This window comes from Stegodyphus dumicola, chromosome 2, assembly GCF_044657685.1.
Source record: "Stegodyphus dumicola isolate Sdum_Otavi_A_Nest chromosome 2, ASM4465768v1".
Lineage (NCBI taxonomy): Eukaryota > Metazoa > Arthropoda > Arachnida > Araneae > Eresidae > Stegodyphus > Stegodyphus dumicola.
The window spans coordinates 58,083,704-58,372,061 of record NC_140769.1 but is presented as its reverse complement, the minus strand read 5'-3'; the positions used below and the strand labels follow the sequence as shown (position 1 = coordinate 58,372,061).

The 288,358-nt window shown below is 31.8% G+C and overlaps 4 protein-coding genes and 1 long non-coding RNA gene across 9 annotated transcripts in view; 3 read left to right on the top strand and 2 right to left on the bottom strand.

The window, feature by feature from the left end:
- Positions 1-33,772, top strand: part of LOC118184749 (tyrosine-protein phosphatase non-receptor type 9-like) — a 147,225-nt gene extending 113,453 nt beyond the window's left edge. For all 3 annotated transcript variants that reach the window (XM_085810679.1, XM_085810677.1, XM_085810678.1), the window contains 3 exons: positions 1,233-1,462; positions 18,104-18,311; positions 23,978-33,772. In XM_085810679.1, the coding sequence (XP_085666805.1) occupies positions 1,233-1,462; positions 18,104-18,311; positions 23,978-24,204 (665 nt within the window). In that variant the 3' untranslated portion in view covers positions 24,205-33,772. The remainder of the gene's footprint in view (positions 1-1,232; positions 1,463-18,103; positions 18,312-23,977) is intronic.
- Positions 33,773-53,239: 19,467 nt separating this feature from the next.
- LOC118197378 (tRNA (guanosine(18)-2'-O)-methyltransferase TARBP1) lies at positions 53,240-119,238 on the top strand. Of its 3 annotated transcripts, none has more exons than XM_035368887.2 (10): positions 53,240-54,910; positions 55,637-55,706; positions 63,886-64,043; positions 73,738-73,790; positions 77,365-77,465; positions 79,850-79,985; positions 83,078-83,174; positions 96,679-96,886; positions 101,831-104,625; positions 118,668-119,238. In XM_035368887.2, exons 1-9 carry the CDS (start codon positions 53,822-53,824, stop codon positions 104,617-104,619), a joined length of 4,701 nt encoding a protein of 1,566 aa, XP_035224778.2. In that variant the 5' UTR covers positions 53,240-53,821; the 3' UTR covers positions 104,620-104,625; positions 118,668-119,238. The 3 variants fall into 3 exon arrangements, with proteins under 3 accessions (XP_035224778.2, XP_035224777.2, XP_035224776.2); XM_035368886.2 differs by having other exon boundaries at positions 118,534-119,238; XM_035368885.2 differs by lacking the exon at positions 118,668-119,238 and having other exon boundaries at positions 53,241-54,910; positions 101,831-116,338.
- Positions 119,239-121,391: 2,153 nt separating this feature from the next.
- Positions 121,392-128,754, bottom strand: LOC146998451 (uncharacterized). Its single transcript, XR_015039432.1, has 2 exons — positions 128,720-128,754; positions 121,392-127,891 (listed from the first exon to the last, which is right to left on the bottom strand). It is a non-coding gene; the product is annotated as an uncharacterized LOC146998451 (long non-coding RNA).
- A 393-nt stretch (positions 128,755-129,147) lies between these two features.
- Positions 129,148-200,672, top strand: LOC118197379 (mitochondrial import inner membrane translocase subunit TIM44). The gene is made up of 16 exons (XM_035368888.2): positions 129,148-129,196; positions 136,712-136,789; positions 139,922-140,017; positions 150,780-150,857; positions 150,964-151,044; positions 153,193-153,342; positions 155,638-155,707; positions 155,800-155,866; positions 158,802-158,887; positions 169,543-169,635; positions 170,758-170,882; positions 172,129-172,179; positions 172,302-172,391; positions 178,654-178,764; positions 188,632-188,779; positions 200,510-200,672. The coding sequence occupies exons 1-15, from the start codon at positions 129,158-129,160 to the stop codon at positions 188,749-188,751; spliced, it is 1,335 nt and encodes a 444-aa protein (XP_035224779.2). The 5' UTR covers positions 129,148-129,157; the 3' UTR covers positions 188,752-188,779; positions 200,510-200,672.
- Positions 200,673-243,879: 43,207 nt separating this feature from the next.
- On the bottom strand, positions 243,880-287,956 carry LOC146998450 (uncharacterized). Its single transcript, XM_085809952.1, has 3 exons — positions 287,857-287,956; positions 283,468-283,766; positions 243,880-244,873 (listed from the first exon to the last, which is right to left on the bottom strand). The coding sequence occupies exons 1-3, from the start codon at positions 287,954-287,956 to the stop codon at positions 243,983-243,985; spliced, it is 1,290 nt and encodes a 429-aa protein (XP_085666078.1). The 3' UTR covers positions 243,880-243,982.
- Positions 287,957-288,358: the final 402 nt, after the last annotated feature.

Here is a 288,358-nt window from a genome sequence, read left to right as displayed (position 1 = left end):
TGTTTAAGTTGCTTCGTTTTTTATGTGATAATACATTCTCTTTAATTCTATAAACAGACATAATTTCGTGTTCAGTTACAAAGTTCCGCTGTTCAAGTCCTATCATTGCTGTGTCAAGAATACCGACTAATTTGTCAATCGAAATTTTTTCGTTTTCAATAACCTCTATCACTTTCTTCGCTATCCGAAGCGAATTATAATGACGAGGCATTTGATTTAAATCATATCAAAGACACATCGAGATGAAATACTACATTGAGTAAGCAATTATAAGCCAAATAAAATAAAAACATCTGCTCTTAAGATAAGGATAGTGCTGGATCAACTTCCAATTCAGTACATGCCGCCCTGTGTTAAAGATAAACAATGTTTAGATAAACAAACGTTAAAGTTTACATAAACAAAGGGTATGCCTTTATCCATTTTTTGCAGCAATTCTACTTTTTGTTTAATGGACTTCAAAACATACTTTCGCTTTGTAGATCCTTTACATATTAGTAAATATATATCAGAAATTCTATTTGACATAATCGAAAGTTCAAGCTTACTTTTATAAAATTGCTCTAACAGTCTGCAAAAAATAATAATCCGGATCCAATTCGAAGATTAAGGAACAACGCAATCTGCAACATTAACTGAAATAGATAATTAGATAATTTTAGCTTAGCTTATTCCATCCGTTATACATTAAATGCGCATTCGTAAACGTATTTTGCGCACACGCAAATTCGCAGCGGTAAAGGTCTTACGCGCATGCGTCAAAGAGACGCATGCGCAGAAAGTTTGTAGCTTTGAGGTCCGGATTATGGGTGTCCGAATTAATGACTTTTGACTGTATTTGTATTCAGCATTCACAATCAGTGCATGCTGAATGTCAGTATTTGTTGTTATATCTTTTCAGTAACTGTATTTAATAATTTTCATTATATTAGCATGCTTTCCATGTTTATTTTTTCAGAACAGTGCTGAAATTCTGTGTGTTAGAAACTTTGCTAGGAGAAAAAGGTTTCAGTTTTACATTTAAATTTATGAATAAATTTAACTCTTTTGTTTATTGTATAGGGCTTATTTTAAAATATTTTGAAATCTTCAAATTATGCTCATATTTATACACATCATTTTTTTAAGTCAACACTCAGACATCTGGAGTACTGCTGTATGAATTAAATTTCTGACTTAATTCAAATCAATTCCCAAATTTTTCATTTAAAATTTTTTTAAATATGTTTCAGGTCCTCTTCCAAAAACATTTCCAGATTTTTGGCGAATGATCTGGGAACAAGAAACTCAAGTTATTGTCATGACAACTAAAACTGTAGAAAGAGGTCGAGTGAAATGTGGCCAATATTGGCCAGCAGAAGAAAGTATAACTCAAGAGTTTGGAGATTTTGATGTTTACAATGGAGGAATTGAACATTTTGCAGACTTTACCATAACTAATTTGGTTTTGACCAACAAAAAAGTAAATTTAATATCTTACCATGCATTAATATTGTAATTGTAATATGTAGGAAAATGTACGTAAATATTTGTATGTATTCGGAGTATGTTCACAGCATATTTTATTTGCATGTTGTTTAAGATTATTATTTTATTCTTAAAACTGAGAAACTTTCTAATTTTAATAAGTGTATAAACTTTTTGAGGGGGAAATGTGTATTTTTCTTTAATTATTTTAGTTTTCCCACTCCAGACATTAGTATGAAGTCCAAAGTCTGGACCACCAGTTTTTTTTTAAAGAAATGTTTTGTGGAAAGTTAGAAAGAATTAGATTCTGAGAGTAGTGTCTTGCTTTAGCACATGCCATAGCTGCCAACTCTCTCGATTTTTATCACACCTTCCGGTCTTTTAATAGATAGCTGAATCTCCCGGTTTTTAATTTTTAGCTTTTTATAAGTAAAGTGTTTCCCAGCAATAGATGAAATTTATTGAATAAATAAAACTTTAACTGTGCAAAATTCTGTTCCTCTAGCCTTAGTGATTTTCAAAATACTTTTTTCCTGTTAAATGTTATTTCATCTGAGCTATATTTTATTCCTATTACATTTTATTGACTTTTATCTTATTAAATTCCATTTTGTCAGTTGTCTTATTCTACTGCAGGCATTCGTAGATTTTTATATGCTGAGTCAACCAAAGTTTAATCAGTTAATATTTGTTATAAATTTATGTCATTATATGGCACGTTACTAAGTTTACCCAGATAAATAATATTTATGCAAATTATTAATTAAATTTTTAGCATATTTAAAAAAACTTTAATAAATAAAAGTTTTTGCTTCCTATCCGACATTTTCTCAGTATAAAAGTGTAAGGAAATTATAAAATAAAATTAGTCTAAGAGCATCATATTTACAATGTATAATTAAATACTAATACAGTACAAAGTCCAAAATCCGGACGTCCGTTATCCTGAATGATCTAAAATCCGGATCTCAAAACAACCAATAACGTTTTCTCGTAGGCTTTACGCATCACATTTGATACCCCCCCTTCGCACATAAAACATCTGGTGAGTCCCGATTCTTAATTTCCCTTCGACACTGAATAAATTACCTTGTTATTGAAGAAACAATCATTTTAACATAAATTTGTATGATCAAATTTGGCTCCGTTGCTGCGCATCTTGGCACACATCTCAAACCGAAACATTCCACATAGATACGTTGTTTGGTGAATCATTATTTATTGTACTTTCCTTTCATCACCGCATGTTTATCAAAACATGACAACTTGAGTAATGACTCATGTAGCGATGACTAAGCATTTTTTTTTTTTAAATGTTAGTAATTGAATAATAAAGGAGTATGGTAACCTTTTATGTTGACATTATGCTTTGTGATGATTACAGATTTAAGTTAAAGGCGCTAAAATATGTTGATGAGGAAAATTTACCCAAAATTTTTTTTATATACTAAAAATAGATTTTGTTGATGATACTCATAGATCCAAACCATATTCAGGGCTATTTGATTTAAGAATAACTGATTTGTTATTCACATAAACCCAGAACCGGCACCAGGGTTCATATGGCCGCTCCCAGTCACAGAGTGTAGGACCCACAGAGGCTACATCAGGCAGTTATATATCTAGCGCCAGCTCTCAATAAGGCTTAAGTATATGTGGGAATTTATTTATTCAGAATTCTGATAAGCCTTAAGCATGTGCAAGAAATAGACATAACTGTAATAAATAACTGAACTAATACAATTCAGGCTTGGTTGTTTCATGCACCATGGAAGCAAGATAAAATTTAACGGAACAACTTTTCATTAGTCGCCAAGCTCATGATGCATAGCCAAATATGTATAGTGAAAGATAGCTAAATTTGATGATGATAGCCACTAATTTTAAAGGTCTTTGGATATCGCAAATCAAAGGTGAAGTTTCTCAATTAATAGGTTTTGTAAAGAAATGTGGAGAAGCGGTAATAAATGAAGATGATATAAAAGAAGTTTTTCATTGGGATGACAATGCTTCACAATCATTAATCAATTAATGAATGGTGAAATCTGTAGTGTGGTTCTAGATGCAGAAAATATCGCTGGCAATAATGAAGAAAGTGACATAGATGTTACTGAAAACGAGAAAATTTTGATTGACAAGTTAGTCGGAATTCTCGAAACAGCAGCTACAGGACTTCAACAACTGAACAAGAAATTATGTCTGTCTACAGAATTAAAGAGAAAGTATTAGCACAAAAAACGAAGCTACTTAAACAACTTACATTGAAAGAAATGTTTAATAAGGTAAACAAATAAATATTAAGCTTTTTTTGTAAATTTTGATACCCTTTAGATCATAAATACGTCATTATTTCATAAATCACGATTTCATATTTTTAATTTTATAATTTCTACATGCCATCTTACTAGATTTAAACTGACAATCTAATATCCAGAATTGCTGAGGACCTGACGAATCCGAATTTTGGACTTTGTACTGTATTTTTACATCAAAATTGTATTGCAAATAGTTCAGTATGTCATGCATTATAAAAGAAATTTAAGTCAGTTTGGAGTTTGTTTGAAATGGCATCTTTGTACAACATGAAAACTTCCTAAAAAAATTTCCTCGCAAAAATGAGTTTTTCATATTTCACTTTTCGCAACTACGATATGCTTAATGCTTCACGCATGCACAGTAGATATTTTTTCTTAATAAAAGCAGGTGAAGGGATTTGTAATTCACCTCACTAAATAAAACATCTCAGTGTTGAATAAACACAGTCATTTATTAGAATAAATCCGTGTAATCAATAATATGGCTGCCTAGATATATTTTTGTGTGCATCTTAAACCAAATTGCTGTACTAAAGTTGGAAAACTTCATAGAAATGAAAAACACTGTTCAAGTAGTCTATTAAAAAAAAATTGATTTGTACATATTATACCTTGTTTTCAGAATTCAGTTAACCCTTCAGGACTCTAACTGTTTTATAATTCCATAGATCTTAATTGCCGTTTTACTTATTGTTATATAATTCCATAGTTCTTAATCATTTGATTTTTTTTTTGTGCATGTGTATAGAATGAAGAACTCCCTCCCCGCAAGAATAGATACTAAAATGGAAGTTTTTTTTGGGGGGGGGACATCTGTACATACCTGTGTATGCATTTATGCACCTTGCATTCAAAACAATTAGTCGTAGATTGTTAAATTTTATATCTAGGACTGCTATAACATATTGTTGCACACCTCCTTTTTTATTGCTGTCGACATTACCAAATGTGTCTCTATATATATGTGTGTGTGTGTGTAAAATATAAAATGTCTACCTTTCTTATAATAAATTAACAATAGGGAAATTTGAGTATGCTTCCTTCTTCGTTCTAAAAGTAGCAAAGCAGTAACTTTTCTAATATAATCCTTACTTCCTGTTTTAATCCTGTTGTAGTTTTTGTAGTTTTTTGCCAACGACTTAAGCGGTTTTCCTTTAAATCCGTTAAAAACGGCTCAGAAATTGCTGTTATAGGTCGCCCTATCAAGAAACGACCTGGCGTCAGAACTTCGAAACTTTCTGAATCACTAGAAAGAGGAGTAAGCGGTCGCGAATTTAATATTCCTTCTATCTGAATGACAATCGTTTCGAATTCTTCGTAAGTGAAATGAAAATTGCCAATTGTACGTTTAAGATGGTACTTCACCGATTTTATCCCAGCTTCCCAAAGTCCACCGAAGTGAGGCGATTTGGGTAAAATAAAATTCCAATCTATATTTTCTTGCGAAAAATAATTAGCTAATTCTTTGTCTGGGAAATTAATGAGCTTATAAAATTTTTTCAATTTTGAATTCGCTCCAACAAAGTTAGTAGCATTGTCGGTATAAATTTTGAAACATTTGCCACGTCTACTTGTAAAACGTTTAAGTGTTGCAATTAAAGCATCGTAAGTCAAATCTGTTAATGTCTCAGGATGGATGGCTTTTGTTGCGAAACATATAAAAATACAAATATACAATTTATTCAGAATACCTTTACGTTGATTTTTAAATTTCACTAAATAAGGGCCACATAAATCAATACCTGTAATAGAAAATGGAGCTGAAACATTAACTCTTTCACTAGGCAAATTACCCATAATTTGTGGAGAAAGAGTGGGCTTACATTTAAAGCACGTTACACATTGATGTACTGTTTTACGTGCGAGACTACGGCCACCTAAAGGCCAAAATTTCAAGCGCACTGCATTTAGCAGACCTTGTGGTCCAACATGAAATAATTTCCTGTGTAAACTTTCAAAATAAATTTTACTTAATCTTGAACCCTTAGGTAAAATAGGAGGATGTCTTTGAGAATATGGCACTGAAGCATTCTTCAGCCTTCCTCCTACACGTACTATTCCTTTGTCATCAAAAAACGGAAATAAATTCGAAATATTACTTGGCAGTTTCTTTCCTTCAAGGAGAACTTGTTGTTCATGCTTAATCAACACTTCTTCAGCTTCTCTTACCTCCTCCACTGACAGTGGTCCTGTGTTTTTTTACCTTATCCCTGCAATTGAAAATAAACCTGAAAATATAAGACAAAACATGGTTAATTTTATAATAATTGTTTGAAAGTTCTAAGAGGTCGTCCACAATAAAATGTTGAGAGCTGTCATTTAGCAGGGCTGTCTCTTTACAAGTCTCATCTTCAAAAGGAATTTTCCTTTCTTGCCGCAAAGTTTCTTTTTCGACTTGTTCGATGGTTTCAATCTCAGGAATAAATGGTTGCAAGTTCTTGAAACTGTCAGGCTGCATCAAGAATTCTGGACCTGTCCACCATCTAGAATCTGTCACCAAGGAATCAGCATTCATTCCACGTGAGAGAAGATTGGCAGGATTTTCTTTACCTGCACAGTGATGCCAAGAGTTGGGATCTGTCAAGCTGGTGATTTCGTTCACTCCATTTGCCACAAATTGCTTCCATCGGGTTTTTGCACCCTTTATCCAAAAAAGTGCAATCTTGGAATCTGTCCAATGGTATTCAACAGAAGATCTTTTCAGATTCACGATTCTTTTTACCTTAGAACTAAGACGAGCTCCAACTAGAGCACCCAATAGTTCTAATCTTGGTAAGGTTACACCATTTAATGGAGCCACACGACTTTTTGAAGTTAGGAGTTTCACCGATATTTCACTGAGTGTCTTTACCTTCAAATATATGGCAGCGCCATATGCCTTTTTACTTGCGTCGCAAAAACTGTGTATTTCAACAGTATCTTCCTTTGATACAGAATCATTGACCAACCTAGGTATTTTCAAATTTTCTAAGTGATGAAGTTCAGCACACCACTTCTTCCATTCCTTTTCAATTTCCTTTGGTAAAGGTTCATCCCACTGAATTTTTTCATTCCAGAGATCTTGGATGAGGCATTTAACTCGAATGGTGAAAGGCGAAATTAATCCTAAAGGATCAAATATCTTCCCTATTGCTTGAAGTAAGAAGCGCTTCGTATTTTTGTCCCTAGAAAGAAATTCCAAAAGATTTTTAGTATCCATAGTTAAATAATCTTTGTGCGTCTTCCAAGAAAGTCCCAAGATTTTAGTTTGGTGTGCGCCCAAGCTGAGAGTAGCGTCTGCAGGATAGGTATCGAATTCTTCATTCTTCCATTGCTCCATTAATTCAGCATTATTGCTAATCCACTTCCTGAGGACCATTCCAGCCTCTTCCATAATTTTCTTGGCATTTTTAGATACTTCAAGTGCTTCTTCAAAATCCTCGCTTCCAGAAATGAGATCATCTACATAAAAACACTGGTCTAAAATTTCAACTGTTTCGGGAAAATCTTCCTTGTATTTTTTAATATGATGTCTAATAGTAGCTGCTAACAGGAATGGGCTCGAACTGACCTCGAAATTTAGTCGATTGAAACGGTAAATCTGTAAATTGGGCCTTTTATCAACACTTGGATCATCACTACTCCAAAGAAAACGAACTGCATCCTTATGTTCATCAGAGAGGCACATCTGCAGAAAAGCTTGTTTAACATCTGAACAAAATGCAATTTTGTTCAATCTGAAATTAATTAGTAAATCCAAAAGATTTGGATTTAAGTTGGTCACAAGCAGTCATTTAAAGAAAGTTCATTATTTTGATGATTACCCGCATCAAAGACGATCCTAGTTTTCGACGTTAAACTACTTTCTTTCCGCACTGCCTGATGAGGCAAATAATATATAGGCCTATTTAAAGCATTTTCTTTTGTATCAGCATTTACGATGCTGATTATGCCTTCTTTTACATAATCACAAATAATTCACGGTATTGTTGATGTAACTCAGGATCATGACTAAATCTCCTCCACAAATTCTGAAAACGCTGCCGCGCCAAGGAATAATTATCAGATAATTCTTCATAATGTTTCCTAAAAGGTAGTTGTACTACATAACGTCCATTTTTAAATTCAACGGTGTCATTAAAAATTTCCATTGCCTGATCCTTTTCATGCAAAACTGGATCATCACGAATACCAAGTCCCTCTAAATCAAAGAAAAGTTTTAAAGTATTTTGAAGAGAGTCATTTTGCACAAGAAAACAATGTCTCTGATAAGAAGGTTGTATTTCGTTAAGCTTCCTGCATGCGATCCATCTGAATTCAGACTCTTTAAACAATAAATCATCATTTATTTTATACGTATTATTTTTCAAAACCTTAAAAATTAAATCAGCACTTATAAGGGCATGTACCTCTGAAGCTTCATAAAATGATTTATCAGCTAAATTTAAAAATTGTGGAATTTCTACTTTCGAAATATCTAACATAGTACACGGAGTTAGTCCTGTTATCTTATTTACAATCAAGAATTCAACTGGTTCATTAAAGGTACATTCTTCATTTGAAATAAATGTATTCACTTTCCATTTAATATTTTAAATTGATCCATTAAGACCTGTAACAGGCATTTTAATTTTCTCCCTTTTTATTCCTAAGCATTCACTTATTTTATCTGTAAGAACACATATATTAGATGCGCTGTCTAAAATCGCACAGATTTTTATTCTTCGATTATTGGCGTCACGGACATAAATCTCTGCAGTCGAAAAAAGTACACTTTTTCTTTTTTGTTTATTCTTGTTACTTAAAACACTCAACGCTTTCAATTCTGAGTCACCTTTTCCAGCGGCGGCATCGAGCTCACTTTTGTTTTGTCTAAGTGGCGTCACCGAGCGACAAGGAGTCTTCGAATGACCTTCATTATCCATGCATATTAATTTATTGTGTTTTTCCCCGCAAGCGCATTTAAATTTCGAGAGTAACTGACTTTTCTTATGATTTTGCTTTAGACATAATTCGCAGAGTTTATGTGAACGAATTAATTTTAATCTTTCATGAACACTTAACTTTAAGAATGTATCGCAAAGGAAAATAGGATGAAAGCTCCTACACACAACACAGTTTTTATTTTTATTTTCATTTGTCAATTATGGGAAGGAGTGGAATTCTTGTTTATATTAACTTTACTTCCGGGTGTAATATTTCTATTTATAGATAACAAAACTGATTCACGCTGTTCCAAAAATCTAATAAACTCGTCAAATGTTGGAACTACTTTCGATTTGTGAGATAATTCAAAATTTTTTCTAGATTCTTTATCTAGTTTTTGAAGAAGAATATTTATTAGAAAAACATCACATAACTTGTTCTGTTCATATTTTAATACTTTCAAAGCGCGTAAATTCTTTTGTATACAATCAATCATACTTCTGATATCTTTCGCATTTTCGGATTGAATCTTTTCAAAATTTAAAATATTCTGCACATGAATGTCAACAATCAGACGTTCATTATCATAGCGAGATTCTAAAGCATTGTACAAAGATTCAAAATTATCAAAGTTACTACCTAAATGCTTAGCATCATTAGTAAGACAAGATCTTAGATAATATAATTTCTGTGAATGACTTAGCTGAACATTATTTGTAATTAAATCATCAAATTGAGTTTTAAATGAACTAAATTCTTCATATTTTCCTGAAAATTCAGGCAAAACTAACGCTGGGATTTTAGTTTTGATTTGAAAATTTTCATCTATATTACTTTCAGTAACATTTACTGCTTTTGCAGAATTTAACTTATTGTAAGAATTAATGAGAATTTCAATTCTTACCTCCAATTTTTCCAGACGATCATCACATTGGTTTAAGTCATCATCAATTTTGGTCAGATCATCATCTTTCATTTCACTTTGTGCGTAGCACGCACTTCGTAGTTCATCAACTTTCTTTTGAAGAGCTTGAATGTTTTTTAGTTTAACTTTAAGTTCAACTAAGTCCACATCATTATTTGCAGTTTGCACAAAAGTTTCGAATCTAGTTATTTTCCCCTTTAGGGATGCTTTGCTTTTCATTAATATATCCATACCGCTGAAGTAGGCTCCAGGGTCGACGGAGCCAGATGAATAAACTTATTTTTCTTAAAAGTTATTTTTTATCGACGGACCAGCTTCACTGCTTCGTTTTTAATTATTTTATTTATAAAAACATCATATACAAATATTTACAGTGAAGCAAATACAATTTAATTGTGAGCTTCAGTTACAAGTAATTGCTCACGTCAGACCGGTTAAATTTCTTTTTTCAGTTTGTTGCCTCAATCGTAGGAGGCGATAATTTGGCGAGATTCGTTGGCATAAAATGCGCCAACACCAGCATTTAGCAATAGAAATTCTTCTGTTCTTTTCTTATTTTTGGCCATGGCTCACCAATACTTGAAAAACACTAATCTTTTTGCTATAACATCCACTGTAACGGTGGCTGTTCTGAGGGACAGACAGTACCTGCTTTTCTCCCTGTGCCCTGCACCCCTCAGTGTTATCCTGTATGTTATGGAGGTGGTCATTTTTAGTTATCTGTGTGTGCTTGTAACAGTCTCGTCTCCTATTGCTATCGGCCATTGTGAAAATCTAGTTATTGTTTTACTTATTCTGAGGTTTTACTAATATGCGGTTTTATTAAATGTTTAGCTGTTAAATTTATATGCTTTCTTAAAAATACTATTTGATATTCTCTCCCCCCCCATCAAATTGTAAGAGAAGAAAATTAGATTATTTCTTTGCTTCTGTGAAAGTTAAAATGATGTGTTTGAGAAATACAGTTTTGACTACTTTGAAAAAAGTAAAGGCAAATAAACACTATTTGACTCATAAAGAACATAAATATTTCAATTTAAAAGGTGAATCTCAATAAGCTGCAGTTCAAAAATTGAAAAATGAAAAGCATCATTAACAGGCATCTAGTGATGCTTTTGTAGAGAAAATTAGTTGCTCTGCAGTTGCTGTTACTTAATAGCACATATACTTGGAAGAAGATTCAGACCATTTAGTGACTTAGGAATAATAAAAGAATGTATTTTTGAAGCAGTAGGTATGTTAGATCCAGAAAAAGTTGATAAATACAAACAATTATCACTTTCTAGGAGTACTATAGCAGATCAGCAGCATAAATTAACTGAAAATGTAACAGAGCAACTTCAATTTTAAATGAAGATGTTTATTTTTCAATTGTTTTATATGAAAGCATTGATAAAACCTGACTCAGCACAGGTTTTGTATTTTATTCATGCTGGAACTAAAGATTTTCACTGTTATGAAGAACTTCTTGCACTGGGTACATACACTAAATTGAAGAATTTGTGGAGTTGAGATTTTCGGAAACTTCGGAGAAATATGCCATCAGTTACGATTAAATGTCAGTAATTTAGTCAGTGTCTGAACTGATGGCACACCTTCTAAATGAGAGGTAAAAAAGAATGATTTGTTGCTTTATTAAAAGGGGGAAAACTTGAAAATTTTTTATCATTTCACTGAATTTTTCAGCAGCAAAATCTTTGTGCAAAAGTAACCATTTTGCAAGACACCCTGAATAGAACTACTTTGATTGACAACTGTATTTCGTAAATAGAATGCATCATTGTGAATTTCGGTTGATACTAAATTTAGACAAGGAAACGTAGACCTACTGTATAAGGCTCGCTGGCTATCAACAGAACTAAACTAAACTAAACTCAGTGGCACCACAGCCTGCAGTACCCCGAAATCTGCTTTCTTGACCTTGGGCCCCAGAGTACATTAGCATATGCCGTGACAAGTGGTCAGCTTGTCGTAGGACTCCCGGTGTTTAGTCCCCAAGTGAACTTGATACTCATTTTATCGACCCACTCAAGGGATGAAAGGCTGAGGTCAACCTTACCCAGGGAATCGAACCCCAGGCCTGTGGTGCAGTTGTGTGATATGCTAGCCACTATCAACGAGACTTTTGATAAAAGACAACTTTAACTTTACAATGACAAATTTTAAATTTTTATCCAGAACAGGGGAAACTATGTGCTCTATCAGATGAAGCATTTTGAAGAAACGTATTTTTGTCTGATATTATGACAAAACAAAACAATTTAGATGTTTGCCTGCAAAGTAAAAACAAAGCATATACACTACGAAGTCCGAAATCCAGATGTCCAATATCCGGAATGATCTAAAATCCGGATCTCAAAGCCACAAACTTTTTTTTTTCCCCCACACTTGATTTTTCCCCTTGTAATAAAACTTGTAGAGTCCCAATTCTTAATTTCACTTAAGTACTAAATAAAATACCTCGTTATTGAAGAAACAATCATTTTAGCATAAATCTCAAACCGAAACATTTTATATAGAAACGTTATTGATTTTACACCTACTAGTTTTTTATACCCCCGACGCCGGCTTGGCAAGTCCTTATTTATTAATCAGGGTGTTTATAAAGTCCCGGACCCATTTTGATGTTTAATAACTCATAAAATAATGAAGATATAAACAAACTTATGGCATTTATTGATGGAATAACTTATATATTTTCCTTTTCAAGTTTAAATATCTTTACTTTTGTAAATATCGTCCGCATGTGTGGTTAATTTCAGATAATTTCATTTTCCAGTCTAAATATCTGTACTGTCTAAATATCGTCTGCTTATTAATTGCATTTTTATCTCTTTTGTTCTTGGCAACTATTGCAATGTTATTTTTACTTTTGATATGTTTGTTCTAGTACTTTTGTATGTGATGTTTTATTCGACCGGATATTAAGGAGAATGCATACACCACAAGAGGAAGCACAGATTTTATGGTGGTTCATAGAAACGAAATCCATAACGCAAACACAGAGAAATTGCAGAAGAATTTACCAAAAAGATCCTCCATCCAAAAGCAGCATCTTGCAGTGGAAAAAGAATTTTCTAGAAACTGGATGTATCGCAGATAAGAAATGTTCTGGATATCCCTGCGCAAGTGATTTTGATGTAGAACGTGTCAGAGAGACATTTTTACACAATCCTAGAAGATCTGTGAGATCAGCGGCAAGAGAACTGGGTATGCGAATTTCAACAGTGTACAAGGTTATTAAGAAAAAAATTAAGACTGCATGCATACAAAGTTCTAATTGTTCAAGTTTTGAACCAGACAATAGGCCTAGGAGGATGGCCTTTGCAACAGATATGCTAAGGAGAATAGATGATGATGCTGAATTTCTGAAGCGCATAATGTTCTCCGACAAAGCATCCTTTCATCTTTCTGGCATTGTTAATCGCCATAATATGCGCATATGGGGATCTGAAAATCTCCATGAATACCATGAGGCACAAAGGGATTCCCCAAAGGTTAATGTTTGGTGTAGACTAATGCACGACTGAGTCATTGGGCCTTTTTTTTTTTTACAGAAAAGACGCTCTCATCTGTCGTATACTTAGACATGTTGGAAAACTTCGTATTTCTACAACTAGAAGAGCTTCAGCCACATGTCTTTTTGCAACAAGATGGTGCACCACCTCATTGGGGTACCATCTTTCGTAGTTCTTTGAATGACCATTTTACAGGAAAATGGATTGGGTGAGGAGGTCCAATTTCTTGGCCACACAGATCACCTGATATAACGCCGCTGGACTTTTTCCTTTGGGGATTTCTAAAGGTTAACATTTACAGGAAGAGAGATTTAATATCCTAAAAGCCAGAATTACAATTGCAATAGCCTCTGTGGATGCCAACATGCTTGCTGGTACCTGACGTGAAATTGAATATCGACTTTATATTCTCCGTACGACGAAGAGGGCACACGTGGAAGTTCATTGACAAGGGTCATGAAACTTTTTGAGTCTGTCTAACCATTTATGTTATTAATTTTAATCTATCTTTATTATTTTATGAGTTATTAAACACCAAAATGGGTCCAGGACTTTATAAACACCCTGTATTTTGCTTTCATCACTTCATGTTTCTCAGTATGTGATAAATTGAGAGATGACTCATGTGACCATGTCTAAACTTTATCTATATATATATTAGTAATTGAATAACAAGAGTATGGCGAGCTTTTATACTGACATTACGCTTGGTAATTGTTACAATTAAATGCGCTAAGAAATGTTGGCGGGGGAAAATTCAACAAAAATTTCTTTTCATATGCTAAAAATAGATTTTGTTGATGAAACTCATAGGCCAAAAGATTACATTTAGTGCTGTTTGAATTAAGAATAACTGATATGTTATTCACCTAAACCCAGAACTAGCACCAGAGCTCGTATGGCCGCACCGGCAGCAGAATTTAGGAAAGACAGAATTTTTGGAATTTTCAAAAAGCACCGAGCAGCAAAATGAAGAGCTGAATATTTTTTTATAATTTAGGGAAAGCACTGGGATCCAAAATTTAGGGCCGGCAAAAATTTTAGAACTTAGGCAGGCACTTTGTAGTAGAATTTAGGACCCACAGAGACTGTATCAGGCAGTATCTAGTGCTGGCCCTACATAAGCCTTAAGTATAAGTGGGAGTTTATTTATTCAGGACTCAAATTAGCCTTAACCCCTTCGCGCCGACTGTCGCGTCTACATGCCAGCAACGAACACACTCACCTCCTGGCCGACACGCAGGCATGCCAGAGCATTTTCCCGTTCACTACCGACTGTCACGTATTTGTGCCAGTGTCCTAGAACGTTTGAAAAACTATAATTTCTGCCACAAGATGGCACTGTATGTCCATATGGTTTCAGATACATGTACATTAGACCTTCTACTCGAAATGAGAGAAGCATGACTCACATACACGTGTTTTTGATTATATAAACAAACGGGGAAATAAATGTTTCCGAATGGCGTGATTTATGACGTCTCTTTAAATCGCACTTTATTCGCATGTGGTAGTTGTTTACTGTAAGTAGAGAAGTTTTATTTGCGCTAAAGCGTTGGGTATTTCAGTTTGCAGTTCAGTTTTTAGAAAATAATTAGATCTTGTTAGACGTGAATTCTTTCAGTTTTTACCATTGCAATGTCGAAGCGTCGAAAATGTTTAACAGAGCATGAAATAGCAGAAATGATGCAAAATATTTCAGATATTGATTCTGAAATTCTGATATTGATTCTGAAAGATTAACTGAAAGACATTTTCCAAAACTTTGTTCAGAAGAGACTGATAAGAAAATGAGACGACGATGCTTCGTTTGTTCGCATTCCCGGAAAAATCCTCCAAAACGGCAAATGAGTTATTACAAGTGCAAGGAATGTAACGTAGGACTGTGTGTAGATCCCTGTTTTCAAATTTTTCATACGAAAAGAGAATTTTAAGTAATATATTTAGTTTTCAGATGTATAATGTTAAAAATCATAAAAGGGTGAGTAATTAAAATAAAATGTGTAAAATATGCATTTAAACAAGAAATAAGGTAGTTAAAGTATATATTATAAAAATATCTATAAAGCATAAGCCGTTTAAATACTCTATAGAGCATTATTAAACAATGCATTGATACTTCGGAAATTTCATGGATTTAGGCTTAGTAGCAAAAAAGCCCCTGGCCTGGACAGACGCTCGCGTAAGATACTGCCGGCCTCCGCGATGAGCGCGCGTATGCAGTACCCGGCACGAAGGGGTTAAGCATGTGCAAGAAATAGACGTAGGTATAATAAGTAACTAATGCAGTTCAGTATGCTATATTAGCGAAACAACTTGTCTTTCATCACTAGTCTTATGATACATAGCCAATAATGTATAGCGGACGCTATTAAGCTAGGCTAAAATTATCTTTACTGATTCTAAAGAATTTCACTTAACATAACAGACTGTGCTGCTGCTTAATCTTCTAATTTGATCCAGCTTATTATTTTTTGCAGAATGTCATTATTACAGCAATTTTATGAAAATTAAAGCTTGAACTTTTGATTATATCGAAAAGAGTTTTCAATTCTGGAACTGCAGTAGGATCCACAAAGCAAAAGCATGTTCCGATGTCCATTAAACAAAAAGTGGAATTGCTGCAAAAAATGTATAAAGGCATATCCGTCTCAAAATTATGCAAGGAGTATGGCATTGAAAAGCAAACTGGACATAAGAAAAAAAAAGGAACTTTTTCAATTTTTTGTGGATTCCGATATCCTACTCGCAATGAATAACAGGAAAATTTCTCATTATGTTAAAAAAGTGGCAATCATGACAAAGTGATGAGTGAATGGGTCAAATAGCATCGCAGCAAGGGCGTGCCTATTGACAGGTCCATTGCTAATGGATCAAGCCAAAATGTTTCATGAAGAATGAACTTAAAAACTGAGTGCACATATTCGATAGGTTGATTAACCAAATTTAAAAATTGCCTTGGTATAACGTAAATAAAAATTTCAGGTGAAAAAGCTCCATCTGATACTGAAGCTGCTGAACTATTAGCAGATGAATTCATTGAACTCCTTACTAGTGAAAAATTATCTCCAGAACAAATTTACATCCCTGATAAAACGAGTCTTTTCTGGCAATATATACCGCAAAATACCTTAGTAACCCTTACAGAAAAGGATCCAACTGGTGTCAAAGGTTCCAAAGCGAAGTTAACAATTTTGGCATGCGCAAATGCTGCAGGAACACACAAGTACAAACTTTTTGTGATTGGAAAAAATACGTTACCTCGAGCATTTAAAGGAGTAACCATTTTTGCCATTACATGTCGTGCAAATAAAGAGCATGGATGACACAAGCGTTAATGAATGATTGGTTTGAAAATCATCTTATACCTGAGGCTCGACAACATCTAAATTTGGTTGATTTACCTGATGACACAAAAATTATCCTGATCGTAGACAACTGTTTGGCTCATACTTCACTTAAAGTTTTAGTGAAAGATAATGTATTCACATTATTCTTTCCTTTAGAATGTATGTCCCTTATTCAGCCTGTGGATATTGAAATAGTGCTCACGCTAAAATGCAAATATAAAGTAGCATTTTTTTAAATCCATGTTCAATTTCTTGAACTATTCAAGAATTTTTGAAATATTTAGGCATAAAATCTGCTGTGTGAAGCATCACAGTATCATGGGAGGATGTGTCTCCAGATACTTTAAAAAATGCTTGGCATAATTTATGACCATGATTCTAGATCCAAAAAATACTGCTATCGATAGTGAAGAAAGTGACAGAGAGGTTATTGTAAACAAAATAATTTCAATTGAGAATTCTGGACACAGCCATTACAGGACTTGAACAGTAGAACTTTAAACAAGAAAGTGTATCTGTTTATAGAGTTAAAGAGAAAGTATTAGCACAAAAAATGAAGCAACTTAAACAACTTATGTTGAAAGAAATGTTTAATAAAGTAAAATAAATATTAAGCCTCTTTTTTTTTTTTTTTTTTTTTTTTTTTGGTGTGTGTGTGTGTAAATTTTGATTCCCATTAGATCAAAAATGCTCTTTATTTTATAAATTACGATTTCATATTTTTAATTGTATAATTTCTGCATGCCATCTTACTAGATTTAAATTGATGATCTAATATCCGGAATTGCCGATGTCCCGATGAGTCCGTATCTTGGACTTTGTACTGTATATAAAATATGGCAAATTCCTGGAAATAGCAAAAATGTTGAATAAGTATACGCGTATAAATAAATCACTCTATGAATATGTAGGTTTTTTTTGATTTTCTAATAAAAGAATATACCAAAAGATTTTCAGAGTTTGATAAGTGCACTTGTGCTATTAAACTGGCATTTGAACCAAATTTAGTGGATATATATACAGCTTCTACAAGACTAAAAATGGAGTTATTTGAGTTGCAGAAGATAGTATCCTCAAATCTCTTTTTGATGCTAATAGGGATCCCATAGACATCTGGAAAAATGCATGCACACCATTTATTTTCCTACCTTGGAAGTACTTACTACTGCAAGCCAATATTTTCTTTCATGACAAAAATTAAAACTGGTTTAAGAACAAAAATTACAGATGCTCATTTAGAGGATCTACTAAGGCTGTGCATTACGAAGCTTTATCCAAATATTCAATTACTTTCAGGCAAGAAACAAATGCAAATATCCCACTAAATTAAATTTTCCATCAGATTTTAGCATTATTTTACATACTATTGCTATGTAGGTTTTTTATAACTTAATATTGGTACTTTTTTTTTTTTCTTTGTAATGCAGTAAATTTATTGAAAAATACTTCTACTTTTTTATTTTTATTTGAAACAGCATTTAAATATATATAGTTGTTTATTAAAAAATTCTTAAAGATTAATGTTATAATAAGTTATTAGTCATGTGCGAATACAAAAATATTGTATATTATAAATCTTTATTTTAATACGTGACTTGTTTTGATGTAATTAAATACTTCTAGCTTGGTACTTCTCAAGATGTAGTTCACATGCAGTTTACAAGCTGGCCGGATTATGGTGTTCCTTATTCTGCTTTAGCAATGCTCGATTTCCGTGATAAAGTACGGCTGAAACAAGCTGAAGCAGTAGCTGCTATTGGAGAGCATTGGCAAGGCCACCCATTAGGCCCTCCCATAGTTGTACATTGTAGTGCTGGAATTGGTCGAACAGGTAAGCTAATAACTACTACAGTAATTATTAACTTTCATACAAAGAGTTAAAAAAATAGTAATAATTAGGTAGAGAAATAAAAGACTAGAAAAAAATTTATTCCCTTTGGAGCTTTTTTTTTCTGGGGGTTCTGAATTTTTGTTATTCAAAATTAAATATTTAAAAGAAATTTTTAAAGCAAAAATATAAGCATTTATAAAAATTGCTCATTAATCATAATTTTATTTATTGTAATTTTACTTATTTTTTTAAATCTCTTTATTTTGACTGTTTTTCTCAATTTTCACAACTTATTGCATGTGATTTTTTCTACTTTCTTATTAATAATGTAAGTTAGGTGGCTCATAAAGCAAAAATATAAGCATTTATAAAAATTGCTCATTAATCAGAATTTTATTTATTTTAATTTTACTTATTTTTTAAAATCTCTTTATTTTGACTGTTTTTCTCAATTTTCACAACTTATTGCATGTGATTTTTTCTACTTTCTTATTAATATTGTAAGGTAGGTGGCTCATAAAGACCTTTCTATAACTGACAGTTTCTACTTCTTTCTGATTCTGTGACCTTTTAAATTGAAACTCTCCATAAAGCTATTGAAAGTAAAATTTTGTATCAGTTTTGAAATTCTTTCTGGTGTATTAGTTTCTGGGTGGTCCCCCCTTTTTAATATTTTTCTGGTGTATGAGTTTTTAAGCTATTGAAAGTAAAATTTTGTATCAGTTTTGAAATTCTTTCTGGTGTATTAGTTTCTGGGTGGTCCCCCCTTTTTAATATTTTTCTGGTGTAAATGATATAATAATATATGAGTTTTTAAATAATCATATCTATGAAAAAATAAATTGGTACAAACATTAATTACATTTAAATAAAAGAGAAATTTAATAAGCATATTTGCTCTCGCATATGTTAAATCCTTTTGATAAATAAATATAAATTGTGTGATGTATCTGTAGTATTAAAAGAAAGTGTACTCCTAACAATAATAGTAAATTTCTATTTAATTAATTTATGATTAAAAACATGTTGAACATAAATTTATGGGAAAATAGACATCTATGATTTTATTTTGTGATTAGTGCTTTTTAAATTTAGTCAAAATAGCTATTTGTTTATCTAATTGTTCATATTAATTAAATATAGTTTTTTGGCTTCTAATGGTATAAATATATCATAATTTAATGAGGAATATTTTTAAAAAATTCTCAATTGAATTTATAAAAAAACTATGTAACCTATTTGATTTAGTCTCTATGTGTTTATAAAAAACATTTAACTGCATTTAGGATATGATTGTTGATCATTTATATCAGCGCCAGATCTTTGATTTTTCTGATGTGGGGCAAAAGCTAAAACTGTCGCCCTCACCCATCATACTTTAAGTTTCTCTAACAAGTTTTAATTTGTTTAATAAATACTACAGAAATAGATAGGATTTGAGGTAAAAACCTAAGCTCCATTTTATACTAAATTTTTTACTTGCCTTTCTTCTTCTTCTTCTTCTTTTTTTTTTTTTTTTTTTTTTTTTTTTTTTTTTTTTTGTTATAAAGGAAAATACGTACCAAATTTACATAATTAGATAATCGTCCTCTCCTAGGAGAATCGCCTTTCTGCTGAGCCTACTTTCGGATTCAATCCTAATCCTAACTCTAACCCTGAAGTGCTTCTAACCATCCAGTCCTCGCCACCATTTGTTTTTCCGCTCTAGAGGGAACGGGCATCTCCTAAGCTTCTCACTATTCTGTATTATTGCATACTAGTTAAATTAGATTAGATTATATGAATATGGCAAAGACAGGAGGGCTATCTGAAGGAAGGCTTTGCTGAAAGGAAATATTCTGAAAAGATTATACAGAATATGGGCTATTACTGAGAGTATTTGTGCTTCCTGTCTTGTTTTTCATACTTCCTATTTCAAAAGTAATTTTAAATTCTTACCTGCCTTAACGCCATTAAAATATCACGGAATTAGTAACAAAAATTAAAATTTTACTCTGAAAGCCTTTTGTTCTGCTAATAAGTGCATGGAATCGTCATAATTTGATCTGCGGTTTGATTTCGGGTTTACCAGGATCGCAAGACTTGATAAATGCCCCTGGCTCACCAATGATCATAGATATTTTTTAATATGTTTTAATTTGCTGTAACTTGGATCGAAACAGGTTGAAATGTTCGTGATTCTCCTCAGACAGTTCATCAGATTACTTTTTGTGCTTTGGAATTCTTTCTTTGTCAGAATAGACTCAAATGCAATTTTTTCAGCTACTGTTTTAGACTCTTGTATCCAATATTCCATATGATTTTTCTCTCATTTTTTTATAATTCCTCAGTTTTGGTCTGTTTATTCGTTAACTACACAGAACGTGGAAGAGAATTTTTGAATTTTTATATTTACTCGATTGAATTCTGGAAAAATATTAGTTCAAATTTTCAGGTTCTACCTCGTGCTTTGATTTCACATATCAGAAATATCTTTAATTTTTTTCTAAATATTTCATATTTCCGGTAAATTCATTAGAAGGACTTTTACAGCCTCATATTTTCCCGACCATCTCGTCTGGCTGCCTCCTTTTAAGTTGTATTTTGTACATTTTTTCATAATATATCATCGAGTAGTCCATCCGACAAAAAAAAAAAAAAAAAAAAAAAAAAAAAAATTTCTGAGTAATTCCAAACAGATTAACTGCTTCGGGGTGCGAAGAAACAAAATGCACACAGACAAGATATGAGGTGTGAGCCAAACATGGCACAAATTCCTACAGCTTATTCATTTTTGTAATCCTAGCTTGTACTGTTTTAGAAATGCCAGCCATATTAGACCAGTTGTCGTAAGACTGACACCAACATTGTCCAATATCTAAACCATCAAGTGTCAACCATTAAGACACTAATTTTCTACAATGCATTCAGAAATACATTGTCCTATCTTTCCACCAGCTTCTATGAAATCAATTAAATTTTCCTTTATCTCACACACATCACCACACGTTTTTACGTATTGAATCACCTGGTTCATTTTTTTCTGTATGAGGCACATATGGAATGCAATCGAGCCTTATTGTGTAGTATTAGGCTTCTTTAATATCGTTTAAAATGCTACTTCAGACTGTTTTGCTTTTAAATTAATAACTTCATTTTGAATTATCTTTGATAAATATGATTCCTTTCCCTGTGTTCGTTGCTTTGACTGGTACTTAAGAGTTGAATTATGTTTGGCAAGCAGAGAGATTAAATTAGAAAATTTCCTTTGCTAGGTCGAGGACACTTTGTGAACAGGTTACTTGGGATTTCATCAGATCCAAGAAGAGAGCGACAGTTTGTTGAAAGATACAGTGCCGCATCCATGACTATATAGAATCTCTCTCCATTTTTCTTTCTCTGTGTGAATGAGTCACTCAGAGTTGTTGAATGAGTTGCTCAGAGTTGTGATCGAAGCCTTGGCACGATTTCGTTTGTTGTACTCTAATTTTCCACGTAATCATGCACCTCTGTGGATTCCAGACGCTTGGTGCTCAGTTAATCTTGTTAAAACTTTTTTCCAATTAATGAAGCCTGTAGCATGGTGGAGCGGCAGCATCATGTTTTGGATAAATCTTGCAGGGTGTACAAAAAATTGCATTCTTGTTTTTAGAATATGTAAGCCAAGATCTTCTAAGCTTTTCATTATATACTAATGTTCTGTATCACATGTCAAATGTCTGCCATCATGTTCAATAGCACTGAGGTTTACGTTTTCTGGGTGTTACTGGCTAATAATACTGATTGACTGCTTAAGAAAGATTGTTGGTGATTGTTAATTTTTTTTTCTATGACCAGCAAACTGCGTTGGTCCAACAAATAAAAAAATTTTAGATTTTCGTCTTTCTGCTGCCCGCCCCCATATAAATGAAGAGATCTTTATACCATGGTTTCATGTCCTCCAGCTATTCGTGTGATGTCGATGAAGAAGGTTGTTCTTTCAAATGCTGATTTGTAGATTGTTTGAGGAAGATATATGCAGTCATGTTTGATCGTGCAGATTGCAAGAAATATTAATACCCTCTAAAATCGCAACACAATCGGAATTGCGGCAGGGTCTTACGGTTTACTTCTTCCGGGAAGTTATTTTTTCATCTTAGCTGAAATTTTTTTTCTACGTTTGCCCTTATCTTTGGCTCGCTTTCTATATTCCTCTTTTCTCCCCCTCGGTGCGCAGATGGTTTATTTTAATCTAAATGAAATTCACTATGAACTGCCTTAATAAGAATAACTAAGAATTGACATAATTACACTGAACAGTCCTAAATAAATGGTTGCATCTCGCTAAATATAGTGCGAGCTATTAAAAGCAAGCATATCTAAAAAAAGAAAAAAAGAGTACAGAAAAGACCTGAAAACTATAAAAAAACCATTAAAATAATAAATATAGCTTTAAAATCCAAAATACGCTCCACTGTTCCGATTCAAACCAAAGGTGAGCCTAAGTTGCTGACTGGCTGCAAAAAAATCTAAATGCCTTACTTTATCTTGACGACATAATGACGGTGTCTTGTATATACTCCACGAATATTAATTTGAATTATTTCATTTGTCCAGGATGGCCCAAGGTTAAATTTTTGGGGGTTAGCTCTTAGAAAATAGTTACAATGCTTCTCCATTTCCCAGCAGATGTTGCTATGAAAATCAGGTGACTTCTTCAACAAGCTATCGTTCTATTTCTCATTTGAATACATCCCGCCCAGACAGGAAATAATTGAGGGACTCCAGACATTACTGATAGGGTCAGTCTGATTCTATCAATGATGCCTGGAGTCCCTCTGTTGGCCTCTTTCTGATCTTATATTTATACTTGTAATCGGTTGTACTTAACTTTATTTTAACTCATGTTCCTTTAAAAGGGTTCTTAGTATTTAATTATAAATCTTCTTAAAAGAGGTTTTTAAACTTGGCCTTAAAACTATTAACATTGTACTAAAATTAGAGAGCTGTTTTAGTGAACAACATATCAAATACAATCCAGCGTTATATTTGAATTTGCCACCCGGGGCAAGAACCCCCCCCCCCCCGGCTAGATCCAGGACTGGTTCATAATGTGTAGTCTTTTCTTGAAATTAAAGTTGTTACACCTTAATCCTGTTATTTTAGAATTGTTAAGTGCATATATCATTGAAATTATGTAATTCAATAAGCTATTGATACCTGTTTTTGCAATATTATCTGATGAATGAAAGCTTACACATTGCATTTATATTATGAAAGTTTTTAGTAAATGTAATCACTCCAGTTAATTATGTTATAATTATTATTCTAGCAGATTACATTCTAATGGGAGAAAAATTGTTTTAAAATGTTGCTCTTAACATTAGCATTTCAAAAGTTTATGAAGAATAAATTTCTCTTAGGATCCTGAAATTAGGATCTATCATTATGAAACTGAAAGTACAAATATTTTAATGAGATTATTTAAGGATCTAGTGTGATGCAAAGTTTTAAGATTTATATACTAGAGCTTGCCTTCTCAGCAAACCTACTTAGTACAGCAAATATGTTCACTATGCATATACACTTTAAAATTTTATTGTTTATTTGTTTCAAGTGACTAGTTGTGAATATTATTATTATTATCATTAAATTAAGAATCAGAGTTGTTCTTTCCTTCATTGCATGAATTTTTATGTATCTTCTAGGAACTTTTATAACTTTGGATATCTGTATCAACAGATTAGAAGCTACTGGCCTCATAGATATTGTAAAAACTGTTGAAAGAATCCGAGCCCAGCGAGCATATAGTATTCAAATGCCAGATCAGTATGTATTTTGTCATTTGGCATTATTAGAGTATGCTTTAAGTCGGGGTCTCTTAGAAGATGTGGATCTTTCTGGCTTCAGTGATGATGATTCTGAATCTGAGTAATGCTGTAAGAAAAATTCATTCCGTCTGACCATAGTAATATCATCATTTTTATGTGATTTTTCATTATTCTATCTGTTTTCTAAACAATGCCCTGAAACTCATTTAAATCAAGCTAACCTCACTATATATTGCTATAACTACCTCGTACTTATTCTGGAAAGCAATGTGAGGACTCATTCTATGTTGTATAATAATTCAAGTATCTGAGTATTTTTCACATGGCTTATATGAGATGTGAAGTGAAATGAAATTGATGTTATTTCTTAATATCTTTAGAAGGAATCTTTCATATTAAATCACTTCATGTTTTAATTTAATTTTTTGTACTTAGAGTAAAGAAGTATTTTGTTTAATTTTACATGTAAACACATAATTTAACCTTTTGTTCTATATCCTTTATACTATGTTATATTAAGATGAGACACATACTAAACTGCTATAGTGTTAACTCTGTAATATAATGAATGATTTTTATGCTATTATTAATCATTTTGGGTATTTCTATAATTCATAAAAACTGCAGTTTATATGTGCATTTTAAGTGTTATTTTATTGTGTTGTAAATTCATATATTCGAAATATTAGTTTATCTTAATTTTTAAGTTAATTTAAGAATCAAGCTAAATGCTATAAAAGTCCTCAAAAGTGCATCACTGAAAGTTATATATAATGACAAATTATAGAAAAATCATACTGTAAATTAAATAAAGTATGTTTACTACTGTTTATAATTTAGTCCTGAATAATGGTACCCGACTCATCAGTATCCTTGATTTAATGGTTGTTTTCATTTTTCAAACCTGAAATATATAAAATAAGTGTAAAATTATGCTGTGTTAAAAATTATTTTCAAAAATTAAATTTTTGGTATGTATTTTTAAAATATGAAGGAGCTAAATAATTGGTTAGCACAGATACAAATTTTAGCATTTATAGCTGGCTTAAGACTATTCCTAAATTTAACAATAATTTTAATATTCCTTTGGTAGTCATTAAATCAAGGTCAGATTATATTTCGCGGAGGTATCATTATTTAGCTCTAAACAAATGTGAAATATACTTAAAAAATTACATTGACTTAAAATTATTGATTAGCACATTAAAGAGTGATGATATTTTCATTATACAAAGAAATTCGTGTTTTTTAAAAATAGTGTTAACATCCATGTGCTTTAAGATCTGTGATAACTGCAATGAATGCAGTATACCACTTTTTGTTAACTGGAATCAAAAAGTGTATTTTTATTGCCACTGGAAGCATACTTCAACTTTTAGGGTTACAACCATTTCTAAACATAACTAATTAAAAATACCTGGTTGAAAAGTAGTTACCATTTTGTTGCATTAATAATATTTTTTTATTTATTTTGTGATCATTAAAATCAGCATTAAAGCTGACTGAGCATGTGTTTTTTCCCATATGTTCAACATCCTTTGCTTGAAAAGAAGGAGCAGTTTTACTTTATTTAAGTGTCATTGTCTTTTGGGCTTGGTATAACTTTTTATAGCATAAAGAGGTTTGGTGACAAAAACAACAGTATAATTTTCTGTAATATCAACACATTAAAAATGAAAAATTTCATTCCATCAGATTTAGAATTCATTGTACGAATTCTGTTTTGCCACTGCAAAAAGCGATGCATCAGCTCTGTAGTTGGTAGTCATACAATGTAAAGTCTGAGATTTGGAATCACCTACAAATTGAGTGAATCAGAAATTTCTGAATTTTAGATCATTAATTCATGTCTAGTGAGATGACATATAGAAAATATAAAATTAAAAATATGAGATGATTATTTATAAAATAATGAAACTTTTTTTACCTTAAAGGAGCAAAAATTTACACCCACCAAAAGCATTCGTTTTATTTTAGTAAACATTTTTTTTCAACAAATCGTTTAAGCAGTTTCATTCTTTGTGTTAAAAACTTTCCCTTTGATATAATAATGTAATTACTTGTTCAATTATAAAGTTATATTGCCAATGTCCTATACTGCTATGTCGAGGGGGTGGACACTTCTTACTGCTTTTTTTGGGGAACAAATCCCCCCTTTTTATCACTAATTATCATTAGTATAGTTGGGCTTCTTTCCTGATGTAGTGACGTTTTCGCTCTTAATTTTGTTTTTCTCTTCCATGTGTATGTTTATAATTTCGGATTTGCCAAGACAAGTGGCTATCCTACTTATCAAGAAAGAGTTATTCTGCAAAAAGAAAGATAATTTTTGAATAACCACTTTGTGAGATTAAAATATGACTGAAATCTGAAATAGCAATATGTTCTGAGTTTAAGGACCATACTACAGATTTCACCCCTCTATTAATTGGTTGATGATCAGAGTATTGTCATCTCAATGGATTTCAGTTATATTATCTTCATATTGTTTTCAAAGTTCTTAATCTGTGGCTGTCTATATGAAATTTGGAAGCTGATTGTAAGTTATGTCAAGTAATTAAAAAATATCTGTAGACATATCCTTTCATGATCTTGTAATGCTCCATACAGCAGATTTTTACTAAAATATTTCAAGAATTCTTGGATGGTCTAACTACTGCATCAGTTTCAAAAAGGCTACTTTATATTTGCATTTCATTGTACACAAAATTTCAGTACCTTTCATCTGAATGATGGATATACAGTTTAAAGAAGAGTGCAGTTCATAGTACTGAGCTTAAGTTCAATGAATGTTTCTTTCTTCCTTCCTACTATGCCAGCAAAAGAAAACCACTGTATGTAACATTCCCCTCCAAACAAATATGGATCTTTGAGCTTCACTTATTGTTTACAAAGCTAGATGGAAGATGGGAAAATGCTGGCCCCCTCCCAAAAAAACTACTGAATGGTCAAAAATTAAAATGTGATTCCACTAATTGGTAGGTGTTGAAGGGCAAAACAAACTATGCAGGATAACACCATATTATGCAGATTGTGATGTTTTTTTAGCAAAAGAAATATCTGCTAATCTGGAGAAAAGTCAATTTATGGCATTCTTGCTTATTCTTAAGTGCCATATTTTCTGCAATATGCAAAAGAAATAAATTAAAAAAGAAATCTGAGGTACAGATCCAACAATAGATCATTCTAATTATTGGTTCACCATATTTGAAACTTTGTACTGTAGTTGTGTGATCTTGACACTCCATTAGTGTTATCAGCCAAGTAGCTTCCATGCTTGTTTAAAGTCTGCTCTTAAAGAAAGTTCTTGTCTAATAGTATAATTTTAATGAAAAGTAACAACTGTATAAAAATTGGAAGATATTTTAATGAATTTGCAAAGCTTTAATTACTTACGAAGTATGAGAATATCCCACAAGAATACTGACTGGTTATAAAAACGTTATTACTATTATTTCATAGTAGAAAAATATATATATTGGTGTAGTGTTATTTATATTCTTATTATTTGAAATATTTTATGTGCTGTGCAGTTTTTTTTATATATATATATATAGGTGTAAATTAGAATGCTTAAATATATTTTGTTGTTGACAAATTTTGCCGTTAAATTCACTACTTTTGACTGATCCAGCTTTGATGGAATTATTCAAAACTGAAGATAATTATTATAAGTTTTGTGGGAAAAGTATTAACTCTTTCATTATATTTTTAGTTGTTGGTTTGAAAGTAGTTGAAAAATAGTCATTCTGATTTTATTCACAAAAATAACTGAGAAGTTTCAAAATCCATAATAATGTATTTTATTATAAGGCTTCTCTCCTTACATTTATAAGTGTTACCTATTTTTCCCTCCATTTATTTGTGATTTATGTTTCATTATTTTAATAATTATACTCATTTTAAGTTATGCATAAAATAATTATTTCTTTAAATTCTAGAATCATTTCTGAAGTTCGTAATTTAAAAGCATTAAGTTGGGCTTTTCCAGTGACATACAATTGGTTTTAAAATAAGTTGGAACTAATGACATTTAACCTGAAAGTGAAATTCTGCATTTAATTAGAATCATTTAATTCAAAACAGAAGCAGAGGCTAATAAACATCAGAAATTTTAATTATTTTTGCAAAATTTAACACTGTGAGAATGCATTAAACATATACAATGACAGCCAGATTTAATTGGTAAGTCTCAAAGACCTCTTTAGATGAAAAAAATTGTTATAGTGTGCTGTTACATAGTTCAAGATTTTATTGTTAATCATTATGTAAACAGTCTTCCCCCTCTTTTTTTTTCTTTTTAAAGGGCTTGATTTGCATTCACTTTGCAAGTTGCATACTTTATGAAGCAACTTTTGTGACAGAATTTATAGGTAAATTCTTTCATGTGTTATTGGAAAAGAAACATATCAGTCTAAAATTTAAAAATTAGGCAAAAAAGCAAATTTATTTTTAATTAAATTTTTGCAATTTTTTGCATCTTTTCGTGTGAAGTAATTTGCTCCTGAGAAGAGGGAATATTTCTGATTGCACTTGAAATCAATAGAATTTTATTCGAAAAGTTGCTTTTTCTATAGTTCTTTCATGCATATATATAACTTTATAATCTAAGCAGTATTACTCATTAGTTTTATTTTTCCTTTAATTTTGAAAGTATTGAAGAACTTTAAACAACACATTACTTTAATAGGTATATATAGCTATTGAATATTTTTAAAAAAAATTTCCTTTATACCAAAATCAAATTTCTTTTAATGTTATTGAAAAAAGAATTGTATCTTTATAAGAAGTATTTTAAAATGAAATATTGGATTTACCTAAAAATTATTTTTCTAATATTGATCTTTAAAAACTACCCATATAATAAGTAGCTTGTAAAATTTTGATTTCTATCTGTTATTATTTTTTACTGGTGGTTTTCTAAGTGTAGTTAATATATACACAGTTTTTTAAAATTTATTTGCTCTATTTCATATAGGTACATGATGTTAAAATGTTGGTTTCAAAAATAAGTATTAAAAATACTTAGGTAATAGTTATACATGTAAAGGTTTGCATTTGAATGGAGTTCTCTCAGTTTCTGAAAAATATGCATATCATTAAAATTTCTTTCTTTTAAGATAAAGTAAGTTGTTTGTTATAGTTGCAAAGAAAAATAACTACCAAATGAAGATAGCTTTCTGAAAATCGATATGTAGGCATTGCAATGTGCTGTAATGTAACTGAGTGTAGAGTTATTTACATACAGTATCATGAATGTAAGTAATTTATTGAACTGTATTGAGGCAATTATGGTGGAGGCCTAGCTTGTTTAAATGTTATTTTTTAAGTAATTTAATAAACTATAATTTTGGAAATATAAATTTAATTTTAACAGGTATCCATTTAAAAGTATTACTCCCCCTTTCTGAAACTGATTGTTGAATTAAATAAATTCTGCTTAGAATTTTTTTCAGGACATTAAATGCAATTATGAGTTTTTTATATAACATGCAGATTTATGTACATGTGTATTGTTTTTGATTATAGGACAATCTTTTGGGAAGGGAGGAAATATTAGTTTTTATATAATTTACACTGTATGGTTATTTAAATGGTTTATTCTTTCTTTAAAAAGGTGTTTGTTTAAAGCAAACTCTCATTTCAGATTTTGAATGTTGTTATTTATTAATATTTCATTGTGAATAAAACATGTTTTACTCATTTACGTATTTTCACGTGAAGTTGTTGTGCTTGTTATATAAGTATGAAAAATGTAGCAAATTGTACATGTTGCCTTTATCAGTTTCTTTTGTAAGTATTTAAATTATTTAGGTGTTTTAGTATGAAAAACATATATTGAATTGTATCAAGAATGTGTGAAGAAGTTGAAATGTTTCAATTGGTATGGAAATTTTATGAAAGATAGTAAACTTTTTATCGTGTACTTTTAATGTTAAGGTATTCAACCTTCATAAAATTGCAGTTTGTTTGTAGACTTATATTTATTTATGGAAAAAAAAACCGGTTTTGTGCCTTTTTTGCCATTATTGCACTTTCATGTAGGTATTTGTTTATACAGTTTAGATGTAAAAATTTAATTTTTTTAAATTTATTATGTTAATACATTTAAAGCTTATGTCTTTTTTTTTAATGAAAGTATCTTAAAAGTGGAACTTTTTGGGCAGATACTGTAAAGGGATTCACTTTTTTTAATAAAATGATTCTAAATATTTATTGTTTATGTATAAATATGCTATATTTTTATTTTTTCGCTTTGTAAAATTTCATAGCTTACAATTAATTTTTGTTATTTTTTATTGAAGTATTGTGTATAGTACTTATTGCTTAATGAATCACTTTACTAAGTGCTCTTTAGTTAAAAGAGCATTGCATTGATTTATTTTATTTATCATGCATTCAAATATGTTTATGCTTTTAAAGAATTCGTCATTTTGTTGATTTAAGTTTTTTATTTTTGGTTTTAAAATGTATATATATTCATCTTCTTAAAGATTCCATTGATCTGATTTTAAAATTTGCAGTTTATAATTTTGGTAAAAAGGAAAAACTCGTATGACTTTTGTGATGTCTTTTCTCTGTATTCATTACAAGTGTGTTTAACTAATATTCGTTACTTTATAAGTTGATTATTATTAAAAAAAGGAATTTAATTTTGGCTTTATTAAGGAAGGGAAAAACACATTGCATTTAAAAGTTGTTTTGTAAATTTCAATTGAAATTACATTTTATTGTTTTCCCACTGCCATGTAAAAAATTGCACAACTATAAAGAACTTTGTTCATTACAAGCACAACATAATTAAAAACCAATTGTACAAAAAGCAAAGTCACAGTGCCTACTCATGATCTCAGTTTTGTGAGAATATATCATTTTGCAGTGCACTATGCAACTTGATAATCATTCAAAACTTTCGTCCAATGTGACATATTTTGAATATGTCAGTCCATTGATCATTTTTTCTCCAAAACACGTTTAGTGCACTGCAAAATAATTATTTGTCATACTTGTGAACATTTTTAGATTAGTTCTATATGAAATCACAAATTACATTCTGTGACATAAATTCAGGAAATTTGCATAAACTTCATAAGTCTAAAAAAAAAAATTTGTGGTCATATTTCTAAGTTCTCTGGATAACATCTAGTTCAGCATTTCAGCATTCAGGTTTTTTGTATAATAGAGTCCTGCATATGATTCAAGAATTATAATTCATTCCAAGGCAAACAATGTTTAGAAAAATAGACACAAGTAGAGAATGTAATAGTAAGTAATAAGTTTTTACCAAAAAATTACACTTATTTGCATATTGAAAATTTTAATATTAGTAGCATTAATTATATCTGATATAAAGATTATTATTCCTTCATATACACTGACTACCAGTAAGTATTTGGACACCTGTGATAGAAAAGAAAAACTAACTTTATTCAAAATCAATAGTTGGTAGAGCCTCCACGAGATGTAAATTACAGCGTGGACCCTCCGGAGCATACTTTCCACAAGTCTTTGTACGACAGCTAGTGGTATTTTCTTCCACTCGGCTTGGAGAAGACATAGAAGTTCCTTCACCGATTTTGCACTGGTAGTGCACCCTGAATTCGACGACGCAACTCGTCCCAGAGGTTCTCGATAGGGTTCAGGTCTGGACTCTGGGCAGGCCAGTCCATTCGATGAACTCCATTGGCAACATACCAAGCCTTGGTTAACGTCGAAACATGATAACTGGCATTGTCGTCCTGAAAGTAACAGGGGTCCAACCCGTAAAACTGCCACAACGTAGGAAGCACATTGTCATCCAAAATAGTGCAATAGGCATCGGAGTTGAGATTACCATGAATGGGGACCAAGGGTCCCAGCCCATACCAGGAGAAACATCTCCAGACCATAATTCCACCTCCGCCAAACTTGACTATTGGCACAATGCATTCTGGCAGGAGACGTTCTCCAGGTAGACGCCAGACCCAGACCCTGCCATCGGAACGGTAAAGGGTGAACCTTGATTCGTCACTCCAAAGAACCCGTTTCCACTGATCTACTGTCCAATTTCAATGTGCTTTGCACCACATTAACCGAGCAGCGCTGTTGGACTTTGTGATCAAAGGCTTATAGGCAGCAGCACGACCATAAAAACCAAGTAGATGTGCTTCCTTACAGATGGTAATTATTGAAACAATACTCCCGGATGGCTGATGAAACTCCTTACGGATGAGGGCCATCGGTTGGGTGCGGTTCCTCCGAATTTCTCTGGACAGCACTTGTCGGTCTCTATCTCCCAGTTTCGTTGGTCTGCCGACTCGGGGAACATTCCAACAATCACTGCTCACCTTCCACTTCTCAATCACATAGGCCACTGTCGATTTTGAGTACTTCAGATCGCTAAATATGTTCCTTAAGGACTGGCCACATTTGTGATACCCGATAATTATATCTTTCTCGAAATCAGAGAGCTCCGAACTGCAAGGCATCTTGCATGCGACTAAAGCCGATGCTGTTTCTTACACAATATATACCGACGGAGTCCGTGACGTACCTTAGGACCGCAGATATCATCATTCGCATAGGTGTCCAAATACTTATTGGTAGTCAGTGTATATGTAATTTATGGTGTAGTTAAAACATTCAGTGTTTTTATTGTGACATTTATGTGTTATTATTATTAAGTCTTAAGATTGGAAGAAAATCCATACTGAAGTCTGGACAAACATTGAACTTATTATTTTCTTAGAAGCCTCTTATAGCAGATTTTCATTTTTTAGAAGTATCTTGAAACTGATTTTTCAAGCAGGTTCTTGTTCTTATATTTTGGAGCTTTAATGCATTTCCTGATTGTAGTTCCTTGAAACAGAATGAACAAATTCATTTTTTCAGAATAAATGTAAACTTTTGTTCTGAGTTCACATAAAAAATTCCTTATAGTGTAATTAAACTGCATAAAAACAGTTTTCTTAGAATTTGAAACAGGAGACATAATTGTAGATTAATGTAAATTGAACAGTAATGTTAAAGTGGTACTGTAATTTAAATTACGTATGAATATTTTGATTCTGTTAAAATTTATATATATTCTATTTATATATGGTGGTTTTTAATTCTTTCTAAAATTTCGAGCAGTTAGTGAGAATGATGTGTGGTTCATTTTTATTGTCAAATTAATTAATAACATTTTGTTTTTTTAAACTTGGTTTAGAAATGTTGAACTATTGGAAGGGAAATGTGAACATAAAATTAGATCATATTAATCTAATATAAATTAATTTGCATAATATTTTCTAAGTTACCCTAAAAGCGTTTGTTTCATCTTTGAAGAATTGTAATATTAACTGATATCAAATATCTGTGTTTTCGTCCATGGTTTGCAAAACTAGAAACATGCAGAAATTCTGTTTGTAGTTTGTATATATATTTTACATGCATATAAAACATTGATTATTTGTATAGTTCAGTGATAAAAAGCTGTGTTCTTCTCTTTCTTTATTATATATATTTATATATATGTATATTACTGTATCTTTGCTAAAATGTAAATTTATTTGTACTTCATGGAGTTTTTCCCCTGCATAGCATTTTACAAATGGTGCTTCTCTGAACAAACTGTTATGATAAAATATAGAGCTGTTTACCTAGTCAGTCATGTCACCGAATTTTAAAATAAAGTCGATGACAATGAAATTTGTGGTCTGTTTATTATTATTCTTAACATCAATTTTTGATGATTACATTTGTAAATTACATATGTAAATTACATTTGGCTCATTATGTGTAGTATTTATATATCTTGCATAATCAGGTAGTTCTTCATCCTCTCCTTCATCATTCCAACTTCTTGAAAATTCTTATATAATGGTTGCTTGTATGCTTGTAATTTGTATGTGAACTCCCTTAAATACCACCTTGCTGTAACTGGCTGTGTTTTTGTCAAGAATTGCTTTCTGTGAATCGGATTGTCAATTTTAAGGGAAAATGTACAATCAATTCCCAGTTAATTGAGAACAACATCCATGGTTAAATGATTAATCTAAGAACATTTAAAAAATACAGGAAAATGAATAACCCATATTATAATCAACAGAAGAATATCATTATTAGTACATATATAAAGTATTTCGCCTGCCCTGTTAGCATGTCTTCGTGATGTAGTGGTCAGCATGCTCAACGTGTATTCAAGAGGTCCGTGGTTCGAGTCCTGGCGAGAGCATTGCTCTACATTTACACCCGAACTAAAAGGTGGTAAATAATGATTCTTTACTACCAAGATTTGGCAATTGGGTCTCCTAAAACCCCAATCGCCCTTTAAAAGGGGGGTTATATAAGGTATTTCTCCCACCTTCTTAGCATGCCTTTGTGTTGTAGTGGCTAGCACGCTCAATGAGTATTCGAGAGGTAGTTTGAGTCCTGGTGATGGCATTTCTCATTTTTCATCTCTTCTGCTTCGAAATAAACCTGATGTCTCTACACTTGGTTATGTAAATTAAATCCATATTCAAAACAAAAAAATACATGGTAAATAAGGGAGCAAAAACATCCTTTACTAAGTTATAAAAGGTATTAAAAAATTTAATAAAATAATTTAGAAAAATTAGAAGAGAATTTGATCAGTGGTATTGAATTCAAACTCACTTGAAAAAGTCAGTTAGAAACTTCTTGGGGTTTTTTTTTGGCAGAGTTGATTTCCCAAACATAATCTGCTGTACTCCAACAAGCTTACACCTTTTTCTTTTACTTCCTGTATTTTCAATAGAAGTCTGTTTCAGACTTATTGTTTTTGTGATAGTAATTTTCCAGTAATAATAGTAGTTTCATATTATTTTTTCTGATCCCAATAAACAATCTGAACTTTTTTTTTAAACTGGGCCCAACTGACTTGTTTGAACTGTGCCAAGACAAAATATTATTTTTTCAAAAAGTAAAATTTTTAGAAAGTTAAATAAGAGCACTGCTTATGATGGTTCTGAAAGCTCTCAAGATTATACTTAGTATTTAAATTGTGTGATTTTTTAGATTGTAGTTGCTTTGTATAGATATTTGTTTCATTGATTCTTGTAGTTTGTAAATGTGTGTAATTAGATAATGAAGAATTCAGATAAATGTGAAATATTGGAATGAAACTGAAAGCATTAGAATACATTTATATTAAATAAATGAATTGAATGTTGGAAAACTGAGTGAAGGATTAGTGGAAAAACCTGAAATTCTTTTAAGGTTTCAGTACGCAAATAGAAATGTGAAAGTTACTCTCTCAAAATTATACTATAAAAGATTTTTAAAAAGTAGAATCATTGATAATGCATTATATAGATATGTAATTAAAAAAACTCTATAATGAACAACAGAACATTTCAGCTGTCATAAATATTACTTTTATGAAAAATTGGCAGAATTTTGCATAGTAATTAAGTGAAAGCAATAAAAGTCAAACAAAGCTACTGTTTTTGTAACTAAATAAATGTATAATAAATATTTATGTACAACATATTTATGGATTTTTGTATTTTGCATCGCTACCTATGAAAGCTGTTTTATTTTCATTTTGGGGGTTAGGTAGCTATTTATTTATTTGGCCTCAAGTCTAGTCCCATAGGCCAGTTATATCAAGGTTCTGTTATCTGTATACTTTCATTCTCTCATAAATTAAAAATCTTTGTGGACATGTAGTGTATGCATAGATTGAATAGAAAGGCAGAAATTTATCAGCCATTTATTTGCAAAATGTACAATCAATTTTAAATTCCTGTACAAATATGATACCAAATATTAAAACTGCTTTATAAAAATAATATGAATTTATTATGACATACTTTTTAGGAGAAAAAGAGAAATAAAAACATGTTTATGGCATAGTGCACTGTATATATATATTGCTGTGCTTAATGTTTTGTGTATGCGTGTTCATAAAAAAAAAAACAGTGCAGACAACATTAAAGTGCAACAAACTACTTTAAAGGATGTTGTATATAATAATATTTTTTTCTGTACAGTAGCTATTACTAAATGCTTTGCAGTGCTGTGGTAAATAATGAAATTTTTAAAAAAAGTATGGTGAATGAGTTTACTAAACCTCCATCAGATATCTGCAAATTTTTGAATTCCTTTAAGTCACTCTCGAAAGCTTTCATAATGCATTTGCAGTGCAGTAATGTTGCTTAAAATGACAAAAGCAAATAAAAGTAAAATTATTATGTATAAATTTTACTAAACTACCATCTAATTACTACGTATATAGAAAAAGAGATAGAGGGTGTGGAGATAGAGAGTTTGAGTGTGGTATCATGTAATCTGTATATATTGCTTGGACATAGGATTTGATACATAAAGTAGATGTAGTTAAAAAGAAGATTGTTTATTTACCACTATTATGTGAAGAACCACCAGTGAATATGGAATATAAGTAAGTTTATTCCCAAACCCAAATATATTGTTACGTTTTCTTCACGGGTTTGTGCAGATTTGGAGTGAATGACACTTGATGAAGTATCAAAACACACTTTATTTAGCCAATATTAATCAGGACAGCTCCAAAGTCACGTTTTACAGTCGTCAAAGATGTACTACACTCGCTGGAACAATCAGCGACACAGCCTTCAGGTTATCAGGCTATAACGGGGGAGACAGCTTCACTACAAAGCACCAGAGTACAGCTCCCGAGTCTGCTTCGTCGTTCTCGGAACTCCACGCACTCTCGAGACTCTCCACGCTACAACTCGAGATGCATTCGCCGACACACAGAGCACAGCTCCCGACTCTTCGGTTCAGCCGTTCTCGGAGCTCAACACACTCTCTTGATGATGAACTAACCACTATACGCTAAGAGACTCTTTCAATGCACCCGGCACTCGCTGCCGGCCTGTCAATACAATAGACTCCGCACAGACTGACTAACTAACTGAAGAGACACCAACTCTCAGCAGGGTTTATATTTTTGCTGGTGTTCAAGAACATTCTGGGCTAAACCGGTAAGAAATCGTTCCAGAAGGTTCTCCATCCGTCCACAGCATATCGCCAAATGGGCGATTTCTAGTCAAATGTGGCAACCCTGCCTTCCCTTACCATTTTATGGCAACCTTAAACCTGCTTTGTGGGAAAGCTATCTTACTGTGCTTTGACAATTCGTAACAATATTTTTCGGTAGATGTTATTTTAATTACACTAAATTCTGGAATGGGCCTTTAACAAAATTTTAAAGAATATTTCTTAAATATATATGAAAAATAACTGTGTACCTGTTCATGTAGTTCATGTTTTGGAATTCCAACCGGCTCTCAAAACTTCACCTAAAAGGCAAAATTACTGTAGAAGTTTCTGTTATTACATGTATCTGTTTAAATATTCTATAACTTTAAATTTAGTATTTTATTAGCCTGAATGTAAAGTATTTTTTCCTTAAAATTCTTTTCTGAAGTTTTAGTCTTCTCATGTTGACACCCTAATATTAATTTATCATGATCACGTCTCATTTAGAACATTTAATTAGCATCTTATAAAATGCCATAAACATACCAAGTTCATAATGTATGAATCTGTCTTATATACAGGCTTTTTTGTAGCCCAAAAGGGTCATTAGTCTTGAAATGGTGGTGAATCACTATAAAAGGTATATCTCTTTCAAATTGTTACCACCGGATATCGTCACTCTATATTAAATTAAATAATGAAGAATCTGCATAAATATATGCATGTTACTCACACTGTGAAAAACCAATGGTATATAGAGCCAAAACTTTTGCATAATGTAGTCCTCCACCCAAACATGAGCACCTGGAAATATGAATTTTGAATTTGTTTTATCTATTTTATATTTTGTAAAACTATAATGAATTTTTGCATAACAAACTCAATGATTTCAAAGCGAGAGGTGGCAACACTGTGTGGAAAAAAGCATTTTTATCTTTAGTGTGAGACTGTCTGTCAGAAGTTCTAAAGATATACTGTTTGTAAATATTTTGTGATTTTGCTGTTGAATCGAATATTATGTGGCATAAGTGATATTTATTATTAAAGGTGATATTTATTAAATAAAGGTAAACACACAAAATATTAATAAAAAAAGACCAAAAAAAAGTTTTGTAAAGGCATGTTAGTAAGAAAACCGAACATTGGTGTAATGAACTGAGAAAAGACCGAATAAAAAAACAGGAAAATGTATGCCAATGCTTAACACTGCATTGAGAATTCTAAACATGTACTGCTTTTAATTTTTTTGAAATTTTGCTGTTGATTTGTATATGGCATAAGTGTGAAGAAAATAATGCTTAATGATAAAGCTAAAAAGACCAAAAAAAAAAAAGTGTTTGTAGTAGTAGGTGTAACAGCAGATTAGATTGCAGGCTAAGCAAGAGCATAAGGAGAAGAAAAATTTGGTTGACCATTAAAATAGGAAACCTTTGAGATTTTTTTCTTTCAACTTTTTCTGGGTTAGTTTTATATGAATAGCTATTCTTTTAAGTTATAACTGAAAGATTCTCAAGAGCAATAATTAGAAATTGAAAGATTAATCTATAAAAAGGAGCATAACATTAATGACATTATATGGAATCCACTTGAATTTGTAGAATGGTAACGAAGTTTGAATGTAATCAAAAATAACATAAAAATAATCATCCTCGTTTGCACAACAATGCAAATTTTTGTTCTTATATTTCATATGTTAAAGAGCGAATGCTTAAATTTTGATTGAAAGTATTCTAGGACCATTACGATGTAAATTCGTAAGAAAGCCTCTGTCTGAATAACTGTAAAAAATTACTTACCTCAGAAGCAGACACATATATGTAAAAATTTAAAGATCCTTAAAAATGCATTCTCTCTGGAATATGGAAATAGTTAAAAAACATGTTATGTGTCTCGATGTCAAAGTCGAAAATGTTCCCATCTACTTCTGAGGACCATTTTTTGGCTGTAATCACCAAAAGAGCAGAGTTTAATATCTGTTTCGTAAACTGCAAGAAAATTTGCTACTATAGTCTACAGAATTTCGAATATCCCAGTACGCTGTGAGTGCCTTTATAAAAATAGTGCTTACAGCACCATTGATTGAAACCAGATTCTCCTAATTGACAAGGCTAGACTTTTTTTTTTAACAACAGTAGAGTTTACAAGCTGGAGAGAGGAAAACACATAAAATTCGAATGTCATTCAAAAGACATTGATACTAATCATGATCTGCGCAGGCATCAATTTGAATGACAATTTAATTCTGTTTAAATCGTTTTACCAGTGAAACTGTGAATCTTGAAAAATAGTGAAGCAAATATTTTTTATCATTATATGTTAACTTTTAGAGGTACTGTTGTAATATCCTATTTAAATTGGATATCCTTGAGAGCTAAAATATTGAAGTACTGTGTAGCGACTATTCGCTTGGATATCCTTGAGAGCTAAAATATTGAAGTACTGTGTAGCGACTATTCGCTAAGTTCTTGTAATTGAGAAGTCCAAGGAAGGGTTAGATTTCCTCATTACAACCCAAAATAAGTTAACATATGGCCCTTTCTCGGGCTTACAGTAATCCTCCACTCAAGATATGAAAACTAGAAACTAATCTACTTCTAACTAAAATAAACCAGCCGAAGCTGCACAGGATTAACTAAGCAGAGTTGGCCCTTATTTAAGATCATTGGTGTATACTACCAGGTACATAACAAAACGGCCGAATAATCCCAAAATTAGCAGCAACAATGTGGCTGGAAGGCAGAAGACTCTCTTCTATGCGTTTTTAGTGAAGTGACATAGACTTCAGCTTAAATACTGGTTTCTATCACATTTACATAAAACGTAATCCGGAAAACTCATTCTGGCAGGGTGACATAGGTGAAAAAGGAACGTAAAGGAAAAGCTTGTTCCAAAACAAAACTAACTATTAGAAAATTAAAATAAACCCTACACAGGGATAACTTCATTCCAATAGGAGATAATCCTTGTCCTAGCTATGTTCTTCTCCCATCTGTGGCCAAGAGGTTAAAAATCGCTGAATACCGATAGTTCGACCTGACTTCGATTAGATCCCAGGTGAATCTGTAAGTTGAATGGTCGGTTTCCTCCATATGTAACATGAATACGAGCCAATTTCCCTTATAAAGTCCTCTACGAAGGCATCCCTCCTTTAGGCAGATAGCTCTCTTGGTTTTGCCAAGTTCAAGTAAGCTTACTCAGCATGCCCTATTGGTCTTAAGAGTGCCTTGAAACATGGCTACCAACTCAAAATTTCCATGTGTTTTTTCACTTAAAATATAAAGCTTGACAGTTTCCTTTTTTCTTTCATTATAAAATAAAGCATTCAGCCAGATGTGGAGCTACTTCTTATCACGCTTTCTTGTTTTTTGCTGTCACGATGATACGCATTTCATTTCGCCCAAATACAAAGCATGGATACTTCACCTTTAGTTTTTTCAAGAACTTACGCAATCTTTTTTTTGTTTTCACATCTTTCTATTTGAGAAGATTGACATAGTTCAAACACGAAAACTCCAATCACCAGTATCAAACTAACTAATGTTTTTCGGGTCCAAAATATGAAAATAAACTAATGTTTAAGAAAGTTGCAATGTTATGAAGTATGCAAATTGAAACAAACTTACAGAAATGTAAAGTGAGGTAAGACATGCAAATGATTAGAGCAGGGCCGTTCTAAACGCAGGTGCAGGGCGTAAAAGAATGCGGGGGCGACAATCAGGGACCGATACCAAAACTAAATAATAACTGCAAACGGAACAACATTTTCCAAATACATATCCCGATCTGTTACTATGGATAATCCCTCATTAAGGCTCGTTTCCACTGCTGCGTATGCGTTTCTCCAATCAGCGAGCAAGTTCACTTTGATTGACATCTGCTATCCGATTAATGTGCGGTGATGGATGACGTACGGATGGAGTTCAACAATGTTCAACTTCTACCGTATGTCTGCGGATGCGTTGGGGTTATGTGGTAAAAAAGGAGCAATCAGGTGTAATCACCAAAAATTAATGGCGGCAGAAGTAGCAATGAACGCTCGCTTAGGGAAAGAATGTTTTGCTAAAAAATACTTATTTCTGAATTAATATTATAGCGAGAAATCTGCATGCTGAAAAAGACAGCAGCTGAATTTAGTTAAAAATAAGATAACTGCAACTACAGTACTTTTTCATAGATAAAATTAGGCATTCAAGAAATTCAATTAAAAAAAAATCAATGGCAAAAATTATAATTTTAAGTCCATGAAATAGCAAAATTTGTCCTGACAATTATTTCCTAGTTCTGCATACTCATTGAAAATGAATGTCTGACTATATCAAACTGCTATAGCAAATTAGATATGATTAAAAGATTTGTTACTTTTTCTTTTGAAACAAGTAAAAACTAAAAACGTTAATTATAAATTAAATTTGATAGACTTTTAAATATTCCGCTGCATTAAAGATTGTATTAAATTTGTATTTATCTATTTATAAATGTATCTTTTTGGCTAACATATATTTGTAAGCACATGAAATATATTTTTAGCAGCCCGTTTAACTTCAATCGGAACGCCACTTTAAAAGGTAATGTTTTTTGTAAAAAATGTACCAGAAGTTGAAGAACAAACTCTGGTGAAATTTTTAGACGATAGCACACTGAAATAGGACCAAAAAATTTAGTTTTAAGAATTGATTTACTTGATGATGTATATAAGCCAAAATATGCATACGACTCCTGTGTGATGCTTGGTTAGTGGTAAAGCTAACGGTAACAAGGTAAATCAAATGCAAGTATCAAAATTCATGAATAAATATATAATTCCAAAAATTTATTTATCCTATTATTCACTTATGCATTTTTATAAATTTTTGGAATTTATTTATAATTATATATTTATTTATTCTATTATTCACTTTTGCATTTTTATAAATTTTTGGAATTTATTTATCCGACTATCTTATTTTTCACTTAAGCATTTTATAAATTTATAATTCCAAAAATTTATAGAAATGCATAAGTGAATAATAAGATAATAGGATAAATAAATTTTTGGAATTATATATTTATTCAAGGATTTTGATACTTGCACTTGATTTACATATGCTCTCAGAATTTAAATGATATTGTAGATTAGTTCACAGCAATAATTAATCATTTATTTGTTTGCATTAAATTTAATTAACTTTAAATTTGCTTTTTACGAATAGAGAATGTTTGTTAAATTCAAATTTCATTCCTTGCAGCAATGGTGCAAGAGAATTATTTAAATTTAATTTAACTTTAGTATTTATTCTTTTGAAATATTGTACATATTGCGAGCCCTTTTACAACTTGGAACCCAATTTCGTCCTACTTTCAGTATCAATAAACACTTTTGCCTCAAACAATTCAATCAAGATCTTGATAAATTTATCATTTTAGTTAGTAATAAATCCAATTTACCTACTACTACTTTTCTTGAATGGAAAGCTGCACTGATTAAAGAATTTCAACATTTACTATTCAAGACACCTTCTTTCAACTCTTTACACAATAAGAAGCAACTCTATAATCTAATTAAAAAACAACAAGATAATTTTTTCATTACAAAAATTGACAAAGCTAGCAACAATTTTAGTATTATTTGAAAAAAGTTTTAATTCGACCTTCTGCACAAAGAAGTAAATAGTAATTGCACTTACCAAAAAATTACTGCCAGCACCAAAATTCTTATCAATAAATTTAACGCACTTCATAAAAGACTTAAGATACATCCCCGGAACTATAATAACAGATTTGAAAATATCTATGCGTTTCCAAAATTTCATAAGTCTCCTATTAAATTCAGGTTTATAGGCAATAGTACCAAAAGTTATCTTAAAGAAATAGATTATCTTTTTGCAAACAAACTTCGTTTAATACGTGACTTGATTAATAACTATGATTTTAAGGATCTGCATTGCAACTGGATGATTTCAAGTAACGAGCTAGTGATTAAGACAATTAATTCACTTAAAATAGACCATATACAATGCTACGATTTCGAGAACCTTTATACTACCTTGCCACTTGAAGAAATTTATACCAGCTTACTTGCTCTACCAGATATAATTCCACAGATTTCGACAATAATTGATACCAAAAAATGGCAACTTTTTCTTTCGAGCGTCCTTTTCAATAATTTTATTCTCTTTAACAATAGCATCTTTAAACAAATTCAAGGGATCCCAATGGGAGGTAATTTTTTAAGTGCTGTGTGTGAATTATTCCTTTTCATAAAAGAATTGACCTTTGTCCATTCACTAAATAAAGAACATAAATTTTACCAACACATATATCATTACATTGATGATATCATAGCCTTTAACAACCATAACAAAATAGAAGCTGCTAATATCTACCCAACTTGCTTAAAACTAAATAATACAAATACGGTGCAAAATAATGTAGTATACCTTGACCTAAATATTATTAATTACAATTTTATTAAAGTTTACGACAAGAGGAGAGAATTCCTTTTTTCTACACTAAAGTTAACCAAATGGAATTCTAATATTTCCAAAAGAATCATCATTAACACAATTTTTTCACAGCTACTTAGAATGAAAAGAATATGTAATACTACAGAACACTTACAAGAAGAAATACTTTACTTTGTCACAATTTTGAAAAATAACCAAATTCCTCATAAAATAATTAAAAATACCTTAAAAAAAGCTGGCATTAGCCTTACCAATTTTTAGATAATTTGTTTTGGATAATGAAATTTTATGCTTAAAGCCCAATGGGACGGTATAAAGTGGATGGCTGATTCAGATAATCTAATGTAAAAATTGTATAAATGTACAGATTATTCTCGTCACTACATTTTCTTTCCTCCAAAGATTATGGCACTATACTTTAATATTATTGTTTTAATAGTTTTGAATTACTTAGATGGCCAAAATCTACTATTATTAACAAATCGGGCCTTTTCATTTTTCATAGTAGCTTGACCGCCCTCTAGCTTGAAGAATGACGACTTTTATTAACAAATGTCTTTTTTCCAATTTACTCTTTCTTTTGTGGCCAAAAATAAGTAATTTTAGCTGAATTAGCCATTTTCACTTATTTGAAGCAGTTTTGTTCTTCTAACAGCTTGACTGACGCCATTGAGTTCTTTACGTGTCTTTTCGCGTCTTTCACCCTCTCTAAAAAAAGGGGGGACAAGAGTTCCCGCCAAAACTACAATTTCAGCCCATTGGCCTAAGCAGATTAGATTGTTACACCCACCTACGTCACACGACGAGAAGGAAGGTTGGTGGGACGAAATACACCCATATGCGGTCAGGTCGTAAATTTAGAACCCCTTTTTTCCCGGGGGGGCTGAAAAGTAGGGGATAATCTTGCTCCTGCTCTTGACAAAATGTGGGGGTCGTTTAAACATCTAAGTTCTCTACATTCAGTTTTATACAGAGGAAAATACAAATTGAATTCTTCGAATGAATGCAATTTTGTACAATGAAAATGTATTACTTAACGATAAACTGTAAGATAAATAACATATTTTTTTTAAAGCCATAGGTGTAGAAAGATAGATATTTGTTACACGAATGAATTTGTAGTAAATATTGAGTTTTTCATTTCGAATGCTATGTTCCATGTATGCGAAGTAGCTGAGTATGCGAGATAATAGTCATAACCGAATGGCTTTCAACCTTTTCACGGCTAAGGACTGTTTCTCAATTACATTGTAGTCGCTGCTTTTTGGTTAATTTTCTAATGATATATAAAGAATAACAGTTTTTATTTGAGACTTATGAATAAAATAACGCAAACTAGACTGCAGAAAATTCTTAAGATTGAAGTTAAATAATACTGAAAAATACATTATTGATGCACTTTTGTGTTTTATATGTAGTAGTATTAACTACTACTATAATCCTTAAATTATATATATCTATGTATAGGTATATATAAATTGAATCAAATATAGAACAAGGTATAAAATATCTTTATTATACAATGTTTATTACCATACGTATATTTACGTAATATCAATATAAATAGTTAGTTAGGTTTCATACACATATAATTTATTTTTATATTTGTATTTTTTGTATTAGATTCAGTATTGTATACGTATCTGAAGTTTAATTTGTTCTCTTTTTGGGTTACGACTTTAAGTGAGAAAGAATTGTTAGGGCCTTCATAGGTATTACATTATATATAATCAGTTAGGTTCCGACTTTTCCTTTCTTTTAATCATTATATATATTGAAATACTACTTGATAAGTATACATAAAATATAGCAGTTTTTTAAGTTACTTATTTATATATCTATTGTTTGGTCTGGTTTGTTTGATTATAGCAAAGCATTTGACGGTTATTTGCCTAAGGGTAAGGGTGCCTCGTAGAGAACTTTCTAAGAAAAACTGACTCTTATGCACGTTACACGTGGGGAAAACCTCGAAAACGCCAATACAGCCATCCCCGTCGATCCGGATCGACCTGCCAGAGTTCAACGACTTTATATAACATATATATAACAGCTCAGCCGCTAGTGAGCCCCCCCCCCACACACCCATCCACACATATACATTAAATAGTATTTACATGTCGTTTATAAAGTATAATTGAGTGCAATTTAATCATAAAGAGTTAGAAAATATTCTACGGAATTACTTCACTTCGTAGACTTTTTTTTAAGCTTCACCATATTTCTTAAAGAGAATCTCAATGCTAGTTCCATTTCCAAGCTGTTTATGTACCTTATTTTTCATGCTTTGAATTATATTTAGAAAATTATTTCACTTGGTTATAGCTGAAAATGCAGTTTTTTTTATTGAAGAATTTAAGGGTAAGAAGAGAATTATGGCCTTTTCTAATCATTCTTGAAGCATTTAATTTTTTTTTTTTTAAAAAGCGCACATTAATACGGATCACTGAAATAAAGTGCTCGATACAGGACAGATTAATTAGCTACTAAATTTTGATTTTCGTTGAGTAAAAATGAAGTCATCTGCATTCTATAAGAAAGTAAATATTCAAAAAATGTTTTTTTTTTCTAGTCTCGCAGTCATAATATTATTCTTAAATATTCAGCTAATTCATATTCAAATATTCCAATCCATTTCAATAAGTAATAAATTGATACAGTAAATAAATAATTAAAATCAATTAAATGGAATTTTAATTGATTTTAATTGCCATTTTCCCTCTGATAAACCCCTCTTTAGAGTTCAATAGCAGTCGATCAGCTTTTGTTATGGGTTCATTTTTCTTTATGGTATGCTTACGTTATATATGTATGTATTATGCATTGCTCATACTTGTCAATTGCAGCTTTTAATATCTTTTGAAAAAAAATCAATATGAGAATCCAGAAAATGATTCTTAGCGACGCTAAAACTATTATTACTAGGCACTCTCATGCTTAAAATTGTTTAATAGATAACAAGAAAATTTGGAATTTGTTAAACAAAATTTCATTAATCATAAAAGATTCTGCATGTGATTTGAACCCAGGATGTTATCATTTGCTGGTGAGAATAGATCCCGATAGTCAATAAATTCTTAAATTTAGTTGAAGAAAAAACATTTATGTATCCAAATTTTTCAAGCCCTATTGCATACATTAGAAATACTTATTCTCGTAATAACAGATACGTATGTGTTATTCTCTTCGTAATTTTCAGTATATATATTTATATTTATAATTAAGAAATCTTTTGAAAGCAGCGTCAAACAGCTGTCAAAATTATATTTTAAAATTATTATTTAGAAATGCGCTTATAATGGTTTTTATATTTACGAAAGATATTTCTCGTTTACTCAGGCTCACTATATTCAAGTCGATAGGACCAATTGAATGGAAAGATCGATTTGTTAATTCATTTCCAAGTTTCAAATCGGATGAACGGACTCGCGAATAAAATAGCACATTAAAATACGGTCATTGAACTGCAGTGAGCAATGAAATTTTTAACAAAGGTTTCGTACTTTATCTTATGAAAACAAAATATCAGAATCTAATTAAATGTTTCACTTACTAGAAAAATAGAAAATATAAATATTTGTGAATAAAAAGAAACTATCTTTAAAAAAATAAAACTGAAATGAAAAAAATAAAAGAATTACAAAATATTGCAAAAATTACATAAAATAGCGAATAAACTTATTCGGCACAAGCTCGCTAAATGTAAAACAGATTGTACAGTCAGAAAGCTCGCCTTGTCACAGAAATATACTGTTCATCGGGTTTAAAGGTTATTCAGACTAACGTGCGAAGTTCAGTGAGTAACTTGTATTTTCCTTTGAATGTATAAACTAGAAAAAAAAATTGAGCACTTGACAATTAGATGCAAATTTAACAGATGGATTGAAGGAACCCTACTGCAACGTACCACTTTGTGTAAGTTTTTTTGTGGATTTCCTTAAGGTATGTAAATATGAACCCATTTTCCTTAGAAAATTCTCCATGAAATCATTCCTAGCCAACCCTCATATGTTTTGCCATATTCAACACAAAATCATTCTTAAGATGATTAATTAATTTTATGTTAGATGATACGAAGCTTTTCAAAAACTAGGATGCTTTCCGTAAACAATTAGTATTAATAAGGGCTGTTCAACTGGAATTGGGTTGGATTATTTGTTTATAGCAGTGCTTTTCAGCCGACTTACATGTACCTGTATGTATTGCTCAGAGGGGGTCGGAAGGAAATTCCTGAACGAAAACAATGTAATAATGAAATGTTAATAAACAAATAAATATAACTTTTCATATCTTATGTAATTTGTCTCCATTCTGATACCATGTGCATCATTTATTTCTGATATACTGATACTGAATGAGACCTAAAAACAATTTTTGTTTTAAATATATCTCCCCTTATGATCCCTGACACAGCCGTTTACTTTCCCCTTCCGTAATTAACGTCAGTCTCCTGCTCTTGACCGCATTTGCCATGCCACCGGTGGGACACTGAGGGGATTTGCACCCTTTTCAAATCTTTTACGCGATGCAAAGGACGGCACCTCCCAGGTCAGTTTTTTAGTTTCTTTTGTTTTATGTGTTTTTTTTGGTCCTAATAAGACCCAACGGCGTTTGTTTTCTTGCAAGTTCATTGCATATTAATTTGATTACAGTACCATCAGACCGCTATTTATTTTGTTTTGATTTTAATTTTACATTGCTCGGAGTTGCATTTACCTTTTTTAACACCTTAATGTGTTTTTCTGCGGACGCGTCGGGAAAAAGGAACAGAGAATTGAAGCTCCAAAAAAGATTTATTCGGGACAATTCATGTTTTTTATAAAAAATTTTACTCATCAAACAAGAGCTTCAATGGTCTGTTTCGGCGAAACGCGTAATGGTATTTGGCCTAGTTCGACACTCAATCATTTTTCCCTTGACAAGCCTGGTTGAAGGTACGAGTGGGTTAATTTACCATTTTCCGATTTGTAATTATTGTATTTTTGTAATTTTGCAATTTATGTTTTCATTATAATTTTTGCATTTTATGTTTTAATATTTTTTTCCGTCAAACTGTTTTTATGTGTATTAACTTTTCACGTATCACAACGGTCAGATTAGTTTTTTCGTGCATTCGCATGTCTTCCTACATTAATTTTAACAGTTTTTTCGCTTGCATGCAGTTTTTTTTTTTCCAGTTTTTTGACAGATTAATTTTTTTTTGTTAAAATATTTCTTATTTGTTAATATTTTAGTAATGCAGAGTTGAACTATTTCGTGGAGCTATAGCTCCTGGTAACTTTTTAGCAAGATCGCAGCAATGTTTCTACCTTCTATTATTTTATATCTTTTTGCAGCATTATGCGCAAAAATTTTTAAGACCAAATAGGTCTTACGTCTAATTACTAGTTAGCTTTACAATTTCTATTTCAATTATATATATATATATATATAATGTTGTATGAACTTAAATCCATTTAGTGCAACTCCAGTCCCCGTTAAAACATTATTAACATTTTGCTTTCAAATTACTTCAAAACATCTTTCAAAATATAACTTACCAGTATGGATGCACACTTTTAAAATAATTCTACTTTAATTAAACTTAGGAGATAATATAATCAATTAATCAATACTGTTTAGGAAATAATTTATATATATATATATATATATTGTAGTAAGCTCGCCTAAAAGTTACCAAGAGCTACCAAGAGCTTTTCTTGACCAAAATTGTTATTACTGCTTTGCTTCATAAATTATATATATATATATATATATATAATAATAATTTATTTCCTTATATATATATATATATATATATATATAAGGAAATAAATTATTATATATATATATAATATATATTATATATAATTGAAACAGAAATTGTTAGAACAAACAAATATTAACAGTTTATAGCATGTTTTTATTGATGTGGTACTTCGAAACATTGAACTATATTCTGTGGTGAATAGATTAACATTCTATCGTATCTAGTGTTATCAAGAGACACTGACGAAAGGCTTCTTCATCTGCATAGTGTTTGTTTGTCTTTAGGATCTTCGCGATCATTTTTTTAGTTCTGTTCGCCGAAAACATCATCTTTGCTACATTTTCAGGTAAGCACTGTTTATTGTACATTGCTGTGAATGATATCAGTAATAATTAATATGTAATAATAAAAGCATAATTTAAATGCTATGATCAAAAAGAAATACTGGCAGTTGATTAAATTAATACTGGAAGTCTCACTGCTTAGAAATTTTAATTTAGAGAGTCAGGTTTATTTGGTAGATATAATTCACTTTTTGTTGTTTTTAATGTTAAAAAGATAATGTGAAACAAGAATTGATTTTATGTATTTTACTGCAGTACTTTCATCGTGTTCATCTATTTTTCAAAATTATTCGCAAAATAATTACTTACTTCCATGCGTGGTACTTAGTGCCACATTATAAATGATGCAATACTTCCATAACCACGTTTTGGTGTATTACTTTAAAACGCTGAACTTTTCTACATGTTTCCTATATGTAAATTTCTGATATAAGTTTTAAAATTTATTATATCAGATCTTTTCTTTTCGCAAATTATGTCACACTTTTACGTATAATATATTTGTGTTGTTAAAGTAACTTAATTTCCTTATTAAGAGACTTAGTTAGAGAAAAATATTTCCTAGTTTAGGTCAAATTATTTGAATATGGCAAAACATACGAGGGCTGTCTACTTAAGAGAAGGGGTGCCTTTGTGGAGGACTTTCTAAGGAAACTCGTATTCACTTTATATATTAAGAAAAATATGAAAACCTGTGCAAAAGTATTTGTTACTTGAGAGATTAAGAGAATATATTTATGGTATTATTTTTTTAAATAGATATATAAATTATTTAAATGATAACAATATAAAAATAAGGAAATTACATTCCATCGTTACTTATATATAAAGGAAATTAAAACTTCACTTGTGACAAAAGAGTATAAATTAATAGTAATTTGTCTCTAAAAGTACAAGTTACTTCATGTTATAAAGAAACCGAATTTCAGATTGTATTTTAAGAAAATTTAACCTATTGCAGACAATTTTATAAATGTAATGAAAATTACTATAAATCGAAATGTATATTTAAGCTTCACCGATAAAATATATTCGAAATAATAGTTTTATTTTAAATTAATATATTTCACTTCTGCAAACAAGATATTTTATTTTGTTATTATAAACTTAAACATTACATCTAACCCTCTAATTAGCTCTAATTTAATTATCTAAACTTATCACATCTAGTTTTGCTTTAATGTAGCATTTGCAGAAATAGACATTGAAAAGATACTAATTTCTGCAATCGTATTTGAAAAGCTTCGAAAAATTAAGAAAGGAATCTTTCACAAAGGAATTTAAAAATTTCATTGTGATAACTTAGAAATTCGTATATTATAAAACACTGATGAGTTAAAGTAAAGTCTTTGCCAAACAGGGGAAGAAAAACTGATTTTAAGGTAAAATATAATTTAGACTTCAGTTCTTTGCCGCATTTAAATAAGCAAATACATTTGTTTGGAAATTTCATAACAGAAAGCCAATTCCTGGAGAGTCAGTCGAAGGTTCTGAAAACTCCGCATAATTGCGTTGTGGGACAAACAAATATTTCTTTTAATGTAAGAGAAGGAGTTTTATATTTTCGTTGTTTTTTAATTTTAACAAAAGTTGTAAAGTTGTTCCTACAAAATTAAGTAGTGAAATTACTTTTATTTTCATAAATACAGTCAATTTCAATTTGAACTTAAGTACATAACTGAAATTCAGTTTTAATTGCGTAGTTTCTAAAATGAAAGGCATAAACGTGGTTTCATATTTCATTGTTTTCATTTGTTATATTGAAGAAATCAAATAATATATTTCTTTTCAGTTAAAAGTATACTAAGGAAACTGTTTCTTTAATTCCCGTCTAGTGAAAAAACTATAACATCATTGCTAAAACATGTATTGATGCCTTTTTGGCATTTTAACAGTTTGAAATAATTTGTGATTTCAATAAAGAAATCAAATGAAAACTTTAAAGAAAATCCATTTAAAGAAAAATGAAGTACTTTAAAGAAAGTAAAGCACCAGGGTCTTATCACCAGGTTTTAATATGTGAAATTAATCTCATAACTACTTCTCCTAAACGTTTTTATTACGTTCCACATTCTCCAAATTCTTATACATACAGTATATGTGCTCCATTGTTTTTAAATGCCTGATTCACCCCAAAACGGTACAGCTCTGTGTTGTACAGATTCATTTAGCTCACATTAATAACTTTTTGAAAGTATGCATTGTAAAACATGATATCTTCATATCATTTAAATTAAATAAAAAACTGAATCGTGTTTATACTCGTATTAAAGGAGAAGGATAGCAAGAATGCCTAGATCTCATGTTACTTCATATTTACATCAAAACATCTTTTCCGAATCTTCATCTTTGCTCTGAAAAATCGTATTAAAATAATTTCAAATGTCCTGATTTCATTGTCTGTTTGTAGAAATTTGTGGATAGGAAAAAATCTTCATTGATTTTTCTCGCGCGCTTTTGTAAAGCTCATACATCTCTGGTATTTTTCTTGTCGATAATCGCTTCATTCTTAATAATAATTTTAAAATTTATTTTCAATTATTATATATTAATTATTACTGCTATCATTCAAGTTAGTATACAATAAGTGTTTACTCCCCATATGTGTTGATTAAATAAAGGAGCTTGTGTATTTTAACGCATAAACAGCCGAGTTTCATTCAGTTTACCGTATGAGCTACGAATAGTATTTAGGCATTGCTGTGAAAGTCATAGTATAGTGTATATTCTCAGAAGTGAGTAATACAGATTTTCCGTAAGTCAGCTTTGGTAACAATAATTGTTTTATGAACTAGGATAATTAATTCATACAAATTTGTACTCTATTTGTTAAGAGAACAGAAAAATGCGTTTAGGAAATGCTGAAATGTTTAAAACAAATGATTCACATCAACCATGAAATGAAACAAATTATACGATATTTTTACCGTAATGCAGTTATTTAAATATATTGAAGCTGTGCAGTATAAGACAGTTATGTTAAATTTATAGCTTAAAAATCCCATAAAATTGTAAAAAAATGCCGTTTTGTATAACTAATATAACTTAATAAAGTATAAGTATTTATTTCCTGTAATTTAGTTTCTATAATTACGTTTCCCAGCTACTGACTTTTGTACCTCTAACTATTTGTTCAGTATTATAGATTAAACAACAAAGGGCTAATTTGGAAACGAAGATTGTAGTTAACTAATTTGGAGTGTATGATTGTGTTGATTTATAAAAGCTTTTAATTCAAAACGAAACATTTCGTTATATAACAAGATAATAAAATAGGTAATTGTCCTATAAAATATAGTACTAAAAAGGTTTCTCTTTCACCCAGTTATCAAAATAATTTAGCTCTTATTCTGGAAGGAAAGCAATTAAGGAAAAAAGAAATGGAGAACAGAAAACAGTATTAAAAGCCAAACTGTCAAAAAAAAGCCAAAAAGGAAACGACGTGCGTTCACTGTAAACTGGATAACGTTGTTTCATTGAAGAAATGTGAAATTCGCATCAATAAAGAGGATAAAAACGCTCAAAGACGCTGAGAGTGAAGCTGATACTGATTCTCTGAATCTTAACATCCCATCATACGAATAAAACATCGCTGCACATGCTCAGTACTGTATATTAGCAGACTACTAAAAACTTGAACATCATCGTACATGTGGGTGAAATAATTAATAATTTCTTCAGCAACTCGTACAGATCGCCGAAAAATATAAGAAGATAAAAACCACTGAGAAAAAGCTTAACTTGCAGGTTATGATCATTAATCTAAGATAACGGGACAAACTAAAAAATTTTATTAAAATGATGAAACAGCCTAGAAAAGTAAAAAAAAAAAGGTATTTTTCCGTTGAGAAGGGTACATATGATCAGCCTATGCCTAACTTATTTCCCGAAGAAAAAAAATAGAGAAAGAAAACATTTGTACACTATTGTTCGGCGGTGTAAAAAAAAAAAAAAAAAAATATTTATATCATTATTTACACATTCAACGGGTTAAATGACTTAAAACAGTTAAACATAACATATCTATTCTTCCCCGAAACGTGGTATGTTAGTGTATAATATAAAATACGATGTTATATGAAATATGATACAATGAGAAAAAACTATGCCTTTAGTGCTATACAACGAGCATTTTGAATTTATGTTAAGTCATTTCTTATATACATGTAATTGAAATTTTCTAAATTTTACTTCAGGATTTCCTTGATTATACGAAAGACATGTACCACTGTGCACAATGAAAGTAGAAGAAGAAATACAATTCTTGTTAGCAAAGTTTTGTAGTAAGGATAAAATGTTAAAGTACTTTTTTCAGTTTCGAGATGAAATCGAAGAACTAAAAGATCGCATTCCTCTAGAAAATTTTGCAGACTTTTTAAAAGTTCTGCAGTTATTTGATAAGTATAACTTTTTGAAAAAGAATAACTCGGTGGAAGAGGTTAGCTTAGTAAAAGAAGTCTGTATAAATACTGAAATTTTCGCAGTTTTAATATCATGTCTAGATATAATTGTCTACAAAATTGCGAAACTTCATTTTGAAATGCATATTGATGCAATACCTGAAGATTGTTTTGAAACTGAAGCAACGTTTGATGCTGTTATATGCCTTTTGAGAATACTTATCGTAGAAATCAAGGGTAAAAGTTACTTCGAAGACTTGCTAAATTATTTGACTAATTTCTTTACAGTTTGGGCAGAACAAAATAAGTTTTCAAGTGTTAGTAACATGGGTGCATGTCCTGTATATGATTGCAGTTTAAAATTTCTAATGAGATTGTTAAAATGTGTTCCTGTCACAGATCATCTGGAGTACATCACTTACGAAACTTCTATGAAGTTGTTCTGTGCTTTGCCTTTGTTAGATCTGAAAACATCAAAATTCTTTCTGAATTATATTTTACCTATAATTACATCATTTCATAATCTTTCTTTTACAGAAGATGTGTTAAGATCAATTTGGAATTTAATCTGTTCAAATTATTCATATGATATAAATAACTGTGATGACAGAAATATAGGCATTTATATATTATTTTATTCTCTGGCTAAAAACATTTATAATGATTTCACTGATAATAGAACTTTCTATATTCATAATAACATATCATTTTGGAAAATGACCCTAATGGGGTTAACTTCAAGACATTCATTCATAACAAAACGATCTCTGTGCATATTTAAAATTTTCCTGTTTTGGGTGAAAACGAAGAACACTAATATTGTTATTCTGGATTGTGGTGTGTGTTTGTTTGCAGTCAAATCTGTGAAAGATCTTCCTGTCTGGAATGATATAATAACTTTATTTGAAACACTTGAAGAAAAACAGGTAAAATTTTATATTTATTTTATTATGTTGATAAATTAATTTGGAGTTTTTTAATACATCAATAATGTATCATAACTCTGCAGTCAAACTTCTTTACATTATGTATTCGATGACTGTGGTTTATCAATACAGTGCAATACTGCTAATTTCAAGCATTGCACAGTGTCTTACAAAATTAATCAGATGCTCTTTAGTAGTTTCAAATACGGTGTCACAAATTTAATATGTGTTAAAATGAAATAATAAATTGGCTTTCTGGAAAGTATGCATTTACATACTTGAATTTTTACACTGAACATTTTTTACATGCATAAATTATTCAGGTTTGAAATTAAAATCATCTCTTAATAGGAAAATCACATCACACAAGTCCTTTGTTATTATTGAGATTACAGTTAAACTCATCTGTAGTGGATGTAATGCATGTTCATTATATTTTTTCTTCAAATTAATATGTAACAGCTAAAAAACCATCTACTTGAATTTTTCAAACACGTTTTTTGAGAATTTGTGTTAGTTCAACATTTTGTTAGCATAGCTGTTTTGAGAAAGCATATATGATTAAGTGATAATTTGTTTCTTGGCGTGGATATTAGAAAACTTGCTGAAATGATTACTTTAAATCATTTAATAGCTCTTGATATTATGAAATGGCTACTCAAAGCATGAATTTAATTATTTGTACTTTTAATATATTAAATTTATGTAGAACACTTTTTATTTCAGGCACATGTGATCAAACCAGTACTGCCTAAATTTTTAAGGATTATACAGTTAACTTCAGCTGCTACATCAGGTAATAATAAAAATTATATGCTGTTAGTGTTATGAAAATAAGTACATAAATAATAATTTGGTGATGACATCCAAGGTAATTTTTACTTGAATGATGGTAGTTTGTGGTATTTTGACAGATCAACTTTATTTAAGCATAATTGTTAGCAATGTGAATACAATGAAGCACTGCAAAGGGTTTTCTTCCGCAAAGGATCCGTTGGCGCCGGTGCGTATTTATTCGCCAAACTCACCAACGGCTAATCAGCCATGATTTTAGTAGTGTATGGTTAAGTTGCAAGATATTTATCATATGGAAGCAGTGTACAGTCAAGTTATATTCCATTCCAAAAGTTTATCTAACCATTCCAAAATCTGTTTATCAATTTCACACTGCTCTGCGGCCGGGGGGGGGCGCAATGAATTGGAAGTTGATCTGTCAGCACTATCCTTATGTTCAGGGCAGATGTTTTTTATTTTATTTGGCTTATAATTCCTTACTAAATGTAGTATTTCATCTGGATGTACTCCATCTTTGATATGATTTAAACCAAATTCCTCGTCATTATAATTCTCTTCTGATAGCGAAGAAAGTGACACAGAGGTTATTGAAAACAATACATGATATAATTTCTGATAATTCTGGACAAAATTTTCAAACAAATCTCTTATTGGAGCTAATTTATCACTCTTTCTTCTGCCATTCCGTGTTTCAACATCATCGAATCTTAAGGCACAAAGAATGGAAAGAAAATGCTTAAAGTTCATTTGTTTTATGAAAAATATCCAATCCTGTTCCATCAGTCGCCCATAATTCTCTAGAATTTACACAGGAGGATTTGTGCAATCCAGCTATGTATGAGACCTAAAAAAGCAAGAAACTCTTCTTTCTCCATAGGTTTTGTGTCTCTTTTAAAATTTCCTGAAATATTTTTTACAGAAATATTAGAGCATCTCGCAATCATTTCAATAATTCTGTCGTCAAATATTAGCTTCCATGCATCGATTGGTGAAGCCACATCTTTATACAGTCAAAAGTCGTTAATTCGGACCTCAAAGCTACAAACTTTCTGTGCATGCGTTGCGACCTTTACGGCTGCGAATATGCATGTGCGCGTGTGCAAAATACGTTTACGAATACGCGTTTAATGTATAACGAACGGTATAAGCTAAGCTAAAATTATATAATTCAGTTAATGTTGCAGATTGCGTTGTTCCTTAATCTTCGAATTGGATCCGGCTTATTATTTTTTGCAGACTGTTAGAGCAATTTTATAAAAGTAAGCTTGAACTTTCGATTATGTCAAATAGAATTTCTGATATATATTTACTAATATGTAAAGGATCTACAAAGCGAAAGTATGTTTCGAAGTCCATTAAACAAAAAGTGGAATTGCTGCAAAAAATGGATAAAGGCATATCCTTTGTTTATCTAACCATTCCAAAATCTGTTTATCAATTTCACTCTGCTCTGCCTCCAGGGAAGGGGCAATGAATTGGAAGTTGTTCTGTCAGCACTATCCTTATCTTCAGGGCAGATGTTTTTATTTTATTTGGTTTATAATTCCTTACTAAATGTAGTATTTCATCTAAATGTACTCCGTCTTTGATATGATTTAAATCCAATTCCTCGTTATTATAATTCGCTTCCGATAGCGAAGAAAGGGACACAGAGGTTATTGAAAACGAAAAAATTTCGATTGACAAATTAGTCGGTATTCTCAACACAGCAATTATAGGACTTGAACAGCAGAACTTTGTAACTGAACAAGAAATTATGTGTGTTTATAGAATGAAAGAGAAAGTATTATCACATAAAAAAACGAAGAAACTAAAACAACAAACATTGATAGAAATGTTTAATAAAGTAAATAATATAAACTTTTTTTTTGTAAATTTATATACCCTTTTGATCATAATTGTTCTTTATTTCATAAATTACGGTTTCATGTTTTTAATTTTATAATTTCTGCATGCCATCTTACCAGATTTAAACTGATGATCTATAATCCGGAATCGCCGGATAGTATAATAAGTACTGACGAGTCTGGAATAACGACTTTTGACTGTATATATGTGCATTGCGAGGCAATTTTTTTTTGATATTATGGGAAGCCATGCCTCTTTGAATTCAAAAGGGTTCTTTCTTCCATTTTGTTGTTTTATCTTTTCCTACGAAATAATCAGTTTGACCACAAGGAATGTCTTCTGAAGAGTTGAATTCCTTTTCTGATTCAGACTGATGATCACTAAATATATCTTCATTATCTGAATCTTGTAAGAAAGTCCATCTCTGAAAAGATGTTTGGAAACTTATAAGAAATGATGTTCTGCAAATTTATCTTAAAATGGACCTAATTCAATGCTATATACATTAGTGCAATTTAGAATATCCAAAGTGAGAATGGAAAAAGCAATATTCTCATTTCCATTTATGAAATAACCAATGCTGTTGACAAATTAATATGTATCCTAGGATAATTCCAGTTCCAGGAAGGATATCATTGAAATTATTTCTCCTTATAACACATGTGGGAAAAACCCTGATGAAATTAAACATGACAAGATAATTTTCTGCTGAATGATGCAGCCATACGTATGAAAAAGGCAGATGAAACACTTCTCAAAATGTTTTATCTGAAAAGAGTCGTAAATGCTTTGCATGAAAAGTTCATGAATTGTTGCCAGATGTTGACAAAACTATTTTTATTCTAAGAAAGATGTTTTTAAATCTCTGTTATAGTGAGAGTCTTTGGAGAGACTACTGCTGATATATTAGTTTTGACAAAGTGGGTAACATGGTCAAGTGAGATTGTTATTATGCCAAGCAGTAATAACTTTAGGGGGGATGAGTGTGTGATGGCCCAAGATACTGAATACTGAAGATTCAAACTTGGATCAAACTACCAGTATTCAGCAATTGTATTGCTCAACTGCTTGTGAACTTGAACAAAACTATGAATATCTTGTTAGTAAAACCCATGACGTAAGAAAATCGGGAAAATTTATAAAGTTTTCAAGATTAAAACATGGTCGATTTTGTTATGAATCATGTGATTCTGACATGTTTTAAATACACTCCTGCTACACGGATAGAAACGGAATGATCATTGTCTTGCTTACAACAGATACATCATGTCAATGTAGAATCTGAAGGAAAGTTTAGGTTATTCGAATATGACAAAGAATACTGGCTATGGACCTGAAGAAAGATGCCGTTTTGAACAACTTTCTAAGGGAAACTGGCCAATATTTGCATTACATATGAGAAAAACTAGAAAAATCAACATGCAGCCAGCTCTTTAATCATGATATGAAACCAGATCAAACTACCAGTATTCATTATCAGTTGTAGGAAAAATCTGAAGAAAATGTTTGCAATATCATGTAATCAGAAATTAACTATGTGTTGCTTAGCAGGATTACTTTTGCAAGTGTCGAGGTAGATAATACTACTACTTTTTTTTGTTTGTTTCTTTTTTTTATATATAGGTATTTGCCCATGATATTCATTACATATATTCTCTGTCATTCATACAGAATACTAATATTTTTAGTAAAAAGTGTCTTTTTAAGTTCTTTGCTTGTCAATATTCTCAAAATTATGTTTAATAATTTGTGCTACTGAACATTTAATAGATTAATGGATTCATTACTAAATAATACATTTAAAACATTCATTTTACACAAGCAATTTTTCAAAGTTGTTTTTTTGAATTTACTTGCTTATATCTTAAAATATTTTATTTTGAAACAACTGTCTTTTTCATAATAAATTTGACAATGCCAAGTATCTTCAATAATATTCAAATTCTTTAAAGTAGCATTGTAAACAAACTTGAATAAACATTATACATTTTGTTATCTTTCAAGATTCATTCAAACTTTGATTAATTACTCAAAGCAGTGGTTTACTAACTTTGATGACCCTGGGAATACATAAAAGTATTTTGTTATCTCAGAGAACCAATAATATTTTTTTTTCCCCATTCTAATCATCTATTGTATATAAACACCCAGTATCCTCTAAAAAGTAATTTTTAAAAATGTATTAAAATATATCAATTTTTTAAACATGAAAACTGATTTAATTCTTATTATTTTAGGTAAAAATAACAGTAATAAAAATAAAAACTTAATTATTTAATATGCATATTATTGCAGCCCATGTTAATCATAATATTTTAGGAGCCCTGTGGTTCTGCGTGTTTAAAGTTTTTTAAAAATTACTTAAGAACACAGCCATACTATTCTAAAAAGCCGTGTTATAGCCCCCCCCCCCCCGATTTTCACCACCTCACCCGGTAGTGACGCACCGCTAGCCAGCGGTAAAACGAAGCCCCGAACAGACGAGAAATATTCTCTGTCTATAAGCGAAACCAGGTTGCTACCTCCGACAATCCAATTTTTCGGGTCACCATCTTTGAAATTTCATCGCAATTTTTGGCGATGTTTACATTTAACGGATCCTTTGCAGAAGTGCTTTCAAAATCTGAAGAAAATGCATGCAGTATCATGTAATCAGAAATTAACTGTGTTGCATAGCAAGATTGCTTTTTCAAGTGTCGAGGTAGAGAATACTTTTTTTTTTGTTTCTTTTTCTTTATATAGGTATTTGGCCATGGTATTCATTACATATATTCTCTGTCATTCATGCAGAATAATAATATTTTTAGTAAAAAGTGTCTTTTTCATTAAGTGCTTTGCTTGTCGATATTCTCAAAATTATGTTTAATAATTAGTGCTACTGTACATATAATAGATTAATGGATTCATTTCTAAATAATACATTTAAAACATTCATTTTACACAAGCAATTTTTCAAAGTCGTTTTTTGAATTTACTTGCTGATAGCTTAAAATATTTTATTTTGAAACAACTGCCTTTTTCATAATAAATTTGACAATGCCAAAAATCTTCAATAATATTCGAATCCTTTAAAGTAGCATTGTAAATAAAACTAGAACAAACATTATACATCTTGTTATCTTTCAAGATTCATTCAAACTTTGATTAATTACTCAAAGCAGTGGTTTACTAACCTTAATGACCCTGGGAATACATAAAAGTATTTTGTCATCTCAGAGAACCAATAATAATTTTTTTTTTTTTTTTTTTTCCATTCTGATCATCTATTGTATATAAACATCTAGCATCCTCTGAAAAGTAATTGTTAAAATGCATTAAAAATATTATCAAAATTTTAAGCATGAAAACTAATTTAATTCTTATTATTTTAGGTAAAAATAAGAGTAATAAAAATAGAAACTTAATTATTTAAAACATAAATTATTGCAGCTCACGCTAATCATAATATTTTAGGAGCCCTACGGTTCTGCGTGTTTAAGGGGAGTTGGAACCCCAAAATCTTGAAAAAATTTTGCTTTCGGATTTTCGCATTTTCAAATTTTCTACACTTTTATCTTTCTAAAAATACCATTCTTTAATCTCTATGAAAATTAGAACTGTAAAAAAATCTAGTTTTAATTTGTCATCTACTTCTTTGATCAATGAGGATTTTTACATAAAAGCGTGTTTTTCTCCAAACGTGATTTTTTTATACTCGATGTACCTTTTCTCAGGAACTGCAGCTCACAGGTATCTAAACTGTTTATGGCTTTATTATTAGGTTCCCTAATATTTACTGAAATGAGCTTTTTGTAATAAACTTGGAAAAAAAAAATTTAAAATTTGTGTGAGAAAATTGCTAAATTTTACTATGCCTAACAAAATATCCTGTAATTTACTCTAAAATTCAAAATGTTTCAATAGTTCATTTCAGTATAATCAGATAGGTATACTTTAATTACAAAAGAAATTTCAAGCTTGTATCTACAGCAGATTTTGAGAAAAGGTACATCGAAAATGGCCAATTTAACATCGTCGGTATTTTGGTTTCTGATACTCCTTAAAGTCTTTTGAAAATGACGTAAGAACACAGCCATACTAGCAGCCGTGTTATATTCACCCCCCACCGGCCAATTTTCACCACCTCATCCGGTAGTGACGTACCGCTAGGCAGCGCAAAACGAAGCCCCGAACAGACGAGAAATATTCTTTGTTTAAAAGTGAACCAGTTTGGCCCAGGTTACCAGCTTTGAACTTTTATTGTCATTTTTGGCAATGTTTACATTTAATGGATCCTTTGTGGAAGTGCTTCCACTGCAAATGCCAAGAAGTATCTTCTTGCACAAAAGCTTAACTACTAGATCATGACGTCATAAACTAGCAGCTGACAACCACCTTGGTCTCATTTCTTTCTATAAAAATATGCATATTTTTAAAGCTTTACTAGCAGGATGTTTCTTTTGAATAAATGATGTTATTCACTTGAAGATGTATATTTTCAATTCATTCATGAGCATAATTTTCAAAATATATTTATATTTACAGAACTTAGAGCGTCTGTAGGGAAGCAAAAAATTGGTATCAAGGCACAGCTTGACAGCACTTTGAATCGTATTTGTTAAAGTTTATGTAGCATTGAATCCATAAAAAATACTACCTCAAATTGTATTTGTTCGAGTTTATGTGGCGACGAATGCATAAAAAAACTAATGTTTTTTCTTCGATGTTGTTAGCTATTAAAAATTTTATGCTTTCTCAATAAATTAATAATTTAAGATTAGGATCTAGGTTTAAGATTTTTGCCCTGTGTTTGGGTGTATGATTTAGAGGGGGGGACATAGCCAATGGCTCTCCAAAACAAGGAAATACGTAAAATTGTTTTTCCATGCTTTAATAATATTTAAGTCATGGCTCTAGTGTAGAATTGTTCAATTTTGGAGATGAAACCCCATTTCTGATTACCATGATACTTTTAACTTGGTTTTACCTTCCATTATGACCACCTGAGGGTTACCGTAACTTTATTTGAACCTTATATGACATCATAATTCTCCTGATTTTTAAAAAGTGAAAATAGATCGATGTGTGCAAGGACAAAGTTAAGGCAGTGCGCAATGCCGAATTTGTACAATTTTCTGATGTTTTAAAGTGAACAATTCTATGGTTGTCAAAGAACGCATGTAGCATCACCTTGATTTTTTTTCACTAGTTATGCTTTTTCTACCATGAGGACTCGGATGCTTCCGTTGCAGACAACTGTGCTTTTGTTTTTCCGGAATACTGATGGCTCATCTCCAGTTGTCGCTTTGTTCAGAACCTCAGGACCAGTCCTACTAGTGTCAGGTGCTATGCAACATCAAGATGGAGTTCTTTCTCTTTTCTCTGTGCATCTTCAGATCAGCACATAAAATTGCATTTGTGAAATCTTTACTGATTCCAACCTCTTCAGCAATCTCTGATAAGGCCAAATGATGATCTCCCTTTACCAAATTTTCCATGCTGTCAACAACAGGTACATTCCTAGTGGTTTGTGGTCTTCCAGAATGTTGGTCACTCTCCACTGATGTGCAGCCATTTTTGAATCAGTTGACCACTCCTTAGTTATTATCTCTGAACATGTACTACTAAATTTTATGGACTGTTTTGCTTTGAAAATCACCAAGCGTGACAAAATATGATGCAGTATCTTTGTGTAACTCATTCATTCATCTTGAGTTATATAAAAAATCTGACAAACATGTATAACAGCACCTGAGTCGGTGGCAAGCAGTAACAAGTGCACTCAACAGGGAGAAAATTTCAGGCATGAACATTGATCTCTCATTTTTCACTGTGCTCAGTGGTGCCGCCTTGGCATCATTACTGTGCATAGAAAAATTCAAGGTTGCTTCCTATCACAGTTCTGGAGTACCCAATTTAAAAGTACTTTCTCACATTAGAATTTGTAATACTATATTGATGAAATTGTAACGTAATATATTAATGTTGTGACTAAATGTTGATAGTTGAAGGTGTACAAATGAGATAAACTTCACACAAGTAATTCCAGCATAGGGCAACGTCAAGCAAATATGCTTTCTAAAATGGGATTCAGAAGTGGAAGTCATTTGCAGGCATAATAAAAATGCGTCATTTTAGTAAATGTCCAGAAATTATATGTGATAAAATTTCAATATTATGTAGATCTTTAGTGTGGTTATCATATAAATTGAATATGTGATTAAAACTAACTTAACTCTTAAAACTTAATTTTGATTAGAGCTATATTTAGATTTTCAAGGATGTCAAGATTGTTGCTTTATGTCTGAAGTTAATAATTTAGTATTCACACCATTTTTTCCATTTCATTTTAGATGTACAGCATAAGGATCTGATTTTACACACATCATGGCTCATACATCTTTTGAAAAGAATGCTGAATCACGAGAACAAATATATTGTTAAATGGGCTTTATCCACAGCTATGAATCTAGATTTTCAAATTTGTCCAATTTCTCAACAGAATTCTAAGGTAATATATTTGTTAACATTTTTCTTACATAACAGTATTTATTCTATTGTAACTTTATTTAAATATTTTCCTATGTTTCAATATACAGAATAAAAGTACATTTAAATAAATAATAATGCATGAATTATTTAAATGTATTTTAATACATCTAAATGCAAATATTACATTTATTTAAATGCAAATATTACATCATTTACATCTGAAATAATGTAAAATAATGTACAGGATTTTATATCTTTTACATAATACAGCTTTTACATAATTTATCACACTGAACATTTGGCCTCTTTCACTGAAAGCCAGTCTCCAACTAACTCTTTTCCTTGACCTAGAAGGTGCTACTTACTTTCAAGATTAAAGTTGTAGATGACCAGGCACTACAGAAGTCATCAAAATAAAATTTAATTTCATTATTTGGTTTTAGTTTGAAATAGAAGTGTTTCATCAGATTAAAAATTTTTTAAATTTTACTACCAGAAAATTTTTCCTTGTTATGGCACCTGTGGTGGATTTTTAAAGTGTTTGGTATTGTAGATTTTACAGCCAGCCCTGGGGATTCTAATAATTAAGTACCAATAAACCCCATACACGAGTTATCAGGATGAAAGTGAAATGTTAAAATTTAAGCAGACAAGAAATATGAATAATATTCATCTTAAATTTTAATAAGTCTCTTCTCGAAATCTTAACATATAGTACAGGTAACTTTCTACTTGATTATGCATTAGATTCAGGATAAACGTTAGGTATTGAGTACTTAACAATTCAGTTTTATTCTTAGAGGAACCACAGATCTGTAATGGATGTTAACACGTTCAAATACATTTGAAATTTTAACTGCGGCTTATCATTTTGGACAGGACTTCTAAGAAATCCTCTGCATTGGCTAGGATTAAACAGCAACATTCACCAATAACTAATTTCTCATGTCTGCATTGTAGTACTTGCTAAGGCACACCTAGGCACAGATCCAGCTGTCCCTCTTCAGACAACTTCTATGACTACACAACTTTTAGACTTCTTCTTTTAACAACATTTAAAAACTATTTGTACTTCTATACTTGTCTTGTAAAAATCTACAGAAGTTCCTGGAAGGAGCGAGCTGTGACTAAGTAAGAAGACAAAGTAAAAAAAACCTACTTATAAGCTAAATAAACTAAATTGTCACACTGTATGTGTGCTTTTATTTGACAGAAATAAAAGTATTTTATATTATTTAAATCGATAATATTTTCTGAAATGTGATAAATGAAAAAATTAAAATCCCACTCTTGCCATTCAGGCCAATGCATTACTGGCATGCATTCAGTAATCAATTGGGAATTTTTTAAGTGTCTGGATGGATAGAGTCCTACAGTGCAAACAATTATTTTAATTGATTTTATTTTATAGTAAAATCACTGTTTAGCTCAAAGATTACTAATATAACAGAAGCTTAATACAGTCAAAAGTCTTTAATCTGGACTCGTTGGGACTTCGGCGATTCCGGATTATCTATTTTTCCGGATTATAGATCATCAGTTTAAATCTGGTAAGATGGCATGCAGAAATTATAAAATTAAAAATATGAAACCGTAATTTATAAAATAATGAGCAATTATCATCTAAAGGGTATCAAAATTTACCAAAAAAGAAGCCTAATATTTATTTGTTTACTTTATTAAACATTTCTTTCAACGCGCGGATGCGTAAAGCATACCTTACGCATATCCGAAATTAGAAAATTGCAACCAGAAAACTATTTGATTTGTATTCGTGGTATTTATAATGACGAGGAATTTGATTGAAATCATATCAAAGACAGAGTACATCGAAATTAAATACTACATTTAGTAAGGAATTATAAGCCGAATAAAATAAAAACATCTGCTCTGAAGATAAGGATAGTGTTGACAAATCAACTTCCAGTTCATTGCACGCTGCGATGTCCCCTTAGATAAACAAAGAATATGCCTTTATCCATTTTTTGTAGCAATTTGTTTTTTGTTTGATGGACATCAAAACATACTTTCGTTTTCTAGATCCTTTGGGAGCTCCAGCATCGGAAATTCTATTTGACATAATCGAAAGTTCAAGCTTACTTTTAGAAAATTGCCCTTACAGTCTGCAAAAAATAATAAGCCGGATCCAATTCGAAGATTAAGGAACAACGCAATCATCAACATTAACTGAAATAGATAATTAGATAATTTTAGCTTATACCGTCCGTTATACATTAAACGCACACGCAAAAACGTATTCTGCACTTGTGCAGATGCATATGCGCAGTCGTAAATGTCTTGGACGCACGAGTAAAATGCCTATGCGCATGCGCAGAAAGATTTTAGCTTTGAGGTCCGGATTATAGATCATTCCGGATTATGGGTGATCCCTTTCCTGTCAACTATCTCTAAAAGCAACCAGTATTTTAAGAAGCATAAATAAATATCAGCATGTAAATAAATGCTTATTATAATAAGTGTCTGTAAGCACATTCTCCAACCTGACTAAGACCATCAAATATACCAAGATAACCATTAAAATACCTAATTTCACTGTCTTATTGAAATGTTTCATGTATTAAATAAATTAAAGAACTATGTTTCTAGTTTTTACTGTAATAACAAAACTGTTTTTAAAAATTAATTTTTTTTATGAGTAGTTGAGTATTAATTTAGAGTGATATAATTTTTCATACAGAATGTGATTCGTATTTTAAAATAGCTCTCTTCAAATTATTTGTCATATCCCTAATCTGGTTAAACTGTTTCATTCCCTGCCTATGTAGCAGATATTAGACAGTATTGAGATCCAGAATTGTGAGTACTTCAGCAATGCTAGATTTCTGAAATTTCTGGATTTTAGATCATCAGTTGAAATCTAGTAAGATTACATGTAGAAATTATAAAATTAAAAATATGAAAGGTCATTAGTGAAATAATGAAGCATTTATAATCTTAAGGACATGAGAATTTACAATAATAATAAATGCTGAACTTTTATTTCCTTTCATTATTTTATTAGTCCAAAAGCACTATTAATCCCAAAACACAATTTTGCATTGGTTCACTTTAATTGCATGTCTCACTTTTCATTCAAGTCTGTTGCCATTTAGGAAAATGTATGGTATTTATTTTTCTAATTGAATCTTTGTGTTATTGATTAAGAAACTAAGCTGTTTCAAAAGCAATAGATGCAGTTCTTAAGATATATATTTTTTTTACTTTTTAATCTGATTCATTTAAATAAAAATGCATTTAATTTCATGATAGTACTTGTAGAGACATTAGGTATTTTTTTTTTTTTTTTTTTTTTTTTGGAAGAATGCAAGATGAAAAATGAGCAATGCCTTTACCAGGAATCGAGCAATGGACCTTTGGAATGCGCACCTAGCATGCAGACCACTACACCACAAAGGCATGCTAAGAAGGCAGGAGAAATACCTTGTAGACTAATTAAAAATATATTTTCATTTTTCAAGTATACAGAAGATATATATAATGTTCTCATGTTAGTCTAAATGTGTATTATCTGGTATCCTATAAAAAATTTTGCTATTCTACCTGGGCCATCTCTATTGATAATCTCCATAGGTAAAGCATATTAAACATTAAAAGAGCTTTTGAGCAACTCTTACAATCTGAACACTTTCTGATCTTTTTAACATCCTATTTTTTTAGGGTAAGTTGCTTAAATAATTTTATTTTATGTGGTAATACCTTCCCTTTAATTTTATAGTGAGACATAATTTCTTGTTCAGATACAAACTTTCATTTGTCAAGTCTGCTGTCTTGAGAATTCCCATTAAGAAGTGAATCTCAACTAAAATCTTTTCACTTTTATTAACTTTTTTATCACTTTTTTCATGATCACTGGCAATATTTTCTAGATTTAAAACTATATTACAGGTTTCACTGTGCATTAATCGACTGATGATTGGGTAATTGCCTTTGCAATAAAGATTTCAGCTATAAGAAACTGCTTTTTTTTTTTTTTTTTTTTTTTATTGGCATATTTCCTCAGTACAATTCATCACTAGTTTAGTTAAGCCTGTTACTTGTTGCAACTATATTTTTCATTCAGTTGTCTTTATAAAAAATGGTTCATTTTGTAAAAGGAAAGAATGGAGAAAAGAACAGGGGAAAAAAAAAAAAAAAAAAAAAAAAAAAAAAAAATTCTAGGCCATGGTTGTTTATGCATCATCCTATTCGGCCTACATGCAGCTTTTATTTGTACCACAGTCTTAGGTTATCAGTTATGTATACTGGTGCCCTGTGTAAATAAAACATATTCATAATTCAAAGCAATGTACCTTTATTTATTTGCCGTTTGTCAGAACAACTTAACTGGTGCCCTTCAAAAATGGACGAAATAGGCATCTGCCAATGTAGCTTATGCCTATGTAAGTGTTTTTAATGATATCTGTAAATGTGTCCTTTCATGACTTTGCAGTGCTCTTCTCAGCAGATTTTATATTAAAATATTTCAAGAATTGTAGGATAGTCTTACTGTAGTCATCGACAGATTAATAAATATAAAGCACTGAATAACAAAATAAGAAGCTGAAATAAAATGGAAAATTAAGGAAATGCTGAATTCGCAGTGAAGTTTAAGTTAATTGAAACTTTATTTTTCTCCTTCCTTTCTGCTCCAACAAAAGGAAACTACTGTGTACAACATTCCACAAGTACAGAACTAGTTAAGACAAGTACAGTCAAAAGTCGTTAATCCGGACTCGTCGAGACTTCGGCGATTCCGGATTATCGATTTTTCCGGATTATAGATCATCAGTTTAAATCTGGTAAAATGGCATGCAGAAATTATAAAATTAAAAATATGAAACCGTAATTTACGAAATAAAGAAAATTATGATCTAAAGGGTATAAAAATTTACAAAAAAAAAAAAAAAAAAAAAAAAAAAGCTTAATATTTATTTGTTTACTTTATTAAACATTTCTTTCAATGTAAGTTGTTTAAGTTGCTTCGTTTTTTATGTGATAATACATTCTCTTTATTTCTATAAACAGACATAATTTCGTGTTCAGTTACAAAGTTCCGCTGTTCAAGTCCTATCATTGCTGTGTCAAGAATACCGACTAATTTGTCAATCGAAATTTTTTCGTTTTCAATAACCTCTATCACTTTCTTCGCTATCCGAAGCGAATTATAATGACGAGGCATTTGATTTAAATCATATCAAAGACACATCGAGATGAAATACTACATTGAGTAAGCAATTATAAGCCAAATAAAATAAAAACATCTGCTCTTAAGATAAGGATAGTGCTGGATCAACTTCCAATTCAGTACATGCCGCCCTGTGTTAAAGATAAACAATGTTTAGATAAACAAACGTTAAAGTTTACATAAACAAAGGGTATGCCTTTATCCATTTTTTGCAGCAATTCTACTTTTTGTTTAATGGACTTCAAAACATACTTTCGCTTTGTAGATCCTTTACATATTAGTAAATATATATCAGAAATTCTATTTGACATAATCGAAAGTTCAAGCTTACTTTTATAAAATTGCTCTAACAGTCTGCAAAAAATAATAATCCGGATCCAATTCGAAGATTAAGGAACAACGCAATCTGCAACATTAACTGAAATAGATAATTAGATAATTTTAGCTTAGCTTATTCCATCCGTTATACATTAAATGCGCATTCGTAAACGTATTTTGCGCACGCGCACACGCAAATTCGCAGCGGTAAAGGTCTTACGCGCATGCGTCAAAGTGACACATGCGCAGAAAGTTTGTAGCTTTGAGGTCTGGATTATAGATCATTCCGGATTATGGGTGTCCGAATTAACGACTTTTGACTGTACAGGACTATGCTATACAGTAACTATTTGAGAGCTTTAAAGAAAATGTGGGGGAAGGGAACCACACCTAATCAGAACAAACTGGTTTTATGGCACCTTTTTTTTTTTTTTTTTTTTGCTTGAGTATATTATACATTCCTATACTTTGTGGGGGAAAAAAATAGAGTTTTATGGGAGGTCTGAATTCCAGTTATTTGATGTCCAGATTTCAAACTTTGTACTGTGTAACAAATTAATGTTCATGCGGTGCCATAGCATTTCATTTCTGTTTATTATGCTATGCTTATTGGATTAGGCATGTAGCCATTTTACTTAAAATTTATTCAAGTGACTATTCTTAAATAGAGACTCTGGCAGAGCCAAAAATTAGTACATTTAAACAAAGAACACAATTAAAAGTTATTGAAGATGCTGCCGGTAGTTTGTTGCAAAAAGGGTTGGCAGTATAATAACTTCATGGTCTAAGTATTTTTATAAGAAGTGAATATTTTTAAAATTACTAAACAACAATTAAAATTTAAGTTTTTACAATGTGAGTTTTTTTTTGGCTTGCTTTCTGTATTTTAAAATATAATTCATTTAGAGTTTTTTTTGGGGGGGGATTAAGCAATGCATTTTGTTCCCCCTTTTTTACTTATTTATTTATCAGCTGATTACTTTTCTTTGTAACCGGTTCAAAATGATTACTTTTCTTTGTAACCGATATAGTTTTATTAGTAAAATGATTCTAATAAACTCATATGTTGCACTTCTGCTTGAGCATTTTTCTTTGATGTATCCAAGCATCTTGAAAAGAGCAAGTGCATTAATTATCAAATTGATTACTGCTATCACTGGTAGTCAATTTCTCTAAAATAACACTTCTACGGAAGATCAAAATTGTCTGGAAAATATAGGTGGTTATCTTACTGAAGTTTCACTGTATGTGGAAATTTTTGATATTTTGTTTACTTGTTTACATTATTATGATTTATATTGTTTAATCAAGCAAGAAGAATAAGTGTTAGGCTGTTTTAGGTGAAACATGTTACTTACGTATCACTAATTTTTCCAGTAGGTATTAGTATTTTTCCAAATTAAATTTTAAAAGATTATTCTCTTAAAACAAGCATAAATTAAAGATTTTTCTTTTAAAATAACCATTAGATTAAAATAACCAAAGCATTTAAATCGCTAATCAGAAGAACTATGCAAAATATGTGCACCATAGTGAAATATTCAGGAATTTAAATACATGCTGTATCCTGAACGTTAGTATAATTTCCTCAGCATTTAAAGAGCAAATGTTAATACAGTTGTATTTATTTTATTATATGATCTTTTTCTTTTATGATGTTATATGAACTGTAGACTGTATCTATTATATCTTCAAAATATTATTAATGCAAGAATGGAATACATTATACTCATTATATAAATCTGAAGCATGTGTAAAACTGAAGCTAGATTTTCACTGCATTTCATAATAGGTAATTAAGAAATTTTATTAAATTTATATGTATGTATGGACATTTATGGACTTCCTCACATAAGGTATGCATCTTAATCAAAGCCATATATTTTAAATATTATTCACTGTAATCAAGCTATAGAAATAATTATTTACATTAACTTGTTAATAAATGATCTGTCTTGCTGTTGCAACTATATCTAAATATAGTTATTTGCATCAACAGTAAATTAATTGTATAACATTCACAGATGCAATTCCTTCAAAATAATTTTGTGGCCTTATTCATATGGTTTATCTACACATATCAATGCAATAACTTCATCAATATCATGGATGATGGCCCTTCATGGATGATAAGTGATTTCATAGCATTCATTTCGTGGGAATTTGCTCACTTCTACTTCTCCAATAACTTAGGCAGTTTTTGTTTTGCAGAAGTCCGTTTTAAGCCATTTCACTTTTTTGAAGGACATAAGTTGGAATTTGTTTTGATACTTCCATATTAACACAAATACCTTAGTAGAAATTGCCAAATTTTCAGAATGCACCTAACTAGTAATGTGCTTAACAATTATTTGCATTTAACAAGAAAAATGTCATTTTCATATGCATTCTTTTTGATTCCAATCAAATAATAACAGTTTGAAATCATTTTTAAAATATGCTATTGTGAGTTTCCTTGCAGTGAAAAGTCTGCTATAAATTTTCTGCTGGCATGCATAATTTTGCTGCAAATTATCTTAATAGAACAATTTAATTGGATGTCAAGTGATTGCTATAAAATTTCCAACAGAACGGAGCAAAATGGAACTAAAAGTCCAGGGAAGGGGTGAAAAATTAAAAAACGGCTTTTAAATAAACTTATTGATTGTTTTTTTTGATAAATATGTAGTTAATATGGGAAATATATACATAATACATAGTAAATAATGTTTTGCAATTTGGAAGTCAAGTCACTTCTTGCAATGCAAATCACCATTCCTTTTTCCTCTGAAAAATATAGCCAAACTACATCAGGGTGGTTGAATTAGCACATTATGTACCCATGTTATATCTTGCATAAAGATATTTGAAAACGATTTTCTCTTTTAACACCCTAAAAATAACATTTGGTATTTGATTTGTGCGAAAAGGAAGATATTATTAAGAAAAAATATTTTTAAATTGTGAAAAATGCACATAAGTTTGGCAGTTTTATGACTTTTCAGTACTTAAAACTGTATGAAAAGGCAGAATTGTAGGTAATAAGAAATAAAGACTTTTCACATCAGTCACTAATGATAAATCTTGGTCTTTGACATGAAGGTAGCCAGATACAGCAATTGTATACATAGAGACAAAGGGTTCAAATAATCAGAGTTAGATGGAAATTTGCAAATTCCTCACCAGTTATTGGACACTTGCTGGTTAAGCATTCACTGGAATTCATGGTCAAACATATCAGTTACTTATCTGTTCCATCATTAAGAATGCTGCGTACATCACAGTGCTGACAAATATTATATAGTACAAAGTCCGTAATCCGGATGTCCATTATCCGGAATGATCTATAATCCGGACTTCAAAGCCACAAACTTACGCATGCGCATAAAGCGTTTACGCATGCGCGTTTGATGCATGTGTCCACTACGCGTGCCCGTAATGCCAGTAAAGTGTTTACCCATGCGTGCTTCCGATAGTGAAGAAAGTAACAGAGAACTTTATTGAAAATGAAAAAAATTTTGATTCACAAGTTAGTCGGTATTTTCAACACAGCAATTGCAGGACTTGAACAGTAGAACTGTGTAACTGAACAAGAAATTATGTCTGTTTATAGAATTAAAGAGGAAATATTAGCAGAAAAAACGAAGCAACTTAAACAACTTACATTGAAAGAAATGTTTAATAAAGTAAACAAATATAAGCTTTTTTTTTTTTGTAAATTTATATACCTTTTAGATCATAATTGCTCTTTGTTTCATAAATTATGGTTTCATATTTTTAATTGTATAATTTCTGCATGCCATCTTGCCAGCTTTAAATTGATGATCTATAATCCGGAATCGCCGAAGTCCCGACGAGTCCGGATTATGTACTGTACTCTCAAAAAGGGAGGAGATTACTTACAGCTAAGCCTTAATGGGAGTTGAATTCACTTCCTTGGTTTTGGGTCAACCATTATTAAACACCGGATTCTCCAAGGCAATCCACCACATAAAATTCATAAGTATGAATTTCTATATAAATATCAGAATTTCTTTTTCCCACATTGAATTCATTTTCGTATTAAATATAATTGTAATTGTAGAAATGTAGCTATCTAAAAAATTAGGAAAACAGTTCGGAGCATTCACCACGTAACTGTAATAAAGTCGGCTTTCTTATATGTATATATATTTTTATAATTTGTGTTTTTTATTTAATATATTTATGTGTATTATTTTCTTTTTTATAGCTATTTATCCAAATAGTAATTGAAGCTTTTAATGATCAGAATTTGTTCTCTAGGTTTGTATTTAATTCATATATTTTTTATATTAAAAGTTGTCATAATTTAGTGACATTTTGCAGTTTCCACCACCCCCAATCTTAGTATGGTTTAAAGCAGCATTGCCTAACCTTGTGCTTGCGAGCGCAAGTGTGCTCGCTGATCATTTTGTATGTGCTCACCAGCTCGATTAGGTACTATGAACAAAAAATATTAAAAATATAACCATTCATTTATATTTCTTAATTGTTAAAATATGATAAGCATTTATTTTAGTCATAAGAGGTACCTTGATGTACATTATAAAATAATTGATAGCTGACTGATGAACTTGATAGCGAATATGAAATCTTATTGTTTCATTCCGATGTTAGATGGCTCAGCAGGGGAAGAGTACTTCAACGATTTGTAGAACTTCTTTCACCAATAAAGCAGTTTTTGGAATCCGGAAACGAAGGTTATATTATAACCTTTATAATATAAAGAATTGGACAATAATAATTGGTTATCCAATGTGTGTTTTCTCACAGATATAACAGCTAAACTGAACGAAGATATCCAGGAAAAGGAAAAAAACCCTTTTTCAATTGACTGGGACTGTAACTGCTTTTCAGATAAAGTTAAATTTGTGGATAAACCAGATGAAAGAAAAAAATTTAAACCATTTTCAGAATTTATCAAGCCATATTAATAACCACAAGGCAATTGAAACCGAGAAATACTCGGAAAACCTAAGTGCACTTAAAAATAATTTTGAACTCTGCTTCTCTGATTTCCATAAAGTTCAACCAATATTATTATTTAGCTCAAACCCATTTGCCGAAATTAATATTTCAGATGTATCACATAAGATTGGAAATATGTTTAATGAAAATGTTGATGTTTTGGACATATGCTCGCGATAGGCCAAAATGTGCTCGCGAGAAGCCGAAGGTTGGGCACCACTGGTTTAAAGTAATGTGGTTTCGAATGTAAGTTATTTGAAAAAAATTAAACCATTTTTTTTTGCTTAAGTCTGTTCATATTTATTTGTTAAATATATTTTTAATTTTTTTGAATCACATCTAAGAAATTAAAATCAAATCAATTAGCAGATTGCCATATATCAATAAGTATGCTTGGTTTGGGATTTATGCAAAGCATGATGTTTGGAGGTGAGATATTTCCATACATATGAAATATAAAGACTGTCACACAAAAAGCAAAGATTGATGTTTTATTTGCTTCAATTAAATTTGTAAATTTCTAGATGTAATGTGCATTTTATATATTTATTTGTATGATATTTTTGTTTAAAAAATAACTTTACAGTTTTTCTTCTGTTTAAAGTAACATGATTCGTTGTGTTCTGATACTGCATTACATGACATACTGCAAATGTTTTTCATATACAGTACAAAGTCTGTAATCCAGACTCGTCGGGACTTTGGTGATTCTGGATTAGGGGTTTTTCCGGAGTATAGATCATCAATTTAAATCTGGTAAGATGGCATGCAGAAATTATACAATTAAAAATACGAAATCATAATTTATAAAATAAAGAACAGTTATGATCTAAAGGGTATCAAAATAATATTTATTTGTTTACTTTATTTAACATTTCTTTCAATGTAAGTTGTTTAAGACGCTTCCACAAAAAATTCAAAAAGATCCTTTTTCTTGTGTCATATATAGTGGACTTTCCAACTTATCGCATAATTTTGAGACGCATAGGCCTTTATCCATTTTTTGCAGCAATTCCACTTTTTGTTTAATGGACATCGAAATATGCTTTCGCTTTGTAGATCCTTTGGCAGCTCCAGAATTGGAAAGTCTTTTTGACATAATCGAAAGTTCAAGCTTAATTTTTATAAAATTGTTCTAATAGTCTGCAAAAAATAATAATAAGCCGGATCCAGTTAGAGATTAAGGAACAGTGCAATCTGCAACATTAAGTGAAATGCCTTAGATAATTTTAGCCTATACCATCCGTTATGCACTAAACGCGCATGCATATAAAGTTTGCAGCTTTGAGGTCCGGTCCGGATTATGGACATCCAGATTACAGACTTTGTACTGTATAATATAATTGCTGTAGTGTTTTCATGCAGTATTTGTACTGTATTAGTTGTCACGTATACACAGTAATCTAGATATTATTTATAGTGGATGGGGAATTAATGCATAAACATTTTATGCACAGATTTTAAATGTTTGAAGGTTTTATTGATTAACACAGAATAATATGTTGATGAGCAAATGCTGGCAGTAACATTTGTTTGTACACAGAACATTTATTTTTTTTATGACAAGTTTTGTACTGAAGTTGAGTTTGCTAATTAAACGTTTTTGGAATTCCATGCCTAATCCATGGTACATTTCATAGCCATTCTATTATTACTGATTTCTTCCTAATGAAACTCCATATTTTATTTTAACCATAATTTTTTGTTTTTAAACAATTAATAGTTATGTATTAAAACTGATAAATTGCAGGTTTTACTTTTTACTAGAGCAATGCAGTATTATTTTTAATGTGTTATCGTTTCTCCCACGTATTTTCTGAGAAAATATTAGTCCATATTTTGTTCATGTTCTGGCAATAGGTTTAAGGAAAATGTGCAAATAAAAAATGCTTGAGTTATAATTATGAAAAGAAATTCACTTATGCTTTTCTTTTTGGATTATCAATCATCTAAATTTGTTATACAGCAGATGTTTTTTCCTCTTAAAAATGAGAAGGTAGTATTTAACCGGGGATTAAGGGATGTATTGTTTAATCAAGTGTGTTTATTTTATAATTTTTAAATTCAGTGTGATTAACAAAGTCTTTTTATAGCATAAAATATTTCAGCAGTATTGACTGAAATCTGTTCTATTCTTTGGGAAGATCTTAAAAAACAATTGCTGTCTGGCACAAAAAATTTTTTAATTCTGATTGAATGTGAAGTGTAGTACATGATTTTCATTTTGCTTAAGAATATTGATAATTTGTTTTTATTCATATAAATTCATAATATATGCTTAATACTATGTTAAAAATAGAAAAATTTGGCATAATTTTTTTATTGAAGTTATTATCTTTTATTTGAAATATTTTCCATGCTTATGATAATTAGCACTTTTTGATTTTATTAATTTGCTTCTTTCAAATAAATAAGCATATACAAAATTTGTGTCATTTAAATGATAATAATAATAAAGTTAGTTGCTTTTAATGTTTCTAATTTAAAGTAATATATTGCTTAATAAGCTTATAAAGCTATAACTTCTTCATATACTATTATTCTTTTAACTGACATGAGTTTATTTTTTTTTAAACTCATAAAATATGCATCAACTGTAAATGGATGTCATTTGCTCTTCTGATTTTCAGGTGTTTATGTTCAAAGTGTTGCCTTTAAATTACATAAAATTTCCATTCTTGGTTTGTAAACCTTTTGGATCCTCCCCCCCCCCAAAGTCGAATTCTTAATGTTTGTAGTTCTCTCTCTCTCTTTTTTTTTTTTTTTTTCCTGTGTGTGTGTAAAATGTACACCAGGATAAGTAATTTTTGTGAATGAGATGTAAATGAAATAGTTTCTAAAACTATAAATTTTCTTTTGATACACTTAGAACAGAGGGAAAAGATGGCTATTTTCGATGGCTCTCTGCTAAGAAGATACAAAAATTTCTGATACATTATATTTCTGTTTTTGAAACTGAATCTGAAAGAGGTAAAAAATTTACTCATGGTTTATTTACGTAATTTGTATGTAATGTTTACTTGAAAAAATTATTAATATAATAAATGATATTAGATATGTTAAATATTTTTTCACATAATTTATTTTTATCATAAGTATTTGTTTAAATAAAATTTGCTTATAAAACATATGCTTAGTCTGAATGCAAATATTCACAACAATTTGATTTTCAGCTTATTTTTACATAGATTTTGCTTAACTAATGCATAGCTTAAGATTAATGATGAACTGCTACTTATACTAACTAATGCATAGCTTAAGATTAATGATGAACTACTTCTATACCTGTATTTATGCAGAATATATTTTAAAGTATAAATTATGAGCATCATAGAACTGTTATTGTTAATAATAAATATTATCTAAGGCAACCAAATATAGTAAGTAACCACTTGATATTGTTGTAAATTTTTGTGTTTGTTTGTAATTTAATTTTTATATTTTTATGTGTTTGTAGCGTATCAGTTTTATATATTTATTTAGCGTATTTTGTATAATAATTTTATACCTATTTATTTGATACTATGTGTAAGGTAAAAATATACTTCAGGGTGCCCCTTGGCGAAAATTGGCGATTTTTGGTGATTGGCCAGCAAGGCGTAATTTTAAGATGGCTGCAACAAAACCAAAATAGGAAGCCAAAGAACTGCACAAACTCTTGGTAGACATCAATCTATTTTCACTTTAAAAATATCTGAGAATTGCACAAACTCGGCATTGTGCAATCCCTTGACTTTGTCCATGTACATGTCGATCTATTTTTACTTTAAAAAAATCAGGAGAATGATGACATCATATAATATTAAAACAAAGTTACTTATCACCAAAATTGAACAAAATTTGTAGCTAATCAAAGCTCGATTAAACTGCATTTTAAATCACACAATGAAATAACATAAAAAAGGAAATGCATGTTATTGCATATATGAACTACAAAAAGGAAATACCGACTTACCATATTTAGAAATTTCTGTGTCTTCAGCCTGTGGCACAAAAAATTCCTTAACTAACTCCTTAATTGAAAAACTTTCTAGAATTATCTCAACTAGAATATGCATACTGCCGTTGCCACATAAATTCATAAAAATAAGAGTCAAAAATATCCTCCGTAGTGCTGAACTGTTGGTGGCATTTCTTGCGACAAACGCATTCAAAGCCATCTGAACAATCTTTGCATTTGACCATATGCATTTCCTTCATACAAACAGGACACTTATAATGACTATTAAGTAAACCTTCATTTACACACCAGTCAATTAATACTTTTCCCCCCTTTTGTTCCAAATCATACAGAAATTTGATATTAATATCATCACATACAGCCATTTTACAGTGTACAGCACAAAATAAGCATTGCACTTCCTAACTGACATCCAACGCAGAAATCAGCCCTTACAAATATTTTCCCCATCAGTCAAATTTACAGCAATCAAGGCATAATAGGTTTTCCATATCATTTAACTACTCAGGTTACTATAAATAAAACAGCAACTTGGCGATAATCCAAGAGGCACCCTAAAATATAGATTAACCTTGTGTAACCTTGAATTTATGATCAGTTATTTTGTTTGCAAATGTTATTTCGTACATTATTTTGTAAAGCTTGTAATTCTTTATTTGAAGATGTTGGAATTTTAAAGGTAGCTCAAGTAAAACCTAAAATATAGACAAATAACCCTTATTATTTCTTGGCAATATTTTTTTATTTCTCGCCGACTTTGCTGCACTCTGGAAGTTTTATATAAATGTGTTTTCAAAGCCCTAGGAGCTATTTTCTGGAAAGTTATAGAAATGCTTACCTCTTCCCTGTACAGTGACATGCATATAGGAGGTTAAGAGTAGCCATGGGCTAGTAATAATTGAGTTGAGATTTATTCTGTTGCAGGCAGTTCTACCATTGAGCTGGCTGCTTTTTGAGTATGAGTTGTCACTAAAATTACTGTAAAAGCAATTTTTGTGATTTATAATGATCTTCATGTGTTAAGAAAATGTGGGCTCTTTGAGTAGTCTTTGGGCTGTTTTTAATCAACTACATTACCTTGAGAGTTGTTCTTCATCTCAGGCAGAATAAAATTTGTTTTATTTAGTCAACTAAGGATATCTCTGGAAATAAAGTGACAAAGCATGCAGTGATATTTTTTTAAATGCTGTAGCTGTATTATAATATTTATTTAAGGAGCTTTCAAAATTATTGAGTGAAATAACAATAAAAGTGAAAGCTTAAGAATGGTCACTGAAAATAAATATGTAAATTTGAATACCCTTTTCAGAATTATTGAAAGAAAAAAAAATTTGTAAGTATTTTCACTCTTCTCATAAATATATTTTTATCTGTTTCTTTCTTTTATTTTCAGTTGACCTAATGAGAAATCTTCTAAGTATTATTGCATGCCAGTCATGGTGTGGTGTAGCACTACTGCATTTCACTTTTGCATTGTCAAGAATGGATAGTATATTTGCATGGGATCAGATGGACTTAGTTAATATGAGGTAACATGTTAAAAATGCTTTTTGATTAGCAATATACAATCATTTATTAAATCTTTTTGTAAAGTCGTTTTAATGAAAAATTGCTTTAGATTATAGCCTTTCTACTGTAATGTAAAGAAATTGCTATAATACTTTTTAAGGATATGCCATGATTTCTAGGAGGTATAACAGCAGCTAACTTTTCTGGCTGTTATCTTTGAGCAAGAACTTAATAACTCAAATATAGCCAAAATTCTTCTTCTTCACATTTGCCCACTCATTTTGGGTCAATGTAACTAAATCGAGGGAATGGAAGTGTTCATTGCAGAACCTTTTGTGCATTCTCAGATTACTGAACATTCTTCAAACTCAGAGTTAAAACCTCAACTAAAATTTTGGCATTCATTGGTCATAGAGTATTTGACTTATCTTTATTTTCTTATCTAAACAAATTTGATTCTTGCTACTAGCATTTGCCCTTTATTTTCGTTAGTAATGTGTTATTATAGCTCTGCCGTTCTTTCAGTCCTGATTTGCTACCGTAAGGACTGCAAAACATATGAGTAGTAATGTTTCAAATGCTTGAAAACTATAAGTATGCTATTATGCCAAGAAGATGAATTATTCTATTTCTGCCATACTTTGAAATGGTATCTTACGCTGTACAACAAAAGTGCATTTCTTCGTTTATCACTTGTTTTTTGGTAATGAAGTTAAAATTTTAAAATCCTTTACTTTCATTGGTAGGAAGAAAGTATGTGGCAATATCTTTTACATTATTTTATTTATTAGTACATAATAATGGACTATTGAGTGCAGAATATTGATTTAATCTTCGTAATGCCTTATTTACATATTTGTCAATTAAACATAGCCATAACATATATGTTACATGGATAGCTCCCCTTTTTTCTATAAAGCACTTGCTATTTTTGGAACTTGTTATTTGTGGATAAGAGTGTATTCTTCTTCAGGTTGAGCTTGTCAGGGATCAGGCACCTCTTCTAAGTAGTATTTTGTGCCCAAATGCACCAAACCCAATGCTTCCTAGCTCCATTTGTTTGGGTTGTCCACTTTGTTTATAAAGTCTGAGGATAATAGACTCTATTATCCTCAGACTAACTCTTTAGTGCTGAGTATAGTAACTCTTTAGTACTGAGAATACCTAAAGTAGTCAAGCGAGTGAGGGCAAGGGTATCATACTCATATATAATATGGCGTGCTATTTCCTCGTTCTTACAGCATTTCCTGCATATAGGGTCTTGTTGAAAATGTCCCATAGTATGAAGGTGTTTTCTGAAATAATAGTGCTCCGTGATGAAGCCCACAATTATTTGTATCTTCAGTCTTAGGCATCTAAGAATTTCAGAGGCAATTTTAGCAGAAGTTCTGATAATCTCACTTTTAGCATGTTTTTGTCCAGAAGAATCAAGCTAAGCAGGAGATGAATCAAGCTAAACTTCATTCATCTCCTGTTTTTACCATTTAAGAAGGATGCTGTTTGCAGTCTTTACATTGATACCACAAAAGGATTTCACACCTATTGGATTAAAAGATGATCTGTATTTTGCAAGTTCATCTGCTTTTTCATTACCTTCAATTCCCATATGTCCTAGTATCCAGCTTAGGATTACCTTGTTTCTGGTTGACAACTCTCTTAGAAGGTTTCTGCATTCCAAAACAATCTTTAATTTAATTTGAAATGCATATAAAACCCTTAGGACAGTTTGACTGTCCTACAAATGAGAATCCGCATAATGTGGTAGCCTTTTCTTATATTTATTTTTAGACAGTTAGTAATAGTGAGAACCTCTGACTAGAAAACAATGGCATACCCCCCAAGACTTCTTCTTAAAAGGTTTCTGCATTCCAAAACAATCTTTAATTTGAAATGCATATAAAGCCTTTAGGATGGCTTGACTGTCCTAAAAATGAGAATCCGCATACTGTGGTAGACTTTTCTTATATTTATTAGTAGACAGTTAGTAATAGTGAGAACCTCTGCCTAGAAAACAATGGCATAACCCCTCCCCGAAGACCTCTAAAGAGATAATTCTGGGTGATACACCATGTACTCCCAGTACTTAGAGGTTGTCTCTCTTTGATCCATTTGTGAATGAGATTACGTTATCAGTGTTTAAACTGAACATGTCATTCCTTTCAACTCTAGTAGGGAAAACTACTTCGAATGGCTTGTCAAACATATAAGTCATTTCCATTATGTTTTAAAGGATCATGAATTTTCTTAGTAATACTGATATGACATTTAGCACTAGGCTTGTTATACCATTGATTTTGCAGTATATAATTCTATATGCAGTCATTCTAGCAACACTGCAAATGAAAATGTCCAAGGGAATCAGATCTAATGTGATATTTAATGCTCTGGTAAGTGCCGAAGGTATTGCACCTGTGATACACAGGCAAGCCAATCTTTGCAAACTTCCTAGCCTGCCCTTCACAGTTCTGTGCTCCACCTTGCACCATCACATCACAGAGGCATAAGTAGTAATAGGTCTGATAATTGCAGTATACATCCAAAATGCTATTTTTGGTTATAAACCCCAGTTTTTGCTCAGCATACATACATCTGCATGTAATGATGCCTTTTTTTTTATTATTTGAGTAATTTTATAATCTACATGTTTATTCTGTGTGAACTTTTTGGTTAAGGTATAATCCTAAATACCTCACCTTTGAGGTCATGTAGGAGTGTATTACTGTGCTAGAAATCTTATAACTGTTCTAACTTTGCATATATATATATATATATATTTTATTTTGTAGTTAAGGTAACAGTAATATGTGACAGCCTTCTTTGCAGGTATAATTAAGTATTTCTTATAGCTATTTAAATAACATTGGCTATTAGTAAATTGAATGTAAATTTTATATATTGAGTTATGCATTTTGTCTAATATTCCATGGCTATCTATTTGAAACTTCATTCTTGTTACGATATTTTGATGTAATTGCAATTTTTTTTATTAATCTTTAAATTAAAATTTAACTATGCATGCATTCGAATTTATTTATTTTAAGCATTTTAACAATATGTTCATCTGTCTTTGTATATGCATTTGCTGCATATTAAATTATTTTGATTATTTCAGAAAAATTATTTTAGATTTACAAAGGACCCAAGCTCAGGTTTTTAGAGCTGCTCTGGAACATTGCCTGCTTGAAACATGCATAAACTTTTTAGATTGGGTAAATATATTTTAAAATTTTTTAATGCTGTAAAATTCCTGCTTTTGTGTTAGTTGCTGTTTGTGCTTATTATTATTATTATTTTTCAGTTTTATTCAGAGCCACAAATTTTCAAAGCTAAGAAAAGTTCAGTGTGCATTCAAAAGCATATCAGGAATGATAAATGCTTTAGATTGCAATTATAAATAATGTAATTGAGGTTTTGATAAAGATTTGTTTTTATTCCTCTTCTCCTTCTTATCATAGACAAATATTTGTCTTCAAACTAGTTTTTTTTTTTTTTTTTTTTTTAAATTTATTTATTTAGTGCATTCAGTTGTATTTATAATTTAGTACTGTGTTTCTTAAGAATGAAAGAAAAAATAATGAAATTTCATATTTTGATTATTTATGCAAATTTTATGATTTGACAAACTCTTTCATAAAATTTATGGTTGCAATTTTACAGTTTCTGAATCTGTGTAGTTGTACTTTTAACAACTGTATAAAATAAAATTGAACCCTAATCATTAAAATTATTTTCCCAACAAGAAAATCATTCTTTTAATACGATAAAAAATAACTACTACTTCTGTTATGTTCAGAGAAATGAAATAAGATTAAAAAATATGCTGATTAATATGATGTTTAGCAGTACTCACTGTATTTAAAAACAAAAGGTTAAATGATGGCATTAGCAAGAGTATCCTAAAACCTCTGGATATAATTTTGGTATGCACATAATATTTGTGTCATTTTAGACTTGCTAATAAAGAACTGCATTTAAGCATTAAAACATTTATTAGCTAGATTTGTATAATTATTTATTTTGCTTTTTGTTTTCATAAATTGCCATTCATCAAGATGGTATTTTGATTATTAAAGAGTATAAGAAAATAAATTATTTTAAATAACAAGTTAATTATATTAAGTAACAAAAAATTTAAGCTCACTAAGTTAAGTTATTTAAGCATGCTGCTCACTAAGTTAATGACAATTTATTAGATTGATTAGTTTTGTCTGATTTATTACTAAAGCAGTATTACATAGTGCTAGCTAAATATTTAGCTTTTGAAAGGTTTTTTTTTGGGGGGGGGGTAACAGCAATGCTGTTGGGAAATATTTTCAGAGATAAATAATCGCAGTGGCATCTTATTCTTGTATTCCTACATTTTATATCACTTTCTTCTTATCTTACATTATATTTGTGAGGATTTTTTTGTTCATTAATATAATAGGGGGACCGGAAAGTAATGTCGCTTTTTTACATTAATTTCAAATGAATAAATTTGTAAGAAGGTTTTATTTTTAATCAATAATATAATCATCCTCGTTATTAGCAACCTTTTACCATATAGTATGCAGGTTTCAATCCCAGACCGATAAAAATCAATTAGTTTTAGAATAAAATATCTCGAGATGGCATTTTGGACATCATCCAAATTTTCAAATTTTTTGTCACTAAGAAAATGTTTAAGGGATCGGAATAAATGGAAATCCAAGGGTGCGATATCGGGTGAATATGGTGGGTGAGGCAGTACCTCCCACCCCAATTCATTATATTTTTCCACTGTTCGTCTTGCACAGTGCGGTCTTGCATTGTCGTGTTGCAGAATGACGTCTTTTCCGTTGACAATCGCCAGATATTTTCGATTAAAGATTGGTTCACTAGATACAATTGCTCACAATAAAGGTCTGCATTAACAGTTTTTCAAGGTTTCAGCAACTCAAAATAAACGATTCCGCGAATACTCTACCAAACACCCAGAAGTGCCTTTTCAGGATGTAAACCCTTTTAACCCCTATTAAAACTGCCTTTTGAGTTTTGGATTATCATATAGGACTTATTTTTTTGTCTCCACTAATCAAATGATCAAAAAATGGTTCTGTATGGTGCTGTTGAAGCAATATGTTGCATGTGATGGATAGGTTGGCTTTGTTCTTTTCGGACAGATTATGGGGGACTCAAACACCTGCTTTGCTTATTTTTCCATTCTGCTTTAAATGTTTTTGGATGGTCGACCAAGGTTGGTTAAGATTATTTTGACATGGATTTGCTTCCACTTCTGCTTCAGCATGTTGTCAACGTGCACAGAAATGACATTACTTTCCAGTCCTCCTATTATATAATAAATTCTCCTAATACTTGCTTACAACCAAAACATTTCTTACTTGTTTTTCAGCCTGCATAATTTAAAATTTTCTCCTGTAATTTCACAGAACAGTTTCAATAGCTTCCACACTTCGCCCCCCCCCAAAAAAAAAGACATATACCTTTTCTAAAAGACATATACCTTTTCTAAGCAGTGAAGACCTTTTCTGTTTCACACTAAAGGATAGATTGTAATGCAAGGAAGTATTGCAGGTTCTCATGAAATATGTTGAAAGCAAGGCTCTCTCTGTCATAAATTTAAAAAACTCTTAGATTCCAACTTCAATAAACCCAGAAAAAAACCTTTTTCATATAACATAATTTTCGTCATAGCAGTATTAATAAAATAAAACATAACATTCATAAATATTTTAACTGTAATCAAATTGTTATTTAATTGTAATCAAAATTTTCATCCCATTCAGTTCTGTTCATGTTAATTTTTTGAAATTCTTCTTTCCATTTTTCAAACGTTCTTTATCTTTTATGACAATTCCTTCCTTTTCTTGACTTTTTTTACCAGTTCTAATTTAGGTTCCTATGATGTGTGACACACACACACAAAAGCTTGAAGACAAAGTGGAGATGGCAACAACTGTTCTGGTGACGTCATGCCATACACCTCCTCTATCCATACATCCAGTTTCGACTTAACTGATCACACCAGTGGGGAATACTGCGTCATTGAGTGAACACGTGCAACTGCATTCTGTTAGGAAAATAATATAAAAACCAAACAGCCAATCAACATCAAGTTTCTTGTGAATCTTAAGAAATCAGCTGCAAAGGAAACATTTAAAATGTTAACCAAGGCTTATGGAGATGAAACTTTGTCTTATGCATGTGTGTTTGAATGGCATAAGCGTTTTTCAGGTGAAAGGGACAGGGACGATGATGAACGTGCTGGGCACCCTTGGGTGCCCAGTACATTCGTCATGATTGAATGGCTTCTCAGTGGTCAGACTGTTCATCAGTACTACTACATTGAAGTACTAAAAAGACTTCGTGAAAAAATTAGGGAAAAAAAGGCCACAGTTGTGGAGTGATGGATTGCTGTTGCACCAGGACAATGCACTCGCTCACACGGCCCTGTCTGTCAAACAGTTTCTGACCAGCAAAAACATTATTGTGATGGGGAATCCTCCTTATTCACATGATTTGGCTTCATGCGACTTTTTTTATTTCCTAAAGTTAAATCTTACTTAAAGGGAACCCATTTTACCTCAGCTTAAGAGGTTCAGGCAAAAATGGAAAATCTCCTAAAGGGACTTCCAAAAACATCATTCCAGAACTGTTACCGGCAAAGGCAGCACCGAATACAGAAGTGTGGGAATGCTCAGGGAACTACTTTGAAGGTGATAATGTCACGGAGAACTAATTCTGCAAGTACAACGCTGTTGGAGCGAGACGGCTCCCGACCTAATGCAACCTCGAGGGTGCCAAACAGGATTAATACCTTCCCGCCCTTGTATCAATCTCCATCCTTGGATCATCCCCACAGAACAAGGGTGGACACGACAGTACCAGTATGGTCCCTGCCAAGTCTTAGTGGTTTATTGGACCAGTCTCTCTCTCTTTTTTTGGGGGGGGGGTCACACTTTGTATGTATAGCAATTTTGATCATATCTGTTTATTTCCTGCTTTGCTATTAGCTGATCTTTTAAAATTTCTGGTTTAAATGAGTTTGATGCTTTTGTTTTTATATTTGGTTTTTCTGGGAGCAGATTATTTCTATGCTACCTGAAAAATTGCATAAAAATAGACAAAAAAGAAAGTTAGATGAAATGGTGGTAAAATTGGATAAAATCTCATATTTCAAATTATTGAAGATCATCTCTTCATCATCTGAATCTTACTTTAAGCAAAATTATCTCCATTTATCCTAGGTCTAATTTGTCTTCAGAAATAGGGTAAGGGAACTGTATTGTAAATGGAAAACTGAGGATGGCGATTTGATACAATCATGTACCATTACTATGAAGAATATTGAGACTGGCAATAACTCCACCAGGGTATTTAAATGCACAATTCAACAAAAAAAAAAAAAAAAAAAAAAAAAAAAAAAATTAAACAGTCATTTTTAAGCTTGCTTTCACTGTCACTAAGAGATGTTGAATTTAATAAGGCCATACAAAGACCTCTCAAATACATCTACTCATAAGTTTACAATTTATTGCACTGTTTGGATCAATATGAACATGTTTGAATATAGTAATGATTTATTTTATGAAAAAAATAATAGTATTTTTATACTCAGTTGAAACCATTGAACAAAATAAGTGCAATCTGAAATTCTCAAATTCAGCATTCAGGCAGCTTATTTTTTCCAGTACCGAAACAGCAACATATGCTTAGTTTTTTTGGTGATCATAGTATTGCAAATATTCCCTCTACCATCCATTTTATGGATTTTGGATTAAGACTGAAAATAAAGAACTAATACATCTCATTGCTCAATAATAATTTTTATAACATTGTCATAGGAATATGTAATATGTTCACTCTAATTCAGGGATTTTAAGCTTAGCAGTATTTACAACATCTTGAACATGTTTAATCTTTTACTACTACGAGAAAAATTATGAGAGATATCTTATATAGATATTTCTAAGTATTATGGTTGTACCTTTACTGAATGACTAGCACATAATGCAAAAAGAAAGGCAAACACAACCAACCTATGATAAATACTGACGAAATCCTTTTTTTAGCAATGCTTGAAACTCGCTTTTAAAACTTACTATAGTGGCATAATTATCACTTCCATAGTCAACAGATTATGTATTGAGATGTTTTTTCTACAAAATGGTCTTTTAAAACTTTATAAAGCCCGTCCAAAGTAAAATTTTAAACACAAACAATGTCAAGTAATCATACCAAGTTTTTGAATAGCAAAATATCTATCGACAGCAGTTGCAACTTGTAAGGCAGATATATGTAGACTTTTATTATTTCAGAAAATTTTTTATTTCTGCATATGCTAGAAATGCATATTTTTTCATGATAGGCTATGCTATCTTGTTTAAGATATGATACTCTATTCATTTTCATCTGAATCTGTTTTGCGATATTATTATCTTGAAATGCTTTTTTATATGCTTATGGAATTGTCAACTGTGCCTTTGCTATTTCTTTTTTCACTCTAGGTTTACTTTTTATGAACAAATTGACGAATGTATTTTAGCAAAATTTTCACTTTTTTAAGGTTTAACTGTATTTTTATGAGCTAGTAATATTAATTTATTGGCAATATTTAATTTCGTATCAGAACAAAAACTCACCTTTTCACTTCTTTGTACAAAGTAAAGGAAATACTGTAATTGCAAAAAATTTCAGTTTGACTATTTCCGAATCTGAATTTGGACGAATTTTTGCTTGATGTCTGTACACATGAACAGAATATATAACTGTTTTTTCTAAAACTGATAGAAAAATAGATTTAAATGGATTCAAAAGGAATTTTTCCATGACGTCTGTACTTAGATACGTACGTATATATGTGTATGTGTATCTCGCTTAATTCAAGAAATGAATAGTCATATAATGTTGAAATTTTGTATATGGAACTGCTATAATATCTGCAACCTGCAGAACCAAATGTAACCTCCATACTCAGCTTAAAAACCCTTACCTGTCCTTTATTTTCTCAATCATTGATTATAGTCATATACTTCTAGTTATAGAAGTGTTTTAAATGAAGAAAACCTTCATGTTTTGGCAATGTCAAATTAAAGAAAAAAAATTCGACAAATAACAAAATCTAACTTTTAATGCAGTCTTCTGGTTCGTATACTTATATTTGGAAAAGTTTTATACATGTTATGAAAAAATAAAATTAGAAGTTTGGCTCCCATATGACGAAAATTGACCAGCTTATTTAATTTCAAAATTTGCAATTGTGATGTCTTTTTTGACTTGTCTTAGATCTGTTAAGTTAGACTAAGTTTAAAGGAAGTGCAGCAAAAAATTTGTATAATTTTATATGCTATATAAGGAAATCATAGTGTTCACATCAGATATTTTATTATGGTCTTCTTTCAACCACTCCTTTAGTTCCAGATCTTCTAACCATTCATTTCTAAAACTTTGAATATGTCATTTAATCATCTTACCCTGTGAGAAACTAATTTCAGTCATTGTGGGTATGGCTAGTTAGTGGTTATCATATTAAAAATTATTCTTTAAAATGAAAAATAAAACACTGACACATTACATAAAATGAAAACATAAAATAGTCACTACAGTATAAAATAATTAATATAAAATAGTCACATTGACTTAAAAAATTCACTAAAATTTATGTTCAATAAATTCATTACAATATGAAATAGTCATTAAAATTTAAATTTATTATATTTAAATTAGCACACTTATAAGTGAAAAAATCTCCCCCAAATCATGCAATAATTACACAAAAGACCTCAAAAGACCATGCAGCAAAGTCCGTCTTCTGTCTGCTCAAGAAGTTGAATGTATGATGTGTTACTAACATAAACAAAAAGTATAGGGTAAAATCCTGTAAATCCTTTTAGATTTGTTATATTTTATATAAATACTTGAGATCTTGCAGGTTATAATCTGTTTTTCTAGAATATACAATTAAGAAAAGTATAAAGTATTAACATTTTAAGTTTTATTGTATGTACAAGAAAGAGGAAAAATTTTGACTTGAACATTTCTGAAAAACTCGGAAATTGAAATATTTCTGTCAAAGAAACCTATCAACCCAGATGACAATAAAAAACCCACCTATGAGGGAAAAACTCAAGCATAGAAGCCCTGATTGAAAGTGATAATCTTCTTTCAGTTAAAGATGTAAAATATGATAGTATGAGAAACTCTCCTTTCATTTACATATCTGTTTGATTTCCTCCACCAATTGGCCTGAAATTAAATAATTATATCTAAAATATCTGTTGCTGAAAATTTGTATTCTAATATGTAACACAATTACTAAAAAAATAATAATGTTTCATGTTTGATGAAAATATAAGAAATTCTTAGTTTTTAATATGCAAAACTAATTTAACATTTTAAAAATATGATCTTAAAAATGTGGCTGCATCAGAAAAGAAGGGAATTTAACAAAACTGTGGGATTTTGTAATTTATGGAATATATGAAGAAATACTAAGCGAAGATGATATATTTAAAGTAATCATTGCACTAGCAATGCTCAGTTCATTAGTTATTTAACAGATAGTATTATCTATGGGAGGGGGAGGGAGAAATACTTTTAACTGTAGGCCAGAAAGTTCTTTGTTAGTGCACCATGTGGGCAGAACCATGAAAATATTTTATTGTACCCCTGTTGTTTGCAGCATGTGCGGGGGGGGGGGGAAGGGAAATTCCAGTAGAAATGTTTTTAAAAAATTTCAATTACAGTTAAAAAATTGCAATTATACATAAACAGAATTTATTACTACTGGTCATCAAACGATTGACATGTATCCTGTTTCATTTTCAAATAAAAATTTAGAGCTGGTTATTCTTTTCCTAAATTCTCTTTTCTGATCTATCTCTTTATCTCAACAATATCTAACTGTTAAAAATGAAACAGCTATATTCATCGGTGGAGGCCCATGTTTTGTAGAATGTCTAGTGTTCTGAGTTTAAGTTGATCAGTAGTGTAGTCATGCATATGTATATATGCATATGCACTGTTACAACAGATGTGCATTCATACTGCTGATTCCAGTAATTTGTTTACAAAATCAGGTAGGAAAGATATGAAAATGCTGTTGCATAGGATCTCATAATGAGCTGGATTAAACAATTAATAGGCTGAACTCAGCCCTTTGGCTAGCCTTTTTCCCACTTCTCATGTGGTGTGCGATTTTAAACCCAGAAAACTGCCACCGGTAGTGCCACTGATAAGGAAGAAAATTACAAAGAGCTTGTTAAGAATAAAAAGATTCTAATTGACTATTTTATGTGAATTCGACATAGCAATTACAAGATTTGAGCTGAGAAATGGAACTTTGAGTCAGAAATTATATCTCTCTAAAATTTAAAAGAAATTATTAAAAAAAAAAGTCTAAGCAATGGATATTGAAAAAAATGTAATAAAACAAAATATTGAGTTTTTTTAAAAACATTTTGTTTTAATTAAGATCGTAAATACTTCATTATTTAATTAACAACCATTTTATGTTTTAATTTTATAATTTCTGCATCTAATTAAGATTTAAATTAATAATCTAAAATCCTGAACCAGATGTCAAATTGTAACAACGTGGCATTTATGTAATTATTTATTATTTACTGTCATTTTTAAAAGCTCTGGAAATATATGTAACAAAATTTTATAAATATAATCAGTTAACTTTTATAGCTATTTTTGCTTATTAGAAATGATTTTTTTTGGGGGGGGGCTATCCTTTTTTGTTGACTCATTTTTATCTGATAATAATTTAAAGTCCTAAGCTTTCATATAACAGACAGAACTAAATATCATATTTTATTTGTAAATAATAAAATTTTTAAGGAATCTCCATTTTAAAGGAATTCCAAATATTTCTTTGACATTTTAACCATTTTTAAATATTTAGGCTTTTAGAAAGTAAAGAAAATAATTTTGGTAATTCTTTATTCTTATGGCCCCCATTTTATAAACGAAGTGAAATAACTGATGAATCACCAATGGAAACTATATTCAAATGGCTGGCAGTCCTAATAATGATAATTTATAGTTTGATCATTAGTAGAAGAGCTCTGAATAAACTGCATGTTATCATATTTTCTTTCCTTTTTTCCACATTTATAGCAATTCATGATCACTGATAATTCTATGTTCACAAGAAGTGCTTTGAGTATTTTGTATTTTACTGCACTTTCTTTTTTCAGTAAAAAAAAAAAAAGAGAGAGTTATGAATACAGTCAAAAGTCGTTAATTTGGACACCCATACCGGAGTGATCTATAATCCGGACCTCAAAGCTAAAAACTTTCTGCGCATGTGCCGCGTTGACACATGCGCAAAGGCGTTTACGCGTGCACGTAAGACCTTTACTACTGCGCATATGCGTGTGCACAAGTGCAGAATACGTTTTCGTGTGCGTGTTTAATGTATAACGGACGGTATAAGCTAAAATTATCTAATTATCTATTTCAATTAATGTTGATGATTGCGTTGTTCCTTAATCTTTGAATTGGATGCGCTTATTATTTTTTGCAGACTGTAAGAACAATTTTATAAAAGTAAACTTGAACTTTCGATTATGTCAAATAGAATTTCCGATACTGGAGCTCCCAAAAGTATGTTTCGATGTCCGTCAAACAAAAAGTGGAATTGCTGCAAAAAATGGATAAAGACATGAAGAAGGTGACAGAGAGGTTAGTGAAAACGAAAAAATTTCAATTGACAAGTTTGTCAATATTCTCAGCACAGCAATTACGGGACTTGAACAGTGGAACTTTGTAACTGAACAAGAAATTATGTCTGTTTATAGAATTAAAGAGAAAGTATTATCACATAAAACGAAGCAACTTAAACAACTTACATTGAAAGAAATGTTTAATAAAGTAAACAAAAATATATTAAGCTTTTTTTTGTAAATTTTGATACCCTTTATATCATAATTGTTCTTTATTTCATAAATTACGGTTTCATATTTTTAATTTTAGAATTTCTGCATACTATCTACGAGATTTAAACTGATGATCTATAATCCGGATTTAAACTGATGATATAAATCGATAATCCGGAATCGCCGAAGTCCCGACGAGTCCGGATTAACGACTTTTGACTGTACTTGATTTACTAAGATGTGGAGGAGGTCTATATCTTTCTTCCAAGAAAGAACATTTTGCATTCGAATTTTCAGAAATAGTCATTAATAAAACTAGATATCAATGAAAACATTGGAGGTGCAGTGTGAAAAGTGGTCAAGTGAAAGAAAAGTACATGTTTTGACAGCTGGTACAGTGGTTTCAGAATACTGTTTGTAACAGTGCAGCGATTTATTTTGCTGTTAGAAAAAGGAACTGCCATCAATTAAATGGTGCAAGAAGGAACTTAGTCCTTACAAAAATACAATTATTGACTGAAACATTCATCAGAGATGTGTATTCTTTACATCTAATCCGACAGCCAAATAAGCATATAAGAGTCCTTGAAAAAATTGTGGATATAAACAGCAGCCTGTTTATACAAGGAAAGAACAAAGCCAGTAGTGTTCTTAGCACAGCACTTGTTATTTGGCAGGTTATGTCAAAAAGTTGAATAATTTTCCCCTTACTCAGATTTTGAATTGAAGGCAACTACCGTTATGACAGAAATTATCAACTATCTGCAAGAGGGATCAAAGTTTTAATATGACTGTTGGCTAGCATAGAAAACAAAGGAAATAGAAAAAGTGGATTAGAAATCTTTTTATACAACTTTCTTGTGTGATCTCTTTTACCTCTAAACATTATGTATATCAGCAGTTAGTTGCTTGTAAATAAAATACTGAAATGCTGTGGTGCTCTGCTAAGAGTCGGAATAAAAATCGACAAGGCACAGCTCATGATTGTCTGGAATTTTACCTTGCAGAGTTCATGTGGTTAAAGGTCCTTGGGATGAGAAATTGCTTTTGAAGCTATATTAAAAGCAGTTGGGAAAACATAGGAGCCATAAAGTGTACATGAAAAGTAAGCAAGAACTTGGATATAATCCAGTTGCCAGCTGTGCCAAAAAACAGGTACAGTGTTTTGGCATCCTGGTGTCAAAAAACAGGGCGTGCAATAATAAAGAAGTACCATAATTTTACCTCAAAATAATAATACAGGGTTCGTAGCGGTCCTTACAAGTGCTTATAAGTCCTTATATTTGAAAATAAGATATAAAAGCCCTTATAGGTGCTTACTTTTTCTCTAAAGCACTTGTTTTTTTTGTTTTTAGTGCTTATTTTTTGCTTTGAGTGCTTTTTTTTTTTTTAACGAATGCACATTTTTCCCCCGTACCAAAGCTGAAACTAAATAAACAACTTATCTTCCTTATATGGAACATCAGATGGTGAATCATACTCCCTGAAATAGCTTTTCACTCCTTTCTCTGCATTAACATAACCTTTGGCAAAGAACGTCTATGTATTCAACAATGTCTATGTATGAACAATATAGATTGATTTTGTACATAAACACGTTTCTCTCTCGTGTTGTTTTTTATGCGTTCCTGCCTTAACCCATCACTTTAGGCCCTACATTCCTATAGAATAATGCATGTTTTAGTACGCTCCACCACCCCTCCAAGTTTGTCCCATGATCCGTGAAACACAATGTATATTCTTTGCCTTTGGTGCACGCGAGTATAGACAGGTGCATGTCGTTCTATTGGTCAAAGAATTGCGAAAGCTGTAGGAAATTCCGATGCATTCCATATTCTTTTGCTCTCACCCAATACTACACACGTTTGAATTTCTATCAAGATTTTAATAATTTACATTCTCGTTCTGCGTGGTCAGTTCATATTCACGTTTATTATGATCAGCTTATATTATGAGCACATGTATGAATATTTATAATATATTTGCAGTAACTGAAGTGTAGATAAACTTCAAAAATGGGTGTGTTTTAACACAGATTAGTTTCCTAAGGAATAATATTCGGAATGGCATAAATAAAGTAATCGAATAGTCTTTTTTAAATTTATTATTATTATTTTTTTGGCCAATGCATCATACTGTACGGAAGTTGGAGGTTCTTCCCTTTCTCCACAAAATCTCGAACATTGAAAGAATTACAGCTCACAGCAAAGCAAGCAATGGACTTTTTTGGGGGGTGTCACTTTCTATCTGGATTGAATAGGACTAAAAGTTCTGCGGTCTACCAACCCAAGCGAAGAATGATTCTATTCCGGAAATTTAACGCAGTCTGTTCAAAATTAGAATGAAAAACATCCCAGATTGGTAAATCTCTTTATTAATCAATACCACTATGGCAGGGATATAGCGCAACGTGTCCTGCTCAATGATAAATATGCCACATGGGCACCTGACGGTGAAAACCGGACGAAGCAAAGGGACATTTTCCTTTATTTAAATTATTTATTCTCTGAATACCGACACCTGTTGATTCCGATTGCGTAATATCATGTGAGGAAGAATTAAGGCGCACGCATTGCACATTAACGTTTGCGATATTTCCCAGAGATAAAAGAGTTTTACTGTGCTTGCTAAGCAGATTATTTTTCAGTTCCATTGGCCTATTTTTTATATGATGCACATATCGGAATGTCAAAAGCATTATTTAGCTGCAAAATCTAAAGAATGGTTATAATCTATCCCCCTTCCACTTTAACCACTTACACTCCGCTATCCGGAATTTCAGATATTTGGCAATTTCTGAGTATGCCAGTTAGTTAAGCTTTTACTGTTAAAGGATGACTGCATGAAGCAATTTGCCGTCTTCTGATTTCGTATAATAAATATGGGTTATTATTATTTATTTTTTCTATTTTGAACTGAAATTTCATCATTAAATCTTGTAATATAATTTAGTTCTGCATAGTTTTTTTCTGTCATTGTAAACTAGTTCTGTAAATTGAACTATTACTTAAAATTAAAAAAAAAAAAAAAAAAAAAAAAAAAAAAAGAATGTAATTGTTTTCCATGGATGAATAATGCTCATTCTCTCTTAATATATACTGAATTTCTCATATTTTAAATTACAAGTCTAATTTTTCCTTTAAGGTTATGCAGTATGATGTAATTAGACAGGTGCTTATTTTTTTTCTTAAAATGTGCTTGAAAAGTGCTTATAGGTGCTTATTTTTTTAACTAAAATGTGGCTACGAACTCTGTAATAATGATAATTATATTGTGAAAGGAAGAAAAGGAAACAGATTAATAAATGTAGTATAAATAAAGTGTTGAATTGTTAAATAGATTAAAAGTATGTAACATCTGCTCCATTGAAGAAGGAAAGAAGAACCAAGTTAGTATGAATTGAAAGTTTGTCAGGCAAAATTATTTTTTGGCACAATGTTGAATATTAGCATATTACTTTAAATGTGAATATCTGCAAAACTAATTGTATAATTTTCATGAAACTAGGCATTTGGTATGATTTGAGCAGAGAATCAATATACAGGGATAAATTGCATGTGATCTTAAGAGTCTAATTTTGTGTTAAAAGTTTTGCAATAACACATTAATGTATTTTTATCTGATACATATCCTACTCACCTCATCAAGACATGAGAAGTATAATTGGAATTTTGCTGATTAACCAATTAGAACCAGAGCTATAAAATTGCCTTCTCCTTTTTAAAATCCATTAGTGTTAAAATGTTTATTTTTTGAAAATATTTTTAAGCCAGCAGTGTCATTTTTTTTTTAGTTTTATAATGTTTGTACTGAATTAAAATATGCTTAGAAATTTATTTCATTTCAGAATTCAATCTCATCTAATGATTTGGCTGATCTTTTGATGCTTTTTAAAACTGATGTAGTTCTTCATTCCAGACCACGGAATAAGCTCCTTATGAAATTGAAGGAAATGTTTTCTTCTGAAGCATACAAATTGACTTTAAATGAAGCATATAAATACTGTGCAGAGTGCATTCAAAGAATTGATGCAAGTTGCAATAATGCAGATGCAGGTGATTACATTACTTCAAAAAAAAGTTTGGAATTAGTATGAATTACTTTAAACAAAGCATATGAAAATTTTATTTGGCTTAATTTTAATAAAATAAAATAAAATTAAATTTTTATAACAATGTACATGTTTTTGAGTGTATAAATATAACTATTTCGCATATTCATGTAAAATATTTAATAATTGTTTTAAAGTAATGCAATACTTTAAATATTTAAATAGTAGCTGAATTGTGAAAAAAATAATCCTTTCATTTCATAGTAGGTGATATAAAAATATCGTTTGGAATAAAAGTCTTCATAATCTTGAAGAAGTATTGAGTTCATTTCATATATAATGTCTTGAGGAGTTCATCTGTGTTTATTTTTGTTTTATTTGCGTAATTTTCCCATTGAGACATATTGAAGAAAATAATAGTATCACTTTGAATTCATACCTAAGTTGCACCTACACTTAAATCACAATTGATGCCATTTGTTAAATAAATATGAAATTTTCTAGTGAATTCAGTTAGTTTTTGTGTTGATTAAATCTGTAGGTTATTGATTAGGTATGGTGATGAAGTTCTATCTCTGATGACTAATTAGTGGCATGTAGGTTGCATGTGGACTTATTGTGAGAGATTATTTAGAGATTTATTTTAGAGGTCCTTTATTGTGGCCTACAATATGATTATCAAAATTTAGTGTTATTTTTAACCACTAATTTCTTTATATTTTTCTCTTTTCTGATAACATGCACTGCAACCGTGCACAGTTATATGTAGAGATTTTCTGATAGCACATAGTGTTCTTGTTGCTCAAACATATGATTCAGTACTGTTCTGCCTATGAAACTACACACAAGGATAAGTTCCAACATTTTTTAAGTAAGCACTGTTATTATTACAGGATGTATTCCAACATATATCCAAATAAAAATTACTGTGCAGTCTGCAATGCCAGCAGGTATTTTAAATTAGCGTACCCATTTACAGAAATTGGCTGTCTTTGTTTCGTTTATAAAAACATTTCTGCTTCTCATTTTATCTTAAAATTCTTCCAAAACATATTTTTTTATATTTCATATTTTATGACTAATTGAGGATTTTTAACACTTAATGTCCTACATGATGCAAGCATAAGATTATAAAATTTTTCAGAGCCACACATATGATCACATTGTACAGGATGGTTGTTACAACTCGAATGTGAAATGGGCAAAAGCTCTGCTTCTGCCACTGGCAACAGAGGGAGTAAAAAAAAACTTGGAAGAGAGTGGTCACTTACTCAGCTTCTCTTAATAAAATTTTGGTTTGAATGGGGAATTATTCTTATCTATTGATTTAAAACTAATCTTGAACCATGTAAATAATGTAATATAGTAGGTGTGCGTAAATAAGTAGTCATAGAGATTTGTTTTGAATTATGATTTGAGTTTGAATTGGAGTATGAAATCGAAAGCTCTCCCAAAACAAAAATTGTCGACATCTTAAATTTGTGGGTTAGAACAGTAGTCTTAAAAAAACTTTCCTGATATATGAACCCTTAGTAGCTTATCTGCTCAACCAACTGAAATGAAATTTCAGATATTGTTATTTGAAAGCATGCTCTCAAGTTTATGATAATTGAAAACAACAGAGCTCTCATGATTATGATTACACTGATAAAATGTTGAAGTTTTTGAATGGCAACTTTCACTTTTTTTTTTTTTTTTTTTTTGCAAATTGATCAGTGCAATGAAAAAACATAAATGGTGTTAGAACGATGCATGTATGATGAAAATTGTCGGTGTAAAACATTTGTAGAGAAAATGACCATTCACAAATGCAGAGAGGCGGTGCATTGATGTACTTCACATAATCCACAGGCATAGATAATAGAAGCATCAATCACAGAATACCATGTGCCAAGCATTGTGTGCAGAAACACTAATAAGCAGTGTGGGAGATTATTTCTTCGATCAGGTGTTCAAATGTGCGAACAGCTGCATTAAAACAGCACGGTGAACTAATAAAGCTGCTTTATCTGAATGGAGAAAGTGCTGTTGAAGCAGCACTAGTTTATTGGTGAAATCATAAGCTAAGACAAGGCCCATGTTTTATAAAAACTCTGCATGGTTTGGTAAACAAATTTGAAGAAACTGGATGTACATATGATAGACCACAATATGGACAACCATGTGTTCTTATTGAAGCTGTTACGGAAGTGTATATTACACTTACTGGAGGTTCATTGCCTACTGCAATAAGTGTTTCAAGCCGTTGGATGTACCAGATGCCACAGTCCTCATGTTGTAACCTGGAGATGAGCAACAGTGTGTTGATGCAAATTTTTTCCTTATAAGCTGTGATAAAGATAACAGGTGGCCGCTGCAGATATTGTGGGGAGATGAGGTGCATTTCTCCCTAACTGGGCATGTTAACTCCAAGAGCTGTATTCACTGGATTCTCATGATGTGACACCAACACCGTTACATAAAGCTAAAGTGACAGTGTGTTACAGCATCACAAGCACATTCGTCTTGGTCCAGAACTCTTCGAAGAGGTCATTTCCACAGGTATGAAAATGTGCTCCATCAACAAGTGCTCAGTATACAACAGAGGTACAAAGTTATGTAAATCCAGAGCTGCAGCAGTGATGTTGTTAACCCTTTAACTGTCAAGTTATTTTGATGATTTGGGTACACAAATTGTCAAATTTTTTTATTGCAAAAATCAAATGTTTAGTACAAAATAAAATATTCTTAAGTAGTTAAAAATTGATATTTTGAAGTACATGGGTAAAATTTTTAAAGTTTTGTAGCCACTGCATATTTGCTTGAGGCGGCTGCCACTCAACATGGCAGTTGTAAAGTTCGCTTCTAGTGGAGCATTATTTTCTAAAAATGAAAAAAATTTATTATTTTCTAAAAAAGAAATAAATGTAAGTGAATACCTATTAGTAGTTCAGTAATTCAGTCTTGTGTGGTACAACTGGAAACACTTTTCCAAGCACAAACCAACTCCACAATCACTACACCAGAATCGTGATTCCTTCCTTATCTTTTCCTCATTTTAAACCTTTTTTGAACAACATACTTTGCACTGTCTTGTAGGCGCACGTTTCGCAGGAGTAGTAGGAGTATGGGATATGAAATGTCGTTCAGTAAGACGGGCAGGGTTATCTATTGTAAGTGGTCTGCCAACATTCTTTTGTCCAGAAGCTGCATCATCATATTTATGTAAAAGCTCTTCTACAACTTGGATTCGAAATTCTAGAAATGTAATATGTTTCCCAACTACATTTTTATAGAGCAAATATGAGTTCCAAAGTACCTTGTCTAGTAAATGTAAAAATATCTTTTTATAATATTTTTTCTGACGTTTAATGGATTGTTGGATGAAAGGATATTTCCTAATCACAGCGATCTACACCACCCATAGTTAGACTGCAATTAGAAACAATCTTCGCCTTGAGTATATCTCCATTTTTTTATTTTTGAGGCTGACCATGGAAGTATCATGAATACTGCTCATCAAACACACATCCTTCATCTTCGGTTGAAGAATCTAAATCATCTATATAACGTTTCAAAGAACTGGATGCCATTTTACAACAAAAAGATCCCATGCACTTTGAACCAAAGAACTTATAACCTCTAACCTTTGAAATCTTCAGTAAAGTGCTGTCATCTATTGAACTGAGCGCACATTAACTTTTCCCAAGATACAGTCGGTTTTGACAAAGAGATGAAGCCGAAATAAACGTCTCCCGATATATATTCGGGTATAACAATACGATGCACTCAAAAAAAGAAAAATTACCCCGAGTAATACTCGGGCGTGACATTTTCGAACACCAGTGCTGTGCCCGAGATTATCTCGGGCATGACAGTTAAAAGGTTAATGACATTGTATGGAGACAAGACAATGTACCTCCGTACATTACCACTTGTGTTCGGCAAGTGCTGTAACAGCACTTTCAAGATAGAGTCATCTCTGATAACTTTGCAGCCACCACGATTGCCTGACCTTACTTTGATGGATTTTTGGTTTTGGGGTTATCTGAAATCTAAAGTGTAATCATCAAATTCAGAGTTTTGTCAGAATTCAAAGATGCCATAAAACAGGATGTTATACATATTCTTCCTGCAATCTTACATTCGTTGTTGTTGTCAACACTCTTAGGCATGTAATGTGTTATCGTCTGTGAAGATAGACATGATGAAAACCTAGGAGTTTTTTTCATATCCTCCTAGGTTGTCATTGATTCTTTCCTTTGCAAATGCTTTATGCCAGCAATTTTCATCAAATGTGTGTTATTCCAACTCCATGTATGATTTTTCAATACACTGATCAATTTGCGTAGGAAAAAAGTGGGTATTGCCATTCAAAAATTTAAAAATTTTTCATTGTTACTATAACCATGAGTGCACTGTTATATATATATATAAATTCAATAACAGCCTCTCCTTGAAAAGCAGCTGAAAGTGATTAGTAAATTGAGTGTGATATGAAATATAAAAATTTTCTTAATGTGCATATTTTGTATGCATATTATTTATTGATATATGTATGTGTTATCAGAATGCTGTAGCAGTAAAATAGTAACAAAGAAATGGGGGGAATAAAACCTAAGCTGTATTGAAATAAAAGTCAGTAATAAGAAAAAATATTAAAAAATTAGCTAAAATTGCTATTGTTTACAGATTAAGAATTTTTTTGGCTTTTTCCATCTAAAAAAAAAAAAAAAAAAAAAAAAAAGTTATTGGTCATACATTTAATTGAAAATTTTCTAACAAAATTTAAGGTCTCTTAATTGTCATTACAGAACGCAATAAATGTAAATGCAATAATCAATTCTAAGTTTAAATGGGCAGATCTTAGAAACATCATATAATTTAATATTTCAGTTTACTATCTATTGATTATGATGATTATTATTTTAGCATTTCAATATCATTCATTATTTACAATTTTTTGCAGGTTTTGAAATTACTTGCTTTTCTGAGATGAAGAAAACTGTCAGAATATTTGTCTTGTTTCTTGAAGCATTTCTTATCTCATCACACAGAAATAAAGAAACATGCTCAAACTGGTATTCACTTTTTAAACCTATTGTGTGTACTTTATCCAGTGCTCATAATAGACCATATATGTCTATGAAAAGGTTCTTAACTGCATTGCAGTTTATAATTGTTTTATACCAAGAAGCTGAAGGATGTTTAACAGATGAAAAGAGTAACATATATGCTAATATTCTTGTTGAAAACAAAACAGAGTTTGTTGAATTTATGTATCAAAAAATATTTATGAATTTAAAAAATGATATTGATATAGCTCAGAGCAATATATTTTTTGATGCCTTGCATTTATTATCTTCTTTAAAAGCATACAAATGTGCATTTTATAATAATTTACCTATTTTGCTAAAAAAATGTGAATTTCTTATAGAAGATTCTTCTTTGAAAAAATCTCAACTTCTTGCCTCATGTAGAATTTTGAATTTTTTATTCTGCCATCTTCCTGATACTGAGCAACTAATGGAATCAAGACTAGATTATCATTTATTGTTGAATATTATGCAAGAGAATATTTTGCAGTTTAATTTAGCCAAACCAGAATTTGTAAAAAATGTTGAGAAAAATGAATGGCTAGAATTCACAACTAAATCAGTATGTGATTTTTGGAATGTTGCAATACTTATAATAAAATATTCTTCGGAAGATAAAGTGGAAAATTTATTCAATGTGTTAGCAGATAATGCTCGAAACACATATGAACAAGGTCCAATCGTAGCTCTTTTGCCCACTTTAAAATGTATGAAAGTTCTTATTTCAAAATTCGATAGATGCAGTTCTCATTCAATATCTGATTTGTTAGACACATCTTGGAAAGCATGTATAGAATTAAGAGGAAATGAAATATTTCGTCCTGCTTTAAAATGTTTTATTGAAATTATTTTTCAACCTGAAATGTTATATTTTCATGATGTTTTACATGAATATATTGAAAAGCTACAAAAACTGGAGGAAAATACTGTTGGTGTTTTTTACTACCTCATAAAACACTTTTGTAATGTTTTTAAGCTGAAGACTCTGATTAATTCAAAATTCAATAGCATACCTTTGCTTGTGCAAGCATTAACATATGGACCCATTCATCATAAAGGCCAAAGAGTAATGGAAGAAACAATAGCTTATATCATTAACTTAGATAATGATCTTGCTACTAGTATATCAGATGTTAGCGAGCCATCTTTCTGTGTAAGAATTATAGCTATTGATTTTCTGATGAAAAACTTATATTATGAATTGGGATGTGATGCTGAAGAAAAAGAAAATTTTGTTTTGAATTTAATTAATTCTTTAATTGATACAGACATTAGTGTCAATTATACACGTAGTTCTCGGTTTGTTAATTCATATAGCCACAGACTGAGAAATAGAATATGGCAAGTAATTTTAATTTTACAAAAGAGTGTTCATAATATAAAAAATGTTGAAAAGCTTCTGTTGAGAGTTCAGATTTCTTTAGAATCTGATAATCAACAGCCTTCGGTTCGTTACTTTCAAGAATGGATTATTTTCAGCTTCTTGTATTCTTTTAATTGTTTACTCAGTAATTTTATTTCAATAATAGAACAGTCAACAGAAAAAAGACCTGGCATGATTATTTCCTTGCTTTCTGTGTTAGTGCTTTTGATTTTGCATAATGTACTAAAATCAAAATGTGACATTCTTCAATGTTTCCCTATAATAATAAATTTTTGCATGGCCCAAAATTTTACTGTAAGACTGTATGCACAATTAGCATTAAATAAATTATTTTCATTGTGCCAGAAAGAAAATTATACAGATATTATTCTAAAATATGATTTTATTCATAATATAATAGAATCACAAAATTTGATTAATGGAGTTGGTAATTTTTACAAGAATATACAAAAACTGTCTGATGACTTTTATTTTTCATCATTTCATCCCATAGAGCACTTAAGCTTTCAGACAATTTTCTTTCATATACCACGCCTTTCAAATATAGCTCCTGATGAATGGATTAAACCATCAATGATGGAAAAATATGTATATTCTGATCTAAATTATCCTATATCCTTATATAATTGTGATGAAAAACTGAACAATAGCATTACAACTTCTTGGTCTTCTAAATCAAACTGTGAAATGCCAATTGATTGTTATGATTCAGTGGATTATAATTTTCAGAAAAAAGTTTGTCCTTGGCAGGATACTTTAAGCAGTGAGAATAGTGATGATCTATTTGGTGAAAGAAAACAAAAAACAAGTGGTAATTTAATAGTTGTAGCATCCCTTATTGATAGAATTCCAAATTTAGGTGGGTTATGTCGCACTTGTGAAGTCTTTGGTGTTTTTGAATTTGTGATAGGATGCCTCAAATATACAGAAGATAAGCAATTCCAAAATCTTGCTGTTTCATCTGACAAATGGGTTTCAATTAAGGAAGTTAAGCCTTATCACTTAAAGGAATATTTAATCTCTCTCAAAGAAAAAGGTTACTCTTTAATTGGAGCAGAACAGGCTGATGATAGTCATAAACTTACTAACTATAAATTTCCCAGAAAGTCTGTTTTGCTATTAGGCCATGAAAAGGAAGGACTGCCAGTTGATTTTATTCAATTACTTGATGACTGTGTTGAAATACCACAGCAAGGAATAACGAGATCATTAAATGTTCATGTGAGTGGTGCAATACTTATTTGGGAGTACTCTCGACAACATCTTTATAGTTCATGAGTCAAGGTATTAAAAGTACTTTTGTAATAAGAATCTCTTTCATGATTTTTATAAGATATTAAAAAAGCTTTTGTAGTAAAAATTGCATTAGTTTGTTCTGTTATCTTTTATTATATGCTGATAAGATTATGTAATTTTTATTATATTGATGTACATTTTATATTGTTATTACATGAAAAAGCTGTCACAAATACCAGTGGTCGCCAAACTCATGAAGCTTCTGAGCTACTGTTCCATTTTTATAAATCCTTTTGTGAGCTACCGACCAAAACAACTACCAACGTTTTAAGAAAAATCTTAAATTTTTTTTATTGCCTATAAACTTACATTTCTAGTAAATATGAAATCAATTTTAATTAAACTTATGTAACAAAAAGAAACTGAAATTGAACTGTACATAAGAAAGAAACTGAAGTATAGTTAGTAATAATTAAGAAATGCAATAACAGATTTTTTTAAATCAGATTTATTAATTATAATGAGAAGGATGGAGCCCTTATTTTGTCATCAACAAGATGTTTAATGTTGGGATGTGATGCTGAAGAAAAAGAAAATTTTGTTTTGAATTTAATTAATTCTTTAATTGATACAGACATTAGTGTCCATTATACCCGTAGTTTCCGGTTTGTTAATTCATATAGTCACAGACTGAGAAATAGAATATGGCAAGTAATTTTAATTTTACTAAAGAGTGTTCATAACATAAAAAATGTTGAAAAGCTTTTGTTGAGAGTTCAGACTTCTTTAGAATCTGATAATCAAATAGTAGTAAAGTAGGAAATGGCTGCCTTTCGAATGCAATTGTCTGTTCTTCAGGTGAGTCTGTTTCTATACTCATTTTTAATTAATTTCATACTAGAAAAAGAAATCTTACCCAGATATGTAGAGCTAAACTTTGCCTTCACTTTGAGACAAACCTGAACTATAATTGGTGTTTTTTTTCCCCCCGGAATAAGAGCCCAAATATTTTCAAAGCTTGAAGAAAGTGATTTTACAGATAAATCATTTCGAAAATCAGTAAGTTTCATCTCCACTGCAGCATTGTCTTCTTAAAAATCAAGGCATGAAGCACCTCTTGAAAACACTGTAAAACCCTGTCTCTACTCAAACAGCAGACTTCTGTATGAAACACTATATCACCATATTGGCAATCTAGTAGCATCAATCAATACTCTGAACAAACATCTCTGAATTGCATGTACTCTAATTTTGTTCACTATTTTTATGACTGTTTCATTGCATTTTTCATACTTAAAAACTTTCTGCACAGTGACTCGCAGTGTATTTATTACACAATGGTAAGACAGAAATTTTGGAAAGCTGTTGTCTTTATGACAGAAAGTTATGAATCCCTTCTCTCTGCCTACCAGGTGCAAAAGCTCCATCAGTTGCTAAGCTCACCAACTTATTTATAGGAATATTTTTAGAGTTGACAAGATCTTTAACTGTTAAAAATGTGCCCTGTCCTCTAATGCATCCTGTTAATGGTATATCCAAGTTAGTAAATGTCTAACACACGAAAAAGATAATGTGTACAACCTCATGCATATACAGTCATTTATGAGAAGGCTGACAATGGCAGTTGCACAGGAGAAACAATCAGCTGTTTTGCCAGCACCTCCTATCTTCAGCATCAGCTCAGTGGAGGAATCAAGGTTAAGCAACCGGAGCGCTAACTTGATCTGCCGAAAATATTCTCACGAGTAGCTCGCAATTGACGGTTTGGCGATCACTGACAAATACTAAAGATTAAATTTGTGTTTAAAATTAAGACATAAATCTGTTAAGACTTTTTTTGAAATTTCACTAGCTGAATCATGTGTAGTATTGTTACACAATAGCGTCAGAAATACTTTTATACTTTATCATATGATTTTTTTTATAACATTTATGGTAGAAAATTAAAAGTCCTTAGTTGAAGGGCACTTACTTTTGAAATGCAAAGAGAGCTGTTTGTTTATATTTTGTAAAAGATAACTTTATTATTCTGTAAAATAACAGAGAATATAAAAATTGGGCAGTTAAAAGTGCTCTCTGTTATATAATTGTTACCAGCTTCTCTTTTATTTCAAAATTATCAAAAATAATTTTTGCAAAAATGGCCGACTGAGTTGTATCAACTATATCAGTTGATTCGTCAAGTTTCAGGGAGAAATAGCTACAGCATTCAACGTCAGTTTTAAGTTGTGAGGTAACGTCAGAACGCATAACTTCAACCCTTCTCATTATTGTATTTGCAGAAAACTGTACAGATTTAATAGCAGACATTATCTCAGTTTTATTTTTGAAACTATCAAATAATGCATATGCAGCTTTTAAAAATGCAATTTTGATTATTTCTCCATCTTCGTATGGTTTCTTATTCTATGCATTAATACTTGAAACTTGGAATGACACCTCCGTTGCTGCTTTATTCTTGCTTAATGGTTTTAAAAAAGTTGATTGTTGAGCATTAAGTTTAGGTTGTAGCTGCCTTATTTTTTCTTTCCTTAGAGAAGAATTTAGTAGAAAATTCTTTTCAATTCCTGCATGAATGGTTTTGAAGTGATGGTCAGCGTTCCATTTCTTCCCGACTGATACACTTGCACAGCACAGTACAGTAAACACACACATTTGCCCTTCACCTGGATCGGTTTAAAGAAGTAATCGGTTTCTCATTCTGAATGAAAGTGATAAGTTTTTTACTTGAACACGCCATCATTACAACAGACCTAGCTTACTAATAATGTGTAAATCGAAGTATCCAAGTTAGCAAATGTCTAACACATGAAAAAGATAATGTGCACAACCTCATGCATATACAGTCGTTTACGAGAAGGCTGACGATGGCAGTTGCACAGGAGAAACAATCAGCTGTTTTGCCAGCACCCCCTATCTTCAGCATCAGCTCAGTGGAGGAATCAAGTTTAACCAACCGGAGCGCTAACGCGATCTGCCGAAAATATTCTGACGAGTAGCTCGCAATTGACGGTTTGGCGATCACTGACAAATACTAAAGATTAAATTTGTGTTTAAAATTAAGACATAAATCTGTTAAGACTATTTTTGATATTTCACTAGCTGAATCATGTGTAGTATTGCTACACAATAGCTTCAGAGATACTTTTATACTTTATCATATGATTTTTTTATAACATTCATGGTAGAAAATTAAAAGTCCTTAGTTGAAGGGCACTTTAGTTCCTTTTGAAATGCAAAGAGAGCAGCTGTTTGTTTATATTTTGTAAAAGATAACTTTGTTATTCTGTAAAATAACGGAGTATATAAAAATTGGGCAGTTGAAAGTGCTCTCTGTTTATATCTCTAAAAAGATTTACACCAAACTTTGTGTGGTTACTCTACAGTAAATTAAAAATACGTGGATAACTGGTTATATTTTGGTATGAAATAAAATTATAAACAAAAGGGAACATTATTTCTAAATGAATATCTCTAACCTGGATTTAACTGTAGTTGTAAAATTAAATTAAGAACAAATAATGCATGGTACTAATATAAAATTTAATTTATTATTTCTAATATTTAATTCAATGGACTTTTTTGTCCACAACTTTCACCTAAAAACATGAGATCTTTTATTTTATTGCTTCCTTCCAGAATATAAATTACTGTTATTCCTTTTATATTAACATTTTGTAGATATGCATCATAGCAAAACTGTGTAGCTATATATATATATAAAACCTGCTTTTTGCATGTTGAAATATTTGAAGTCACCTGAAATTTGAATTATCTATCACTTGGTATAACTATCTGTATGAAATAATGATTGAGCAGAATGGTAAGAAGCTTCATTGTAAAGATTTTCTGGTTAACATCTAATTTACATTATTTGTAGTATGCATTTCCTGTCACTGTTAATCAAAAAGTAGTATCCTTACCAAAATGCAAGATATGCAAACTTTATATTAGACTTTTTATAGTACTGTCATATATCATTATGGTAAAACACATTAGAGCTAAATTGAAGACTTTTTTTTTGGGGGGGGGGGAGGCTCCTGAAGAATAGGGATCTATGTCAGATTACCCTCAGAACTGATAGTTTTATTCAAGATCATTGCTAATCTAAGTTTGCTTTAACTCCTCTTCCCATCATTTTATATGTTGGGATTATCTGTGTAAGGAAGATGATGCTTTTCTGGCAGGCTTTCTTAAAAACATCCATATTTACATTATATATGTTGAAAACCTATGCAGCTGACTTATTTAATTATCAGGAACTGAAGGTAGGGAAGACTGTGTTTTGTAATTTAACCATTTAATTTGTTAACCTTGGTTTCCCAAATGACTATTAAGGCATATAGAGAAAAATAAGTAATTACATTATCAATACTCTGCTGGCCATTAAAATTGCAACACAATGAAGGAAAGCAAATCGAAAAAAAGATATTTATTGTATATAAACAATATGGCATGAAGACAAATTGATTAAATTTGTAAGCAATTTGAGCATTTACAGGGGGGCAAAATTAATAGAAACTGTTCCCACCCCTGGCAGCTAAAACGGCCCTTACCCAGTGAGACATGGAAACGAACTGAGCTTGGATGACAGAAATGGGCAACTCATTCCATGCTGCTTCAAGTCTGTGACACATTTCATCAATTATATTGCAGCATTCGTATCAAGGAAGGTCAGAACATGACATGCAACATGTGGTCTTGCATTATCTTGTTGGAAGATGGTGTTTGGCTGGCCTCGAAGATAGGATACGACCATTGGATATAAGACATCAGAAATGTTCAAATTACCATCAATGTGAACCAGATATGTGCATGTTGTGTACCCAAAGGCATCACACCAGGTGGAGGGCCCGTATGCTGATATCGAATGCAAGCAGGTGACATGCGGTCTTCTCGGAACATCCAGATATGTAGATGGCTATCAGAATACTGCTGCACGCAGAGACAAGACTTGTCTAAAAGATGACGTGCCATTTCTGTATACAGCTTTGTCTTTCGGCACACCAGAGTTGCTGTCTCTCTCTATGCTACATTATCAAGGAAAGCCGAAGTAATGGTCGCCATGCTGATCATCCATGCTGCTGCAAATGTTGACGCACTGTACAAGCGGATATTAGGCGTGCTGCAAACATGCCCATTTCCTGACTAATGTTCCGTGATGTGGTTGTACAGTTTTGCAGGGTTGACCTCACAATATGTCTGTCCTCTCGGGCATTAGTCATGGAAGGGCATTGAGATTCTGCATGCAATTCAGCAACCCATTCATTCCATATTCTCATGACAGTGGTTGGATGTTGACCAGTGCGATGGGCGATATTACGGAATGATAATTCACACTCTAGATAGGCAACGATCCCACCTCTATTAAATTCTGACATTCTGGTAAGCATTTCTTCTTGTTATTCGAAGCATAATATGATATTCTGAGCAAACCCCGACCTTACAAAGTGCTTCTCAAATGAGAAATCAGCTACACAACTTTTCTTTTTTGCAGTGCTTCAGATGTCATTTCTCCCTCCTGCATCGTCTAAATGTGCTGAAATACTAATCATTTGCATATCCAACCCCTTCTTTCCTTCATGTGATTTTGATGTTCGTCAGATTATTCTTTTCTGGTGTTGCAATTTTAATGGCCAGCAGTGTATAATCTAGGATGCTTCAGTTTTGGAGCTTATTACTTTAGTTGTATGATGCTGATAATTTTATGTGAAGTAATATTTTTTTGTGGAAGACATTTCTTCCAAAGCCTTTTTATGTATGCAAAAACTTGAATTTGATAAAATTTAATGATCTGAAGATCTTGAGAGGCTGATAATAGGAAAAAGAGGACCGACAGATTTCATCCCATAACATACTTTTTATACAACTTTGGATTCAGCTTAGACATGTAGCCTTTATGCTCTTTATAATAACTAACGAACCTAATTTTATGTCTTAAGTATTCTGAATAGTTAACAAGATTGCTACATGTGGGATATTTTTTAAGTGAGGACCATTCAGCAGTATCTTCGTAAAGCGTGCATGTTCATATTTTTGCTCATGCATAGTTTCTCCTGGAATGCCTTGCACACAGACAAGTGTTATATTGTATCATATTGATAAAGCATGCATTCCATGTTATATGATAGAAATATTTAAGCTATCCAATGCTAGTAAAATACTAAAGGTATTAGTAAATATATTATATATAAATAGCAGTAACTAGTAAACACTGCTATACATTTCCTGACTGCTAGAGATGTGATACTGATGATTTATCAACATATCTTTTAAGCATATGGTTTGAATGCTGTGAGTGCTGGCAGAATTAGTTAAGTGCTTGAGAGCTGTGTAAGGGAAGGCTGGGAGAATGACCTTGACCAGGATTGCACAATTGAAATCTATGAAGGGCCATTTAAGAAATGTTAAAATTGGTAAGGGCCACACTTCACAAATAATAAACTGAAATCTGTAAGAGTGTAAGCTTAAATGTAGGTACTGCTAACCCCCCTACATAGTTTAATTTAAATATTTCGAAAAAGTTTTCAAGCTTTCCCATTTAATTCAAAATACAGTGAATTAAATAAAAAGTGAAGTAATTTAATATTAAAGTTAGAAATGTATGTATAAATAAAGTATAAAAAATAATTTTGAAAAAAAATATTTTCTGACTTAAACTATAAAAAGGAGAATATATCATTCAATGTGTTGTATTCACCTGCTTCTTGGATACTCAGTCTTCGTAGTTTGTAAATTTGAAAGTTGCTATTTATAAAATGTCACTTAAATGTTCATTGGTAAGGAATGACCTATTTTCATTTTTATTTAAATTCATAATAGAATATGCTTGTTCACAAACATAGGTACTGAGAAAAAGGAAAAGAAAAAAAAAAAAAAAAAAAATGGTGTGCAGTGTCAATTATATCTGAAAAGTTACTTTTGTCAAGTTTCCTTTACGGTGTTTAAGTAAATTTGAACACTGAAAGTTGATGAGTTTTAATTGAAAAGCAATAGGCACGTCGTTGGGATTGACAGAGTCAATAAGTCTGAAGAACATGTTATCTTCGTCAGAAAGACTAAATCTGGACTGGTACTTTTCCTGAAGCATAGAAATGCTGTTAGCAATTTTTTTTTTTTTTTTTTTCAAAACCATATTTGTTAGTAATTATTTTCTCTTGGAAGGTAGGAAAATGAGCAAAGTTTGAATTAGTCAATTGATTATAAAAAACATTAAGCTCGAGGTAGAAAGATTTCACTGAGTTGTACATCATAAACACTGTGTTATCGTGTCCTTGGAGTGTTTAATTCAGCTTATTAATATGACCTGTAAGATCGGCAAGAAAATATAAATCAGCTTTCCAATCATTGTTTTGAAGCTCTTTAAATGTTTTATGATCTTTGTGAAAATTGTATGATTTTTGGTCCTCTAATGCTACAAAGTGGAACAGCATATTACCACAGCTAAGCTATTTCACTTTAGTGTGATAAATCTATATAATTGGTTCCTATTTCTTCAAGGAGTGCTTGAAAACCTTGATGTTTAAAACCTCTTGCCTTAAGTTAGTTGACTATTTGCGTCACTGTGAGAACAATATGTTGATTTGGCAAAAATTTTTAACACAAGGTTTGTTGGTGTATAAATCACTGATATTTTCTAATCTTGGTTTTACAGTGTTTCTCAATTAAAACAGAGGCTTCATTATGTTTTCCAACCATAGAGGGAGCATCATTTGTACATATACCATTCAGCTTTTCCCATCAGTTGAATCAATAACTTTGTTGTCTATGTCTTCCCTCATTATTCAACCTTTAATTGGCCATAAATTTGCAAGCTCTACAAAAATTTCAAACTTGCCTGTAATGCCTGTAAATTTTTAGGAAAAAAACAGTTTTTGAAATTTTAGGGTTGAAGTTTACTAATTTTTTAGAAAACAAAAGTATGATAATAAAGCAAAAAAATATTGTTTTTATTTAATTATTTCATCAAATTGCAAAACAAAAAGTTTAAAGAAAGTCAAGTAAAAGAAACAAAAACAGTAAATTTATCTTATAAATAATAAAGTACTGTTAAAAATGTATAAAATTAAATGAAAAGTGTAATTTCAATGTTAAAACCACTTACTTAAATTTCATCACACTTCTATGGCATCTATGGTGTAATTATAATATGAAAACATAAATATATATATAAATGTAAATGAAACATAAATGTAATATTTGAGTTAATTTTTTTTACGATCAATAATTTTGAATGGTTATCTGTAATTCTTTGGGTAGCTAATAACAATAATATTATGAATGCATATTAAATTTTTGTAAATTTGTATATGGGTATTAAATTTATACAACAATAATTCAAACCAGAGACTAAAACCTTTTTTTTAGTATCTTAGAATAGATATTTTATCAGTAACTCATATTATTATTTTTAAAAATTACCAACCCAAAGATACACACTTCATATTAACTACATATAAAAGTAATCAAAATCTTGAAAAATGGTGTACTATTTTGATTTGTAATATAAATATTTACACAATTGCAAAAAATGATTTGCAGGTTTACGTCATTTAACGAACAGAAAAGAGAATTCTTTTTTGGTAAATAAGCACATGATTCAAAATATAGATGAGAAAATGAAAATTTAAAATTCTGTCATCCTTTTGTAACTATATAATCAGATTGTACCAAATAATTTAACTTACTTCACAACTTTGATGCGAGAAGAAGCTCTTGAATCATGTTGAAATGAAATTTAAAAAGCGGGAAAACGTGTTTTGGCAGTAGCAGCATGTCGGCTCATCCCTCTTTTTTTTACACCATAACTTTTCTGTTTATATAAGTCACATATCCAGTTACGTGGAATCACGCTACAATCCAACTTTTGCAAAAACAGCAAAATTTTGTGACAGTTACAAGATTGAATTGAAAGTATTGTAAAATTATATATATATATATATAAAAAAAAAAAAAAAAAAAAAAAAAAAAAAAAGATTTTGTTAACTCAAATAAAACTGGAAAAATTTTGTAAGAGCTTTAATAATATTTTTTTTCTTTGCAACAAAACTGATTGTTTCCTTCAAATAAAAACTTTGTTTAAAACAATCAAAATGTATTCAACAAAACATGTTTTATAGTTTTAATGAATTACTTTCTCTGGGCGTTTCTCTAGGCTCTCTTCTACATTATTAAAATATCAGTGACGGGTTGCAGAAAATTACCCAGTGGGCCACATGTTATCCCTATCCTTGACGAACCATACTTGAATTGGCCGTATGCTTGTAATTATCTATAATCTTGTACTAATTCATAAAGTAAGGAGTTCACTATTTCCATGCACTGAGTGAATTTCCCACTAGTTTTCCAGTTAATTCTTTATAAAACTTTGGCTATAGGAATAGTATTCTTGATGGATTTTTAAGGGTGCTTATCCGGGAACAAAATAAAGATTACCGTATTTGACGGCATATAAGACGGACTGGCATATAAGACGCACCCTTATTTAGAAGGCCACACACATGTAGATGTAGAAAAAGTTATGTGTGTCTAGACCTTTATCCGGGCTAAAAATAGCATTCAGTATTGAAAGTTAACCTGTGTCCTTTACGTATGAGACATAGGTAACTTTTTTTTAGACAAAATTTAGGAAAAAAAGTGTTTCTTATATGCCTTCAAATACAGTACCTATGCTGTGATATTTTTGACCTGATATCACAAAGAAGGTGATAAACAGGAAATGAAATATAGTTATCCCTGAATTGAATCAACAATCACTGGAGTGGCAGTACAATCTTCAACAAGAATGAAATTACAATAATGAAGCAGCATTTATTGTTGCTTCATGACAATAATGAAGCAGCATTTATTGTTGTTTAATGAAGCAACAATAAATGCTGCTTCATTTTCTCAATCTTTGAAAAATATTCATTCCACAAGTCAGAATAAATGAAGTAGCATGCTGTCTGCTGGAATTCTATTGCTCCATGCCAATGCAAATTGCCAAGTTGTTGGCTGGCTGCAATTGGATTGCTTCTCATATGGCCCAAACCTAGCACCAAAGGCTGTAAACTTTTCATGCAGCTGAAAAGATCTGGTGGGCAAGTATTTCTAAACTGATGAAGAGAACAGTAGTTCAGGATTGCTAACTTGGTTCAGAATGGATAGCACATATTCACACTGTGCTGCCCTGTTCGCATGGTTGTAGGGGAGCTGGCTGTCATAATCTTGAGCCTGGATTCAGATCCTAGAGAAGACATAGATGCTTGTAGTATGGGGCACCTAAAATATGTTCATGCTGAATTCTTCTTGAGAAGTTTATGGTAGGGAAAAGGGATATTAGAGACAGATTCATCTTCTGAGGTGTTCTCCTTTGGAAACTGATGAAGCTTCCTCTTTCTTATGAATGTAATACAGCTATTTGCTATAGTTTTTGCTTTTGTCTAAATTAATATGACAAAGTCGAAATAATGTTTTTATTAACTCTTTAAATTTAACAGGTTTGGTTTAGTTTATTAGGTTATGCTAAAACACATCAGGGCCATTTGCATAATTTAAATTTAACAGAAGGCACCATTTGTGTTTACAAACCAAAAAACTTGTGGTATTTGGTACTTGTGGGTATTTAAAATAACACATGTTGAAATTCATATTCAAGTAATGTAGTCAGAGACTACACAAAATTATTTACTTAAGCCGTCTTAACTATTTTAATGGCACATTTTTAATGTTGGCTAGAAAAATGTCTAAAGCTAAAATAATCTCTGTCAGAGCTGGTGATAGGATGTAGACTGCAGGTAAAGCTGCCAAAATCTTTAAAACATTCTAAACCCTTGGCTTAAATATTGAAACAGTTCAATTTACATTCTGGTGGGGACAATGGAAAGAAGTTATAGTAAAGTCTTTAAATTATAATAATTGGTTATTTAATATCAAATACCTTATACAATGTGTGTAAAAAGATGATGCAATTGGTAATTTGTGTGATTTATTGCAGCTTATGACTGAAGTCATTTTTTGTCAGCTATAAGATCTGAAAGGATTGTATTGCAGCTAATGTAACAATAGTGAATTAAAATCGTACAGAAAATAGTACAAAGACAAAAATATAATTAATCATGAATAAAGAGAAAATGATTTTATCTTTTTTATTATCATGCATTCAGAAATACCATAAGCTTAATTCCAGGGAAAAAACCTTGTTTAATATGATTAATGTAACAATTAATGCAGTCTAATTAAATTGTGTTAATAAACAATTGGAATAATTATATTATTATTAGCCACCAATTTGCATCAGTTTTGGAAAATAAAAATCACATTGCAGATAAAATCATTAAAGTTAACAGAAATCAATTGCTTAAATTTTGATGTCAAAATGTTTGATTTTGCTCCCTCTACACAAAATTATGGGTACTTTTCTATTAACATCACCTGATTTTTTATTACCAAGTAGAGACAATGTTGATAAATCTGTTAGCAATTGGTACTTTTATTTAATGATTGAAGATTTTTAGTTCTTTCCTTTATAGCTTTAATTCTAAGCATTCAGTTGCATTCTCTGCAGTTATTGAAATTTATAATCGACTGAGAGTAAGAGAAGGAAGCTGTAACTTTTTCCCAAGAAAATTGTATTTTTCCAAATCAAACAATTTACTCAAATGATCATGATGTGATGCTGTACTTTTAGAAATGCAGTATTTAGTTATATATAAAAGAAAACTGGTTTAAAGGCAGATGTATTCAAATTTTTGTTTTCTAATAAATACTTTGCCCACCTGGATTTTAAATCATTTCAAAGCAATGTTATATAATGAATACTTATTTGTGAACATTTTTTTAGATTTTTCGTTTCCAGAGAAGCTTTATTCCTTTGCCTTTCATTGTAACAATCTGTGACCGAGTAAATATGATCATTGAATAATGGTAATTCATCTTGCATTCATTTCCTAGGAAATGACCTTTGCTGCAGGAGGTCTACCCTTTTATAACCTGAAATAAATAAATTTCTCTTAAGGACTCATGCACAAAGTCACTAGCCATTGTATGCTTCACCATTGCTTAAACATTGAACTATTTTCGGATCCATGGCATTTTTCTAGCTGAAGATTATTCTTGCACAGTTTGAATGGAAAGCAAGCAAATATCTCACATTTTCATCATCCGGTTCATTAAATTACGCTGTATTCAAAACTGAATTAATTTCTTCGGTAATTTTAAAAATTTGGTTGTTAGAACCAACAAGAACACCTACACAAAAAGGCAAGACTATCAGACAGCTACAAAAAATTTCTTGTTATGTAAAAGAATCACGTTAACTAATTCATTACCTGTGTAAAGCAAGAAATAATGCAATTAAACTCACCTATCCAGCTATCACACATGTTGAATTCATGTAAAATGTTTTCTTGTATACAATCCATATATTCCTTACTCTATCAATAAGTGTTAATCATTATACTTCCCAAAAGCAATTTCGTTATTTTTATGCTATTATTATATTTAATTTATTTTTTTTATTCTTTGACAAATATATATGCATATTTTTATTAAGTACATGTATCATTCTTCATTCCAGTATGATTTTTTCTACTTTATATATATACTAGCAGCTTCGCTGCCAGCCTTCGTCTGGCTTTTAAGTATATCGGAAAAATGGCTGAAGGGAACACCAAACCTTAAATTTAAAAACTGCGTAGAATTTTACTCTGCATAACAACTTCATGAAAAAAAAAAAAAAGTTATTACGTATAACAAAATTACAATGAAATAAGCAATATCCCTCAATACAAATATTAATTATCCTAATAAATAAATTAACCAACTTCCCTTTGCAAAATCTTAAGAACTCAAATGGTATAAAGGAGGTAAGAACTTTGTTTCCTAAAAAAATCACTCAGAACTTTTCAATATCTTAAAAACAGTGAAATGAGCAATAAATAACATAAAAGAATACAAAAAATTCTGAAAAGCAAAGTATAATTAATGATATTTTATCTTATATTTTCAAGAGAAAAAAATTATGATAAAATAAGCTATATCCCTTAGTACAAATATTAATTATCCTAATAAAAAAATTAACCAACTTTCCGTTGAAGAAAAAAAATCATGCAAAACTTTTCAATATCTTACAAATAGTGAAATAAGCAAAACATAACATGAAAGTAACTCAAAAAACATAAAGCTCCGCGCAGAATTTTACTCTGCAGAACAACTATATATATATAAATCAATAAAAATGTATTATATGTATATAAAAATGACAATGAAATATGCCAACCTCTTAAAAACAGTGACATAAGAAATACGATGAAAAATTGTTGCCAAACCCATATTTCTAAAAGAATGAAACTATTCAAAATGATGCGATTTCATCAAAAATCTATCAGCAACTATAAGACAGGAAAATTGTTGCCAAAATCACATTTTTAAAGATGTGAGAAGTGTACTCGGAAGCTTCATTTAAAAATTTTTTTAAAAATACAAAATAATATAATATTTTCCAAAATTCTTTTTGTAAAAGCAGTCGCAAGGATGAAAGTTTAACGCGTCCAAAAATCAAAGCAAAATAAACCTTTTTAGAAAAAATCCCATTGAAAATGTATTAAGCTCCCTTTGTGAAATAAATTCATATTTAATCGATTTATTGAAACACAAAATTTATTTTAAGTTTGTTAAATAGTTAAGTGCCTACGTTTCAAGACGATGTGAAAATGGTGTGTGTATAGTAAAATCTTGCTTTCCTGTAGCCTATTATGTCTCAAAATGACGCGATTTCATCACAAAACATAAAAATAAATAAATAAATAAAATAAAAAAATTCAAATTCGAAAAAATCGCTTTAGGGTGCACTGCTCTTGTCTAGATGCACCTATGTACCAAATTTCGTAGCCACTCTTTAGAGTAGAGATACTCTTTAGACTCTTTATATGTAGAGATTGAAGCATTGTTTAAATGTTTTACTTATGTCTTTTGCAGATACAATGTCTGTCTAGGGGGTTGACAAAAAGACAATACATGCATTGGAAAACTCCTCTTCCTTAAGCATCAAATAGCTGATCAAAGCAAATCAAACTTTAAAGCAAAGCTGATTGCATTTTTTTTATATCTAGGGTATCATTTTGGAAGAGTGGTTACCAGAGGGCAAGAGAGTGAACTTAGCATCATTACAAAGTAGTTTTGATTAAGCTGGGAGAAAGAGTTGGAAAAAATTTACTCAGAACTCAAGCAAAATGATTTCATTCTGCATCAGGACTATGCTCCTTCATAAACGGTGTTCTTCATGAAGTAGTTTTTGATTGAAAAGTAGATTGGAACAATGGAACATCCTCCATCCTTACCCTGTGACCTTTTTCCCAAAATAAAATCTGTGCTAAAAGGAACCTGTTTTGAGCCATTAGAGGCTGTTAAAAAGAAAATATCACAGTTATTTAAAACAATCATAAGGAAATGAATTGGAACACACCTTTAACAAGTGAAAAATAAGAATGGTCAATGTGCAAGTGCTACTAGAGAACACACCAAAGAAGCCAAACTATATGTTTTCCATAAATTATAAATAAATATCTTTTTTTTAAACCAGTCCCACTACTTTATAGACAAACTTTGTATAGGAATTTCATCTGTATTCGATTTCGTCCTAATAAAATATTTCATTTATGCAATGCATAGCTTTGATTATATATTGTTTTGCCTTTATTCTAGTCATTCATGTACATTCTGTAGCGGACATACTTAACATATTCAATAAACTTTTTCTTTTACCTCAAGGTAAAATCAGAAACAATCAAAAATTGTCTAATCAAAATAGGATTTTAAAATCCAGATTCAGGAGAAATAGTCAAGAGTGAAAATGATGACAGAACTGTGATTTTAGTTAAAACGAATGGGATTTCTTGGAAGTAGATTTTTTTCAAGGATTATGGAAATTATTATACCAATTCAATGATGGCAAAGCTGTGCACAGTTGAAGAACTAATTCAAATTCTAAATCAATATCTAAATAGTGGATATGAAGAAAGTTAATTCACTTTCTCAAGAGTTTATGTTTTATGTTGATACATTCATAAATTTCTTTGCTTGCCACCAGGAATTTATGCTGACTATTATTTTGACCAAGGCTCAAAAGACTCCTCAGATAATATAAAATCCCTCTACCAAAATTAGGGAATGGAGGAAGGTGTAAAAAGTGTTACTTTTTGAAGGCCAGCAATTAGGTAATCTGATATTTCAAAATTCTGAAAAAATATTTCAACGTTTTTAAAATAGAGATAGTATTTTAAGCAAACTTAAAATGACATGATAAAATTAATTTTGTGTAATAAGATTAATACAGTAGTATCATTATAATTCTACAGCTAAAATATACATATCAAATTTTGAACTAATATTTCAAGATGTGATTTTGATACCATGTCTTTTCACTTATACATCTTTTATAATGCGTAAACTGTGCTTTACTGTAATAATATTATGCAATCGAGTAATCCATATAAGAAAAGTCTTCAAGAAGTGAATAAATTAATTATATGATATTCTACAACTAGAAAACAGAGAAAGGCTATGAGCATACTTCATTTATTAATAAATTCAAATAAAATTTATTAGGAGAAACTGTAACTTTGTATTCTAAGATAAAAGAGATATCGAGTCTCTTTGTTAAGGAAACTGAATTACATTTATGTAACTAGGTAACAAATTTTAAAACTTAAGTGAAAATGTTTCATGTTGTATTTGCAAAGGGTTTATTACCTGATATGCAAACTTTTTATGTTAATTGTTGAATATATGAAAAAAGATTAAAATTTTACCAGAATAACTGAATATTTCATGATGTAAAGCTGGGGTGGGCCAAATCTGGCCCATTATTAAATTCTCTGAAATGTCATTTTCATCGCTTCCTATCATTAATAAATATGACATTGAATTTTAATGTGCAGAATGTTCCAGTTCAGTTTCAGGTAGAAATAATCGATTTGCAGTCAGACCATTCCTTAAAGGAAAAGTTTCAAGCAAATCAATGTTTTTTTCCATGATTCTTTGAATGCAGATAAAGTCAAAAATTTTCTTGATTATGTCAAAAAGTATTAAAATATATTTGTATTTATGTGAAAGAACTAGATTGATAAAGTACATAAATATCAATTACAAATTACTGATGAAAATTTACATTGATATTAGGTATTGCTACAAGTGAGATGGAACCTAATTTGGATGAAATAATTGCAAATGAACATTCAAGATTTTATGTCTCACATTATGTAGTTATTAATTTTTTACAACACATTGTAATAAAAATTAAAATGTGTGTATTTTGCACATGTATAAAAATGTATGCTTAATGATCGATGCCTTATTATATTTCATATTCCAAGAAATTTATGCATACATTTAATATTTCATTGATTGACCTGCATGCAGGCTGCTGTGACCCCATGGGGTTAAGAAATATGAATGAAGTGCATAAATGCTACTTAAAAATTAAAAAACAAATTTCTACTAGGATGTTTTCCACTCTTGTTGCTTTCTGGCAAACAATAAGGACACCATGAAAGATCATTACACGAGCACCATTGAATCTTGCTATGGCCCTGCCTGTATGATGTATGGAAAAGGACCTTCTTGGGCCGTAATTGAGAGCTTCTGCCCACTCCTAATGTAAAATATCAATTAAAATGACTTAACTTTTGCTTTTATTTTGAATTTCGCGAAATAGCTTGTGTTTCATAACTATAAATTAACTTTGAGAGTAATTATAAGTAATGAACTGAACTTCCATCATTCCTGCTAGCTAAAAAAAAAAAGAATGACTAAAAAGATGTGCTGAAAATAAAAAATGAGGAAAAGATAACATCCACTTTATTTAAGTCTGATTCCAGAAAATGCATAATATATACTTACAGTTTTAAAATGTAAATGACATCTTATATACATCATAACAATGAAACAGTTTGGAAAGAATTTTCTAATTATAATGCTGTAATGTAATTTCAAAGAATCCTCGTAACAAATCGTGATTCAGATGCGAAACAACAGATATTGTCAAAGAATTTATATTAAAACTTTGAATAAAACATTTCATAAAACATTTGGCACATTATATTTAATAAAAAATTACTTGGTAACAGATATTTTAATAAATATGAGCATATACAAATATTTACTTTTTTAACGGAAAAAATAATACCACCAAATATTAGGCAAGGCTCATAAAAATTATTCATACATTTTAAATTTAATTTCACTTATTTTGAATAACTTATTTTTAAATATTTCAAATAATTTAAAAGATGATGTCTTAACATTTATATGAATTAGCTTCATTAAGAGCAATAATCAGCTAGCTATTTGTATTTGAGAAAAAATAAAGGTAATGTAATATGTTATAATAAACACAAATTTAATACATTTACTAAAAGTAATTGCACATTAGAGGTGCAAAAGACAAAATTCCCTTAAAATCAGTTTTTTATAAATTATATAGTAGTTCATAAATAGAAAAACTATTTTCACAGATATCACATTGACATATCTCACTTTGTATAGATTCATATTAAATAATTTAGTAAACAAGTGAAAGTTTAATTGTGCAAATTCAGCAGTATTAGTTGTACTTGTTTTGGCTGCATAACTGCTGGTGATATTAACAATAAATAAATAAATAAATAAATAAATAAAAAAAAAACTCAGTGCTTTCAAGAAATAAAAATTTGGTCTAATTTTCAGAATGAATCATCAGCCAATGCTCTTGATGATAAGAAATAACATTTTCGCAACTTAACCTTTTTTTAAATTGTTATAAACACCAAATGAAGATGCAAGGGTATAATTTTGACAAGGTTAATAATTATTTGCTTTTGTATTAACTAAATTATTTTCATAAGACAGGAAATAAAATGCCACTTTATAATGTAAAAATATTGCCTACGCAAATCTTAATTTAAGACAACAATAATATTACAAAGTGTTCATAAATTTAAAATCAGAAATTCTAATTATGATTTTATTATTAATAAATATTTTTTTAAACACTAATCATTTGTATGGCTTTATTTTAAACTTTGCATGCTTATCTGTTATCTCAGTTTGTTTAATGAAAACAAGCTTGTGCATCCTGCATAATATTTTCTTATTTCAATTAATCTTAATTAATTTAGTCACAAAGTTATTACATTAATTTGTATATAATTTTAGAAATTAATAAATTTTTTATAACATCAAAATTATACCATCAAGTAAATTCCTTGCATACAGTTAACATCTTTTTCATTGAACGAGAATCACATCTATGTAAAATAAAATAATAATAATAATTTAAAAAAAAACTGGCAAAAATACAACTTAAGATTGCTATGGATATTAAATAAAATTCTAGTGATTTAAAGAGCAATGTAGTATAAATCTCTCTTCTTTATTTTTTTTCAGCCTGCTTGTGATGAAGAGGAACCTATGTCAGATCACTCTATAAAAAATTATTTGAAATCTCTATCTAAGGTTGCTATTTTCTCTAATTTTACATCCTCCTTACAGTTACTTTCACAAAATACATTTGTAATGAATTTTAATACATTCTTAACACATAAAATATATTTCTGATGAGCTTCAAATGCCACTAGAAAAAAATTCATATTAATTTTTATTACAGCATAAATCATTCACATTAATTAACAAAGAACAGGTTTCTTAAACGTTCATAATTGAAAAGCAACACACACTATGTGCTTGCATTTGAATTTAGAGATTATGCAGTTTTATAAGTTATATAATTATATAAATGGGATGCTTGTACAGTATTCATGCAGAAAATATAAAAAACTATCATTAATGATTTTTTAAAATTAGAACTATTTTATTTTTCAGTGGCATCAGAAAGAAATATTTAATTTTTCTTATTTAGAAGACAGTTTTACCAACGTGCTAAAATATTTGGTACATTTTGATTATCCACAATCCCCTGAAAAGTATTCATGAGGCAATACACTATATCATCAAAATAGGCAACCCACAACATAGCAGCCCAGGTATGTGCACTTGTGAAGCAGATTTCCACCTTCAAATCCAATGCTCATTAGTGTTTGTTTCTGTTGCATTGAGTGAACTTTATTTTTGTGTATGGAATTATACTAGGATTAAGGAATCTGCCAGATGATAAAAAAGAAAGTATCAGAATTCTTCAGAAATATGTCATTTTACCTAACAGCAGATAAAGCAAAAACTCACATTCTGTAAAGTTGTACTTCTCAAGCAATCAAATTTTTCTGCAATATTGAATTTGTGCAATTCTGTGATTTATTTTAAATAAAAAATAAATCACTCTCTACCCAAGAAAACAATAGTGTTCACAGTACCAAATATGTGCAATTCCCTGATTTTTTTAAACAAAAACGGATTGGAACATGGGGAGAGATCATTGTATACGACAGGGTGTGCAGTGCCACATTGTATGTAATGCCATTTCTGCAATTCTGATTTTTTTAAAGCTAAAACAGGTTACTATGTACATGAGGAAAACAGTGCCTTCAAAAAGTATGTGTTTTATTATGGATGTTTCTTGCATTTTTAATTTTGTTAATTGGTTGCTTTCTTTGTAATTCATTTTTGAAAATGGCTGTCGTTTTTCACAACTTAGTTTGATGAAAAATTATTTAGCAACAGCTGGTAACTTTTTTGGGGGGTTATGTATAATCTAAAACCATTAATTGTTTTATGAATTACGAGAGTTTGTTACTTAATACTTTAAAATGTAATATTTTAACTCTTTTTGGTACTCTTCTGTCGACGGAACCAGATTCAGAAATGTATGTATGTATGCATGCTTTGATACAACTTCTTCTGTGTCTTATTTAAAAACGCCCATTTCAAATTCATGCCAAAGAAGCATTCTATTCAAGGAAAAAATTCCTAGATTTTACATTTATAATACTGATGCTGATTTTATGGCCATATTTCAAAAGTAGTTATAAATTTGAAAATATAAACTGGCAACAGTGAATTCCAAAAATTTCTCTTTATGATGGCATTCTCCTCAGTTTTATCTTCATTTTGCATGTAATGCGTTCAAATGTTTAATGGAAGAAATCAAAAGGATTTTATGTGCAAGGTAGTTGAGTTTAGCTGATAGGTTAATTTACTACTGTTCATCATTTGACTTATTAACTACAATTCAAACCTTTATTTTTTTTGGGGGGGGGAGGATAAGTATTACCATAATGTTATATACTTTAACCACAAAAAAGAGAAAAATAAATCAATTTTTTTTTATACAGTGGTACTTCGGTATACATCTGCTTTAAAATATGTCCAACATGGTATATGGATCCTTTAGACATGAAAACTTGCTTGATATACAATATTTGTTTGGAATTTGAGTTACAATATTGTATTCCAAACAAATACAATATGTGTTTGGAATGAGTCACAAGACTATGCTATGATTGTTCATGAATGCCAGTACACCTGTTGCTACTATTCAGTAAACAACCCACCCTATAACTTGAATTTTCAAGTCATTTGTATTTTTCACATAATTTTTTTGTAAATTCGTCAAAAACGAGTTTTGGCAAAGTTAATAAGAAAAGTCAAGCAATAAAGAAAATTGTTAGTATTGCCATGGAGGTGAAAAAAAAAGAGATCGTTCATGAAGGTGGCATGCATGTCTGCGACTGGCCTATTGCATACCGTTTGTCAACTACAATGATATTTATGATTATGAAAAAGAAAGATCCTTTTAAATAAGGAAACACTGCAGAGGAAGTGAAATTAATTATCATCGGAGCATGCAAAAAAACTGATTTTGATCTGGATAGCAGAGACTTTTATATACATACAATGTCATGAGCAGTACTTCATTTAGTTAAAGTATATATCGGGTTTTAATGAAAGTTTCCTGCCACAGCAAATATCACCTGCACAATTAGTTCATGTTGTTGTGTTTATTCATATTTTTTCAAATAATATTTTGGCATTTAAAAGAAAAACTTGCTTTAGAATATCCTGTTTTGAAATTTAAAAAAAAAGTATTGTTATCGATAAGTACAAGGTGTTTGAAACGTAATTATCACACTACCAGATTAAAACCATCATTTACTTCAAGTTCTGTTGCAAAAAGTCAGCTACAGAATGTCATCAAATCATGTCCATAGCTTTAGGTTGCATCATATGACACTGTGAAGGTATGGTACCAGAAGTTCAAAAAGAAGAACTATGACATTCAGAAGCAGAGTACTCTGGTCAGCATACCGATATTGATGAGGCCTGCCTAGAGGATTTGTGGAAGATCAGTATGCAACCACTTGAGAGCTTGCTAAGGAGTCAGATGTTAGTGCCATGTTCACTAGCTGTGCTATACATCACATAAACTCGATGTGCAAGTTCAATCGCTGGATGCTGCATGAGCTGATGTTCACTAGCTGTGCTTTGCATCACATAAACTTGATGTACATTTCAATCGCTGGGTGCTGCATGAGCTGACTCAAGCAGATAAGGGCAGACATGTTTAGGCCTGTACTAATCTACTCGAATATCAATGCAATGACAAAATTCTGAACCAGATCATTTCACCTGTAATGAAAAGTGGATTTACTTCAACAACACAGGATGAAAAGGGGGTTGGTCTGCGACCGGCGAGCCTGTCGGCAGGCAGCATTGCACAGAGGAATTTTACTAACAAAAAGATCATGCTTTGTATATGGTGAGACTGCTGTAGTATTATCTGGAAAAAGATAAAAACCCTCAACAGTAAGGTGTGCAGCGAGATGCTAGTCCGTGCTGATGCTGCTATCAAGGAAAAATGTCGAACTGAGTTCTGGCAATAAAAAGTGATGTTCCATCAAGATAATGTAAGACCACATGTGTCTGTATTCATCGCCTGGACTCTCTACAGACTCAAATGGGATATTTTGCCATGCCCACCATATAGCCCCAACATTGCTCCTTCGGACTTCTACCTTTTATCACACCTACAGCTACATCTTGCTGGTGCTATGTACCATTCTGCACAGGATGTCTGAAATGAGGTTGATCTGTTTTGGACTCGTGGCCACTAAGTTTCTTGGACGAACGCTTTAGAAAACTACCAAAATGTTGACAGAAAAATCATAGATTTGTTTGATGATTACAACCACACTAAAGGTACTGCTTTTAAGTTTTTTTTGTCTAACTTTATTAAGAATGCTTTTTTTGGAAAAACTTTCATTAAAACCATCCATTTAACCCACTGCATTTGCATTTTAGTATTAAACATTGTTATAGTATTAAGAATAGGATCTTTTTATAAGAATGGATTCATTATTTTCCCTTTATTTTAAGTCTGTTTGGTGTATGTCCAAGTATCTGGAACAGATTAATGGTGCATACCGAGGTACCATCTTGCAGCTTGAAAAGATTAACATATTTATTAGTTTATAAAGTTAAAAAAATCTTTAAATGAATTAAAATCATTAAAATATTCAATTACGTTTTGGATATAGCTTGCTATAGAATAAATTATTTTTTGTACTAAATTTTCACGTTGGGGGAAAATTCTAGTTTTTTAAATACTCCATGTTTTTATTATTTAATACTATCTGTTCTCATTTATAGTGTGAAAATTTCAAGAGTTTTCCACATAAGCAGTTAAAAATCCTAAATTTGATATTTGAAGCAATCTGTACATTTTTGACAAAGAGTTGTATAAAAACACATGTTCATAATGGTATATTTTCCTGTACATCAGCGATTAAAATACTCAACTATTCAATATTTTACTCTACAGCTATTTTATTTTTTAAAATATTATTTTCATCACACTTTACTCCCTGAATTATTTATTTCTATTTCATTAGATGAAAAATTAATATAAACTTTAAAAAAATAACATATAAAACATACAAATACAAAAAAGTATAAATTCACAGATTTTTTTTACAAATAAAAAGAAAAGTTTCATTTCGACTTGAAAAAATAACTTGGCAATAAAATTTTAATAATAAATGTGCAAACATTATTTTATGAAAATTTTAAGCAACAAAATGCGTGTTCTTTTGGTGAGCATGCATATGTGATTTTTGTTTGAATGACTTAAAGCATATGTTGCATTTGAATGGACGCTCACCAGTATGAATAACTATATGAGTTTGTACATTATATTTATTAGAAAATGTTTTAAAGCACACCGGACATTTAAATGGTGGTTTAAAACCAACATGTGATGCTATGTGAGTTCGTAATTCCACAGCAGACATGGAAGTAAACTGACAAACAGGGCAATATATACGTTCCGCAGTATGCTCAGGTGATTTTGTGATACTTCCAAATACAGGAACACATTTCCCCATCCATCCATTATCTTGTTTTGAAACTACAGAAAAAAAAAAAAAAAAAGTAAAAATAATATAACATAATTAAGACATGACACGCCGAACAAATAATAATTCAGAAGTCAAACAACAAATGTGAAAATATAATGCTGATTTTTGTTGTTTGACTTCTGAATTATCAATATCACATATTTAAACAGATGTAAATTTGAATTAGCAAGTACTATGAAATACAAACAATTAAAAATGTTTCCAGTCATACAATTCTCAAATATTACACAGTGAACCTAGCATTGATTAAAAAAATAAATATATAAAACAGCAAAGCTTATAAGAGTCTAAAATATGAATTCATTATTATATTATAATACTACAGATTTATAATACATACAAAAATAAAGGAATATTTAGATATATAAAGAAAATAGGCACTGAATTATATTTTATAAGAGCATTCTACAAAAACACTAATACCAATGCCAGTTCAGAAAAAAATATAAGCAGTATGTTAAATCATAACATTGCACAATAAACATATATTATTAAGAAATAAAGAATTTCACAAAATAAATCGAAACAAGTTATTATGATCCGATTCAATAACTTTCGTTGAATAAGTTAAAAAGTTTCGAAATCTAAAAACACAGAAAGATGTAATGAATTTCGACTGACAAGAAATGCTAGATGCGCTTTAAAGAAATTTATTTAAACTTAAAATTCCGGTAATCAAAATTTAAAATAATATATGTAACTTAATTAGATACACAACACATATGAAAGAAAACTTAAACTATTTTATAAGATCGCTGCAGTGATTTTTTAAAAAAGAAATTCTACATGTGAAAAAAAAAAATGACAGAAAAACTGACAGAAAAATTAGTTGTGTCTTTTGATGCACAAGAACATGGAGTCTTTCTGCACAGAAGTAGACTAAAATAAAAAATTGATAAGAAGGCTATAAAACAGCTAATATGATTACTACTTGATAATAAAATTTGGATATCGACTTTATTATTTTAGCAGATTCAAGCTCTTTGTGGTTCGTATCTAGTAATAATTATTTATACGGTTAGGTAGGTACTAGTTAGCGTAAGTTTAAGATAATGCGACTAAAATGAAGCAACTGGAAATTTTTAAATACATCTCTTTAAATAAGCATTTCAAGATATACAAATAAGCATAAATCCTATATTACGAAACTAAATTCTTTGAAGAAACTAAATTCTTCGTGTGCTTGCAGTGCGGCTCTTATCCTAAAATCTTTATTTTCGTCTACTTATTTGGCATCAACATTCTTTTTGAAAAACATGGCTGCGTTCATGAGGTTGTCATGCTTTACCGAAAAAGTAAGCTATAAAGATGATGCAATTACTTCCTTGTGAAAATGTATATGTAATGTATAAATGCACAAATTAATATATTTTGCTTATATAGTATACGTTTCTAAAATCTTGTATTTTGCTCCTTTTGCAAATGAAATTGTGTTTTCATTCATTTTTTTATATTTTAGTTTAGATCTTTTCAATCTTCCTCTTAAAATACTCTCACTTCGTGGTTATAATAATGTAATATAACATAAACTAGAATCACTAAAGGAGAGTTCTTTACTTTTTAAATGTGTAAAAAGGCAATTTATTTTATCCTCGTATAGATTATGCACTAAAAGCTGCGCCAACTTTAAAATTAAAGTTTAATAAGTAAATGAATATGACTAATATATGTATTACATTATAGATATTGACGTCCACCTTTAGTATTCATATGGAATTGGCAGATATTTTAGCATTTCATTAATTACTATATTTACAGTGTCAGTAAATTATTTTTCTTTCAGAAATGATATTTATTTAGAAATTTTCCTGTCTTCAGTCAAACAAAATTCCTTAACAGCATCCAAAAACTTCCTAAAATTATATGACCTAGAATCTGTGTACTGGCGTCGCCACATAAATTTACAAAGAGTCAAAAATATCCTTCGACTTTTGACCAAACCCATCTCCTTCCTACAAACAGGACACTTATTATGGCTACTAAGTAAACCTTCATTTACACACCAGTCAATTAATGTTCTTTTCCTCTTTTGTTTCAAGGAATACAGAAACTTCAAATTAATCCTAGTACATTCATTCATTGTACCATTTAAACAATGAAACAAGCTAGCAACTTCCTAACCAACACACACCACAAGTCCTTACAAATCTTTTCCCATAATTCAAATTCACCGCAATCACGAAAACAATTATATCATAATAGGGTTTCCATAACATTCATCCACTTAGGGTACCATAAATAAAACAACTCTGCAATAATACAAGGGGCACCCTTAAATCTACTCTAATCAAAATTGCTTCATTTGTCTCCATTGATAACCTGTTTCTTTTATCTAATCATGGAGTTGACACTAAGGAAAATATTCTCTCCACATTTTCATTCTTTTATACATAGGCTTCATGTTCGCTTACAATGCTTTATTAGACATAACTTCTGATCATTATACTTTGTATATGCAAAAAACTTTGCATATACAAAGCTTATATAGCTTTCTCTTTAAAAGCTTCTTCTTACAGTACAAAGTCCGAAATCCGGACTCGTGGGGACTTCAGCGATTCCGGATTTGGGATTTTTCCGGATATTAGATCATTAGTTTAACTGTAGTAAGATGACATGTAGAAATTATAAAATTAAATATATGAAATCGCGATTTATAAAATAATAAAGTATTAAAGATCAAAAGGGTATCAAAATTTACAAAAAAAAAAAAAAAAAAAGCTTAATATTTACCTTATTAAACATTTCTTTCAATGTAAGTTTAAGTTGCTCCATTTTTTTGTGCTGATACTTTCTCTTTAATTATGTAGACAGACATAATCTCTTGTTTAGTTACGTTGTTGAAGTCCTGTAACTGCTCTTTCGAAAATTCCGACTAACTATTCAATTGAAATTTTTTCGTTTTCAGCAAGTTCTGTGTCACTTTCTTCACTATCGGTAGCTGCATTTTCTGGATCTAGAACCATATTACAGATTTCTCCATTCATTAATTGATTGATGATTGAGAAGCATTGTCATCACAATGAAAAACTTCTTTTATATTATCTTCATGTATCATCACAATGAAAAATTTTTTATATTATCTTCATGTATTCTTTTATATTATCTTCATGCTTCTCCATATTTCTTTACAAAATCCGTTAATTGGAAAATTTCACCTTTTTTTTGTGATATCCAAAAACCTTTAAAACTAGCAACTGTCATCATCAAATTTAGCTATCCTTCACTGTACATATTTGGGTATGCATCATGAGCTTGGCAACTAACAACAAGTTATTGCATTAAATTTTATCTTGCTTCTATTGTGCACCGAGACAATTAACCATGAAGTGTATTAGTTATTTATTATACTTATGTCTATTTCTTGCACATGTTTAAGGCTTATTAGAGTTCTGAATAAATAAATTCCCACATATACTTAAGCCTTATTGTGGGCCGGCGTTAGATATCTTATTGCCTAATGCAGTCTCTGTGGGTCCTAAATTTTGCAACTTGGTGCAGCCATATGAGCCCTGGCGCTGGTTCTGGGTTTATGTGAATAACAAATCTGTTATTCTTAATTCAAACAGGCCCTAAATGTAATCTTTTGGTCTATGAGTATCATCAACAAAATCTATTTTTAGCATATGGAAAGAAATTTTTGGTAAATTTTTCCTCTTCAACATGTTTTAGCACATTTAACTTAACTCTGTAATCATCGCCAAGCATAATATCAACATAAACGTTACCATACTCCTTTATTATTCAATTACTAACATAGAAAAAATTGTTTAAGCATGGCTACATGAGTCATTACTTAAACTGTCATATTTTGATAAACATGTTGTGATGAAAGGAAAGTATAATAAATAATGATTTGCCAGGTTGGCGTCATATCAGCGATGTATCTATGTGGAATGTTTCGGTTTGAGATGTGTGCCAAAGCAGATACGCAGCAATGGAGTCAAATTACTGATTGTACAAATTTATGCTAAAATAACTGTTTCTTCAATAACAAGGTATTGGAACAGCTTTAGTATAGGTCCTTTTGGCGAAATTTTGATTTGGCGACAAAATTTTGTTGCCGATGCAGACCCGACAATGACGATTGGAAAAAATGGCGGATCGTCAACACAACCGTTCACCGAAAAATATATCTGGACTAAATAACATTCTTAAAACATAAGCTCTTGATTATATACTCCAAAAATTATCAAAGTAAAAATACCGTTTCGGGACTTGGTAAAAATAAACTATTGATTATATTGCATAAAATATAACATTGATGGGGAGGATCGCCAACGAAACTAAATAACAATCTTAAAAAATAATCTCTTGATTATAATATTGCACAAATTATCACATTTATGGCGGAAAGCCAACACAAATTAGATCTATAATAAATAACAATCTTAAAAAATAAACTCTTGATTATAATATTGCACAAATTATCACATTTATGGCGGAAAGCCAACACGAATTAGATCTATACTAAATAACAATCTTAAAAAATAATCTCTTGATTATAATATTGCACAAATTATCACATTTATGGCGGAAAGCCAACACAAATTAGATCTATAATAAATAACAATCTTAAAAACTAAACTCTTGATTATAATATTGCACAAATTATCACGTTTAATCACGAGTACAATGGAAATCAAATGTAAACATGAAATTTATCAAATCATACCCCACTAAAGGACATACCTAAAATTCTCCCAATTTACTTCCCTGATAATTTCCAGAAATGCAATAAACGCATTTATATTCTTCTCCTTGCACGAATGCCTAAACATGTACACAGCTAAATAAAAGGAGAAGTCATTTTGTCGATTATAAGACGGCAAAGAACTTTTCACATGCCTCCATGTGCTTTCCATTGTGTTTGTGTGACACTCTGTCACAGGATCCTTAAAATGGATCGAGTGATTCACGTTTAAGTGATCAAAACCTTCCCTTGAAATAATGTCGTATGCCTTCCAGCAGTCACTGTAAATTAGTGTACCCGGTTCTATCCATTCTCTGATTGCATTTAATAATGTATCCTGTGTTCGATCGGGTACTGCAACTAGAAAAAAACTTACCTGATCCTCTCTCAATCCCGCCAAAAACCCACTGACCCTCCACCCAATGCCCTCTATGATACTTCCTCTTGCCAAATTTAGATTCGTCAATTTCGACGATTTTTCCTACACCACCTATTTTCTCGGATGTCAGCTCAACGTGATCGAGAATCACTTCATTAACGAACTGACGCCAATCAGTAAGAGTAGCTGACGAGAAGCCAAAATCATCAACAATATCGCACGTTCGCGTCCCCCTAACTATTTCAAACGTTAAACGAAATATCTCTTCCAGCTTCAGCTTACTGCATGAAAACCAAGAGCCATATCTATAGGACTTTTGAGCCCCACAAACCTTTCCTTCGTTAACTTTCCTACAAATCCAAGCACAACCATCTGAAACGGTCTTTTTAGGACCAAGCTTCATAAGCCCTCCACACTTCAAACATACTAAATCACTTTTCACTAAATCAGCTTCCCTCAAAAAGTCAAGAAATACATCCCTGTTGTTACACAAAGCCGTAACAAAATTCCTATTTGGAAACCCCTGTTTCCCAAAAGTTGGCCTGTTATTGGAATAAGTCTAAGTAACCGTACTCTGTAGCAAACCCTGATACTTAATAAACACACTTAGAACGGAAGGCATACTGACAAAATAGAAAAAACTTACCTGAAATACAAACCATAAAAAATAATAAAAATCCCAATCGAACGATCCCGCGCTCACTGCACAGAAAAAAGAAAAAAAAAAAAGGGGAGTTCTGAACTGAAATCACGGACTCCTGCTTTAGGATTACCATAAATAAAACAGTAAACAACAGGGTTACCATAATTTGTCATTAATCGTGCGAAAAGAAGTCGCCAAAAAGGACTAATACTAAAGCTGTGCCCAAGGTATTTTATTTAGTGTCGAAGGGAAATTAAGAATCAGGACTCTCCAGATGTTTAATTATGTATGGAGGGGGAATTAAATGCGCATGTGTAAAGCCTATGAGAAAATGTTGTTGGTGGTTTTGAGGTCCGGATGTTAGATCATTCCAGATAATGGACATTTCGAACTTTGTACTGTAGTTTATTCTGAAAGTATATATTATTGAACATCATTTATCGATTGTTGGTAATTTTTGAATGCTTGAAAATTTTTGTAATGCTGTGTATGACTGAGCTGATAATAATAATTTTTTTTAATCATTTCATAAGCTATTGTAAAAAAAAATTCAATTTGATGCAAATGTAATGTGAATAATTATTAAACTGATTTATTTTGAAAATCATAGTGCATGTCCAACAAACCCTGAAACAAAGTAATGCAATGTAATTTTTGGTTATACAGTCAAAAGTCGTTAATTCGGACACCCATAATTCGGAATGATCTATAATCCGGACCTCAAAACTAAAAACTTTCTGCGCATGCGCCGCGTTGACACATGCGCCGCGTTGACACATACGCATAGGCGTTTACGCGTGCACGTAAGACCTTTTACGACTGCACATATAAGTGTGTGCAAGTGCAGAATACGTTTTCGCGTGCGCATTTTATGTATAAGGGATGTATAAGCTAAAATTATCTAATTATCTATTTCAGTTAATGTTGATGATTGCGTTGTTCCTTAATTTTCGAATTGGATCCGGCTTATTATTTTTTGCAGACTGTAAGAGCAATTTTATAAAAGTAAGCTTTCGATTATATCAAATAGAATTTCCGATATATATTTGTTAATATGTAAAGGATCTAAAGCAAAAGTATGTTTTGAAATCCGAAATCTGTTTATCAATTTCACGCTGCTCGGTGGGAGGGATCGCCGCGGCGGCGGGCGCGTAATGAATTGGAAGTTGATCTGTCAGCACTATCCTTATCCTCAGCGCAGATGTTTTTATTTTATTTGGCTTATAATTCCTTACCAAATGTAGTATTTCATCTCGATATGCTCTGTCTTTGATATGATTTAAAACAAGTTCCTCGTCATTATAATTCCCTTTCGATAGCAAAGAAAGTAACAGAGGTTACTAAAAACGAAAAAATTTCGATTGACAAATTAGTCGGTGTTCTCGACACAGCAATTATAGGACTTGAACAGCGGAACTTTGTAAGTGAACAAGAAATTACGTCTGTTTAATAGAATTAAAGAGAAAGTATTATCACATGAAACGAAGCAAAACTTAAACAACTTACATTGAAAGAAATGTTTAATAAAGTAAACAAATAAATATTAAGCTTTTTCTTTTTGTAAATTTTGATACCCTTTAGATCATAATTGTTCTTTATTTCATAAATTACTGTTTCATATTTTTAATTTTAGAATTTCTGCATGCCATCTTACGAGATTTAAACTGATGATCTATAATCCGGAAAAATCGATAATCTGGAATCGCCGAAGTCCCGATGAGTCCAGATTAACGACTTTTGACTGTATAAATAAATTCTGTCATCTTGCAGAGTAAAGAAGGAGAATGCGCGTAAGACCTTTACCGCTGCGAATTTGCGTGTGCGCGTGCGCAAAATACGTTTACGAATGCGCATTTAATGTATAACGGACGGAATAAGCTAAGCTAAAATTATCTAATTATCTATTTCAGTTAATGTTGCAGATTGCGTTGTTCCTTAATCTTCGAATTGGATCCGGATTATTATTTTTTGCAGACTGTTAGAGCAATTTTATAAAAGTAAGCTTGAACTTTCGATTATGTCAAATAGAATTTCTGATATATATTTACTAATATGTAAAGGATCTACAAAGCGAAAGTATGTTTTGAAGTCCATTAAACAAAAAGTAGAATTGCTGCAAAAAATGGATAAAGGCATACCCTTTGTTTATGTAAACTTTAACGTTTGTTTATCTAAACATTGTTTATCTTTAACACAGGGCGGCATGTACTGAATTGGAAGTTGATCCAGCACTATCCTTATCTTAAGAGCAGATGTTTTTATTTTATTTGGCTTATAATTGCTTACTCAATGTAGTATTTCATCTCGATGTGTCTTTGATATGATTTAAATCAAATGCCTCGTCATTATAATTCGCTTCGGATAGCGAAGAAAGTGATAGAGGTTATTGAAAACGAAAAAATTTCGATTGACAAATTAGTCGGTATTCTTGACACAGCAATGATAGGACTTGAACAGCGGAACTTTGTAACTGAACACGAAATTATGTCTGTTTATAGAAATAAAGAGAATGTATTATCACATAAAAAACGAAGCAACTTAAACAACTTACATTGAAAGAAATGTTTAATAAAGTAAACAAATAAGTATTAAGCTTTTCCTTTTTGCAACTTTTGATACCCTTTAGATCATAATTGTTCTTTATTTCATAAATTACGGTTTCATATTTTTAATTTTATAATTTCTGCATGCCATCTTACGAGATTTAAACTGATGATCTATAATCCGGAAAAATCGATAATCCGGAATCGCCGAAGTCCCAACGAGTCCGGATTAACGACTTTTGACTGTAATACAAAGAGAAGCTATAAATGAGAGCTGTCTAACCAGGTCATTATTATCAATTGTTATGTATTGCTCATCATTAGTGTGAATTTAAATATGCAGTTATAAATGTTTGAGATTTATGTAAAAATTTTGATTTTTTAGTAAATCATTTGTGTAACAGTTAAAGGGAAATTGAATGCTTAATATCAAATGTAACTTGGCCATATGAATTTTTTTATTATATTTTACCATTCAAAATTTTAATCACATGTATCTTTAGTTTTTTTGTCATTTTATTATATATTGTTGCATTATGTTATTCTTTTGTTTAGCTACGCTTAAACTGCAGTCTTCTAAGAGCTTACGCACATTCAGAAGTCTTGAAAGCACAAAAATGCCATATCTGTCAGGTATTACTTTTATATATGTAATCTTAACAAAGTACTGAGAATGAAACCCTTTTTTTAAAGAAAATCAGTTGTTGCACTTTTTGTTATTATTATTAGGACTAATCTTTGGAATATGGTAACGGGTAGTTTGGCGACATTTTGGTAAGGCGATAAAAGTTACTAGCTAGGACTTTAGCAGTGTACATGGATAAAGTCAAGAGTGTGCGCAATGCCATTTTTGTGCAATTCTGGGATGTTTTTTTAAGTGAAAATAGGTCGAGGTGTACATGGATACCGTGTATGTGCAATTCTTAAAAACGTAGCAAGCAGTTTGCGATTCTGTACTTTCTCTCGATTTCGCACCTAATCTTCGCCATGATTAAGTATTTTTGTTCCATAAAAGTTCTAGTATAAGCGTAATTCGGCTAGCAGATTGTTGGAAAAAGTGTTGAGGGGGGGGGAAACATGCCTTTACTTCGTGAAAACAAAATGGCATCCAAAACAAAACTAGCAGGTTGCTGTAGCAGCATTGGTTGCCAAATTTTCGCCAAAAAATCGCTAAGTTACCATAATCCAAAGATTAACCATTATTAGTTATAAAAATAGGTTGAACTTTGGATTATGGTAACTTGGCGATTTTTTGGCGAAAATTTGGCGACCAACTCTGCTACAGCAACCCTCTATTTTTTTTTCGCCGCCATTTTGTCTTCACGAAGTAAAGACACGTTTCTTTTCTTTTTATTTACTGAACACTTTTTCCAACAATCTACTAGCCGAATTACACTTATGCTAGAAATTTTATGTAACAAAACTGCTTAATCATGACAAATATTAACTGCAAAATTGGGAAAAAGCGCACAATCGCAAACTCCTTGCGCGTTTTTCAGAATAGCACATACACATAAACCATTTACACGTCGACTTATTTTTGCTTAAAAAAACATCCCAGAATTGCACAAAAATGGCATTGCACACACATTTAACTTTATCCATCTGCACTGCTATTTTCTCATAAATTACAAAAATTTGCACGAAAATGTAAAAAAATTCTGTGAATCTTTAAACTCGGTAAAAAGCACATATATGAAATTACCTGATCGCGAAAAAGTATATACCCTTTCCAAGGATGAACATTTTCACGTATAAAATAAAAAAAATATCCAAAAGCTTTTACCTCTAAATTATCTATTATATTATAAACGTCACCAACGAATTTATATGCAAACATTAAAAATAGTTACAAATACTTAGTGTCAAATATTCAAATTATTTCCATACACGTTTACTTCAACTGAAACGTATACCAGATTCCTACAAACATAAAATTCACAAAATAATTAACATTTAATTAAAATATCACTAAACCATGTACACGTTGACTTATTTTTACTTAAAAAAACATCCCAGAATTGCACAAAAATGGCATTGCGCACACTCTTCACTACATCCATGTACACTTCTTTTTTTAGAAAAATTTCACAAAAATGCATGAAAATTTTGTGAATCTTTTAAGCTCGATAAAAAGCACATGTATGAAATTACCTCATCGCAAAAAAGTACATACCCTTTCCAAGGATGAACATTTCCACGTATAAAATAAATAAAATATCCAAAAACTTTTACCTCTAAATTATCTATTATATTATAAACGTCAGCAACGAATTTATACACAAACATTAAAAATAGTTACAAATACTTAGTGTAAAATATTTATTTCCATACACGTTTACTTCAACTGAAACGTATACCAAATTCCTACAAACATAAAATTCACAAAATAACTATCATTTAATTAAAATATCTCTAAACCATGTACACGTCGACTTATTTTTACTTAAAAAAACATCCCAGAATTTCACAAAAATGGTACTGTGCACACTCTTCACTATATCCATGTACACTGCTTTTTTCTCATAAATTAGAAAAATTTCACGAAAATTCATGAAAATACTCAACGTATACTACTCAAACGTATTCCAAAATACTACAAATGTATAACTCACAAAATGACAATCATTAAATTAAAATATAATTAAATTAAAAAACACTACTTAAAATATAAATAAGCACATAACTTAAATTAATAAAAATTAGATTACAATCCTAATTACTTTAAACTAAATCATTACTAATAACAATTTTCCAATAATACCATATTAATTTATTTACTCCTTACATTTAGAACATTGCATAAAAATAATATCCTCAAATGATTAAAAATACTAACTTACCTAATCTTCTTCAGAATCTTCATTACGTGGCACGCACAGTTCCCTACAGAAAGAGTTCCAATCGGCTGCAGTACTAATTTCTAAATCCGAAATCCAGTAGTCAACTGGCAGTCTATTCACCAAGTAATAAGAAATTAATAAAAGTTCACCCATACTCAAACTACTTTCAGCAAACCACATACCCTTCCTTACACTCCGTTTCACAAAATGTCCATTTTCACCAGATTTCTTGCACCGCTATTCCAACTTATCTGTAATTTTCTTCCTTTCACACAATCTCAACTTATTATTATTATCAGATAAACACATTAAAAATTTAGAATTCACTTTACATAGCGCCATGCAATCCGAAAATTAATCAACACTATTTCACACAACACACAATGAAGCTTAATACAAAATAATTTTTCCAAATTAACCCCCTTTTCCGATTAAAGAACTGTAATTCGTCCATTAATGTCACATGACATATCTCATGATCTCTCATTTCCTTCGCACAAAATAATGCGTAATCAGAACTGAGTACTTCTCACATTATTACCAAAGTCCTAGGTAGTAACCTTTATCGCCTCCAAAATGTCGCCAAAGTACCAGTTACCATATTCCAAAGATCAGCCTAAAATTATTTTGTTAGTTTATTAGTTATGAAATTACTTATTAATGCATCTTTTTTCTTCATTAACTATTAGATATAATTAAAAACCAGGGCATGTATAATGTACGAAAAAATTCAAATCAAGATGGCTTTAGAATAGTTTGTTAACAGTAGTGATTTTTGGTTAGATGTATGCTTATAAAATCTAATAGAATTCTGAATCGAGTGGTTTCTGTATAACTTGATTAAATAGAAACATTAAGCTTCAAAAACAAAATATGTAATTTTATTTTTAATCGTTTATGTAATTAAAAGAATTATTTATAGGTCCGTTTTTATTCGGCTCCACCCCAGAAGAAGAGTTTTTTCTCTCAGGTGGTCGAAAATATAAAAGAAGATATAAATCGCAATAAAGAAATGAAGGTAATCTCTAAACTCTTTAGATATTTATCATTATTTAATTGTCATTGTTATAATGAGAATAAAGAACAATGTTATATTTCTGATTGTGAGCATATTATATAAATATCTGAAAATTTTGTCAAGATCTGGCTTAAATTATTGAGAATAAAAATCTAGATTAAATAAAATAGTAGCAGGAATATGCATCAGATATTAAAGGACTGTGTGCTTGTCTTTCAGTGCATCTGTGTTTTCATATAAAAAGTAACATCAGTCAAAGGTTGATTTTTGTCCAATTTTAATTTGGATGAATATATGCTTCTTTTCCATATATTGATAGACATATGTACAGGGTAATTCTAAATTATTTTTACAAATTATGACGGGTGATAGTACTCATTCAGATGAGCGATAATTACTATAGAACACAGAGTCGCATTCCACTCTGAGAAGCAGAAAAGAGGAGTATTAGAATTCCAACTTGAACAGTATTGGGAGAGTGAATGAACGAGACCAAAAGTTGCACAATCAGTTTAGTGAAAAACTCGCAGAGTGCACAAAATGGATAAAACCAAGAACTTGGCGTTCGAGTGTTAATTTGAGCTCAGACTTTGAGGGCAAACACTCAAATACACATCTTTGGTTGGCAAGGTCTCAACTTCGCAAACGATTGCAACAATTATCTAAATTATTAGAAAGAAATTATTTATTAGGTAGAAAAACTGCTACCTTCATATCAAGGTAGCAGTTTTTTCCCATTTGCCATGTTCTTTCCTGTCCTCCTGGACTTATTGTGCTGCGCTCATTCTACTTGAAGTGCCCTTCTATGAGACACGAAGTTCTGACAGCTGGAACTTTTCATGCTAATCTCGGCATACAGCGAAAGTTTGAGTTAGTTGATAATATTCAACCCTTGATTGGATAATGAATTTTTTGCAATCGTTTGCGAGGTTGAGACTTTGCCAACCAAAGATACGCATTTGAGTGTTTGCCATCAAAGTCCGAGCTTAAATTAACACTCGAATGCAAAGTGTTCGGTTTTATCCATTTTGTGCACTCTCTGTGAGGTTTTCAGTAAATTGATTGTGTAACTTTTGGTCTCGTTCATTCCCTCTCCCAACACTGTTTAAGTTCAGGTTGGAATTGTAATATTCTTTTTTTTCTGTCTCTCAGAATGGAATGCTCTGTGGTAATTATTGCTCATCTGAATGAGTACTATCATCCCTATTAATTTGTAAAAACAATTTAGAATCATCCTGTATATGCTTTTCTAATATGTATGGTATTTTATGACTATTTGCATCCTCTCAAAAAAGTCATGGATTCATTTGCGACTTTAGAAAGCAGTCATAAGTTGGTTGGTGACTAATTTTTTGCCAACCTAACGTGTTGAACCATTTTCAAAATGGTAAAATGCTAAAAATTCCATAGAAAAGAAATCAACAGTAAAGTGTAAAAGGAAGGAACATCAATAATAAATGACTTACTTTTTTTAGAAATCTGGTAATTTTTTTGCACTGTTATTTTTTTCCAGTCGCACAGCAATTTTGTTTTCTCTAAAAAAATCAGAAAATTACATAACTCAATACTGTGCACGATTTGGCTCCGTGCCCCGATCAATAACAAATCAAGTGAATAACTTTTGTAAATGGGATACAGCTATTTTCAAATCAATTTCTGACCTGCATTTTAACACTTTGCATGCAACTTTTCACATTGTATCTCCATTAAATTTGGTAATTTAAGAAGTTCAGCTTCATAGAATGTGAATGTCTGCATTCTCAATAATTGGGTGAAACACTGTTTCCTAACAAAATTAATAATTTCAGAAATGCAATTTTCTTTTTCATTGGTTGGGAAACTCTAAACTTCCATTGAGAATTGTTACAAGAAAAGCAAATATACTTAATGCAAGAAGAAACAGAAAAATGACGATAGAATTTAAAAAATGATAATAAACAGATGTATGTTGTGTGTGTACTTGAAATGCCACATGAATATTTTTTGGCGACTTATTGTGTTGCCTCATAAACACTTTTTTGTGACTTTTCAGTGAGGTTGCAGGTAATCAGAATGTACCAAATGCATATTCACACTAGAAGAATCCATACCATATTCAGTTTTTAAATTATTGTCATTTTCTTGGTTTCTATTTCTTAATCATTTTCACTTCATTTAGGAGCTAACAAGGACATGAAGTCTAATCTTCAGTTTCATGCATATTGATAAATTTATAAATTGCATAAAACATATGTTATTCAGGAATTTTATATACAGAATATCTCATATATGCTTATTAATTCTTTAGAATGATCGTTTTCTTAGTTTAAACTGTTTTTGGCTATGGAAATAAATATAATATTGCTAAGCAAAAAAAAAAAAAAAAAAGTATTTTATTTACATTTACATATGCATATTATAATATGCTAAACTGTTGCTTTCATTTAAAGTGATAAATGATCTTTTCTTTTTTAAAGTTTAATTTCTTGATAAAAGTTGACCAAATATGTTGCTGCATTATAAGTTTTATATCAACTGATGCAAATTTATTGCTTTGTTTTATAAAACATAAGATATATTAAAAACTAAAAAAGCAGTTTCTTTTTTTGTTGCTTTTATAGCATTGTAGTAAAATATTTACCATTTAAATCTAGCAGTACTCAAGTTTTTTATGGAAGTATTTTGATCTCTGATGCTTCACATCTGTAAACTGCTATTATTTATCAGGTAACTTTTTTTTTTTTTTGCTATGACTGGGGCACAGGATTCTATATAGCATATAATCTGCTGCATAAAAAATTCTGACCAGAAACTTACAAACCATGTTTCTAGTTTCAAACATTTATACTTCTAAATTTTTATTAGATTGATAATATATACTGATGCATTTTCTTAGGTAATAGTGAAAACCCCTCGATTTCTAGAATTTATATTTTAAATAATTTACTGAAATTTTTTACATTTTCAATTGACGTAATTTAGTTACTTTCAACTAACTATTTAGATGCCATGATAATTTTAATTGAGAGAAGCCATCAACAAATGCATGATTATGCCTTGGAAGGGGAAGATTACTTCATTGCTTTGCAAATCATATATTTAAGTAATTTTTTTGAAAAAATTTACATATTTATCTTTAAAGAGTGAAACAAATGATTAAATGCAAAAATAAAAATGACCAAGTTTTAAACTGGCTGATTCATTCTTATTTTTTTTTCTGTTCTTTTAAACAGTTTTTCACTTGTTTCACTTGTTCTATTTTTTGGTGTCCTAACAATTATTCTTTTGAATTAATTGCTGCATATTATGCTGTTTCTTTCATATCTAAATTATGCTGGAGAAAGTTCATAAATTAAAAAAAATACTTTTTAGTTATTGAAAGTTTTGAAGTTAAATGTAAACTTAAGAAGGCATGGGTTTCCTACATTCTTGAATACATTAGGATATAAGAAATTTGATTGTGTGCTTGAACATGTTGAGTAAAGCATGCTATCACAAAAAAGAATGATTTGGAAATTTCCAACCAACCTATTTTTTTCTTGCGAGATATCAGCTTAGTCATCAAACATAAAATCCTAAACTATGACAAAAAATAGAAAAATGTGAAACTCCAATTAGAGTATTGGGAGGTGAATAGATTCGTCTTCGAATTGATGACTTGAAAGTTATAGTTAATAGTTTTTTAAAATCTGAGACTGAAGTTTGCACAAATTGTAATGTTGTTTTGTAAGTATCTCATTTTTTATTAGGTTGTCAATCTTAAAACAGTTCGTATGAAATATTTGAAAGCTTTCAGATTTTATATTACGCCCAAAGGTTTTCAGATTTTTTTTTTTTTTTTTTTTTTTTTTTTTTTTTTTTAAGTAGTGTTATTGAGTATTGTGTTAGTTACTGACAGAAAAACATTGTGTTAGTTACTGAAAGAAAAATTGGTGATTCAATTCACACCCCTTAGACCAGAGTTTCTTTAAATTATGGATCGTAACCTCCATGGCAATTAGCAGTCGCGGGACCTGCAGAAGGGGGTTGCCAAAAATTTTAACAGTTTTGATATTTCTTTAACTTATTATATTATAGTAATTTTACAATTGCCAAATAGTTTTACACAATATATCTGAAAATAGATAAAGATAAAACAATACAGACAAAGAAAAAACAAAAATGTTTCGACAAATTCTTTTTATAACATAAACATTCATTTTACTTGATTTGCACGTGGCGCTGTCATTTCGTCTGTTACTTATTTAAAATTTTCACATTGTTCTATGTTGTAAAATTAAAGTTTATGACCTAAAAATGCAATAGTTATATTACAGTGCAAGTGAAAAAAATTGACTGTTTCACTCACACATGTGTCAAATTTGTACAATGCTTATGGGGTCCCAAAAAATTTTTGTAAATATTATGGTGTCCTGGGGGGTCATGAAAAAATCTGTGATAAAAAGGGGTCGCGACTGAAAAAAAGTTTAAGAATCCCTGCCTAGACCATAGGTTCTCAACCTTATTTTGCCCACTGCCCACCTTGAGAATATTTTTTTTCTCCCCCCCCCAATTTTTTTACTTGAGAATTTGAAACAGCTATTGTCACGATTATATTTAAACGTATAATATTAACCGTATGTGGCCGCGATTAGTAACATGGAGCCGATTTCTCTTTTTAGTTACCAACATTGCTACAGCACTAAATCCATGTTCAGCTAAATAGGAAGATCGGAATGCTATCAGAAATCGTTGAATAATCGACCATAATCCTGTGTATACTTGCAGAATCGGCTTCTGCAACCATAATTCTTGGTAGCCGTTCTTAAATTTAATTTTAATTCTTCATTTATTACCTGTTCTGTTAATTCTTTTAACTGGGATGATCCTGTTGTGCTGACATTTGAAAAACGATCCAAAATGCAGTCTGGTATGTCCATGTTTAGAATGTCCTGGAATCGTTCCTTCAAATCAGTGTGGTGGTTTGTTGACAGTAAACAAGCAAGTCGTCGTGCTTGAATGATATTGCTTACAAATTTGGGAAGTTATTGAATTCACATGTCAATATTTTTTTTTTTTATATATAATGGCAGTTTTGACACGAAAGCATCAGTGCTATTTTTTGTCTTAATCAAGTTTAAGTCGTTACCTTGAAGTTAGAGATAGACATCATTAAACAAGTTATACAGGTTTGTCAAGTACGCAGCATCGTTCTTTTATGAGATGAGGTTGTCATGCAGTTCCATGTTTTTGTTTCTTGGGAACTCTATGACAGACTCAAACAGATTGTAAAATTAACTCAAACAAGTACCTTTTGACAGCCAACACACCTCTGCGTGAAGCAGCAATCGGTTGAAATCTTCATCATTGGCAGTGACTGAAGCTGACTAAATAATCTGCCCTTCAACGAGTCATTTATGCTTTTATTAACTGCTCTGATAACATATTGCAGTGATGTATGGAAGCGTTCATTCAGAATTTTTGCAACCAAGTGCTGGTGATGCATTACTCAATGCAAAGTAAGCATGTCAGGAACTTTATTTTTTAAGCCTTTGTGGTGACACATTGTCATAGCCGTTATGCCATCCATAGCAACTGACAAAATATTATTAAATGGAATTTCTTTTTCATCACAAAACGTTCCCAGTGTATTGAATATGGTTTTGCCTCTTGTGTTTCCAAATTGGTAGCAAACAATAGTTCTTGATATATTTTTTTTTCTTTGATAAACCTTACGTATGACAATAACAATGCTTCATTGGTTGGTAAACTGACTCATCCAGCTGAATTGAAAATTGACAAATCTGTAGATGATTGTACAATATCTTTTCAATGTTTTCAGCCATCTCATCAATTCGTCTTTGCACAAAACTATTGCTGAAAGGAATTTTTCAAATAATATCTATAGCTGGTTTAACGAGCACAGTGGTCATTACTTCTTTTACTGCTGATAAAATTTAAATCTCCCCCAATAGTATGTTGTTTGCCTCTTTTAGTAATCAACAATGAGATATTGTGTGAAGCTCGCAGTCAGTCATTGTCTTGCTTAGAAGCTGATGAAAAAAGTTTTGATATAGTTAGCTGAATTTCGTACTTTTTTCATGCCTTGAAAATAGGTCACATCTTTGTCTTTCTTATTAGGGTGCATTTATTAAAATGATCTTAAAGCCTAGAAGGCTTCATTGCTTCTTTTGAAAATGTTTTTTAAGCAATAAGGCACATTGGCGATGATGGATTTGTGAGATTTTCAATAAATCCGTATTTAATATAGTCCACTCTATAGGTGCTGTCTCTTCTTTTTTGCTTCTGACATGGTTTTTACTTTACAGATACGTGGATAGTAGTAATGAATGTTAGATAAAATATAAATACTGTGACAAGAAATGTGACATTCAGAGCCTGTTGACAATTAGCTGTCACAAGCTGGTAAAAAAATACATGCCAAAAGATGGTTGTTATCAACTATTTCCATTACCCAAAAGTATGTGACAAACAGCAAAAGTTCTCAATTAACTATTTCTTTTTCTCAAGGGAAAAACTGGTACTAAGCACCCTGTGGGAGATCTCCTCAGAGAAGCACAAAAGAAAGACTTTGAGATCACTAAAAGATATGCGGAGAACTGAGATGGATGTGCTGTGTATAGGGTGCAAAGATTGTGTCCACGGAAGCAAATTGTCTGCTTTGGTTTTATTCAATGCTCTATAGCCCCGTTTACATGCAACGCTCCTTCGCACAGCTGCCATTAGCAAGAGGAGAAAAAGGACGAAACATGAAAGAGTTGCGTCTTTAGGACTTGTTCAGAAGACCATCGTCTTCCTTCCCTTTACACCTAAGCCTCTGTGAACAATCACATCTCCAAATTAGCCAATTTCTAATACTGTTTACACATTTTTAACGTTGTTTACTGTTGTTAATTTTGTAATCTGTACTTTTGCATCTGGTACCTGAACTTTCATATTGGTTCCTGAAAAATATATGCTTTTTAATTATGATTATTATTTTATTAAGCTGGTATTTAGTTCACTCTTGGTGCTTGTCGCTATGGTTAAAAGATGGTCATAGATTATTAAACTGTTTCCCAATAAGATATAGAACTCAAACTTTGTACATACACTGCTTGTGGATGTGGTGTTGATTTTTAGAGGATTAGATTTTTTTCAAATTTAAAGTTGAACCGATTTTTTGCAAATATTATCAAATAAACTGAGAATCTCAGAATATTATAGTTTGCATCATAACACACTGTGGAGGAAAAAAAATTAAATTAAATTTTTAGCATAATTTTGTAAAAAAATATTTTGGGAGAATTTTTGAAAATCGTTCATATTTTTAGACTTTTTGACACCCATTAATTTTAAAATTTCATATCTATAAATATATTGGGTACAAACTTCTGAAATTTTCACAGCTTATAAAACAAACTTTTCGCATTAAAAAAAATTATAAAGGAAATTAATTGAATGATTTTTTTACTTTTTTAAAAGATATGCAATGAAGCAGAAGGGGAAATATTGATTTTTCATGGGCATAAATTCGAAACATCTGTTTCAAAGTAATAATCTCATTATACCACATTATTTATACTATATAAGTAAAGTTGTTATTGTTGCCAATTGTTAGTTCAGCGTGTAATTGAAGATATTTCTGAGTTAACTTTCTCTTAAGATGCGTTTTGTATTCCGTTGTGTTTAACGTTCTTATTAGATTGAAGCATAACTACTGATTATACATAGTGATATTCTAAACACTTGTACGAGTATTTCTGTGGAAAATTCCAGAACTTTGAAGTGTTTCTGTTGATAAAATAAATTTAATTAAGCTATCATTGGATTTGAGTGCAATGGCAATTATTTACGAACTATTATCAATCTATTACAAACCTGTACACACGCAACAATATTATAATTAATTAATGCATTAAAATTGTTCTGAACGTGTTTTACAAAACAAAAACAGGTAAAGAAAAATGTTGCTTGCATTTTATGATTTTTTGCAATTTTTTTAGCAATATAAGGTTTTAAAAAAAGGTTTGTAATTTATATTTATATTTACCAATTGAATAAATAGTACTAGGTTTGACTTATATATATATGTGTGTGTATTGAAATTCAGTAATAAAATTTTAAAGATTTGAAATGATTAAATGTCTATTTAGGCATTTTGTATTCTTTAAACTGCAAATGCAAACTGAGGAACTTTTTGCATTTTTTCGATAAATCCATTTACTTTAAGTTTTAAAACATAAACAGGTATGGTCTAAATTATTTATTATTTTTACTGCTTATTTAAAATTATATACTTTATAGAAACAAGTATGGGTTTTGCAAAATACTGAAAAGAAAAATTATTTGAAATGAAAATGTGACCGAGATCATATTTGTTTTAAAGATTTTAGATAAAAGTGTATTTTTATTTTTTTCTCAGAAATTAATTCATTAATTGCAAAATCATTTCTTGAAGTTATTAAGAAAACTCTTAATAAATACAATAAAAAAAAACTGGGGGGAGACATTGAAAATTGTAGGAGAAGAAAGACATTTTAATAGTAAAATTTTTCTTCAAGAATTGAAATAAAAAAAATTACTAGCAAGAACTTTTTTTCAGCTTAAAATTATTTTGTGTCACAAAACCATTTAATAATATTCATAAAAAGTAGATGAAAATGCTTAAATTAAAAAAAAAAAAAAAAAAAAATCATTCAAAAGGTACAGAGTCCCTTGCCACTTTGAAGCCGATATGCACTTGTCTTAACTTTAGTTTTAATTTGAACGATATTTCTGGAATACTTATCATCAGATAACCCTGTCTGTATTTGTCTATAATTTTTGTATCTTGTACAGTTCTATCTAATTTTTGAGTGGATGTTATCACATCCCCAGACATCTATCAGCGTAATTGTTTCGCTAACAGTCCAGTGAGCAGTAACTAAAATTAAGTGAACCACGCAATCGCGCAGAATAGTACGGGAAATCTCCCCATTTGCCCTGCTCTGGAGAGGTAAGGAACATTCAACCAAGTTCTACCTCCAATTCGGCGAGGCAGTTAATGCTTGTTCCCATGTGAATGGGACACGTTGGAAGAACCGGTTTTCGCTACCGGTCGAATCTGCTCTTGTGAACGGGGCTTATAATGCTAATTTTAACATAATTCATCTTTTGTATAACCAAGAATTAATTTGTCAAGTTTTCATTAAAAATGAAAAAGACAACCTGTCTGTTTATTCTCCTATCTCGGGTAAACTCGGCAATGTTGATGCTAATAAAAATAAAATGAACGATCATTGCCTTATATATCATTAATGTAGGTCGAAGACATATAATACGCATCGACAGGAATAAGATAAACATGCAGTGACTTGTTTATAATACTCAACGTGAAAGTAAAACGTTTAGGTAAGGGTGATGTGGGAGTAGAGTGCAGGTTAGAACAAGCACAGATAATACTGTCATTTCCTGTAAAATTGCAAAAGTCGCAATATTTAACAAAAACTTCTTATAAGTGATGTAAGCCTATTTTGTATTAACATGCTTTTGTTAACTTTACCTTTTAGAGTTTACATGTATTCTTTGGGAGCAACCTCTCTTCAACCTTCTCTGTGGAAGACAGAGAAAATTCTCACTAAGTCTTTAAGAACAAAATGCTGCAGAAGAAAGGTTTAAATAAAATAACCTTTGTATTAAATATAAATTAAAACAGATGCACAAACTCTGTGCTCACAAATCACCACCACTTGTGACTACATAATGGAAAATAAGAACGTAACAAATAACTAGTAAATTAAGAATTCTAATGACTGGCTCCTTAGCTTAAACTAAAGCTAAATCGACTGCACACAGGAAAGCCGAGCCGAGAAATATCAGTATAAACTGAAAGGTGTCAAACACCGAACTAGAGAGCTAATGTTAATCTCGCAGCATAAACATTGGAACTAAGTCCACTACTACTCTTTTGAACTCTGAAATGCAGCTTAAATACTGCTTCTGAAACATGTTGAAAATTTACATCTACGTCATACAAAAATTTACATTCCTGCAGGAAACTGAAATCAGGAGAAACTGGAAAGTTCAACTAAAAATAATGTTTAAAATAAAATAAAACCTTATACCTGTATTTATGTATGAGATATTTCATATGAAATTGGATTATTTGAAAATTTGTAATTGAAATCTAAAATTAAAAATTTTATCATCCAAGTTAATGTAGATCTGAATGTAATGGAATCTTTAAGTTCAGTTTTCATCCACTTCCCGAACTACAGAAATATTTGAATTTTTGCACACGTGATAAAAATTATTAAAATAAAATACAATAACAAAAATTAAGCAATATTGGCACTAGTTCAGTTTTTCTAACCCTTTCAAATGTATAAATAAATATGCCCCTCCATGCCATCTGAATGCCACCTATTATTTCTCTAGTCTTCTGCCCCCTTAAAAATCTCAAACGCCCACAAGGGGGGGGGGTGTATCGCTTACATTGAGAATCTAGGCCTTAGACTGATGCCTAGTTAGCATCACCAAGCAAAATGATGTCATTTGCCGAGGAAAGTCAGATAGTATCAATTAATATATAAGAATTAAAAATGACAGTATCAAGAAAATTTTTTAGTAATTATATTCAAAATGCTTATTCTCATCAATTTATGAAAAATTCTGTGATAAATATTCCTTTTAGTCAAAGTATTTTATTTTTAAAGATACAACCAGATGCCATTGACTTCATTTTAGTATTACAGTATGATTCCAAATTATTTATTTTAAAATACATTTGGTAAAGGTAATATTATTTTGTTTGTATTTTTAGGAAAACTTAAAAAAGTTTAGGGAAGAAGCTCAGAAATTTGAACAGTCTGAACCATTACAGAAAGTTAGACAAAAATATGTGAGTCATTTCTTCTTATTTCAGAATTATATGAATCAGTTTAATCTTTATACGTATAATATTTATACAGTTATTATCTTCATTAATGATAAAATACATTTTTTAGAAATTAATCGAAAAAGAAACTTCTAGAAGTTCGGAGCAAATAATGGAGCATCTAGAATCATTGAAAGGAAAATTAAAAGAAGTAAGTGATCGTAATATGATGCCATATAAGCTCATTGGCATTTTCAAGCTATTATTCAGTACAAAAATTCCTTTTGAGATAAAATTTCAGGTTTTATTTTGTTTTGATTTATGATATTTATTTATTTTTATTCTTGAGATGGACATTTATTAATTGAATATTTGTTTTGCAATTTGAATCCTATTAATTTAAACAATAATTTTGTTTTAAATTTAGGCAGCAAAGATATGAGTACATTAATATTCTCTTTTCAGTGAATATTAAAATACGTAATATTTTTCAAATATTTATGTGTGTAATAATAGCACAACTGTTGTTTCAATTATGTACAAATTATAAATTTCTGTAAATATATATATCAGGCATTTTACATGTGTTATAAAAGAGAAATACTATATGTTAAGCAATTAAATAAATAAAGATCATATAAAATAACAAAGATATGCTACAAAAATTAAACATGCAGTATGATGTTTTTATGATTGTATAATAACTTCCAGTGTACATAATTTTAAACATTATAAAGTACTTTCTTTAAATTGAAAATGAAAGATTTACATACAAATATTATTAACTAAATTTTAATTTCTTTTAATTTTTTTTAATACACTCAATTCTGTATAGAATACATATTATGATCATTTATTAAAGGGAGCGAAAGTAATGCAAGAAGCTTCTTGGGTGAGATTTTTTGGAAAATTGCTTGCTTGGGTTGCCTTAAAAGAAACTGTTAAAATCCAATACTGTGCCAAGAAAAGAAAAATAATGCAGAGTGCTTTCAAAGACTACATGAATTAATCTTGAAGAAAATTCATTTTGAGGTCAATTACAAAATGATGATAGAACTAATAAATCAATTACGAATAATTTTAAAATAGAACTGTCAAATGACAATGCAAATATTGCTGAATGCTTTAACTGTAAAAATAAACAAGAATGCATTGATAATTTGTAAAAAACAAAGCTAGTTCACCATTTTAGGTAATTTATAATCATATAAAATGTCAAAGTAATTTTGCATAAAAAAGATCTTCCTCCTTTGCCCCCCTTTTGAAGGATTGAGTAAGTCTCTTTAGATACTATGAACAAAGTTGTTTTGTCAAACTTAATGTATGTACTTGTATTTATTTAAATGTAATGTATGTGTATGAATGTTAGAAATTTATTTTAAAAATATCTGCTATTATATCAAATCAGAAGAAAAAGATACCAATGTAAAATTTGTAATTAGGTCAAAAAGGCAATATTTGATTAGATTAAATTTTGAATAAAACTATCGATATCAAGGACACTCAAACATAAATTCCTCGTCTTTAGTGGCAAGGGGAGGATTGATGTATATATATTCAAAACTACACCAAACTAAGGTTTTTTTTTTAAGCCTAACTTTAAAGAGCTTTTATTATAGTTACATTAGAAAGAATAATAGATTTCTCTTACTTAGTATGCAGATGAAGAAAGGCTGATGAATGCCATAGTTTTTTCTTCATTATTATAATAATAAATGCACAGAGGAAAAAACCTGGAACTTTTAAGACAATGTAGTGTATTTTATCTATTATTTTAAAATAAATAATTATTATTAACTTTTTAAATGTTAATGCTTACAATCATTACATCTTCTGTTCTAAAAATTAAAGCTATTTTTTTAAGGGTGGTTTTACAACTTTAAAACATTTATTTCTATGCTGTGAATTACACAGTTGCAGTCAGTGCCAACTTGATTACATCATCACTCCTCACTTCCTGTTCATTTTTTTAATATAATGAGGAAAAGGAGGCTAAAAATCTTGGTATATTTTTAGACATTTATATATTTTACTTAGTTAATAACAGCTTTGTTTTCAGCATAATTACATTTTAGCATTCTCTTTTTAAATTTTGCCTAATTAGCTTTGTAGACTGAATATTTCTTATGTAGTAAAATATTTCTCATGCAATAAAAACTGCTTTTAAATGTCATTCAAAATTAATGCATTATCTTCCTCTCATTTCATTATGTTTTTATATCATTGAATCAGTGTTGTTGGCTGTAAATATCTTCTAACATGGGTGGTAGCTATAAAAAGTACACTAAAAGTTTAACCATTTCAAAATTTTCGTGTAAGAGTAAATTTGGAATTAATTTTGTCTCTTGGTTTTTATTAGAGCCTGGAAGAAGCTCAAAAAAGTGAATTTGGAAAGAAAAGCCAAAAATTAACAGAAGAATTTGCTAAATCTGCAAAAACTGCAGCTGAGGCATTAGCGAAACAAGGTGAACAACTTGGAAAAAGTACTCCTTTAAGAGCTGTCGCAGAAGTAAGATGTTTGCTGTAAAAGTGGTGAAAAAGTTCTGAAAGTCTTGCAGATTGTTAAATTCATTTATTTTATAATAACATTGAAGGCTCTTTGCCTATTAAATGTGCTTCTGAATAAGAATAATTTGCAACAAACTGAAGCATAATTATTTTATTCATTAATTTATGTTTTATTGTTAAAACGTTATATGAGTAAAGATTTATTATTAGTTAATGTATAACAATTGCAGAAATGTTTTGTGCATTTTTTCATAATACTTATTGTATTTTAAAATTAATTAATATTAATGATTTACAGCATTCAGGTCAAACAGTAATATTAAATAATTATTTTAGAGCTGCTAACTATTCTGGTTTTACCAAACAATTTTTTATCATATCCTTTTTTCTCTTCCTGAATCTCTAAATCTCCTGGCTCTGAGTTTGTCTGAATTTAGATAATCTATTTTGACTGTGAATCCAGAAAAAATGTTGATCACTAGTGTCAAAGGGGGAAAAAGTGTTTAAAGTTTGATGACAAATCTTTATAAAAAGCCAAGGCAGTGATGAATGAAATTTGAATTATTCAAATTCAGTTTTTTCTCTGGTAATTTTTCTGATGAATTTTATTGATGAGTTTTTATTTGATTTAATTTATTTGACATTTGTAGATCATATAGACGACTTAACACTATATAAGTGAATATTTATATTTAATTTTGTTTAAAATGTGTAAATTTTCCATTATTAATTTTATACAGAGGATTTATTGTCACATTAGTTATTATTTTATTTTTATCATGTTTAAAAGCAATTTGATAAATAAAATTTTCCATTATTAATTTTATACAGAGGATTTATTGTCGCATTAGTTATTATTTTATTTTTATCATGTTTAAAAGCAGTTTGATAAATAAAATTGGTACTCAATATGCTTTTGACTATGAAAGTTGACAGAGTTTGTTAGGCTCACTGCTTAAATGAGAAGCTCTGTTTAAAATGCTATTAATGCAAAAATTCTGCAGTTAATAGTTCGTATCTGTTCCTGTTTTGCTGGCTATATCCAGCTGTTATTTTTCTCATTTGGCACATGCTAATTTTCTTGACCAACTGTGAATGAACCAGAGTGCAGTCACAGATTGGTTCTACATCCCTCAAACCATGTTTCTTTTCAAATGAACATTCTCTTGCCACAATTTCTAATGTTACATCACCATTATTTATCTGTTTTCACGTGAAGTATTAGTGTTTCCATTAATACACACTTTTTTGATAGGATCCCATAATTTTGATAATAATCCACTGCTTGCTGTTCTGTAGAAGGCAGGTCTCAAATTGTAATATTTTTTGTCAAAATGCAGTAATAACAGTTATTTCCTTGTTCACAAAAACAAAAGTTAGCTTATCTTAGTTAACAAAATTTAAATAACTAAGCTCTTATGTATCAAGAGTCAGTTGGGATTACGTCAACCAAAAGTGCAAATTTATGAATATGTTATTACACCAGGCTTCTCCATAATTAGCTCTAAATTATGCTCTTGGCAACAATTTCTTTTTCAAGTGGTTAATATGCAAATACCATAATTTTTTCCCCCTGTATTAGCTCTAAATTATGCTCTTGGCAACAATTTCTTTTTCAAGTGGTTAATATGCAAATACCATAATTTTTTTCCCCCTGTATTCAGGTTTTTATCACCTGAGTAAATTACAAAATGAAAAGAAATTTGCCAAATGCCATACTTTAATTATTTAGTGCATTTTTCTAAATTTTGATTTAATATATTTTGCATCATAATTATACTACTAGTTTAATCTAAATTATGTGTTTGACTTTAAGTCAAATTTGACCAGCTGAAGATCTGAAATCAGGTTCCCATGTGGTGCGAAAACCTCTTGGTTTTTCATATTTCAAAGTTGGCACTTACATTAGATTGTTTTTTATTTATTCAAAAAATTGTAATGCATTTTCACTGTAATTTTATTTAATGTTTTTCTAATCTTATTTTCTTTTTGATTTTATTTTGTTAGATTTTTGGTAAAACATTTTATTAAAGTTTTCTATGAGACAATGCTTTTTCCCATTCTTAATTATTGTTTATCTTTTTTAAATCCAAATGATTGTATGCAGTGTACAAAATTGCATTCTGTAATATATCTTAAAAACAGAAAATGGAGTATTTAAGAAATACAAAATACCAGTCTTTAAATATTAGTTTGCTTTTAAGTAAATATTTTAAATTTTTAGAATTGCAAAATTTATTTTTAAAACAGAAGAAACAATTTGTCATTTTATTTATCTTTATCTAATTCTACTTAGGGTGTGAAGACCGTTAAAGAACAAATTGAAGAAGCTCAAATGGCAGGGCCAAGAGTTTACCAAACACCTGGTGTGTATATGTTTAGCTTTAAGCATATTTCACATCATATTTGATTATTTGAAATGCTATTAACATATGATTTTTTTTTTTTGTTTGGGTAGTTAAATTGCACAAGCGAAGCGAAAGATCCAAGATGAGCACAGAACAGAGAGTTGTTGAACCTAATATGTAAGTTTATTTCATTTAATATTAAATTTTTTTTTCTGTGATAAAAAATATTGAAAATGATCAGAATAATCTTGTCATCCCATTTTTCTCCTCTATGAGTTGAAGAATTGCTTTGATTTTCCACAATATTATTGCTCAGATTATTTTCCTTTTGCTAATTAAATTCATTGCTCAGTGCTTATAGGCAATATTTTTTAATATAATTCTTAAAAAATATATAGCATTTCTTGAGCATTGTTTAAAATAGATCTGTCAAACTAACAAAGCATTAAAATTTCAAATTAAAAACAGTATCAAAAAAGTCAATTTTCCCTAACTAATTCATCTTAGTACTCGTATTATTTTTTTATCTCCAGTAAAGTTGTCCAGAGTTAATCCTCACATTGCAAATCAGACCAGTATATATGAAATTTATTCAAAGGTTTTAATTCCAGTTTAATACATTCTGTTTAAAAGCCTTGTATCATAACTTTTTAGCGCTTTTTTTTTTTTTTTTGTTGTTCATTCTGATTATCTGCCTGGTAAAAGGTATTGAGGAGGCAATGCACATGTTGTAAAAATAGGTTCTTACGATATCTGCAAAATCTATTTGCATGGTAACTCAGGTAAGCACAGTAGACAAGCACAGATTTCCATTTTCAAATTAAAGTCATTTTTCTGATTAGTGCTTGTTTTTTTTTAATTGAAAGCTTTTTTTACCCCCTCCTAGTAAGGAATTGAAATGAACTGTGGAGTTAGCTAACTGATGGCAAAGAAAGCTTTAAAACTTCAGATATATGGTGTTTTACCAGCGGTACAGAATGCAGAAATTCACTTTTGTGAAACTGTACTTCTTAAATGATTGAATTTTATCAATCAAAATGTACATTGCCAAAATTGTGCAGTTCTTTGATATATTTCTAAGCAAAAATAAATTGCTGTGTACATGGAAAAAACAACAGCATGCACGATGCCAAATTTGTGCAAGTCTCTGATTTTTTTAAACCAAAAACAGATCACTGTGTACATGGGAAGAACAACATTGGAGAAAATAATTGCATAAGGATTTCTTGAAAAAAAATTTTTCCGAATATTTTAAGTTTTATCGATTCATAGATCTTTTATAGAATTCTTAGTGTGCTGCCCTTTTCAAAATAACTGTAGCCCTTTGCACATTAACTTTCCAAAAAAATGAGTCAGCAACAAGTTGGCAAGTTTTCAGAGGGAGTTGTGGATAATCAGAAAGTACTCCATTTTTATTCAAAAGATAATGCTAAAATTATTGTTTATTTATTGTATATTTATTTTATCTATTTAAAAGGCATGTTTCCTGAAAATAAGCAGGCTGTTTTTACTGCTTGGAAAAATGGGATCCATGTCAATCTCCTAATACTACATAGATTCTATGAAGCCAGTATCATTCTAAAGTTAAATTTTGCCTAAATTAAAACTTTATGATTATATTTGCAAATATCAAAATTTCATGCTTTTGCTTTGAAATGCAGCAAGAATTAATGTGTGTAAATGATAATACATATAAATTTAAAATCTCTTGAGATGCTCAACGTGATTTTTAAGGAAATATAATGCTGCAATTAATGGAAAATATAATGTACTATTTTATTGTAGTTTACTTAACAGTATGTATTTCTTGAATTTACTTGCTAATAGATTAATTCTGAAAACAAGCAAGTTAAATTAAGTCAAAGCACCATTATTTTCAAATTCATCTTAAAGGAGATATTATTGTATTTTGTAATTTAGCATTATTCTTGCATTACAAGCCATGTAGTTATTGATTCGGTGAGGCACGAGGTACTGATTCAGTAAAAATCTGAAGCTAAAATGAAAAAAATATGTGCAGATGAAACCAGAACCTGAAATTTCTGCTATCTTGCTTAGTTTCATTAAATGGAGGGAAGAGAGAGGAACATTTTGTTATTGTGTACATTTTAGTCAGTATAGTACATATGAAGAATTCTCATGTTTTCTAGATAGTGCAAAATTTTGTGTGTAACTTAAATTAAAATTTTAGTTTTTTTTATTCATAAAGGATATGAATTAAAAAAAGAATGCAGTAGAATTTTGAATCAACTTTATTGGTTTAGTTTAAAATTTAATGATTATAGCAGTGGTTCTCAACCTTTTAGCTCCATGCGCTTTCACCATTGCTAGGTCATTCCCCCATTTCCAAAACTTGAAAAATACACATTTAAATTAATTTAAATTTGGCTTATTTTCTATCTTGTTTTATAAATTAAGAAACAGAAAGTATGAAAAATGTTAATAAATACCAAAACTTGAGTAAAAGTTATTTTATATTCGTAAATGATAACTAAATACTTAACAGATAAATAAAAGCTGACTGCATTCCCTCTAAAATTATGAAATCCCCCCTTTTGAGAATCCCTGGATTGCAGGTATTTCAGTGTATAAATTAGCAAAACTTAATTTAAAGTTAGACAAAAGTCAATCTCAGATTGACACTGGTTTTAGATAGGTCAAGTTAGATTATTTGAATATGGCAAAGCCACTAAGCTTATCTGCCTCAGAGGAGGGATGCCTTCGTGGAGAGCTTTATGAGGGTAATTGGCTCATATTCACTTTACACATGTGGAGACGGATGGGGCTTGGTTTTAGAGAAAAAATATGCGTTTCAACATAAGATCACCATTTCCTAAAAAGTAAAAATTGAAATTTTTTTTTGTGTACTTTATTAATTATTCAAATAGTGTAGCTTCTGGAAATTTTGATGGGAGGAATTTAAATTTAACAATGATTTAAAATTGATGTGGTTTGAAATTATTCCTTTAAAGTTGATTATTCACTTGGTCAGAGAACTGAATTGGTCTTTGAATGTAAAATGTGTATTTATTCATTTTCTATACTTATGATGCATTTTATATTTTCTACTCTTTATGAGAGGAAAGATCATGTGAAATTACATTTCATTTAGGGAAGCTACAGGTATTGAACTTCATAAAGACTCTAAATGGTTTCAAAGTTGGCAAAATTTTAGGGATAACAATCAGTATGTAAACAGTAAGTAGCATGCTATTGTTTTATAACATTGAATTAATTTTGTATTAAATGTTTTTTATTTTTGGTAATTAGCTTGTTAATTAGATGTATACTTTATCAGCAAACACTATTTCCTTAATAAAACTGTATTCCTTATCTGAGGTTTTTATGTGTAAAATTATGCTGTGCATTCAGGTATTGTGTGTGGGGTGCAGTGTGAGAATTGGATACTTTTGACAATAGTATACAGGAAAATTGGACAGAAATATGAGCTCTATTAGGAAATAAAAGGGGGGATCATTCCAGTTTTTTAAAACATATTAATTCATTAAAAATTATATTGTAGATTTGGTCTCTTATCTAATTAATGATGTGATAAGGTGGCATAAAGGTTCTTTGTCTAGGATGAGTGATTTCAGAGTGCAATAATTTTCATCAGTGGTGAAATCCTGTGCCTTTGTTAATGATTCTGGTTGCAGCCTTGAATGTCCAGCAAGGGGACAAAGAGGTAAAAGAAGTCTTTTTATCAGGGTCAGATGGACCCTTTGTTATGTATGATTGAAAGAATCATTCCTCCCCCCCTGGGAGTTCAGTGCAAGTAAACACAGGGATATATATAAGGTGGTTTCCTGAGAAGAGAGAAAAACTTTCCTGTCTAGAGCTATGGGCATGTTGGCCTGCTAAGAACAATCATTCCTCATGTATTAATGCTTAGAGCATTTTTCCTGTAACGAAATTCTGAAATTATGGGACTAAATATATCCAAGTCTCATGTTGTTAAGGTATGCAACTATTAAGGTTTTCATCTTATTAAAATTCATGTTATTGTTAAAACTTGAGTTAAAAGTTCATTTCAAAACCTTGTGTCACAACCCAGGGTTTGCATAGCGGTTTCGGCCACTACACCACAATGAGATCTTTTATTTAAAACATATACTTTAGACATGATGAAAATTATGTCTGAAGTGTATCTTTAGTTTTAGTTTGAAAATTATGTCTAAAGTGTATCCACATAAAGAAGTATGGAGCTGTTAGGTTATGAGATACAAACTCTTAAAATGAAACATGATTGTTTATAGAGGATACCTACTTAACTCTTGCATTGTGTCATGAATAGCATCCTCTTAACACTTATATCATGTAAAGTTTTCATGTATGATATAAGATTATGCTAAGAACCATCTTTTAAATGTAATAAAGATATAGCTGGGTTTTAGTGAGTTGTAAAATACTCTGTTACTGTCTGTAACATTGGTCTTGCTTATATCTATTTTATTCCCTTATAATGTTGTCATAAAAATCATCAAACATGTGCATCATATACGTAAATTCTCTATTTATATCATATATGCTATAAATAGTAAATTTTATTCTGATGGTTGTTTCTTAGAGTGAACCACTGTTTCTGAGCTTATAATTACACATGAGTATTGACATCACCTGCCTAAAATGACCACCTCTGCAAAAGGTAAAAAACTTCAAATTTACATTCATGGAATGTCTGTGATTCATGGAATGACATTAGAATTCCCCTTAGTAAAATCTGACAACCAAATTGTCAGTGGACATTTGCAGAATATTTCTACAGACTTAATCACCAAGATTTGGTCCTTGCAGTCCTTTGATGTTAACTCTTTGTAGCATTTATGAGGTACATTAAAAACTATGAGGTACATTAAAACTTGCAAATAATGGATGTAACTCTGATTAAGCAGTACTCTGCATGATGTATAGGTAGCTGTTTTTGTTTGATGTTTTTTCTACTTATTTACTTTCATGCCGTGACAATGTTAGGCATTTCTGAAGGCTAGAGGAGGCTTAGAACTTGTCCGGCTAGCAATACGAAGCTTAGCCCATTGTTTAGCTCCTATCCTATAACTTTTGGTTTTATAGTGTAAAACATAGCTGCCAATTCTCTCAGTTTTTCAACATATCTCCCATCTTTAATTTTTAGCCTTTACTAATGAAAATAAAATTTAAAAACAGTTTTTAAGTTTTATTATTGAATTAATGAAATGTAAATTGTATGAATTCCATTCCCTTATCCCTAATGATATTTAACAAATTATATATTTTTTCATCAAAGTTCATTTGATGTGTATTTTCATAATCTACTGTAGACATCTATAGAGTTTTATATGAAGATTCAGTCTATTTTTAATCAGTAAGTATTTGTACTTAAATTTTGTTCTACATCAATGTGTAGATTCATTAGAGCTATTCCAGAACAGGAAACGTGAAAAATGTGCAATTCCTTTACTGGGATTCAAAATCCAGACCTTTGCATTGCTAGCCGGACAAGTTAGTAACGGTACAAGGGGTTTTGAACCTAGTCCCTAAGTCCTGGTAGTGACGAATTATTGCCCATCACGTTTTGGTTAGTGCCATTATAGAGCAATTTTGATTTTTTAGAGGCAGAAGACTTAAAAAGAGTACAGTGCTGATGCTGATATATGAAGTACTGACCTCCTGATTGCTAATCAGATATGCTTCCAATTGCACCTTGAAGGCATATAACTAAGTAGAGAAACAGGATCATAAATACTGTTAGAAATTTTATATTTAGATAGTTTAGTAGAATTCTAATAAAAATTGTTGTATCTCCCTGTGCAATGCAGCGAGAGGCAAATTTTAAGAGAAAGCTGTACCAGAAAATTAAAAATGCAGGCGCATGTGCATTTAACATTGAGCAAATGGATATTTCGGTAAATTGTTTTAAAACTGAATAAATGTAACTTACCACTATAGCTGTAACCATAATTCCATCCTTTTATTTCTTTCCAGTAATTTTGAGAAGCAGAACATTCTAGATATATCTTGCATCTGGTTGAAATCTATAAAAGGTTGGAGAGAGAGAGACAGTTTTAGTTGCTTAGTTACTTTTGTTGCGAGTTGTTATTTCCGCATGAATTGAGAAATCCAAGTTAGCTTTCTCTTTAGATGTGCTTTGTGTTGCGTTGGGTTTAACGTCTTTAGTAGTTTGAAATATAACTTGAAGTATAACTACTGATTATATTGCGTGATATTGTGAATACTTGTACAGATATCTCCAAGGGAAATTCCAGAGTTCTGATATACGGGTAACCCTCCTACAACACGGTATTCTGTAACACTGTTTCGCTATAATATGATTCATAAATTGCAAAAACCCTCCTACAACACAGTTTTCCTAGGATATGGTTTCGCTCTAACAGTATAAGAAAATTGCCCAAGCATTCAAAGAAATTTAACGAACTCCATTTGAAGTTTTCCGTGTTGTGCAAAGCACCCATATAGTCATTTAACACATAACAATCCTTGTTTCATAAGTTCTGCCAGTTGTCTTCCAACATCTGCTACCAGTAGGAAAAAATGTCCTCAGATGAACAAATGTACTCAGATGACTCGTATGAGCAGATGTTCCCAGATAACAATGAAGAAACCTCACTATCGCAGGAGACAACACAAGGTCACAACAAGTGCTGTGAAATGCATAACCTGCATGTTCGGCTTCCAAAATTCCAATCCTCGTCTCTATGGCCTGAAAACAAAAGTGTCTCACGCTGCTGGTCGGCAGTCTGCATCGAGCCACGGTGTGTTAAAGAATAACTTTTTCGTCTTTAAGGCATTAAGTTTCAGTCCCCAAATATGCCCAATAAAGATGATGATAGATAAGAAATGTAATCATGATTTTACTGCTTGCAACGTTGAAAAACATAATCACGTTGCATTTGACATTAATACAAAAAGTGGAAATTCTGCAAAAGATGAAAGGTAGGTAGGTGCTACTCCTCGGTTTATAGCAGAATCATATGGAATTGCGACACAGACCGTGTATGATATTTAGAAAAATAAAGAAAAGCTGTTAAAATTTTACAGCAATGCCACAGTTGTAGAGGTCTAACACTGGAAATCTTTATACGAGGCGAAACGGCAAACCTCGATGCCGTCTCGTACGAGTGGTTTCGGCAGCGGCCTGGGTGATGGGGTACCAATTTCAGGACTGCTCCTGAGAGAAAAGAGGAAGTGGATTCATGCTGATTTAAAAATAGAGGAGCCTAATGTAAATGAATAATATAATATAATCAATTTATATATGTAATAATAATTTAATGTATATAATAAATTATCATAATGTATATAATAATTTAATTAAACATATCTAACATGCCTTATTTATTTTGACTTTTAGCCTGAATATTATGATTTGTCTTTTCTGTCCTGAAATTCGCACAACCTCTGGTCCCAAGCTTTGTGGATTTCTGGACTTTTACTGTATTAGATAATGCTCCATGTCACCTACTAGATTTCTGTCATCCCAATGTCAAAATACTGTTCCTACCACCTAACACTACTTCGTTACTCCAACCATTAGATCAAGGTATTATTCATACCTTTAAAGCATATTATATAAGAAGAGCATTACAGTAGATTTTAGACGTAATTGATTAAAAATTAATTAATGCAGTGGAAGCTTGGAAGACATTATCAATCAAGAACTGAATCAATGTCGTATCTTTGTTGTTGAAAGAACTGAAAGCATCAACGTTAAATGCAGAAGATATGGCCCTCTTCAGTTGAAATAGAAAACATATGTGAATCATCAGAAAATGAAATTGGTGACATATTAGAACTTGCTAAATCAATTGGAGGCGAAGGTTTTGTGAACATGACTATTGAGGATGTTCAAGATTTATTAGCGGAACTAGAAATTGAGAAAGATTTGACAGAAATGGCTTCCAAGCTGTAAATCAAAACGCTTCTGAAGACACTACCACTGATGAAGATTGTGAAGTTAATAATTTAACATTAAAAAAATTAAAAGAAGACCTATGCTTAGCTGAAAATATCAAGTTATTTTTCTTGAGTAATTTCTCCCTTCCGCTGAAATAAGCCGAAAATTCAAAAGGGAGCAGCAAAACTGTCTAGCTGTATATTAAGAAATTTAAAATGACTCGGTAAGAACTAGTAAGCAAAGTAAAATTACAGATTTTTTAAAGGGGGGGGAATGCCACAACTTGAAATGAAGAAAGAAATTCTGAAAGTGAAAGTAATCTCGTTCCACCGAAAAATCGTTCTCTGAACAATGACAATGGAGAAATTTATTAAATTAAAATATGCATTATTTTTTTTATTTGTATATAAATATATATTTTTAATAAAAATTAAGTTGTTTATGTATAATTAAAAATATAGTTTTTAATAAGTTTTTGGAACGTAACCCCCTTTTTTATACTGTCTCTGGTTCTCATGCAACACGGTTTCACACAACACAGCATTTTCTAGGAACCTTTCTACCGTGCTATATGAGGGTAACTTGTATTTTTTTTGATAAGCATAAAATTTATAATTTATTATTCGACTTGTGCATTCAATCTATTAAGAACCCGTACCCATGCAACAATTCTATATGGCACTTTACAATGTTTATCCTCACAATAATATGTATATTAATTGTTAATAATGTTTTTACCATATTTAAAAGTACTTTGATAAATTAAAACTTTGTTGCTGACTCAATATTTTCTCAGCATATATGTGTAAAAAGTTTACAAAATAAAATTAGTGAAAGAACATAAAATTTAGAATGTGTAATTAAATCAAGGGAGAAGAGTAACAGGTTAAAGTAAAACATAAAATTAGGCAAAGTAAACTTTGTGTTTGGTACTTTTGTGTTTGGTTCAAAACAACTTTGTGTTTAATTCAGAAGTCAAACAACAAAAATCAGCGTTATATTTTCAAAATTTTCACAGGACTAGTTTCGATAGTTTTACCGAACCACCATCCTCAGCTGCAAAACCGCAAATGAACAAGATAGGAAATAATGATTAGATAAGATGAGAAACCTTGGACAAGAATAAGCAAGTGGCGCCATCTGTTGGTGAAACCAGAACTAAAACGTAATTTCTTTAAAGGCCGAAGGCAAATTTGGATTGGAATTAGGATCGTTAACTAGAACAGAAAGATTTTTATGAATGTGAAATGCCTCTAGAAAATCCAGTTCTCCAATGGAATATGTTTTTTGAATAATTTTGGCAGCAGAAAAATTGAAAGTGTGATTTTCAGACCAACAGTGTTGAGCAACAGAAGACTTCTGTGTTTCCTTTTTTCTAACATATGCCACATGTTCCTTAATGCGAAATTTTAAGGCTCTCTTAGTTTGGCCAATGTAAATTAAACCACACTGGCAAGGAATCCTATAAATATCCCAGGAATTCATATCCGGAATGGAGTCCTTGAGTATGGAATTCAGAATTTTATTGATGGAAGAATACACAACCCGAAAGTTAAATTTCTGCAAAATATGTGCAACTTTATAGCTAAATGATGGAAAGAAGGGAATGACAACAGAATTTTTATAATCTCCTAAACAAGAGTGTGCCTTTTAGTGTGTTGAGATGAGAATTTTTTAACTGCTTGATTAATAATATTGGGTGAAAAGCCCCTGTCAATAGCTATTGCTTTTAAATAATTTAGTTCTTCATCAAGGGCTAGTTTGGAGGAGCAAACTTGAAGAGCACCGAAAACATAGGAATAAAATGAAGCTAACTTTTGTTTAGTCGGATGACATGATTTAAAGTGTGGTGGAAGGCAAACCGATGAAGGTTTACAGTAAACTGTAGTATTGAAGTTGGATGTGTTATGTGTGACCAGAATGTCGAGAAACGGAAGAGAATTGTAAGTCTCAAGTTCAAAAGTGAACTGAATAGCAGGATCAATAGAATTCATTGTTGAAAGAACTTTATTTAAATCATCTTTATTACTTTCAAACAGGGTAAAAGTATCGTCTACGTAGCGGAACCATGCCGGGAAGTTTAAAGTTTCAAACAATTTTGATTCATAATAATGCATGTAGATATCAGCCAGGATGGGACTGAGGGGGCTTCCCATGGCTAATCCCTCAGTTTGCTTGTAATATTTATTTTGGAAAACAAAATGTGTTTGTTTCAAACAGAGTAGAGTGAGAGAAATTAGCTCATTAATTTCGATGCAAGAGAAATGAAATTCGCAAAGTCTGGTTTCTAGACATCTTAATGCACTCTCCACTGGAACATTGGTGAATAATGATTTTACATCAAAAGAAACCATGAGTAAATTTGTAGGAGAAATGTTTTTAACCTTTTTTACAAACTCTATTGAATTTTTTATGGTGTAAATGTTATTGTCTAATAGAGTTGAAAATCTAGAAATGAAATATTTAGCTAAGAGGTACGAGGCAGTACCTAAATTTGATACAATAGGGCGGAAAGGAATACCACTTTTATGAATTTTGGGAAGAGCATATAATCTGGCACCATTTGCAACAGATGGGATAAGCGAATGTTTTAAGTTGCTTGAAATGATTTGTGAAGATTTGATCGCAGTTTTTATTTTTGACAAGTCCGAAGGTGAAGGATCTTTACGGATCGGATTATATGGTCCTTTGTTTGAGTTTAGTGACACCATCGATGTAAGTGTTCTTATCCATGACAACTATCTGGCCACCTTTGTCGGCCTTTGAAATGATAATATCTGGGTTAGAATGAATTTCGCGCATTGTAGCTCTTTCTCTCGTAGTTAGATTTGGTTTTAAAAGTTTATTATTGAATTTCATATTATGAGCGATAAGATGCCTAATCATTTCTTTCTGTGAGTCTGAAACTTTACTGAACTTGAAGGCTTTTTCGATAGGAGCCAAAATCTTTGGAAACGAGGGTTTACAGGTTTGTGAAAAGTTACAATTATATTTTAGAATTCTCTCTTGTTCTTCTGAAAGACTAACATTAGAAATATTAACTATTGGCTTGATGTTTACAATTTGAAAATTTTTTGAACTACTTGAACTGGAAGACTGTAAAACACTTTTTTCAAATTTAACTGCAAGGGTGTTTTTATGACAGTTAACTGCATTCTCTGTTCTAGACCAAAACTTTTGTTCAAGGGCAGTGAATTTTGGATATGAATTAGCGAGTTCCAGATGAAGCTTATAGAGTTCATATTCAATTTTGGACTATTGTTGGCATGTATTCCTTATGATGGACCGAAGTAAGGCAAACTTGCAATTTAACAGAATTCGTGAAACGCGACTGGAAGGTTTTTGATTAGATGTGATTTGAATAAAATTGGGGATCAATTTTTTTACATTTGCATTTAAGTAAAAAGTCAAGATGATTCAGAAATTTTTGTCGTTTCAGGCATAATTTAGTGAAACAATTAATGGATGAAAGCATGATAAACAATTCAGAAAATCAAACTAAATTAACTAAGCAATAATAAAGCACACACAAAACAGCAGAAAAATTCCTCACTGTAACGAATAGAAAACAAAACGCTTGTAACTAAAATGCATGAAATCTTATCTTATCTCATTTATTTGCACTTTGGCAGCTGAGGATTATGGTTTGATAAAACCATTGCAACTAGTCCTGTGAAAATTAGAAAATATAATTATTATTTTTGTTGTTTGATTTCTAAATTAATACTTGTTTGGCATGTTATTGTATTATAATTATTACAGTATCTGGTTTACTGCCACCCAGCCAGTATAATGGTTAGTGACTTTAACAGATTTACCTGTGGGTGAAAATTTTGAATCTTCGGAGAAGGCATGGATTCGCATTCAAAATAAAGAGCAAGCCGAAAGGTTGGTGGCAGGGAAAGAGGGATGGAAGACCTTCGTGCTGTCTCATGGGGTGTTCTCCCTCAAAATGGAGGCAGAGGCTTAACAGTTAGGTTCAGCAATATGTCAATCACCTGTGGTACTGCAGAGGTGTTGGCCTAGCTTCTACCTGTACGTGTGTAATCCCAGAGTTGTAGTCTTTTAGATAGATCTGAGTAATAGATAGATTTCTATCTGAATATTCAATAAATCTTTGGCTAATTCTACCTTCTTTGAGTTTCCCAAAATTGTTTATTAATTTTTTAGGTATCTCATAATATTTGAATTGTAAATAGATTCACTTTAATGGAATGAAATAAATTTTTCTTCCTTTTGGCCATCTCTTTGAAAATGAATGGAAACAAGAAAACTATATTCCGTTGTATGTTTCAGCTTATTAGCTGATAGTTTTTTAAGTAATATTTTTTTTTCAATTTACCATTTTGGGACTAATATTTATTGTACAAATTAAGTACTATTTTCGGTTTTTTGAATTCTGTCAAGGCTAAATATGCTGGGTTTATAATGGATTGAATGTACACAGAACCAGTTAAAGCTTGATAAAGTCTATTAAAAAAAACTTTGCAGTTCAGGAACTTTTTACACAAAAGCACTCATCTCAATATGACCATGCACAACTGCTCTGAGCTGTTAAAAACATTGTTTCAAAGGTCTAAAGTTTAGCATTCTTTCACAATTTAAATTTTAAATTTCATCATTTGTATTTCTCCAAATTGTTCGTAACTCTCTCATTCATTTATGAAAATCTACTACATTATGTGACTGCATTGAAAAGCAAGACTGGTTTGTGTGATATAAGTTAAATAGAATATTTAAATTAATTTATATTGAGAGTGAATCATAACATAATCAAGATATATGCTTTTAGGTAGCTCAGTTTTGCTTAATTTAATCAGTTTTGCAAGGCAAAGCAAAGCACATCAAAAAGGTGAAATCTCGCTTGATGATCTCTCAGTACTCTGAACTCTCAATACACTTAGCTGAACTGAAAACTAATGCTCCCTCCAATCCTATATATATAGTTTTCCAATATCCACCTGAGAAATTTCGAGTTGCTTCAATTTCTTGAAATTGCTGGAAAGCATATTATTTGTTTTATTTAAATAAAGCATGTTTTCTTTTGTATGACATGACTGTAACAATTACATTGGGATCAGACCAAAATGTCACCAAGTCTGCTAACTTTCGGCAATCTCTCGCCATATTTGATGACAAAAATTAGTTGCCCAAATTACTGTCAGCTTGGCACTGTCTTGCCAATTTGACGAGACATCCATTTACCTCAATGTTAAATGAACTTAACCCTAAAGCCCTATTTTTCCGGCCAAGCTTCGCATTCTGATGCTTTTCATACTGGTTATACAAGAGGTACTTTAATTTCACTAAAATTATTTACATATGTACAAGATTTATAAAAATATTATTCTAATTTAGTAATTAAAATTAATATTTAAAATTTTAAAAATATGTTATCTTTTGATGTGTTGATAATGTTTGCTGACTTATGACAAATATGATTAGTAAGGGAAGTTTTAAAAGTATTGAAAATTGCTATCTTGCGGCCAATAAATAATTTTTACTTTTTTTATTTGTAAAAAATTGCCAAATTGCTCCAAGGTCATTGTGTTAATATGCAAGTACTGAATATATATAAGAAACTAGCATATAATTGCAAAATTTATGCAATTAAGACGTTTATTAGCTTATTTTCAAATATATATTCATGACAGATTGCAGGAACCTTGAATGCTTCATGACGTAATGATTTTAATTATATTTAAATGTGGTTTATTGTTTTTTATGTTTAATCTTATTGAAGTACTATGAGAGTTTTTATATGAACTCTTTTAACTTCGTTATTAATTACGAATAAATTTAAAGAGAAATATGCCTAGTAACAATACAAATCAATAAATTATTGTTTTTTAAAAAGCATACTAAATAAGAGCTACTTTGTAATCTGATTGCATTTCCTATGAGAGCTAATAGCCTATAATGTACGCAAAATTCTATGAAGAAATTCTTTGTCTTTTTGTAGAAATTTTTGATTGGAAAATGCGATATGATGAAAGTGATAATCCAGTGGTCAGAGCATCACGTCTCCTAACTGATAAAGTAACAGATCTGTTTGGTAAGCTCTTCCCTTTCTTAGATTTATCTATCATCTTTCAATATGTTGTTTCAAAGGTCTAAAGTTTAGCATTCTTTCACAATTTAAATTTTAAATTTCATCATTTGTATTTCTCCAAATTGTTCGTAACTCTCTCATTCATTTATGAAAATCTACTACATTATGTGACTGCATTGAAAAGCAAGACTGGTTTGTGTGATATAAGTTAAATAGAATATTTAAATTAATTTATATTGAGAGTGAATCATAACATAATCAAGATATATGCTTTTAGGTAGCTCAGTTTTGCTTAATTAAAAAAAAAAAAAAAAAAAAAGAGAGAGAGAGAGAGAGAGAGACTGAATTTTTAAAGCAAGTTATAATTTTATCAAACTTTTATTCTGAAATATAGGATAAACATGGTGCTAAAAACTGCCAATAAAATTGGTAATCTTAAATTATAACAAAAAAAAAAAAAAATGTTGCCAAGGTTTATAAGAATAAAATACATTATATTTGCACTTTGGTACTTTTTGATTATCAACAGTCATCTCTCGCAAAATCGGCAATTTATTGGGAAAAAAAGTTTTTGCTAAGCTCATACACGAAAGACAACAGCCATTTATGAAAAGGGAATGCACTAAGAATTCCATAAAAGAGCAAGCAATCAATGAAATTAAGAAAGAAAGAAGTATTCATAATAAAATGTTAACCTTCTTTAAGAAATCCTTATGGAGGTTTTTTATTTGGGGGGGGGGGCTCTGTTCTCCCATGTACACAGTGATCTATTTTGTTTTAAAAAAACATTGGACATTGTAACAATTCAGCATTGTGCATAAACTTGGCATTGCTTGCTGTTCTTTTGCTCATTACATAGTCTGTTTTTTCTCTTTAAAACAATAGAGAATAGCATAAAATTAGCATTTTTATTTTTAACATTTTGCTTGCAGTTTTACCCATTTGGAGTGGCTGTGAAAAAAAAAAAATGTTTTATAAATTTAAAATTGGGGGAGGATAAAGATTAGTTCTGTTATTGTTCCTATGTGTAACTTTAAATGCTAAATTGGTTCTATTTTATTGAGTTGTATATGCATTTGTCATGAATTATATGTTATAATAACAGTATTCAATTTCTTTGAATAGGAGGCCTCTTCCAAAAAACAGAGCTTTCTGAAGTTTTAACAGAGATTTGTAAAATGGATCCTAATTTTGACAAAGAAGCTTTTATTAAGGAATTCGAGACTGAGATTATTCCAAATATTTTAGAGGTATTTTCTATATTTTCTTGTATTTAAAACTTCTTTTAAAATTCAGGTAGCCCAAATGAAATTCTATTAACTTATTTCATTTATTAAATAGTACATATCTGAAGGATCAGTTTGCAAAGTTTATTATTGTTCGATCAGGATTTATTGAAATATTAAAATTTTATTTTATGCCTTAAAAATGCAGTTGAGTATCAGATTTATAATTTCATTTCTTAATATTGAGCAATTTTTTTATTTTTAAAAAATTTGATTTATTTCTGAGTTTTTTATTATTCCTTCAAAACAAGTTACATTTAAATGCTGCAATTTTTGTAATTTATGCTGTTGGCATGTATGTAATTTATGTATTGAGCAGATATGTGATTTCTGTATTCATTAATGAACAATATCATTCTGAAACTTCTGGCCATATATGCATATGATACATGTTTTAGGACATCGGTTGAACTCAAAGTTGAGCGAGGAAGTATTAAAGTCATTTTAACTTTTAATATTTTGAAAGTGGTTTAGAAGTTTAAAATATCTAAAAACTTAAAATATGTCTTAAGCTTGTCTTTTGGGTATGAACATGTCTTTCAAATGGATAAGTCTGTAAAGATTTTGGGCCATTGATTTTAATGTAGGAGTGGTGGCATATTCCACTGAAGCCAGAGGGTAGTCTTTGCAATTTACATGAATGTTTGTCAACCCATATTAACCTGGGGCTCTCCTTTCGATTAGGTAGGATATGTGTATGGTCTGTGTGGATATTAGTAAGAGACTTTCTTTTAGTTCAACATTATGCAGCTAATGTAAAGATCTGAGAGTTTTGACTGGCATTCTTAACTAAGTCTACATGTAAATATCCTATTGTTGTACTGTTGAAAATTGATAATCAGTCATTATCAGCATGAATTTTCATTGACTAAGAATGTCTTATGAATACAGTCGAACTTTCATAATGAACACTCCCTGTTAACAAGCAGTTCCTGAATCTTTTAATCTTAAATAGGAGATCAGTGTAATTGTTTAGTAATGACTTCCCATTCCACTGTATTAATTCTGTACTACATATAGGTAGGCATGTTATGTATGCTTAATGTATGTAATCCACACAATCGAAATGAAAAATGAGAATAATTTTTTATCCCCCCTCATTGTGCAAACAAAATTTAATAATTGTTTAAAACTATTATTTTAAGTTGTATCTGCTGTTTTTATTATGATTTGTAATCCTCCCCTTTGTAAAAGTTATTACCTTTTATAGTCAATGATACGGGGAGAATTAGAAATATTGGAAGATTGGTGCTATGAAGGGGTAAGTGTCTGATGAATATTTGCTGTGTTTGAATATTAAACCAATTATTTATACTTTTAGGACTGTGCTTTAAAAAATTTTTATTCGAAGATGAAAAATTCACTTTGCACTTCTTTTTACAGCCATATAATACTCTGGCTACTCCTATCAAACAAGCAAAAGAATTAGGATACTATTTTGATTCAAAAATTTTAGATATTAATAACGTTGATGTAAGTATACCCTTCCATTATTTGTTAAACTAAGTTATGTAAATAATAATATGTTCTATGATTTTTTAATAACATTTTGAGCTTTGTTAGTATTACCGAAAATTCAATAGATTTGTAAAAGCTGAGTGAGAAAATTACACAAATTCACCTATTCTCTAAGGTCAGATGCAAGACACTATTTCTGTCTCATTCAAGATAGTAGACTTTTTCTAAATACATACATTTTACCAAAAAAGTGAAAATTTTTTTTTTTGTATTATCTGTTTTATTTCATAAATGAATTTATGTATCATGGCACTTTTTAAAACAGCTCTATGCTAAATCCGTTATTGAAAGAAATGCAAGTTTTAGTTATAGTAATTAATGTCTGCCAAATTTGTATTTTTTTTTAAAGATTAACAAATTTTAATCAATTAAATACATGTAAAAATAAAATAAAAATAAAATATTAATAAATGGAATCTTTTAAATGAGAGCATCTTAAGTATTTAAAGGCTTGTTAAATAAAACTAGGTATTTTTCTGTGTAGTCATAGGATTGAATATTAGAGGTATGCAGGATAAGGAGGAAGTATGTTTTTTTTTCTTGCCATTATTATTTTAGTAATTATTTTAGTAATAATTATTTTAGTAATAATTCAAATTTATCATGCTAAAATTTCAATTATTATATAATTTCTTAGATGGAGTAAAAAGTTTTCCATGTTTATTGATCTTTCTAATATAGTGATATAGTTAAATATATGTAGTTACATTTAAAATATTGCTGAATAAATGTAACATTATTTTTGCAAATTATAAATTAATTGCACAAAAGGTATATGTGATGTAGTACAATATACGAGAGTAACGTTCTCAGCCTGACCCAGAGATGGCGTTCCAATCAGCAAAAGTTTGTTTTCTGCTTGGGTGCACGTGTCATTAGTTTGTACGACAAGTTTCAACTTGTTCTCTCAAGTAGTTTGTTGTTTACACGAATTTTTGCAGTAGACGGCTTGCATGTTATTCATTAAACTGGATAAACTTGAATATCGTGCAGTCATGAAATTCTTTGTTTTGAATGCATTGACCTTGAAAGAAATTCATCCAAAATTGGCAAAAGTTTATGGGGACTTCTCGTAAACTTTTGCCATGTCAACCGTTAAAAAGTGGGCAACTGAATTTAAACCTTTTCACATATCCCTCGAAGATGACTCATGTAAAGGATGGCCCAAAACTGCAACCACACCGGAAACCATCGAAAAAAATGCATGATATCATGTTGGACAATAGTCAAGTGAAGGTGAACAAGATAGCTGAAGTTACGGAGATATCGGAAGAATGGCACAAAATATCGTGCTCAAAGAATTAGGGATGTAAAAGCTCTGCAAGGTGGGTGCCGCATTTGCTGAATGCCTATTAAAAGCTAAAGCTGAAATTTTTTCGCAGCAATCTATGGACTGTTTCAGCAGGAATCTGATCGATTTTGTATGGCGATTTGTCAGCTTGGATGAGACATGGCTTCACCACTACATGCCAGAAATGAAACAGCAGTCCAAGCAATGAGTGGAAGCCGGTGGCTCAGCGCCAAAAAAAGCAAATTTGATCGCATAGCCAGAAAAGTCGTGCCCAGTGTGTTTTGGGATGCGAAAGGGATTTCCTGTTAATTGATTACCTTGCAAAGAGCAGAACAATTACAGGTGAATATTACTCCAAACTTCTTTACCAGCTGCATGCCAAAATTCATGAGAAGAGGCTTGAAGAAGAAAAACATCTTTCATCAGGACAGCGCACCTGTGCACAAGGGTGCATTAACAATAGGAAAATTGTGGGATTTGGGTTACAATTTCCTCGGCCATCCCCCCTATTTTGATTTGGCACCGTCTTACTTCCATCTATTCCCAAAGTTGAAGAAATTTGTTTTTGGGAAGTTCTTTGCATCCAATGAAGAAGTTGAGAGGGTCGTAGATGAATATTTTCACAACCTTCCAGATTTTCACTTCTGGGAAGGAATGCTGATGTTGGTGAAATACTGGACCAAGTATGTTGAAATCAAGGGAAATTATGTAGAAACATAAAATAATTTTTTTAACTGAAAGTCTAATCTTTCATTGCCAGGCCGAGAACTTTTCACCTTACCCTCGTATATATGTTGATTTTTTAAGATACACAATAAAAATTTTCTTTTATCTCTCGGTCTTTAGTAAACACATTTAGCAATTATTCATATACCTTCTCTGCCCTCCCCCAAATTTTTATATGGCATTTCAGTCAAACTTTAATATGCCATAATTCTTGTGTTCTGTAGAATTCGTGGCTGATATGTAAGGGTACCGAGCGGCTATATATAATTTCATACTGGTTTGTAAATATTCTTAGCTTATTTTTGCTAAGCAAATTAATATTTAACCAGATTCAAATCTTTCTTTGTCATATTCTTGTTGCTCATATCTTAGTCAGATAGCTCTTGAGTGCTGCCATAATCAAATAAACCGAAACCTTGTTGCTTATATACTGTTTCATCAAGATTAACCAGTTTTTTAGGCATGTAATTCATCTGTCTTATAATGGATGTACACGATGAAAAAAATATTAGTTTTGTTATTAGAATGAAAAATAATTTTACAGCAAAGTTCCTGGATATATCATGGAAGTTTTTTTTGCCTCAAATTTATAATAGTGCAACTGATTTCATAAAAATGTCTAGGCAGGGAATTTGTAGCATTATCTACGAAATATTTATCAAATATGGAGTAGTACTGTTGATAATTAGTATGTAATTAAAAAACATTATACTATATGCATTTGAATTTGGATTTTTATGTTTTCAAATTTTGTCTAGATTACTATAACTGTTACATGACATAAAGATCTCTTTAAACATATTGTGTTTTGATGCAGTTTATTTAGTTTAATCAAGTTTTTCTTCTTTTATCGATATCTGTAGTCTTGTAACATGAAACAGAATAGGAAAACTTTATTCAATTAAAATTTTTCCTTATTATATTGCTTTCATTTTTCAGTTGTGTTTTTTACTGATGTAGCATAATCTAAGAATTAATATAGCTGTTGATTAATATCAACAATTTGTTAATAGTCTTATTGGGAAACTTTTAGTTGAGAATATGTTTACTAGGATGTTGAATCACCCCTCTTAATTTCAGTTTGGGTTGGATTTTGGAGTAGGATTACTTTCTCTTTTTTATATAAACTATATTGAAGGGTGTATTACAATTATTAACAGTTTTAATGAAGTTACAAGGATAAATACTGAAATTTACTACAATAGAATTCCAGAAATCCGCGAAGCTTGTTACCAGAGGTTGTGCAGATTTTAGGATTTTGCAGATTTCAGGACAGAAAAGATAAATCATAATATTCAGACTAAAAGTGCAAAATAAATAAGGCGTATTAGATACATTTAATTAAATTATTATATACATTATTGCAATAATTTATTATATGCATTAAATTATTATTAAATATATAAACTAATTATATTATTCATTGTATTATATATACACAGCATCGAGGTTTGCTGATTTCGCCTCATGCAAAGATTTCCGGTTTCGGACTCCGCTGTTAAAATCACTGTTGCTGTAAAATTTCAACAGCTTTTCTTTATTTTTCCGTATATCATACACAATCGTATCGCAATTCCATACGATTCTGCTATAAACCGAGGAGTAGCACCTGTCTCCATCTTTTGCTGAATTTGCACGTTTTGCATCATCGTCAATGCAACGTGTTTACGTTTTTCAACGTTGCAAACATTAAAATCATGAGTGCGTTTCTGATCTGTAATTGTATTAAAAAGGGCTGAAATTTAAAATATTCTTAATTTATCCCCAAAATATCCGAATTAAAAAAAGGCAGCACTAAATAATCTCGTGAAATAACAGAGCTCAGAAGATACAACAACGTGAATCGTGAACTTGAAAAAAGAGTTGAGTGAATTGTCTACTTTCTTACCTCGATGCAGATTAGAGGAGAAAAAACTTTATCATGATGTCAATAATTTGGTATTTCTGTTATGACTCATTCAGAGTTCGTAGCGGTCCTTATAAGTGCTTATAAGTCCTTATATTTGAAAATAAAATACAAAGGCCCTTATAGGTGCTTATTTTTCTTTAAAGCCCTTAATTTTTGTTTTTAGTACTTATTTTTTGCTTTTAGTGCTTTTTTTTAATGAACGCGCTATTTTCCCCGTGCCAAAGCCGAAACTAAATAAACAACTTTTCTTCCTAATATGGAATGTCAGATGGTAAATCATACTCCCGGAAATATCTTTAATTCTTTCTCTGCATTAACATAACCTTTGGTGTGCACGAAGAGTACAGACAGGTGTCCATCGTTCTATTGGTCAAAGAATTGCGAAAGCAGTAGAAAATTCCGGTACATTCTTTTCCTCCCACCCAAATACTACACACATTTGAATTTCTATCAAGATCTTAATAATTTGCATTCTCGTTCCGCTTGCTCAGTTCATATTCGTGTTTATTATGATCGTTATGCTTATATTATGAGCATATGTATGAATGTTTGTAATAACATAGTTGCAGTAACTGCTGAAGTAAACTTCCGAAAATGGTTGTGTTTTAACACAGATTAACTTTCTAAGGAATAATATTCAGAATGGCTTAAATAAAGGGAAAGCAATCGAATAGTCAAAATAATTTAATTTTTTTGGCCTATACATTATACAGTACGAAGATTGGGAGGTTCTCCCCTTTCTCCACAAAATCTCGAATATTGAAACTGTTACAGTTCGCTGCAAAACAAGCAATGGACCTTTTTTTTTTTTTTTTTGGTCACTTTCCAATCTGGATTGAATAGGACTAAAAGTTCTGCGGTCTACCAACCCAAGCAAAGAATGATTCTATTCCGGAAATTTAACGCCGTCTGTTGAAAATTAGAATGAAAAACACTCCAGTTATTTAGTTCTTTATTCTCCCAATACCGGCAGCTGTTGATTCCGATTGCGTAATATCACGTAGAGAAGAATTACGGTACACGTATTGCGCAATAACGTTTGCGATTCTCCCCGAGATTTGTTTATGAATACTTAAAAAAGTTTTACTAAGCTTGCTAAGCAGAACATTTTTCAGTTCCATTGGTTTATTTTTATATGATGCACATATCAAAATGTCATGTCAAAAGCATTTAATTAGCAGAAAAATTTAAAAAGCGGCTACAATCTATCCCCCCTCCGCTCCTCTTTTTTACGTTAAGCTCGATTGTCCTAATATTCGCCAATTTCTAAGTATGCAGGTTAGTTAAGCTTTTGCTGTTAAAGGATGGCTGCATGAAGCAAAGTCTTCTGATTTCAGAAATGTTCCTCTTTTGTACTTAAATTACTTTGCTTGCAATATCTGTTAAGAGAAAGCTGATATACAATGAAAATTTAGAAAATGTTCAGAATTTAGATTTAAATTATTTAAATATCAATATGAGTGGAAAAATAAATTGTATTTATTATTAGGTTCCAAGCAAATACAATAAATATGCCTTATTATTATTTATTTTCTCTATTTTGAACTGAAATTTCATCATTAAATCTTGTAATATACTAGTTTAGTTCTGCATAGTTTTTTTTCTCTCATTGTAAACTAGTTCTGTAAATTGAACTGTTATTTAAAATTAAAAAAAAAAAAAAAAAAAAAAAAAAAAGTAATTATTTTTCATGGTTGAGGTAATGCTTATTTTCTCTTAATAAATACTGCATTTCTCATATTTTAAATTACAACTCTAATTTCTAAGGTTATGCAGTTGTGTATAATGTAATTAGACAGGTGCTTATTTTTTTCTTAAAATGTGCTTGAAAAGTGCTTATAGGTGCTTATTTTTTTAACTAAAATGTGGCTATGAACCCTGCCATTATTATTCGGTAATTATGACATCATTATTCGGTAAGTATTTTTGTTCGATATTTCGTACTCAATGTTGCGGTTTCCGGAACCTATAAACTGAATGTTTATATTTTGAGAGGCAACACGGATTTCAGGAGTTGGCGGATTTTCGGTTTTTGACTGAATTTTGTTAAGTAGTTGCTGTCAAATCCGCGAAATTTGCAAAAATAATAATGTAATTTTTCTACCATACTAAAGTTACTATCCTAATTATGAATGAAATGCAAAAGTAACACGATGTATTATATACTGTGTAAAATTTGTATGCAGTTATTTTTCATTGTGCTGAAGGTAATACTTTTCCTAACTATTTTTATTCTTTTTCATTCTGAAGTTTCATATGCAAAAATTTCTGTTTAATTTTAAAACTTTCAGCTTGCAATGGGAAAAATGATGGAGCAAGGACCTGTACTTGTTTTGACATTTCAGTCTCAGCAGATTTTAGTTGTGCGTGATTCCAAAGGAAATGTTGTGGAAGGTGACCCTGTAAGTTTCTTTAGAGCTTTTTATATTAACTTATATATACATAATAAAATAAATAAGTCAATATATTAGTACATAAATAAATTTCATCACCTTAATTATGGTGTAATGGAAGATTAAAGCAAGCAAAAATGTATAAATTTCCATTTCATTATGGAGTAAAACCTCTCATAGATTTAAATTGGACACTGGGATATCTCTAATGGATTCATTTGCTTTCCATAGCCACGTAACAACTTCACATTGCTATAAAACTCAGATACAGTACAGAGTCTGAAATCCGGACGTCCATTATCCGGAATGATCTAAAATCCAGACTTCAAAGCCACAAACTTTTTTTTTTTTTTTTGGTATGTCTTATGCATGCGCGTTTGCTTTTTCTTCCATAATAAAAAGTGTGGAGATTTTCACTTAAAAATTCTGATTCTTAATTTCACTTAGGCACTAAGTAAAATACATCGTTATGAAAAAACAATCATGTAAGCATACATTTGTGAGATTAATAATTTGGCTCTGCAGCTGAGTGTCTGCTTAGCATTACATCTCAAACCGAAACATCTATTTTATATCCCTGAGGTGGACCTGGCGAGTCATTATTTATTATATTTTGCTTTCAACACTGCATGTTTATCAATACATGACAGCTTCAGTAATAACTCATGCAGTGATGTCTAAACTTGTTTTTATATTAGTAATTGAATAACAAGAGTAGGGCAACCTTTTTTGCTAACATTACCCTTGGCAATGGTTATAGATGTTTTAAATGCTGTAAGAAATGTTGATGAGGAAAAATTCAACAAAAATTTCTTTTCATGTGCTAAAAATAGATTTTGTTAATGAAACTCATAGGCCAAAAGATTACATTTAGTGCTATTTTAATTAAGAATAACTGATATGTTATTCACCGTAAACCCAGAAGCGGTGGCAGAATTTAGGGAAGACACTGGACGGCAGAATTTAGGGAAGACTCAATTTTTGGAATTTGGGGAAGCACTGAGCGGCAGAATTAGGGGATGAGAAGTTTTTTTATGATTTAGGGGGAAAGCACTGGGATCCAAAGTTTAGGCACAGCAAAAATTTAGAAATTAGGAAGGCACTTTGTAGCAAAATTTAGATACTGCACCATGCCAGCCCTAGATAATGCCTTAAGTATATGCAGGAGTTTATTTATTCAGAACTCAGATTAGTTTTAAGCTTGTGCAAGAAATAAAGGTAGGTATAGTAAATAACTAATTCAATTCAGGCTTAATTCAGTACGCAATAAGAGCAAGACAAAATTTAGCGGAACAACTTGGCTCTCGTCGCCAATCTTGTGTTACACAGCCAATAATGTATAACAGATGCTATTAAGCTAGGCTAAAATTATCTTTACTGATTTTAAGGCATTTCAATTTATGTAGCAGATTGTGCTGCTCCTTAATCTTCAAATTTGATCGAGCTTATTATTTTTTGCAGACTGTTATTATTACAGCAATTTTATAAAAATTAAGCTTGAACCTTCGATTATATCGAAAAGAATTTCCAGTTATAGAGCTGCCAAAGGATCTACAAAGCGAAACCTTGTTTCAATGTCCATTAAACAAAAAGTGCAATTGCTGCAAAAAATGGATAAAGGCATATCCGTCTCAAAATTATACGAGGAGTATGACATTGGAAAGTCAGCTGTATGTGACATAAGAAAAAGGAACTTTTTGAATTTTTTGTGGAAGCATCTTAAACAACTTACATTGAAAGAAATGTTTAATAAAATAAACAAATAAATATTAAGCTTTTTTTTTTGTAAATTTTGATACCCTTTGGATCATAATTGTTTTTTTATTTCATAATTTTAATTGTATAATTTCTGCATGCCATCTTACCAGATTTAAATTGATGATCTATTATTCGGAAAAATCCCAAATCCGGAATTGCCGAACTCTCGACATGTCCGGATTTCGGACTTTGTATCGTATTTGCTTTTTTCCCCTCATTCTTCCAAAGATAATTTTTTTTTGCATCTGAAACTGGCCTTAGAAATGTTTCTTTCTCCATTTCAAAAGCTGTCAAGTTCTATTTAGGAAACTGTGTACTTGTCATACTTAAGAATGTTAAGTATTATCTCCGTATACAGGAGATTTAGTCTCTAATTTTAAGATTAAAAGATGGTTCCTTTCAGGCATGCTTTCAGATCAGTAGTAGTTTCACTGTAGTGCCAGATGAAAGGTGGCTGAAAGCGCATTCCTATTTTCCATCATTTTAAGTGAACTTTCTTATGTGTGACTAATACAACCACTAACTTCTTCCCAACCATGATTTCTTTTGTGGAGAGAGCATGACTAATTAAGTTATCAGTCACCTCTTTTCATTTTTGCTGCATTGGGGGAGGTTGGAAAATATGAAGAGATGAGTGGTTCTTGAGGTTAAAGATAAGCATTTAATTTATATTGATCAAACTAAGAGATCAAGGAACATAAGGCATATGTTAAAAAAGGAACATATAAATTCTCTGTTGTCTAAAAGTACTGCTCAGAAAATCACATTTTCTATTTTTCTCAAGCCAAATAAAAAAAAAAAAAAATTCTGTTGGCAACTTAGATTTTCTAGAGGCATTTGCCGTCTTGGAAAGGCATTTTGCGTTGAATCACTTAAATGTGATGTATCACTTTTCAAATTGTTGCCACCAAATATTATCGCCCTGTATCATATTCAAAGAAACTAAATCATGAAGAATCTGCATGAATGTAAGTATGTTTCTCGCATTGTGAAAAAGCAATGGTACCTAGAGTCATCAAGTTTTGAATAACGTAGTCCTCCACCTGAGCATGGGCACCTGGAAGCCTGAATTTGAAATTTGTTTTATTGTCTATATCATATTTTGTAAATTTTTAACGAATTTTTGATTAAAAACCTGGTACTATTCGGTTTCGAGGGCCGTAAAAAATCGCCAAACTATCGTTGATGCCGATGCTGCCAAAAATAATTGCGGCAAGAAAGGAAGTATAATAGTAAATAACTATCTAAGATTGATGTTTTAATTTAGATGAAAGGTTAATTTCATATAATACTTTTTTATTATTATAATTTATATGAAAAAGGCTAAACATGACTGAATGGAAGCAAAAGAGTAATTAACTATTTCAGATTACTATAATTTATATAAAAATTGCTAAACATAACTGAATGGATGCCTGCATCGCTATTTCGCTACCGACTTATCGCTAAAGCATAATTTCATCTCGTTGGTTGTTCAAACGTAATTTTCTATAATGAATGATGCCTTTTCTTTGAAAATATTCTCGGTAAAGTGCAGAATCGCTCACTTATTTGTTTGCTGCTTTTTACAAGGGTAAAAACAATTGTATTTTTGTCAATTTTCTGTTACTTTTTAAGTGAAAATAGCTCGATGTGTACATAGATAAAGTCAAGGGTATGAGCAGTGCCATTTTTGTGCAATTCTAGGATTTTTTTAAAGTGAAAATAGGTCGATGTGCACATAGATACCAAGTATGTGCAGTTCTTAAAAACGCGTCAAGCAGCGGATGATTCTGCTTTTTACCCAAAATTCTATTGCCGACTTTTCGTCATGGGCAATTCCCAAATTGTTAAATCCATAGGATATAAAAAAAAAAAAAAAAAAAAGAAAGAAAGTTTTAAAAATTAAACTAGTATTTCAATGACGTCTTAAGAAATATAGAACTATATAAACTTACGCAATCTGAAATCAGCCCTTACGCTAGATTTGGCGCACTGTTAAATGGGCGCATTTGCTAAATTTGGTGCTTTTGCACATACATTTTTGCTGCAATTTTTTTACAGCCCTCAAAACAGAATAGTACCAAAAAACTCAACAATTTCAAATCGAGCAGTGGCAACACACTGTGTGGAAGCGCACAAGATAGTCTATTAGAAATATTAAGGAAATGCTGTTTTTACATATTTTTAGCTGCTCACAAAATGTGTCTGTAAATGGAAAAAAATGCCATTTGGACCTATAAAATCTGAAAGCTTTCAGATTTCTTTTTTTTTTCATATTTGTTTTAATTTCCGTCAGTAGATAGCACCAGTAGCTTGACTGCCTTCCTCTCATTATTACTTATTTTATTATTTTATCACTGTCTTTTCTTTCATCATTTGCACTTCTGCAGTTGAAAAAGAAGGTTCCATTTTTAAACCTTTGAAATTAGTCTTGAAAATATATGAATATTATGCTGATTCTTATTGCTTTAACTTCTCCAGTAATTTTTATTTGATATGTTATTTTATCCAAATTGTTCCTTTTAGTTTGATATTAATAAAATATATAGTAATGTCTCACATAATGAGAATTGTCTATACTGTAGTGGCATTCATTATGCAGGGATTATTTTCTTCTAAGTTACTCTCAAAATAATTTTAATTCTGGGAAAGAATGGATGAGAAAGGGCAACATATATCCCAAACCAGTATGTTTATTGCATCGGGGTTTATATTGCTGGAAAGAAAGACTTGAAGGTTTTGTTTGCTGGAAAGACTATGGAGTGGACTTGACCTCTTTAGACGTGCATGCGCTAATTACAGAAACGGTAGGACTAAATCACACCAATAGTGTTTTTGAACGTGTGGAGTGAAAGTAAAATATATGCTTAGATTTAATAACTACAAATGGTACTCACGTGGAGGTGTACTAAAAATCTCTGAGTTTTTATTTGCAGTTATGCAAATTGAAATGCAATAAAAGCATTAATTTAGAATATACATATGATTCCTTACAATCACTTCTTTTACAGACACCCATATGCATACAATCACTCTTCTTTTATTTGTTTTAAACTGTGTCTTCTCAGTTTTCCATTGGAGGTCTAAGGCTGTAATATTTAAATAACAGTATGTACATTCTAGGTAAAATTTGTTGAAGTAAAAAAAAAAAAAAAAATATTGTGAATTTTAATTATCATTTTCTCTTCTTATTAGAAAGTATTACATATTAGAAATCTTTTTTGGACATATATAGTAAATTCTAAAATACACAGAATAAAGAATTACTGTTAATATATATTTATATAAAGTTCTTGATCCTTGTGCATGAAAGGGGCACCTTATTATTCATGGTCTTGACAGGTTTTCTATACTTTGAAAAGTTTTGCTTTTTCTTTAACAATTGGAGAATGTTAGAGCAACATTTATATTGCTTATTTAATTTCAATTTTTGTGATTTATGATCTCAGTACCACTGCTTTCCATGAATTTTTACTGCTTTTTTAATAAGCTATACGTGTTTTCTTATAAGGTAGGAAATTTTAATGGTTATCAAAGGTATAGAGTCTTAATTGTTCTTCTGTTCATAATTTGGAATACTCATACAGTAAAAGCCCAATTAACCAGAAAGTAACTGGGATATTTTAGATTGTTTAAACGCCTCTCCCGCCTGAAACATTAAGCAAATGAAAGCCATTATAAAGCATGCTTAAGGTATTCATCAAATAGTGTGATTTAACTCCATTAACCCTTTTGCGTCTGTGCACCTTTGTTTAAGACACTCATGCGGGACGGAAGGGAATCGAAGGCATTCACCATACAGGATGGGCGTTTTGCATTGCTAAGCCTAATTATATATATATATATATAAAGTTTCACTTCTAGCATTGTAATTTTTGGTTATCATTTTAGATTATTACTTGAACTCTTATATATGTTAACATTAGCACTTAATAAACTTTTTTTCTTTATTTTACGTGAAAATATATTTAAAATTTGCTTATCTTGTAAAATAATTTTTGGAAATGCTATTCAAATTATTGCAAAGTTTTAATTGATAAAATCCACTAATAAAGTCTAAAATTAATAAAACAACACAATAAAGGCTATTTACAGTAAGAAGTAACACAATTTAAAATGAAGACTGTGGTAAATCTCAAAGCACAGAGAAGTATCACTTTCTAACTCTTTAGAAAATGAATCATCACTCTCATCTGTGTTAGCAAATGATTCATTAACCATACGAGTGTATTCTTCCTCTGATAAATAGCGCCTTCCCGCCACAATAGACTGGAGGTGAGGCTTTCTGAAATAAAAAGAGAAGAAACCAAAATATATATGAAGGCAATGCAAAACATAAAAAAATTTCACATAGTAACCTTAAAAGACCATATATAGGTGACAGGTGAGAGCAGGGTCGAGACACCCGGGCTGCTTTCACTGACTATTCGGGTATCATCCGAATCCCGCAACTGTTCAGAAAAAGAATATTGCAAACAGGGGCAGATGGAGGAAAACAGGGATATTGTGGATTCCTACAATAACAATGCTTATTATACAATATAAAGATACATCAAAAAGTGCTGTTACTATGTTGAATTATCATAATAGTAATGCATCGTATTACATTATACATTAATAATGCACTATTATAATAGTCGACGCAGGGACAATAAATTAATATGTATAATAATAAAATTTCCTGAACTATATACAGACACTACAGAGTGGTATCAATGCACATTGTATGACCTATAGCTGTATATATTATACATTAATATTACATGCATACAATACATTAATACACAGATAACATAAAAAGTGCATTCGATATATTAATACACTATACATTAATAGTGCACTCGATTTAAGCCATACAATAAAAAAAAGTACCTAAACTCTACAGACATTTTGGAGAGCAATACCAATGCTCATTACGCAACTTATAACTATATATATTATCCATTAATAACACATACACACGTCCATTACATTGATACATACATAACACGAAAAGTGCATTCAATATATCAATGTAATTACATAATACATTAATAGTGCACTCAATATATTAATACATACTATAATAAAATTTGCTAAACTCTACAGACATATTGCAAAGCTGTACCAGTGCATATTATGTAGCTTATAACTATATATATAAATAATACAGGCACACATACATTACATTAACACATACGTTTCATAAAAAAGGTTCATTTGATACATTAATAGGTGCACTGGATATATTAGTACTTACAATAATAAAAATTTTCTAAACTCTACAGACATATACCAGTGCAAATTGTACAACTTATAACTATATACATTGTTATACATTATATTAGTACATGCATACATACATTACATTAATACATACATAAAATAAAATGTGCATTTCCCTATTCGATTAGATTGAGCATTAAAGTTATGCATTGGCATTGCATTAACTGGTGTAAAGAGATTAATATCCATGTAAAAGTTAGGACTCCTATGGCTATTGGACCGTGTTCCGCACTAATGAGTTCAGTGCCTAGCTCTTCGAGTTTTTGCATCATTAGTTGTATTTTCCTCTGTATTAAAGGTTGCTTGACCATAAATCTTTTGTAAGCGGCTGTATTTGTAGTTGGCAGAGCGTGGTGGAAGTCTCATGTAAGTGGGCATGATGTCAGATAATGATCAGGCTTGCCCACATCTCCACATACACAGAAGTTGGTAGTTGTTAGGTTCCTATCATAAAAGTAACTGGGAAATGGCCCATGTCCAGTTATGAAACGCGTTATATGTGGGTCTGAAATTAACCTGTCTGTACTGACCCTGTGGAAGAACTCGCACGCGCATCTGCCCTGTGAAATGGAATCCCAGTCCTCTTGCCAGTGGATTAGAGCATCCTTCCACATTGTTCTTTTAATGCTGCTTTTGGGAAGCAGTACCTCTTGCTGTGCATCTATGTTCTGTGTGGCCTCCTTTGCGAGTAAGTCCACCTCCTCATTTCCCTGGTGCCCAAAATGAGCCTTTAATCCAGGATATGTGGAGTGGAGATGCCGACGATCTAGCTTTCAGGAGTGCTTGGATTTCTGCAATAAGTGGGCTGGGATGATAAGGATAAGACCATATATAGTATCGGAAAAAAATAGAATAAAAAAAGGAATTGGATATAAATCAGACAGGTGAATGTTTATATTAGCATGCCACGATTTAAAGAGCCTACCTCTGTTTACGTTTTCCCCCACCATCACCCTCGCAACAGTTGATGAGTAAAATATCAAAGTTGGGCAGAATATATCAAACTCAAGATCAAGAACCTAAAACTGTATTCATTTCATAAGCAATGGGCGTAGGATGCCATCTAGTGGTCTCCAGAAAAACGTTCCAACTTAAAATGCATATACGCATCGTTCGTCCTCTGAATGCAATTTCTAGTGATGCGAGGATAGGGCACCTGGCTGTAAGAGACATTAGGAAATGCATATATGGGATGCCCATCCGGAACGAGTTAATGGATAAACAAGTTGTCACAACACAATTCTAAAATCTTTTCCTTCGTTGTGTGCAAATCCGATTAATTTTTGTAAACTGTTTTAGTTTTGTAAAGAAGGAATATAAGGTAACTGCTATTTATCTGGTTTTTCCCCTCATATTTTGAAAAAATAATTAAAGTTTGAACCTGCTTTCCACGGAAAAGTGTGTGGTGGAATATTTTTAAAGTTATGGATTCCTGGTATTAAGAAACGTGATTAATATGCACGATAAACAACTTTATTTGTAAATTGATAAACAGTGGTGATGGCAAATGAAATGCTATGACAAATGTGAGTTTTTATATGCTCTATCTGTAACTTGTACATCTTGATTATCTAATGAACTAAAATAATGATATAATTCTTTAAATTTTTACCAGAATTATTGGCATGAGGTTGGCAATATCTCCACCAACTTTCATAGTCAACAAGATTTCATAATCGGATATGTTATACTTTCATACATTTAAGGCCTGCGAAATATATTGACTTTTATATCTGAAATACATTCCCCCTCCCAAATCTCATATAATTTTAAATCTAGGCTTTTGATATTCAAGTTGATAACAAGTAATGTGGTTGTTTTTATAATTTTAAATTGGAAATTTCTTCCATTTATTTGTCTTTTGTACCAGGAATTGAATTTTAATAGTCTTAACTATTAGAAATATTCATGTGTCTGGCATTCTTTATTTTACAAGCTATATCTGTAGTTTTGCTTAACTGAAATAAACAGCAATTAGATCTGTGTAAATACTTTGTTACCAGATGCAATGAAAAAGCTTTCCAAAGAGCATATCTGAAAGTGACCAGTATTTTGGTGAATATAATCAAATAATGGTATTGAACATTGCTGATAGTTATGTTCTTTTAAGTGATGACCTTAACAAATATTCATAATGATTTGGAATCTTGGCTAATTATCTTAGGGAAGTTTCATAGGGTTATATATTTATTTAATTCATTATGCTTCAGAAACAAATAATAAATTTAATGCATTAGAAGACTGTTATTGTTTTTCTAGCATATGAGTTTAAGTTGACACAATTTTAACTTGCTTATAGCAGTAATGAATAAGTTTTAAAATACTTGTGATACTGATCAGAGTTGGACTGGTGTCAAGCTTTTGGACATTTGAAGCTGTCTTTAGGAAAATGCTGAAGGAATAAGTATTAAACCAGTGAAAAGTGGAAAACTGGGGAGTACTTCACCTTAGGAATTCCTTTTAAAATGGGGGATGCTATGTGGGGGTATCCTCTGTGGTTTTGTGAGTTTTTCCATGGTTGTTTATTCTAGGAATTTTTATTTTCCTTTCTTTTTTACATATTTCTTCACCATTCTGTTCTTTATCTTGATTCTATTCTTTGATGTTGCTTGGTACATTCAAAAGCTTAAGACCTCTTATATTTTGTGCTTTGTCTTATTTTTTTAAAAAATGATCATAGTAAATATAATAGTAAAATAGTAACTATTTGTAATATTTTTAAAATTAACTTTTATATAATTATGGTTTTACCAAATTTGAACTATTATCAAAACTGGAATTTCTAAACTCATAATATTCCTTAATATTAGCGTATTTACTTTTTTTAAAAAAAAATCTAGGATGAAGATATTTTTCCTTTCATTTGTTTAGGATAAAGTTTTAAGGATACACTATGTATGGGCTCTTTGTCGAGATCAAAGTGAGTTAGACCCAAAAGCAGCTTGGAAACTATTGGACTTATCAGCAAGTAGCACAGAACAGTGGCTATGAGAGTAGACATTTTAGTGTTGTATATATGGTAAGTTATTTTATAATATTTTGTTTCAGCTTCTTGTTAAATGTTTTTGTACAACTTAAATTAATTAGCAGTGTAAATGGTTTCATTCGTTAAGTGATATCCTTAATGAATGAAACCATTTACCATTTATTACTTTGCTTTATATGTTAATTTTTTGTATTGTTTATGGTAGTTATTAAAAATTCTTCATTAGAAATTGTAGATTATTAGAACATGGAAGAGCTAGGTATTATGAAAGAAACTGCATTCCATTATATATGTCAGAGCATTTGATGCAGATCTATATTAGTAAAATAAAAGTTGACTAACCGCAATAAATAGTTTCATGTATAGTCATTTGCTTAGGGGTGAAATATTATTTTATTTTCTGATTTTCTGCATACAGTCATTCGCAATACTGGTTTAAATTAATCGTGTAAGTCATCTATGTGCTAACTATGTGTAATTTCTGTTTTGGCTACAGTTTATATTATAGTAAACAAATTAGAAGTCATTTGCAAATATGTTTTATAACAGATAAAAGGGTCTTCATTATTATGCAACAATTCTTGTTGCAGATGTGAAAATAATTAATTTTTCTTACCAATATATCCTGCTGTGAAAATACTCTTAATGATTTTTTATAAAATGAAGGATGATGAAACATATTCATATTCCGTATCAGCTCATAAAAATTTACGTGTGTATATTTTTATATGTGTGGTCAAAAAGTTTACTAAGTATTATTGTTACCTCTTTAACCTAATGGGTTTGCTGTTAAAGCAGATTAGGGTGTATATTCATACACACGTGAAGATCCTGTCTGCATTTTTATGTCTTTAAATTATTTTCTATTGTTTTATTATTTAAATATAGATACAACAGATACTTTTAGTAATAACTAAATTCACACATGCATACTCATAGCTGGTATATGAAATAATATTTTTGCTCGCTATCGCAACTGTGAGATAATCCGGAACTAGATAAATAGTGCTCACCTTTTCTGTGCATTTACACAAAACTTCTCACATGCAGTATGCTATTTTCCATTAGTCTTACGCGAGTCACCAAGCACAAATTTGAGCAACATGCTTATAACATTTCCTAAGTGTGTGTGGAGATTTTCCAGTCTAAACACTTAGTTTTCAGAAATAAATGATCCATTTTAGTATGCCAATTGTATTATTTAGTCTCTTCTAGCATTCCAAACACCTAAACATTGCATGCCTTTACTATAGCGGTATTCACACTTGTTCATTTAGGCAAGTTGATCAGTAATGAGTTATCTCGTAACTGGCAAGTAAACCCAAGTTGCCAACTGTGAGTATTCTCATAGATGCCAGTTAATGTGTTAATAGTAGCTTTTTTCGTAGATGCTAATATGAGTTACAAATTTATTTTACATAGCTTGGCATTTCATATTGCACATCTTGAAATTACTAGATCTAAATTAATATATCACCTGGGCGTAATACATTTTAAAACAGTTCTCTCTCTCTCTCTCTCTCTCTTTTTTTTTTTTTTTTTTTTTTTTTGCAATGCACTTTGCAGCATCATAAATTCCATTTTATGCTGTCAACTTCCAATATTTTTCATCTGAATGTGAATGTAAGCCTTTTACATTCACATTCAGATGAAAAATGATTATCTTGATTTACTTAAATGTATTAAGTTTATTAAAATGAATGTGATTAATTAAAAATTCACCCTTTAGAAGTAATAAATTTATCAATTAAAAAGCAAATTAAAAAAATATTACCTTTAAGTACTCTAATTTTCCCTCAAAGTGAATTCGGGCAAATGTGGAAGAAAATGATACATATAGAAATAAACTTTTATCAAAATGATCTAGAAGAATGTGTATTAAAACTGTTAAAACTTGAAGAGATTTGGTGTTTACATATTATCCTGTCATTCGTAAAACTATCACAGAGCAGCATGATTTAGCACCAGTTATGGATGAGAGTGATGTTACGACGCATTCATAACATCTGCGCTTTCATTTGATGTAACTTCGATTGATTTTTGGTAAGCCACTTTTTGTTTTTATGAATAAGGCTATAAATTAGCTGTTATTGCTGTATTTTTTTCTTCCATTTGGGGGAGGGGAGAAGTTTAAGGGCAATAGAATCACATCTGTGACTGCACATGGTTCATTACAGCTGGTTGAGGGAATTAACATCAGTTGAATGGGAAAGCGAACAACTGGATATGGGTGACAAAACGGCAAAAGATTGAAACTATCACCTGAGGGAAGTTTGCACTCATAGCATTCACAATTTCTAGTAAAATCAAAGGAGAATAAAATAGAAGAAATTGACCAAAAACTTTTTACAAAGCACAAGCATGAAAAGAGTTTAATACTTATGCAGCAGTGGCTGTTTGATTGATTCGTGCTGAGATACTGACAGATGTTTTATCATAAGAGATGCATATAGAAGTGCTGCTCAGAATTCTGCAGGAACAATTGATGCAGCTTTTCTAACTACTTTCAATAGTAGCCAACATTATACGAAAGTACCAAAATTTTTGCTTCGCTGGAAACATACGTATGTAGGTCAACAGTAAAATAACTGTTAGAAAATGAAGAAATTTGGTGAATTGAAAAATGCAAAAACTTAAAGCAATAACATTTACATTTTGCAATTCACCAAGTATTCTGATGCATTGCATTCTGATGGTGATTTTACTATTCATCCTGTTGATGGTTTTGTACTACTGTTCTGATGATGATTCTTTTGTTAAGGGGAGGCTAATATAGTTGAAAAGTGTTTTAAGTAAAAATATATATATACAGTCAAAAGTCTTTAATCCGGACTTGTTGGGACTTCGGCGATTCCGGATTATCGATTTTTCCGGATTATAGATCATCAGTTTAAATCTGGTAAGATGGCATGCAGAAATTATAAAATTAAAAATATGAAACCATAATTTATAAAATAATGAGCAATTATGATCTAAAGGGTATCAAAATTTACAAAAAAAAAAAAAAAAAAAAAAAAAAAAAAAAAAAAAAGCTTAATATTTATTTGTTTACTTTATTAAACATTTCTTTCAACGCGCGCATGCGTAAAGCATACCTTACGCATAGCCGAAATTAGAAAATTTCAACCAGAAAACTATTTGATTTGTAATCATGATATTTATAATGACGAGGAATTTGATTTAAATCATATCAAAGACGGAGTACATCGAGATTAAATACTACATTTAGTAAGGAATTATAAGCCGAATAAAATAAAAACATCTGCCCTGAAGATAACGATAGTGCTGACAGATCAACTTCCAGTTCACTGTGTGCCGCGATGTCCCTCCCCCACGCGCAGAGCAGCGTGAAATTGATAAACAGATTTTGGAACAGTTAGATAAACAAAGGATATGCCTTTATCCATTTTTTGTAGCAATTCATTTTTTTTTTGGTTGATGGACATCGAAACATACTTTCATTTTCTAGATCCTTTGGGAGCTCCAGCATCGGAAATTCTATTTGACATAATCGAAAGTGCAAGCTTACTTTTATAAAATTGCTCTTACAGTCTGCAAAAAATAATAAGCCGGATCCAATTCGAAGATTAAGGAACAAAGCAATCATCAACATTAACTGAAATAGATAATTAGATAATTTTAGCTTATACTGTCCGTTATACATTAAACGCGCATGCGAAAATGTATTCTGCGCTTGCACAGACGCATACGCGCAGTCGTAAAAGACTTGCGCGCACTTGTAAACGCCTATGCACATGCATCAATGCGGTGCATGCACAGAAAGACGCCTTTTGACTGTACAGTCAAATACCGAAAATCCGCCAACTCCTGAAATTCATGTTGCCTCTCAAAATATAAACATTCAGTTTATAGGTTCCGGAAACCGCAACTTTGAGTATGAAATATTGAAGAAAAAATATTTACCGAATAATAATGAGTCATAACGGAAATACCAAATTATTGATATCATGATAAAAGTTTTTTCTCCTCTAATCTGCATTGAGGTAAGAAAGCAGACGATTCACTCAACTCTTCTTTCAAGTTTATGATTCACGTTGTTGTATTTTCTAAGCTTTGTTATTTCATGAGATTATTTAGTGCTGCCTTTTTTTATCCGGATATTTTGTGAATAAATTAAGAATATTTTAAATTTCAGGCCTTTTTAATACAATTGCAGATAAGAAATGCACTCATGATTTTACTGCTTGCAACGTTGAAAAACATAAACATGTTGCATTGACGGTAATGCAAAAAGTGCAAATTCTGCAAAAGATGGAGATAGGTGCATTTTATAGCAGAATCATATGGAATTGTGATATGATTGTGTATGATATACGGAAAAATAAAGAAAAGCTGTTGAAATTTTATAGCAACAGTGATTTTAACACCGGAATTCAAAACCAGAAATCTTTGCGTGAGGCGAAATTGGCAAACCTCGATGCTGTGTATATATAATACAATGAATAATATAATCAATTTATATATGTAATAATAATTTAACGCATATAGTAAGTTATTGCAATAATGTATATAATAATTTAATTAAATGTATCTAATATGCCTTATTTATTTTGCACTTTTAGTCTGAATATTATGATTTATCTTTTCTGTCTTGAAATCTGCAAAATCCTAACATCTGCACAACCTCTGGTCCCAAGTTTTGTGGATTTCTGAACTTCTACTATGTATATATAGGCTTAAGAGAATTGCGAGATTTTGAAATTTATATTTTCATTGCATACTTCTTAGTGGTTCAGGATCTAATAATGATGTAGGGGCTCTGTCTCCTATGGGAGACAGTCTAATACTGAACTCCATGAAAATGTCAGAAAAATTATAAAAACGTGCCAACAGAGTCTGTTATTGAAAGTAATGAAATGGTCAGAACGTATAGTTATAAGTGAGATAGAGGCGAGATAGTATACAAGGATTAATGTGACTCTGAAGAACAAAATATTAAATGCTCAAAAGTTCTTTTTTGTATTAATTGCAGGGCTGTGGAGTCGGAATCGGAATAGGAATAGAGTAGATTTTTGGGTAAAAGGAGTCGGAGTTGGAGTTGCTAAAAAACACGTCGTCGTCGTCTCCGACTCCAGTTTTTGTTGAACAGTTTGAATTTGAAATAAAATTAAAGTGAATTAAAAAAAAATTAATGACAAACTAAGTTAATATTTTTATTTATGGACTATATACATTAATAAATAGTTAATTTCCATTTTATTGAAATAATAGTAAATAAATATAAGGGAGCAGGATGGACCTGATATTTGGCATTATTGATTAAACTGATTCATTTAGTTACTAATCTCATTGGTGAATTTAGGTAAGCAGCAAGAACTCCCAAAATTGATGCCATTCTTAGGAAGCGAGTAGAAAAAGGTGCAACGTAATGGAGAAGTACATATTTGATAATATAGTGGTTGTTAGGATTAAGAACGTTTTCAGAAGATATAAATAACCCTGATATTATTTCACTAACAGAAAGACTGTGAAATGATCTTCCAGAAAAGGAGCAACGCAATGGAGAAGTACATATTTGATGATATAGTGATTGTTAGGATTAAGAACTTTTTCAGAAGATGTAAATAACCCTAATATTTCACTAACAGAAAGACTGTGGAATGATCTTGCAGAATTGGAAACTCTTCTTTCTATATTGTATATAGCCACCAAAACGCTACAATCTGAAGAATTAAGAGACAAGATTCATTTAGTTACTAATCTCATGTGGCGTTTGTTCTTTCTGAAATGAAGGGTTTATTGCAGAAGGAATCATTTCTTCAATGAAGAAAAGAGTAACTAGTTTGCTAGAAATAAGATCATGCTGGGTTGAATATATGTAGATCCAAAATGCCAAATTTTGTTGGATGACAAACAAATTAAAAAGGCAAAGAAAACCATCTATGAACTTTCATTAAGAATGAAATTATTCTCAGAATAACTAGAGTATTCAAATCCGGACAGTCAAACTGCAGATGTCACAACTGAGTCTCTGTCATCCTCTTCCACTGATGAATTAGATTTTGAGAAATATTTGGATAATATTGAAAAGGCTAAGGCAAAGTGAATGAAAATAAATAACCAAGATATAAAAATAATAATAACCAAGATATAAAATATACAAACAAATTTATATATAAAAATACGAACAAGATTTATACACGGCCTTTGAAGAAATAGATAAATATGTTTGCTCTTGCAAGACACCTCTTTTATAGCTTATAAAAATCTATCCTGAAAAGTTAAAGGAAGTAACAGTAACAGCTCTTCTTCTTACTCAAGTCAGTGTGGAAAGTTCTCAGTTCTGAAGGTTATCAAATCGGATCTATGGTCCTCTAACAAAGAAGATCTTGCCGAAGTTTTGTTTCTTAGAAATCACTAATGCCAGTTTTTCCATTTTATAATAAATGCTAATTAATATAAAAAATTTGCTAAGCATCATTTTTTCCCCTGTAGCATCTATTACTTCTTTTACATTAAAAAAATAAGCTGTACCCATATGTATATGTTTACATATATATGAAGGAGTCAGAGTCATTAAAATTCCAGGGGTCGGAGTCGGTCATTTTCTCTACCGACTCCACAGCCCTGATTAATTGTTTCACAAGCATTGGAAATTGCTTGCTGATGGGCGGATTAGAAGTGGGGTTTCAATGTTTCAGCAGAAACTGTTGCCTACGTTTGCTAATGATGCCAAGTAGTCACATGGCAAGCAGTCACATGTCAAAATCTAATGGCTCGAGTTCTGTCAGAAAATTTTAAGTCTGTGGCTGCGACCAGAAAGCTCAACTTATAATGGTCTTCAGTGACAGTAAGGCTGCTATCAGACATCTGTTTGTTTCAGGAGAACAACTGTTTGTAAAAAATTTTCTGCTTTGTCACAACAGCCAATCCCCACAGATCACTTTGGGGTTAACACAGGGCAAACTGGTTCTCCATTACAAAAACGCTGAGAGCTGATTTGTTGAAAATGAACAACTTGCAATTTGTTCAAAAGGAAGAAAAAAATTGTGTGTCTTTCTTTCACTAGTAATAGAACTTTGTAATAGAACAAAGAAATATGGAGAAAAAGACTTCGCAAGTGGGACAAAATAAAAAAGAGTAAAAAGCATGCCTTGTTGATGTGCCGAAGAAGAGTGGTAAATTGGTGTTAATAATAAGGTAATCTTAAGAGATAAAATCCCAAATAGTAGAAGTGATAAATCCTGTTGAACTTAAAATTGGGATTTGAAATGTATGAAAGGTTAATAATGGTGGTTTGGTTGTGGAATGTTCAAATAAGAATGAAAGTGATAAACTGGATGGAGAAGTGAAAGTCAGTGTATTATTGAAAGATGATTTGCAGATCAAATGACCTGTAAAGAAAAAAACCAAAAATAATACAGAGGCTGCTCACACACTTGTTAGACAATTTTCATTGTATTTACAAAGATATTTTACTTCAAATTGTTATGTTTAAAATGTTCTGTTTGATAATTCTTATTCTTCACTATCTTCCTACATCATAATTTCCAAGACGATGAAGCCTTTTGTAGTATCCGAAGAGATATTTTATCCTATTCTTCTTGAATAGCTTTTCAAAGTCCAAGGAGGGTTGTAGGTCAAGGTTTGGATAATCCGTTTAAAAGCCGAAAAGCACGAAAGTTCATGAGTGATATGTCAGGAGATGTACTATATGAGTGAAGAGTATGGCCTTGATATTTGTTTCTTGTTAAATTTTTTTTCCCGGGAAATTAACAGTGGATTTTTCAATGTTAAAGATCTTACTTTAACAACATTTGGAACATTGTGATTTTTCCTTGGGTATGTATTTGGAACAATTTTTCCACTTAAAGCCAAACATTGACATTGCCCCCCTTTTTTTGGACAATAATACCTATAGTAGCTTGAGATTTCAAAAGCTATGGCTTACACAGCAGCTTTGAATAACTAGATACGAATAATTTTTAAAACACACAAACATTGCCTTCCATCCATTGCTTCTTTAAAAGTGCTATTTTGCATGAAAACAAACCTGTCAAGAAGCAAATGATAATTTATACTTTCAAAAACATAGCTTCAGTTTAAAAAGTAATTCACAAGCAGACAATTCATTTTTAAGAAAAGCAAAATCATCTAAAAAATGTGCGAATAGCTTTTGTACTGTATGATATAGATGGTGAAATGTAATTCAGTTTACGTTATTGACACCTTAGAGTGGCAAAATGAAATCTTCAGAGATGGGATTGATCTTCTGTTCCTAATAAGAGGAAAAATGGTAGATTGTATTGGTCGGCTCAAGTTCTGTCACAAAATTTTAAGTCTGTGGCTGCGACCAGAAAGCTCAACTTATAATGGTCTTCAGTGACAGTAAGGCTGCTATCAGACATCTGTTTGTTTCAGGAGAACAATTGTTTGTAAAAAATTTCTGCTTTGTCACAACAGCCAATCCCCACACATCACTTTGGGGTTAACACAGGGCAAACTGGTTCTCCATTACAAAAACGCTGAGAGCTGATTTGTTGAAAATGAACAACTTGCAATTTGTTCAAAAGGAAGAAGAAAATTGTGTGTCTTTCTTTCACTAGTAATAGAACTTTGTAATAGAACAAAGAAATATGGAGAAAAAGACTTCGCAAGTGGGACAAAATAAAAAAGAGTAAAAAGCATGCCTTGTTGATGTGCCGAAGAAGAGTGGTAAATTGGTGTTAATAATAAGGTAATCTTAAGAGATAAAATCCCAAATAGTAGAAGTGATAAATCCTGTTGAACTTAAAATTGGAATTTGAAATGTATGAAAGGTTAATAATGGTGGTTTGGTTGTGGAATGTTCAAATAAGAATGAAAGTGATAAACTGGATGGAGAAGTGAAAGTCAGTGTATTATTGAAAGATGATTTGCAGATCAAATGACCTGTAAAGAAAAAAACCAAAAATAATACAGAGGCTGCTCACACACTTGTTAGACAATTTTCATTGTATTTACAAAGATATTTTACTTCAAATTGTTATGTTTAAAATGTTCTGTTTGATAATTCTTATTCTTCACTATCTTCCTACATCATAATTTCCAAGACGATGAAGCCTTTTGTAGTATCTGAAGAGATATTTTATCCTATTCTTCTTGAATAGCTTTTCAAAGTCCAAGGAGGGTTGTAGGTCAAGGTTTGGATAATCCGTTTAAAAGCCGAAAAGCACGAAAGTTCATGAGTGATATGTCAGGAGATGTACTATATGAGTGAAGAGTATGGCCTTGATATTTGTTTCTTGTTAAATTTTTTTTCCCGGGAAATTAACAGTGGATTTTTCAATGTTAAAGATCTTACTTTAACAACATTTGGAACATTGTGATTTTTCCTTGGGTTTGTATTTGGAACAATTTTTCCACTTAAAGCCAAACATTGACATTGCCCCCCTTTTTTTGGACAATAATACCTATAGTAGCTTGAGATTTCAAAAGCTATGGCTTACACAGCAGCTTTGAATAACTAGATACGAATAATTTTTAAAACACACAAACATTGCCTTCCATCCATTGCTTCTTTAAAAGTGCTATTTTGCATGAAAACAAACCTGTCAAGAAGCAAATGATAATTTATACTTTCAAAAACATAGCTTCAGTTTAAAAAGTAATTCACAAGCAGACAATTCATTTTTAAGAAAAGCAAAATCATCTAAAAAATGTGCGAATAGCTTTTGTACTGTATGATATAGATGGTGAAATGTAATTCAGTTTACGTTATTGACACCTTAGAGTGGCAAAATGAAATCTTCAGAGATGGGATTGATCTTCTGTTCCTAATAAGAGGAAAAATGGTAGATTGCATTGGTCGGCTCAAGTTCTGTCACAAAATTTTAAGTCTGTGGCTGCGACCAGAAAGCTCAACTTATAATGGTCTTCAGTGACAGTAAGGCTGCTATCAGACATCTGTTTGTTTCAGGAGAACAACTGTTTGTAAAAAATTTTCTGCTTTGTCACAACAGCCAATCCCCACAGATCACTTTGGGGTTAACACAGGGCAAACTGGTTCTCCATTACAAAAACGCTGAGAGCTGATTTGTTGAAAATGAACAACTTGCAATTTGTTCAAAAGGAAGAAAAAAATTGTGTGTCTTTCTTTCAGTAGTAAACCAAGCAGAAAAAATGTTTGAAACAGTTGTTCATGTGGAACAGATCCGTGTGTGATACGAGCCTAAATATATGTTACTATATGTTTCAAATGTTAAACACTTTCAGTCAAGATGCAGCAAATATGTGCTCATTCAGGATTGGGGCAGAACTAAGGAATTGTTCTGAAGACCCAGAATACACTAATTGCAAAACTGTAAATATGAAGTATAAGCTGAAACTTGAAGGGAATCAATCTAGTTTGAATTCAGAATGTACCCACTTAAAGCAACAAATAGTACTCTTTCTTTGTGGAAATCATTATGATTAATAAATTATTTGAAGAAATTAAAGATGATTATGAATTCAGGCAGACTCTGTATTTGAACTTTAATTAACAGTTTGTAGTTTCAGTTGTTTAAATAAGCTAATTTGAAATATAAGTTGTATGAAAATGAAAAGACCAGAAGAAATAAAGTATTTCAATGAACTTCTATGAAAGGAGTCCTATTGAACTGGGTGTGATTGTTTAATGGAGCATGATTATGCCAAAGATATGTTCTGTACAAGTTGTTCTTATGTATGTGTATTAATTATGTTACTGTATTGTATTATGTTGTATTTGATTCCTGTGTATAATAATTTAAATGCAATTTGTTTGTATGTCAAGTTGTACATTTTGCTTAATGATAAAGATATTTATTTATTGGTGGCCCCAAGGGGTTTTCCTTTCATTCAAGGGAAGGTTTGAGGTGTTCATAATTTAATCTAAATTAAATAATAATAGTTCCAGTATGTCCTTCATATGCCAGCTATGCCAACTACATGTATGTGTGTGTGAGAGAAAGTGTGTGTGTTTGTATGTTAATTTAGATATTGATGATGCTACAATAATTATGAAGTGAGAGAGCTCGGTACATAAAGATGATGCATCAGGTCATAGCCAGTTGAATATTTTATTCTTCATAAAACAATGCTTTATTCTAGGCATATATTTTTTATAAAGCATGCATGGCTAAATTCATGCAAAAAGTGCATCCTTTCTTTAAAAAATTTTGAATTTTTCAAGTAAGCAAGCCAGCTAGTGAGAGAAGTGGTAAAGGAATGCACCCTTGTACTTTGCAGATTAGACTAAGAATGATTCAGTTATGGTTTTACTTTATGTCTTTTGGCTAATTTAAGTTTCAGTTTGCAAGTTTTAATATAATGATTGGCTTAAACATTATAAAAGTATCTGGTCAGTAGAATCATGTCAAAAGAATTAATTTTGAAATGATAGTAATTTATTATAAGAAATTGTAGGTTTTAAAATGGAAAGGGGAACTAACCAAATTATAAAGAAATGTTAAGGGGCTATTACAATTAATGTTAGTTATTTATCTTACCTGTTTTTTAAATCTTATATCTAAAAAAAAAATAATAAAAAAAAGGGGGGGAGAGATCAATTTAGAATTTGCAAAATAAATAAATAGGGCATTTTAAAGTACATGCAAAGTAAAAGGTATGTGTAATTTAAAATAGTTTGCATGCAAGATTCAAGTTTGTAATAAAATATTAATTCATGAAACTTGAGAGGCTGTTCTTTCTATTTGTAAGTTGATACTTAACTGAGTTTACTTGTAATAAGATAAATATGAAACCTTTTATTTTTTTAATGCTTATTATTTTTTATTGCAGATATGAAATTTCTAGGCTGAATCTTGTACAAAGAAGATTTTAGTGTACTAAGTGTATGTAAATATTTTCATGAATTGAGTTTAGACTGCTGTTTATTGTGCAGCATTTTAGACTTACTGGATGAATTATTTAAAATAAAATCCATATTTTATTTATTTGCAAATTATGGTTCTATTTTCATTAGTAAGCATTTGGTAAATTAAAACAATTTTGATTCGTAAAAATTTATTGAATGTGAAAATTAAATTTCGTTTTTATAGTTAATTTATTGTTTGCATATTTATACAGACAGCACTTCAAGCTGTTCCAGTGTTTAAAAAGATCTTTCATTATTTCTAGAGAATATATGATGATTTACTGGAGATTCATATTACAGAACTCCAGTTTGTTATCAACTAAGTAGCATACAAATTCCTTAATGTATGCACTATTCATAAATTAAAAAAAAAATTACAAATCATTTGTATGAAAATTCTTTTACCATACCATGTGCAACAAAATTATAAATTATTATGATATTAATGATATTGTAGGGTGGGGGCGAGCAATTCATTCTAATTCATTTTTTAATCAAGCCTTCCCTTAAGTGGAACTATATATCTAGGGCCATTTGTGAGCTTTTGAGGGTTTCTGCTAGACTTGTTGTTCTTTTTTTAACTCTATTTATTGCAAGAAAAAGGCCTTATGTTTCATCATCATACTTTGACTTTTATTAGTCTTTCTGTTCCTTAAGTTTAGGATCTCATCTGGTTTCATTGAAGTTCTGTCAATTGCATATTAAATAATCTACAATTGAAACAGGTGTTAAATAATGCTATCTCTTTTCAGTAAATTTATTGTTAGGTATCAGATTGTTTCAGCTGAGTAAGATCTTTCACTGTCGTTGTTTCAGCTGTTTTGTTTCAGCTGAGTATGATCACATGATGATCTTTCACTTTTCATATCTCGGATTTAATGACTGTCTCTTTAAATGAAAAGCTTTAAAAGAATTTATTCCCAAACTTCACATAAAAGTATTTAAAAAAATCATTATGTGACTTTAGAAGCTGCTAAAGTATGAACTGCCATAAAAGAATAAGAAAATGTTTGGCAGCTTTTGCCACAAATTGTGCCATCTAATTGAATTTACTTTTATATTATGTAATTTCTGTAATATTGTTTTATTATTTTAAAGATTTTTTACCATTATTTTGTTCATGTACAGTTATTTGTATTTTTATTTTCTGTTTTTGTAAATATTAGCATTTAATTAAAATTTGACATTTTATTTTTATAAGATTTATTTTATAAGAGTACAAGCCCTTTTTAACATTTTTATTTCTCACCACTACATATGGCCATTGGTGGTAACATAAGGACTTTTATGGCCATGGTGTATAGTATGCAACAAATGGAATATAATAACCATTTGAACCTCCCGGTAAAATATCTTTCAAATACAAATTCTGTGAAATAAAGATAAAATAAATTAGCCACTAAATTTTAAAGCAGAAATAGTTCCTTACTTTAATGACATGATGATAAATGAAACTGATATGATAAATAAAGCTGAAAATAAATTTATGATAAATTATGATAGCAAATGTTTTCTAACGAATTAAAGGAGTATTAATTTGTTGTGCAATGGTGAAATAACCTACTGTTTCTGAGACCAAATGATAACATTCTTTATATAAATTAACTCTGTATGTATATAGAAACAAATTAAAAACATTAATAAATTGAAATAAATTTCTTATACTTGCACAAAAGCTGCAAAGCAATAAAATAATAATATATTTACTAATGGATTATTGAGTATATTATCTCCTTATCTATCTAGAATGGTATTTGAATGAAGTAACTTAAAAGCATTTAAAATTGAATCTTGAAAAATATTTTAAAAGGAACTTCAATTTGAATCATGAAATTGAAATAGAAACTTTTAAAAGTGAAAAATTATGAAAAAGTTGAAATGGAAACTTTTAAAAATGGAAAATTATGAAAAAGTTGAAATGGAAACTTTCAAAATGAAAAATTAATCAACAAACTAAGTAATTATCGTTATTGATCGGAAATTGGTTGACTTTTCAAGGGGAACAAACCCCCCCCAATCAACCAACAATAATTAATAAATGCGAAGGTTCTCAAGTAAGAATTATAATACCAAACTGGTAAGTTGAGTTTAACCCAATTAGATTTAAAGTGAGATAAATAAAAGTGAAGGGCTATGTAGAATTCAATATGAATGTGGCAGTTTCGTTTAGCTTATAAATTTTTTATGAGATATTATTGCCAAATTGAGTAGTAGTAAAAACTTTTTGCTAAATTGAGTAGTAGTAAAAAACTTTTTCTCTCACTTGAGTAAAGTGTCCCCGACACCCTCATCATGTTAATTCTAAGTAATCTTGATATAATTTTTGTGAAATTTATGAAATATAATTAAAAGTAATCCTTATAAACATAAGAAATATCTTTGCAAATTAATGAAACAAAAATATTGAAAGATATTTACAGAAAATAAGGTACATTAAAATGTAAAAATTAAAATGTACATTATATACAGAGATGGCCAAAATACGAATTAGTTAACTTTTGTTCTTGCGAGTGTGAGAACGTAGACATGTTTGTGACTGTCTTCTTATTCAGAAGGAATTTGGAATGCGAACCAATGAACGCATGAATTAGTACAGTCGGGGGACTTTGAGAAGCTCTTTTTGGAATGCAGGAGGGAAATGATTGTGTAACTGTTTTGCGAGTGCAAAAGGTGTCTGTTAAAATTTTGATGTTATATTGACTAGACAAAGGAAATTAATTCATTTTTGGCTAATTGTTGTAGTGGAAAAAGAAAAAAGAGAATAAGTAATCTTCACTGCTTACGAGCTATTAAACAGTCTTAGACTATTGAAATAGGTTAATTTTTTTAGTAAAAGCAATAAAGAAAATGCCAGAAATCCATTAGTAAATATATAGGAAAAAATATATATATTCTAAATTTTTTTCAGTATAGAAAATTGCTGAAAATGCATCTGTGCAAATGCATACAACACACCACATGGATTTGCATTTGCATGCTTTATGTTAACCATCATTTCGTTGAATATTATCCATTGTATCAAAAAATTTAAATACTGGCCACATAGATTTTTTTCTCATCTTTTTTTTCTTATAAAATGCTGCCCTTTTTTTTATTATTATTATTTATGAACAGAATGCTATTTCTAAGCCATTTACCAATTCACAAAAATGTCAACGAGTTGGCTACTTTTCATGGCGGTGCGGTTTTAATCCAATACTACTTTGAAAAATTAAAAAAAGAGTACTGAAATCCAGTACAATATAATAAATAAATTTAATCAGCTCCTACAATTTGTTTTTATTTCTTTTTGATCTGGCCTCTACAAACAACTTGGATCTGTTCTGCAAATATTGTAGTGACTGGTTATAAATAATACAAATTAATACTGTAACTAACTGTAACTATACCTCCTGTGCAGTTTCATTCTTGGATCTCTTGATGGCAGAAAATGGTAATGAACCAAATAGACATAGTGATTCCATTACAAGTAATTTTTATTGACATAATAATTATACAAAAGTGTTCACACTAATTTAGAAATTAATCCACTTTTTTTGCATAATTACATTAATTTCACTTTCATAGCTTCCATGCCAATAAAGTTATTTATTTAACCATTGTACTTAATGTCTTTATTGTTTTCAGTACAAATTATAGAATGATTATTTTATTTTGGTCTGATAATTGATCATAAATAATTTTTAGTAAATTTGTTGCGAGAAACCCAGAGAATAGTACACATATATTCAGATTTGACTTGGAAAATCCTAAATCAAGAAAACTCAATAGAATATCAAGTGTTGTTACAGTTTAAATATTTCAGGTAGATGCAAAAACTTAAAAATTAGCTAAAGAGCATTCAAATGTTAGTTGCAACACATTTCACTGATATCTGGCACCTAAAGTGCAGAATAAAATACAGCAATAAAATTTAGGAGTTGAAATTATTATATTTTAATTTTTTTTTTCTTTTCAATGTTCCATTCTTGAGCCTCTTCCATCTTCAAATGTATACAGTCAAAAGTCTTTAATCCGAACTCGTCGGGACTTCGGCGATTCCGGATTATCGATTTTTCCGGATTATAGATCATCAGTTTAAATCTGGTAAGATGGCATGCAGAAATTATAAAATTAAAAATATGAAACCGTAATTTATAAAATAATGAGCAATTATGATCTAAAGGGTATCAAAATTTACAAAAAAAGAAGCTTAATATTTATTTGTTTACTTTAGTAAACATTTCTTTCAACGCGCACATGCGTAAAGCATACCTTACGCATAGCCGAAATTAGAAAATTGCAACCAGAAAACTATTTGATTTGTAATCGTGATATTTATAATGACGAGGAATTTGATTTAAATCATATCAAAGACGGAGTACATCGAGATTAAATACTACATTTAGTGAGGAATTATAAGCCAAATAAAATAAAAACATCTTACCTGAAGATAATGATAGTGCTGACAGATCAACTTCCAGTTCACTGCGCGCCGCAACGTCCCCCCTCCCCCACGCAGAGCAGCGTGAAATTGATAAACATATTTCGGAACGGTTAGATAAACAAAGGATATGCGTTTATCCATTTTTTGTAGCAATTCGTTTTTTGGTTGATGGACATCGAAACATACTTTCATTTTCTAGATCCTTTGGGAGCTCCAGCATCGGAAATTCTATTTGACATAATCGAAAGTGCAAGCTTACTTTTATAAAATTGCTCTTACAGTCTGCAAAAAATAATAAGCCGGATCCAATTCGAAGATTAAGGAACAAAGCAATCATCAACATTAACTGAAATAGATAATTAGATAATTTTAGCTTATACCGTCCGTTATACATTAAACGCGCATGCGAAAATGTATTCTGCGCTTGCGCAGACGCATATGCGCAGACGCATATGCGCAGTCGTAAATGTCTTGCGCGCACGTGTAAAACGCCTATGCGCAGAAAGATTTTAGCTTTGAGGTCTGGATTATAGATTATTCCGGATTATGGGTGTCCGAATTAACGACTTTTGACTGTACTACCTCACAGTTATCAAATTGATAAGAAACTTAAATAAATGAGTACAAAAAGTACAGAATCTGTATTTTTAACAGAAGGTATTTCTGAAATAGAGGAATGTTTTATATCATTCTGCAAATTTATATTGTGAATTTTCAAATTCACAATAAAATGCTCAAATAAAAATTTCATAAATTCATATTTTGGTAGGCCATTGAGGCTGTTTGGAAGACTGCCAACTATAGTTTAATATACATGTATACAGAATTTCTATCCATAATTGATATTTTCACTTACTTGATTCGTGAATATAGCTTCAGAAGAAGACAATCACATGGGCTTTCAGGTTTATGAAATTCAAGTCATCATATTTGTAGAATACTAAAGTAGCTGAACAGAATACTATTCATTTTCGTGCACCTTCAAAATTATATGTTGTCTGCATAAATTGTATGTGATTTTATTTATTTGTGGAGCATTCATTTTTGCATTTAAATCAACTTTTAATATTTTGTCTTCAGTATAACAACATAATTTTGAATAAAACTCAACATAAGTTAATGACAGATAATAAGAAGTGAAATAAAATTTAAAGTATCTGTTATGCTAAGAATATTTTTTATATTTTTCATACATAATCTTTTAGAAAATGTTTTCATTTATTTATATATTTTGTAATTTATTTGTTTCATGTGCTCGTAATTCTTTATGCTTTACTTTCTGATTGTTATTCTTCTACCCAATTTTAACAGACGTAAAGTCATTCTTTTAAAAATACATAAGTTTTTTTAAGAAGCTGATACATTTTCTTTAAAATTAATCTTCTTAACTGATATAGTGGCTAAAATTTTTCACATGCAGATGAAAGGAAATTTGAACTTTTTAAAAAAGCATTTGTTATATGAAAAACTTTGTTTTCTCAAAGGTTACTCATGTTCAAGTAAAGTACAGCTAAATATGTTGTGGTGGTGATTTAAGTTATGATACAAAAGAAAAAAAATATTCCATTTTATCTGACATTTGCATGATGCGAAAAGAGACCATGCAAATGAGTAATAAATTTGCAAGTGATCGAAAGCTGCAAGAACATCAAACTATAAGAAAAAGCTTGATGGGTGTGAATAGAGACCAGCTCTGATTGTAATCAAATTTGTTCATTGTTTTTGCATGCAGATGATTCAATGAACAGCTTCATTGAAGAAAATAACAAACTGTTTGGCCATTATCAATGGAACCTTCGTTAACAATTATGGAAAAAACTCGTCCAACATGTCTGTCAACCAGAAATCTGCACCAGTGAAGGCTAAATTAGAAATTGAAAGGATTTCTTCCTCCAAATTGCTCCCATCCACCCTATTTTATAAATAAATAAGTCCAAACAAAAAATATATGTTTCTGCTTATGGTCATTTTTCATGCTGCAGACACGTACCAGCAGGTGTTTGACTTTTCATGTAGAAGAAAAAATGCATTTCGAGATTACCTGTTATTTTTTACTGAAAGGAGTGGTATAATTATAGTCATAATGGTATGATGAGAACACACATATAAATGTACTATCAAATGACATATAAAGGGCACCAAAGATGTACTTTCAAAATAAAGGATAGATATCTTTGCATGCATAATTATCAAGAATGAACAATATGTTTCACAGCAACCAGTCTCTGTACATCAGTTTAAGATCATCAGCAGAATCGAGGAAATTTTGTTAAGTGCTCAATGTTTTGGTTCTCTGAAATATCAAAAATGGAGGTGAAATAGGATTTTATATCCTTTAAGACCTATTCTGTTTATGCTGTCTGCGCTGTGATGACCACATTAAGCATCTGGTAGTATTGCAGTGAATGAATTCTGCCCTATGCATCACTATGCTGATTTTGGTAGCTGACATTATAATATGATGGGTTATAAGGGCTGACTTAACACAGGGACCTAGTGGGCACTTGCCCGAGGACTTCATGAGTACAGGGGCCCGATATTAATTCATTTATATTTCATTTCCGAAAGCGGTTGTCTAAGGGCCCCAGCACACTCCCTTACCCAGGTGTCCTTAATGCTGTTAAGGAGGTGCTTTGTGATGCTTGATTCTAGTACAGTGGGACATGAGAATTGTTATTCTAAAGGATATAATTATAAGAGTATAATGTAATTGTTCTTGGCTCAAACTTTTGAAGTAAAGTCTTCGATTTCCCTTTTATCCAACTTTACGTGGTTGTTTAAGATTTTGATGTACCTGTAACATGTAACTATAAATTTTGTCAAGAATGATGAATAAATTGAGTCTATTTCCAAGTGTGTTAAACATAAAAATTCTTTCAATAAGCCTATGATATGACATCTTTTCGCATTTTGGACTAGATCAGAAGACTCCATCCTGAATAACAAAGCTGCCATCTTACCAGAATTGGGTAAACATAATGTAAACTATCATGAATGCAGTGACTTCCAAGCAATACCATCATGTCATCACAAAAGTACTGTCATAACAAGATAATATTTGTTAAGGAATCACAACAGCACAACCATTATTACTTTGTAGAAGTGATGATGGTTAACTATGCTTTGGAAGTCCCCATGGCCAGAAATTTTAGAGGAATTAAATTTCTGCAGGACTATAGCATGGATATTTGCTACTACAAGGATCATCACATGGGAAATGATGTTGTAATTTTAGAAACACCATTCTTTTAATAATAGTAAACAATTGTTTCAACTTGGAAGGAAAAGCTGTTTACCTAGGATGATGAAGAAAACGACTAATGAATGCATTATGACAAAAATAAGAGAAGCTGTATAAAGTAAGTGAGGAAGAAAAACATTGCAAACCTAAGCTGAGATACAGAACTTATGAAAACAACAACAAACAACAACAACAACAACAACAAAAGTACTATGTGAAAGAACATTACACTATTGCACATTATATATATTGGCAGCCAGAACCAGTGCAGCTGCAATGAGTGGCAAAATTTTTAGAATTTAGAGAAGCACAGAGTAGCAAAATTTAGGGATGGTGATATTTTTAGAATTTAATTAGACAGCAGAATTTAAGACCCACAGAGATTGCTCCTGTCACACTAATTTTTACACTTGCTTTGTTAGCAGGAATCTGAAAATGAAATGATGATGTCCATATTCCAAGATTTTATTTCAGATTGAAGTGTTTAACATATATTAGAATATTTCTAATATGTGTTAATATTAGAAAATGATGATGTGCATATTTCAAGATTTTATTACAGATTTCAGACTGAAGTGTTTAACACATATTAGAATATTTCTTCTGAAGTAAGGCCAGAACAGTTATATCAAAATTGTGTATGGAATGCAGAAAATGCCTGTAAAGTATTATATTCAATTACATCTTGAATAATATCTAGATTTTTTTTCTAAATGCAGTCAAATCTCAATGAGCAAATCAAAATGTAAAAAATGACTCCTCTCAATGATTAGGCTTGGAGATATTATGTCATCTTTCATGCAGGATTATGTTTGCATCTCGGCTATCAGTCTAGGTTTAGTGCTCGTACAGTTATCATCTTACTGTGGCTTGAGAAAGTTGTATTCAGAACATTATTGTGCATTTTAGTACAAAAGTTGAGCCTGCTTAGGCATTTATTCCTAACAAAAATGTCACAAGAAGATGGGTAAGAGAAAAGAAATCATTATAGAGTCAAGACCAAATCACTGAGAAGAGAAAAGGATGTGTAACTGTGGCTGACCTAGCCCGCATATGTGATCAACCTACGTCAGCAATTTGTATTATCCTCAAAAACAAAGATAAGATTAAAAAAATTGATCTTTAAAAGGGCATCACAAGAATTTGTATGCAATGGACTATGTATTCTTCATGATATTGAAAGATCGCATCTCATATGGATTAATAAGTAGCAAGTGCAGCATGACACTGTTAATGAAAGCATAATGTCTGAGAAAGCAAAACTAATTTTTGCCTTCCTCATTAGGAGGCTGCCAGAATATTCAATGGACAAAGAAGAAACATCCAAGGCAAGCTGTGGGTGGTTCGAAATGTTTAAGAGAAGAACCACTATTCTCAGTATTGTGAGGCGCAGAGAAGCAGTCAGCTCAGATGTAAAGGCAGATGAGAACTTCATCTGCATGTTCACTGCACGTCTGCAAGGTCTGACAGCAATATTGATGTACCTGTAACATGTAACTATAAATTTTGTCAAGAATGATGAATAAATTTAGTCTATTTCCAAGTGTGTTAAACATAAAAATTCTTTCAATAAACCTATGGTATGACATCTTTTCTCATTTTGGTTTAGATCAGAAGACTCCATTCTGAATAACAAAGCTGCCATCTTACCAGAATTGGGTAAACGTAATGTAAACTATCATGAATGCAATGACTTCCACGCAATACCATCATGTCATCACAAAAGTACTGTCATAACAAGCTTGTGTACATACATAGCATGTGAATTCTGAGAATTATCTGCCACAGCAGGTTTTTAATTGAAATGAAACCGGTCTCTTCTGGAAAAAGATACTGAAAAGAACTTATATTTCAGCAGAGGGGAGGGCATTGCCGGAGCACAAGCCAATAAAAGACCGTTTCACGCTGTTCTTTTATGTACTGAGGAGTAAGGAGTATTGAGTATGCAAGTACCTAGAAGTGTGGTGAGCAAAGCTTGCAGCGAAAAAGAAAAGTGAATGAGAAACTGCCAAGAACACTAACTGCTTGAAACACCAGAGTAAATTGTATATCCTGCTATGGTAAGTAGCTGTTACAAGAAATGTAAAGCTAAGGAAGATACCCTATGTGTCTGACATATTCTAGCAGAAATAAAAGAATTATACTTCAACTCCATGTGATGTAATTTCATTTGTTTGAACTAGTACCTACAATGAGACATTATGCAATTAGACCATCTACAGTTGAGAATTTTGTGTGAGTAGTTCCTGTGATGGCCAGCTGGGGAATCTGTTGTGTTTTCAGCTCTCTTAAACATGAATCAGGAGGATTTGTTAAAAAGTAAGAGGATATAATAATCGCAAATAACGAAATGCAGATATAAAGTAAGCATAGAAAATGTGAACTTAAGAGCATGTTACTTACTTCTAAAGAAGTATAACATGTAGTGATGAACTGAGAGAAATATTCAATCAGTTGTATATAAAATGTGAAGAAAATGATACTGAAAAGTACGTTGAGGAGCATTCAAGAAAGTCTAGGTCAGTGGTCGGCATACCATGGCTTGCTAGTCAAATGTAGCTCTTTGGCTGCTTGACTTTGGCTTTTCCACAAAATAACACACGTGGGAGCGCACACATAAAAGCAAAAAAATCTTGAAAATACAACACGAAGGCCGTCAAATTTTACACAAGCATGAAAACATATCAGCCAGTGTTATTCTTAGGAAATTTTTTTTCTTCCAATTTCGGCGTTTTTTTTGTACTGATTATACATTAAAATTATGCTGTCGCAGTAATTGTTATATGCCAAATTTTAATTAATGAAATGCTTTGAAATAATACAATTAAGTTGAATGAGAAACCAAATAATGTAAAAATTAAATTTACTTTCAAAATATCAGGATTTTTAGCTTCTAGACCTTTCAAATTTGAAGTTTTTTCCAGTGTTTGAAACAATTTTCCTAGCAACTGGATTTAGGCATCATAAAATACACAGACGATATTTGAGTTGCATATAATATCCAAAAGCTTCAAATTGGAAACGTCTAAAAACTAGAAACCCAAATATTTTGACACGAAATTTCATTTTAATGTTATTTAGTGTATCAAGTCAAATTTCCGATTGTATTGATTCTTGATGCTAAAGCAAAGTTTAAAGTTTAAAGAAATTAAACATTTAGCAGTGGTAGCAATGAAAGCTCCCTGAGTCATGTTGTGCAGACAATGAAGACAATAAAAGATTTTGAACTTAACCAATTTATTAACAATATAATATAAAATAAAAACACAAAAATAAATGTCAACAATATTAGAGTATTAGGAAAAACACAACATAATCATCATTCATCAAATATTTTTACCTGTACTCCAAAACAATGGCATTCTATACAAACGAAACAAATTAAATGAAGATGTCCTAAATAGTGACTATGCAGCCTAAAAATAAAGCAGGCTACCCATTCAATAAGTCCATAAACAATGGTCAAGAAAACACCTGAAAAATTTAAATGTGAAACCACTTAAAACCGGCCTAACTTCGTTTGCACAAGGAGTCGTCGCCGCTCACGTATTTTTAATTCCGCCCTCATTGAAGTAACATGGACGCCGCCCACGGCATTTACTCACAGGACAGCCTCGAAGAATTTTAATCTGGAACCATCAAACCGGAATCAAGGCATTCTTTCACCGGACTGCATGCATCCTTTGAAGGGGCTAGAAACCGCTCACTCACCAGCCGGGAAACCAGGAACTAGAAGGGTTGAGCCTTTCCTTTCCTTTTCCCACTATTGCCGTGTGTAGCTTGCTGATAGCAAGCTGTATACCGGCTGTCATGAATTAAAAAGTACATTGCAGGTATAGCAAATGCTTGAGTGTGTCCGGAGGACAGGATGCAAAATGAAAGAAGGTGTGACTACTTTGTCACGTGAGGCTATAGCGGTGTCTGGTAGGCTGGAGAGATGCTGGTCCGAGTTTCAGGTACAGTGTGCATTTTTACAAATATTCAGTGCATAAACTCATCAAAGTGCATTTTTCTCACAACTAGAAAGACTATATACAAAAGTAAAATTCCGCAGGGAGTCCAGCAGAAGCAGTCAAAGATATCTCTTAGTAGAGGTCTTTTGATTGGCTGTTGAGACGTGTATGCGAAAATCATGAGAATTTGCTATTTACAAAATATTCAGTTGCAGAGACATAAAAACATACTTTCCAGTAAACTAAAAGTTAAATTAAATAAAATAAAAGAAATTTGAATACAATAGGAGCAGTGAGAGATCTACAGTAAGCAGTAGAAGACTTTAGTTCGTAGTCTCGTGGGAGGTCACCCTCCCGTGCCTTGACCCCGATAGTGGCTGCTTAACTTTAAGCATTTCAGTTTTCCAAGTAAACACAGGGTAAAAACTTAGGTTGGAAAGTTCTGATTTTCATTGAGGATAAATGCAGTAAATGGTCTAAGGTGCCTGTCTTCGTGCAATATTTCATATTCAAAGAGGTTAAATTGACGCATATGATTGCAGTCCTGGGCTTCTCTGAAGAAATTCCGATTTTGCTTTGCGATGAACTTATCTAAGGGGTCGATCTTGAGGTCATCTTGTAGACACTTATTTGTCACGAAATAATGAGCATTCGTAATAATCCTGAGATAGCGGTTCTGCACAACACATAATTTATTGAGGTCAGTTTTGGTCAGGGCGGCCCACGCTGGGGAGGCGTAAGTCATGATCGGTCTGATCGCAGACGTGTAGATGAGCCGCTTTTTTCCCAGGTCGAGAGTGGAGTATTTACCAATAATTGGGAAGAGACATTTGATAATTTGTAAGGCCTTATCCCTGACGTAATTTATATGGTTAGTCCACGTTAAGCGATCATTTATAATCACTCCGAGGTACTTGGCATGGGGAACAATTGGAACAATTTCGTTAAATAGATAAAGTCCTCTTTTGACAGGTGTGTTCCTTTTATTTCTGCGTATGAGGAGAAGTTGAGATTTGGCTGCGTTTATTTGGACTTTCCATTGCGCGTACCATCGTTCGATGCTAGGAATGACATCTTGTAGTTTTTTGATGGCGTGATTCATATTAACAGACTTTACTGCCAGGGCAGTGTCGTCTGCATAACAGGCCAAAATAGCGTTATTTTGAGATGCTTGAGGAAAGTCAGCAGCATAAAATAGATACATATAAGGTCCTAGAACTGACCCTTGCGGAATACCGCTATGGATATTTCTAGACGAGGAGATAGCACTGTTCACACAAACACAAAAAGTCCGGTTTGTAATGAAGGAGTGAATTGTCAAGATCATTTCTCGGTCCACGTTAGCAATAATTAATTTGGATATGAGCCCCTCATGCCAGACGCGGTCGAAGGCTTTCGCCACGTCCAACATGAGGAGAGCAACACTTTGTTTGTTATGCAAAGCAGAGCCACAAAAGTCAGTAATGCGTAACAACTGCTTCGTAGTAGAAAGGTGCTGGCGGAAACCAAATTGTTCCGGAGGCAACATGTTTAGATAGGATTGCATACGTGAGAGAATAATGCGCTCATAAATTTTTCCGAGCACAGGCAGGAGACTAATAGGTCGATAGCCATCTGGTTTCGTGTGGTCCTTTCCAGGTTTAGGAATTAAAATAATTTTTGCACTTTTCCACTGCTGTGGAAAGTAGGAGTTAAATAAACACGCATTTAAAATGCTAGTGAAATTCGCTACTGCACAGGGAGGTAACATTTTAACTGCAGTATTTGAAATGCCATCATTTCCGGGAGCTTTGCGTGATTTGAGTTTTTTAATAATTTGAGACACTTCTACAGGGGTAGCAAATTTGGGAATATTTCGTGCTGTGGGGGCATTTAGCCAATCTTTCACATGAGTAAGCGTGAAAAGTTCAAAGTTTCTGTCCACAGGCCAATCATTTGGCGTAAATTGTAGTTCCAAATGCGAGGCGAAAACATTTGCTTTATCTTCATTTGAAAGGGCAACAACTCCGTTATGGAAGATGGGACGATTGGTAACAAAATTTGCTTTGAGGTTTTTTATTAAAATCCAAAGAGATCCGTCACGGAAATCTAAGTTGCACATTTTTTCACACCAGAGTTCGTCCTTGTGTTGCTTCACAGCAGTTTTGATGTCCCGGTTTAGGCGATTTATCGCCCTTTTGGCGACAGGATCCCAGGTAAGGTTGTAAATTTTTCTGAGGCGATTTCTATGCCTCATCATTTGACGTATTTTAGGCGGCAGTCGGAAGAGCGTGTTTGTATTTACAACTGTATCACTAGCATTTTCAATAGCCCTTTGAATTTTTGAGGTAAATGAGGATACTGCAGAGTAAGGTTGAGCCAGAGCGACGCGAGATACTTATAGCAGAAGTAGGAATGACGTCATCTCACGGCAACCAATCAGCTATCGGCACGAATCGGCTTTTCAGATGACGTAAATCATGTTTCGTTTTTGCATCTCAATTAGGTTGAAACAGTCCGTTCTCAATGCAAACAGTGGTAGCAAGAAAAGAAGTAGAAGTAACTACTATATTATATTAAAATAAGGACTAAACTAAATAAACATTTCAAGGAGGAGAGATGATGCATTAAAAGGTTTAAAAATAAGCTATATTTTCCAACAAATGCCCCCCGACATCATCATCTCCGACCTGAAATAAAAACCGAATGCCAGTATCTTTACAAAATTCAAAATAAGAATAAATAAATATCACAATTTCATTCAGAAATTTTTAAGAAAATTTTTCTTTGGGAAAATCTTATCCCATTATTCAAAAATTTTACCGTAGTAAGAAAGTCCAACATGTTACAAAACAATACAAAGTCATATATATGATCATACGCTCAATACATTTACCCAGGGCCCTGGTCACTCATACAACATTCTACACTATACAATTTTTACATTTACCTAATATCCATCACAATATGACTTATAACATATTTTTCAAATTAACAAAACTCTTAATTTAAATACACACAAAAACAAATTTCATAGGAAAATTGTTCCACAAAATCTTACCAGGTTATGCTTAGTCAGCGGTTTTGTCATGGGATCAGCCAGATTATCTTTACTTGGGACATATTTTAAATCAAAAATTTCCCTGTTCAATAGATCACGAATGAAAAATAGTTTCACATCTATATGTTTTGTCCTTGAGTTTTCAATGGGTGATTTTGTAAAACATATAGCAGCCATGTTATCAGCAAACAATATTGGCCTCGAAACATAGTTACTTGCAATTTTAAACTGAATGCATTCATCCAAAATGTTTTTAAACCAAACTAATTCTTTTGCTGATTCAGTCATGGAGATAAATTCAGCCTCCATAGTAGATAAACTCACTCCCCTTTCTTTAAATGTACGCCAAGATACAGGTGATTCTCCCAACAAAGCTATTTGTCCACCAATAGACACCATATCATCCCTACTTGAAGCAAAATCCGAATCTGAATATATATTGAGCTTCAGTTCCTTGCATACCAGTTTGAGTTTGTACTGTCTGGTATTGGAAACGTACCCTAACAGTTTAAGTAATCCTTTCCAGTGAAACTTACCAGGATTGCTTTGGAACTGAGAAAATATATTAACAGCATAAGCTATATCCGGACGAGTACGATTGCAAAGAAACGATAGACATCCCAAAACATTTCTATAAGGATAATTCATCATTTCAGTCGTTTCTTCTTGTGTACTGGGACTTTGAGTATTTCACACCTTTAACTATTGGAAGGGAAGTAATTTGTATTTTAAAAGACTTAAATCGATTAACTATGTCTTCTATATATAACACTATTTTTCTCATATTCAAATTCCACACCCAGAAGCTTTCTTGTTTTACCTAAAATTTTCAAATCAAAATGTGAACTCAGGACTTTTAATATCCTTTTGGCCTGAACTTCACTTTTCCCAAACACAACTATATCATCAACATAAACCAACAGAATGACAAAATCTCTAAACCGATAGACACAATTACACCACTCAAACTTGATGAACCCTAGGTTACATAGTGTTCTATCCAACTCGTAGTACCATAATCGGCCACTCTGATGCAAACCATACAAGGCTCTATCTAAACGACACACAAAAGTTTCTTTATCTCGCTCCACAAAACCCTGAGGTTGGGACATGTAAATTTCCTCTGATAAGGGAGCGTAGAGATAGGCACTTTTCACGTCACATTGTATATTTGCCCATCCAAGGTGTGCAACTAAAAGGGAGAAAAAGAGCCTTATTACTGAAAAGTTGACTACAGGAGAGTAGGTTTCATCATAGGTATCGTATTTAATTTGCCGATAACCCTGAGCCACTAAACGAGCTTTAAAACGAACAATGTTTCCAAATTCGTCACGTTTAATGTTGAAAATCCACCTGCAACCTAGTGGAGTCTTGTATTTAGGAAGTGGAACAAGATGCCATACCTTATGCTTTCGCATGTTGGCCATTTCCTCTTCCATTGCCTCTATCCATTTAAGCTTTTCTGCAGATTTCATTGCCTGGTTATAAGTCTTTGGAATTGAAACATCTAGTCAGCTATCTCAGGTATACGACGTTAAAGGAGTACCAGTTGGGTCGATTTCACCACTATAAGTATTGCTTCCCTTGAAATCAAACAAGGTAGGATCATACTGAATATTATGTTCAGTGCAATACCTTTCTACATCATTTGGTGATCGTAGTCTTTGATTGGACCCCCTCTCAAAATAATACACATCCGTACGAGTGCCGTCTGGCCTTGGAACAGGTTTACGAAGCCAAGTTACTTGTCTCAATGTAGATTGAGTGTCAGTGCCAATTGTAGAAGAAGGTACATTGGTATCGGTTCTTTCCTCTATTTCAGGAAAATAGCCAACTGGAGTGTCAGTAGATTGGAACTCTACCCTTTCTTCAGATTCCAAATCAGGAAGGGTGCCCAGTGCAGCTCCACTGCCACTTTTCTGCATTCCAATCGACTCTTTAAAAGTAGCATTTAGGGTTTCCACTACCTTTTGTTCATTTTCCAACCAAATTTTGTACCCTTTTGTTCGTACACTGTACCCAATTAATCGGCCCTTTGTTGCCTTTGGATCAAGTTTAGAATTTCTTTTAGCCTTTGGAATTCCCACATAGGCAATCGTTCCAAATGCCTTAAGATGACGTACTGATGGTTTCCGCTTAGTGTACAATTCAAATGGGGTTCTATCTTGGCCCTTATGACAAATTCTATTAAATGAATATGCAAAATACATTACTGCATCTGACCAAAATTCGGAACTCATTCCACTATCGTGCAAGATTGCACGTACATTATTTAGAGCTGTCTGATTAAGTCTCTCACAAACTCCATTCTATTCTGGAGTATATACATCTGTAAATTCATGCTTTACACCATTTTTATTACAATATGACCTGAATTGATCGTTATCATATTCTCGCCCATTGTCAGTCCTAAAGTATTTCAACTTAAGGTTCAAAGATCTTTCCGCACGTGCTATATGCCTTTCAAATACTTCAAACACCTGACTTTTCTCCACAATGGGGTACACTACCACGTAACGAGAATATTCGTCAATAAAGGAAACAAAATAACGTTCACCATTCCTACCTGGAATGTTAATAGGTCCCCATACATCAGAGATAACCCTTTCAAGCGGTCTCTTTACTTGAATACCTTCTAAGGGTCTATAGGAGATTCGTCTTTGCTTATTGATTTGGCAATGTTCACAAAACAAATTAGGTGAGTGCTTTAACACGGGAAGACCTCGAACTGAATGTCTCTTACTAGTCCTGACAATAGTATCATAATTTATATGACCAAACCGACCATGCCATAATTCACTATTATTATTCTGAACTGCGGATGCCTCAAATTTTACAGATTTACCCCCCTTTTTGATTATTTTCGGGAACACATGATAGTTACTTCCTATCAACTTAGCCTTGTACAAAGTTGAATTCTCATCATCAGTAACTTTAATTTGCCCATTTTTACCATAAAATCTTGCTCCATTGATATCCACCCTAGGTCCAGATATTAAATTTCGTCTTAGTTCAGGTGAATATAACACATCTTTAAGCAAAATAACCGTATCCCAAATTTCATTTTAACAGTACCCTTCCCATGAATTGGAAAAGTTACCCCATCAATAGCTACTAGCATATTCTCATTTTTCACAGGAGAAAAAGTATCAAACAATTCACGATTTTTACAAAAATGATGAGATGCAGCCGTATCATAGATCCAACTGTCATCATTTTCTTCCAAATTGTTAAAATTGGCTTGAGCTATAAAATGGGACTGTGCATGGGAATTATTACTTTTATTCAACTTGGGTTTATTCTTACACTTAGAAGATGTTTTATTACTACTAGATACAGCTGAGGAAACAGAAGAAGCAGGTGAGGGTGATCTGGAAAAATTACCTCTCATTCTACAGTATTTTTGAATATGACCTGGACGGCCACATTTATAACACTTGAGCCCTTTAATCTGCTTAAATTTGGGTTCACAGTGAGTACTTTGAACTTCTATAGTCTTATTGGAGTTTTCCCTATCCATCTCTCTTAAATTAAGACGCGTTTCCTCTGCTAAAATTTCAAGTTCAACATTTTTAAAAATGAACTTTTCATCTGGCCACCTCAAAATATTCTGAACTACTTGATCAAATTTATCTGGAAGAAACCTAAGAAACTGGAAACATATATATAAGTCTCTTACAGCCTGATTAATATCAGCTAACTGTTCAGTTACGCGTTTTAATCTAGAAGAAAAGAAACTAATACTTTCATTTGGCTTGATTTTGCAATTTAAGAACTCTGAAAACAGGGACATATGTGTTGACCGATAATCTGGCTGGAAATATTTGGCAAGAGTATTCCATGCCACTACCGGGTCATCAATTTCACATATCAAGTTTCTATATTCAGGGCATTCATATAAATTAACGATAATGCCAATCGACTTCTATTTTGATAGTCGGCAATAATTTCTTTTGTAATACCCTTAACATCATCCAAATCAGGACATTTTTCAATACCTTTAACCAAAAGCCATGCATTTTTTTCATTCAAGACAAACTTCATATCTTTGGACCATGTAAAATAATTACATGCATCAAGTTTAGCAATATTATGCATGACACTAACAGTAGCCATATTTGAATTTTAACAAAACCGCCCCCCAATTTCTTAAATCCTAAATTAACTTTAAACTTCAAAAGTCTGCACTAAAAATAACTCAGGAGCTACTGAGCCCATAACCAAAATGATGCTAAAGCAAAGTTTAAAGAAATTAAACATTTAGCAGTGGTAGCAATGAAAGCTCCCTGAGTCATGTTGTGCAGACAATGAAGACAATAAAAGATTTTGAACTTAACCAATTTATTAACAATATAATATAAAATAAAAACACAAAAATAAATGTCAACAATATTAGAGTATTAGGAAAAACACAACATAATCATCATTCATCAAATATTTTTACCTGTACTCCAAAACAATGGCATTCTATACAAACGAAACAAATTAAATGAAGATGTCCTAAATAGTGACTATGCAGCCTAAAAATAAAGCAGGCTACCCATTCAATAAGTCCATAAACAATGGTCAAGAAAACACCTGAAAAATTTAAATGTGAAACCACTTAAAACCGGCCTAACTTCGTTTGCACAAGGAGTCGTCGCCGCTCACGTATTTTTAATTCCGCCCTCATTGAAGTAACATGGACGCCGCCCACGGCATTTACTCACAGGACAGCCTCGAAGAATTTTAATCTGGAACCATCAAACCGGAATCAAGGCATTCTTTCACCGGACTGCATGCATCCTTTGAAGGGGCTAGAAACCGCTCACTCACCAGCCGGGAAACCAGGAACTAGAAGGGTTGAGCCAATGCCAATGATTTCGGAGTGCCTATGGTTCAAAACCATTTACCTCCTCATCAGAATTACTAAAAGCGAGCAGAAATAGGAAAAATTTTGCATAAGTGATTTACTTGATGCACACTAGAGGGAGCCACTGGCTCGAGAAAGTTTAAGGATAGAGATGAGAAACAAAAAACTTAAGTATCATAATATTTTTTATAAGTTTTTAGGTTTTATAATTTTTTTGTATTTTATATTTTATACTTTTTTTGGTTTTTATAATTTTTTTATACACGATACTAACACTAAAGCAAAAAGCGGAGAGGAAAGAGTTTAAGATTAATAGGCTCATTGGCATGTGGCTTGTGTAGGATAGTGCAAATAATAAATATGAACGCGTTGAAAATATTCATAGGCAGATTTTAAAAATCTGCGGGAGATGTGATTCTATGCGAACAGATTGATAACTTTGCTAGAAGATCATGAATGCAGGTAGTGATGGTGACAAAGCAATTATATGGCAGCTCGCTGAAGAGACGTCTTTCCTTCATGGCGCGGAGGCTGGAACTGAGGTAGAGAGGGCGTGTCTAGCCCTTTTGGATGGTGGGTAGATGCCGAACTCTCGGCCAATCACGGCTCTCGGTCTCTTCTGTGAGCTGCGAATAGCAGGATCGTATGCTGGCATCTGTTGAAGTGCTCGGTTATCAATCTGTTCAATTTTAAGGAATAAATTTTGACTATGTTTTTTGATAAGATAATCCACAGGTTTAATGTTAAGGTCCGAATGAATCACATCTGTACGGACGTACCAGGCTGCATTTAGGGCCATACGTAAGGTTTTACTTTGAAAAGATTGAAGTTTTTTCACATGAGTTTTTGCAGCAGTACCCCATATTGTACATGCATACATAAAGACAGGTCTTATAATTGATGTATAGAGAAGGATTTTGTTTTTAATTGACAGATTGCTCTTTCGAGCTAAAAATGGGTAAAGTTGGGCTCTAGCACCTTTCGCTTTGTTGAGAACATTTTCAATGTGAAGGCGCCAGGTTAATTTTGAATCAAGTACAACTCCTAGGTACTTGTAAGAATTTGACCAGGGAACATAGTCATCAAAGAATTTAATATTAATGGAAGGGTACGGGAGGGGGCTACGTTTGAATATCATAGCAGCACATTTAGCAACATTAATTTTTATTTTCCAAGTGATGAGCCAGTGCTCAAGGCTAGAGAGATATCTCTGAATGATTTGGACCAAGTTTTCAAGGCGTTTGTGTTGAGCTAGGATGGCCGTATCATCTGCATAAAGTGCAAGAGTGATACTAGGTGATTTTGGTATGTCATTTATGAAAATGTTGAACAAAATTGGGCCTAAAAGTGACCCTTGGGGGACGCCGCTTAGTATAGGACGGGGTGCCGAAATGAAAGAATTAACTCGTACAGAAAAAGATCTATTAGTGAGGTACGAATTAATTATATGAATTAAATGGGCCGAAACGTCAAGTCGTAATGAGCTTGATAATAATTCCTATATGCCAAGTCCTATCAAATGCCTTGGCTATGTCAAGAAATAAAGCGCCAGTAAGCATTTTGTTACGAAACCCTTCGTGAATGAACTCCACTGTCCTCAGCAGCTGGTGCGTGGTGCAGTGTTTTGCTCGAAATCCAAATTGTTCATCAATCAGAACGTTGTGATTTCGGAGAAAATCATTCAGGCGTTTAAGTAACACAAACTCGTATATCTTAGATAACGAGGATAGGAGGCTGATAGGTCTATAATTTTGAGGGTTAGAAAGGCTTTGGCCTGGTTTTGGAATAGGCACAATAAGTGCTTGTTTCCAGCTTTGAGGAAAATAGCAATGCTGTATCATAAAATTTATAAGCATTACTAAGAAAAATAGATAATTGGTGGGTAAATTTTTAATCATACGATTAGAAATAGAGTCCATACCAGGGGCTTTTTTGGGTTTGAGCTTGGTAATGTATTCACTTACCTCGGTCATGGATGTATAGTGTATTTCTCTCGCGAAAGGCGAGGAGAGGAAACGTTCAACATCTTGTGGGAAAGAACTTGCGCTGTTCGCAAAAATTCCTTCATTATGTGGTGTAAATTGAGTTTGAAGAGAATCCGCAATTAATTCGGATTTCTCAGCGTCTGTGTGAGCCACCGCTGCGTCCGTAGCTAAGGACGGAATGTTAGATTTGTGTTTGCGTAGGCGGGCTGATGCGCGCCAAAGACTGTTATCATTGGTCGTTAGGGACTGAATGTAATTCGTGTATTGTGATTGGAAGAAATGGTCACATGATGCCTTGATCTCATTTTGGAGAGCACGGAGTTGAATTTTTAATCCAGGATTTCTATTTCTTTGCCAAAGTCTCCGTACTTTATTCTTTTCTTTAATTTTGAGTTTAATTTCTTGAGGTAATTTACGAAAATTGGGTCTAAGGGTGGGTTTTGATACTTCCTTATAAGTATCTGTTAAAATGGTCGTTAAGTGATCAACTGCCGAGTCTATATCATGGCTGGATTTAATTTCAAGGGAGGGCAAATTTTTACTTTTAAGTTTGAAACGAAAATTGTCCCAGTTTGTAGAGACGAGTGCCGGAGAATTTTGATTAAAAATAGTACAGTTAAGGTCTATGATTACGGGGTTGTGATCTGAAGATAAACAGTTTTCAACAGTCACGTGATATCCAAAAGGGATGTTTCGAAAGAGTGCCAAATCAATGAATGAAGGGGCACCCCGTGAACCATATCTAGTAGGGGAATCCGGCGCAATAATTTTAATTTGGGCGCACTGAGCCCATTTTAGAAGGCCACGACCAGCAGGGTTTGATCTATGACAACGCCAATGCTGATGGTGACAATTTAAATCACCAGCTATGATTAGATTGTTGGATAAGGTGAGCAATTTGTTAAAATCAACCACAGGTAAATTTCCACCTGGTGGAAGATAGGCAGAGATCATTACAAGGGAGGGCGAATTTTGAATGAAAATTTCAATGATTGTTGCCTCGAGTTTACTCATACTCGGAGTGTCAATTCTTTTGTGTGGTATTGAATTTTTAATATAGACACAAGTGCCACCATGATAAACATCACGAGTATTAGAAGCTTGTCTGTCATTTTTATATAATGCATAATTTGCAAGCTTGGGAGCTCTCCCTGGCTGGAGTTTGGTCTCTTGGACAAAAATAATGTCAAAATCTTTCTCTTCCACATAGTCTCTAAACTCATGGAATTTGGATAGGATGCCATTAGTATTCCAGGTGCATAGTTTTAAGTTTTTCAATCCTTTCAAAGTATTGAATTTTACTGTCTGGGGATATCAGAGAATTGGAGAGTAATATAACTCTCAAAGATGTAGTATGCCGCGTCAGCACCAGATGGAGCCACTCTGAGCTGCGGTAAGGCGTTTTTGAATGCCAAAAGAAGTCTGCTCTGGTCAATACCAGGCTGGTTTGAAATTTGAATAATTGCCAAAAGGATTTCGGTGCAATTTAGCGTCGAATTAGCTCCTAAGGGGACCGATAAATTTGGAATAATTTGGGGTGCAGCTTGTTGCATACCCGTAAGTGCTGCGGAGAAAGAAACTCCAGGGCGAATATTATTTGCACTGGGTGTGGGTGCAGCCGACAGTGTTGGGAATTGGATGTTGTTTTTGAGATTAATTTTGTCTGCGTTGGTTTTTTCAGCGGTCAGGCTGGGTTTGGTGCTCGGTTTCGGATTTGATCTATTTTTTGAACCCGGGAATCTTGGGCAGGAACGCCAGTTAGCCGCATGATTTCCGGAGCAGTTTGCACATTTATTAGGTTCTTCAAATGGTTTCGGGCAGTCTTTGGCTTGATGTGGACCAGCACATTTCACACAGCGTCTTGGGAGCGTGCACACTTCGGATGAGTGAAAGAACCCTTGACAGCGCCATTACTGTGAAGGGCCTTTCTGACCTTTGAAATGCTCCATGGCAACTTCTGTTCCCAGTAGTTCCGTGATGTTGTATATTTCATCTGCTTTCAGGCTATTGTATATCTGTAGGTAGAATAAGGGCATCGGCATTTTGGTTTTCCATCTTTTGAGCTGTGAGATTTTATGGATTTTGAAACCGAGGACTTCCACCGCAGTCTGCACAACACTGAGTGGTGTGTTTGAGGGTAATCCCCTAATAACTATTTTAAGTGGTCTGTCTGATTTAAGAGTGTGTGATTTAAATTCAATGTTATTGTCAGTTAAAAATCTTACGACAGTCCGGTAATCTGCTTCATTTAAGGTGTTAAGTTTGAGAAATTCAATATCCTGTTTTGATTGGACTGTCGGTGCATGACGTTTAAGTTGGTTTAGAAGAAAGTACCAATCAGCACGAGGCTTTATAAAAATTGGTGGAGGTGCCTGTACTTTTGGTTTTTGTGTGTCTGCCGGCTGCTGAGTAGTATGTTCTGTATTGTCAGTATTTGTTTGGATAACATTGAAAGAGTTTGGAGTAGCTATGTTATTATTATTTTCAGTAGAGATGTGTTTGGTTTGGGATTTTTTAGCGATTAAGTGTTTTGGTGGTATGACAAACCCTTCAGCATCAGTAGGGCGAGTACGTTTCTTATGATCAGATTTTGGAGTTTCTAGTGGGGTTTTAGGGTTTTCAGTAGGAGTGGTTTTAGGAGAATTTGGAGTGATGGGTTCCGAAATATTGGGTTTTGAAGATTTGGCCTGACATTCTTTAAAAAATTCGTCTTCTGTGGCAGGGAGGGTAAAGAGGTTAACTCCGAGGTTGGTACATAAAGTGTGAAGTGAAAATAAAATTCTCTCACCCTCGTCAGTCATCTGTTTGATCATCAGGTCCTTGGAGGGATTGTCAGAACGCTGAAGTCTCTGGATGTCGAATAGCAAGTCCCAGAGCGACGCGAGATACTTATAGTAGAAGTAGGAATGACGTCATCTCACGGCAACCAATCAGCTATCGGCACGAATCGGCTTTTCAGATGACGTAAATCATGTTTCGTTTTTGCATCTCAATTAGGTTGAAACAGTCCGTTCTCAATGCAAACAGTGGCAGCAAGAAAAGAAGTAGAAGTAACTACTATATTATATTAAAATAAGGACTAAACTAAATAAACATTTCAAGGAGGAGAGATGATGCATTAAAAGGTTTAAAAATAAGCTATATTTTCCAACAATTCTAAACAAATTTTTCTATTTAAAAAACAAAGAATTATAGAGATAGAAATTTGAATGTCTTATCGCTGATATAGAAGCACTGGAGAAAAACAAATGTAAGCTTAGTTCACAGCGCAAGTGGTCTGTTTTAAAAGACCCAGCGAAGTAAGATATGTTGATTTTTAACACATGGAATAGTATTTCTGATTCATATAATCAGCTAAAAAAACTAGTGTTTGCTATTCTTTCTTTATTTGGGTCTACATATTCACGCAAACAATCATTTTCAAGCATGAACCTTATTAAGAGTAGAGAAGTCGTCTTATTGACGAGAACTTGGAATCATGCTTAAAATTAAAACCAGCAGCATACAAACCTTCTAAGGAGATGCAAGGCCATTGTTCACATTAGTGTTTGTTTGTCATTATCATGATTTAAGCTTTTGGATACCTAACAATTTTATTTTATCAGTAAATAGTGTGGTGATGGCGATAAGGAGCGCGCCTTGCGCCCTCCGATAAGTGTGGCAACCCTAGAGGCGAAGTTTCTTACGAGTAGCGAGCAGAGCGAAACAGGCAGGCTGTCGGGCAGTGTGCGCGAAGTTCCGAAATAAAGCTTAATTTTTATTGTGCACTATGTCTTGTTAATATTTATATTAATGCAGTAAGAACATAATCTGTGATATGGAATTCGAGGATTGGTGGTAAAAACATAACAGGAAATTTCCATAATGGTAACCCGGACGGTGTTAAATCGTATGAACAGTTCTCAAGCACTTTCGGTTTTGACTAGAAGCCATCACTCAAGATCTCCAAACCAGAAGTAATGGATTACATCGGTTTTCATCCTTCGAATCACAGATGAGTACTAATTATAGATCATTTTATAATTCTGTTTTCTACTTATCATTTAATTTAATTTTCTTTAGTTAAATTTTTGCTTTTATTTTGGCTTAAAAACCTTGCACAATGTCTGATGTTCATGCCGTCCAAATTCCGGTTTATAACCGATCAGACCCATCTTTATGGTTTATTATGTGTGAAAGTACTTTTGCTCTTGCCACCCCCAAACCTATCACAGAATCCATTACTAAATATAATTATGTAGTTTCTCATCTTCCTCCAGATATCGCATCACTAGTACGGGATTTACTTATGAAACCAGACCCTATTGATCCATATGCAAAGCTTAAAACTGAGTTAATAAATCGTTCAGGAGAATCTTCTCAGCAAGAAATTCGCCAATTATTATCTGGAGAAGAATTAGGTTCTCGAAAACCTTCCGATTTGCTTAGAAATATGAAACGTCGAGCAGAATCTTTAAATGTTCCTGATAATTTAATGTTAGAGTTATCCCTTCAACGTTTGCCTTCGACTGTTCAGTCTATTTTGGCAGCGGTTTCCAATTTAACTGTAGATAAAGCTGCAGAAATTGCCGACAGAATTTTAGAAGTAAATCCAACCCCAGGGACTTGTGCCGTTTCTCGCACAGTCGATCAGTCTCTTGAGGATAAATTATTTAAACAAATAGAAAAATTAAACAAACGTATTGATCGCATTTCTCTTTCTCGTGGTCGCTCGCCAAATCGCGGAGATTGCAATAAGGAAAGAAGCAATTCCAAAAGGAGAGATTATTCTGTTTGCTGGTATCATAGACGTTTTGGGAAAAAGTGTAGAGATGACAAATGTACAAAACCTTGTTCATGGCAGGGAAACGAAACCAGCAAAGAATAGAGGCGACTTATTCTTTGCCTCAAGTTTCACGTCGCCTGTTCGTTCGTGACCGTAGAACAAACCTTTCATTCTTGGTCGATACCGGCTCTGACGTGTCCTTACTTCCAGCAAATAATTCTCAAAAACGGAATTCGTCCCAACAAACACTTTTCGCTGCTAATTCTTCTACTATTCATGTTTATGGTCAAAAAACACTTTCTTTGGATTTCAAATTAAGACGACAGTTTACATGGACTTTTCTTATAGCAAATGTTAGTACACCCATTCTTGGAGCAGATTTTCTCCATTTCTTTGAATTGGTCCCTGATCTCAGAAACAAATGTCTCAAAGATTTAAAAACGCATTTTAAAACCGTCGGTTGCGTGAAAAATGCAAGCATTTATTCAGTAAAAACTGTATTTAATGATACACCATATCACAAAATTTTAAAAGAATTTCCTTCAGTTACTAGATTACCAGATCCTAACCAACCTGTTAAACACAACACCGTTCATTATATCATAACTAAAGGTCCACCTGTGGTTGCGAAACCTCGTCGGTTAGCTCCAGATCGCTTAAAAATAGCAAAACAAGAATTTCAAACTATGATGCAATTGGGGCATTTGAGACCTTCGAGCAGCAATTATGCATACCCACTTCACATGGTTCCAAAAAAGGGAAGTCTGGAATGGAGACCTGTAGGAGATTATCGAGCATTGAACGCTCAAACAATAAAAGACAAATACCCTATTCCATGCTTAGCCGATTTTACTGCTGCATTGCACGGTACTAAAATTTTTAGTCATGTCGACCTGATTAAGGCATACCATCAAATACCAATTAACCCAGCCGACATCCACAAAACCGCCATATGCACACCATTCGGTTTATTCGAAAGTACCCGTATGCAATTCGGCTTATGCAATGCATCTGCGACTTTTCAACGTTTTATAGATGAAGTCACGCGGGGTTTAGAAGGCGTTTACGCTTTTGTCGATGACTTGCTCATAGCCTCTAAAGATTCTGAGGAACATTGCAGGCATTTGAAAGCTTTATTTTCCAAACTTCAGGAATATGGACTTTGCATAAATGTTTCAAAATGCACCTTTGGTCAAACATCTATTGATTTCTTAGGTTTTCACCTTAGTGAAAACGGAATTGAACCTCTTCCTGACAAAGTCAAATGTATTTTAGATTTTCCTCAACCTACCACTCTCACTCAGCTTCGCCGATTTTTAGGCATGTTTAACTTTTACAGATGTTTCATATCTAAAGCAGCACATATTCTTTCCCCTTTAATAAAATTGTTAGAAGGCTATATTAATAAAAAGAAATCTCGTTCTCGTGTTCAGGATTCATCCCCACAATTAAATTGGAACGAGAATGCTGAACAAGCCTTTATTGCTGCCAAAAATGCCATTGCTCAGGCTACCCTTTTGAGACACCCTATTCCCGGAGCCCAGCTAAGCATCTGGGTAGATGCCTCAGACGTCGCAATCGGCGGCACACTTATGCAGTTGTCTCAACAAACATGGGAACCTATAGCATTTTTCTCTATGAAACTCAATAAAAGTCAACAGAAATGGTCCGCGTACGATAGGGAATTATTTTCTATTTATTCTGCAATTAAGAAATTCCGACACATGTTAGAGGGCAGAAATTTTATAATTTATACGGATCAAAAACCGTTAATATACGCTTTTAAACAGAACCCTCATAAATGTTCACCTCGACAATTGCGACATTTAGATTTTATTTCTCAGTACTCTACTGATATTAGGCATGTGCAAGGTTCAAAAAACGTCGTTGCTGACGCTCTTTCAAGAATCGAAATTGATTCCATAACAAAATCTCCATTTTTGGATTTTAAAAAATTTTCGGAAGCTCAAAGGCATGATCCGGAGGTACAAGACCTTCTCAAAAACAACACATCATCTTTGAAACTGGAATTTAAACCGTGCCAATATTCTGACGGTAATATTCTGTGTGACATATCAACAGACATTCCTCGTCCATTTGTTCCAAATTCCTTTCGCAGACTCATCTTTAATCATCTGCATAATCTGTCACATCCAGGAATTGCAGCTACTACGAAGCTTATTTGTTCTCGTTATGTATGGCCCGATATGAAACGTCATATCAAAAATTGGGTGAAATCCTGTGAATCTTGCCAAAAATCGAAAATTACTAGGCACCACTGGGCACATTCTCTCTTCCTGATGCACGTTTTTCAGAAATCCATATGGATATCGTTGGACCGTTACCTCCATCAGAAGGCAACGTGTACCTTTTGACTCTAATAGATAGATTCTCCAGATGGCCTGAAGCCATTCCCATCCCGGATATGAAAACGGAAACCATTTGCAGAGCCATCTTCAACTGTTGGATATCTCGTTTTGGCTGCCCATCGATCATAACAACAGACCAAGGTTCTCAAATGAGATCCGCACTTTTTGCAGAATTCACGCGCATTTTGGGTACGAACAGAATCACAACAACAGCCTATCATCCAATGTCCAACGGCATTGTTGAACGATTTCATCGACATTTAAAATCTTCTCTCAAGGCTCACGAGACCAATAACTGGACTTAAACACTACCAGTTGTTATGCTTGGTATTCGGACAGCCGTAAAGGAAGATCTACAGTCATCTTGTGCTGAACTGGTGTACGGCACAACTCTCAAGCTGCCTAGTGATATGATAACGTCATCTAAGATATCTCCGTATGACACACAATTTATCACGAATCTTCGGCATAGAATGCAACAGTTGAATCCAATAGCAACATCTGCACATTGCCAAGAAAAATGTTACGTAAGTGCTACCTTAAAGTCGTGTACGCATGTATACTTACGTGTCGATCGAGTAAAGCCACCTCTGTGCCAACCATATACAGGTCCGCATAAAGTTCTTTCTAGAACGGACAAAACTTTCACAATTGATATTAACGGTCTGAAATCTACTGTGTCTATAGACCGTGTGAAACCAGCCTATTTGCTTTCGGACTCTAATTTGCCTGAACTAAAAACAAATAAAGACTTAAAGACAGTTCAGCAGAATAAATCTGCAAACGAACTCTCTAAGACACAAACTGTCACCAGATCGGGAAGATATGTTCACTTCCCTAAGAAACTTGCTTCTTACATAACAATTTAAAACACTTTTTTAAAATTCATATCTTAACATATTTCTTGTTATTTCATGTTTATTATATGTGTCAATACCTTGTTATATATTGAATTGCATTTTGATCTTTTCTAATTTTATATTCTAATTTTGTAATCATAAAAAAAATACCCGACAGCACGGATACTCTGAGATAATTTCATAACCTATGTCGTTCCTTTGAATAGCCATTAAAGGAACTGGGGGGAAACTCTGTGGTGATGGCGATAAGGAGCGCGCCTTGCGCCCTCCGATAAGTGTGGCAACCCTAGAGGAGAAGTTTCTTACGAGTAGCGAGCAGAGCGAAACAGGCAGGCTGTCGGGCAGTGTGCGCGAAGTTCCGAAATAAAGCTTAATTTTTATTGTGCACTATGTCTTGTTAATATTTATATTAATGCAGTAAGAACATAATCTGTGATATGGAATTCGAGGATTGGTGGTAAAACATAACCGGAATCTCCATAATAGTATTGTTATTAAGTGTAATATCAAGTTTTATTCAACATACCTATATAGTTTAACTGACTTAAAAATTGAAGTCTTAGGTTAATTTTAGGGAGTGAAAAAAGAAATAGTGTTGAGAATTGAGAAAGGTATGTCAAGATGATTTTGGACATATAGGGAGTATAAATGAAAGAAGATACATGAAATGAGTATACAAGACAAGTGCGGATGGGAGAGTTATAAGAGGGTCCATCGCAGTGAGCGTATGTTGATCAGATTGAGGATGTTCCTAGTTAAAAACCAGATTATCCTAATTAAGCCAATAACAATAAGCCTATATAATTCAAGTTTAAAAATTGTGGCTTTCAAAAGAGATTTCAAATACCGTAATTTCCGGAAGAAAGGCCGCATCAGCGTAAACGCCGCACTCGAGAAAAATGGCGGGAAAAAATTTAAAATTACACAGAAACGCCGCAATAGATTAAATTGCGCGTGACATCGTCGTGGGTCGTATAGATGCAAAAACTCAACCTAAGTCCTGATATATGACATAACATTTCAAGGAGGAGAGATGATGCATTAAAAGGTTTAAAAATAAGCTATATTTTCCAACAATTCTAAACAAATTTTCCTATTTAAAAAACAAAGAATTATAGAGATAGAAATTTGAATGTCTTATCGCTGATATAGAAGCACTGGAGAAAAACAAATGTAAGCTTAGTTCACAGCGCAAGTGGTCTGTTTTAAAAGACCCAGCGAAGTAAGATATGTTGATTTTTAACACATGGAATAGTATTTCTGATTCATATAATCAGCTAAAAAAACTAGTGTTTGCTATTCTTTCTTTATTTGGGTCTACATATTCATGCAAACATGAACCTTATTAAGCATGAACCTTATTTCAAGCATGAACCTTATTAAGAGTAGAGAAGTCGTCTTATTGACGAGAACTTGGAATCATGCTTAAAATTAAAACCAGCAGCATACAAATCTTCTAAGGAGATAATGAAATTTTGTAGGTATAACGCTGATTTTTGTTGTTTGACTTCTGAATTAGTATATGACATACCAGTTAAGAAAAATGCATGAAATGAAACCATAACTCAAAAATAAATTAAAGGTAAGAAATGTATAGCTTCTGTGCCGTTTAGAGACATTTTCAAAAATTTTCCGCTCCCTAATTAAAAACTATCCAACAAGTACTTGTACCCAAACTGATGGGATCTGTATTTGGCAGAATGCCAAGAAAAATCCATTCATGCTGAAGGGGAAATACGTCAGAGTTCGTTATTGCGAGGCAGGTAGAGTCGTGTCCGCCTTTGGAAAAAATTGCAGAAAAGGCAGGGGTGGGGAGAGGATGGGTCCTGGAAGATTCATGGAATGGCAGAGGAGAGAGACTATTCAAACTGATGAGAATGTTGATTTGAAAGGGGGAAGAATGTTATTGTTCTGAGATCTCGTTTAGGGTGAATAAGGCATGTAGGTCCGTTCAAGGGAAAGAATGTAAACAAAATAACGCAAAAAGCAACTGAGTGGTCTTTTGTGTGGGAACAGCACCAGTCTGTGCACAATGACAAGGCCATCCAAACAATGTACAATGACCATCATAGAAATTATTTTATTTTTAGTGCAGCTAAACGCCGCATGGGTAGAAACGCCGCAACCGCTGAAAATTTAAGTTTTAAACACGTAAACGCCGCGGCGTTTCTTCCGGAAATTACGGTATATAACTGTCTCTGTTGACTAATGAGTTTGCCGACCACCGCTTTATGAGAGCATATAAATATGAAAACTGTCACATCACCAAAGTGCAACAAATCTATCATGCGCATAATGATAAAAGAAAAATATTTAAATATCTACATAACTTTCTTAAAATATTTTACAAAGAAAACTACTTATTTAAGCGAAAACTCAGTCAACCTAGCCTGCCTTTTAAAAATAGTGATTAATAAAGTTAAGAAAGTTTGTATAGTTGAAACTATTTTGTAAATGTTGTTTCGTTTAGGGGAAATATTGATCGATGAAACCTTTCATATAGGGGAAATATTGATCAATGAAACCTTTCATATAGGAGAAATATTGATCAATCGTTGAGCTTTTAATAACTGGCTCTGTTGTCTAATGATTTTGCCAAGCACTGGTCTAGATGAAGTAATCTTAAAATTAAATAAAAAATGAGCCACTTAAGTTGCATTTGAAGTCAAAGATAAAAACTGAAGAAACATGTCTTCAGGAAGTGTTAAACTTGCGAACATTTAGTGGAAGTTTGTAGTAGTAGATAATTTTTAATGTATGTATGCATGATAATCCCAAGCTGTCAAATGCTCAATGTTATGGTATTTAAAAGCTTCATTAAAAGGTGCTGCATATCATATTGTCAGTCCTGGATCTAGAGGGGGGCAAGCCGGGGTCTGTGCCCCGGGCGGCAACTTCTGTGTGCGGCAAATTCAAGCGTGTTACTGAATCGTATTTGGAATGTTGTCTAATTTTTTATACAATATTAGTAATTTTAAAGACCACTTTTAAGAATATTTATAATTAATTACTAAGAAACATTTTAATGAAACAAACAGTTAAAAGAAAGCTAAGTACATCCGAATACGACAGTAAAGATAAGATCAGAGAGAGAACAATCGAGGAACTCCAGGCGTGACTGACAAGGTCCGACGACCCTGTCCTCGAGGCTCGCGCCTCTGACAACTCAACATAGCCTAATAGATAAATATGTTTGCTCTTGCAAGACACCTCTTTTATAGCTCATAAAAATCTATCCTGAAAAGTTAAAGGAAGTAACAGTAACAGCTCTTCTTCTTACTCAAGTCAGTGTGGAAAGTTCTCAGTTCTGAAGGTTATCAAATCGGATCTATGGTCCTCTAACAAAGAAGATCTTGCCGAAGTTTTACTGTTTCTTAGAAATCACTAATGCCAGTTTTTCCATTTTATAATAAATGCTAATTAATATAAAAAATTTGCTAAGCATCATTTTTTCCCCTGTAGCATCTATTACTTCTTTTACATTAAAAAAATAAGCTGTACCCATATGTATATGTTTACATATATATGAAGGAGTCAGAGTCATTAAAATTCCAGGGGTCGGAGTCGGTCATTTTTTCTACCGACTCCACAGCCCTGATTAATTGTTTCACAAGCATTGGAAATTGCTTGCTGATGGGCGGATTAGAAGTGGGGTTTCAATGTTTCAGCAGAAACTGTTGCCTACGTTTGCTAATGATGACAAGTAGTCACATGGCAAGCAGTCACATGTCATGTTATTTCATGAGATTATTTAGTGCTGCCTTTTTTTATCCGGATATTTTGTGAATAAATTAAGAATATTTTAAATTTCAGGCCTTTTTAATACAATTGCAGATAAGAAATGCACTCATGATTTTACTGCTTGCAACGTTGAAAAACATAAACATGTTGCATTGACGGTAATGCAAAAAGTGCAAATTCTGCAAAAGATGGAGATAGGTGCATTTTATAGCAGAATCATATGGAATTGTGATATGATTGTGTATGATATAAGGAAAAATAAAGAAAAGCTGTTGAAATTTTATAGCAACAGTGATTTTAACACCGGAATTCAAAACCAGAAATCTTTGCGTGAGGCGAAATTGGCAAACCTCGATGCTGTGTATATATAATACAATGAATAATATAATCAATTTATATATGTAATAATAATTTAACGCATATAGTAAGTTATTGCAATAATGTATATAATAATTTAATTAAATGTATCTAATATGCCTTATTTATTTTGCACTTTTAGTCTGAATATTATGATTTATCTTTTCTGTCTTGAAATCTGCAAAATCCTAATATCTGCAGAACCTCTGGTCCCAAGTTTTGTGGATTTCTGAACTTCTACTATGTATATATAGGCTTAAGAGAATTGCGAGATTTTGAAATTTATATTTTCATTGCATACTTCTTAGTGGTTCAGGATCTAATAATGATGTAGGGGCTCTGTCTCCTATGGGAGACAGTCTAATACTGAACTCCATGAAAATGTCAGAAAAATTATAAAAACGTGCCAACAGAGTCTGTTATTGAAAGTAATGAAATGGTCAGAACGTATAGTTATAAGTGAGATAGAGGCGAGATAGTATACAAGGATTAATGTGACTCTGAAGAACAAAATATTAAATGCTCAAAAGTTCTTTTTTGTATTAATTGCAGGGCTGTGGAGTCGGAATCGGAATAGGAATAGAGTAGATTTTTGGGTAAAAGGAGTCGGAGTTGGAGTTGCTAAAAAACACGTCGTCGTCGTCTCCGACTCCAGTTTTTGTTGAACAGTTTGAATTTGAAATAAAATTAAAGTGAATTAAAAAAAAATTAATGACAAACTAAGTTAATATTTTTATTTATGGACTATATACATTAATAAATAGTTAATTTCCATTTTATTGAAATAATAGTAAATAAATATAAGGGAGCAGGATGGACCTGATATTTGGCATTATTGATTAAACTGATTCATTTAGTTACTAATCTCATTGGTGAATTTAGGTAAGCAGCAAGAACTCCCAAAATTGATGCCATTCTTAGGAAGCGAGTAGAAAAAGGTGCAACGTAATGGAGAAGTACATATTTGATAATATAGTGGTTGTTAGGATTAAGAACGTTTTCAGAAGATATAAATAACCCTGATATTATTTCACTAACAGAAAGACTGTGAAATGATCTTCCAGAAAAGGAGCAACGCAATGGAGAAGTACATATTTGATGATATAGTGATTGTTAGGATTAAGAACTTTTTCAGAAGATGTAAATAACCCTAATATTTCACTAACAGAAAGACTGTGGAATGATCTTGCAGAATTGGAAACTCTTCTTTCTATATTGTATATAGCCACCAAAACGCTACAATCTGAAGAATTAAGAGACAAGATTCATTTAGTTACTAATCTCATGTGGCGTTTGTTCTTTCTGAAATGAAGGGTTTATTGCAGAAGGAATCATTTCTTCAATGAAGAAAAGAGTAACTAGTTTGCTAGAAATAAGATCATGCTGGGTTGAATATATGTAGATCCAAAATGCCAAATTTTGTTGGATGACAAACAAATTAAAAAGGCAAAGAAAACCATCTATGAACTTTCATTAAGAATGAAATTATTCTCAGAATAACTAGAGTATTCAAATCCGGACAGTCAAACTGCAGATGTCACAACTGAGTCTCTGTCATCCTCTTCCACTGATGAATTAGATTTTGAGAAATATTTGGATAATATTGAAAAGGCTAAGGCAAAGTGAATGAAAATAAATAACCAAGATATAAAAATAATAATAACCAAGATATAAAATATACAAACAAATTTATATATAAAAATACGAACAAGATTTATACACGGCCTTTGAAGAAATAGATAAATATGTTTGCTCTTGCAAGACACCTCTTTTATAGCTTATAAAAATCTATCCTGAAAAGTTAAAGGAAGTAACAGTAACAGCTCTTCTTCTTACTCAAGTCAGTGTGGAAAGTTCTCAGTTCTGAAGGTTATCAAATCGGATCTATGGTCCTCTAACAAAGAAGATCTTGCCGAAGTTTTACTGTTTCTTAGAAATCACTAATGCCAGTTTTTCCATTTTATAATAAATGCTAATTAATATAAAAAATTTGCTAAGCATAATTTTTGCCCTGTAGCATCTATTACTTCTTTTACATTAAAAAACATAAGCTGTACCCATATGTATATGTTTACATATATATGAAGGAGACAGAGTCATTAAAATTCCAGGGGTCGGAGTCGGTCATTTTCTCTACCGACTCCACAGCCCTGATTAATTGTTTCACAAGCATTGGAAATTGCTTGCTGATGGGCGGATTAGAAGTGGGGTTTCAATGTTTCAGCAGAAACTGTTGCCTACGTTTGCTAATGATGCCAAGTAGTCACATGGCAAGCAGTCACATGTCAAAATCTAATGGCTCGAGTTCTGTCAGAAAATTTTAAGTCTGTGGCTGCGACCAGAAAGCTCAACTTATAATGGTCTTCAGTGACAGTAAGGCTGCTATCAGACATCTGTTTGTTTCAGGAGAACAACTGTTTGTAAAAAATTTTCTGCTTTGTCACAACAGCCAATCCCCACAGATCACTTTGGGGTTAACACAAGGAAAACTGGTTCTCCATTACAAAAACGCTGAGAGCTGATTTGTTGAAAATGAACAACTTGCAATTTGTTCAAAAGGAAGAAAAAAATTGTGTGTCTTTCTTTCACTAGTAATAGAACTTTGTAATAGAACAAAGAAATATGGAGAAAAAGACTTCGCAAGTGGGACAAAATAAAAAAGAGTAAAAAGCATGCCTTGTTGATGTGCCGAAGAAGAGTGGTAAATTGGTGTTAATAATAAGGTAATCTTAAGAGATAAAATCCCAAATAGTAGAAGTGATAAATCCTGTTGAACTTAAAATTGGAATTTGAAATGTATGAAAGGTTAATAATGGTGGTTTGGTTGTGGAATGTTCAAATAAGAATGAAAGTGATAAACTGGATGGAGAAGTGAAAGTCAGTGTATTATTGAAAGATGATTTGCAGATCAAATGACCTGTAAAGAAAAAAACCAAAAATAATACAGAGGCTGCTCACACACTTGTTAGACAATTTTCATTGTATTTACAAAGATATTTTACTTCAAATTGTTATGTTTAAAATGTTCTGTTTGATAATTCTTATTCTTCACTATCTTCCTACATCATAATTTCCAAGACGATGAAGCCTTTTGTAGTATCTGAAGAGATATTTTATCCTATTCTTCTTGAATAGCTTTTCAAAGTCCAAGGAGGGTTGTAGGTCAAGGTTTGGATAATCCGTTTAAAAGCCGAAAAGCACGAAAGTTCATGAGTGATATGTCAGGAGATGTACTATATGAGTGAAGAGTATGGCCTTGATATTTGTTTCTTGTTAAATTTTTTTCCCGGGAAATTAACAGTGGATTTTTCAATGTTAAAGATCTTACTTTAACAACATTTGGAACATTGTGATTTTTCCTTGGGTATGTATTTGGAACAATTTTTCCACTTAAAGCCAAACATTGACATTGCCCCCCTTTTTTTGGACAATAATACCTATAGTAGCTTGAGATTTCAAAAGCTATGGCTTACACAGCAGCTTTGAATAACTAGATACGAATAATTTTTAAAACACACAAACATTGCCTTCCATCCATTGCTTCTTTAAAAGTGCTATTTTGCATGAAAACAAACCTGTCAAGAAGCAAATGATAATTTATACTTTCAAAAACATAGCTTCAGTTTAAAAAGCAGACAATTCATTTTTAAGAAAAGCAAAATCATCTAAAAAATGTGCGAATAGCTTTTGTACTGTATGATATAGATGGTGAAATGTAATTCAGTTTACGTTATTGACACCTTAGAGTGGCAAAATGAAAGTTGCATTTGAAGTCAAAGATAAAAACTGAAGAAACATGTCTTCAGGAAGTGTTAAACTTGCGAACATTTAGTGGAAGTTTGTAGTAGTAGATAATTTTTAATGTATGTATGCATGATAATCCCAAGCTATCAAATGCTCAATGTTATGGTATTTAAAAGCTTCATTAAAAGGTGCTGCATATCATATTGTCAGTCCTGGATCTAGTTGGGGGCAAGCCGGGGTCTGTGCCCCGGGCGGCAACTTCTGTGTGCGGCAAATTCAAGCGTGTTACTGAATCGTATTTGGAATGTTGTCTAATTTTTTATACAATATTAGTAATTTTAAAGACCACTTTTAAGAATATTTATAATTAATTACTAAGAAACATTTTAATGAAACAAACAGTTAAAAGAAAGCTAAGTACATCCGAATACGACAGTAAAGATAAGATCAGAGAGAGAACAATCGAGGAACTCCAGGCGTGACTGACAAGGTCAGACGACCCTGTCCTCGAGGCTCGCGCCTCTGACAACTCAACATAGCCTAAATATAATAGATCTAGGGGGGAGGGTGTTGATCAACCTCATTTGATTTTTCACTGCCGTTCGCTTGCCTTCCCAAAAGGGATTATTGCCCCTTTTATGCAAGCTCACTTCAAAATGTCTTGCCCGATCGTATACCAACTTCGCGGAATTAATTGAAGCCCCCCTCAATTCTCTAAGAAGGAAAAGATGTTATTTCCTACCTCCATGCAATTCTCCTCGACAACTAGCAATGGTCAACTTTTCAGTCCCTCACTTTGATGTACAAAAAGGGTGACACACAAAGAAGAAACTATGAATTACGAATGAACTAATTTCTTTTATACTCATATTATATTTTTATAATAAAGAATGATGAGTCAGAACTTGTTTATGCTCCACAGGAATTAAAAAATTTTCAAGTTGCAACATTTAACTGCTATATGTTATTTTTGACAATTATTTTATAAAAAAGAAATTTGGGACTTCAGTAGTTAAAATCTTGCAAAGCGATAGTTAGTGTACTAAAATATTATCTCTTAATTCTTGAAATTAAAAGTGGTCAATTAATGTCAAAAACTAAATGGGAAAAAATTGAAATTAAACTGAGTTATCGTGTTTCTTAAAATTACCATCCATATTTACTGATGTAATTTTAAGAAGTGTAATAACCGAGTTTAATTTGAATTTTTTCTTATTTAGTTTTAACATTACTTGTCCACTTTTAACTTCACTTTAGAGGTAATGTTTAATATATCAGTTTTGACGTATGTAAACCAGATAAATTAATGAACCTACAAGAAATTGATATATATATCTACTATACATATTAAATCAACCTATCAAATATCGGATTTAAGAGAAGATATTATGGTACTAATATTAATTTGTATCGTAGTTTAATTTTTTTTTTAGATAAATTTTTGTGAATTTTCTTAGATTTTAAATAAATTTCAAATTCAACATTTTAGATAAATAGTTCTAATCTAATTTTAAAATTCTTTTCATTGAATCCCAAAATTCGGCTTGTTAAACGGTTCTAAATTCATACAAATATTGTTATAATATATGTCATATTAAGCCGTTATTTACTTTTCCAATTTTTAACCACTGAACTTGAAGTTACTTAACTTTCTTACAGACTCCATATTTTAAGAAATATAAGAAATGTTAAAAAATTTATTTTGTTTTCCGATACTTCTCTCACCGATATGCAATGAAACACATTTATTTTAATTAAACACATACATGTTTAATTAATCATTATGAACATATGTTCATAATTATACAAAAAATTTCTAAATTCCTTCTATTCATCGCTTAAAATTTTTAATGTCCTGTTCACCCATTTCTTTTTAAACTTGCATTATATATTTCTTTTTGCTATACATTAGAATTTGTATATTGTTGTATTGTATTCATGCAATTTGTATTTAAATGATAATTTTTAGAAAGTTCTGCATCATAACTCTAGTTAACAGAAGAATTTTGTAAAGAAGAATTTTGTAAATATAACGCTGATTTTTGTTGTTTGACTTCTGAATTAGTAACAGAAGATGTTTCTAACGTCTTCGTGTTGATGAATCGTTAGTATGCATCTTATTTTTCAGTTTAGGTTTAGGTTTCAATAAAACTATTTTTAAAGAGAGATAACGCTGAGTTATGATAATAATATCTCTAACTGTCGCTATTTATAATACAAGTTAACGTGATTAATAGTATAGCTCATTTACAATTTTTATAAAAAATTCCAGCCATACCGGAAATAATAGCAAATGCTCCTAGTATTTTGATTACATTTTCTTCTTCCTTTATATTTTTGTGATATAATGTTTCATGATTGCATAGAGATAAATGTAATTCATTTACCAGATATGTAAATCTATATTCAACGCACTTTGGCGTTTACTAATATTGTACCTTCTATCTTCTTTAATACATTGTTCAACACACAGCATCTCATTAGACTAATTTCAAGAGCTGTGCGTTCACCAGCGATCAAGCGGTAAAGTCATTAAACATTGGTAATTTGACCGAAGTTTCAAATTCAAGAGAATGATTTGGCTGCATGACAGTTTTCGTGGCTTTTCCTCATATGTAACGTGAGTACGAGCCAGTTTATCTTGAAAATTTGCTCCTACTAATGACCGAATTGAAAACCGCTGTACGCTAGGTTCAATCGCAGGCGAACAAGTTGGCTGAGGCAGATATCCTCCGGGTACTTTGCCATAACATACAAACCAAGAGCTCTTTCTTTTGTGTGAATATGTAAATATTTATACTGTTATCGGGTTGTGTGAGGACGATAGTAGAGTTCTTGAGTAGTCTACATAAAGGCATTATAGTGAAATGAAATTTTAAAGTGCTAGGTTAAAAATCACTGCTAATTTCGAGAAATTGGTGTGTTAATTACTGAATCCATTGCATTCGTGATTTGTAACTTGTATATATTTGTTTCAGATATTAATTAGTAATGTGTTATTCCTATTTTTTGTACTATGCTGAACTGCTTTAGTATTTAGGACTGAATCATTTTCCATTAGTTTGGCTAGTTATTGTTGCAAATATTTCAAAACTGTATATTTCAGAGAATTTCTATATAAATTTGATTATTACAGTGCAAAAATAGTGTGAATATGTAAATATTTTGAATATATAAATATATGTTATCGAGCTGGTTTATTATGTTACCGAGCTGTGTGAGGACGGTAATAGAGTTCTTGAGTATTTTGCATAAAGGCGTTATTGCAAATTTCAACGTGCTAGGTTAAAGTTACTGTTAGTATAGAGAAATTGGTATAAAATTATTCAATCCATTGCATCAGTGATTTGTAATTTGCTTATATTTGTTTACATGAAATTTTTAATTATTTAATAATGTGTGATTCCCATTTTTGTACTGTGCTGAACTATTTTAGTGTTTTGTATTGAATCATTTTCTATTAGTATCATTTATTAGTATGAGTAACTATTGCTGCAAATATTGAAAAAATGCCTATTTCAGGGAAAATGTAAATTTGATTATTTCATTGCACCGGAGAGACAGCTGCATTAGGAGGGTTCGCGAGGTTTTTATCCGTGTAACTTTTGATATGTATGTCGGGCCTCCGCCCACCAGCGGCCGAGCGTAAAGCCGCTGAACACTGGTAGTTCGGTCCGAGGTTCGAATCCCACGAACGGCCTGGCTGCATGGATGTTTTCGTGGTTTTCCCCATGTGTAACGTGTATACGAGCCAGTTTCTCTTAGAAAGTCCTCCACGAAGGCATCCCTCTCCTTAGGCAGATAGCCCTAGTGTGCTTTGCCATAATTAAATACACCGTATGTCGGGCCTTCAGCGGCTGAGCGGTAAACTCTGAACACTGGTAGTTCGGTCAGGGGTTAGAATCCTGGCGAATTTGCTGGCTCCATGGGCGTTTCCGTCGTTTCACTCATGCGTTATTTGCATACAAGTCAATTACTCTTCGAAAGCCATCACTCTTCTTAGGCAGATAGCCCTCTTATGCTTTGCCGTAAGTAAAGAAACTAAACAATTTGTTATGTATATTTCTTTTATAACAAAAATGGCACATAAAGAATTTCTTTCTATAAAATGGATTTTACATTTTATCTCAAACCCTACCTATTTCTATGTTTATAAAAAAAAAAAAATTGAAATTTGTTAGAGAAACTTAAAGGAAGATAAGTGAGGGCGGCAGTTTTAAGTTTTTGCCCCGCCTAGGAAAAATGCTAAGTCCGGCGCTGCATATTGTGCAGGCAGTAGCGATAACAGGTAGCAAATATGCTTTAGCGTGGGAATTATTGAAGGATCAGTGCACAAGCATGAGTTAATATTTCCACAAGTTGAAATATTATTTTCATTACCTTCAATTCAAAATGAATCAGCTTCAGCTGTTCTGACCTTAATGGATACAGCAAATGAAACTCTTCATATTTTGGAGGGGCTACCAGAGAAAATAGAGAATTTTGGTGATGCGTTATGGATTTATGTTGATTTGTGAAAATTAGATTCATCAACAAAATTCTGGTGAGGAAGAGAGTGAAAAAAAAAAAAAAAAAAGAAAATCCCAAAATTAAGTGAATTGAGTGAAGTTTTAAAACATTACGCAAGCACATCACAAAACAATAGACAGTCTGCAGGAAATAGTTACAAGAATAATAACAAAGTAAATACGTTTACTGCAAACGCTAAATTTATGCAGTGTCAAGAAGATCATAATTTTCTAAAGTGGACAAACTTGTTTTAACTAGACGTGCTGAAGATATGTAAAAGGTAATAATTTATGTTTCAATTGTCTTTCAAACATGCGTAAGGGTAAAAATTATAAAAAGTGTACGTAAATGTAAGTATTGTGAAAAACCTCATCACAGTGTTCTACATATAGAGAGATTAAAAGACAAGAATACAAATCTTTTCCTTCTGTAGAAGCCAACCCATTAATTCCTAAAAGTCGCCAAAATCTACTGTAGTATGTGCACACGCTTTGAATACTAAGCATACTAAGTCGGATTTTACTTATTTTTATCTTTTCAAATGACAGGCTAGGATTTGTCTTAATCAAACAAACCACTTTCCTGTCAATGGCGCTGAAATGTAAATAATCGTAACTGTCGAAGGTTAAACAATTTTCTGCTGACAGCCATTCAAAAGATAATTGCTCATTCTAAAAATTGGTCGTCGTGATTTTTTTTAAATGAAATAAGAATTCATTGAAAATCTTTTTCGGAAATGTTCTGTGTTTTACTCTTATGAAATGAGCTCAAATCCATGTTTACATACTATCGGTAATTTTAAAAAAGAAATGTTTTGTCAAGATTAATTTATGTTTACTTACAGTAGGAAATCCTTTAATGCGTAATCTACTGTATTATGACATAATTTTACCAAGCAGAATTTTAGAATGTGCAGTTGGTTTTAGGTAAATTTTGAAATTAAATTCTTTACCATATCAAGGATTTTTTTGCATCGTATTAAGGTTTGTGTATAGTAGAAATCTAAATAACCTATTGTGCATATTTTGATAATTTCACTGAAAGGACCTCAGAAAATAAATAACTTCTTAAGATGATCACCCACGATTCCAAATTATTATGATCTTCTGTGTACTTAGTCGCCTTAGTAAAGTGATTTTGAATGGTGGTATTTATTTATGTTTTCAGAAATATCGATTCATTTCAGAGCTCTTTGCCAATGGGGTTTTCAGTGTATTTTAAATGCTTTTTTAACGTTTATTTTTTGGAAGATCTAGACAATCTGGAAAAGAGAATTATGGTTTCATGAGTTCGTTAATCGACAAAATTGACGACTTGATCTACGATAATCTTTTACAGATTATTTTTAATAAGAAATCATACAAGAAATATTCATATTTTTTAAATAATGGAACGTACATTGAAAGAAATTATTATTGTACATATTTACACTTTTGAAATCTTGCACAGAAAATAATTCAATGAGAACACAAATGCGTTTCATCCCTAACTCATACCTTGAAAGTCCATTTTTTTCCCCCGAAATATACAAAACACGTAATAAATTTTAAGCTTGCTAGTAGATGCTGTTGGGTGCATTACTCAGTCCAAGGAGAAATTGACTAGGAGACAGAATATCGCCGTCGAAATCTTCGTTAGAGTATCCATAATATAGAGGAATGTAACTATATCCTAATCCCAAATCGTACCCTCGGATTCCACCCAAGCCGCTGAGGTATCTAAAGGAATTGCTGATTCTTGGGTGATAACTTCTATGAACGTATTGAGGTCTGTGCACAAAAGCGGGCTGGGGCCGTACAATATTTAAATCTCGGAGTTTAAAATCTTTACCATAGCTGAACAAAATATCATTACCTCTGTTACGGTTGGCGGCTATATCAATAAGAGCATTGTTGTGTCCGTAAGTATTAGAACCGTGCTTGTATCTGTGTCGTTGAGAAGCTAAATCGCGTAGAGCCTGCACACCTCTGTTATAGTGACCTCTATTTTCGTTGTATTTATATCCACTGCCAAAACTCTTGACACTGTGATCTCTGTCGTGGTGCTTTGTTTCACGTTCGTAGCCATAACCTTTTTCGTAACCATGCTTTTTTACACGCTCGTAGAAGCCACGATCATGGCCTTTTCTAATGTGATTTTCTTGTGCCCCTGCTAACTGGAGAGCTGTATGGGCTCCCTGATCGTGGTGACTTTGAATAGCGAGATCCCTAAGGGCGTGGTCATCTCCAGCACCAAAACTGTTGGCAGCATGGGAAGATTGTAAGTGCTGTAATTTCTTTATTCCTTCATGATCATATTCATGAGCAGCACGATTTCCGTGTTCAAGACCGCTTCTCAGATACTCTCTTAGAAGTTGTGGTTCGGGAGCGAACACTCGGGGCTGAACGTGGTAGTAGCTGTCACTAGCTAAAGTAACAGCAATGCAGCAGAGTGAAACTACGTGTTTCTGCAAAACGGAAGAAACAGTTTAATAAAAGCAACATAATTATGCATAATAATTTAAATCTCGTCTAGATGAATATTAGAATTGACACTTGAAACAGCATTTAAACTGAATTTTATTTGCGAATGAAGAGAATACTTTTCTTTATATGTTTTTATTTACACCTTTTTAAAGTATTTTACTTTACCTAAGAATACACAGTATGTCTACAGAAATTTAGGACCTATGTTTTTGACAAGTTCCCTGAAACCTCCCAAACTATATTTGATAGCACTTATTACTATGACACTTCAGTTTGCTTTTCCTAAAATGTTTGTTTACGGAAAAAAATCTTTGTGAAGTTAATCGTTTGCTCTGATCCAATGACTGCTTACTGTCAGGCATTCGAAGGTGAAAAAAATGGGAAAAAAAAAGTTCCAAAGTGATAGACAATAATCCTGCTATTTTCAGATAAATTATGACTGGGGAGGAAATTTGGTGTTTTGCTTACGGGTGTTACAATAAAACGGCAATCAACTCTTCAATTGGAGAAAGTGCGCCATAGCCATAAAAACTTCGGTTTCATAAATCTCGAGCAAAGTTGGTGAAAAGGGATAATTTAAAAAGAAGTTTTTTCTGAGGGAGACAGATAGTGAGCTTCATACTTTGTAATGATCAAAGGACAGACTTCTGAAGAGTATTTCGCATGTTAGGTCTGAAAGTTCAATAGATTAACTGATTTCCACTGCAAGACAAAGCGCTGTCACACATTTCCTCCTCATGAAGTCGTTTTCTAGCAAAGAAAAGTGTAACAATTCTCAACCATCCTCTTATTCATCAGATTTGGCAACTGAAGACTATTTTCTTTTCTCTAAAATACAACCTCATCTCAGTAGTGATTATTTTAGTACACTAGACTTGAACATTCTGAGGATTCCAAAAGATGGATTCTATGAAAAAATCAAATAGCTGATGTGTTAACACAAATTTAACAAAGGTTGTATACTGATGCTTAAATAATAACGAAGTACGCATTATTGTGATAGTTTTATTTTCGTCTTTGGGTTATTTTTTAAAAAACTTTTTTTTTAATAATTCGAATCGGTGGAGTTGTGTGACGTTTCTCTCTCGGTCATTTGTACTTTGTTTCTGATTGCTATCTGTTGTTTTCAAAACGGCTGATTTTTTAAAAACGTTATAAACAGGAACCCTTTTTTATTACTTCCTTGTACGAAATAAAAAATCTGATGTGTACACCACATGACTTCCTTGCACGGAATATTAAATTATACGCATTTTTTCTTGCATTTCATTTAAAATTATTGTATTGAATTAAATCTACTTCGGCGACAGCGCATAAACCACAATAGAATAAATGCATTCTTTAAAGTTCACTCTAGTATTTGTTTACCATAGCGACACTCTGGCGCTAGATTCACTTAACAGTATTAATAATTATATAACAGTTAACTTATATAATAATTATATAACGGAAACAAGTTAACTGTTGTATAATCCAATAATTATATAACAGTTAACTTATATATTTCGTTCATATTATAACTCATAATGCACAAAATTTATATCATTTAAAGAATAGAATTATCTAATCGTTGCCACATGTTCTATTCAAATACTATAATAAAGCTAGAATGATGTTTAAAAGAAATTAAGCAAAGAAAACAAAAAAGAAACACTTTTTCACAGACGATTGAGTATTTCTCATTTAATTAATTAAGTTCTCACTTCGCGAGAACGCAAAAATACATAAAAACTCAAAATATCTATATTAAAAATTACGAAGTAAATCTTAAACACTTATTTCCTCGAAAAAATTCCAAAAAGAATTAAGCATGATTTAATTGGCAATAATAAATGAATGCGTTATCTTTGTTGTTGCGAAGCTAAGTTTCTCTAGATTGGCAACAAATCCACTAGTCTCCTGTTTCAAATGTAAACATCAATGGCCGCCATTAAAAAAAGGCTTAGCGGCACTCAAACAACTTTAAAATTGTTGATAATTCTAAAAATATTGCATACAGATTTACTAAAGGCATAAAAACCTTAACCGGAAAATAAAAATAACATAATACAATCATTTTTAAAGCAAAAAATGTACAATTTACAAACATATAAGAGTAAAGAAACTGAGATCACTGACCCGGGTAACAGAGTGGATATATATATAAATACATTTATATACGTTTGGTGCGGCCGATTGCAACCAAAATACGAGGTGCACACCTACATGTTATAGCAGTCCTATATACAAAATTTCAACGTCCTGAGGCTACTCGTTTTTGAGTTACGTACGTACGCACGTACGTACATACTTTCGTACAGACGCCACGAAAAATTCTCTTCAGAATTAATTTTAAAGCAGTTTTATCATTTTTTTGAAGGAAAAGAGTATTTTATTCTGTCCTTACGTACAGATATCACGCAAAAACATCGTTAAGTTGCATTCGATAGCGGTCAAAATGGATATTTTCGTTGAAATATGCTGGCTGAAACTTTTCGCGATTACAATACTTCCTTTTTTCTTCGTACTAAAGTACGAAAAAGAAGTATTAAGAAGTATTGTAATCGCGAAAAGTTTCAGGCTGCATATTTTAACGAAAATATCCATTTTGACCGCTATCGAATGCAATTTAACGATGTTTTTGCGTGATATCTGTACGTAAAAACAGAATAAAAGACTTTTTCCTCCAGAAAAATTATAAAACTGCTTTAAAATGAATTCTGGAGAGAATTTTCGTGGCGTCTGTACGAACGTATGTACGTACGTACGTACGTATCTCGCATAACTCAAAAACGAGTAGCCTCAGAACATTGAAATTTTGTATATAGGACTGTTATAACATGTAGATGTGCACCTCGTATTTTATTTGCAGTCGGCCGCACCAAACATATATAAATATATTTATATATATATCCACTCTGTTACCCGGCTCAGTGATTCCAATTTCTTTACTCTTATATGTTTGTAAATTGTGCATTTTTTGCTTTAAAAATGATTGAATTATGTTGTTCTTATCTTCCGGTTAACCCATTAGCCGCTGATGTTGCTTTGACGAAACGGTCAAAATAAATGCGTATATAAATATAACTACCTAAGATATTTTATACCAGCAGATGATTTTGTGTAGGGAATATTATGCAGATTATTTCTGTAAAAAAATATTTGCCTTCAACAATCATTTTGTTATAATAATTAATTTCATACTTTAAGCAAAATTTTCGACTGGGTATTTTTGCTGAAAATATTTAACGAAAGAATCGCCGTCTTTATGAGTGACTTATTTTTAATCAAGGTCACCGTTTATCAGAACATTACATCAGTCAGGTGTTTTTATTTGTAATGGGAAGGAAGGGAAAACAGGTGTTGCGCTGACGCAACGTCAGCAGGAAACGGGTAGTCAATCTCCTTTTTCACTCATTCCTTCCGATGTTCTGTTTCATGTTCTGGTTGTTTAAAAATGCCTAGAACGAGGTATCTTACATTAGAAGAAGCCCTTCAAAGATTTTTTGGTGAAGAAACTGATGATGATAATGTTAATAATAACCAGAATGAAACTGATATTGTTGTTGTTCCCCCACAAATTGCAGGAGCTAGTGGCGAAGAAGAAAGGAATGGCAATGTTTTAAATAATGATAATGATATTTTACCAAATGATAGTGCTGGGGAAGTTGAAATTCACGTAAGAAGTAAGTTTCAGCCTTCTAAAAGCAGTTATAATCATACTAAAAAGTTTAAAAAGCAGAAGACTGAAATCTTGAAGTGGCTAAAAAAGGAACTGTTAGTTATGTCTCAAGAAGAACATGAAGAAAGTGATAGAAAAAAAATTATACAAAATTATACAAGACAAAATACAAGGTAAAACTAGTGCACAGATTTTCGATTTTGTTTTGGTTTAGACATTTACTCTCTTCTCGTTGAACAGACAAATATATAAGCTCAGAAAAAAAAAAAAAAAAAAAAAAAAAAAAAAAGCCCAGAATTTATTGCATTTGAAGCCTATATGAGAAGATTTATTGGAATATTATTGCTTACAGGATATCATTCTTTACTTCTTTACCTCAAGAAAAAATGTATTGGTCTTTTGGTAAGGACATTTCTGTTCCTGTTGTACGAGAATCGATATCACGTTTGCAGTACAGGAATCTGAAGCAGAATTTGCATTTGACAATAGTCAAATTGACAATACTGATAAATTATATGAGGTGAGACCGTATCTAAACTTACTAAATGTCACCATTTTTTACTACCGGAAATATAAAGTGTCTTTTAGATTTCAGGCGCGAGAATGCATTATTCCTTTTGCAAACTCCTATTGAGAGTGCAGAATTAGCCAGAAATAGATCAGCAACAGGAAGACCTAGTAAATTCAGCATTCAAAAACCATTGCATGGATATGGTAGACATTTTATCGACAAGTCCGTTGGTAAAAAAAGACTTTGTTGTAAAGAGTACCATAGCCAGACTGTTTATAGATGCAAAGTATGTAATATAGCTTTACATCATGATTGTAATCAAGCTTTTCATGCTTGAATCTCTCAATTGAAATAATCTGTATTTGTAAAAGAAATACAATGTATATTTTAATATTAAATTAATTACAAGTAAAGTGATTTGTAGATTTATAAAACGTTATACAGCTAAAAAGTAATCCTGCGCTCCACTCAAAAGAAACATCACACGGTTACAATCCTACTCACTAATCGTCTGTAGTCTTATTCCGCTGAAGTTGCACGAACGCAACACTCGCGTTTGCCACAGGTAAGAGCATTTTTTTTTATTTTCAATGTAAATTTATGTTATAAATGCTTAATTTAATATTTGTTATTATTTTCATGAGAAAAGAAAGATTCCTTGTAGTTTTGGCGGTTAATGGGTTAAGGTTTTTATGCTTTTAGTAAATCTGCAAGCAATATTTGTACAATTATCAACAATTTAAAAGCTATTTAAGTGCAATTAAGCCTTTAGTTTTAAATAACATGGCGGACATATTTGTTTACATTGGAAACAGCAGAATAGTAGATCTGTTGCCAAGACTAAGCTTCGCAACAGCAAAGATAACGCCTTCATTTATTATTGAGAATTAAATCATGCTTAATCTTTTAACTGTCATGCCCGAGATTATCTCGGGCACAGCACTGGTGTTCGAAAATGTCACGCCCGAGTATTTCTCGGGGTAATTTTTTTTTTTTTTTTTGAGTGCATCGTATTGTCATACCCGAATATATATCGGAAGATGTTTATTTCGGCTACATTTGGTTTTTCCAATAAAAAAATTTGACAATTTGTGTACCCATATCATCAAAATAACTTGACAGTTAAAGGGTTGATCGTTTCTAGAATTTTTTCGAGGAAATAAGTGCTTAAGATTTACTTCGTAATTTTTAATACAGATATTTTGAGTTTTTATGTATTTTTGCCTTGTCGCAAAGTGAAAACTGAATTAATTGAATGAGAAATACTAAATCATCTGTGAAAAACTGTTTCTTTTTTGTTTTGTTTGCTTAATTTCCTTTATACGTCGTTCTAGATATATTAGAGCATTTGAATAGAACATGTGACAACGATTAGATAATTCTTCAAATGATATAAATTTTGTGTATTCTGAGTTATAATATGAACGAAATATAACACTGTGAACCTAACGCCAGAATTCGCTATGGTAAACAAATATAGTGAATTTTAAAGAGTGCATTTATTCTATTGTGGTTTATGCGCTATCGACAAAGTAGATTTAATTCAATCCAACAAGTTTAAATGAAATGCAAGAAAAGATGTGTATAATTTAATATTCCGTACAAGGAAGTTATTTGTACACATCAGATTTTTTTTGTTATATTGTAGTGCATATTGAGGCATCACCTAACAGTGAAATCGCCAAATTTGGCATGCACCCGATATTTTATTATAGCCAATAATAATAAATGAAACATACTTTCAGTCCTCTCCTTCTATGGAATACAATGTCGACATCTCATTCAAAAATATCTGCATGAACTTGCAGGTGTTGGATTCCTTCTGCTGGTATCGCGACACATACTCGGCCGCGAATACGAATGCGATTCGATATACGAATCAAATTGCACTGTTTCCTTCCGAGTACCACGGAGAGTTAATTTACCTCCCTAAATCCCTTCAATACCTGTTAACATGCACACCTGTCTCCGGATCTTTAAAACGTAAGCTTGCGCATTCAGACTTGTAGCAACTGTAAGCTTTTCAACAGTCGGAAGTAACTGATCTTGGTAGGACATTTAATATTTTCTAATAGTGACCGGGCATTTCTGCTTTCAGCTGCTCACACACTTATCCTCTTTCAAACAAACCTTCGACTCTCTCTATGATATCCCATTTATTTAGTTACCAAATTTACTTTCATCTCTTTCTACAATCACGCCCCGTCCATCCAGCATTATTCTTCAAGCATAATTCCATGCACACTTTCCTACAAAAACTCTTCTAGTCTGTTACAGTATTTTTAGCAATACCTAACTCTTATTTTATAAAATCATTCCCGCATTTATCCAACCCTATATACATAAGTCACAAAACACCACGCATGCTCAATTTACTATTCGCAGATCACGAATCCTTTCGAACAGGCCTTGTAATTCGATGCTTATAATTCACCTCCCATAACTACACATCTACTCAAAACAATATGTGTCCTTTCGCTCTATTAATTTCATATTCGTTTCACAAATCGGACTTTGCAATCTCCGTACACCACTCAGTAAATTTTTTTTTTTTTTTTTTTTTTTTTTTTACCCTTTCGCTCCAAGCGGTTTAAAAAAAAAAAAAGAGAATTCCAAATTCAGATATTTACCCACATTGTAGAAGGCACCCAGATCGGGCATACTTATAGTGATAAAAAAATTCTTTGTGCCAAAGCATTCATTTCTGTATTTTAAGCAGTTGCGGTTCTACATTTTAAATAATTTATTGAATAAATTTAAATTATTGAAAATGTTGCCGCTGTCGATTAGTGTTGACACTGTTCGAAATAAAACATATTTATCTCCAGCGCAGAAGACATGCCATTCGGAAAAATATGCGATATATATCATTCATTTTACACTAACAAACGCGGCTGTAGAAAAACAAAGTGTTATCTTGGCCAGAAATAAAATATTAATGCAGTACAAAGTCTTTAATCCGGACTCGTCGGGACTTCGGTGATTCCGGATTAGTGGTTTTTCCCGATTATAGATCATCAATTTAAATCTGGTAAGATGGCATGCAGAAATTATAAAATTAAAAATATGAAACCGTAATTTATGAAATAAAGAGCAATTATGATCTAAAGGGTATCAAAATTTATTAAAAAAAAGCTTAATATTGATTTGTTTACTTTATTAAACATTTCTTTCAATGTAAGTTATTTAAGTTGCTTCGTTTTATGTGCTAATACTTTCTCTTTAATTCTGTAAACAGACATAATTTCTTGTTCATTTGCAAAGTTTCACTGTTCAAGTACTGTAATTGCTGTGCCGAGAATACCGACTAACATGTCAATCGAAATTTTTTCGTTCTCACTAACCTCTCTGTCACTTTCTTCATGTCTCTATCCATTTTTTGCAGCAATTCCACTTTTTGTTCGATTGCCATCGAAACATGCTTTCGCTTTGTAGATCCTTTGGCAGCTCCAGAATCGGAAACTCTTTTTGACATAATCGAAAGTTCAAGCTTACTTTTTATAAAATTGCTCTAACAGTCTGCAAAAAATAATAAGCCGGAAGATTAAGGAAGAATGCAATCTGCAACATTAAGTGAAATAGATAATTAGATAATTTTAGCCTAGCTTATACCGTCCGTTATACATTAAACGCGCATGCGTAAACGTATTATGCGCATGCGTAAAAATATTTAAAATCGTCAGATGTCCGATTAGAAATATTCAATATTTTTATGAAATTATTCTACCTGGACTTATTAAAATCATTATATACTTTTACTTTTTTTACAATAACTATTTTAGGCAGCTGGCCGCACTACCGACCAGTTTTAAAGAAATAATATAGCGAATATGAAAATATGTATGGTAATCTCTGAAACTGTATTGCGAATTCTAAATGCATGCTGCTTTTAAATATTTTGTGATTTTGCTGTCGAGTTGAAGTTTATGTAACCTAAATGCGAATGTAATATATAAAAAATAAAGTTAACACATTAAAAAGTAATTAATAAAAAGGCAAACAATTTTTTTGTTAGCCATCTTAACTAAGAAAAGTACTGAAATGATGAACTGAAAAAAGAAAGACAAAATTATTTTTTTTTATGCCAACACTTAGTCCTTCACCGGGCATTCTAAATATGCTCCTATGCTGCTTTTAAAAATTTTATGATTTATTGTTGAATTGTATGTGGCATAAATGCGAGGAAAACGAGTTTCAATAATCTATAATAAATGTAAATAGACGACAACAACAACAAAAAAAGAGGTTAGCAGGAATAAGAGCAGACTGTGAGGTCAGCGAGAACGTAGAAAAAAGTAACAGAAGAAAAGAAATTAATTTCTTTTATACGTCGTTCTAGATATATTAGAGTATTCTAGATATATTAGAGTTCTAGATATATTAGTTAAGCCCTTTTGGGAGACCGTTAAAATCTAAAATCTTTCGCATTTTTTATTTCCTTCATTGTACGAAGTAAAGGAAGTATTGCAATCGCAAAAATTTCGGATATATTTCAACGGAAAGTCCATTTTGACCGTTCCGGGATCCATTTGGACGATTTAGTTTGCATGACTTCTGTACGTACGAATAGAACAAAGGCCTCTTTTCTCCAAAACAGATTGCAAAATGGGTTTAAATTGAACTCAAAACTTATTTTTTTCGTGACGTTTGTACGTTCATAATATGTATCTGGCATAACTCCAAAAAAATTAGTCGTAGAACGTTGAAATTTTGTATATGGGGCTGCTATAGCATCTAGTTATGCACCTCGCTTTTTTGTTGCAATCGTCAATGCCAAATATGTTGTAAGGATTATGTTAATTTTATTAACAGTTAAATTTTAACTTAAAGTTCCTTTCCTGTCAAATTCTTAACTTCAATTTAGTACTTCCGGCCAGAACGTAGTTTTGGAATCTTGCTGAATATTTAATGAGGAGGAGCGGTATTTAAACCACGAAGTTACTTACTGAGTGAGAGAAAATCAGAGTTTCTGATTTACGCGTGTCTGCCTTTTTGACCTCTCTCTCTCAAAGCTGTTATTACGCTCGGCCGTATTCAGGCCCTTGCTAAGCTTCGTAGTCAAATAAGTTAAGGGGCCAACTCGATTTGAATCTTGATAGCTTCGGCTATATTTCTTTAGTTAATCTTAGTTTTAGTTTAATTCTTAGTCTCTTAAGTTCAAGCCCGAGTGAGAGCTTTGTTTGTACACTCCCAGGCGGAGTTTTGTTAAATCTTATTGGAATAATAAAGGGTTAGTTACCCTTCTATATTGTTGTTTCTTGTCGCCTGAACTTAAGCGATTACTCGCTTATCAGTTCCTAAGATTCTTCACTTCCAACAATAACTTAGAATTACAAAGTGAGGAACTCTACAATATATTTTACTCATAATTATTTTTTATTCGCAATCGTTGGTCGTAGTCATATACTTCCAGTCACAGAAGTCTTTTAAATGACAAGGGTATTATGTTTTGGCAATGCCAAATTTAAAAAAAAAATCGATAAGTAACGAAATCTAACTTTTAACGCGGTCTCCTGGTTCCTCTACTTGCATTTGGGAAAGTTTTGTACTCGTTATGAAAAAATAAAATTATGAAAGGTTTAACTCTGTACGACAAAAACCGACTGAGATATTTAATTGCAAAATTTGCAATTTTCGATGTCATTTTCAATTTGCTTTGAGGGGTTGGTTAATAAACGTCTCAAATAAGTAAGAATAATTTGAAGTAATAAGTTAGAATAATTTGAAGAAATAAATTTAAATGAAGTGCAACAAAAAAGTGTGTATAATTTAATAGGCCGTACAAGGAAGTCATGTGGTGTCCATATCAGACTTTTTTAAATTTTGTTTAAGCTATATTTTGATAAATATTTGGTGAGCAAAATTTAAAATTTATTTAGAATATTTTTTAATTTTTTAAAACGTGTTTCATTAAAAAAGATTCTAGCCCGTCATTTGTTTTGAGATCCCGAATGCAATTTGAGTTTCACACCACTTTCTTAAGGCAACTTATATTTTTAATGCAAAATAAAAGTTTAGTTCATTTAAAAGATGTCTTCTTAGGAGATAGGTAGCTATATTAAACCCGAAAGTAAATTGTAAACAAATGGAACTGCTGTTCTTCTTTCTAGTAACCATGTTACTATGATAACTCATGTTGCCAAAATGGAATAAATTTTTATGAGTAAATTGTTGCAAAAAAGCAAAAAGTACGTGATCATCTTTTGCATTGAAAATATTAGTTTATTATTAATAATTCCTTGTTTGAAGAACTAGTGCTTATAATTATATTCATGGCTTGCTAAAAATTACATTTCTGGGAAAATTATTTTTAAAAAAATAATTTAGAAATAAACAGGATATGTAAAAGTGCAGCAATGGAAAACGCAAATTATTTCAGTAAATTAACAGAAGAATTTCATTTCGGTGTCTACAGTATTTTTATTTATGTGAATATCCCATTTAAAAAGAAAAAAATATATGAAATATAATTAATTCAATAAATTGACTTGAGAAGTAAGTAGGATCACGGATTAATATAATTATATCTTAAAACTAATATAACATATATTGTTAATATATCGCTAGTAAGGTAATTGACATATTTATTTATTTTTCTTATATTTGAAAATTACAGTTAACCTGCAGGCAAGTCTGAAATTATTTTACAGTGTAAAAAATGAATAATTTAGTAAAAACTTATTGCTGACATGAAAAATTTTATTCTTTTCACTTTCATAGTTATTACAATTTCTAATTAATGTTAAAGTTAATTAAGTTTGAATTAGTAATTTTCTTGAAATATCTAAAATTTAAAAATACTTATATTTAAAAAATTTTTCTATTATTTACTTTCAAAATATTTTTAAAATCTGCAATCAATTTCTTGGACTCTAGAGTGAAATCGAAAGGTAGAGAATCGTATACTTACTAAAAGCATGATTAATCCTTAGTGATTGTTTGGGGAATGACATTCTGCTGTTTCGGTATTCTTTTATACCCAATTTAAAATCCTTTCAAAAATTTCACGCGTTCCACGATTGAAACTATGAATCAGGTACCACGTGACATACCATGATCTCAGTGACACGGTGCTCTTAGAGTTCCACTAATACATTTATTTACGTAATAGGTTCTTTAATTTTGGCTCAAAGGATAAAAAAGATAACGATTATATGTAAAACTCAAATCGTTAATAAGTTTGCACTGAGAATAAAAATGCGTCAAATACGGGATTTGCCTTCACGGTAAAAATTAATTGTTCAAAATTTGGATCATATTACTCAGTGAAGAATGTTATCTTCAAAAGATAAGCATAAGCAATGAAGCAGAACAGCAAAATTTCAATAAATAATTCATAAACTTTACAGTTTTTTCTATCTACAAATATTACTTTTTGTATTACAGTTGCTCGAATAATTTACAGTTTTTCTGAAGATTCTTAAATTTATTAGAATATTAGGAATTTATTAGGAAGCGATTTCTGTTATTGTAAAAAATCTCATGAAAAGTAACCGCTTACACAACGAATTTGCTTACATTTAGAATTTCACTAAATATTTTAAAATTTTTATTATCTCTGTTTTTCATTCCTTTGCCATTTAATCAGTGAAAAGATGTAACTAATGTTTGAGTTGTATTAATGCGACTAATGTGTCTATGAAGCAATTTTTTTGGTATACTCTCATTTCGTACAAAGCTAGATTTAGGCAACAGTAAACGGAGCATATGCTTCAGGCCTTCAATCCCAAAGGATCTCCGACTCTTTCTACAGTATCTAAAATATGTAAAATTTTGTATATTTTTAACGTATATGATGTAAAATTGTGTATATTTTAGTAACGTCTGGTATATCACGATATTATTCTGACTGTCCAACGATGTTCTGATTATTATTATTATTTATTTCGAAGTATTATTTTTTTGATGGGATCAACATTATTTGTGTTTGGAGTAGTATATATTATTATTTAGAAATGGTTAATACTAAAACAGTCTGGTATTATGGACTTTAGGTTTTAAAACTATAAAATTGGAAACAGGAAAAAAAAAAAAAAATTAAACTTCCCATTTAGTTTTTAGCGTTTTTCATCAAAAATCAGACATGAGTCATTTTCTCACGCTCTTGCTGGCAAGTGATATTGTTATATTTTGTGCCTACTTTCTCTTACACGTAGAAATAAGTCATCCGGGGAAGAGGACTGAAATGGTTAATTCTACATTTTATTCATTCATAGTGGAACCTCGAATCATAAAAGTGTCACTTCACGAACAGTTCGGTTCTCGAACAAATTATCTGAACAATACACGCCTGTGATGACGTACAGTGCCTCGCGTTATGAACACTCAAGTAGGCAACAAATGACTTTTAGTGGTGTTTTGAGGAAACCTGTAACACAGAATTAACACTCAGGATCTTCTGTAAACTTTATATTTCCTATAAGTTACGCTCTGCTTAACTTTTAAAAAAATCAGGTAGAACGTGACTTAAGGATCATGAGGAAGGAAATTATGGCCAGACTGTGTTGCAGGCAAGAAACTCTACGTATTTTGACTCTTGGAACACTTTTTGTTACCTATGATATTGTGTTTCTAGGCAAAAACGTGTTCTAGGAAGTTAACAAGGGAAAACGTGAGGAAACAGCAACAAAAGGCGATTTTGGAAGAAATGTCATCAGGAGAAAAGAAAAAGAAAAGTGATCCTAGCTCTCTGATCTGCGAAATTTGTTCAAAATGAAGTAAGATGCAAGGTTTTCACGTAAAGATTTCACTTTACGTGAAAGCAGTAGCAAGCTGCAGCATAAGCATTTTCAGTGACAATGCCATGCCTTACTTTAGAAACATTTCAAAACACAGGTATCAACAAACCACATTGTGCAGAGGCCCAGTGAGTCTCAAGCAGAATCGAGTGGCACAAGCAAAAGATGCCTCCTGAAGACAGTTATCTGATGTTATCATAGAAGTTAATTTCGCATCTAAGCAATAATATTTCCCTAATCATATTCCACATCTGCCACCTACCCTTCTTTATCTTAATAAAAACGAAAATTAGTTTTCGTCTGTTTTATCTTTTAATATCATAGACATTATCAGTACTGAGAAGGCATAAAAACCGTTATTTTTGGACTAAAAATAACACGAAGAACTACTTACAATGAATCATCAAAGAAACATCATTATCACACTCCAATTCTCGTTGTTACACCCAGCTCCTAAGAACTCGTTTTCACGAGAAGCACAGTTTTCTCAAGTAGCGAAAACAATCTCTATTTTCTGGTGCGCTGGCCGCTTTATATGCTCGCAGCACAATGGGATACACACATGCCGAGCTCGTGGTGTTCAACTGAACGAGTTGATTGTCTTTGAGTTCCCAGAGAAGCAAGCGTGACTATGGGAACATTCCTGATCTTTCTCTATGTGATTTTCGCTAGATCCACGTGGAAAGTCAGCCTAACTACTCGTATGCGTACGGACACTATATTTACAATCTGTTAACCCTTTCTGCCCATGCTGGCGGCGTTTGCCGCTTTCATAATGTAAAGATCTATTTCATCAGTTTTGTTATTCAGCCCCAGAGATCTCATCTGGGGGTTTGTACACATGTGCTTTCCCAATCGTCTTGTGGATATTTGCTTTTGAACGTTGTTTGTGAAACGATTTGGTAGTAGGATCAACTCACATACGAACTTGTTAGTATGTTCCAAGGGAGATTTTCTATCTCCTTTGCACTATATTTTGTAAACTTCCCATTTCGATTGACGAACGGCATTCAGGAACGAAATAACTTCTCGAACCGGACCATTCACCGGTGAACTATTCGAAGAAGACCCAATCCGCCTTGTCTCAGCGGAACCAAATGATTAAAAATGGGTCAACCCTCCTCCAAACCAAAACGATGGCAATCAGAGACCCGTGGTTCCTCCACTTATTAGCCGAGGACCATTCAACGGTATCTGAACATAGATTATGTTATGAGGCGTTGTATTAAGACTGCAGTTTTATTGTACTAGTACGTTTTCTTCTTGTAAGGCTTTTCTGTTTCTAGCAATATTAAACTGATTGCAAATAATATACATAAAAAGTATAAATTTATTTGCTTCAAGATATTATTATAGAGGATGTTTACACACTTTTAGAATGATTGCGGGGCCGTTTAATTAATGTTTAAGATGCAAACAGCATTTTTTAAATGATCGATCTGATAACCTTTTTCTGCAATATAAGTCTCTATCATGATTTCCATGATGAAAGAACTTTTCATAAAATTTCCAGGAGTATTGATTGCCATTCCTCTTCCACTACTTTCCAAGATTCCATCAATCATGGTAACTTTGCGCTTAGAAAGAGCTGTTTGAAGAGATGTAACGAGCAATTGTTTATAGGTGACACGTCAGGGAGTTAATCTTCTGTCTCGTGTCTTGATACAAATTAGCGCAAAAACGTGCTCCCTCATTTTTCGAGACTCGTGGAAAGTTTATCATTCATGATGACGTTTGCAGTTAGCAAACTGCATCTTAACGAAAAATAGATTTATAGATAATGTCAACTCGTAGACCCCTTATAACTTCTATTACATGAAAAAATGATACAAAAAATGGAAAACTTTCTTCTGAAACCACTATGTATGACAAAAGAAGAAGGGGTGCGCTGTAGCGACACGTCTCTATGTTTCGCCATTCAAGAGACGAAAATTACTTTGATACTTTCTTTCTTTCCACCGACAGCGAGGCAGCCGGTCCACTGGGTAGTTAGCATATCGGCCAGGTAGCCCCGCTGACGGAAATAACTTGATCAAAATAACACACTTATAAATACATATTGTGCTCAAGACGACTGCTGGGGGGGAGTGCAAACAAATGCTGGACGAAGACGATAGTGCAGTGATGGAAGAAGGGTGCATTGCGGGTGAGAAGAACAATTTCAGTTACATACAGAATTATGGATTACAGTGTTATGGATAGGTGGTTACAAATACTAAAAGTAATAAGAAGTAAAATACTAGAAAGTGAAATAATACATAAAATAAAAAAAAGGCAAAACAGTGGAAACAATACATAAAATAAAGTAAAATACATAATTCAAGGTTTACAGTTCAAGGAGATAAATATATGCAGACAATAAGAAAAGCCGAATAAGCTAACTTAATTACTTTGATACCGTTACTTTTTGTTTCTGACACCAGTTGTTATGTTATTTCTTTTCTTTACGTTCGTACGGGATTCGTAGATTTGGAGTGAATAACGGCGACACTACTTGATGAAATATCCAAACGCACTTTATTAGTCAATATTAATCAGGACAGCTCCAAAATCACATTTAACAGTCGTCGAAGAAATACTATACAGACTCTGACACAATTAGCGACACAACCTTCACACTATCAGGGTATAACGGTTGAGACACGGTTTTTTATTCCAGAATTTTATTGTTCTATGCAAAGAGGTGTTTTTAGGGAATCTCAAAAGTGCAGTTGAAAGAAATGAATCCAGGGAGTGAGCTGTTTAATTGACGCCACCGATCCCACTCCTTGTTCGATTCTTTCAGCTTTCCCCCCGTCTTTGACACTGCTCTTGATCTACGCCTTTTTCAAGCGCATATATCAAGGTCATTAGTGAACGGTGAATCGTTAAAAAGAAATGTGAGGCTTGTTACATGAGATAAAGATGGAATTAATCAGACGTTCTGAAAAAGGTGAATCTTTTGTTTTAATCGACCGTTCCTACGATGTAAACAGGTCTGCCATTCAGTTTTAAAAAATAAGATTAAAATCAGAGCTTAAATTGCGCCGGCTCCGGTACTTCTTAGTTTTGGGGATAAATCTAGCCGGATCGCACGGGAGCCCTAAATAAGAAGGCTTCGACAATTATTTTATGTAACTGAACAAAAATTTCAAAAGAAATTTAATCTCGAAAATTTTTTAAGTAATTAAATAAAATCTGAAAGCTTTCAGATTTTATATTACGCCCAAACGGGCTTTTTTCTTTAAACTTACAGACACATACACGTTTCGAGAACATTTGGGCTAACGCTACATTGTGCTAAAAATATTTAAAAACAACATATCTTTAGAATTTTCGATAGATCACTCACGCACTGATTTATAAAATACGAAATAGACAGTAAAACAAATTCCAAATTCGGACTTCCAAGTGCCTATTTCGAGTGGAGGACTACGTTATTCAAAATTTGATGAATCTAGGCATCGTTGTTTTTTCACAGTGCGAGAAACAGACTTACATTCCTGCAGATTCTTCATTATTTAGTTTCCTTAAATATAATACAGGGCTATAATATATGTTGGCATCGCAAAATGCTATTTTGAGACTAATAGCTAGACTAAAGCCCATTTGGGCTAAATTAAAAATCGCTTATTAAATTTAAATTTGGCTTTTCACATTTTAATTAAATTTTAATTTAAATTAGTTAATTACTTTAATCAGTAATTATTTAATTGTTTTAATAATTAATTATTTATCTTATTTATTTATTTATTCTTTTTCCTCTTTCCTGATGGCTTTCCATAGGGCTACGGCACTTCTAAATTTCGAAATTAAGTCCTGATTAAAGTTAAGTAATACGTTCAAAATTGTGGAGCTCAAAGATTGTTTCCAAAAGATACGGCTTAGAATCTTATGTAGAATGTAATGAAAAGATTTTTGTCATCATTGATTTGTGATCAACAACTAGGTCTTACATGAAGATTTGGAGACTAGATTAAAAGAAGATTCTAATACTGTGTTTCAAGTAAGCAATGACTGGTTCGAGAAATTTAAAGGTTATATTTACATAATATTAAATTCACTGGAGAATCGGCTGATGCAGATAAAGATGCTGCAGAAGAATTTATTTCCTCGTTGTCCAGAATTATTGTAGATGGAGAATATTCTCAGTCAAATGTTCAGTGTAGATAAGATGTTTTTATTTAGGAAAAAAATGTCTAATTATGTATTTTTATTGAAGGAAGAATCAGTTGTTCCTGAGCACAAACTTTCTAGAAACAGACTGACATTGCTTTTTGGTGAAAACTTAGCTATTGATTTAAAGCCAATATTAGTTTATCATGCAGAAAATCTCAGAACATTGAAAGAGAAAGATAAAAAATTGATTCCAGTGATTTGGAATCAGATAAAAAAGCCTGAGTTACTGCGTTAATATTTAAAAACTGGTTCACTTTTCATTTCGTGGTGGCAGTTAAGCAACACTGAAAAAAAAAAAAAAAAAAAAAAAAAAAGAGAGAGAGAGAGAGAGAGAGAGAGAGTTACATTTTAAAGCATTTTTTATCTAAGAGACTGTTCCAGCACACCCAAAATCTCCATGGAATTTATACCCGGAAATTAGCGTTGTCTTTCTTCCTCTCAGTACTACCTGTCTTATACAGTCTATGGATCAAACAGTGATAATTACATTTAAACGATATTATGTGAGGATAATAATGAATCAATTCATCAAGGCAGTTGGCAGGTAAGGTGGGCTTACATTAACAGAATTCTGGAAGAACCATAATAGATGGAACACTGTAAATGGAGACTTGTGAGCTGAAATAAAAGTATCAGCAGTAAAAGGTTCCTGAAAACAATTATGCCCTTAAATGATGAGTGATTATATAAATTTTGAAGAAACTCCGAAAACTATGATAGATGAAATCGATAACCTAGCGAATAAAGTAAATCTGGACTTCAGACAAAGATGTTAATGAGTTCACTGAATTTCTGTACCTCTGTCAAATGAATACTTAATTGAAGAACAAGAGTCAAATGATATACACAGTGAAAGAGTGCAGCACTTGCCTTTTCATCTACGATAGACTCATCTGCAAACACATCAATAACTTTACTGATAAATTTTACAGAAAAAAATTATACGCCAAAAGGCAATGACGACATGTTTAAGGGCAGCGACAGCACATCTTTTCACACCCAACGCCATCCTCCAACTGTCTTTTCTCACTATCGTCTGTTAATGACCGTTCCCCCCTTTTGTCTTTTTGGGGGTTCCTGAAGCTGACTCTCCCCCAGTTGACTCCATGGAGGTAAGAAAGGACTTCTTACTCCCTACCTCCATGGTTGATTCCGCCGTAAAAGGTCATTATGAACTCCTTCATAGGAAAACAAAATGATGAGTGTCCGAAACTCTACCTAAGCGCTGTTACAAGAGGAAGAATCTGGCATAAGCGTCAAGACCTTGGTAACCAAAAAGATGAAAGAAGCCGTCATGCATCTTGACAAATTTTTGATGATCATGGTATAAGGTATTTTCTGCCCCCTTTCTGCATGCTTTCATGGTGTAACGATAGCTTCGAGAGGTCCAGATTCCTGCCACCTAAAACCACTAGAAACGGAAGTCGGTACCATAGTTTGTTACGTCAGAAGTTGAAGCTTCACATGGATGTTCATAGATGTTCAGTATTAATGCATGATGGGACTTCGTGTCACAGGTCAAGAATTGTTAACGATTCTCTGACGGCAGAGAAAATCCAAGTGCTTTTTTGGCTGGGTAACCACCCACATTTGAATCCCAATGAGAATTTGCAGTGTATTGTGAAAAAAATGAAGTCGCAGAAAAGCAACCATCCAGTGCCACAAGACTTCTTGAAGCAATAAAGTATGTCTAATGTAGAGAAATTTTCCAAGCTTATTGCTAGTCTCTTATTTACAGCATGCCTAACAGGATTGCAGCAGTGATTAAAAATAAAGGGAGCTCTACAAATACTGACTTTACTTAAATAACCTTGTAAGTCTATTTTGTTCTTTTATAAAATATGTTATTATTGAGGAATTTCATTAAGTCTTATTTTTCTTTTAGTAGAGGATTATAAATTAATAGAAAATTTAAAAAGAGAATGGCTTCTACATTTGATAATGCAGTTAATATATTTCGTTAATTTGCCCTGCACTTTTATTATTTGTGACATAAATTTGTAGATGAATTCCGTAAATAGAATTATTTAATCTATTATTCCAATTAAAATATACTCTTTTTTGTGCTTTAATTATCATATCCATTTTAAATAAAAGCTTATTGTATAAAAGTCCTTTTATTAATTCTATTTTATTGTAAATAATGTTAACAAACGTTTTATTACTTTATAGTTAACACAGCACAAATAATGAAAAATGCATCAAGAATGAATATAATACTTACTAATTATCGCAAATATTGTTCATAAAGTTTTGTTACTGGAAATATGACTTCTTTATATTTCCAAAGCTGAAAATTAACCGTAATTTTTTAAAAAAGTTTTTCATTTCTGGTTTGGCGTCCTTTCTAGCTATTCACTTGAGGAAAGTGCCTCACTTTTCTTGTCTCAGCTGTGCTGTGCCTCACTTTTCTTGTCTCGGCTGTGCTGAGAAAACTTGTACTATAACTTATGAAGTATCTAAGGCTTACGTTATCGAAATCGACAATCCTTGCCTTTTTCAGGCTTGCCGGCATTGCTATTTCGTTATACCGAACAAGATGGCCTTTTAATATAATCGCTGTTAAGAAGCAATAAACTTGTGTAAATAGTTAGCAAGGTAAGAATTACACAATTCGCTATCATTGAAAGTGTCAATATACAGGGTCTCTTGAGAATGAATAGGGAACATTCATATGATTTGTGTGAAATACGTATCATGTGAAAGGGATTGAAAATACTTTTTTTTTCAATTTAAGCGCTTTAAAATATCATGAAAATTAAATAAATCTGTGCTCTATTTGATAGCTCTTATAGCGATACTGAGTTTAAGCCCATATTCTGGCAAGAAGGTTAGGTGAAATGCTTGTAATAGATAATGTGATTGTATCCTCGAAGTGATTAAAATGATCAGTTCTTTCAAAGTAAAACTCCTTTTTGACAAATAAAAGAAGTAAAGTAGAGTAAGATCGAGACATCTTTAGGGCCATTAGACAGGTCGATTTTTGCAAATGAAATATTCTGAAAATCGAAGATCCAACTCGTCTCCCACATGATTTCTAAAGTAAGGCGATGCTGCATCTTGCTGAAAGATGTTTAGGGTCTTTCAAGTCTCTTTGCTCTGTTTGAAGTAACAAAAATCTGTCGCTTATCCAAGTACATATTGAAGCTGATATTAGTTTCGGTAAAGAAGAAGTGCAAAATATCTTAGATTCATTACCTCGAACCTGACACTGCCTGTAGGAAAATTTCGAGCGAACTTCATGTGCCAGAGTCTCAAATTTCTCAACTGCGGTGATTTATTTAATCATTAACAAGAAACGTGGCTTTTCCCAAGAAGAAGATCTTTCTTAAAAAGTCTAATTCATTTTCCTCTTGCGCTTATTAACTTAACACGCATGTTATCCTATGCATCGAATTCTTGTCAAATAATTTTTTCTTGAATTTTTTAGCTTTTTTTTACCTTGTCAATTAGTTGAATAGTAGTTATACTTTTGAATTTTTATTTTAATTAATAATAAAATTTTGCTATTTTTAAAATACATGCCACAGAATCTTGCAGAATAACCATAAAACCTTTATTTCAAACTTACATATTTAAAATCATTTAGAAAATTTGAAAAGAAAAATCAAATTCATGTATAAAGCTCCGCATTTCATGGAAAAGAATGATACTAGGACATGAAACAGTTTAAAGAATTATAATGAATGAAACTTTTAAATGCATTAGTTTATTCACTAATTAAGACTTTGGTTTTAAATAACGTTAAAAACATATCATAATGGAAGGAAAACAGTACAATTTTTTTAATACTCATATCTAATGAATCGTTTAAAAGTTTATTCTAACAAAATTTGCTTTTTAATGAAAGAACAAATATTGCTTTTCTATCACTCCCCCCTCCCGCGAACGCAGTTAATATTACATTCGAAAGAGCGTTCCACAGTTTTTAAAATTCGTTGACTAATTTATAAAATAGCGTGCATTTTATTTCGCTGAATCATAAATCATTTAAACTATAGTAGCAAAAAAAAGTCTTAAACTATGGTTCTAAATGTTATGAAGATAAAAGAAATCTTTTTCTTTTAATATAAAAAAGATAGTAATTTTTTATTCTTATTTTCACCAGAAAGACCGCTGAATTATATTTTAGCCTCATCGTCCAGGAATCTGAAAAGGCAATCGAATGCCACATACAAAAAACACTTTGTCATTTCCTTTCCTGTTACTAGTTTTGTTTTTGTAATATGATCGCTGGGAGAATGATATAGCTGGATTGCAGTTGCCATAAATCTGTGAGTGGAGAGTTCCCAACCATTATGAATCCGCTGTAAGACGAGTAATCCTTTTAAGCAGTTGCCTGACATAAAACCCACGCTTGGAGTTCCCCGAGTTGAATTTTGTTCTAATCTCTAACGAATTTCTCCCCTTTTTTTACCGGATGTCTCTTACTCTTGGCTAGCTGTTACCACGCTTAACATTCTTCATCGAAATTGAAGTGCATAACACGATCGTTTTACCAAGATAGTAACCGTATATTTACGATATATGAGGAAAATTGGTTTTTCCCATAACATACTCATGCACTAAGTGTCAAGTCAACGCACTGATGCCACTTTTTTCTTCCTAAATAGTGAGCCATAAATTAAAATTTTTTATTGTACGTAATTTTGTTTTAAAGCCACTTCACATGAATCATAAAAAATGCTTCGTTTGGCACATGAAGTAATGGCTTCATATGTTAACTTAGATATAATAGTATGTATGGAATGAACGTAATCAGTGCTAGGGCAAAAAATGTTATCGCAATGCATTAAGAGTTACTTTCGAGTCCTCATGCAGGCGTTTTGTTAGAAAAGTTATAATATATTTCGTTCTTCATACATCTTGAAAGTTTAAAAATTCTGTTTCACTTTGAAAATATTTTGTTTGAGATTTCAAATTTTACATTCTGCTGAAATATTTTAAAATTTTTTGCCGAAAAAAAGCAGGCTGATCATATGTACCATTTGAATGAACAGTACTTTTTTTTATATTCTCTTATGACCCACCATATTGATAAATATAGCAGGTTTATCTTGTTCTTAATAGAATTGAATAGCAATAGAATTGTTTGTTTAATTAGTCAGTCATAAACTTTTGCACATAAATTGTAACTATACATATCACTATATCTGATATACATAGATATGTAACTATACATATCTATGTATATCAGAAGCCAAAGCATGTTTGACGGAATTCGCAATTTTTCATTAAGAAAAATGTCCTGTTATGTTGCGTTAAACTGTGATTGTAACTTGCAAAAGAAAAGTATCTACATTTCAAAACACGTAAACTGATAAAGAATAATTTTTCAGCTACAGAAGTAAATATTTCGAACAATTTTAGAGTCTTTAAAAAGTGGAATTCTTATCACTGCTGCTGTAAAAATTAATATAAATGTTTTCAGTATTTGCTAAAGCAATTTTTGTAAAAGTATTCCATTAATAAATCATGTATATATTAAATATATCTATCATTATTGCGGAATATTCACATTTAAACCATTAATTTTATGCACAGAGAAATTCAAAGTATGCTAAGAAAATTATATTATAAAACGGCTGAGTAATAAAATTATAATCATATATAATATTTGCTTATATGTAATTGAAGCAATTTATATATCTACAGAAGGGGTATACGCAATTTTAGAACGTTTTCGATAGAGAATTAAAAAAGTAAATGTTTTTGGATAAAAAGTTTTTACAACAACTTATTATTTGAAATGAAAAACATCGTCTGCTACTTTTAAATTTATTCTTTCGAAATGTCGCAAGTAAGCAACCTATGGATTGAAGGATATGTTTTTGTGCCTTTCGAAGAGAAATATTCCTATTCCTTAATTCAAAAGTGTTGTAATGATTGGTTTTAAAATTTCTAAGTGAAAAATAAAAAACATTATTAATCGGAAAAGCCGTTAATCATTATTTCCACATGGAAAGAAAACTCCAAACGATTACCCGAAAAAGGCGAGTACTATTTCTAACGTTTCTGCAGTCAAATCATTGGTAACAAAAGAATCTCCTCCGACGCAGACATCAATTGTAAAATATTTAAATACATCTGTAGCGACAATAAATAAAATAATAAACCAAGATTAAAGACTTAAAAGTGCTGAAAAACTAACTTTTCCCGAAGTATGTGGCTTAATGCAGAACAATTTGGAGAACCCTGTATGAAAATTATTTCGAAGAATATAAATGAAAATACAGTGTCTCACACATTTTCACAAGTGTTCTCACATTTTAAGAATTCGCAAAAAAAGCGCAGTAACCCAAAACTGAAATCGAATATAAAGCCCAATATTTTTTCATATTATCTCCAAATGACTTTGAATAAAACCAAACTTTTTCGTTTTTAATACTGGCTTATCTTCTTTTTCTAAAATTTAAATGTAAGTAGGCATAGATAAAACACGCCACAAAACACAAAAATGATCGTACACCGAAACATTTTCGTAAAATTTCATAAATAAAATTATCGTCTACCACTTTTTTTAATTTCTGTATTTTGGTGACATTTAGACAAAATGTTTGGATTTATTTTTGCTTGCCTTCTTTGTTATATTTTATTTGGCATTTAAAAACAGCTCTTAGTCGCAAGGAAACAACAAAAAGCATTCGAAAATTGATCATTTTTCATTATAAGGATGAAAATTCGATTCGAAATATGGCTAGATTAGGAAATTTATCCCATTCTACGGTGCAGTGTGTGATAAAATGTTTTAAAGAAGAAAATAAGATCCAAAATAAAGTAAGAAGATATTGTCCGGCAAAGAGGACTCGACGCTACTCAATGTAATCAGAGATTTATAGTTAGAAAATCTAGAAAATCTCTGAAAAATCTCTGTTTGAGTGTTTTAAAGATTTCTACGGAATTTATTGAAAATTTTTCTACTTCATTTTCACTTGAAACTATTCAATGAGTACTCAGATCAGCTGGGTTACATAGGCGCTCTACTCAAAGAAAATTTTTTGGAAGTTGCAAAAACTAGAAAGCTTAGGCTTTCCTTCTCAAAATCAATAGTAAATAAGCCCGAAGCGTATCAGAATCATGTCTTATTTACAGATGAAAGAAAACTGAACATTATTGATTCCGACGGGCGTATAATTGTATGAGGGAAAAATGAGGATCTTAATTCCAAGATCATGGTTGGTACAGTAAAGCATGACGGTCGAGGTGTTCTTGTGTGAGGGTGCATGTCAGCTGCAGGATTAAATAATTTAGTATTTATTGATGGCACAATGAACCATGCTCTTTATATAAATACTGTAAAAGATAATTTAAAATTATCTGTCCAAAATTTGGATACTGGAAAAAACTTTATTTTTTATCAGGATAACGATTCTACTCAACGGACGGACCTCAACGTTCACCTTTTGGCTGTCATAATTGTCCACAAATTCTGAAAACACTTCCTCAGTCACCAGATTTAAACTCAACATAACACATCTGGAGAGAATTAGAGGTCAGAGTACGAAGGCACAATATTAAAAGAAACACCGAACTAAAAACAGTAATAATGGAAGAACAGGGAGGAACATTGATGCAGATATTACAAAAGAACTGGTGAACTCTATGCCCAGACGTTTGAAAGCTGTCATAAATACTGCAGTATATGCTACAAAATGCTACCTGAACAGAAATGCTACAATATTTACTAATATCTGCAGATTTCTTTAAAGCGTACGAAGACTTTTGTGAGGTAACTTTTCTGTTACTTTTTTATTATTGATTTTCCAAAAGAAAGTTTTAATATGTTCATAAAATAATTTATTTACTAAAGAAATATTGATTATATTATCTCCTAATATAAATTTAGTAGAATGTATAAAAAAAGAGGGAACCCATGTGTAGATAGTCTGATTCCGAAAATTGTGTTTTAAATTAATTTGAATTAGCGTAGTTTTGCTAAGAGAAATTTATAGATATTAAAAAATTTTCATTCTAAAATATTAATTTTTATGAATAACTAAAGCAATATTTCACTGAAACTCGTAAGTGTCCGAACACTTTTGTGAGCCACTACATCGATCTTGAAGAAGCAGAGGTTTACTTAAATGACAGCAACAAAAAAGAATGTATGTTTTATCGAAAACGAAGAGAAAAAGTGTACAAAAAGGGTTCCATCAATAAATAATAATAATAATAATAATAATAAATAAGGAAGGAGTTTTGATTGTCTGAGGATTCTTTTACAATGGAAAATTATAAATGCGAAGAGGGTGATAAATATTAAATTCAACTCAGCATACTACCAAAAGAAAGATTTACGTCCTATATTTACACCAAAAACTCGATTTCTTTGTCCAATGACTTTCGGAGACTGAAACGCCATCAAGACGAAGCAACAAGTCATACTTCGAAAGGTACCACTGCATTCCTTGAAAAAATGATGACTGAATTAGGTATTGCATATATAATTTTTCAACGTATTCTTGCAAAATTCCCTGACGTTTCATCTATGGACTATTGTTCTTTTGTCTTTTGAAAAGAACTCTTTCTAAGGGCAAATCTACCACGATTGATGGACTCTGAAAAGCAATATGGAAGAGGTAAGGAAATTAATTCCCCTGAAAATTTTATGAAAAGATCGTCTGTCATGGAAATTACAGTGCAGACTTATAGTGCAGTAAAAAGGCTATCAGATCGAATATTTAAAAAATACCCTTTACATTTCGAACGTTAGTTGAATTGTCTTAAAAATGTGTAAAACATCCTCTGAAGTCGCTGGCCTAAAAGTATAGCACATTTGTTTGGAACGTTTACAAAAGTAACTCTCATAATTTTGCGAAAGATAAATTAAATATATTAGATTTTAAATAAAATTAAACTTGTTAATCAGTTCATAAATAATCATTCTCCTATAATAACAGGCAGTAAATTATGCATTCTGATCTCTGACTATGTACTAAAAACTCATTTGTCTATGAAGATCAGAATGAAACAATAAGCTAATTTTATTATTTTGTCAGATAGTGTTTCCCATGCTTGTCACCATTAACGTAATCGTTTACGGGAAAAAAAATTTAATTGCCGGAAACCTATCTGTAATTTGAAGAGCTTTTTAACATTATCCGTAAAAGAAGTTAAATTTTGAGGTCTAAACTTAGTTTAAAAATCTAGCAGATCATCCTATGTTTATGCTGAATGAAAGCTGTATAACAAATGCTGTATTTCATTTGTTTGGTTAAGGTTTTAGTAGCAAAATGAGCTCTAATTAAAATTATAAGTGGGGCTATAGCAAACCATATTCAAATGCCTTGAATCACCTTAACTTCTCCGGCTGTGATCAGGATCGTAAGATATCACAAGATATCAGATATCGATAATATATATTAGGGAGGAAAACCCAGTTAGGTTGGTCTGTTTAACTGGTTCTCAAATGATGTATCTCGACACATTAGTGTGCTGCGAAAATTCTGGATTGTGATGGGGGAAAAGTATTCGAAAACGGCGAACACATAAAAAACAGGCTCGTATATTAGAAATTTTAGTACTGTTATTTATTAATCTTAGAGAACTGAAAATACTTGTAATGCAAACTAAAGTTAATTAATATATGATTAATTACAAACTTGTAGTTTAATGTGTAGCATGGGCTTGTTTACTTCTGCGCAATTGTCCAACGCGATGCCGACATTCCAAACACACTCGTAATTCTTCGTCTACAGAAAGAAATCCTTCACGTTTCTTATTTTTGATGTTAAGCTATGCCGGAAATACTCGTACAGCCCCTATGGCATGTTCTATAATACTGAGAATTGTGGTTGGTTGTGCTGCGTTAAGCATGAGGCCGATTATTATCGGCCAGGAGAGTTGCAGCACATTCTTATCTTACATTACTGGGAATACTATTTTCAGTAACATCCAGAACTGAAGTCGTGTTTCTTACTTAAATTTCGATTAGTTTGAAGTTCATTAAGCTCTTTTGTCATTTTACCTCTTGTATTGGCAGGTGTTTTGTAGTAGTAGCGAGAAGGGATTGTGAGCCTGGCCGCATTCGCTCAAGGAAAACATTCATTCCAAGTTCCATTTTATCCTACAGCACAGAAAGATATTCTAAAATGAAACTAGAACAAAGTCAGTATCAGCTGCGAGAGGAAATACATCACATTCACCCTTTTTAACTTCTGACTTCTACAGTAGCATTTTTCTTAAGAATCAATTCAGTTTGTCACTTGATGTAAGAATATTTTCCTCCTTTCTCTGCATGCTGGCATTAAGAATATTTAGATGGTTATAAGTATCAACTAGGTATAGTACTTTGAAATACCATTTTTGTCGCTAATGAGAGCAGCAAACTCGGGTTTTTCTTTGTTAGACATTTGGAACAATTCATTTTTAATTTCATAAAATTTGGAGAGTACATTTCCTTTTGACAGCCAGCTAGCACTGGGAACGGTGTTGTGAACAGCTCCTGGTGTGGACCAGAGTGTCGTGAACAGTTCCCGCTTCCTGGCACATGGATCAAAAATCTGCTGTGTTTGTGTCGCATACCGATAACCTATTTCTCTAGTTTGGATAAGAAGGAAAGATTAATCCTTCTTTTGACTTGAAAAAAAGCAGAGGTGCAAGTCGAAGTCGGGGAACGAAGAAAGAATCCATTGATTCTCTTTTTACTTCCTTGTACGAAGTAAAAAGGAAGTATTGTAATCGCGAAAAGTTTCAGGCAGCATATCTCAACGAAAATATCCATTTTGACAGCTATCGAATGCAATTTAACGATGTTTTTGCGTGATATCTGTACGTAAGGACAGAATAAAAGACTCGTTTCCTCCAAAAAAAAATGATAAAACTGCTTTAAAATTAATTCTGAAGAGAATTTTTCGTGGCGTCTGTACGAACGTATGTACGTACGTGCGTACGAACATACGTACGTATCTCGCATAACTCAAAAACGAGTAGCCTCAGGACGTTGAAATTTTGTATATAGGACTGCTATAACATGTAGATGTGCACCTCGTATTTTGGTTGCAATCGGCCGCACCAAACGTGTATAAATATATTTATATATACATCCACTCTGTTACCCGGCTCAGTGATCTCAGTTTCTTTACTCTTATATGTTTGTAAATTGTACATTTTTTGCTTTAAAAATGATTGAATTGTTGTTCTTATCTTCCGGTTAAGGGTTTTATGCCTTTCGTAATTCTGGAAGCAATATTTGTACAATTATCAACAATTTAAAAGCTGTTTAAGTGCGGTTAAGTTTTAAATAACATGGTGGACATATTTGTTTACATTTGAAACAGCAGAATCGTAGATTTGTTGCCAATCTAGAGAGACTAAGCCTCGCAACAACAAAAATAACGCCTTCATTAATTATTTCGAATTAAATCAAGCTTAATCCTTTCTGGAATTTTTTTGAGGAAATAAGTGTTTCAGATTTACTTAATTTTTAATAATTAGTAACAGATATTTTGAGCTTTTATGTATTTTTGTCTTGTCGCGAAGTGAAAACTGAATTAATTGAATGAGAAATGCTCAATCGTCTGTGAAAAACTGTTTCTTGCACTTCGTATAGCAGTTAAAATCACACCGAGTTGCTGCATCAGCGAGAATTGGCGAATAATCAATCTGTTAGACGACATCTGGATGCTTTTACCCGAGGTCGAATCATTGGGAAGTTGGAGGAAGGCCGCAGTGTGACAAGTGTGACTGCAGAGTTCGGAATTGCTCACAGCATCGTTTCACGACTTTGGAGACAATTTCAAACTACAGGAACAGCTATCCGGGGGTTTAGTAGTGGTCGTCCACGAGGAACCACACCCGCAGATGACCGGTATATTGCCTTACAGGCCAGAAGAAACAGGCGGCAGACAGCGGGAGAAATCTCTAGACACACGACACAGGCGACTGGACGATCGATATCGCGTTTTACCGTGGCCAGAAGACTGCACGGTGGTGGTCTGTTTGCACGACGCCCTGTACGGTGTGTACCTCTAACGCCTGCCCATCGTAGAAGGCGTTCTCTGTGGTGCCGGGAACACCAGAATTGGAGAGACAATGAATGGGGACGAGTACTCTTTACAGATGAGAGCAGATTCAGTCTGAGTAGCGATTCTCATCGCATACTCATCTGGAAAGAGCGGGGAAGCCGCAATCATCCCTCGAACATCATTGAAAGGGACAGGTATGAAGGTGGCGGTGTTCTCGTTTGGGGGGAGGCATCATGCTTGGTAGTCGTACAGACCTTCACATCTTCGACGCAGGTTCAGTCAACGGGACCCGTTATTGTAAAGAGATTCTTCTTCCATATGTGCGTCTTTTTAGAGGCGCTATGGGTCCGCAGTTCCTTTTCATGGACGACAATGCATCATGTCATCGCACAGTAGCTGCCAAACAGCTCTTAGAGAGTGAGGATATTGAACGTATGGATTGGCCGGCATGATCTCCGGATCTCAATCCCATCGAGCATGCATGGGATTTTCTAGGCAGACGTTTGGCAGCTCGTACCTTACCACCAATAACGATTGCGGAGCTTCGATTGGCGCTGCAAGACGAATGGGCAGCAATGCCTCAACAACTCATTGACACCCTCATTCTCAGCATGGGCAGACGCTGTGAAACCTGCCTAGCAGTCAGGAAAGATCATATCCCCTATTAAAGACCGGATGTTTCTTGCTGGACACCCATCACAGGGATGTTTCGGCCTTCAGTCGCATTGCGCTTCATGCTACTTTTTCAATAAAGCTTCTTTTTGTCCCTCTGATTTCTCTTTTAGTAAGTGTTGCTTACATTCCTCATGTCCTTACGTATTGGGGATCTTACGGTATTAAATGTGTTGATTTGGAAAGCTTTTGTACAAAGTTATATTGAAAAAACCGTCTCGTCCTTAATTTTTGCACACTAGTGTAATATTCCGTACAAGGAAGTCATGTGGTGTACACATCAGATTTTTTCATTTTGAAATAGAGATCTCTTTCCAACTGAGGAAAACAAGGCAATAAAATAATATTAGCAATAGAAAAAGAACATATGGCATTGTTGGTGTCTAGATAACATTTGCCAACAAACAATGCAATCGATTTCAACACATTTTAGTACTGTATACATTTTGATTGAAAAAAACATATTTAAACTGGCTATTGAAATTTCTATATTTATTCGAATTATGTATTATTAAGTAACAGAAATAATATTTTGTTGAGAATTAAATCGTCCTCCAAAGATGTTGTACGACGTACGATTTGTCAAAACAGTCGTATGTGTATGACTATAGTCGTTATAATTTATTGATAATATATTATCAATGAGTATATATGTCACCAGTATGAAGAATATGTCACCATGACGGCTTAGTCGTTAAAATTCATTAATAGCAGTACGAGCATAGGAGTTATAATTAATTGATAATATAAGTCATCGTAAACCAGTCAAAACATCATATGCGTAAGACTATAATCGTGCGTCTGGCCATCTTGGGTAACTGTTCATTGGCATATACATGTTCCGCTAGGGCTAAGGATGATTGACGTTCTAATGCTTCTTCTATAATCCGCTAAATGGCTAGGGATTTGTCGTTCCATCCAGGGCCGGATTTAGACTTGATAAGGCCCTAAGCTATTTGCGATATGGGGAACTTTATAAGTCCAGATATCATATGTCAGTGCCAAATATGATTTTCGGATACCTAGAGGGTTTTTTTGGAGGCCGCCAAGAAAGCGGGGCCCTGAACTATAGCTTATACGTAAATCCTGCACTGGCTACATTACGCGCAGTGAAACAGTGCGCAGCGAATCGAGAAATTTAGGGAACTTTTCTATATCGTATAAAGACCATAGAAAAAATAATGATAACGTTATGTCCTCGGAACCACATTTTGAGGGAAATCACGCGACGCCCAAGCAAGAACGGGAAGTCCTTAGACCTGCTTACAGTCACACTGCGACATATTTTAAAAAAAGTTTATAAAATCGCCTAAACAATACTTTTACATTATTTTGGTTTTTAAAAGAAAGTGTAGTTTGTTTTATGATCTGCGAAAATTATAAAACTTTATATAATGGATGCATTTTTAGCTATTGGAATTATAAAACAATAGACGTGATATTGTCGAGGAAAAAATCAATAAAAATCAGTGAATTAAATTAAAAATTCTGTATGGGCTTCATTTAAAAAACGTCGTTTCCCCCTTCTATATCCAATAGTGAGAACAGTAAAATTCTGAGGTTTTTAGTTTGTTTGTCAAGTGAAAATATGTGTGAAAAAGCTGAATCGAATTTTGAAAAATAAAAATAACAAATTAAAAAAAAAAAAAAAAAAAGGCTAAATTAATTTTGAAAATGTGACTACGGAAACGGCAACCAACTATAAAAATTGCATTATAAATGCTTTAAATAATGTTTATGGCTATAAACTTTTTAAGAGAAAAGTTAGACTAAAAAAAAAAAAAAAAAATCTGATAGCTTTCAGATTTTACATTACGCCCAAAGAGGCGTTTTTAATGTTTTTTTATTAAATGTCATGTTCTTCGCAATTAAACTATAAAATTCAGTTCGCCAGTAATATCCCCAAGTAATTTTAGAATGAGCATATTTTTAGAATTTCCGATACACAGTCTCGCGCGTTGCACATAAAAAAAAAACGTTTTTTTCCCGTACAGTATTACCATTGCTCGCTTTTAAATCATTGATTTTGTTAATCAAAAATTCGTTAAAGTTTTACAAAATATGAAATACGTAATAAAACAAATTCCAAATTCCAAATATGGGCTTCTAGATGCCCGTATTCGGGTGGAAACGTACGTTATTCAAAATTTGATGGCTTTAGGTACCATTGTTTTATAACAATACGAGAAACATGCATACATTTATGCAGGTTCTTCAGGCAAATTGCCCCTTTGGACTTTAAAAATAAATGAATAAAAAATCTGAAAGTTTTCAGATTTTAAATTACGTCCAAAGGGATTTTTTAAACATTGTATTACCTTTATTTATTAAATATCCTGTTCTTCACACTTTACCATTTAGTTCAAAAGCAATAGTGCAAAATAATTTTAAATTGAGCATATCTTTAGAATTTTCGATACACAGTCTCACGCGTTGGAGATCTTTTTCGCACAACGTTGCCATTGCTCGCTTTGATATTCTTGAGTTTGCTAATCAAAAATTCATTAAAGTTTTACAAAATATGAAGTAGATAATAAAACAAATTTCAAATTTGGGTTCAGATTTGAAAATCAGATGCCCGTATTCGCAGTAGGATTACGTCATTAAAAATTGGATGGCTCTAGGTACCGTTATTTTATCACAATGCGAGAAAAATGCATACATTTATGCAGATTCTTCATTATTTAATTTCTTTAAATATAGTACAGGGCTGTAATATTTGGTGGCAGCAATTTGAAAAGTGATTCCCCATTTATAGTTTTCAAGGCAAAATGCCAAAACGAAGTTAATAATCCATTAGGGCAAATTGCCCCTTTGGGCTAAAAAGAAAAAAAAAAAAAAAAAAAAAAAAAAAAAAAAAAAAAAAACGCCATTTTAAAGGTGTATGTTTTTATCATCCAAATTGAAAATATGCATTTCAAGTTTCACAGCTTTGGGCCTATTCGTCTCTGTGTTATGCTACAAACTCGTACATTGATTCTTCATTTTATAATAATAGAGATTACAGTAACTTCATAATAAATGTATAACTTTTCTTTTTAATTTTCAAAACAATGTTCTCATTTACAGTGAACGCGCATATAATAAAATTCTTGGAAGCAATTAAAAATTTCTGTGAGCTGAAAAGTGCTCTAGACTACTGGAATGTTTCTCAATCAAGAAAAACGTTTATCGAACAAACTCCTCCCGTGGACATGATTAAAAGTTCTTTTCAAAAGAGGAAATTACCTAAAGTTGGGAAAACTGTAAGAGATCTAAGGAAAATCAATTTACTTTCTATAGTTTTTAGCTCAGTTCGTTTAAGTGCTACAGTAACGTCACTGAAAGGCAAACGAATTAAAAGAAAAAAATATGGGTAGGAATAAGTAAATAATAATAAAAAAAAGTAGTTAAAAAAAGTTCGGAAGTTTCTCAGGCGGATTAGAAAGGGAGAAACCAAGGAAAAAAAATCGAAACCAAGAAGTAACTTCGTAATAAGAAAGTAATTGCTGAAATTTTATCCGTCTTCTGACACACACGCACATTAAAAAAAGAAAAAGAAAGAAAGAAAGAAAACGAATTGTGGGCTACACACTAATTTTAAAATTTCGACGTCTAAGAAATTTTTTGGCTTCAGAAACTATTCAACTATTGATTGAAAAGTTGCTGAAAGAAAATATATCGCTCATCAGTCAAAACCGCTTTTCTAAAGCTACTACCTTTTAAAATAAGTTTTAGATTCTGATTAAAACTATTTGGTGATTAGTCTTCTTTTCAACTCTTTTTATTCTTCTGGTTGAAAAAGTTCGGAAAAAAGATTTTACAAATTTGAAGCTTAATCTTTTGTTCTCGGTTTCCAGGATTTGGATTGTTCTATATGTTCTTTGAATGATTTAAACTGTGGAATTAAAGCAGAGGTGAGAGGCTTGGTACTGAAAGTTTCAGAAACTGCAGGTTTGTCTTTGAACGATGGAATCTAGATGTATTTTTCAATAAGTGTATTTAAAAACATGTTTATGGTTTTGAGAGTATATTAATAAGCCCAAGCTGAAAACGTAATATGATTGAAAATGACAATAATATGTTGTTTTGTATTACTTTAAAAATATTAGGTGAATGGCAATGTTAGAATTGTGGCATCAACGCGTGAGTCGTTATTGAACTGCCAGGAGCTGGTAGTCATGTGGGAATGAAAAATAAAATGGCAGAAATTCTTTTCCAGTAAGATGACCGGCTGCTACGACAGAATTACTGATTGCAAAGATTTGGAAAAATAAAGATTTTTATTCACTTCAAATAGAGGCTATATATCTTAGTGCAGTATTATTATGGGTGGAATTTAGAGATGGATCGCTCATATGTAACGTAAAAATATTCCAGCCAGACACATATAATACATAATTACAAAATCATCATTTTTAAAATTAAAATTATGTTGGAAGCACTTATAACAATTATTAACTAGATATATTATAAAGTAAATGTTTTTAAAATTATCATAACGTCTTGTATACTTGGCTATCATAAAATGTACTTTACTTTTAAGACTGTTTGATGAATTATCACCAAAGTCCCTTAAAGAATTACAGTCAGGAGAAGGGTGCAAAGAACCCTTTATTAACTCAAATAAGCTTTACAGTCGGCACCAACTCGTGCTTACAAAAGCCAACCCTTTTGGCTTCACTCAAAAGGTAATGAATAAGTTAAAAGTAAAGAAGTTAAGTATAGCCTAACGGCTTCACAAGTTAACTCTCGCGCCAGCTGGCGCTGACTTGAAAGTTGGCGTAAAAAAGCCTATGACAAGAATAGCTCAACATCACAGAATTCAGATAGCTAAAGAATTAAAAGTTAGAAGCATAGCCTTCAATCAGACAGAAAACGCTCTGATTTCACCTTCCCTTAAACACTAACTTCTTTCTATTTAATTTCAATACACCGGCCGTCGTTAATTTGCATTCTGGCAAGAAAGTATTAGTTGAAGGAAAGAGCGATAGGAAAGGTACTTTTACATAAAATAACTGTTAAGGAAACTAAATAAATCCTCACATTATCTCAGTTAAATTGATTATTAAAATTAAATTAAAACTTATAGAGTCTCCGTGTTTTCTTGGATAGCATACAACGTGGACTCTATGTGGAAGACGAAGTAGAGAATTCTCGCTATGTCTTAAAGAATGATTACTGCAGAAGAAGGTTTTAAATAACCTTTTTATTTAAACTAAATTAAAACAGATACACACACTTAATGCTCACAAATCACCATCAATTGTGGATGACGTAAATTTAACAGAAAATAAGAATGTAACAAATCACTAGTAAATTAAACTATCTAACGACTGGCTCCTTAGCGTAACTAAACGCTAAATAGTCTACACACAGCAAAGCCGAGGTTAGAAATATCAGTATAACTGAAAGGTGATTAACCGACTAGAGAGCTAAATTCAAACACTCAGCATAAACTCGGAACTAAGTCCGCTACTACTCTTTCCGAGCTCTTGAAATGCAACTTAAATACTGCTTCTGAAACACGTTTAGATTTGGATCTACGTCACTACAAATTTACATTCCGGCAGGAAACTGAAATCAGGAGGGAAAGTAAAGGAAAACTAAAAAGAATTGATCAGAATAAAATAAATCCTTACAAACTGACGGTTAAACTGTTGGTCATTAGTGATTCACCAATCGCCAGGTGAAAGGCAACGTTTTAATATAAAATAAAATTAATTTGGTCACCATGACACTTCCGCATAACACATAATTTACCAGTGAGGGGTGATGAAGCAAATTTTGACAGATTACTGAAATGAAATTAAAGTGAAGGACATTAGTGATCATCAAAGTATACACAAAGATGTTTGAAAGCATTTGTTTCATGTTACGCTTCTATTTGTACTTGTGTCCATAGAAATGAGTGTAGAAAACGCCCAGGTTCTGTTAATGAAAATTTTCAGCTAAAATTCATAACAAATGCTGTTTCTACTAGCTGGAAATTTCAATTGAACTAATTTCCTTTTGTTACTCTTATTCTTTTCTAACTAATTTCCTTTTGTTACTCTTATTCTTTTCTAACTAATTTCCTTTTGTTACTCTTATTCTTGTTTATTTTGACAAAGATTTCGAATTGCGTTCGCACCAGATGTGGAAGAATTTGATGCGTAAAGGTATATAAAGTTTTTATTTGCAGTTCGAAATTTGCCTAAACTTAAAAAAATTGTGTACTTACATTATGTTATACTGCTCTACGATGCTATTTATTGTCCGTACGGTCTGCAAACGATTGGCATTACACAAGACAAGATCTCAATCTTCCATGTGGCTTGGCAAGTAGCTAAGTAGCTTGCTTCCAAAGTGTGGCTTTTCGAAATGACATAAAATGTTTAATTTATCTTTTAAATTATTACTTTATTGTTTCATAAACAGAACAATTTAAAAGCAACCATTTTCATGTAAGCTTCAATAAAATGGTTTAAATCTTAATTTTAATTTTTGAACGCATATCTAATTAATGTAACTTAAAATGCATTTTAATACATCCTTGTTAAAGCGGCCATTGCGTTAGCTTTAACGACATTTAAAATCTTTTGCGCACGTTTGACCTCCTCGTAAGGTAGATAATGTAGACGATGTGGAAATCTGTTAATAAATTAGATATTAAACATGCATTTTCACAGCATTCCTTTTGACTCACATTTTCACAACAGATTTGTTGCAGAATTCGTGCAATCTAGCTTTCGATATTTTGTTGATGGAGCTTCTGGGATGACGAATTTTCTTCATTTCTTTATACCTACTTTGCTTGTCATGTAAGGAGTAACATGCGTGTCTGCAGAATACTTGTCGGTGGAAGGCAAAAACTGGTAGTTCCATTAATAAACTTTTATTTGATTTTAGGGATTCAAAAGTAGACTACAGAATATAGTGTTGCATTGTGCATTAATACAAACACATGCAACTATAAATTTTTTCCCTATGTTCCGGAGGGGGAGAGGATTCCCAACTTAATCGTTCTCCGCGTATGCCTGTGTGACGCGAGACTTAAATGTACACACACTTATATTTTCTTCCCTAAAAGTACTTGTAATAAGCACTACGTCGAACATACGTGGAAGATCGGCTTGTGCGTAGTCGATTGGCAATAATATTCTCTTCCGCTTTCTGATTTTTATTTGCATTAAACAAGAGTTATTTTTCTAAAAATCGGAAGATCTGGAAATCAAAACCCAGCGAGGGCATTGTTGGTATTTTTATGTTTCTTGATCCGATAAATTCTAATCGTTCTACAGGCACTTTATTTACAGTACATAATCTGAAAATAAGAATTGTTTGGTACATAATTTGGCTCTTTTTCAGATGCTTATCCTCGGAAATCATAATATATGTTTTAACAGGTCAGTTTCCATTCTTGTGGTGTTTCTGGATCATAATTCCAGACATGCCACCTAACGACTGACAATATCAGTTTATAACAAAGGAAAAATTACAGAACCGCATTTGAAATTATAGCAAAGAGTTCTAAAAAGCACAGTTCTTTAAGTTTGGTTAATAGAAAGCATGTTAAATTTTAAGGTTAAGTGTAACAGGTTAGTTAAAAAACATTCTTTACAGAAATTAGGATGCGTATGCTGCAGCCTTTCTGTTTGTTATAAATGAAATGACCTTTGAATGATGCTATATTTTTGCTGGCTGCAGAAAAAAGCGATCGAAAAAATTTATGCAAAATATTTATGTCATGTGACAAAATCACACGAGGGGGATGCAATCATAGTATTTGTTTTATTTATAGAGAGTTAAACATTGAATACTTATGATAAGACCCAATAAATTAAACCTGATATAGCTTTACGATTTCAAACTGGAAATTCTATAGTGGCTGAAGTAAAAAATAAGTTAATAAAGCTTTTTTTTTTCTTTGGAGAAAAACTAATGAGAGATCCCCTTTTGATTTGCAAAATTTCGTTGAGTAGATCTGAGAACAGACGAACTCAATGGCCATCGTCCCTCCTGCATTGCCTCAAATCAGTTAAGGGATTAATCCAATCAGATTCAGGACAAGCTGTACGAGAGATCAGCGACATACATTTTAGTTGCTTAAACAACATGTGGCAATAATAGGAAATGTAAGGAAGCTCGACAATGCATATGTCTAATGAATTCACTACACACATAAAGCACAAAGCACAGCTTTTGGAAATGTGCTTGTTGATAGCAATTGGTAGTTGTGAACTGTATATTAATTCATAAAAGTCAAGTTGAGAAACTTAACAACATTTATTTTCTTTCAAAAATAATATGCCGCTTAAACGGGCAAAGAGTGAGTAAGGAACAATTAACAATTGACTGCCGCTTTGTTCGGGCAGAGGAGCGGAAACTCGGTGTGGACCGAGTGCATCCCTATCGCTTACTGATTAGTACTGGGCTCTCGCCACTAACATTACGTGGCGCTGCAAACATTAAGCCAGTACAAATAGACATAAATATTCTAACCGAGAAGGAACATTCCGCCCGGCATTGAAATTTGATACAAAAATTTCAATTAATTAATTAGTGACAAATCACAATATTTCAAAACTGAGAATCACATAAATAATTGTCAGATTACTACAGATCTAAAACTGAATTATGGAGTTTAAGAACATTAAATATTGAAAATAGTAATTATGCAAACAATATATACTACGTTGACATAAAAAGTGTTACAATACACATATATTTCAAAATAAGCCATACAAATCCTTTAAACATATAATCATTATTAAATTCTTGTAATGTATAAACTGATTCCACAAATATATATACAGTAGAAATTTGAATATTACATTGGCAATAAACAGATCTTTGATATAGATCTAGTGCGGATTCCTGAAGCAGTTTTAACTTTAGCTACACGTACCTTACCATCTGTACCAGGGACTGTCTCTAAAATTCTACCTAAGGCCCATTGGCAAGGCGGCAAATTCTCATCCTTAAGTAAAACCATTGCACCTGTTTCTACATTGGGTTTCTGAAACTGCCATTTATTGCGCTGTTGCAAGTGATTGAGGTAATCTGTTTGCCAACGCTTCCATATTAATTGAACAAATTTTGTTGTCCGCTGCCACCTTGATAACCTATTATCAGTAATTTCAATAAGTTCAGGCTCTGGTATAGACGTAATCACATCTATACCATACGGCATTTTTAGACGGCCGACTAAAAAAAAATGTCCTGGCGTTAAAACTTCAAATTCATTAATATCATTAGACATAGGGGTTAACGGGCGTGAATTTAAAATTCCTTCAATCTGAGTAATAATTGTAAGAAATTCTTCCATAGTAACCTTAGTACTTCCCATAGTTCTTCTAAGATGGTACTTAAAGGATTTAACTCCCGCTTCTCACAGTCCACCAAAATTCGGTGATCTAGGGGGAATTAATTTCCAGACTATAGATTCTGAGGTGAAATAGCTGGATAACGCCTCATCTGATTTTCTAATCAATTTCTGCAAGCGCTTTAACTCTGTATGAGCCCCCTTAAAATTTGTGGAATTATCTGTAATGATGGAAGAGATTTTCCCTTTTCTCGCACAAAATCGCTTAAGAGCTGCTATAAAGGCTTCAGACGTCAAGTCTGTCACTACCTCCAAATGGATTGCCTTTATGGACAAACATATAAATACAATAACATATATTTTAGGAAAAATGCCCTTACGTTGACCCTTGAATTGTACATGAAATGGTCCGCAAAAGTCAACGTCACAATTAAGAAAGGATGAAGTCGGAGTTATACGCTCTGTCGGAAGATTACCTATGACCTGACTTGCTGCAATTGGTTTGTTTTTAAAACAAATCACACAAGCATGAACTATCTTACGTGCCAAGCCCTTGCCGTTGTGATGCTTCTTTGGCGATAATAAGCAACTCCAATGATGGAACACAGCAATAACTTTTATTTAACACTCAAAATTGGCGACATACAAACAAGAAGAGAAAACATATTCTATCATTTAAAAATCATTTAAAATTTCTAATCATTTCTAATCATTTAAAAATTACATTCTTCGTGCGAGAGTCGCACGAGGCACTCGAGTCTGGTTTCAAATATTGCCATTCACAAATACCTTAATGTTCATCTATTTAAATTATTTAATCTACAAGATTTTAATATTATTTAAAGCTGTTATAACCTCTCCCCCAACGGAGAGACTTTTGCCGAAGGGAAAAGTTCTGTAAAATTCGAAATTTTATAAACACGGCTTGCTCGATTGCTTAAAGAAAGGTTACTTCTCTCATAAGTTTCCAAATTTCAGGCCAAAATTTTTAAGTTTTAAACAAATATTTTTATACCACATTTAAGTAGAAAAAGATGCAAAATGATCAAATTAGTCTTCCTTTTTTCCTTGACAGCGCCTAGATTTTTTCCATGGTGGACCAGTTCCTCGGCTATAATTCACAGCAAAGCATTTCCTCAGTTCATTTGTGCCTTTTGGATAATATTCATTTGTCATTTGCTTTCGACAATTGTTTTCTTCGTCTATTAGTAGCGACTTTGATATTAAATCAAAAGCCGAAAGATGATGATAACGCTGCATTGCAAAATGATTCCCAATATTAATTTCTTTATCGTTTTCCAGTTTTTCGTGAACATCTTCCACGTTTAATTCCGGTGATTTTACTTCTTCAAAGAGATCTCTGGATGCTTTATTTTCTTCCTTCATCGGTTCCAAGATCTTCTCTTCAGCTATTTTTCTTTTCCTTTGATATCCAGTAGAGACGGCATTAACCTGATAAGGATGACTATCAGGTTCCTTTCTTTGTTTATTCAACAGTGCAAAAGTTCGATTGCCTAATAAATACCTTCCTTTGTCGAGTTCATTTCTAATAATGGCAGCTTTAGTTATTACTCGCAATTTAGATCGCAATTTAGTTCGATCTCGGCCAATGGTAAACAGGTTGGATTCAAGTCTAATGGCTGTTGCACCCACACATTTTCACCTGTCAGCATTTCCGGCGTGATGTATTTGCGACAAACTATATCAATACTAGCACCTGAATCCCTTAATATAGGAATTTTATGACCATTTACGTAACCCATACTAGTATAAGGTAATAGAAATTTATCCTCTGGTTTTGCACTAATTCTGTTAAGATTAGCAGGAGATTCAGTACTATTCTTAAGTTTTGGACATTGGGGCCTTAAATGTTGATAGGACCCACACTGATAGCATTGTGGCGTCTTTCGTTTTTCATATTTATCATCTGGACGTGGACTTCTAGGTCTATGAAACAAGCTTTGCGTATTAAATCCTGAGGACATTTTGTTTTCAGTTTTATTTTTATTATCTGAACTCAATTTACCTTGAGTTAGTGCATTGTATCTTTCTTTCTGCCTATCCACTACAGGCTTTTTTTTAAAGTTTCCGCAAACGTTTTCATAGGCATCAAGTTTTTCAGCTAATTTTTTAGATGAAATCATCTCTACCCACTCATCAAGAAAATGATCTCGAATTTCAGGAGGAACTCGACGCTTAAGTTGGTCAATCACCATCAAATCTAGCAACTGATCAAAAGTCTTAACTCCTAGACCAGTCACCCATTCTTTGCAATAATTTTCTATTTCATAATTGAAATCCACCCATGTGGATTCGGTACTCTTGATGTTTCATAAATTTCTGCCTAAACTTTTCCGGGCTTAGTTTAAACCGTCTTAACAATAAATTCTTCACGTGTTCATAGTCTTTAGCTTTATCGGAGGGTTCTCTAGCTATTAACTGGGTTACTTCGTAAGGAAGTAGTCCTAGTAAATGAGATACAAATTCTTCTTTATCAATTTTAGCCCATTCTGCTTGCCTTTCAAACAATAGCAAATATAGACTGATATCTCCTTTCTTGTCATCGAATTTCTGCATAAGGTGACGCAGCTCCGTTTTCGGCCGTATCTGTCCGGTATTTTGAGACTTTGTCTCTGCTTCAAGTCTTAATCTCTCTAATTCATACTGTTCTTTCCTTCTCCGCTCTTCCGCTTCTTCCTGTCTCCTACGTTCTTCTCTTTCCCTTTCCTCCCTCTCTTTCCGTTCTTCTCTTTCCTCCCTCTCTTTCCGTTCTTCCCTTTCCTCCCTCACTTTCCGTTCTTCTATTATTGTGTCTAAGACTCCTTTGACGAATACTTCATCATAATCTCTACTTTCAACAATTTTCTGTTTTAAATCGACTATTTTCAAATCTGCAGTCACATGAACTCCCAGTTCAGCCGCGAGATATTGCAAATCTTCCTTACGAGCTCTTCCTAAGTAAGACATTGTTTCTATGTTTAAAATTAACGAACACTGTTTTCTTTATATTTCCTCAAAATAGCTCAATTCAATTACTTTAATTAATTAATGCAGTCAGGAATCACGAAATTAAATGCACTTTGTTAAGTACGTATACCTCAAAAATAAAATATTTAAATTATATGAAGTTCATTCTCTCTACCACATTAATTGTGATTAAAATAAGAATAATAACATAGAGCAATATATATATCTACCGTCTGCACAACTAAAATGAATATTAAATATAATATCAAATGCGGTAATAAAATAAGACAATTTATTATTAACAGGAAGTAACAATCTGGTATCACTAATATTGCGTTCAGTGATGAACTAATAACATAAAGCAATTCTATATAAACATTAAGTAATAATCTGGTATCACTAATATTATGTTCAGTGATGAACTAATAAAATAAAAATACGCACGATTATTCGATCTTGGTCGGTGCCTCCAAAATAATTATGACTGTGATGCTTCTTTGGCGATAATAAGCAACTCCAATGATGGAACACAGCAATAACTTTTATTTAACACTCAAAAATGGCGACATACAAACAAGAAGAGAAAACATATTCTATCATTTAAAAATCATTTAAAATTTCTAATCATTTCTAATCATTTAAAAATTACATTCTTCGTGCGAGAGTCGCACGAGGCACTCGAGTCTGGTTTCAAATATTGCCATTCACAAATACCTTAATGTTCATCTATTTAAATTATTTAATCTACAAGATTTTAATATTATTTAAAGCTGTTACACCGTGAATGGCCCAATATTTCAAACGCACCTGATGAAGTAAACCCTGCGCTCCAATATGTAGGTACTTCTTATGAAAATATTCAAAAATCAATACAGTAACTCTATGAGTAGGAGGCAAAATTAACTGGTGTTTACAATCAAATAATAAATTTGAATTTTTTTTATCTTCCTCCAACTCTTAAAAGAGAATTCTCATCTAGAAAAGGGTCAAGACCTTTTAACTTACTTTGTGCAGGAATGGGTTTACCTCGTCGAAGAGCTGTAATTTCCGAATTAAAGGCAGTTACTTGGACATGCCGTATAAGAAACTCCTCAGCCTTTTTCATCTCATCTATAGTTAACTATCCCTGCATCTTATCCTGGGATTTACAATTTAAGATAAACCTGAAAATAAAACTGAGAATTCTGATTAGCTTAGGAAAATTATTGGAAAGTTTTAAAAAAGAGTCTATAAAATGTTCATTCATTGTCAAAGTCAGAACTGGAATTGATGATTGTTTCAGTTCTTTCTCATACTCCTCGTCCGACGAATAAGAAATGCATTCTGGAAATGGAAGTTGCTGATTAAGGAACTCAGGACCTGACCACCACAAGGAATTAGCCAAAAGTTCACTAGTGTCTGCTCCTCGGGATATTATATCCGCTGGATTTTCCTTTGAGGCAACATGACCCCATTTGAATCGATGACTCAAGTTTTGAATTTCAGCAATTCGATTGCTCACAAAAGT

Excerpts from the sequence above, each read along its gene's own strand:
- LOC118197378 (XM_035368887.2), top strand. The coding sequence starts at position 53,822 with ATGAAAGTAGAAGAAGAAATACAATTCTTGTTAGCAAAGTTTTGTAGT. Across the intron at positions 64,044-73,737 it reads TTTCTCAACAGAATTCTAAG|CTATTTATCCAAATAGTAAT; the intron begins GTAATATATTTG and ends TCTTTTTTATAG. Across the intron at positions 83,175-96,678 it reads GCATAAACTTTTTAGATTGG|AATTCAATCTCATCTAATGA; the intron begins GTAAATATATTT and ends ATTTCATTTCAG.
- LOC118197379 (XM_035368888.2), top strand. The coding sequence starts at position 129,158 with ATGGCTGCGTTCATGAGGTTGTCATGCTTTACCGAAAAA. Across the intron at positions 136,790-139,921 it reads AAAAATGCCATATCTGTCAG|GTCCGTTTTTATTCGGCTCC; the intron begins GTATTACTTTTA and ends AATTATTTATAG. Across the intron at positions 178,765-188,631 it reads ATGTTGTGGAAGGTGACCCT|GATAAAGTTTTAAGGATACA; the intron begins GTAAGTTTCTTT and ends TCATTTGTTTAG.
- LOC146998450 (XM_085809952.1), bottom strand. The coding sequence starts at position 287,956 with ATGAAAAAGGCTGAGGAGTTTCTTATACGGCATGTCCAAGTAACTGCC. Across the intron at positions 283,767-287,856 it reads TAAACCCATTCCTGCACAAA|TCGGCCGTCTAAAAATGCCG; the intron begins GTAAGTTAAAAG and ends ATTTTTTTTTAG. Across the intron at positions 244,874-283,467 it reads TCCCTGGTACAGATGGTAAG|AAACACGTAGTTTCACTCTG; the intron begins GTACGTGTAGCT and ends TCCGTTTTGCAG.